The sequence below is a fragment of the Pleuronectes platessa genome, chromosome 21 (assembly GCF_947347685.1).
Source record: "Pleuronectes platessa chromosome 21, fPlePla1.1, whole genome shotgun sequence".
In the NCBI taxonomy this organism is placed as follows: domain Eukaryota; kingdom Metazoa; phylum Chordata; class Actinopteri; order Pleuronectiformes; family Pleuronectidae; genus Pleuronectes; species Pleuronectes platessa.
This window is the reverse complement of record NC_070646.1, coordinates 3,828,972-4,104,577: the sequence shown is the minus strand read 5'-3', so window position 1 is coordinate 4,104,577 and position 275,606 is coordinate 3,828,972. Positions and strand designations below refer to the sequence as shown.

Sequence of the window (275,606 nt, the reverse complement as noted above, 5' to 3'; positions counted from 1 at the left end):
CTTAGGACACATTGAACTAATTCTAAATTCTGAAATGTTAAAAGTGTGGTCCTTGGCAAAGGTATGTGCCCTGTGATGTTATATGTGATATTATACTATGATGTGTCTTGTACTGTAAAAGCCCTTTGAGTGATCGATAAAACTGAGAAAGTGCCTTATAAACACAGTCCAATTACAAAATCACATTTTATGACTCATCTAATTAGTCAGATTGTTGTGGGAACATTACAATAAGTAAACAGAAACGTGACATGAACTCAAGAGAAAGCACAGCCTGAGAAATCACCCACATGCACGTCAAGCATCTGTAAACAAACATCCTACGACTAATTAGCATTTTCCTTCGTGTGCGAATTCAAATAGTGTGAAAGTGGATCTACAAGGTGAAGTCAATTACAGGCCTGGTAAACTTCTCCTCTGGCCACAGTGTCACCCTCAGCAGATGAGTGGGCGGCAGACGCAGAGCCGAGTGCAGGAGGGAGGGAGGCTGCATGTTTGAAATCAAAAGCTTCCGAGCAAAGGATTGGAGTGACGTGGGTGAGAGGTACAGATAAAGATGTCAGGGTTTATGTAAATCTGTGTGTGTGTGTGTGTGTGTGTGTGAGAGAGAGGAGTCATTATTGTGTGCTAATGTTTCTATAGGCAGAGCTGAAGCGTCAATATGCTACAGGCTAACTGGAATCCACTGTAATTGCTTTTTTTCCCTGTCTTTTATGTAAATGTGAAAAACATGAAATGAGAGGAAAATGAAGAGTGCAGCGTGTCAGGGAGGAAAACACAGATATGAACTCGCTGCCTCCTCATTTTCTGTTTAGCTCAACTTTTTAACTGAATTCATAACCGACAGAATCACATCTCTCACACTTCAGATTCAGGAACAAAACATTGCATGAATGTGAAAGGTGGAAGGGACCAGCTGCCTGGGGACACTGGACGTGGCTTGACATATTTATAGTCTGATAGCTTATTAGGCAAAAGGAGACCTGAACTCGTCAGAATAGAGTGGCAGCGAAAAATAGAATAGACAGAATATTGGAGAAAGAAAAAAAGCCCAGAAACCAGGAGTTGAAAAAAAAGAGGAGAGGAGAGAAGAATGAAGAGAGATGAAGTCAGTCAGCGCTGAGAGCAGATCGATGGTTAGAGGATGTATGGATAAAGGACATCTGTGATTACAAGGCTTGAGATCTGGGGTAATGAGTAAGAGGACGATAGGTCAAGGACTTCAGTTACAAGCTATATGAATGTGATAAACACATTTTACTGACACCATGACAACTCAAATAAAATTCCTAATGTCTGTAGAGCAGCGTGATAATTCAAATCCACACAGGCCGTCACTTAAATGTCAGCGTCGGACATGTGAATAAAAATGAATGGATAATGAAAGAGTCCAGTCAAAGGCTTTACTACTCCCACAAGACAAGTGCATGAAACCATCACAGTGAAGGATATCTGGGAAGTAATGGATCAAAAGAAAAGTTAGATATGTATATATATATATATCAAATCAAACAGAATCCAGATAACTTCAAATATAATTGTGAAATAATAAGTCATAATAATGAGATAATGGGTTTCAATCATAGACTGGATGACAACCTATTATCACTATTCTTTACTTGGCAGAAAATGGCTTATATATAAATATATAACTCTATAAAAAAGACATTAAAAACAAAAAACAAATATTGTAAATCGTGACTGCCTGTCAAAATAAGGGGATATAAGTATGGTATTGCAACTTTTCTGTATTTTTTTTACCAATTTCCATTTCATAAACCGGAGATAAAAGGAGAAAACAGGCGGCAGTTTATTGCCTGTTGCAGGTTTGAAGTTGGAGAAGTAAAAACAACAGCAGCATAAAAGTTATTTTCTTTTCTCTTGTGGAAGCTTCACATTCACCAGCCTGCTGTTGGATTTCTATCCCTACTGGTATGGCTGAAATTCAAATGCAAGTCTGTAAATAAACCATTTTACTTAAATTGTGACAGTTGCTTGAAATACATTAAACAGATTTATGTGGACGCAAAAGTGCACCGGACAACTTCAACATGTTTAAATGTCTCCGTGGGTCAAACTTTGTGTCTCCTGATGTTTAAACAGACTCTGCTGAATTAAGTGTCAGAGGCCAGTGGTCGGGCCAGTTTCTCTGATTTCCCCCGAGAGGTCGACAGTCAATCCTGTTTAAATCCCTGCTGCAGGTGTGCTTTGGAAAAACTTCTCACAGCTTTGGTCACCTCTGGAGGGGGTCATTGAAATTAAAAACAACCCGCGGTGCTCAGACTGCCCTCAATCTGTCACTGCAACTTAGGTAGAGAGAGAGACAGAGAGAGAGAAAGAAAACAGAAAAGGGTTTAGAAGAGGAGATGGGAGATCTTCTCAGATCCTGGTGGACAGGCTGAAAGAGAGGACAGGGGAGGAACGGCAGTGAGTTGGATCAATGGATGAGCAGAGACAGGAAGGAGAGAGGGAACTAAGTGAGAGGATAAAGGCCAGGAGAAGGAGAAAGAAATAGATGAGATAGATGATAAGAAAGCCTTTTGTAAGCAGGAGTTGGCCTTTGTGATGGGAAAGAAAGACCAGAGAGGCCAGAAATAGAGAGAAAAGCGTTTTACCGGAGTGTTTTGCGGTACATGTCCTCCTCCGTGATTCCACAGTAGGTGAGCGTCTCGTTCCACACGGGGTTCAGCGTGTTGCGGACGGTCTTGGTTTTCAGTTTATTGGCCTGTACGTCACAGCAGAGAGGAAAACTATGATATAACAATGAGCCTTTTCTGAGAGCTGCAAACAGCAAGACGCCTCGACAGGAAAACAGGATCTTACCGCCTACAAGGCAATTTGGCTTTGGTGCATATTGTCCTGGCCTGTGCTCACATTTTCACTTAAAATGCCAGAGTTGTGCGTTTTTTTTTCTTAACAAAAACAATGTTCTGATGATAAATATCCGACCTTGCAGGCTCCAGGCAGAAGATGCAGCTTGACGTAAGGATCTGCCAGACCGTTGAAATCCATCGGTTTCAGACCCTGACAGGAAAAAACAGAGAAGATGAAAAATGTCTACATCCGAGTGCAAAGATCTCACAACCAGTTCACAATTTAAAACAAAAAAAATGAAAAAACTGGGACTAATAAGAGAAAGTGCTTATAAGGACAAAAGTAAGATGCTGACATTTCCCAGGTACGATCTTTGACATGATTACTGCAGCCGCAAGTATTCACCTTACATTACAACACTATGGGTCCCAGCCTATCAAAATTCACCATCTTGTCCTATATTCTAAAATAATGATCATTTGTTTTCAGTTATTTACCTTTGCTCTCATGACTGTGCAGTGTAGGGAGCTGGTGGCTCGCTCGTACAGGAGATCAAACTCCAAAGTCCCCAGGGCGGCTGGGAGGCAGGGCACACAAAAAGTTAAACATGGATATTTCCAACAAATACATTGTTAATTGCTTTTATCTTGACGTTATTGCCTGGAATAAACATATCGAATGATGGCAGAAAACAAAAAACAACAGCACTCAATATACTCAATGTATAAAACCCTTTTAAGAAAGTTTAATGGAACAGTTTCACAATGTGAAAAATAGGCTTATTTGCTTTCTAACAAAAGGATTTTTTCTACTGAGAAAGCAAAGTATATGCTCTATAATGTGCCCCTGCTCCAAGATGGCAGTAATTGAATTTGGGACATTTTGGTTTCATTTCTGGAAAGTAGGAAGGAATGAAGATGTGTCCTCCATCTTTATGGGCACAACAACGAGAAACCCTTAAGTGTTTCAAAATGTGGTGATAAATGTAAATAATTCTGTTCTGAAGCATCCAACGCTCTTTCTCCCAGACTCACACCAGAGTTGAGGTTAATTCCTTTTGTTTGTCTCGAGCAGCATCAGGGGAACCAGGTCAATTCGTTCAGGTACTCACTGCTATCGTCGCTGTCACAGCTGTCAATCTCGATGGAGGTGTCCATGCTGCTCATGGCTGATAGCGAGCCCCCTCCGCCCGCCACCCCCGGTAAAAAAGGGGACAACAGGCCGCTGCTCCCACCACCTCCTCCCCCGCCGACTGCCCCTCCACCTTGACCTGCGATGCCAGGGCTGAGCGGGGCGGGGGCCGCCAGCTGATTCGGCGAAATGGGCTCATTGAAGGAAGAAGTGGGCGAGAGGCGAGGGAAGTAAGCAGAGATTTGCCGGATGGGCCGGATGGGGCCCGGGCAGACGTCGATGGCCATGTGCTCCTGGATGGAGATGCCTAAACGTTTTCCTTTCCGCACAGTCATAGGGCTGCAAGAGAAGAGATAGGAGAGGATGGGGGGGATAGGAGGGAGAGGTAGAAAGGGACATTTCCTTTCACAAATTGAAATTTAAAAAATGCATTCAGCCGAGGAAGAGCGAAGACATTGATCCACAGATATGAGCTGCGGCTGTTTTCCAATTATTCTTCGGCAAAAACAAGTGACACGAGGTAAGCTCGGCAAGATGGCTGGAAATAAATAGGATATTTTCCTGCTTCTGGTCATCTCGGGCCTTTTGCTGCATTTTTATCTCTCCCCTAACTCTCCTGTCTTTTTCTACACATAAAAAAAACCTTCTTCTAGCTTCTCCCTTTCATATCAAATTGTTCCCACGCTGAAAATTCCTTCAACGTGAGAAGAAGTCTTTTCTAAAACCAAAGACATTACTCAGATGACAAGGACAAAATACAGAAGAGGATGTGAACACATTAACATTTCAAAAGAATACATCTGAGCGCATCGGGGAGGATAACAGATCATGGACAAGTGGGGTCTCCCCCGAATCCTAATCATCCTCGATGAAATTGCAGAGGTTGAGTCAGCGAGGAGCACGTGTTCCCTGAAGGGCTTGACGATCCCCCCCATAGACCGACGGGTAATTATGGGATGAAGTCTAGAGGGAGGATCGCTCTTCACTGTGCTCAGACGGGGGAGAAGAGTCCTGATGGTTATATAAAGTTGTGGTTGCAGGGTGTGCAGTTGACCACCAGGCTGATGTGTCTGCTCTCTTCCCGAAATAAACAACAGGGGGGTGGATCCCAAGTACCTCGCCGCTTTTGTTGTCTAAAGACAGCCGGGCCTTGAGGGGGCGTCGCGCTCGCCATGCCGAACAAATCCCCCCCGACTACCTTCTGCAATCTGCGCATTAATCGATCCAAGTGAGAGGCGAATATTATCTCCTCCTCTGTGTCGTCTGGCAGTCGAGCGTCTGTGAAGTTTAAACAAGGTTTTTAGGAGGATTTAGGAAACGGCTGAGATTAGTGGTCAAATCGAGCAGTGGCTTAAGGGGCTGAAAGCAAAACCCACAAAAGAGACGTGAGGGTTTTTAATTATTGATGATGACCTTTTATATTCATTAGAGGAGACGATGATCTCGAACCTGCATCAATATTAAAGGAACTGTTTAAAATCAGTTTCTTGATGAGAGTCAGAGGAGAAGGTCGAGTCTCTTCCCTGTAATGATACAGCCAGCGGCCGCTCAGCTTGGCTAGCTAGTCCGTCTCAATTCAACTTTAACAGAACCGCCAGAGCTCTTTATTAACAGAGTCGGGTAAATAACCTGCTGCAAAACCCCGACTTGTAGCTTTTACACATTGAGACATGTTTTCAGACGTGATCACAGCAGGAGACACAATCACAACAACAACAAAATGTCCAGAGCAATAAGGGGAGGGGGCTGACTGGGTAGAGCATCCAGGAGGCGGGACATGAGGTATAAATTGTGCTGTGGAAATCTCTTGTTTTTCTTACGACACATCGACACAGCTGTTAATTAAAAATCTGTCGAATCTCATTGTCTCTCAAAAGTTGACATCTTTATCGACGACTTCTCTGCGCATTTGTATTCTTGTCTTGTTTTTTTATTTCAAAGTAATCAACACATCACTCTGACATTTTTACTGAAAGGAAAAGTTCGGCAACATGTCCCCAAGGAACTGACTCAGACATCTGAGCTCTCACATTTATACGATTTCAGCTGATTTACTTTTGGACGTTTCCACTCCACAGCTACATAAGCTCGGCGGCTGCAGGCTGTAGTTCAATATTAGAAATACAGACATGAGAGTGTTTTCACTCAATCTTAAATCAAATTTAAAAAAAAAAAAATCATTAAGTTTGGACAAATTGAAATTAACATGCAATATTGACACAATTGAGTTAAATCGAAGTTGACCGGAAAAAAAATCCAATCGTTTTACAGCTGGTAAATTGTTTGCTTTCTACAGTGTACGTATCCTCTCCTTATATAATATTGATAACTGGGTCTGTGTGAGGAATCAAAACCAGTCAATTATTATCTGACCCTTCATCCTAAAGGTTTTCAACCCCTTTAGATCAATACGACCAGTGGTGGAGTGGGGCTCTGACATTGTTGGCTGTTGACCTTCAGCGGGCAGCGAGGGTCACTCCTCATGTTCTTTCCGGTGTCTCTGCTGTGAGCACAACAGTTGGCGACGCTCACCGCAGCTCGTCCAGCTTTTTTTCCCGTTTGGCTGGAGATGAGACAAACCTCAGCCACACGCTGCAGCGCACCCATCTGCAAACTTCCTCCACTCCTTTGAAAGCTGCTTTGACAGAATTCTGGCTCCGGAGTGCGAAGTGACTGACGTTGGAAGCCGCGGTGGTAATTTGCCTTTCACAAAAAAAACCATCAGCAGCCATTTTGGTGCATCTAAGGACCCCAACGCCACAATTAACTTGACTTCTGAGGCAGAGAAGAACTGGTCAGACTTCCACAGTGTTAAATGAAGTAGCCCAGAGATAAACTCAGACTCTCGCACATAGCAGGACATGAATGTGTGCTACTTGTTAACACCTGCAGCTCTTCAAGTAAGAGCTGAATTAATGTAGAGAGGAGATGAAACAGCTCTTATCACAACTGTCGTTCCAGTCGGATATCATCTTCAGTTAAAAGGGGAAATTTCAAAACAAGGAGAAGGTGAAAACGAGTTAATGAATCTGGCTGTCATGGTGATTATTATGATTGAATTGATTGAAAGTTCAATTAGCATGGATGAGTAGAAAGTAATGATCGTCTGTGGTCATTAATACTCCCTCAAAGCACACACACACACACACACACACAAATATAACAACACAGGCACACGTACATACAGATACACTTCCCTCAGATCATTAATTCATCCCTCCACACAGACACACACTGTGCAGGCTCGCGAGCGGGGGGCGTCTGTTGATATAACGTGCGCAGCCAGTCGCCTCCCAGTCCTGGCAGATGTGGCCGTGAGCCCCTGGCTGCACCGGGCACAAGCAGCACAAGCACCACACGTCCGACCGGGAGGCCTGGTGGCTTGCAGCCTGCGGGGGGGGGTGGCAGAAGCTCAAGGGGAGCGGATGATTGATTGTCTCATGCTGCCAGCTGGAATATCTCTCTCATCTCCTCTTTTTTTATCATCCTCTTCTGTTGCTGGGGGGGGGGGGGGTGCACCCTCAACAATAATAAGATGTCACCCTCGCACCTAGCAGCAGGTTTCTGTGCCTTATTGTCACATACACACATACATGACCATCAGCCTCTGAGCACGTGGCTGAGTTACTGTGCATGATTCCCATAAGCCACAAACCTAAAGGTCCAACTTGTCCTCGGAAGCTATGCACAGCAGCCCCCCCCCCCCCCCCCCAGGCCCTTTGTTATGCAACAATGTGCAGTACAGTATATCATGCGTGGCCCCTCTCTTATTTGTGAGGTTACATAGGTTTCCAGTGGGAGGAGAGAGAGGCTGCCAGCAGCGAGCAGTCAGGAACATCTTTGTGCCTCCTCGTCTTCCTCTTTTAGCGCCTTCACTTTACATTAGAGTCATATCACAGGCATTGGTGGCTTGCTCCCTCAACCCCCCCCCCCCCCCCCCCCCCCGCAACTCTGCATACCCATCTATACCTTTTCTCCTCCTCCCCCCCTCCCCCTCTTTACATCTCTCATTATCTCTCCGTCAGACTCTCACAGGCTACATTATTCCACCTGTAGATATGTCTCTCTCTCTCTCTCTCTCTCTCTCTCTCTCTCTCTCTCTCTCTCTCTCTCTCTCTCTCTCTCTCTCTCTCTCTCTCTCTCTCTCTCTCTCTCTCTCTCTCTCTCTCTCTCTCTCTCTCTCTCTCTCTCTCTCTCTCTCTCTCTCTCTCTCTCTCTCTCTCTCTCTCTCTCTCTCTCTCTCTCTCTCTCTCTCTCTCTCTCTCTCTCTCTCGTGTGCTACATACAATGGGCCCCCTGCAGCGGGCTCCCTTCACCTTTAAATAACAAGCTGCATGGCCGACGGGCTCACGGTATCGAGCACAGAGCCGCAAACTGGAGCCACTCATTAGGGCTTGATAGTCAGCCCATCGCAAACCACAGTGACAGTGAGCCCCTGTCAATTAGGGCCACGTTATTTTCAGGCTGTCAAGGATGAGTAAACTTCAGTGTGTGTGTGTGTGTCTGTGTGTGTGCGTGTGGATAAAGTGAAGGATCAGGTGAAAGAGTACAAACACAGGCGGCCACATGTTGCACCTGTGAGAGAATGATGCAGGATCAAATCTGTCCGTCTGCTTTTTGCTGCATTACTTTTCTTCTATTGTGCGGCGTTAACAAGAAACACACACACACCGACACACAAACACACACACATGCATGAACCTAACACACAGACAGGTGAAGCGAGGATGACAGACATTGAGGGCGTGAAGAAGAACGAAGGGAAACATATTCAAAGAAAAAGGTGGAAGCATAAAAGTGAATTCTATGCAGGGAAATGACGGAGAGAAAAAATACATAAACATAACGTGAAGACAATGAAATCAAAATGTTGACTTACCTCAGTGATAGCACGAGTGTGAAACTCCTCATAAAAAAAGAGGGGATCCCAGTGCGGAGAGGAGAGGGAGACTAACAGGTGGCGAAGAGAGGAGCAGAGAGTGAAGAGAGAGAGAGGGAGAGACGAGGAGAGACGAGGAGAGAGAGAGAGAGAGAGAGAGAGAGAGAGAGAGAGAGAGAGAGAGAGAGGGGGAGACTGGGAGTGAGCCAACTCTACATGTGGCATTAAAGATTAAATGCACGAATAGTTCAAGTTGAGATGAGAACGGGGAGCGGAGAGAGAGGGGAGAGAGGAGAGCGGCGAGCTAGAGGAGGAGGAGGAGGAGGAGAGTGGGAGTGCAGAGGAAGACAGAGGAAAGGAGAGAGAGGGAGAGGGAGAGGGACAGAGAGAGAGGGACAGAGAGAGAGATGGAGAGAGAGTGAGAGAGGAAGCGAGGAGTTATTCCTTGACAGTCTGCTGTGCATGTGACTGTTTCGCCTCACTCCCTCCTGTGTCTCCCCCCCACCATCATCACCACACACAGACACACAGACAAACACACACACACACACACACAGACACACACTGACACACACACACACACACACACACACATGTTTTTGACACTGAGGAGCACGTTGCATTGATTTAAAACAGCTTTAAAAGATAAAGAGGATGATACGTGTTTTTCTTTATGTCAACAATCTCCAATAAAAAGAACAAAATTAATGTGTATTTTATTTTCATCTTGCAAACAAACACATATTGTCTGAAACCAAATTAAAATCCAATATTTAGATTTGGTTAATTTGAAAGGGAAAAACAAACTGGTTGTTTGCATCTGGCTTCACTGACTAACGAGCTGCCACAAAATATGTAACACAGCAGCAGCAGTAGCTAATTAGACTATTTAAAGTGCGCTATTTAAATACTGTGACTACGAAGCTAAAAATGGCTTCAGTAACACAACATTTTGACTTGGAATAACAAACAGATTTTCCGTTCTTGCCATTTGCTTTTAGAGCTCTTGTCGAAAATCTACTTTCAAAAATCATAATCAAATCATTTCTCCCCGATTTTCAGGAGGAGCTTCTTTATCCCAAGTGCAGAAATGATTTATTGTCCGGAGTTCTTCTGAAGTTCTGCTGGCATTGTGAGGTCCCCAGGTTTGGTGACACCACGTCCGAACACGGACCAAACGGACTTCAACCTGTTGATTTGCAAAAAAGATGCTGGAAAGAAGATTTAACTGTTGTTCGTCCAAATATAGTCCCGGTCTATAATTCCCTTTCTAGCATCTCTAAGAATTACGTCCGTTTTATACAAACCCGCACCACACAGCAAGAAGTGCTCCCCCTACAGGTAGCGAAGAGGAGCTCATGCTAAGCTAAGCCAGAAGTATCTCTTCTGCTAGAATGTCTCTACATGTTAAAGTATTCCGAGCGTGTTAAATGCCTCACTGTTATTCCACCACTGAATTAAATCTGAAGTTATAACCTTGACATTCAGTGGTTTATCTCCCTGAGTCCCCACAATGTGACAATGTCAGATCGATTATATCTCCGTCATGTCGCTGACACACACGAACAAAGAGCATCTCCTCTTAAGAGGTAAAATATGTGGCTTCCAATTAAATCTCTCCATCTTTCTATCCATGTTGATAACAAACTCAAACACTGGGTTTAAACACTGTGTTACAGTGTGTAACTGTCTCTATCTATCTCTCTCTCTCACATGCACACAAACACACACACACAACCACACACAATCTCTTCAGTCTAACTTCAGTCTCCATATAATTAGGCTAATGATTCCTGAGTCAGTGATAGACAAGGGAAACATGCTATTTCCCCCCCACTTGCGTCTATTGAAAGGACAAAATTGGCGTTCTCCCTGTCTCTCTGTCTCTTGTTACGTGACTTGTCCCTCGTCTTTTTTTTGTTTTTTGTTTCTCTCTTTCAATTTCAAGTCCACACTCTCTGGACTGAAACTGTGTCTATCAAAGACGCAGAGGGAAACTGTCACACGGCTCAGGCTGCTTGAAAAGACTCGCTGCTGCTTTTTTTGTGTTATCTTCAAAAATTGCTTGACGTCTTTGTTCTGCCTGGTTCTTCATGTCTTTACCCTCCCTTATCTCAAGCCTCCTCTCCACTTCTCTCTCTTTCTCTCTCTCTCTGTCACACGCATATGCACATACACACTCACACCCTCATGCATGTTCTGGTTCCATTAAATTGATGCCATGGCACAGACATGCATGAATGCATTAACACGGGAATATAATGCACACATGCCTCCAGAGAAGGATGACTCTCCCACTCCTTCATGTACACACACACACACACACACACACACACACACACACACACACACACACACACACACACACACACACACACACACACACACACACACACACACACACACACACACACACACACACACACACACACACACACACACACACACACACACACAATTTAGAGTCACCCCTCTGCCAGCTCTGTCAAAAGACTCTTTCAATCCTCGTATCACCTTTTTGGTTCCTCCTCTTATCTCGACTCTGCTGCCTCCTGTTTATGACAACTGAAAATCTCCTCATTATAAATGCATAGCCGCTACATGCTCCCTCCGCACCAATTATGCCGGGGATAGGTGCCGGTGCTTCAGTGAAAAACAGCTGACCACGATGTCCACACAATGGATCGGATTAGAACCAATGACATCAGCCACCCGGTCGTCCTGGTTATACACAGAGGAACAAACCGTCTGTAACGAAAAGAAATTGACTGAAATATGTCGTATGTTGTTATTTTCACTTTAATTAATTGTACTCGTATATGTGGGTTAAGGACCCTGCATATAAATTCATATATTAAGGCAGTGACACATTCTCAATATTTCTATTTCTGTCAGTTTGTCAGGATCATTTTCAATCACAATCTCTTCAGTAAAATGTTCTTAAAAAACAATGAAACCCGTGCAGAACAAGAAGCAGCAGCAAGACAGTGATGCAATAACATCCATTATTCAGGGTTGTCACACAAAACTCTATGTGGCAGAACAGAACCAAATGAGCGATGCTGTTTACAAACACTTCCTGCACACGTTATACAGTTGGCACATAGTAAACCAGATACTGTATCTTCTGCATAATTAGGATTAAAACTTTCAAGCTAGTTTCTGTGGCTGCAAAAGCTCTAATTTTTCTACTTTAGTTATTGCAAGTTTACAAAATGTTGATTTCTTTTCTTAAAGCCGTTCCCCTTGAGAAACCACATTTAAATTCACTCGACACACACACCACGTCCTTCCACCAATTTTTTTGGTTTCACACAGATGAAACGTCCTTGGTGGAGGTGTGTGTATAATAAAGAAGACGTGTATAGACATAAACTCTTTTGCACGTGGCCGCCACGTATTAAACATGGCAGCTGCATCTCCACTGATAATGAGAAAATATTAAACAGAGTTGAGCAGAACAGAAGAAAAGATTTGAGAACTCAAGGTTTCTTTTCCTTTCAGCTGTTTAATCACAAGGTCGCCGTGTGCTGATTGGAGAGAGGCCGCGAGCTTCTCTTGTTCCCCGACACACTCGTGTTATATCTCTGTTGGCTTTTCAAAATGTTCAGACGTCACGGGCAAATCCGGCTTGTGCGTTGTGAGACTGTGAATGAACGCAGCACTTCCTCTTACGCACAGAATGCCAGTTGAGTAGCTGGACCTTCAGGACGCACTTACGGAAACACTGCTAAAAGAATGTGGCATTAAGCGACGAGGACCACCTCCACCTTCAAATGACTGAATTTAACTGGTCTCCACTTCTGATCTCATCCCCCAAAACCATTGTTAATAAAGCCGGGAAAGAACAAGGTCATTGAGATGAGCTATTCTGATGCATTGCATGATTTTCTGGCCAATAAATGTGTTCGAAGGAAACTCTAAGAAGGTGTTTATTTTTTACGAATAAAAAAAACCCAGAGGATGAAAGCAACTTTGAAATCAGAAATCAATCAGCTGTTTAGATGCCAAGAGAGAGGATGTGAGAAGAGGAAGCTTGTTATTTGTTTTTCTGTGATCTCGCTTACAAACAAACAAACCAACAAACACATGGACACGGGTAAAAACATTAGCTTCTTGGTGGACGTAAAATAAAGCAGATTAAAAAAGGGTGTGTCACTGAAGTTGACCTATGACCTTTGGGATATGAATTGTCGTCACATCATATTTTGTCCTTATTTCATATTTTTGTTAGATTTTAATTCAGTTTATGAATTATTCGTTCTTCTTTGACCACATAACCTATTCAGTCCATGTGAAATTTCTTTCCAGATTAGATCATAGAGATTCTACGACAGTTGTTCCTGATATTTCGCGATCACAAGACCATTCTGACAGACATTAGGTTTCCCAGTGACCTTTGGCCTTTGATCATCAAAGTCTAATCAGCTCCTTCCGCGATTCGTGGTCGGACATTTGCTCCGGGCGTTTCTGAGATATCACGTTTACGAGAAGGGGACAGACGGTTAGCTGGGAAAACAAGATGCCTCCGGCCACAGCTGTCACTGGCACAAAAACAGATATCATGAACCGTCAGACTGATAATAACTGGGGACCCGCTGTGTTTATTCATTTTGTGGCTCACAAAAACCGACTGCGGCTGCATTTACTCAGAAATCTTGTCGATAGAGAAGAGAGGTTGTCTCTTTGATGGGGACACTGCTTATGAATCAACGGGTAAAATACTGAAAATGAGCCGGAGTTATCTGTTTTCCTTATAACCAGTTTCTACAAGGCAACACGGAATATAATAAAATGGCCAAATTTAAATAATGACAAACTAACTGTACAACAAACCCATGATTAAAACACTACGGTCGATAAAAACAAGCAAATACTCCATAATAGAATATATCACATAATACTTAAGGGTGAATAACACAATCCAACCGAGCCTCGCTATGTTTGATCTCTTTTTACGATCCAGGCGACGCGTGATAAAACCAAGAATAAACACAACTCACACAACGAAGTGCAGACAACCTGAGGAATGGCTCTGCAGGGTTTCGCTCCTTTTCTTACACAAAGAAGATCCAGAGGAAGCACACACCAGGGTCAGAGGGATATGACTCTTCCTCTGTGTACTTTTTCATAAGTCAAGTCGGGAGTGGGAAACAATAAATGGAGGCGGCACAATGATATAGCCTCAAGCTGGCGCTCCTCTTAACTGAACATCTAAACGAGCTTCGTATAGGATGGAACTTTACTCAGCCCCCCCCCCCCTCCCTTAACCCATTATTCCAGCTCATCCCCTATGGAGCTTTACATGGAGAGACAACGAGTCTCCGTCAAAGGGACACGCGGTGAGACGTCCACTCACACAGGTGCAAAACGGGTCTGATGGAAGGAACAGAGGGAACAGAGGGAACAGGAAACACCTTCACGCTGTTTCATTCAAAGCTTCGGCTTTTCACAAGAACAACATGTTGTGTGTTGACAGCGCGACAGTTTGAGAAGACGTATGATGGCGGCGTCATTAGCGAGCGGCCTTGGACGCCATATGAGACACGAGCTGCTGGAACAGTCACGGAGGGCAGAGAAACATGTGACGCAAGCAGATGCAGAGTACAAACACTGCAGGATGTCGTGCACGTCCCCACAACATGCACGTCTGTGTGTCTGTGTGTGTGTGTGTGTGCACTTGATAAAGGGATTTGAGTGTGTGTGGTATTTGTGTATGAGGTGTGTGTGTGTGGTAGTGTCAATAGAATCTGTGCAGGGGAACAGAGCAGACAATCACGTACGGGAAAGCCTCAGTAGCAGGATAACAAAGCCTCCCACTATTTGAGGACTTATTAGATCAAATGTGATATTGCGAAAATCAATATGTGACATGTGCAATATACACGAGCCTGCGGGGCTGAGGCAGGTAACATTAGGTTTGTGGGAAAAGCAGGAACGTCAGGAAGAGGAAAATGTGTTCCTCTTCCTGACGAATTGTTCCGCTGCGCCAGCTCGTGGAACTAAATGAGGAAATTAACGAGGAGTGGCAGTTATTTAAGATTAATGTCATTACGCTGCCTGGAAACGGCTTCTCACCTCCCACAGAGGACTCGGGTAGATTCTTCAAAATGTCGTTTACCAAATTATCGCAATAACTATGTGTTTAATACAGTTTGGACGTCAGGTTTCTTGACTTTTCCCCAACATTCTCGTTATCATACTAATACAGGTGCAGTGATCGCATCATGGAGAGGCGGTGGACTAGTGGCAGAAACTTGGACTATGGGCAGAGAAGGTCTCTGGTTCGTCTCTGGTTCGACTCCACGGGGAGACAACAAAAGACGAACCTGTATTGATCTGTCCAAAAATCCAAGAGTCTCCCTACCCTGTCTAGTGCCCCTGAGCAAGGCACCTTACTCCCCCAACATCTGCTCCCCGAGCGCCGTACATGGTTGCTCACTGCTCTGTGTGTCCTGCACCAGATGGGTCAAAAGCAGAGATTACATTTCCCTACCTGCATGAGTGTGCCTTTGCATGACTGTGCATGTGTTTGGGACGAATAAATGCATCTTAATCTTAATAATCTAACTAATGTGTTTTTCCAGTTTCAGTCTATATGAAGGCAACACCTTATCCTCCAAACTTTTCTTGTGAATCACTAAAACTCTTTTATCTCCTCTGCCTTTAATAATTCAGATGAAACGATCCGGGGAGGGAAGAACGGCTCACACTCATATTAAAGCTCAGAGAAGGGGTCAGACTCATTTTAAAGGAACACAACACAAGAGGGTTAGAACCAGTGAGCCCATTATCAAAGCATGTGTTTGATTCCATCATCCGTGCAGGAGTGTTTTAAAAGTCTGGCATGATCTTAAATCTCATGCTTCCCTTCACTCACTTAATTCAACCTGACAAGCTGTTAAATCTGAGCAAACGTGTAAATGGCTGAAAAGTTAGAAACAGGAGCAGAGCATCGACTTGCTTTCTTTTTCCATCTCTCTCTCTCTAAAGTGAATATACATGCAGCCGCAGGTGATGTGCAGCCGGCCACATTCAAAACGGAATTATATTTAAACTGCATTAATATGTGGAAAGGCTTGAAAGGGCATTTGAACTGAGGACTTCAACACAGACTTCCATAAACAGATTATACCTTACAGGTTCCTTTGACTAAGTAAGAAAAAGTGGCGACGTCAAATGGAGAGGCTGCAGGAAACTGGTAAATTCAAACTTGAAATGAAATGTTCAGGGATATGCACAAGCTTTATAATGTTATAATCTCTAACCTCATACATTTTAAATCACGTTTGCAGGCGGCTGTAGAGGCTGCAGGTTAAACTCAATCATTTCAAACAATAAATCTCTGTGCAATCCACAAACCTGCAATTTATTCTTATCTCTTTACTGTAACATATCAACTCCAGAGTTCAGGTATATGTGGGGACCATGATGGGTTTGATAGATTTCAGTTTGAAGCTCTGATAAGAGGACGACATCTGATGAGAGGAGCTTCATATGGAAACATGAGACACGTGTTCACTCTAGCCTCAGACGGTGACAGACAGGTTGCTGTGTATAACACATAAAAACCAGGCCCTAATCAAATAAAACCAGTTTAATAAACATTAACCAAATGCTGCTGCGACACGAGATGTTGTGTTTTTCATAATTCTCGGCTGCTTTTATTACACGACATGCGCTCGAGGCCGTAACCAGCAAGTCTGAAGTGCAGTGTCTGAAAGTGCAGTGTTAATGAATCTGAGCAGGAGAAAGGAAATGGGAGACACGGGGGACGAAAATACAAGGAACAGAGGGATGAGAATAATAAGAAGAAAAGAGGACAGTTTGCTACCTGCTAATTCCACAGATGTCTGTCAGTCTGTGGCTCGTGTTTCTCCAGAACGGCTTCATCTTATCGGCTTCACACCCGCATGTGTGTTACTAAGTTTGTGTTGGTGAAGCACACACAACGGCTTCATTGCAGATAAACCAGGTGGGATGAACGCCAAGTTTTCTACAAGTAGGTTTAGAATCGTCACAACGTGAATCTGAGTAATAAATCCAGAAATCTGAGTCTGTATGTGGCTCAAATATCTCAAGAACCAGAAATCTGATCGGCTCCATACTACACACGTGTATCTTTAAGGGCCCGATGACGTGCAGTGTCAAATCTGCTGCTACTCGGTCAAACACCACATTAAAAAACACGTGTTCGGGGTTCTGCATAATGAGACGAGCTTCACCGAACTTTATAGGAAGAAACCAGCAGCAGCAGCTCTTTATTAACCACAGCCAAACTACTGCAAGTCACAGAGAACCAGCATCACCACAGGTATGGAAAAAAACAGCCCATTCGAAACAGGCAAGTTAAGAAATAACACTTTACTACTTATGATAATTTCTTAGAAATCAAACTGTCTCTTTTTTATCCCCCACAATGTTGGAACGACGGAATATTGGAATTTTAGAGGCTTTAAAAACCAAACTATGAAATCATCTAGAGAAAGCATCACTGAGGAGACCGAGGTTCGTCCCGTTCTACGGAGATATTGACTTTTAGGAACCAGGGACACCTCCTCCCCGCACTGCGCTGTTTAAACTCCTCTGGGGTTCAGGATTTATTGGAAAAAATATCTTGAGTGCTGCGTGTTGGTCAAGTAAACACAGGCCTGTGATGTATGAGGTGTAACTGGGGTGGATGTTTTTATCTCACATCTCCGAATAATATATACTCCTTACAAACAACTTTTTGCAAACCGTAAATCTGCAGCTTACCGTACAAATTGCACAATAAGCACTGGCTCCCTATAACACCTCACCTTCATCTATTATTAACCGGCTGTTAAGCGTTAAACAACAATTTAAGCGGCTAATATAACGGATGGGAGAAGAAGATAAAGCAAAAGGCACGACCCCGTCTGGTATTTCTTTCTGGCCCGAGCGATAACGTCTCTTCAAAATCAAATGAACCGGGTCTGACAGACGTAGAAACAAGTGGAGGGGACGTCTGGAGCAGGAAGCTTCAAGTGTGACCTATAGTCGGCGTGTCAGGCATTACGCTTCCAGCTCAGAAATTACAAAACCTCTCCGACCGACACCAAGTCCTCGAACTTTAACTCTCAGGTGTCAGTTGATTAGACCTGCAGGAAACCAAACCTTCCTGCTCAGACGTCCATACAATCATTCTCGAGGGTGTAGTTTGTGTCGAATTACACTGACAAGCTCTCTTTCATAGTTTTTACTTCGTCCGCCCCCTTTATGTGTCGATGATTATGAGATAAACAGCTGAGATCCTCTCTTTACAGCACAATACAGCTGGTGATCTGATTCGTTCTAATCACCACTGTGAGGCCGAGTTTAGAGTGTATTGCCTGGAAACTGTCGGAGGCAGATGACACTGGTGACACATTAACACACACTGGTGTCAGTCATTGTGGATTCACATATGCACACACACACACACACACACACGTACGTCACTCACTCTCTCTCAGACACCACTTCCCTCTAATGCATGCACACACACGCACATATAAAAACACACACACACACACACAAGCCGACACCCCCTTAAACAGTGTTAACTCTCCACCATGTACAGCTTCCAATTGTAATCCGCCAGCCAGTTGCTAGGCAACACGGGAACTTGTAATAGCAGTCGGGTATCGTGGCCCACCACAGTTGGGGTGAGGGGATGAGGGGGGTGAGGGGGGGGGGGGGTGAGGGTACGTGCATGGGGCTGCTGGGTGAGGAGGTTGGGAGTCGGAGCCTCTGGGGGTCGAGGGGATGATGGCGGTCGATCCGACTGGTGGGACTGACGTGGGACCCGGAGTCAGATGGAAAGAGCAGGTCTGGGGGGGGGGGGGGGGGGGGGTTTGATTTCCTCTTCTACAGTCGGTACAGTAGGAATCATATTTGGGGGATCATAAATAATCCTTATCGTCCTCATAATAGAGATAATGGATAATGCACTGTTCCTTTCAGCCTCTTATGTCTTACTCAGTTTTATTTATTTTCATAAGCTTTGTTTTGGTTTTGTCTTGTGTTGCTTTGACACGTTTTCTCAACCGCCTTTATATTTTAATGTAAATTACTTTGAATGACCTTCTTATTGAAATGTGCTGTGATAAATAAGCTTGCTTTGCATATGTAACACAATGTTTTCCACCAAACTAGTGCTGCAACACATTATCACATGATTAAGATGTGGCAGCATCGAAATCAAACGCACTGACGACAAAATAGAACAAAATTTAACAGAATTGAATAATGCAGCCGTTCATCAGCCAATCGATTTAAATGGATTAAAAAAACTAACAGCAACTGATTAATCATCCTCATGACCTTTCGGAGCAAAAGGTCAAAATACATGTAAATACTTGTGATTAATTATGATGATCAAATATATGCAGGCCCAGTTTGTGATGTGTGATGTTTTCAAATGTTAGTAAGATTGGTGGTAATCTTGCTTACAAACAAACCAATCAACGAACAAATGAACAGAACCCACAGCATCAATAACAATAAATCAGTTGTGAAAATATTTGCCAATTTTTAACTATTAGTTAATCAATGAATCATTCTGGCTCAAGTGAAAGATAAAGTAAAAAATGTACATATTAGGTCTATTTTGAGCTAATAAAACTAAATAAATATTTACAGGAATATAATTTATTAAGGTTCAATAGATATCGATATGTTTATACATTGTGAAAGCACATAAGTGTGTTTGTTGTTCTCTGCCCATAAAGAAGTATTCAAAACCACAACCTTCACTCAGAAGCAAAAATCTGATTTTAAACTTCACAGAAACCATAATGTGACATTTATCTTGATTATTAACTTTCTTATATCTATGTTTATATCTTGATATCATTTCTGACCACCTCATCCATCCAGCTCCATCTGTTACATCCTCAGGAGAAAGACTGAGACATCGAATGTCACAATATTTTCCCAACGCCTCCGCATTGATAAACGGATTAAAGAACAGACCTGTGGTAAGGACAGCGTGTCGATTGGGGGGGGGGGGAGAGGGGTGGGGGGGTGGATGTGAATGCTGCCCATGCTGCTCTCAGGCGTTGGAGGCTGCCAACACATCGCCCCCCCCCCCCCGACACCCATGTGATACTCTCCCACTCCGGCCCTCGTCCCCGGGAGGCGACCTGGGAGCAGGTTTGTCGAGCTCACTCAAGCTTACTGTACCTTCTGCCTGTCGCCCAGCAGGTCTCAGATCAGCGCCCAGAAGCGGTGCAGCTCGCTGGAGCCCAGTGGAGCCGAAGGGGGCAATTTATAAAACATTATAATCACATGAGGAGAAATGTCTCTGGCTTGATAATTAGCAATGGTGTTTGTGTGCGGGGGGGCGGGGGGGTATCTCCGATGGCGTTTGGTGTGGCTGCAGTGCAACAGCATAATGGGCTTCTTCATTGTCCTGTTTCCAGCTGTCTCCAAAGGGTTGCATTCATAATTCACGCAGGTTTTAGGCTAATAGTCTTATGTCAAAGTGTGAGTGTTAGTGTAATGTGTCGTTTGTGTTGAAATCCACTCACATTCACTCAGAACAACACACGGCAGGTTTCCACTCGCACAAAAGTTCACAGGAAAATGTGTGATTTATTGATTTCTTCAGCCTCTTGTGTATGAGAAACCCTAGAGAATTGGAATGCGTTAGATTAGGAGGCTTTATATCATGTGCATCATCTCTTTGGCTTTAATAAATCAATACAAATTATAATCAGCACAGACATGCGCAAATAATTCAGACGTTACACTGAATGAAAACTGTAATGAAACATGATAAAGTGGTCGGTCTTCTTGAATCGATTTACTTTGCAGCACAGATTCATTAGATTGTTGTGGCTAAAGCTAGTTGGCAATTAACTGACAATTATGATGAATTAAGTGATTATTTCTAAAGTAGATTAAGCCAATTAATCATGGTTGAGAAATAATAATCTAGAAATTATCCTGAGTCTTCGATCGAGTCAAGTGACCTCAAGGTTCGACCCACGCAGTTTAATCCTGAGATGTTTCTATTCTACTCTTTTGGATTTGGCCGCTCACATGCACTGTTCACATGCACTGCTCACAATCACTGCTCACATGCACTGCTCACAAGTACTGTTCACATGCACTGATCACATGCACTGATCACATGTACTGATCATATCCACTGATCACATGCACTGTTCACATGCACTGATCACATGCACTGATCACATGCACTGTTCACATGCACTGTTCACAAGCACTGATCACATGCACTGTTCACATGCACTGATCACATGCACTGTTCACGTGCACTGATCACACGCACGTTGGACCAAGAATCATCTCAAACTCATATAAAGTTAGAAATTCAAATCAGGACAACTGATTAGAAATGCAGAAGTCTTTCATCAGACGTCTGTGCAGAAGATTTTTCTTTATCAAAAGTCCAAAGAATATTTAGATTGGATTTGGGGAAATATTTCAGACTGTAGAACAGACCAACGAGTGGCATCAGTCTGACTCCGGGCAGGAAGCAGCAGCTACGTTATTGACAAAATGCAAAAAATTATATCAATATAAAAAAGTAAAATGTCGGTTGATGTTGATAATTGTGGCGATAAATAAATGTCACATTAACATTTCGTTTATGTTGGAAGATGGATTTTCGCTCCTGAGTGAATCATCAGCAACATACCGAAATAAATATATATATATATAGGAATAGAGTTATATTGTGATCATTATTGATATTGTTTTTTCCCTCTGAGCCACTTGAACTAGCCTGGACTGAGAGGTTGTTGCTCAGTGGCCTCGGTGTGACATCAGTGTGACTGATGCCGTCCATGTGTCTCCTCTGAGGAGGAACTCGTATTCAAACACGCATGCTCACAGCCTCACAGCAGGTCCCAGAGCTGCAACAATCCAACTGGAGGCACCGCCACACACCACCCAGCCACATCTGAACCTGGACCATTTGTTTTTATGTCACCACCGGGCCCCTCTGCGGCTCTGCTCACCGTCACCCTTTATGGCCCCTGACACATTATGTGACAAATCTGCTCCAGACCGCCTCTCTCCTGATACCTCAGCTCCCCCCCAAACAATCTGCACTTCCCCTTTGATGATAATCATCCGGTAGCAAAGATTGACCGCGTGCATGGGCCATGGGGAATCACTGTCTGGCATCAGGCTCCACCAGCTGTTTGTGTGCTGTGGTGAAACCATGCCACCCTGTGGAGGGACACGCTCCAGAGCCCGGGAGATGGATGAGCAGATCCACAAACCTAATCCCTGTCTACAGCTGGAACGATTTGGAAGCTGTGAGTTGATTTTAATGCAATGTAACGCCTTATTGATCCCAGAGGGGAACTCTCTTTTCACTTTTTTACCCTCCACCTTTGCGTCAGAGAACTGGGTCAGATACAGAGCAGCCGCCTCTGGCTCGGGGACATGTTCGCAGGACGGATGCTTGCTGACATGGCAGCTCGGAGCCGAGTCCTCTGGTGGTACGATAGTGTTCATACTCACTTCAGCTCCACCCATCAGCACCTCATCACTGCTGCCTGTCTGTGCTGCAGACAAACAGCTCGGTGAAATTTGAGATGAAGTTCTCAGATACATAAAACAGCCAGTGCTTGTGGGTTGAGCAGGTTTAGCTCATTTTTATTCATAAGGGCTCATTTGAAAGCAACTGACGCATCAGGGAGATTCTATAATTTACACCATCGATTTCCTACGCAGGGTTTGTTCAACCTAGGTAAACAATTCTAGGTAAATGTGGCTCCTGAGTGGTTTCAATCCTCCACACGTGAGGTTCAGCTAATGAAGTCAAATCCCTTCTACACTAATAAACTCCTGGCTCTGGGTCTGTGGAGTGGCTATAGGGATGAGGCCTGTTGGACTGGTAATACATTAAGATCCTGCAGTCATGTTAGTTGCACCAAATTTGAACGCCTTGGGTCAAGCCCCACTCCTCCAGAAAATATAATGGGAATCCGTCAAATAGTTTTTGCATAATCCTGCAAAAACAACAAGCAAACAAACCTTTGTGGAGCTAATTAATGAAATTGCTGGTATTCAGATTTCTCTTAAACCTTTGGACCGAACCAGGCTAACAGTTTCCCCCTGTTGCCAGCTTCTCCATTGCTGCACAGACATGAGAGTGTGTGGATCTGAATATAAAGTGAATTTTTCATAATAAATATGAATGGTAAATATAACATGGGGGAACACAATGAACAGGTGATTAATTCTGTATGATGCTCTGCACTCAAACTGAATCGTTGGATGATACTTTGGCCTCTGTTGAATGGAATGGATGATGAAGTGGATTCCTCTCACCTGGGTTTCCTGTCGGTGGGCGGAGAACAGAGGAGGCTCTCAGGCTCTGATCAGCCTGGATCAACGAGCCGTGGGTCACACAGAGTTCAGCATCTGATCAGAAGGACCAAGAAAAAGAGAGGAGGAAGAGGAGGAGGAGGAGAGACAGGGAGGGAAGGAAGAGAGTTTATTTCGTTAGTGTGTGAAAAACAATGGCACTCAGCCTGAAGCCTGGTGATGCCAACGCTGCCAAGCCCACTGAGAATCATCACTTCACTGTGAGCAGCTTTCAGCTCCTCTCGCCAGATGAATCTGTATTCAGGTGCAACGAGCCGCAACGAGGCTCCAACACTGGAAACCAGTGGCAGGAAAACAGCAAACCACTTCACCACCAGTGGTTCAAATACCAGGAGAACTGGAACATCCCAGCATGAGATACATTATTCAGATAAAGCCACACACGTACATTTGATTTCAGAATCCATTAAAGTGTTTCATAGTCGTTATCCATGGATCCAAATACATGAAAACACATCATCAGCCGAATGTTGCCAGGCTAAGATACTAACCTGAGGCTATATGTGAACATGCAGAACACATGTGCAACATCAGTGTGAGAGCATTGTCATTGTGATAATATTAGTATACTGGAATAGGACTGGGCAGTAAAACTATATCAATAATTATAACAATATAGTTGTCAACAATAGCAATTTGTACGATACAATACAATCGAGTCGGATAGGAGACAATATACGATATAACTAAACCTCAGATTTATCAAATGTTTTGCTTTTTAAAACCTCAAACCTTCACTCAGGAGCAAAAATCTTAAAACCTAAAGAAAATAATGTGATTCACTGCGTGTATAAGAATCATATCGATATATATTGATCCCTGTATATTGATATTTCTCAAAATATATAGCGATAACTACTTTGATTGTTTCACTGCTCAAGATTTCTGCAGCCTGAAGTTAAGTTTTTATAATTCAGCTATTTCAAAACTAAGTAGCATTTTTCCACATCAGCTGACAGATTAAAACAAACGTGGCTCAGTGATTCGATGATGTGTCTTTAAAACCTTTGTTCTTGACTCTGTGCTGTCTCCATCTTGTCTGTGAGGAATCTCTGCTGCTGCTGCTGCTGCGTCTTTTTATAGCTTAGAGTCCTGGTGCGAGGAGCAGTGGACAGTGGGCTTTAGTGTTAGCAGTGACCAGGCCTCTGGCATCGAACCCTCCACACACACGGAGCTCAGAGGCAGAAACACGCACACCTCCCCCTGCAGCCCCGGTGTCTCCTGACGCGTGTGACCGCCTCCTGAAGCCTGATTCCTGGGAACAGCGCGCTGCCATGGACCGGTGAGACCGACTCCGGTGACACTTTTCACTCTGAATCAAATCAAACCAGAGTTAAAGAGTTTGTTTAACTTCACTTGTTCATGTGTTTGATCCACGTTTGGATTCATTGTGAACTTTTATCACAGTCTAACATGTTGACTCACTGGAGATTAAGAACAGACTCTAACATTATAACTATCTACAGATCTGTGTGTTTGTACAACCTGCTGAAGTTACTTCCTCACACACAGGAGTTACTTCTTATTGTCAGGTGTAATTATTTAATATTTGATATTAAAGATGCATGCACAAAGTTTGAACAAGTTTCTGTCAACATGGAGTTTCCAGTGTGAGACTTTATCCACAATACTTCACATCATAATCTGCTTCAGTACAACTCAATACTCCATATTGCAGTAAAACCCTAAAGTTAATTGGATTCAGTTGTATAAACCGATATAAAAAAGCCGATATTTGCCGTTAACATTCATATCAGTATTGTCAATAATGTTTACTAATGTGAAAGCCTTTATTTACTAAATCAGAAAATAGACTCCCCTATTTTCTTCATTCAAGCTCTATATATTTGGTAGAGTAGTTCTGTTTGTTTTCTTTTTATGGATAACTATTTAAAAACAGATTATTTTAGGTTAAACTGTAAAATTTCAAACCTCGATCAAACACATTAAGATAGATTAAAACCAAAAACAATTTGTTTCACCAATAAAACTCAAGAAGGAAAATACATTACGACACAGCGCGGAAGTTTTCAGTTTTATTATTATCGTGAGTGAAATATCACATGCAAAACAATTTCTTGAGATGAAAAGTTGTCAAAATGGAAATGTTCATAAAGTGTCTATAATCTGAATTATGTAAAAAATAAATTAACAGTGTCTCTTCAGTGCAGTTTCATTTTCATGCACTGTAAAAATAAGCAGCGGTTTTTATCTTTTAATTCAGGGATTATTTAAAGTTTTGTCCTGTGCTTGTTCTCCTGACAGATTTGCCACAGTGGAGCACTACAAAGCCGCCATGTTGCTGAGCGGTGCAGGCGATGCTCTTGGCTACAGGAACCAGCTGTGGGAGTACAACGAGTCTGGACCAGCTATCCACCAGGTGAGAGCTCGGGAGCAGGGAGAGAAACTCCACGCTGCTCAGCATGTGGCCTCTAGAGGTGCTTTTCACCCAAAATGTCTGTGCTTCCAGGAGCTGAAGGAGCTCGGAGGCCTGAGGAGCATCAAGGCGGAGCTCCCTGATTGGCCGGTGAGCGATGACACGGTTCTTCATCTGGCGACGGCGGAAGGACTGGCCACTGGTGAGATAAAAAAAAACATATTAAATTAACCTTTGTCTCCTTTCATGGCACGTGGAGTTGATTGGATAGTTGGTGTCGTTGTGATGAGGCCTCATTAGGACACACACACAAACACACACACAGACACACACACGTCCTTCTCAAGAGCCCAAAACTAAAGGTTAATTTGCAGCCTTTGCTTGATTTGCTCCATTATGGCTCCGCACAAGTGGTGGGAGAGGGAGGCAGGAATTAAACTTGACCTTCACTGTGATACGGCAAACAACCAGCCCTGATAACAGATGTTGCATGTTTAGAAAAATGTTAACACCGACACGTTGACTCCGCGATGTCCCCCCCCCCCCGCCTCGTAGGGAAGACGGGGGAGACGCTCCTCCACGAGGTGGCTGCCCGATACGTGGAGGGGATGAAGGACATGGACGGGAGGAAACCGGGGCCTTCCAGCATCCTGGGTGAGAGACGCTCCTCATTTCTCCATCGTCACACTCATGATGCTCTTGATGGTGGAGATCTGACCTCACTTTCTCTTCTAGGAGTGTCGCTGTTGAAACCTGGGGAGGAGGAGGGCTTCAGAGTTCCCTATAACCCCGAGGGGACGGGGTGTGGAGCAGCCATGAGGTCCATGTGCATTGGCCTGAGGTACCACCCCCCCCCCCCCCTATGAGATAGAAACATAATAACTCTACTTACTGATATTAGTCTTGACCTTATGCATTCCAGTTTTAGTGTTCAGTCTTTAGCCTGAGCCCTCCATGGGTTTGGTTATTATTAAGAGTCACTGAGTCATACTTAAACTGCTTTTTGGACAATAACTAAACATGTGGGACCAATAAAGAAAATGAAACCGAAAATAGTGATCTTGAACATTATCAATTGATAATTGGGTTTTGTTTGTCCCATACCAGATGTTTGAAATGATCAAATAACGACATTGACACTTTCCATACGAGTAGCCTACACTCTACACTGTGATTTACATTAGAATCCGTGTCCACAACCCCCCCCCCACCCAAAGATAGACTCAGCCCTGAAACCAGAGACTGTAAATTAGGGAGATTAACCACACGTCCCCACTTCCTCCTGCGATTCAGAAATGAAACCAGAACATCCCAGAATGAAACGCCACCGTCTTGACCAGTTAGCGATCGGGGGATGGAGACATTCTACAAAATATGAAGCTCGATATACAGATTCTTTTTACACTTGGAATTCTTTTGCTCTTCTCATGTTACTGACACGACCTTCAAAGTTAAGGTCAGAGTCCAAAAATAACTCCTGACCCCCCCCCCCCCCATAACATTTCAGAGACATGAGTGAATACATGTCCTCCTCAGTCTTGTCAGAGGAAGCAATGAGAAGTATCCCTGTGTGAGCTCAGGACAAACAAATGAAGATCTCCATTATTGATTATTTACTCAGTTTTATAGTCAGTAAGGGGGGGGGCGGGGGGAGTGTTTATTCCATTGTCCCAGGGTGACCTCTTCAAAAATCATGCATCTGATAAATAGTCCAAAAACTAATGAAATAGAAAAAAGATGGAGCAGCTCATCTGATGTGTGGGATAAACGTATAAATCACAGCTGTGATTTGAGCCGCTCTCCAAACTACTTAATAATAAACACAAGCGTGGGATAAGTGAACGTTCTTTGCTTACTAAGCAGAAATTAAGAGTTCCAAGATTAAAACATAGAAGCAGCCAAAGCACAATGTGAAGTCAATTTAAGCATGAAATGAGGTAAGTGACACATCATTCCTCAGCTGAGTGATGACTTCATCAGGTTTATAGAGAAGAACTTCAGCTGAATATATATAAATTATTAATATTTTGTCCCTCGTTAGGTATCCGAGGCCTGACCAGCTGTTGTCGCTGGTGGCGGTTGCCGTGGAGACAGGGAGAATGACCCACCCCCACCCCACCGGATTCCTCGGAGCGGTGGCGTCGGCCCTTTTCACCGCGTACGCCGTCCAGCGCCGGCCAATCACCACGTGGGGCCTGGGCCTGATCAACGAGGCCTGTCCCATAGCGATGAGCTTTGTTCGGGGGCGGGGCTTCGCCGTGGAGGAGACGGAGAGAGACTGGAGCTTCTTCTGTGACAAGTGGCAGTGGTACGAGGTTGTCATGTTGTGTTCATCTCCGGGTTCCCAGCGTCAGCAGCTTCCATTAGCCTCTCGTTCTCAAGGTTAATACGTGGAGGCATGAAGTTCAGGCTGAAATGTCACTGGCCAGTTTCCAGTGCAGCAGCGTGACCTTGTTTTTCAGCCGGGTCGCTGAAGGCAGTGTGTTTCTGGGTCAACCCTCCGTCATGCTGTCGCACTGGGCAAAGAATCATTGCTTCTTTCTCTTGTGAGGCAAAGTGTGCGTGTGAGGAAAAACCTCTCCTCTCTGTTCCTCAGGTATCTGGATGTGAGGGGCCTCTCCACCGGCGTGGGCCCTGCGATCTGGCCCTCGCCCTACGGCCCTGCTGAGAGAGACGAGGCCTACAAGAGCTTCAGCCTGTCGGGCTGGGCGGGGCGGAGCGGCCACGATGCCCCGATGATCGCACTCGATGCCCTGCTGGGCGCGGGCTCGGACTGGGAGGAGCTGATGAGCAGAGCGGGTTTCCATGGAGGTCAGGGATTCAATCTAGAAAATGCTTCTTTGGTCCACTATTATGGGATGTCAGGGAAGTATGTCTTAGAAGTCATAGATTGTAAATAAAGATGGATGACGCATCTTCACTTCCTCCGAATGTCTGAGATGAAGCCAAATTATCCCAATGTGGTTTTGTGGTTGTATTAACTAATGGAAAATAATCAGAGACCTCAAAACGGACTTAAGCACCAGCCACATGTGACAATTATAAATTAAGTGTTGCACTGAACGACAGTGAAACGCTCCACGAATCAGCAGGAGTGCAGAGTAATGATTCAACGTAGTGTTGATATTGTGGCGGTGGTTAAAAACAAATCAACGAGACTAGATAATATTAGTTCTATTCATAGTGAAACTGCGGTGAGTTAGAAGACGTCAGCTGAGGAGGTCATTTAAATGTGACCCAGGACAGATTTATGTTTATTCTACTAAAAGCATGTGGACCCATGAGGCCCAGACCACCTCCGAATGTGGTCTGGAGTCATCCGATCGCTTTCTGTACCAGTCATAAAATCCATTGTTAATATAAAAACATTGATTAGCCGCTTTTAAGCTCATCTAAAAAGATCAATTCCTACAACTTATGGATACATTAATTTATCTTCTCATGCTGTTCCCTCTGTCCACTTCCTCCTCTTCCCCTCCAGGCGACAGTGACAGCACCGCGGTGATCGCCTGCTGCTGCTGGGGTCTTCTCCACGGCACCAAGGGAGTCCCGGAGGGGAACTACTCCAATCTGGAGTACAGGGACCGGCTGGAGCGCAGCGCCGAGCAGCTCTACGCGCTGTCACACTGAGGTCACCGCAACATGCCGTGCTGCCAGTGTGGGTCTTGTTGCACTCGAGAGGAAACTGGGCCACTCCGACGTAGAGAAACCGTTTCTCTGTGATGCATCGATCCAGTGGTTGTCACCCAGCCACAAAGTGTGGCGTCATACTTGCCTGACGGGGAGCAAAGTCCCACTGACCTAAGTCAAATCATTTCTGCCACAACAAGGTCTTTGTTGTGCTGGTGTGGAGGTTGGCGTGTATAAAGAGGGCTCCCCCTAGTGACCGTTTGAAACGAACATGCAGTTTTACCACTAAGCGGAACGAATCCGAGCTAATGAGAATGTGAAGAGAATACACAAAGTCCCCCGGGAGATAATTACCTTGTTTTGTCAGCTTGACATTATGGTAAATGCTTGGTAAGCTTCAAATTAAATGTGCTTTGGTTATCGTCTAATGAAAAATACATTTCTGCGTCTCAATATTTTTAACTGGGGCCTCGTTCAACTGTAACCGTGGTTTCATGCACATCTGTTGATACAATAAATTAAACAAGTCTTTGTAGTTGAGTTGAAAACTTTATTTTTTGGTCATTGATGTTTTAATATTTTTTTGTTCAACTTGTCCATTTTTTTTATTAATTATATTTTTCTACAGGAGAGAAGAAGGGTAAAGGGGGTCGGGTTTAACTACTGGATCAAGTTTAAAAAAAGAAAAGTTATTTGCTAAAAATCCCCTCTCGTCTTCAAATCCCTCCTTTCATGGTGTATTCATGAGATCCTGCGTCAGTCTGTGTTTTGAGTTATGGTACTTACAAAACCCCACAAGGCTAAAAACACATTGCTAGAAGTGTCTGCTGTTGGTTGTTCCTCTCCGACTGGCTCGCCAAGCAAGGTGCCCCGTGTCTAAAAAAAGGGAAGAAGTTGGAAAGAAGAGCAGGATGGCAGCGGGGTGGGTGGGGGTCCTGACGCCGCTGCTGCCGTCTGCCACCATCATCTTTAGCGTTAAAAAGGTCTTCCTCATCTTGGGCTGACGCCGATGAAGAACAATATAGCTGAAGAATAAGGTGCTGGGAGACTAGAGTCCTCTTCTCTCCTCCGTGCGATCCTGTCAGTCTGATTTTCGTATAAGTCCGGTTCAGTCTGGGCCTTGCATCCAACAAGTAGTGGGGATGTCGGGGCTCATTCCGGGGACCAGTTAGGGAGGGTGGGGTGGTGTCGAGGGCTCTGGAGCGGTTTAGTTTCCAGGTGGATGGAAGGAAGCAGGATGCGTTTGTACCTGCATTGCTGTGGAGAGGAAACGCAAACAGTGACATTATGAATCTCACACTTTAAACAAAGTCAGGGCTGGAGTTGGGGATCTGTTGTGTCTCCTACCTTGTGGATGTCCTATGTAGAAGTGCTGATGTGCTCCTTGCTGAGGTCCGTGCTGTTGGTGCTGTTGCACTGAGCCGGGGCCCTGCTGAGGCGGCTGCAACATCACTAACTGGGGCTGACCGTGGTTCCCCGAGTGGTGGGGACCTGACATGGCTCCTTGTACGTGGGCCTGGAAGAGAGGGGCGACCCGGAGATTGACAAGTTTAGGTCAAGAAGAAACTTCAATCGAAAATAGTAAACAACAAAACAATCTGCAGTGACGCCCATACCTGTGTTAACTGCCCCAGGGGGTATGAGGGTGGGATGCCCTGGTGTTGGTGGATGCTGTAGCCCTGAATGGGGTACGAGCCCTGTGGTGACGTGTGGCCCGGCGGCATGTTGGGGGGGGTGGGAGCTGACATAGGACCTGAGTGGTACAAGGCCTGTTGCTGCTGGCCTGGCTGGGCGTTCTACAGGAAGAGGGCACAAAACGTTAGAGATCACAAATAAATCAGAATTGCTACTTCTCTTGACCTCAAAGTTTGTATTTTTAAATCCCTGTAGTCGTGTTGGGGTAGCTCACCTGTCCTGGGCTAGGTGCAGAGTGTTGGGGAGGGGGCTGGTTGCCTGTCGGGGTACTAGAGGGCTGAGGCTGATGAACTGCACCCGTGTGGTGGGTGAAGGTCTGTTGAGCTGGAGGGAAAAGACCGTCAGTTCCTCAGTAATACAATTCAAGCCTCTGATGAAAAGTGAATATTCTGAACCTCACAGAAAGACAGTAACTCTCATCACTCTGTAGATGTGTTCCACTAACCATAGATGCCCTGCTGTGGTCCCTGAGGGCCGTCTCCCTGTGTAGCGAACTGAGGGCCTCCTGGGGGTCCCAAAGCTTGTGGATGGGGACCACCACCTTGACCTATCATCCTGGCTCCACCCTGCAGCATGGAGTACATTGGCTGGAAAGGGGGAGAAAACAGAGAATAACAAATAAAGCAATGTTTAATTTTTTTAGATTTTGTGCGAGGGTAAGATACTCCTTTGTTGATCTATTAGCTTTCAGAATAGGATACCCCCCTACAGATTATTATTATTTCAATGCACACACAATTTAAAACCAGTGGTTTAGACATCATACCTGTCCAGGGTAGGGGGACATGGCCTGGATGACCTGCTGCTGGCCGTACTGCTGCGGGTTGTACTGAAGGTAGGACTGAGGGTAGGGGGATGCTACCAGCGGGGCCCCGGCTGCTGAGGCTGCAGCTTGCAGCATTTGAGGCCCTGAATTACCATGGTCAGAGCGCTGAGCAACTACTGCGCCTGGTGAAGGAGAAGAAAAATTGTCAAAGCAACAAAAACGCAAATGGTCCAAATGCTGCAACTTTATCATATTGGTAAATGACCAATGACGAAAGAGGAAATTTCCTAATAAATTGTATAGAATGGGGATCTCTGGAGTCTGTCCCTAGCTTTGATAATGACAACATTTACCTTTGGTCCTGGGGTATTTTCCCTGGTTGACTGTTGACATGGTGTACTGGTACATCGGTGGTGGCTGAAAATAAATAAAAAACATTTTAGAGGTCAACACCAGACAAACATGCTCTGTTGGGAGTTGAACAAAAGAAAATGTATAAATCAATAGTTGGTTTTAGTACAAAGCTAAACGCTGTGTACCTGCACAGAGTGGATCTGCGAGACGTAGGAGAGGTAGGGGGTGGTGTAGAGGGGCCCCTGTCCACCTGGGTGCTGAAGGACCACCGGGCTTGGAGGAGTTGGCCGAGGTGGAGTGGGTGCAGTGTTGGGTTTCGTCTGCAAGATCACACAACCACAGATTAATACAATTGCGTGAAATAGCGAAACAAGGGGATCTCAGCAGATTATATTTTGATATATTACATGAGGTTGAATAATATAGGTGAAGTTAAATAATCAGGTCTTTGTCTACAAAATAAAATCAGTGATACACTTCACTGCATTTCCTGATCTTCATACAACATTACTGAAGTACTCTAAAGGTTCAGGGATAAACTGGAATTGACTTACCATAGGCATCTGAGGTTTAATAGGGTTGAACTCTTTAGCGTTGGGGTTTAGGGTTGATTTCTTTACTTGCCTAGAGGACAAAGAAAAATGTGTTTAGAAATGAAAACCACAAGGAAACAAGTAAGATAAATCAGATTGTTTAGTGACACAGTTCTAATCCTTCTTGAAACTCACTCTGGTACACCCTCCGTGGACTCAGACCTGCCGTCCTCACTTCCCGGGGTCCGGGCTGGCTGTGGGACGGCTGGCGACTGTCTGTCTGAGACGGGTGCTGAGGTGGCAGCTGTGGTGGGGCCGGGTGTAGACGTGGTGTCCTTGATCGGGTCCTCAGAGGGAGCAGGTGAAGCCTGAGGTTGTGGCTGAGCGGGACTGGCAGCTGGAGGCTGAGATTTAAGGTCTGAAGCAAGGTGAGCGTCTGATTGTTTAGCATCACCGACGGCAGGAGGGGTTGCTGCTGCTGGAGAGCTGGGAGAGCTGGAGTTGCCGCCACTCGGCTGGAGCTGGAAAAAAAGAGAGTAAAGTAATTAAGAGCTTAAACAATTAGTATTCAGGTAGAATGGAGGTGAAAGCAAAAACAGAAAATGATTTAGACATGGCAAACATGTATATACATATATAACATAACGTTATTATATCTGTAGGGCTGTAACAAATCATCAAATGTCATTGTTTTGTATTTTTGTGCCTTTTTTATATAATTTACTGGAGGTTTCCCCCTTATTGTGACTGGTCTTTACAGTACCCAGTAAACCTCGAGAAGGGCCCACCAGTTAGTGCCATGTCATGACTTGTAATTGTCACAAAGAAATGAACAAGACGTGAGTGATTTGTCAGACAGACGTCGATGTCTCAGGACATGACCACTTGATTGGTCACAGATTTTCTAATTTCACACTTCACTGAGAGGCTACTGAACTCTTACCCTGAATTCCTTGCCAAATTTCCGCAGCGCCTCAATCTGTGACCTTTGCTGCACTGAGGGGACTGGTGAGGAGAGAGGAGACAAGGTTAATGGGAATGTGAACTTCTGAAAACTCTAAAACAAATGGGACATGCAATTAGGTAATGTTTTGAGACTTTTTTTCCGGATTTTTTTGATCCTGCACACACACCTTTAGTCTTGCTTTCCTCTGTGCTGCTGGCAATCTCAGCTGCACGTTCTTTTGCAGCTGCACCCAGAATCTCATTCACTGCAATGACAAGAAAAAAAAACAAGATTAGATTCCACTATCGAAAGTTGTCACTTACTGCTACGAGGTGACTGTCTCAAAGAGGCTCACATCATTAGAGAAAACAAATGGTTTTGACTTTGATGTTAAACTTAAAAAACAGAAGAGGAGGCGAGAGATGAGACAGTACCATCTACAGGGAAGAGAGGGGCAGGGCCAGATGTCTTCTGGGGAGGCAGGGAGACAGATGATGTGTCTAAATAAGGCGGGTCCTGGGAAGAGACTGATTTAGGAGAGCGAGTAGCTGCAACGACACGAGGGGGGGAAGAAAAACAAAGCAGCGTTTTAGGCAGAATCCATCAAAAATTATAATAATATAGAGGATTTCATAACAACAGGTGAGTGCGTTTGTGTGCAACTTATACCTGTGGACTGACCGTGTGAGTTTGTAGAACGGGCGGTCCTGCTCGACTGTGGAGGTCTTTGGGCTTTAGGGGAAGTTCTAGCAGAGACTGTAAAACACAAAAAGAGAAAATGCTCCTTGAAGTGCATCGACAAATCTTACTTATGCCATAGCAGCAGGCTTGGTTGCTGTGAAAATAACGTCTGACACAAGCTCTCACACTTACCTCCATTCACAGGCCTGCCAGCATCAGAAAGCGAGTGTGGGAGTGAGTGGGAATGAGGGACTGTGTGTCCGTGTGGGGCAGGGGGGCTTCCTGGAGAGGGGGCAGCTGAAGCAGAGGCCAGCGTAGGTGCTGGTCCACCGGGAGAGGCAGGTGTGTACGGGTTGGCAGGGGCAGAGCCCGGGCCTGGGCTGGGACTTCCCTGTGGGTGGTGGGAGGCGTAGGCACCACCTCGGCCCGACAGAGGGCTGCTTCTCTCTGAGGGAGAGACGCCAGGTTGGGGCCCTGCACCAGAGGGCAGTGGAGGTCTGGGGGAAGAGGAGGATGGAGGGTTGGAGCGGTAACCTCCGCTGAGACGGTTATGGGGTGGAGGCCCGCCAGGACCTCTCTCAACTCGCTCACGCTCCCGGTTCATCTCTCTCTGACGCTGAGGTAATGGAATGTACTTGCCATCCCTGGAAGAGAAAAGAAGTTCATCACAAACAGGGACAACACACAGGTGACCAGAAAATTATATTATAATACAAGCCTTACAAAGAAACGTGATTTATCAAAGTCCTTTGTTGACCTTGGAAACAGCATTTGACAGCGATTTCCCCTCAAAGTGTATTTAGTCAATGTTCTGAATCTGATAGAAAGACTTTGATCTTCCTCAGCAGATAAGAGTTTGACGACTTCAACTGATAAAGTGATAAAACTGAAAGCTGGACCTTAAAATGAGATCACTTCTACAATGGCTGTTTCCACAGTCAATAATTAATCTGAACTTTCAAGTCAATACCATCTAAATCACCAGGAAATGAGTTGAGACCTGACAGGGCTACTAGCCTGACAAACACTCTTCAAACCCCCCCTCCCTCACCTGGTACTGGCTCCAGGGCTGTCTCGTCCCCTCTCGCGGTCTCTGTCACGGGGACTCTCGCGTCCCCTCTCCCGATCACCGCTGTCTCGCACCACAGAACTGAACTTATCTTCCTCGCTTTTGCCATCGTCGTTTTCCAGGTTGGCGCGGTGGCGATACTGGGGGGTTGATTCAATCTCATTGGCCAGACGAGCAGCACGAATCTCCCTCTGCCGAAAAGTGTCAGAGTTTCCTCTTTCTAGTGGCACACTGGAGGCAAGGGAGAAAGATTGGGCCAAATTTAGAGAGAGCACAAAAACCTTTAAACATGAAATCTAAATTTTAATAACCCAAACATTTATCTCCATTTTATCTATCAAATCCCAGGCAACAGTGACCTAACTGAACAGTAGCACGTAAAGACAGAAATAGCACAAACAAATCTTCACTTTTGATTTGTGCTTAGACCAGAGATGCAATATAAAATACTACGGATTAAACAACTCTTATGTTGATGCAACATGCGTAATATAATATAGTTGTGAAGGTTGTCACTGCTCACATTCAACTCTTAAAACCAATGCTTGCCTGCTTAAAATTCTAGATTAACACAATCTTTCAACTACTTCCTTACTGATCTCATTACCAAAAATGTACCTCCAGAAAAAATACATAATACAATATGGTACAATATTTAAAACTAACTTTCACATTATGGAAACTCACGTGTACATGGAGAGGCTGGCATCATACGTTGATGTGACTCCGTATTTTACTTCATTGAAACGAAACATCTCATTGGCGTCCCAGCCATTGGACTGAGGAGAAAAACACGAGATTACGGGATAAGTACAATTACCAGTGCTTTAGAATAATTTCTATTAGTGAAAGTGTTTATAAAAGATTGAGATCTAGCAGCATATCGAATTATAAGTCAACTCATGTTGTTCTTGTGTGTCCTGGGTGTAAAGGGCATTTCCATCATTAGAGACAATTAGACTCACTGCATCATTTTCCAGATCGTAACTCTCTCCATTGCTGTCTCCTCCCTCCCACCTCTGCAACACCTTCTCCTTGTGTTCTCCGTTGACGCGGGTGGCGCTGATGGCTGTGTCTGTGAAGGTGTCTAAAAATCAAAGACAAGATTATATTAATAAAAGTCACTGTTTTTACCACATTATGTTATTTTCATTTTAAGAGGTCAATTCAGGTCAGTCTACACTGACAAATGTTGGAGTAGAGGCTTAACTCCTTTTCGAGTTCATAAAAATGTAATCCTTACTTTCTATCCTTTACAAAGAACTTTATAAATCTGATACAAAGGCATCCGGGTCCTGTGTTTGTAACCTCTGTGCACCATTACCTCAACCCCCCTAGGTTGTATTTGTGTGTTTATACCTCTTGTGGCAAAGTTGAGGTCGACATCTTTGCAGATCATAGTCACCAGGTCGGAAGGGCTGAAAATCATAGTGTCTGTGATTTCCTCCCTCCGTGGCGGAACCGACGCTGGTCCCTCCTCCTCACCGCGTTTGTGTACAGCATCCACGGCCAACTCACACTAAGAAGGAAACATTAAGAGGTCACAGGAAATTTGATGACTGTGTGAAACTTTCCGAGCAAGAATTGAACAACTTAACAAAATGCCACATTGACAAGAGTTTATTATCATACTGACAGTAATGTTTGTAGTGCTTCCTTAAATCGGCATGTGTGCGTGTTTGCTCATTATGAGTTTCTTACCCGTGAACTTAGAGTCTTGAAAACGCCTTCAAACACACTGCCATTCTTCACTCTTATGTCACAGGTGGAACCCTGAGAGAGATGAAAGACTTTATTAGGACAATTTTAATCCAGGAAAATATCTGATACCAAACTTCAATTCAGAGTTGAAACCTTAACAAGTTTCACAATGACAGATGAGAGACAGATTTAAAGCCTGACTCATCATAAACGAAAGTAATAAATTGCATTTTTACAGTCAAATAGACATGATTTTAACCAGCTTCCTTCTGACACTTGCTGTAACCCTTCACAGGCTAAGACAGACACAGAAGATCATATAAGAAAAGCTAGCTGTACATTAGGTACACAACATATTATCTCTAACTATTATGACTAGTGTCACAAGGGATGTATCAGCTGCCATTTTCTCTGGAATAGGACTTTGACAAAAAGCTCACCACAACAGCTGTGAGGAAATGAAGCATTCTGGCATTGTTGTACACACCCTCGAAAACCTGCAGATGGAAAAGGCATAAGGTTACCATCAAACTAAAGTTTCACAAAGACACGGCACAAAAACTTTATATTTGAATTCACATGGGTTAATGCTGACAAGTCTTTATGACATCGTGTTTGTGGCTACATACAGTAAGCCAATTCATTCCTAGGATGAGGCAACTCCAAGATGAAGAGTTGAATTACAGAAACTTCCTGTGGCCTCTTTTATACAAGAGACCTACTTATGATGCTGTGCTCGCTACTGAATGAACGTTTAACCCGCTTTAGAAAACTTCCTATCGACCTTCGTCACAGGTTTATTTATGCTCATCATTAATCAAACATAACTAATTTGACTGTAGTTTCATATACTTTCCAGCTATAAACTGTAGACTCTGTTAATACCACTTGTAATTTCAAATTAAGAACAAACTTGGGATGGAAATATGTTCAAAGTAAATACATTTATGTCTGTCAAAAGCCTTGACCCCCACTGACCCAAAACTTTCGACACACACAGTTAAGTTTGCTTCATGGGCATTTCCAGGCTTTAACCACCACAAGAAAACTTTATTCTCAAGCCACATATCGTTTTACTTGCATTTCCCCATGTTCTAAACTAGCTAGCAGGTTAATTTAGTCTGGTAAGAACATGCCTAATTAAAGTGAGACCAATCAAATCTTAATTTAAGACCTTTTATTTGTAAAATTTTACTTTAAAACATTTTAAGGACGAGCAGGCAGCCTAATCCATATATTTGGAATTGTGTTCACCTACAAAACACATGCTTTAAATTTATCAATAATTAATGTTACTTCAACTTATATCTAAAAGGCGATGGACTGAACCGAGACAGTGAGACTCAGATTGGACTAAAATAAGACATTTCTCTGGGAATCGCCCTTCAGATTTGACCACTGCTCACAATGTGTTGTGTGTTCACAGCCCAACCTTTCTGGCGGAGGATACTTACTGGAGATGACTGGAATGATGGCTTTGCAGTAGGTCGATTCCTGTAAGAGAAAAGGCCACACGGTTAAAACACGATCGTCTGCTTTGAAGCTAAAGGAGTAAAACTTGTTTTGGAAGCCTGTCAAGGCAGTGTCACATTCCAAATGGGGCTAGCTGGGGGAAAACTAACAAGCTTAGAGCCTCAGTTCTCTGAATAATCTATCAACACTTCACGATGGGTCCTCTAGTATCTCTAATTATGCTTTTGCCTTTATTAGATACTGTCAGATGTCAGGGCTGGGCTTCCATCTACCTACTCTCGTCCTGTGGTGGTGGTGGGGGGGGGGGGGGGGGGGGTGCATTTAAACACGTCAGCAGCTAAGATTGAACCAGGAAACCAGGTTTGGAGAGCAAGTGATTCATCATTAAAATCAATCTGGATATGAATCGCAGCCTCCATGAAAGGTTGAAAACATGGGCTGTGAGCCACGGACACGGTTACAAAACAAAGAGACGAAGCTGGCCGGACTTCAGTAAACACACGCCAATCTCGGGGCCCGAGACCACGTGTGACCTTGTTCGGGCCCTGAGATCACTTCCGTGTTGACAGGAACATTTAAACCTTACGTTCTCTTTGGCTGCAGCGACGTGTTGTTGTTATTTGCACATTTTTTCAGTCGCTATCGCCTCTGCCCTGACAGGCCAGATAAACTTTGGGCAGCTCGGGTGCTGATTCGCTACCCGTTGCTTTCACCTCACTTGAACCCTCCTCACTTTATCACCCTGGGCTCCGTGCGGGCCTTCTGAATGGTTCACCTCCACTGTCAATCTAGCACGGACTCATCTCATTGGACTGAGGAGGAGCCCCCCCCCCCCATATTAGCGAGACACGCCCACAGCTCTTTAACCGGTAGGCCTCACGAGTCACAGGACGATCCCCGGACTGTCCTGAAGCGACTTCCCCCAAACCCCGCTTACCTCCCGGCGGGCGCCCTGCTGCCGCTGTTGGTGCCGCTGACTGGAGTAGACACACCGGCTGGGCCCGAGGTTCCGTTCGATGCTTTCCTCCCGCCGGCTTGCTGCTGTTGTTTTAGCATCACGAAGCACGAGTGTTCGCTAACTTATAAACACTGATAGCTCCCGGTGTGAGGTCGCTTCAGCAGCGGACTCAGTTTAACACGATCACCCGTCCCGAGCAGCGAAGAGCCGGCGTAACCTCAACACGACCCGGCTAGTGTGGCTAATCTTGCCGAGCGAGTCTCGGTCGCTTGTGGCCTAAAAATGCAAACGCCTCGATTGAAATAAAATTCAACCCCCGATTAAACAAATTCGCCCCCCGGTTCTATGGAGTGTAGCCGCGGAGGTTGTGTCAAAGCCCGGGACCGAAAACACGACACGAGTTTTCGTGTGATTATTTAGCGGCTGCTAGCTCGGTTAGCATTAGCTCTGATCCCCGGGCTCACTTCGGGCGCTTTCCCTCCAGGATTTACTTTCTTCCCCTCGGTCGCCTCGACACCGCCGCCGCTGACCCTTCCGGTACAAATTCGCGGGTCGTCGCCGTCACTTAGTCGCCTCGGGAAAGTCGTGTTTTCTCCAGGTTTCTCGCTGAAAAACCCGCAGCGGTCGGTCGACACCACCTCTCGGTAGTTTCACTTGACTCAATCCGCGCGCGGCTGACTGGGAACCGGCTGGAAAGGGGGGGAGGGGGGCGTTGACGTGCGCGTGCGCCTTTGACCCACTGACGAGCGCGCGTACGAGAAAAATAAATAAATAAATAAATAACGTGCTCATCGGATCGATGCTGATTTAATCTGATGCGAACCCGGAGTGAGTTTTGTTTACTGTACACGTGGCAGCCGCCTGCACAAAACACCACATGTTGTTCTTCCATTGTATTTCAATAAATCACTCAGATATTCATTCATCCAACAAGTTTCATGAATTCATACTTTTCTTGCCTTATTTTTGTATTTTATTCTATTCAATAAATGCATCAATAACCTACAAGGACAGACGGTGACCCGGCAGAGGTGAGCGAGTCTCTACTACAGTCATTACGACAGGAAGCTGCAGACAACATGGCGGCCGCCGTAAAGAGCGTTTATGTCACATAGCAGGAGATTTGTGAAAATGTCCCGAGGATCCTGATCTTATCGAAAACCTTCCTCCTCCGACTGGAGGATTAGAGTAAAGGATTCACTCGTCATCTGCCACAGAAACTGTAAGTCTAGTTTCAGGTTTTCAGTAGATACACTGGATCCATACTTACTGTTGCATATGTGTCCATGTGAAACCATTCAAAGGTAAATGGGAAATCTCATCATCTTTATTTACTTTGTAGATCAACACATACACAAAACTCAGGAGTTCACACTTTGGATTGATTTGTGTTTTCATGTTGAATAATCACCTCCATTCACACGTCCTAAGGAAGCTGTGCCTGCTGTTGTATCTGTTATATCATATCTGTGTCAGTTATTGTGGATTTCAAATTGTGGCAAGTGAATAAAACATGAGCACTACATACAACACTGCCCCTTTTTAGTGCATTTAAAAACAAACGTGCACATTTAAAAAGAACACATGATAAGATCAATAATATGAAATTATACAACACTGTTTCATGAATGCTCAGGCCTTAATTTCCCACCATGCAACAAACCGTTTCTTCTTAAATACAGATTTCATTCAGTCCGTTATGCTCTCAGTGAAAATATCAACAACCGAGTTGTACTTCTGTGGAGTGCCCCTTTTACATTTTTACCTCTTCTTATATCTGGCTTAGTTTGAAAATTACTGTTTTAATAGTTCCTCAAACGTTGTTTGTTTTCCTTTAAGTTATTTTGCACTTTAAAGTACACCATGTACTTTAGCTTCAGCATATAAAGTAGTTATATCAGATTATCACCTGTCGGGCCTTATGCACTGAAATGTGACACTTCTAAAGGAACCGTTTGAGTTTGCATAAACTTTATAGTTTTTACTAACTTAATTCGTTTATGCAGGAACTCCACTTCTCCATTGTGGTACTAAATCAGTGTCTTCTCTATCTCTTGTATTAAAATGTCTGACTGTGTAACCTTGATTTCAGCAGGTTCTCATTTCACATGTTGAAGAAGAAGCCCCCCGTCCTGCGGCATTTCCTGTCCCTGGTTTCCAGACGGGCCAATCACCTCGCCAGGCAGCAGTATGATGTCATCGTGGTGGGCGGAGGTCACGCGGGGACAGAGGCGGCAGCAGCAGCAGCCAGAGTGGGAGCGGAGACTCTCCTGGTCACGCAGAAAATTAACACCATAGGTGAGAAAACATGTCTCATGCAGCCTGTCCAGCTAATTGTGTTGAGGTTTGGGGAGAACAAGTGCAGTTGGAACTTTACTAGCAGCTGTTCATCATCTCAGTCGTCTCTGTCCCTCGTTGTCCTCTCAGGTGCTCTGTCCTGTAACCCGTCTCTGGGAGGAGTAGGGAAGGGCCAGCTTGTGAGGGAGGTAGATGCTCTGGACGGGCTGTGCGGTCAAGCAGGAGACTGGGCTGGGATCCATTTCTCCATCTTAAATCGCAGGAAGGGCCCCGCTGTGTGGGGCCCGAGGGCCCAGCTGGACCGCCAGCGCTACAGGGAATTCATTCAGGTATTACGTACAAGGCGTAAACTAGGATGTCACTCAGTAGAGCACAAACAGGATTGTGTCCTGTGAATGAATAGAAAATGTCTCTAACTGTCTTTGTGTCTCTGTTTCAGTCGGAGCTGCTGTCCACTCCCAGGCTGACGGTGTTGGAAGGTTCAGTGGAGGAGCTGCTGGTAACAGAGCCAGACACAGCGGAGCCGGGACACCACCGAGTTACTGGGATACGTTTGGGTACGGAGCAAAAGACTAATATCTCTCAATGTCCTGAACTCTGTTTGTTCCACCATTAAAACTAAAATGCCGTTTCCATGCTAATCCATCAAGTTTGTTTTGTGTAATCTTGCTTAAAAACCAACCAACCTACAAATAAAAGGAGAGGGTGAAAACACAACCTCCTTGTCTCGTGTAAAAAGTCGTACGTTAATCAGTTTGTAATCCCTTCGCACTTATTTCAACGTCTTCTCAGTAAATGGAAGCCATCCGATCTCGGCGAGCTCAGTGATTCTCACTACTGGTACTTTCTTGTCTGGCTCCCTCTTCATGGGCCAGACCACGTCCCCCGGGGGTCGGATCGGAGATGCTCCCTCGAGCGCCGGGCTGTCCCACACGCTGAGGGAGAGGCTGGGGCTGAGGACAGGCCGACTGAGGACCGGGACCCCTCCCAGGATCGTGAAGGATTCAGTCGACCTTTCCCTGGCTCAGATTCATCCTGCTGACAGTCATCCAACTCCCTTCAGCTTCCTCAACAAGCACACACGCTGCAAGGTAAAGATTAAGTCCTTTTACCGAAGAGGCATTTTATTTTATCAAAAAATTCATTGTGAAATTAATATCTTTGAAGCCTGAAGAGCAGCTGCCTTGTTACCTGACCAGTACAACTCCTGGTGTTGAGAGAGTGGTGAGGGAGAGTCTTCATCTCAACCATCACATACATGAAGATACCAAGGGTCCCAGGTACACACACACACACACACACACACACACACACACACACACACACACACACACACACACACACACACACACACACACACACACACACACACATGCACACATGCACACACACACACGTTCTGAAAGTCAAAAGGAATAACTCCTCTCTCTCCTCTCTCAGGTACTGCCCTTCCATTGAGTCACGAGTGTTGCGCTTCCCCGGCCGGAGTCACCAGGTGTGGCTGGAGCCGGAGGGGGTGACCTCTGACCTCTTGTACCCACAGGGTCTGTCCATGACCATGCCCCCCGACCTGCAGCTCCGCCTCATCAGAGAGATCCCCGCCCTGCACAGAGCGGAGATCTACACACCCGGTAAACTGACTGAACCCTGTTTGTCTCAAAGTGGTTTACAGTCAGTTCAAATACAGAACCACAGCATGTCTGCTCTCGGGCCTAAGCTCACTCGGCCCTTTACTGAATGAGAGACGTACCGTGTAATGAAATCACCTGCTGGTTTTGTGCAGTAGTTTATGGATGGGTCAGTCAAACATCTTGAGTGGACTGTGATATTGTGTCTTTGGGTTTTCCAGGTTATGGCGTCCAGTACGACTTTGTGTGTCCCACTCAGCTGAGCCCTGCACTTCAGGTGAAGAGCACCCAGGGTCTGTTTCTGGCCGGTCAGATCAACGGAACCACAGGGTACGAGGAAGCTGCTGCACAGGTAGACTTGCATTTATTATTTCTTTATATTAATCAAGTCATGAAACACAAAATCAGCCTCGTGATGAGTTCTTTCTGTGACTGGATCCCTTTGATCTGTTGCCAACATCTGTGACGTGTGCAGTGAGTTAGTCTTAAAGTCTTATGTCGTGGTCACTGAGGGCGATTTACAGCAGGCTGGAGAAACACATGACCACTCAGAGCTCAGCAGGCAGGACCAGTGTAATTATCAATCTTTTCTGACATTGTGTATGCAGTGCACTGAAAGATTAAGATTAGATTTCTATAATTAAGCTATTCAAACCTGTGTGTGTGTGTGTGTGTGTGTGTTTGTTTGTGCAGGGGCTGTGGGCGGGTGTGAACGCTGCCCGCTGTGCCTTCGACCTCCCTCCACTGGCCTTGTCTCGAACTGAGAGTTATATCGGAGTTCTTGTTGACGACCTGGTGAGCCGAGGCGTGACGGAGCCTTACCGCATGTTCACCAGCCGGGCGGAGTTCCGAACCTCGCTGAGGCCGGACAACGCCGACCTGCGCCTCACTCTGAAAGGTACGCTCAGTGTCTGGGGCTTCAGCAGCCCCCAGCGCGATAACACTTCAGAGCATAGAGCTGTAACTGAGTCAAATCTAAACATTATCTGTATGTCCTGAATCAACAGTCAATCTCAAAGTACTTAATACAACTTATGGAGTATTGACAACTCCCAAAAGATGTTATTCCGTTTTCTGTGCTTTAGTTTCTCTCCTCTCCTTTGTTTCTTGCCTTGTCCTCCTCTGTCAGGGTTCGAGGAGGTGGGCTGTGTGTCCCCTCTGCGCTACCAGGAGGCTGTGAGAGTGAGGGACAGTCTGCAGGACGCGCTCTCAGCCCTGCAGACTCTCACCCTGTCCACGCACAAGTGGAGACAGAAGCTGCCCGACGTCTGCATAAGTGAGAACAAGAACACGACGGTGAGGTGAGTGGACCAGGTTTGACTTCTCATCTCAAGCTACTGTCAGAGGTACGTCTATATTCAGCTGAAGGGGCCGACTGTCACTGAACGACTTCTCTTTCAGTGGCGTGGAACTGCTGCAGTACAACGACGCCTCCTTCGAAATGCTGGCATCCGCCTTCCCAGAATCTCTTTCATCTTACCTAGAGTTCTCACAGAGACTCAAGATAGAGGGTAAGAGCTGATTTTGGTATTTCGAGACAACAAGGAATTAACGCCTGTGACATATTCATTGTGATGGGGTGTTTGTATTAATCCTTTGCTTTCTTCTTCTCTCCTCTCTGCCGTGCAGCTGTGTACAAGCCTCACTGTGACATGCAGAGGAAGGAGATAGAGAGAATTCAGAAAGAGGAGAACATGTCTCTCCCACAGGACATTGACTATTTATCTCTGCCGGTGTCACTGTCTCAGGAGGTCAGAGAGATTCTGGACCGAGTTCGACCCAGCACTGTGAGTCTGAATATTTGTAGACTCTAAATTTGCTAAATTGAATGAACGCTTGTGCTGTTACATCTAAAGGAACTAACTCATTCTATGCTTTATCCTCCAGCTGGGTGCTGCTACACGTCTGCAAGGTATAACCCCCGCTGCAGTCGTCAATCTCCTTCGATACGTCCGCAACACGGAACAAAAGGAAAGAAGAACGCACAGAAACCAGCCACACCGAAAAGAAGAGAGAGAAGAGAGAGAAGAGGAGCTGTGTGCACGAAAAGCATCTTTACCTCAGTGAAACGACCACTCACAAGCTGTCTTGTACAAATTTATTTATTCCTGCAAATGTTACAAAAATGTTATTTTGCGATGATGCAGTATGGAACTTTTTCATGTCTCTGTATAAAAAATAAACATTCATCTATCTTCCAGCTACCTCGTGAAGAATTCTAATCCTGTTAGCAACATGACAGTGAACAGCACTAAGCTCCATGTGACCTGCTCAGTGTCACTCCGGTTAATAACAACGTGGCCGTCCAGCTCAGCGGTGCCTCTAGTGAAGAAACCAAATGGAAACTTCCAGCTGGGCTGCGGCGAGCCCCTGGGGGGGCTGGGGAAAAGTGTGGTGTCGGCAAACGTCACGTCGGTGGTTAGAACGAGAGGGGACGACACGGGACACTGAAGAAGAGACGGCAGGAGAGGATTGGGACATTTTCACACTACAGACATAAAAACATATGTTGCACAGAAAATAAGATGTCTTTTTTGAAATTGTTCACCTTGAATTTTCTACACTTGAATATGTATTTGGCCCCAAGGATGTAGTTCTGGGGAAGGTGTAAGAGACCCTGGCGAGCCCAGAGGACTTGGATAGAGAGCGAGTTCGGGAGGAGGCAGCCTGACTCACATGTTTCCTGAGAGAGGAGACAAAGGAAAAGGTTTTGAAAAGGGCAGGAGTACACCAAATAACCGCGCTTCCTGTCTGAGCTGTACCTGTGGGTCGACAGGACACTCCTGGGTGATGACTCTCGTCCAGCTCAGTTGGGACCCTGAGTTCATGGCGATCTCGTCAGGAGTAGCAAGTCCCTGCAAGATCCTGTAGATCTGGACCCGCAGCTCTGAACAGTCTCTCGCTGGAGAACTAGACAACATGTGGAGACACTGATATGACTTGAAGAAGATGAAATAAATCTCTGCTCCCTCATGCATAAAAAAACAGTTAAAACTAGAGCTGATCTAAGTGAGGATTCACCTGAATGTGCAGCCAGTGATGATGTTGTATGGGAAGAGGACGGGTGCTCGTCCGCTGGGATCAATGGAACACTCCCCACCCTGAGATCTCAGCGTGGTCAGCTAACTCACTGTCAAGGAGCCACCATGCATCATTGACTTTATCCAGCGATTTGGATAAATGAAAATATGACTAACCTAGAATGGTGGTGCACATGATTCCGCCAAGTTGCATCAAATTACAAACACTCATAGATATCACTCCTCTAAGTATGAATAATTATAATAATAATAATTAACATTTCCTGGATCCACCCCCTAAAATGAATCCACTCCAAAATGAATTGGGTTCTACGACGGCTCATACTTCACCAATGTTTAAGTTAAAATAAAATCAGTAAAGTAGTTTTTGTGTAATCCTGCTAAGACACAGACCAACTGCGATGACATCAACCTCCTTGGTAGAGGTGTTCATGATGCAAATAGTGAGGATACAGATTTCATGGTTCCATCAAAGCGACCAATGACAGGAGATCCCACTCTGAGTCCGTCTGCCGGGGTCTGTCCTCCTGGAGAGGGGCTGGATGTGACCAACTGCAGAAGACACGTGTCAATAATATCAGTGTTTGAATCCATATTCAATTTTGAGTGTCTGGTTTTAAAGGGTCACCTGGAACTGCACAGAGTGCGTCTGCAACAGCAGCTGATTTGGATCCACATCCGCTAAGACTATGTTCACAGTTGCAGACGTGAGTTCTCCTCTGCCTGTGTAACCTATGACAAACTCCACCTACAGGAAAGTCAGACACAGCAGTGATTAGATTGATGTTTAAATTAAATATGTGTGATTTAGGATAATTTGTGCGGCTACTAACCTTTTTAACCACGTTGAAACAGGAGTTGTTTAGTTGGACTGGTGCAGGCCACTCAGACAGTGGTGTAACTGGGATCTGAAACCAGAGTTAGATTTTTTTATGACAACAGGTCTTATTGGGGTTTGAGGATTTATCTACACGTCTAAAGATTTGTCTTTAAACTCTCGTCATGTTGATCTATATGTATAATCAGTGCGACTCACCAGAAAGTCTGACACTTGTGTTGTCTCAACGATTGGAATCTGTTTTAAAAGAAAGAAAATTATAAAATGCTGCTGTGAAATTCTCAACGGTAATAATCTACATAAAATGGATCTTTGAGCAGGAAGACTTACAGACCTTGATTAGACTTAAGTCAGAGAAGTAGGAGCGGGCGTTGAGATATGGGTCTGAGGTACACGACTGAGGCGTCAACATGCGGGTGCAAGACAGAGAAGTAGACCTCAAGAACTCTACAGGCAGAGGAAATCAGACTGGGATTAGATGAAGAGTTATAGTATATATAGATTTAAGGGATACTACTCAGCAATTTACTTGAACACACGTTATTTGTCGTGAACTCACTTGCAGGGTTGCGGTTGATACAAAACGATGCGGCAGCCCCTGGAGCCGGCTGACGGAGGAGACCCCTCACGGAAGAATTGAAGAAAGATGTCTGAATGACATCATCAACCTACAAAACAGACTCTTATTTGCATTTTATTTATTAAAGACACTTGCTCAATTGTTATTTCGGTACTGACTAGCACGCTCAAATATCTAAAGTTCAACACGTGTAATACAGAAATCTTGTGTTACCCTGTAGAAAGGTCGGCTGTGGCTGCTGCCCGTGGGCCCTGGTGGTGAGAAGTGGTATGACGCCCCTAATGCCGGATAAGGAGGAAGAGCCTGGAACGAATTAGCTGCTTTATCTGTTTGGACAGGTTGAAAAAATGGGAGAATAACTTTATGTTGATTATTGATGAACTCATGTGGAATAATTTGACTGTATATCATTAAATCATAAATGATTGGAACCTTTATTATATTCGTATAATATGGTTTTACCTTCAGACCGGACACAAAACAGGGAGTCCGTCTCAGTGACCAGAGATGAATCCACGTTAGCCCGGAACATCAGCCATTTCTCAATGCAAACTCCTGATCTGTGAAGTCAGAAGAGTTTTCATGCTGTTGAATGTTTAATGTGAGCTGTAACTCGAGTGTGGGGAACAGGACTTACGTGGCTTTCTGAGGACATCCAGTGAAAACCGTACTCAAGTTAGCGACGCCACAATCCACCGAGTCACAGCAGCAGCCGATATCACAGAAATACGGGGTTAAATCGCAGAGACACGCTGGAAAACAACAGGAAAGACTTGTGTTAGTGGGTTTGTGTAGAAACAGCAGGTCAACTGAGACATAACAATCCGCCTGTAGCTTCTGAAAACCTTTCTTTTGATCAAGGCTTTTACAAATGATTCACAATGGCTCATCCTATTTATTTAAATAATTCTATCTTATGCGCTATCATAAGATTGATGTGTAAATGTATCTCTATGTAAATGTGAAAAGTTTCACATCAGCGACAATCATCTGACCTCAACCCTCAAGAGTAAATAAACTAAATAAAGTTTAATATAATAAGGTCTTAAATGTATAGAAAGCACTGCAGAAGCAACTAGAGGGAGATCACTGAGGGGATGAGTTTCTGATGAATCCTAGGGCTTATAATATATAAACATATAATATGTAAATAAAGTTTATTATTACTAAAATCACAAATACATGAGATTTATTAAAATATGGTCTCAAACAGACAAATTGCTCTGTAGAAGCACCTAGAAACAGATGACTGGAGTCAAACAGGATGAACTAAACTGTGATGGAGTTTGAAACTCAACCAGCATCACAACAGGAGCTTGGCTTGGTTTGATGCTGGAGGATCAGAACACATGGAGGGTTTCGAACATGATGGAGGAAGTTACCCTGCGGAGCCTCGTTGGGCTGGGCGGTGGCTGCAGGGGGAGACTCGGTGGACCCAGCGGCGGCTTCAGTGGACCAAGCCTCGGTCATTTCAGGGGACACAGCTTCGGTCACCTGGGTGGACCCAGCCTCGGTCACCCCAGAGGTCCACACCCCGGTGGGGTCCCATGTGCCTCCAGGAGCGGGGGTCGAGGCGGTGACAGCTCCTCCATCGGTCGGGCCGGTGGACGAAGAGACCCCCGAGTCTGTGGCTGCGTTCGCGACCCACACACACACAGCGACGAGCAGGGATCGACCCCAGCGGCTCATCTCCTCACAGGGACATGGCGACCACCGCGCGTAGTAGCTTAGCTCCCTTAGCTTGACTAGCTAATGCTAACGTAGCAGCTAGCTGGCGAATTTTAACTATGTCACAGCAAGCTGTGTTAACATATTTAAACAATTCTATAAAATAACGTTAAAATTCCCGAAAACGAACAATATTTATCTGAACATGGCGTCAGCCGGGGAGCTTCTTGTTGCCAAGGAAGCTGTCACGGAGACTTCCGGTTCTAGGATAAAGATGCCGTAAAACTCATAAAAGACAGGAAACCCTTTTTATTTTTTCAACTTTACTGGATTCAGAATCACAACTTCATCTGGGAAATATAAAGGTTCAGTGTGTAAGATTTAGGGGAAAGAGAAATTAATTTGCAGGAATTGAGTATAAAACAATGCTAGTGATGTTGTTAGTATTGTGTTTCAGCCAATTGTTGTTTTATTTACCCTAGAATCCTACATCTACATCAGGAGTGGGTCCTTTATACGGAGGAGGCCATGTTTTGTACAGTAGCCCACACTGGACAAACTCAAGACCTTTTGAGTTAATATGTCAACTGAAGGCCACCACATGTTCTCTGTCATGTTTGAAAGGGGAGGGGGGTTCAGCTGCAATATGCAACTTCACCAATAGATGTAACTAAATCCCACACATTGAACCTTTAATCGAAGCAGGTTAGAAACAAAAATATTTCTATAACCCTATACCTTTTTATGTATGTAATTTACAACATTTGTCATAGTGATGAAAGAAATAAGGATGGGATATTTTTTTATTATAATGTATTCTTAAATTGCAATTTACAGTTTCATTTATACATTTCAAACAATGTACTCATGAGATTATTTATTTCATACTTATCTATTTGATATGAAACACTGGAGCGTCAATATATTTGTTTGGTGGTGTTGTGCAAAATTAAATAAATGTAATCTTACTGACTATAAACGGTTGCTCATCTGTTATGGTTACTTTTTGAACTAAATTCAAAACTCATGGAAGGAAAATCATGAATTACTTAGGTGACGAAAACCTTTCAGTTTGTAAGACAGATAATTCCTCGTGTTATCTCAGTCTCTTGAGAGCGTCATCGCTCGTGTCCTCATTTCACCTGCTGCTCTGACGTTCTGTGTGAATCTTCTTCTGTGTCTGCACCCATCACCAACACAGAGCTTCAGCAAACCTCCCTCCACATGGAGACGCTGCTGAGCCTCTAAACTACATCTGATATGATCAAGTGTGGCTTGAACGTGAGATCAGAAATGATCAATTTGCTAAATACACTCATCTGCAGAAGATTGGTTTCTTTTTACTTTCCTTATTCCCGTAGAAAAACAAGTGAACCCAGCTGAACTCTTGGAATTATAACCTTTGCTTTCTCGTAAACATCCACTTTCATTCAAATTCAAACATTATCTTCCAGGTTGCTCTAAACTTTACAGTTATCTCAGTGAGTTTTCAGCCAGTGAAATAAACTCTTCTCTTCCTGTGGATAAGGTTTCAGGGAACTGCAGAGCTGAGCTTATTCTCAGAGCTTTGGCAGGAAATCGAGCGTGAAACTCCTGGAATGTGAATTCAAAGCAGCAGCCTCTGGACGAACTGAGCAAACAGCACTATGAATACATACAGTATGAATACATATCCGTGCATGTCATATAAAGAATTTATGGGAATAGAAGTTAGGTTCATGGAGTTTAGGTCCAAAGGTTTTTCAGCAGCAGCGTCTACACATTTCCTGTCTCTCTCAAAAAGTAGTTTTTATTGGTGACACACATTCCAGCCCTTTACTCTGACATAAGCTGTTTTCTTTGGTAGAAAGACCAAGAAATTGCAAAGGGCCTGAAACACAAGTTACACGTCAATAACTGTTGTTGTCATGTTGTAACTGTTGCAACATCTACGACCACTGCCTGTTGTAACATGATGATTTGTGGCTAAGGCAGAGGAAATGTTCAGAAAGTTGTTCAGAAAGTAGTTTGAGCTCTGTTAGGACCCTCCCTTTCCCTCCCCTCCCCTTTCTCTAATTACAGAGAAAGCAGTTGGGATAGTATTGTGGACAAAAGTGGAATTCATACGTAACTGGGAATGTTACGCAAGGGCACTTTAATGTAGGTGTGCCTCTGCAGGTTTCAGGCATCACACTCAGATAAGAACCTGGAACAAGCACTCACTCGGTTACAAAGATAGACAGAGGGGCGAAGGGGAGAACGGTTAGGAAGGGACTTGGGCTCTCAGCCGGGAGGGATTGTTTTTTAAGGCGAGACTGCAGAGAGACTCCTGCTATTGGATGCAGATGTTGGAGAGGGGTTTAAAGCAAGAGGAGACAAAACCAGGACAGCTCTGAGCAGCAGACCCAAGAGGAGTGACCAGGATTCAAACACACGGATCGTGGGCTTGACAAAACAGGAAGAGGTTTCCCACGTTGGAATTTATGAACCAGTCAACACTGAATGTTTGACAAAGGCTTGGAAGCTGCAGCTGAGAGAGGATCTCCCAGAAGAACCGGCCCACTGCTGTTGCTTGGATCACTTTGCAGTTGAATTTTAGCTTCTGCTTGTTGGCTTCTTCTTGACAGTGTCAGCCATGTCCGAGCAGGAAGAGGTGTCCTACAGCGAGGCCATTCAGAAGGCCAACGACTCCATCTCTCGCTTCCCTCTCATCCCGATCAGAGGGATTCCTCTCATGAACTACATCGCCAACAACTTTGACTCTATCCAGGCTTTTCGTCCGGACCCCTCGGACATCTTCATCGCCACCTACCCCAAAGCAGGTACTGACACAGCTGCTGCCAGACGCAGCTTTGTTTGTATGCAGTAAATCTCTGAGTGAGTTATCAGTGCTGGACAAGGCATCTCGTCATGTATTACATTTAAGTAGATTTACACTTACTGTACTCTGGTTGTGTATTTACAACATATACTGGTTTATACTTCCACGGATCGATATATATACAAATGTATACTAGAGGGAAATATATTGTATTTTTTTTACCCCACTTCATTTATTAACAGCTTTTGATACATTTTATAAATGACAATATGGCCTTAAGAAACCGTTCAAATGAACATGCTGCTCACATGTCAAGCAACAGTATAAAACTATTCTTCCTTCACTGAAGCAAAGTTTGTGAAGCAAATCAGATGACAAAACAAACGTGAAAAGAACATTAATTGAATTAATTCATGACATAACATGTCTGGTGAAGATTGAAGGCTAATTGAGCTTCTTAAAATGGAGGAAAATCCAGTTTGCTGTTTTTAGGCCTGAATGAACAAACCTATAAGACGGCAGTTTGGTGTCAGATAGAATTTTCCTCAAAAACCCTCGAGGGACTGTTTCATTCAGCTCAGTGTTATTTTCTGTGATTTGTGGAATGAAGGGACCACGTGGACTCAGGAGATTGTTGACCTGCTTCTTCATAACGGAGATGCTGAGTTCTGCAAACGAGCCCCGACTCCCGTCCGCAGTCCTTTCCTGGAGATGTTCTCCCCCCCGCCCATTCCCTCAGGTGTGTGTTCATGAGGTTGTTATGATGATGTGTGTGTTTGATTTTATTTACATGTTTTAATACAGGTAGTTTTCTTGTGGTTTAGTTTGGGAGTTGATTGTTTCTATCTGTGACTTTAAACCTCAAAGATATTGTTTTTTGTCCGTCTTCAAATTCTGATCATGATGTGTGTCTCAGGTCTTGAGCTTCTGTCAAAAATGGTTCCGCCGAGAATTATCAAGACACATCTTCCTTTTCAATTGGTGCCAACTGGATTTTGGGAAAGCAAGTGCAAAGTAAGACTCGACACCTGAGAGCTTGTGCTGAGAGTGAAGCTCCTGCAGTGAACCGTGCTGCTTCTTGATGCATGACACAATGCACATAAATCGTGTGAGAGGTTAACCATACAAATCCTCAAATGGCCTGTTCTTTGTATTGCTGTTGTAAATCCCTTCAGACGATCTACGTGGCACGCAACGCCAAAGACAATGTGGTGAGCTACTTCCACTTTGACAAGATGAATCTGACCCAGCCGGAGCCGGGCCCCTGGGACGGCTATGTCCACAAGTTCATGCGTGGAGAGTGTAAGCAGATTAATTCACATTCCTCAGTGTCATTTTACATCGAAACTGAGCATGTCTGTGAACAAAGCTTCTAACCCAGTTATTAACTTACCTCTGAAGAAAAGCTTGTGGTGAATCAGAAGAAAAGTCACTTTTCAAAGAGGATTTCAACCGTTATGTTTTTATTTCTTCTTTTGGGTCATATTTCCCTCCAGAAACTTACTGCTAGTCATTCTCATCGGTGCATGACGTGTTTCAGTCGGACTTTGGGATCCACATTCTTTTTTGTTTATCCAGCTGGTGCAAGTAGTCACAGTTGGTTTATCAAACGGTTTTTGAGATTAACCTTTATTAAGGGTTTGTAATTAATTTCTTATCTAATGGTTAATAAATCATGTAACAGTCTATTGTTTAGCTTTAAGCAGATAAAGAACCAGATATTTCCCTCAGGATTTGGCGGCGACCAAAAACAGAGCATAAAAGGAAACAGATATTGGATTTACAGCAAGAGTTCTTACTTTAAACTAAATGGATGTTGCTCCATGGCTGCCAGATGTCAAAATCATCATGCCAACAATATTGTTTTATAACCTTTATTGGGCAATAACGTGTCAACCTTGCACTCAGTTTTTTTTTCACTGGCCATGAGCTCTTACAGGGTTAAAGCTTCACCCACTAACTTTCCAACCATCATGTCTGCCGTTGTAAAAGTTAAAATAGATCGGGAACATAAAGCCTCTGGTGCAGGGCTTTTAAAGCAAATGCACGGCTGAAAGGGGGTTAATATCAGTCGAGGGGAGTTGTCATGACCATCAGAAAGTTAATAACTTATCTGCAAAGATAAGTTAATGACTTATTAACACTGGAAGGTTGAACCCGCTTGCTCTAAAGAACCTGAATTTGTAATTTTTACCAAATCAGAATCTAGGATGAGTTATAGCACAGTAGACACAGTTGGGTGTTTTCATGTGAGTCTTTCTCTGACTTGTGTTGTTCTTACAGTGTCTTGGGGCTCCTGGTATGACCATGTGAAAGGATACTGGGCGGAGAGAGAGAAGAGGAACATCCTGTACCTCTTCTTTGAGGACATCAAAGAAGTAAGGAGAATATGTATATATAACAAATCACACCTTACATACTCTTAAAGCTGATTAATAAGAAAACAAGGGCCAAATATTGAAGAGCAGTTTAAAACAACTCCCAAATTATAACACTGAATGTAATATTTTCACGTTTTCACGTTTTCCCTGTTGAACTTTTGTATTAAAACCCCTCACCATCATATGTACTTCCCCAGAATCCCCAGCGTGAAATTGAGCGCATCATGAGGTACCTGGACCTGTCGGTCTCCGATGAGGTCATCAGTCAAATTGTGGAGCTCACGTCCTTCAAGAGCATGAAGGAGAATCCGATGACCAACTACTCCTGCGTGCCGGCCACTGTGTTCGACAACTCCGTCTCCTCCTTCATGAGAAAAGGTGCCCGGCGTTCCTCCGCCCTCAGTCTTGTCCAGAAACCAGATATTATGAGGATGTTTGAAAATGTGCAGGAGCAGGCGGGTTTCCAATGTCAACACAACCTGCGACCTTTGACCTTGTCCCACTTCTGTAAACACTCACGATCGAACCAGGACTAAATGAAAAGTTTTGATGTGATTTAAAGTTAAACCAACCTCCCTCTCAACATCAACTCAACAGTAGAAGCTTCACAGAGTCAGGACTCACTTATATGTTATTACACTATGACTGTACGTCTGCACCCTGAACATTGTACAGTCCAACACTGCCACACAGTGGTCCCTGTGTTATTTGCCTTTGCTTGGTGTTTTTTTTTTTTTTTAACAAACCTTCATGTTCCCTTGAGCTGAAAGATGATTCCATTCTTTAATTAAATTGTCAGCATTTAACTATTCAGCCACAATTTGATTCTGTAGTTGAGATTTCAAGCAGAAATGGTCAAACTTGGCTGGTTACGGCTTCTCAGGTGTGAAAATGTTCCTGTTTTCTTCGTCTCGTGGGGAAATAATTTGACTTTCTTTAAAGTTTTGAACTACTAGCAGCTTGAGGTCATCTGTTTGGTCCTTTTAGGTAAAGATTGGCTGAGGGAAATAATCAGTTTAAGCTCTTATGTTGGGCAACAGCTACTTGTAGCGTCTTACATCTCAGTTATTTCTATAACTAACCCAGTCACATTGCCTTCTTGTATGTTTGTTTCTTTGCAGGTGAAGTGGGCGATTGGAAAAACCATTTCACACCCGAGCAATCGAAGATGTTTGAGGAAGACTATGAAAAGCAAATGAAGGGCGTCGACATTCCATTCAGGAGCCTCATCTAATGGACTTTACAGGTTGATGCGGCTCAGCGATTGGCTGACACCGGGCAGCTCTCAGAGGAAGTACTACAAGACAATCTGACGCAAGCTTAAAACCAAATGTTAATCTGCCATTAACCTCATGATGTGTAGATAAAGAGGGAATTCCTCTATAGTGTGTGTCTGTGTGTGTGTGTGTGTGTGTGTGTGTGTGAGAAGGATCAATAAAAATGTGCTCCACAATACAAGTGCATGAGTTTTGTAATTATCACTTTATTGCATCTTATCAAGTAAACAATATATAAGACCAAAAGTGTTGTGACCGCGTGGACAGGCCCATTTAGTCATGAGACCTCCATGAGTCCACTGACTGCGTGAAGCCTAAAGAGAGCGCCGGCAGCTGGAGGCACGTGGTGGTTCTGCTCGTATGAAATCACCCTGCAACCCTACACCACGCTGTACAGAGCCCAGCCGGAAGCAGGGCGGCTGCACGGGACACGGGCGACAAAGACTAGAATAAAAGTAATGAGCTGGAAAATCAATGATAGGAAAATGGACAGAGGACACCAAAACACGACAGCGGAAAATATCCAAGTTTAACAAAAAAATCACCTTTAATACATACTTTATTGCTTAGAATAAAATCTTAAATATTTTATCTGTATGGATACTTCCCTTCATTTTTAATTAAATCTCCCTCCTTATATAGAGGCTATTTTTATGTTTTGTGTTTTTTGATGAAGTTTTTTTTGTGTTTTTTTATGTTTTCTCATCTTCTTGTGGTTGGCCCACTATGGCTCCCCTCTTTGGTTGAGATCTTCTTCTCCTCTCTCTCTCTCTCTCTCTCCTTCTCCACCTCTTTCTCTCCAACCCTTAAGATCCTCTTCTTCTACATCTCTATTGTTGTATTGTGCCTGCTGAAGAGAGAAAATGGACAAATCAGAGAGGGGAAAGGATGTGTGGGCACATGACGGTGACATGAAATGACACCTAAACTATGGTAAACTTCCCCCAAATGGAACTGATCCCTGTGTGATAACCTTTCACCCAAGAACAATATATTTCTAGACATTAAATCTAATCGGAGCAGCAAGCGAATTTGTAAAAATGCAGCATTGGGTCATTCAGCTTAAGTCTTTTCAAAATGGATGTTGTAAAGAAAATACTTGTCAAATGAAGCTTTATACAGGAATAAAGAATCTACGAAAACATGCATCTACACAATGAAAAGCTTCTTCTTAAGAACTTGTTTACTTTCCCATTGAGGCTCTGAAAAAAATCCATTAAAAAAATCTTGGTAACTGATTATTTTAGCACATAATCAATGTAATGTGGCAATTTGTTATAAGCCGATATCTTATATATTAACAACTCTGTTATATTACTCCAGAATCCAGTTACAGATTTTTTTACATTGTTAATAAATATATCCGTTAACATTGAATAAAATCTCTCATCTGCTCGTGACCACAAAATAATGTGTTGTGAGCTGTTTATCAAATGTTTATATACACTGTGCTCAATTGGAAAGTTAAAATAAATGGTCACCAAAGGGGTTGTTTAGTGGGAAAGTGACTCTAACGAAGGAAGCACCAGAACGAGCATCGGTCACACATGGACAGAAACATCCCGACAGACACACACTGTGACAGCAGCAGCTCCGAAGGGGATTGGCTCACCTGCTGAGGCCTCTCACTACACAACTACACAGTAAATAACAATGAACAGAGAGCGCGGAGGACCTCAGGGATCTCCCATATCAACTCAGCACCATGACACCTGGTCAGTTTGTGATGCAAAACGTGATCAGTGGTGTTGCTGAGTTGTGAGGGAGAACCCAGAGTCGACAATATGGAGACACCACTGAGGACAGAGCTGCATCAGAGCAGTGACACACACAACGACACACAAACACACACACAAACTACAAGTACACAGTAGAATACCTTGTTTTAGTTACAGGCTAATGGTGGTGGGTTGACTGAATTTAAATCTCTGTGAATAAAAAGAGGGTTAAGTGAGTTAATGATGAATGGGGAGAAGAGCAGGCAGATGAAAACAGGTATTATTGGGCTTCAGATGGATTGTTAGACAGATTAAGAGATGATGTAATAAAAATTGAATTACAGTGAGATGAAGAAGGATCACACTTTAATATTAATGAATAATTAATAGAAGTATGACAGTATTCATTAATTAATTAATTAATCATTAAGTGGAAGTAAAAGGTTATCTGTTATATTGGGAATTTGTTTTAAAATGTCAGAGTTAGAATAAAAAAACACAACTTACTCTCAACGTAGTTACGGGCGGCGAACTTCAGGACCTCATCAATCAAGATGACGGGGAAGGAAAGCTTCAGGACCATGAGCCACTGCTCAACACTCAGATGGGTCAACTTGAAGATCATCTAGGGGAGAGAAGAGTGGGAGTTAGGATGAGGACAAAATAAATCCATGAAACTGGGAGATTTGCACTCACAACCACAAAGTGCAGAGTGCATGGATGTCTGACTTACGGGCAGGGGGTCAACATAGATGATCATGAAGTGAAGGGACATGGAGAGGGTCATGGCGGAAAGCAGCCACCAGTTGCTCCATGGGGGCATGCGCAGCAGAGACTGATTCTCAGACAAGCTGGACAAAGGAGAGAAATGAGAATAAATATCTTTGACATGTGAAGAAACCACAGGAGTCGTGATCCAAGGCCGAACAGGAAGCCTGGTGTGTTGTCATTTCAATATTTCAACCACATTTTAAGGTCGTTACCTGTTGAGGGCGTTGCACATCTCAATGGTGACCAGCACAGACAGGGCCATGGTCATGGGAGGAGCGGCTTCAAAGATGTGGCAGTCGAGTCCGGCGAAGTCCTCGTTCTCATCGCAGCACTGCATGAAGTGGGACTGAAAAGAGCAGGAGGTGAGGTTAGGTTCTGGACCATCTGCGTGTGAGTGTTTGTGAAAGACCACACAGAAAAAGGACTCACCAGCTGGTAGTAAGAGACACCGGGACCAGTGCTATCGTACAGGAACCACCAGGCAGCTCCACCGACAGTGGCGGCACCGACGTATCCTGACGGGGAAAGGTAACGGCGTCAGTGTAGGTAAACATTCTTCCAGCGTTTGACAGGAAACGCGAACACAGCGTGATGCTTACCACCGATAGCCATGTATCTGAAGAACAGCCAGCCAGAGATCAGGGGCTCCTTGGGGGAACGTGGGGGCTTGCCCATGATGTCCAGATCCGGGGGGTTGAAGCCAAGAGCGGTGGCGGGCAGACCGTCAGTCACCAGGTTGACCCACAGCAGCTGGACGGGGATCAGGGCCTCGGGCAGACCGAGGGCGGCAGTCAGGAAGATACTGAGAGAGTGAAGAAGAAAAATACAAGTTTAGACCGAGGCAGGGAGGAAGAGGGCGTTCGGCTGTGGATCAGAGCGTGTGTTCCTCGGGCCACTCACCAGACGACCTCACCAACGTTGGAGGAGATGAGGTAGCGGATGAACTGCTTCATGTTGTTGTAGATGGCTCTGCCCTCCTCAACAGCAGCCACAATGGAAGAGAAGTTGTCGTCAGCCAGGACCATCTCAGAGGCAGACTTGGCAACAGCAGTGCCAGAGCCCATGGCGATGCCGATCTCGGCCTTCTTCAGGGCAGGGGCATCGTTCACACCATCACCAGTCTGGGGACGGAGGGATTACTGTGAGCACTACAACAGGCTGCAAAACCAGTAACAGGAAAAACACTAGCACTGCGATTCAGTGAAGTTAAGTTTGCTGCCGAACTCTCACCATAGCAGTAATATCATCGTAGCTCTGCAGGAACTCCACAATCTTGGACTTGTGGGCTGGCTCCACACGGGCGAAGCAGCAAGCCCTGCGCACGGCCTCTCCCTGTTCATGGCTGGGCAGATCGTCAAACTCACGTCCGGTGTAGGCCTTGTCGGAAACATCCTCGTCCTCCTTGAAGATGCCAATACGGCGGCAGATAGCGATGGCGGTTCCCTTGTTATCACCTGAAGTGTGGAGGGAGAGAAGTTCGGGAGAGAGTTAATGAAATGTGATTGAGGAGAGGTGGATTAAAAGCTTTTAAACACTATGCACAGTAAATGGGAATTACATTACAATATAATACTGTATATGAATTAAATTCAGTCTCTGCATTTATTAACAGTTTAAAAGTGTATAGAGCTGCACTCATTAGAAAGTGGATTTTCCCTTAAATTTTTTATTCAAAATAGCAATAATTGCCATAAAAAAAGACAAATACTGTAATTACTATGTAAAACACACATCCAGCACATGTTATACGTAATTTTAATGTTACAAGTGCATTGAGAATATTCTATACAATCAATAATACTGACCAGTGATCATAATGACACGGATTCCAGCCTGTCTGCACTGCACAATGGAGCCCATGACCTCCTTACGGGGGGGATCCAGCATACCCACGCAGCCAACAAAGGTCAGATCAGTCTGAGGAGAGAAATTTCAGCATGTAGTCACAGTGGTGTCCACACGGACTCAACAATCAGCCCATGGACATGTTGTCCTCTCACCTCGTAGTCGGCGAACTTGGTGGAGTCCTCAAGGACCATCTCCTCTGGCTTCAGTGGGGAGTCACGTGTGGCCAGGGCCAGACAACGCAGGGTGTCACGACCGCAACCCCAGTCTTTGATGACGGCCAGGATCTTCTCCTTGATGGAGTTGGTCAGGGGCACGCGGGTGGTGCCAACACGCACATATGCGCACCTGTCAATCACACCCTCTGGGGCTCCCTGTGGAGAGAACAGACGATTACTTGATTGTCACGTTGAACGCAGCACAGTCAGAGTGCAGATGTCCGATCATAGGCTGTGGGAGGGATGACAGAGCCGGAACTGACCTTCACGAACATCTTGGCGCCACCGTCACCCTTGGTGGGGATGCAGTACACGGACATGGACTTCCTGTCACGGGAGAACTCCAGGGTGAACTTCTTGTTCATGAGCTGCTTGATCACCTAATGGAGGAATCCGAGAAAAGAGGCGTTTAGGTAAATACGCAATGATTCCTTGATGGAAAAAGGACTGATCCATGACTGTCAGTGGATCACAATGAACTGGACTAAAGAGGAGAATCATAACTGGTCATTTAAGGGAAAGTAAAAGGAAACGTACGGAGCAGCAGGCGTTGGCTCTTTCAATCTTGGTAAGGTTCTTCACGTTGCTGTTGAACACGTTCATCTTCTCAACCAGGCAGCACAGGGCGGTCTCAGTAGCCTCACCGACCTTCTCAAAGATCTTCTTGCTCTGGAGAAAAAGGAGCATGATGGAGAGAGTGTGTTAAGCTGTGTGGTCATGAGATTTCAGGACGGCAAACAGTCTGCACATCTCTATGCCTGTACCTCGTTGTAGTCCAGAGAGGAGTCGTTGCACAGGGAGCAGATGGTGGACAGCTCAACCAGGCCATCGTAAGAGCTGCAGTTGGTCTTGGCACCGCCCTGGGAACTGATGGACAAAGAAAAGAACAAAATAAGACATAAACAAAGACATGAATGTTGATGTTTGAGTGATTGGCTGCAATACGTGATGATAAATGACACTGAAAATCAACTTACACCTCGCCCTCGGGGGTGTACTTAGATCCAGAGATATCGAAGGCATCCAGGTCAACATGCTCGCCTTCAACAGACTTGACAATGAACATCTGTGAAGAAGGAAACAAAGAGGTTTTTCTGTGCCGAAAGGGTTTCTGGCAAATTGTCTGTGGAGCGACTCCTTTTTGATTCATTCACCCACCTTGGTCACACACATCTGGTTGGTGGTGAGGGTTCCAGTTTTGTCGGAGCAGATGACGGAGGTGCAGCCAAGAGTCTCCACAGAGGGCAGGCTTCTGACGATGGCGTTCTTCTTAGCCATACGGCGGGTACCGAGGGCCAGGCAGGTGGTGATGACAGCGGGCAGACCTGGGAGACATTGGTCAAAACTGTGAGTGTGATGAAAAGTAAAAAAGTGTCGGAGAAACACATGCGATCCAGTAAACTTCTTTGCTTTTCCTCACCCTCAGGGATGGCAGCCACGGCCAGAGCCACAGCGATCTTGAAGTAGTAGACGGCGCCGCGGATCCATGAGCCTCCGTGGACGGGGTCGTTGAAGTGGCCAATGTTGATGGCCCAGACAGCAACGCAGATAAGGGAGATGACCTTGGACAGCTGCTCGCCGAACTCGTCCATCTTGGCCTGCAGAGGAGTCTTCTCCTGCTCGGTGGCGGCCATCTGGTCACGGATCTTGCCAATCTCAGTGGAGACTCCGGTGGCCACAGCCACACCGATGGCCTTGCCAGCGGCGATGTTGGTGCCCTGTGGCGGAGAGAGGAGGAGGAAGGTAAGAAAACGAAAAACGGGTGGAGGTAGCAGGTATCAAATCCTAATTGCTGGTGATGGGACACTTACAGAGAAAAGCATGTTCTTCTTGTCCTGGTTGACAGCTCTGATGTCTGGGACGGCCTCAGTGTGCTTGATCACACTGACGGACTCACCTGAGAGAGGAAACAAGGAAATTAAATCCAAACGGCCGATGAACAAAACCAGTAGAGGCAGATTGAGTGCTTCTGTAAGGCTTACCAGTGAGGATGGACTGGTCAACACGCAGGGTGGTGGACTTGATTGAAACAAGCCTGATGTCAGCGGGGACTTTGTCACCAACTGTGGGAATCACAGAGCAGAGAGCACCGAAATTAATTCATCATATTATTATTATTTATTTTTATATGGTCAGGAAATATCTTCTATTGACTTATCTTACTACTGATAATAATACTGTAAATGACTCCCAAAATAAAAGCCAAATACTCAGACGGCTCGCTAAATTTCAATCCTAATCCATGGATTTCATAATGGGGGCTAAACCTGAAGTGACACCCACACGGCCCAATGAGAATGGCCCGTGGCTAAGGGGGAGGGGGCAGCTGGCCAGAGATGCAACAGGTGTAAGCTGACAAATGAACAGACGTGGGCAATGGCAGGGAGAAGAGGTGCGGCAGGTGCCAGGGAGGGTATTTATATTCATGATTCTGTTTTCCTCCAGTCAGCATGTTTTCACAGCCCCGTCCTGCCCTGCTCTCGTTGCCTTAAAAAGACACAAGGATCTGGCCTCGGCCTCCACTAGACACATCTACCCTGAACTTGTGTTTGTCTCTCTTTCTCTCGGCAGACTTTTCACAGCTTCATTGTTATAAAAGACGATTCTGCCACAAGAGACTGTGACAAACATGACGTGAGTGTTTTACAGGATTGGGCAAAATAACAAGTGGACATTTCTTACCGGACACCTCCACGATATCTCCAGGGACAATCTCTCTGGCCTTGATAATCTGCACACTCTTCCTGTCAGAGCGGTAGACTTTTCCCAGCTCAGGCTCGTACTCCTTGAGAGCCTCAATGGCGTCTTCTGCGTTACGTTCCTGTGGCAAACACAGACAAAACAGGCATAAGTGGTTATTTAGGATTCGGGATTAACAAGCATAGAATTTAATTCAGAAAAAGGAAACTGGTCTGATGCAGACTGGATATCATAAAACAGATTTTCATCACGGATGCTTATCCTGGTTTGATGGAAAACTACACTCAGTTTGTCCTTGATGTGTCACTGGCAATGTCCTCTGAGAGGCTTTGTGTCTTAAACACAGCGATGACACACTGACACACAACCTACTGACGACATATGAGCGGGTGAAACGTTATATTCCAACCTAAGTTCCCTTTGAACCAGGTTTCCATGTGCCTCTTTTAATAAATAAAAATGTATGTATGGAAATCTGAGACAGATGCCATATGCTGTGTTCAGAAATAATATTTCAAACAATAAAATTTGATCCGAGATGCAGAAGATAGATCTCTTTACAGCAGGTTTCTGCTGGAGTCAGGTCAGACTTTAATGAGCAGCTGATTTCCCCCCCTCACTGATGTCTAATGATAGCAGAGCTGTTTACTCAATGGGTTGAATGACCTGCATATTGTGAATAATCCAAACGCTGCAGTCAAAACATAAACTGGGCATGATGTCTGCAAATAATTGAAAAAAATCGGACAGGGGTCACGTCAGATTTTGGATTCATGTGCATGTCAGCCAATGATTTTGTTTACTCGGGTTTGAAAGTCACTACTTTGACCTTCAACGCTGTAGAAGTGATCGTTCTCCAGTTGAGCAACTGCGCCCGTGTGGGTGGAAAACCACATGGCAGTAACTGGAACCCGTGTGCTTTGCAATGAATACATCTGATTGCTTAATGCACGGCGCCCTGTCACTGACCTGCCACACTCCGACGATGGCATTGGCGATCAGGATAAGAAGGATGACGAAGGGCTCCACGAAGGCGGTGATGGTCTCCTCACCTTCCTCGAACCAGGCCAGCACCTGAGGTCAGAGCGGGGGAGAGTAGAGTCAGTGGAGTGGAGACAGCAGGTCGTACCTCCATACATTTATATTGAATGGACCAGTTACACGGTTAAAACATTTTCATTGCACCAGAAGGACCGGCTCATAGTGAATATAATGTGTGATTGTATGTAGCGTGTGATAGATGAATAATAACTTGATATTTTATTTATGGAATGTGGAGGCTGCCACCAGGACTTTGTGAAATTAATTATAAAATGTGGGATAACATTTACAGTATAAGCTCAGTAATAAAGGCTGTTATTTTGATGCTAGCTTGAATGTCACAATCTGATTGCGTAATTGTTGTTAACTTGATCTCATGGTCCCATAACTCATGGCTCCTTCTGACCTCCACCCTCTTTCTGCAGAGGCCCTTCGTTCCTTCCTTCAGGCCTGACCTTTCCCGAAGGATTCAGTTTCTCTCCTCAGCTCTGGGCTTTCTTAAAATAAACCCTTACCCCTCAGCCCCCCTATACTTCCCTGACCCCCGTCTCTCACTCCTCAATATTCGCCTTCTAAGGCCATCCTGACAGCTGGCCGAAGGGGTGAAAGCTGTGCATAGGAATTAATACACCTCCGACAAGCCTTTGCAATCCGCCTCCCTCCTCTCAAGTTGTTGTCCTCCAAATTGCACAGAAGGGTGGAGGGAGTTGGAGGCGGTTTAAGAAGTTGTCTTGGCAAAGTGGTCACACTTGTGTGCTGGATTAGTTTGTGTCATAGTTTTCCTCCTTGTGGGTTTTTAAAGTTCAATTAATTACTCATTTCCAAATGGTACACAGGAGAGTAGCCAGAGGTTATTGTGCCATAAAGTGAAATAAATGAATTAATTTAACCTTAAGAGTAGATCTTTTCGCTGTTGATAAGTTTTAAATATACTGTGCGTAAACCATTCTGTCATGGAAGAATAGTCGCTAGAGCTGAGATAGTGGATATTTGTTGCTACTTATCGTGTCTAGTGCTGTTTCTTGAGTTTAAAATGAATGTGACAGAAGTGATCACAGTTTGAAATGTGCGGCATGGATGAGAAAGAATCCCTAACACTTGTTCACTTACAAAAGAGATGCAGGCAGCCAGCAGCAGGATCCTGACGAGCAGGTCCTCGAACTGCTCTACGATCAGCTCCCACACGCTCTTACCTGAGACAAAGAATTTTTTTATCAATATACAATAATCAGACAATTAGATGCAAGTACTGAAATGTGCATGTGAGTGTGTATTTGTATGCAAAGGGATTTACTTCAAGTCAAATTCATTAACAAGTGATCTTAAATGTAATTTCATTAGTGCGTGGGGTCAATCAAAATTCTGCCTCCATGTTTTTAACAACAACCTCTCCGTGGAGGAGGGCCAGCTCAGAGTGGGAATGATGGTCAAATCCATCTGGGTCAAACCAGGTGTGTGGAGCATTGATTTAATAAATGGGGCTGCACGGACGAACACTTACCAATTTCAGCCGGCAACTCTGGAGTCGGACACAAAGGTGAAGGAAGAGAAAACAAAAAGACAAAGGGAAAAAAGATGGTGAGTTAAAATCATTCATGTTCATCATGAGAGAAGATTTACTTCTCGGTGGAAGATCCTAAATGTGAGCACAAGGTCACTGGATTCTAAAACTCCCTGACGTCCACCTTTTCAAAATTCCCTGAGCGCTTAACACTTGATCCCTTCAAGAGCTGTAAACCATTAAAGAAGTCCATTAAACTGAATCCTCAATTGACATCAGATGGTTTTTTAATGAGAAGTCTAGGCCTGAGGAAAACCTCCCTGAAGTGGCTGCTCATTGTAAAAGTCCCTAACAAAATAAAACATGAAGTTTAAAGGCGGCTCATGAAACAGAAACACAATAACCATATCACAAAGTCTGTTTATCTAATTTGACTTTACACCAGTTATTGATTCACAATCATATTAGGGATCATTTAGCCCTAAGCCATCTAAGGACCTCCCTTTTTTGCCTGGCCTAAAATTATCCACCTCTCCTGTTCACACCCGCCCCATATATCACCCAGGAAGCTTCTTGAGCCATCACCTGTCTCTCTCGCTCTCCAGCCATCTTCTTTGGCTATCTTTAAATAGCCCTTCAAAGCCCTCAAAGTCTCTGCTTCTCAATGTCTCTGCATTTCTACCAGCTGTTGCAACTGCTCTCTAAAAAAGCATCACACGCAAAAACCTCAACCCGGCCCGAGCGAAGGTCTCAGCAGCAGTGGCTGTAGTCTGAATGCAAACATCTTCAACTGTGAAGTGATAAGTTTCTCAAAGTTACTTCTTTCAGAAGGCCTCCCCCCCCCCCCATCCCGTCCCCGACGCCCACACTCTCACCATTGTAGCCATACTTGTCCAGGTTCTTCTTGAACTGGTCGGGGGTCAGACCGCTGACCTCGTTCACGCCGAAGTGCGTCAGGCACTCGGCCGGGAGCTTCATGTGAGAGTTCTCCATCCTTGCTGGATAGACGAGGTATCTTTCGTCTAACCGTGGCTTTCCGTTTCCTCTTTTACTTCTCTGTTGTTCTCTGCAGGTCTTAACCTTGATCCACCACCCTCACCTTAAGTGCGGCACCCTCCTATACAGGAATCCTGGACTGACAGAAAGAGCGAATGACTGTATCCTTCTGCAGGGCTATATACCCCCCGAAGAGCTCGGGATTGGTGGACACCCCTTCGACACACGCCTCCAAATTCCAGCATGGGAGGACATGGTGAGGGTGGGGCTCGAGGTGGAGCAATGGGGAGGTGAGGTGGTCTTGCACAGTGATGGTGCAGAGGGGCTTGATTGGGGGTGGGGGGTGGGGGGGTGTTGTACCGTGGATGAAAATGAGATCTGTTTTTGGAACATGCATGGTCAGTGGAATAAGACGAAGGGGGAGAAGGTGAGAGAGTGAGACAGGAGATCATCCAGCGGGGGGGGGGGGGGGGGGGGGGGTGCATTGAGTGACTGCTCGACTGGTTTCTGCTGAGGAAGGTGGCCGAGCCGGAGAGAGACACACAGACGGAGGGAGATAGTGGACGAGTAGTTCCAGACAAGAATTAGCTGGCATTTCTTAAGACATGTCTGCACTCTGACACGTGAAGTTCTCCATGGCTGTGAGCAAAGCTGAAAGCACAAACCAGGAGTTTGTGAATAGTCTGAATCCTCAACAGGTGCACATTAGATCTCAGGTTATACAGAGTCAGAGACAACTCACGGTATCGGACACATGATCTAAGTGATTTAATGTTGGGTAAGATGTGGGAAATTGTAGAGAAAAGTGTGCAGCAGAGCAGCGAGTGCTGGGGGACAGGGACGCCAGGAGGACGGTCAGCGTGTCATACTACTGCAGCACCGTGGAGAAGCCCTGGCTGCAGATACAGGCGGATCAAGTTTTATTTCTCTTTTTTATGAGGAGGGGAAGGCAGCAGGGAGACATGGCTCGGCCTCAGCAGACGTGGGACAGACGATCCGGGCCACAAACGGCCATTCAGCGAGGCACAATGGCCCCTTGTGGTGGAGCCAGAGCATTGAATCGGTTATACCCGGCAAACAAGTGTCAACACGATTCGACGTAGAGAAGTAGAACCTCCAACGAGGCCCGAACAGAAACCACGTTTTAATTCACGGCTTCCAAATTCTTAATTGGATCTGGAACAAATTGCGTAAACCCGTTAATATCCGTCCTCTAAAAGTGTCTGATTGTTTTTCATCAGGATCTGTGATTGACTCTCTGAGAAATGAACTAAAATGTTTTAAAAAATGTAATGTTAAAGACCAAAGTTTAATGGTAATCCAAATCTAGTAGTTTTGCACAATCCTGCAAACAAACAAACAATAAAAACGTAAACCCGATGACGTTAAGAATAGTCTCGGTTAGCTCTATAAAGAAACTGTTTGGTAATTTATAATTTCCATAATTTTATCTTTTTTAATTCCCTGATCGATTTAGTTATTTCTGACTCATTGTAGTGAAAACAGTAGATCCAGTGTAACGTTGAACGACGAGCTGAGTTTCCTGATTTACTGTTTGTTTGAACAGCAGTAAACTGGCTGGTGCAGACTCCTTCCGAGCACAGGAATCCAAGTTGCTGTTTCTAATCAATACACTGACAGGTGTCCCTATAGCAGCAGCAGTGGACAGTGCTCAGCACCCCTGACAGCTACAGGACACATTTTTGCCGCAGTCTATTTCTTACCGGGCTATGTTGTTTGTGGGAAGTGTCGCAGTGTCAAGCTACATGAAGGCTGTGAAACGGGCTTTCGTCTGAAAATGCCCTTATTGGCTGTTGTTGCATAACCAGTTGCATTTGTCCCAAAGTGTATTTGGACTGGTTGGTGAGCGAACTCCAACTAATCAGGTCAAAGAAAGTGTGTTAAAGGGAAACAGCTGCTGAAGCCATGTGTGTCCTTACGTATACTAACAGTTATGTAATATATTCAGTGTAAACCTAAAAAAACACAGAGAAAAAGAGTCTACATGACAAACCTGCCATAAATTTAGATAACTGTCAAATCATTTGGACAAATTACAAAAAAAATTGGGATTATCCAGAAATATTCCCCAAATTAAAAAAACAGCTAGAAATCACTTTTGGTTCAGATAACGATGAACATTTAATATTGAGATTTATTATTATTTTCAACATTTTACAGCCTAATTAAACAATTAACCGCAATTGATTTATACGAGAATAAAGGTTTATTTTGGTAAATGTTTTGTATTTATATAACAATGATAATAATTGTTTTACACTACTATTTCACCCATTCACATGTTTATCTACGGGGCAGCATGCGGAATGGGAAAGACTGAGATCGAACTACTGACCTTCTGGTTAAAGAACCACACGTTCTCCCCCCTGAGCCACAGCTGGCCCAATAATGGAAACAATTAATATAAAGATGTAGGAATGATAACAACATAATGGCTGCTTCTTGAGTCTCTCAATCATCTGACTAAAAGCAGAAGATAAAAGTACAACAAAAAAAAACATTTAAAAAAAAGACGAGCTACTCCAATGTTCTCTAAACTGAGAATAGCTCATAATTTGATTTTACACCACATCACCACACACACACACACAAACACGCACACACACACACACACACACACACGCACAGTATATGAACAATCTATTATACATTTCATTTGTCTGAGCCTCAGATTTTCTCATGGTCATGTGGAGTGATTTACTCCTGATACACTTTGTAACTATAACTATGTATTTACAGAGTTTACAGTGGTGGCCTACTTGTTACACAAACATGCTTCTGCTGCTCTTTTGGAGAAAACTTCTAAAATTGGAGGTGTTTTTTGTTGCAGCTTTCAGGTTTCCGATCAGCTGCCGGCTGCCGGTCGGCCCTGAGTCCTGCTGCTGAGGGGCAGCTCCATTCCGTAGGGGCGCCATAAATTACCAATGACAAAAGCACTTAGTTTAATGCATATTTTAAGCAGAAGCAGAGTAAAGCCCAGAAATAGCATCAAGGTATCACAGAGGATGGAATATTAACATTGCTGGTGTGAATAAATTCCATCAAATGAACATCAATGCTGCGAATATATTGAATTTAAATTTGTAATCCAAATTTTTGTAATATTTTTAAAACATTTCCCCTGATTTCACTGTCATTACGAACGGTATGAGAACCATTAGTGCGATGATGACTGTCTAAACTCATCTAAACCAACAATCCACACTCCACTTGATATCTCCAGACCCGCGGCCAAACGTGCGAGTCAGCCAAGTACATTACAATTATCAATTTGTTCCCACATCTACAAGCAAAATAAACGTTTGGCACAGGCTCTATTTATTTAGTCGTTCCTTGACATGTTGATAAAACATTTATATTTGTTCTGTTCTGCCAGTGTCCCCGTCTCCGTTTCAGCCAGCCGCTCTCCGGGCCTCAGCTGTCGTCCAGCCGCTGTGACCTCTGAGATTTGGGGCCTGTGATAGGGGTCGGCCTGTCAGTGTCTCCCTCAGGGCAGAGCAGTGACATTTAACTCAATATCCCAGAAGGATAAGGTTTCTCCCTCACTCCCCTCCATCTTCCGCCTCCGTCTATCTGTGAAGTGTCAGTGGCGCGCGTGTGCGGCGACTACTACAGTGTAACCCCCCCCCCCACCCGCAAGCTGGGACACCCATCAACTGCGACCCCCTCCTCGGCTCCAACATGCCACACCTTCGTGCCAGGCTGAGGGATCACCATGTGCCGCCTTAGCCCCGCCGAGCACACCCTCCCTCCCTCCCTCCCTCCATCCCTCCCTCCTCGGCTTGTGAACTCTATACGTGTTCCCAGTTCTGTACAAGTGTTAAGTACTGGGGGGGGGGTGCAGCTGTACGCGCAGCCATCTTACGCAACTAAGTCCGTCTCTGCTGACTTGCATGGGACAAGCAAAGTGAGAGGGACAAGGCGACATTTGTCACCTTTAAGATGGGGACCCAGGGAAGACAGACATACAGCGGGGGGCCATAAGTCTGAGTGTGTGTGTGGGGGGGGGGACGTGGTCTCAGACGTATGGATCCCACTGTATAATCATTAACGGCTCATTCGGTGGGTCGCGCTCTGGACAGACAGCTGGGCCATGCCGTCCTTGTGGGGGCAGATAATCAAGTGAGGGAACCCTTATTTAAAGTCGTCGGCCATAAACACATTCCTCTGTAGTCTCAGGAAACACGACCCACAACACCAATCGGTGGCAGCGTGATTCTTATCTTTAAGTGACAAATTAGAAATGTCAACTTTAATTCACTCAAGCTCCAGGCCAGTCGTGTTTAAAATGCAGCATCGTCCATAAATCCGTTAACTTCCTGGTTCACTCATTCTTAAAGGGATAGTTCACCCAAAAAATGAAAATTAACTCATTAATCAAAACCACAGAAAAAGACATAAAAAATGCATGTTTGGGCCAAAATGTCCAGAGGACGATCACAGGGGACATTTAGGTTTCAAACCCGGTGTAAATGACGCTGCTTTGAGTTGAATCTGCGGGCTTCCGTACACTTGGATGACACCACAGGAGCAGTACGGAGGCTTTTAAAGTTTTTTCCTCAGTACTTTTTTACTTTTGAAGAATTGTTCATCATTGACTTCAATTGAATTGAATTTAGCTTCAGTGCTGTTCACCCCTGAGACTCCAGAAGTGTTCTGTGGACTCAAACACTTCACCCACCGCCTCCATCTGCACAGTGGTGAACTGACAGTGAGTTAATTTGAATTTTCCAGTGAACTTTCCCTTTCACCGTTCATGCACATGCAAAATAAAATCCCCAAATGTTCGCTGAGCAACAGCATCAAACCTAATAACATGGGACACGTGTGGTATTGACAGTGAGGACATAATTAGCACTGGGGCTATAGGGCAGCTACAGCATCAGTGTTAGCAGGGTACTTGTTACAGCATTAGCTAATAGTAATAATAGAAGTGGCAGCTGAGTCTCTGAATCCAGAATTCCTGGCGAGATATAAATAGAGCAGGTGACACCGTGCTGCCGGGTTTGGCACCACCACAGCTTTGCGGCTTTTTTATTTCAGAATGCTGGAGCTTCGGTTCCTGCTCGTATAATCTGACTTTCATGCAGAAAATAAGACGGGACGTCGGAGGACACATTTGACTCCACTGTGTCACCGGTGCCTACGTGGGACATCGGGCCTGAAGGATTCCTGGTTGTTCACACCATTCCTCACACTTAGGGCTGTACTATATAAGCCACGGGGGAGCCGGCAGGAGAGCAAGCCTGTTGATCAAAAGTGGCTTCGGTTCTCCTGATCGAGGGTCGACTGCGTGGTCGGCTCTGCGTTTCTCAGAGGCCGTCCGGCGTTCAATGACACGCAAAGAAGCTTTGATCGGGGGAAATCAATGGCTGCTGAGGAAACCGGTCATTTAGCTTCACAGGATCAGATCAGTTCAGATTTTAAGGTGTAGTGAATTTGAGAGGGAGAGTTTTGCAGAGAAGTTGTTTCAATGGTACGAACTACAGTTAGTTCTGTTTACTCCATTACACGTTTATTTGGAACAGTTTGAGTAAATTCTACTTGTTGCACTAGTTTCAATACAACAATATTTTCAAAGCACTTTTAGTCGGAATTCACTTTCAACTTTTTTATCTGTATTCATTTATTTGCTTTTAATCTGAATCTGATCATTCTAAAATGTTTTTTATTGTCTTTTTTAATCTGTAGCATTTTGATTATTTTATATTTTTAAGCTCTTAGGTTATTGCTGATGAGATCTTTAAATAACTTTTAATTGTTTCCCTTTGTTTTCCCTCAATTCATCATCCATAACTTGTAAAACAATTTAAAATGTGCAATATAAAAAGATACATTTTAATTGTATTACTTTTATTCAAATACATTCAAAGAGAATAACTTCTACTTTTAGTTACACTTATCACACTAAATGTAAATATTCATCATCTACTCCTAATTCTTAAACAACATTCACATAACCAAATGGGGATCTTTTCTGTTTGCAAACATTTCACAATGTTTCTATTCTGGAGATTATGACTATAATAAATAATGATAGAACTCATAGAAATAATAACAATAAAAACTAGAATTAGGTTAAATCAGGAAATGCGATGAATAAAAGTTGGTTTTAAGTTTTGATTCAAAGGAAGTCCCTCGAATCATAAAGCTTTTAATTGGCACAAATAAATGTATGTTCCCCAAACAGCAGGTTGGGTTATTATACTTTTTTTTGTAGAAGTCTGCACGAGAACAAAATAGTTCTGAAGCTTGATAATAGCATCATAAACTCCACAGTTTAGTGTTTCAGGCCAGAATAGCTGTATGAACTAGTATGTACAGTATTTGGTATCATCTGAAAGACGAACTCTTGGATACTACGTCTTCAATATCTGTTCTATTTTGAGAACTCTTATGTAACCGGGACTCTACTTCTGGGTTGATCACTATGACTGATGTGAAGTCATAGTCCCATCTTCTCTGGACCAAAGTTTGATCTTCTTTTTTCTTTTTTTTCTATCCCGCTCTGTGAGAAGTGAAAACAAATTCACACACACAAGAAACAAGTTCACATGTCTCCGGGACTCACTGCCCGACACGAAAGCTAGGAACATAATCCTGTCCAAGGGCCAAGGTAGGAATTTGAGACCACATAGCCACCGGCAAATTCTGATGACCAAGGGTGACCTTAAGTCTCCATTGACTGGCTATAAATGTACAGAGGATTGTAGTGAAGGAGAGTGAGGCCGCGGACCCACACTTAGATGCACAGAGGATTACAATGGTCTCTGGGATCAGGAAGTTATCAAGTAAAACTATTTCCCTTGGTTTTACTCTGGATGTCATGAACCTCTAGTGGAAATTTTCAAACTACAACACAGAGAATTTACAGAAAATCTGCCTCCTTTAAAAAAAAGTATAGAAGTACTAATCCAATACCCTTCACCCCTCACCTCCATGGTCCTGTAAAGGGGAGGAGAGGTGATGGACTGAAGAAGGGTGTTGATGACAGGAAGACGAATGAATGCAAAAAGAGCCCGAGAAATGCCTAAGAAAGAAATGGGATCCTTTTTTAGATAAAAATAGAATGAGGAATGAAAAAGAGCGATACAGGGTGTTCTGCACGGCCCCTGCATAGCGACCAGAGTCGAATATTACTTGTTAACAACTGCGTAAATGGATGTCGTGCAAAGTATCACAGTTCCAGCAGCAGCAGAACAGTGTTGTTGCATTGTGTGCAAGTGCTTATGACATGTTTGTGTTCCCTGGAGGCAAAGTAGAGCACTAAGCATGTGGCTGAGGAGGTAAAAGGGCCTCCTCAGCCACATGAGGGTCAGCAGTTTGATTCCCAATTTTCATCTGCATGCCAAAGCGTCCTTGAGCAAGACACTGAACCCCAAATTGCCCCCATAGAAAAAGTGATCGCGTAAATGCACTGTGTGAATGTGAGTGAATGGGGGAGCGGCAGTAAACTGTACTGGGAAGCGCTTTGAGTCGTCATCGATATTAGAAAATATATAAATACAGACCCTTTACCAGGGCCGGGTCTAGACAGGCATGTATGAGGGGGCAGCCACAAATCTTGAGGGGGCATTGTGCCTAACCCTAACCCTAACCCTATTTAGTTTGAGGGGGCACAACATTTATTTGAGGGGGCCAGGCCCCCTCTTGCCCCTGCCTAGACCCGGCCCTGCCCTTTACCATTTAAGTCACGGCTCAGTGACATTTCTGCTTCATACAGTGGATCTACTGACTGGTGGAGGAAAAGGAGTTCAACACTGCCTCCCTGTGGAGAACATCTGAACCACACATTCTGGACTTTGTGGTGACTGACAGCAGTAACAGTGTGGATGACACAGCAGCCACTTGACTCATCTGCCAATCAAATCTCAGTCAAGTAAGTTCTTTTAAATTTATTGATTTTAAAAGGTAATTATTTTATCTATTGAAATAATTGATATAATTGAATAAAATGGCATTTAACTACCAAATCAATGTTACACCTTTTCCCTTTCAGCTAGACTCCAAGCTCCTTTCAGCAGAGTATAAAGTTTATTTTATAAACTTAAATTTTAAAAAGCGTTTTAAGAATATTGTTGTATTGTTAATTTAATGCCTGGACAAGCATTGGGACAATTTGACATTGATCAATGTGTGTTGTCTCAATAAGTCCTTTTCACTTACATTTTTTTGGAAGCTAATATTTATATGAATACATTTGGACAAGAGAATCAGTGTAACCATGAAATAATTCATTTAAAACTCATTTTGCTATCGGAAATTTCAGTTTTTATTATGCATACTTACATAAGGTCATATTGTCATGTTATTGCAGCAGGTTTTATTTCAGACCTGTAAAGAAATAAAATCTGACCGCAGTCAACTCTGAAGAGGGAGGATTAAATAACAATCAATAATTTAACCCCATGAAGGTTTAAAAATCAAACATGTGAATTTATACTTATTACTTTTGGTCAAATACTATCCAATTTCATACGCCAGAAGTATGGGTTTGAATACTATTGATGATCAGCAGTTACTTCCCAGTACTTTGAGTAACTGTGACCAGACATAGAAACAGCTACTTGCAGGAGATCAGAAACAAATCCATATTTATATCAGATACAGGTTTACAATAAAAACAAGTCATCATTGTAGCTCAGATTCTCGCTTTATTGGTCAACTTGATGAAAGACTACAAAACGAATTCACAAAAAATCTCTTTCAAGTAATCAAATCTGTACAAACCTAAACTGTATGGGGTTTTTACAGCTCTGGCTCATATGAATCTGGAGAGTCATATGCATGTGTGGTGTGTGTGTGTGCGTGCACGAGTGAATAATCGTGCGCCTGCTCGCCTGAGAAAAGGTGAAGCGCTCTTTCCTGTTCGAGGATACAGAGACGCCGCGCTCGGGCCGAGACAAGACTCAGCATGCACGCACACACTCACATGCACATACCTGTGTTTTGAGATTTTACAGTACAGAGGACAGGGAAAAAAACCAAAATACTCCCCCCCCTCCACAAGTACACACACACGCCACCTACTGGCAGGGTTTGCTGCTAAAATTCATGTCCAGCGATTTTCCCACTGTCTCCCAAACCCTGCTTGCTTCAGTCAAAATTACTGTACAGACAGACACTGTGGTTCAACCTTTCCACGGGAAGAGTGGTAAGAGAGAGGGGAAAGTATAAATCTCTAATACTCTCACACAAAATGTACACGTGCACACATGATTTTAATGTTCACCGGCAGAGGACGCGTTGGTCGCCTGCGCACGCACTCATTCAGACAATTCATAACATTAAATGTTTTAAGAAGTACAGATAAAAAAGGAAAAAAGCCCTGGGTATAGGTTTGATTTCTGGCTGTTTGGTGAAAAGAAAGGAGAAGAGAGGTAGAGAGGGCAGGAGGGAAGGGTCGCAGGTCGAGGGCAAACTACTCGGGTCATTTCTTAGCTTTCCTTGGGGGAGTGACTGGGCGGCCAGAGCCCATTCCACCTCCACCACCGTAGAAGAGCTTCTTGTCTGCAGGTTTGAGAATCTGTGAAAACAAAGATGACATAAATAAGCAAATAAAAACAAACAACCAATGAATTACAGTCCCACAGCTCCGCCAAGCTGTTAAATTGCAGTTTACAACAATGTCCGTCTCATCATAAATGTAGTGAAGACTTTAATATGGGTAATAAGTTAGTGAGTAATGGCCAAAGACACATTTGTGAGGTCAGAGTAAACTTGACCTTTGACCACATCAAAGTCATAAGAACACAACTGACTGACAGACCTACAACCACACAACATAACACCTCTTGTCATGTTTGTCACCAGAGGAGATATGTTGTCGTTTTACAAGGCAAAGTGCAATCATTCATTTTTGCCAGTATTGATTTGCTGGCCCACGCGGATCAGAGTGAGAACTGTCTCTGGGGTCTCCTGTTTACCTGGAATGAGCACATGAGGGTCTCGTCTACGCTCATCATGGCTCCGGCGTTGTCGAACTCTCCGCAGTAGTTAGGAGCAGAGAACAGCGTCACCAGCTGCCTCTTTGCAAAAAACTCATATCCGTCCTCGACCACCTGAAAGCAGATACAACACAGGTTAGTAGATGTGGTTTTTAGCCTTGTTTCTTACTGGGATACTACTGGAATTTAGCATGGACTTATGAAGAGAGAAAATACATTTCTAATGCTCACTCTGATGACCTGCCACCAGTAAAACTGAGCTGACCCCACTGGGCTACAGCTCCACCTTACTGTCCCAAAACATCACTAAACATCTGGACCTCCATACCACAAGAGTTGACTCTCAGTTCCTCACCCAAAGCTTACCACATAAAAGAGGTATAAGAAAGAGGGGTGGTTTACTTTTTATTTTACTTGCTTGTTTCTTTTTCTAATTCTTTTTAATCCCACTTTAAAAAGACATCCCCAGAATAAAAGTTATTGTGCTGACCTGATGGGCCCGACAAATAAGGTCCATGTCGTGTTTGTGGAGGAACTTTGTGACGACGTCGGCGCCGAACGTGAAGGAGACTCCGCGGTCGTTCTCGCCCCAGCCCAGCACGTCCTTGTCCGGGTCGGCCCACAGCAGGTCGCAGAGGAGGCCCTGGTCAGGCACATCAGTGGGACGCATGACCCGTCGCACCTGCTCCATAGACTGGAGGTCTGGTGACAGGCCTGGAGGGGAAAACGAGTGTGGAGTCAGAAAGCAGGAAAACTTGAACTCAGGTGTCTGTGATTCTACACGTACGGTAAGTTTCTTTATGTTCTGAGGCCTGGAATTAGGTTTACTGCTCGTTTTTATCTTCACTGTAGAAATGAGGCGGGTCTGACATGTGACAACCAAGACAACTAGTCATCACAGAGGTGGTTTGATAAGACAGAGGCTTGAGCAAAAGGATACAAATCCAATCCCATGACACATCTCTGCCTTGGGTCAACCTCAGATATGTTTTTATGGCGTCTATATATAAAATTACAAATCACCTGAGACACAAAAAAGCTTTTATTTAAATGTTCTAATGACTTTTTGTCAATTCCAAGTGTATACAATTATTGTGATTTAAATATATATGAGCTTGGGATTTAACTGCAATGTGCAGAACAAATCCAAGCAAACATACAATATCCTTTCTGTGAGCCGTCTTATGAAACCTCGTGTTTGAAGAGGGAGGTCGTGTCTACCCTCATGATTACGAGGGCCTGTTTACATACTATGTATCGTGTCTCTCACAGACATTAGATAACTGGGACTGGTCTTTGCTAATATACTATTTTCTGATCTGTAAAAGAAATCAAATTGATGAAAAAATACATGATATGTTATTTATGTTTCTTCAACAAGTGTTTGCTCTTTACTAAGCGTTGTCTTTAAATCCCTTTAAATTGTGAAGGTGACTATTGTTGATTGACTGCCACGTTTTTGAAAGTCTCTGGTTAATCTTTAATTCCCAAGATGAACTGTGTTGAAGCCAGAATGTTTACAAAAGGTCTGTGGCAACTCGCTTCCCATGTTATCTGGCTAAGTCCACGATCCAATCTACTTTGTGAAGTTATATTAAATCTTTGCTTTTTGAAAGTGTTGCCAGGTGAAATATCAAATAAAAAAAGTTATAATCGGAAGTCTCTTGATTTGGGGAAAATAATCTAAATATACTCAAACAGCAAATAAAGGTCCCACAGTCCTGAAGGCTTTTGACTGTGGTGTTGACAGCAGCAACAGAGCAGAGGCGACTTTGTGTGTGTGTGTGTGTGTGTGTTTGTTTGTTGAGGATAGAGGGAAAATGAACTGATAAGTATACCTCCATGGCAACAGAAGATCTTCTCGTCAACAATAGCGGCAACAGGCAAACAGTTGAAGCAGTCGGTGAAGGTCTTCCACAGCTTTATGTTGTACCGCCTCTTACCTGTGAAAGGAAACACAATTACTTTGTCACGATCTAATCTCAGGAGCCATAAAACCTTAACAGCCGCTGCACATATTGCATCACACCTCAAACAACATTTTACATAACCCTGGCTGGGTGAACCACAGAGAAAGGCATGTGATTAATCACGGCCCGTTCTGCCTGATCATGCTCCTTAGCCAAGAGCCTGGTGTACTGGGGGTTATCTGTGTTTGACTAATGATCCAAATTCTCTATCAGCTTTAAAGGAACAGCTCAGTCAGATTCATGATTTATTTAGTGTTTCTTATGAGTTTTGAAGGATAATGTGGCTTCATTTGTAGACTCAGCTTAAAGTGAAGGGCACGTTTTCTTAATGTTAATAAAATGATGACAACCACATAGATAAAATAAACAAGGAAGATATTTCTGCTCTTCAGCAACGAGTAAAACTGTATATGTTTGACAAAATAACTTTGAATGTTAAAAAGTGCTTAACACTTTAAGATAATAATAAAAACATAAACTATATAAGTTAATTAAGAAGATATGCAAATAGTGCTTATCCAAATACTGTGGCTCAACATGAACCACTTAACCAAACACAAGAACTTGTTTACTGATAAATAATTGATCTTAAAAAAGGACCTCTATTACTCTGATGCCTTTAGGTTAAGCCTTGTACTTTTATCAATCTAGTTGTAACTTAACAGCAGTGATAAGATTAATGTCTGTATCTGTGTGCATGTCACAAGACTTACACTCATCATAGAAGCCATATATTCTGTTAATGGAGGCGCACTCGTGGTTTCCCCTCAGCAGAAAGAAGTTTTCTGGGTATTTGATCTTGTAGGCCAGCAACAGGCAGATGGTCTCCAGCGACTGTTTGCCTCGGTCTACGTAGTCCCCCAGGAACAGGTAGTTGCTCTCTGGTGGAAAGCCCCCATATTCAAACAGCCTCAGGAGATCATAGTACTGCCCGTGGACATCACCTGGTGAGAAAAGCAGTGTTAGAGTGGAAACCGCCATGCTGGTCAAGGGTGTGATTATCACGCTGTGTGTATGAGCACAACAGAAGGTAAGAGAGTCAGATAAAGGTACAACAAAACTTGGCACGCTGCAAATGAACAGCAACACCAATAATACACAACAATCGGCTGTTGCCAATGCATAATTTAAGATGAACACTGTTATTCCTGTGTTTTTTTATGATGAAACAACTAATTGAATGTGCAAGCTTGCATTTAGTGCGAGGATGCTGGTAATTCTGATTGCAGTGCAAACTTGGCCTGTTCCTGAAATTTGCAGGACGTTCCTTTAAACTAGCATTCCTCATTAACTGGCATCAGCAGAATGACACAGGAGGGCGAGTCCCAGGAGACTGGAAGTGCAAAACAGCACAGTGCAGACAAGCCTATATTATCTGTTTGTTTCTTCAGTCCTGCAATTACATGGCAAGGTCACCGCCGTCCTGTGAATTGAAACATTGTTTTCTCTTTTTAAAAAGGTAGATCCTGAAACTTCACTTGCAATTAAAACACTTAAAATGATAGCATGTTTACGATTTCTCATAATACTCCAGCAATCTTAATCTAAAACTCTAAAAACAGCCATCTAATAGTCTTAGTGAAAGCTGTGGGACCAAATTTGAGAATTCCCTCGACTCTCAAGAACTAAGCCTCACCACAAATCTTGAGTGGCGCCTCGAGTTCGAGCAGGATTGGCTGGCTGAGGAAGATCTCCCGGGATTTGAGGCAGAGACCACGGATTTCATTCTCTGTCAGTTGAACATTTTTGCCAGGTCTGGAGCCTTTCACTGCGAGGGAGAAAGGGACAGAGGGTGAGAAATGGTGCATCGGGAACATGGAAGTATATTGTTATTCCCCCCATTTCTATAGTTAAAGAGGACATACATTGAATTTTTACTTCCTTGAGTTCACGTGAACATATTGCTAAATAGGGCATATCGCCATGGAAGGTTAACACGAGCACGTTGCTCAATATTCGTTCACGACCGTTCCGTCTCAAAACCATAATCATAAAATCTGTGGCTGAAACTACAGGTGAATTCTCGTTAAAGTGTTGAATGTAAATAATGCAATTTACGCCACAATGGTATGAAATCAACAAAATGGATTGATCAGAACCATCTGTTTACTGTCATGGAGCAAAATTCTCCATTAGAGGAGCTGAAAGCAGCAAAAACGACTGAAATTCTCAAAATAGATGACTTTTTTCTCTCAGATCATCAGAACACATTATGAAAATCGATAAAAAAATGTTTTTCATATTGAAGACTGAATGGGGGGAATGTTTTACACTCATCTATCACAATAATCTGCAAGCGTCTGAAGTGAATATTTTAAATGCTTCACGTCTTGTGTCACAGGGTGTTGTTAACTTTGGTTTAACATCGAAGAATAAAGCAGGATTAAAAGTGTAAAACAGAGAAACACCCTGTTAAGACGAGGACTGGATCCTCTCGGGATTCTGAGGCAGCACAAAGTGAGCTTATAGTAAAATGGTGTTTTTTTTGTTCGGAGCCCGCCTTAAAAACCTCTGGATGTAAATACCAAGCAAAAAAAACACGACCCCACCAAAACCACCAATTTGTTTGTGTTGGACAAAACCAACACAAACAAATGTGAAATAACTTCGTATTCCAATTGGTGATTTTCCATTTTACACACCGACCAGAGGCACAGTGCTTCGTTATGTGGTTCAATTCTAGGATTAACACCCAACTCGAACTGTGTCCAACGTGTGGACACTTTCCCCGGAGCCGACCACAATAAATACTTAAATATTCATAACGTGCGCACAACGTTGGATCAACAGATGATGATTTACCATTAATTAAAACAATACGTTTGAGTGCGGTTTAGCAGGAAGCAGGAGAGACCCTGAGCGGAGCACCGTTGTCTAGCCTCACTGTGTTAGCTAAGATGGCTACCTCGGTGAATAGATATCGACCGATACTGTGGCTCTTACCTTCCAGCAGACGCTGTATAATGGAGTCGATGTTCAACTTGTCGGCTTCGGCCATGCTAATCCTCAAACTCGGTCGGGTTCTGGTGACTTCTGCGAGTTCGAGTCGTCGTACCGGGCCAACGAGCTACAGAGAAAGACGTTAGCTTTTTCTTTTTTTTGTTGCGTTAATCGGCTATCGTTAGCCCGCTAGCTAGCTAACCTTGGGGCAGAAATGGCAACCTCAAAAACGCGAGGCACTGGCTTGTAAAAAAAGACGTGATGGCGGGCCGCGCACTTCAGAAATCCGCGTTAAGTCGGTGGTTCCCCCGTTACATGTCCGGATTCACGTTAAATGCGCGTGTTTTCCCGTGAAGACGCCGTTTGAGCCGAAGCTAGCAGCACCATGCCATCGACAAAAAGAGGCTAAGGGAGCGTTAGCAGAAAAAGCGAGGATGAACGGAAGTGGGCTGGCGGTTCGCTCGCTCCTATTGGTCGGCTGAGCCACTGGGCGGTATTTACACCAACCGTCGCTCTCCCCGATTGGCTGAGCGCAACGCCTGTCAGCATTTGCTCATCTCAAACCGCTCCGTGAAAAGAACAACGAATCTCGGGTTTATTTCGCATTTTGCTGAATTTAAATGGATGATTTTGTTACATAACGTTAGATTCTGCGCGTTTATCCTCATTTAGTCAGAAAACGGCGCTTGAATCGCTGTGTATTTGTGTCGCAGCAGCAGCGACACCCACGGAAGTGACCAAGATGGGCGAGCTGACGCCATGACGTGTCGTCACGGCTCCTGACAACACGAGTGATTCATTGAGGAGATGTTTCGGCTCGTCCGCTGCTTCTTTGGCTCCACACAAACATGAGCCGGACCCACGTTCACCTGCGTGTTTCACTGTAACAACACGGACACACAACCCGTCCAGCCATGAAGCTGCTGGCCAGAGACATTGAGAAAGACTATGCCGGGTGAGTGAGTGAGAGAGTGGCTAACTGCTAATGCTAGCAAGCTAACCAGCATGCCTCTTTCCAGCTGACTGTACATGTGTCCACTTAGTGATGGAAACGTATGCTCACAGAGACGTGTGGAGGGAAACAGACCCTGATATAATTAATATAAACAGATAATAACACAATATATCACTGCACGAGCAATCAGACAATGTGGCTACAGCTTCAGTAACTCATGAGCTAACACACCTCAAAAAGTGTCAACAAAACAAACCTCCTGATCCATCTAAACCCCCAAATAATGTGAATTATCTTAAGGGGATAGATCACACAGAAATGAGAATCCCCTCATCATCTACTCAATACTATGCTGATGGAGGAGTGGGTGAAGTTTTGGAGTCCACAAAACACTTTCAGGAGTAAACAATCAATAGAATTAAAGTAAATGGCGAAAACACAGAATGCCTCCATGCTGGAACTCTGGTGTACCTAAACTCAGACATTCAAATTTAGGCTAAAAACTTGGTTCAGATTACGCCTAGAAGAATTGGTCGCCATTTACTTCAATCGTATTGGATTTAGCTGCAAAGTTGTTTACCCCTGAAACTCCCAAAGTGTTTTGTGGACTCAAACACTTCACCCTCTCCTCCATCGGTATAGTGATGAGCAGATAATGAGTGGAATTTCACTTTTGGGTGAACTCTCCGTTTAAAGTAAGCAGACATCCACAGGCTTATTGTCACGTCAACACAGCAGCTGTTTTGTTGACTGCGTGTGTTTCTCCAGTCAGGTGACTCTGATGCCCGAGGAGGCGGAGGACATGTGGCACACCTACAACCTGCTGCAAGTCGGAGACAGCTTGAGAGCCTCCACTATCAGGTAACCACTGACCTCACGCACGCAAGCATGACGTGAAGACACGTACACTACTTTTCCAGGGCAGTATCTTTCTGCCGGACCTGTTTCGCTAACCACTGCTTTGTTCTTCCCTGAGTTAGTCATCATTAAAAATGCTGCTCTGTCACTGTGTGCATTTGTAGGATATCAGGGCGAAGGTTTATTGCCCATTGCTTAATTACAACCACTGCAATGAACCCAATACACACCCAACACAAAGAATGAAGTAAGCTTTATATTATAATTCTATGAAAGTGAGTAAGCAGACACTCTCGGTTCAGGTGCAGCTCAATGTTATGTCAACGTTAATGCAGGTTACTCCAGTAAGGCTCCTATGACAGTGTCCAGTATAGCTTTAATAAAGCGTCAGTTATTAAGTTCAGTCTGTTTGTGAATGACTGGGATTGTCCTTCAGATTGTTTTTCTTTCCCTCCACCCTTTCCTCCTGCGTATCACTGTGTGTGTTGGTCTGGAAAACTCAAATCAACTTGTCATCAGCATCACAAATCAACTCCTTTCCCCCCCGCTCCCACAGGAAGGTCCAGACGGAGTCCACCACCGGAAGCGTGGGCAGCTCCAGAGTTCGCACCACTCTCACCTTATGTGTGGAGACGATCGACTTCGACTCCCAGGCCTGTCGGCTGAGAGTCAAGGGCACTAACTTAGAGGAGAACCAGTATGTCAAGGTCTGAAAACATTCAGCTGTAGCATTACACATATAGATAGTGTCTGATAAGTGTGTTTAACTCCATTTTTCTATTTGAGGGTTTATTATAACTGTAAAAAAGTTTACTATTAATTTATTCTTGATATTAACTTCTGTGTAAAATGAGAGGATGTGATTATAATGGGTCCCTCTCTCTTCAGATGGGGGCTTACCACACTATCGAGCTTGAAGTTAACAGGAAGTTCACTCTGGCTAAAAAGAGCTGGGACAGCGTCGTCCTGGACAGAATCGGTGAGCAGCTGCTGCCGTTGAACTTCATCTTCTTTCATTGCTGCGGTTTATTCGGTCTGATCCATCCCAGCTGATCCTGACTGACAGGGAGACACTTCAGTGGGTTTTCTCTCACAGAAAATCCACCGTCCTTATTTAGATTTTTTTTTTTACATAACCAAGTACAGTGTGTTGCCATGGAAACAGAATTTGGTGAAACAAGAGCTGACAGATGGGCCTCATGTGTTTGATGGAGTCGGGGTCTATTGAGTCATTGCTGTTGCAATTTTCCACCAGGACAATTTAAATGTGTTTATACAGTACCAACCTCCAGATGATCTATTTGTCACTGCCTTGTTTGTTCTTGACATTTAGAGCAGGCATGTGACGCCACACAGAAGGCAGATGTGGCAGCTGTGGTCATGCAGGAGGGCCTGGCCAACCTGGTGCTGGTGACCCCCGCCATGACTCTGCTCCGAGCCAAAGTGGAGGTCACCATTCCGCGCAAGAGAAAGGGAAGCTGCACTCAGCACGAGAAGGTACGTCACTGCACGGAAAGACGAGCTCCAGCTGCTCAGAGCAAAGAGGAGGAAAGAGAGGGTCGCTATAAACAGTGAGTCACAGAGGACTGAATTATGAAGAGAGGCAGCTGAAAGAGAGATGGACAGATTGATTGAAGTAGGCAGTCGGCGAGTTAAAGAAGTGTGTCCGTCCGTCAACCCTAATTGAGGGACAGCCCTTCTAGTGTTTTTTGAATAAAACAAGATCAACAGATATTTGAATCATCTCTCAGACTGTTGGTCCCTCTGTCTGCAGGCGCTGGAGAGGTTCTATGAGGCTGTGATGCAGGGGATCCTTCGCCACATCAATTTTGATGGTAAGGCTGCTGTGCACTCACGTAGACTATGTTCCTCTTTTGCATCAGACTCTTCTCCTTTTTTTTGTATTTGTTCCTCTCACATCTAACTCTGTGTCTGTCAGTTTTATGATACATTTTTTCTTGTTTTCTACCATGAGGAATTACAATTTTGAATTCTCGTCCTCCACTAGTGGTGAAGTGCGTCCTGGTTGCCAGTCCAGGGTTTGTGAAGGACCAGTTCATCGCGTATCTCTTTAAAGAGGCAGTGCGTCAGGACAACAAGCTCCTGCTGGAGAATCGCCCCAAATTCATGCTGGTGCACTCGTCATCAGGTCACAAGTATTCACTAAAAGGTAAGAGACCCCGACAATAACGCAATAAAATCTTATCAGAACATTTAAACTCAGTACAATTCTTGTGTTTTGTAGAAATCCTCTCTGATCCATCTGTGACAAGTCGACTCTCTGATACCAGGGTAAATCAGTTTGTTTTACACATCGTCCTGTAAATGCTAATTCGATTTATTTTTTATTGTGGTGTTAACTGGTGTGAAATGTAACATACAGGCAGCAGGAGAGGTGAGAGCCCTGGAGGATTTCTACAAGATGCTCCAGCATGAGCCAGACAGAGCTTTCTATGGGTGAGTGGTGACGTAGACTGTGAGCCAGTGAAGCTTCATACCTTCTCACTGATGAACCAACAACCTTCGTATCTTTGCATTTTCTCAGACTGGCCCATGTGGAGAAAGCTGCTGAGCTTCTCGGCGTCGACATCTTGCTGATTAGTGATAAGCTGTTCAGGTACATGCTCTGAGGCGTCACTGCCAGATATCTTTAGGTTATCTAGGTTAAATACACACAGCAGGGGACAGTGTGTTTTTACTGGCTGCAACTGGAACGTACTGTTTATTTTCCTCTTTTGCCAGAAGAGTAAAACGAAAAACCCACTTATTCCTGCCCCCCTATTGGCTGTAAACTGGTCAGACAAGAGATTGTTTGTGATCTAAACACAGTCACATGTTTTGTGTGTCTCTGTGTGTGTGTATATGCAGACATCAGGACGTCCCCACGAGAAGCCGCTACGTCCGCCTGGTGGACAGTGTGAGAGACAACGGCGGCACCGTCAGGTACCAGTGATCTTCAAAAAGACTCACTATGTTATCGTTCACCAGGAAGTACACAACTAAACCTATGGCAATTTTTCTGTCCTCTGTTTTTTCCTCCAGAATATTCTCCAGCCTTCATGTGTCTGGTGAACGTAAGTAATAAAAACTATTCAAATTTTGATTCAATCTATATTAATAGCTTGTTTTAAAAAAAAAATAAACTTATACAATCCCTCATCATCTGATTAACAACCCAGCAACATACTGTCAAATCACGCAGACACACAAACATCATCATCGGACACATCTGTAAAGTCATTTGTGTTTGTGACCGAAAATGACGTTTGTGATTATTTGCATGTAGAACAGGGAAGTGAGATCAGATCACAAATGCTAATACCAGTTGTGAACAGGGATTTACTGGTGTCACTGAATCGCTCTGAAACAAAAGCACTCGCCACACGTGGGGTGACTTTCTCCCTGTCGAAGCCGCTCTCGGTTCAGGAAGTAAAGGACGGACAGAAGCTATGACTCTCTGCCCTGCTCTACTGAAACATGAAGTCAGGCTTTGTGCCGCCGGTGTCTTCCCCTCTTGATTTATCCCCGTCTGCCTCCTCAGAGCTGACCCAGCTGAGTGGAGTGGCCGCCATCTTGCGGTTTCCCATCGCCGACCTGTCGGAGCCAGAGGACGACAGCAGCTCTGACGAAGACTGATCAGCACAGTGCAGCGCTCGCCTGGAGAAAACAAGTGTGTTATAAAACACTGAAGCTGCTGTGTTATGGTTTATGTTTTCCACCTCTACTGCACATGTCTCTCAGACTTAATTCATTTTCTAAAGTAGCCACAATTGCACATTATGGGATGCTGCTTTTGGTTTGAGGTGACTGTGTTTGAGAAGCTGCCGGTTTGACTAAAGTCGCAGAGCTCTCAGTTCATAAGGATGTTAATGAAAAGAAATGTTGTGTTTTGCCACGTTTCAAATGAGCAATAAATTAACCGATCTTTTCCGTGTATATACAATATTTCTTTTCTGCAATTAAACAACAGAAGCATTCAACCACTCGACTTATTTCCCTGTGTCACAAAATCATTCTCATCATGCATGGAAGAAAAAAAACAAGCTGAAACAAGATATAAAAATATAATTTATTACATATAATAATAATTTCATTGTCCATTTAAAATCTATTTTGGTTATGGGTTCAAAATACCCAGAACTACTGCATTTCAACAAACTAAAAATCAAGTATGCCCAGGATTTTTAATTGATGTGAGTTTCACAGTCACAACAGTCAGGTCCTTTTTATTCTTCTCTCGCAAAATATCAAACCATAAACTTCCCTCATGAAGAATCTCAGCAGCTATAGGACTAAAGTGCATTTTAACTCGCCTCTCGTTTCAAACTTAATCTCATTTCTATCAGCGTTTAATTCACGGTTCCTTGGCCCACCCAGAATAACCCTAACCCTCATTCGGGCACTGGAAGGTCTTAATCCAGGCTAAATCCTCCAGGGTGCCCCAGTGCAGGTAGATAATGGAGCAAACAACCATGACATGCATGATCTGGTGGCTGTTGCCCCAGTTGTCGAACAGGCCCGGGCTGAAGCGCTCGGGGATCTGGATGACGTTGACCAGTCCTCCCAGCACAGCCAGAGAGTCCATGATGACAAAGAGGCGCAGGGAGTGGGGGCTGCCCACCCCGCTGCCGTACACTCGGAACAGGAAGAGGCTAAACCGGAACAGACCCTGCCAGATGAAAGCTTGCAGGCGCAGGACGTTGGTGCGGGCCGTGGTGGCGCAGTAGATGCCATAGGCCGACAGGAGGATGTAGGTCAGCAGGGCCGCCTGCTGTATGATGGGGTAGCACAGGAGGGTGATGTAAATGATGGGAAGTGCTCCTGCACAGAAAAGGGAAGATGCACCAAAAAAAAAAAAACATGTCAGTGAGAGTAGCCCGGATATTATTGACTGTTATTACCACAGGAGCAGAACCTCGGATTGAGTCAGACGTTTGAAGTCATGAAAATGAGGACGTGAAACTCTCCTCAAACTCTCCTGCAGACCTGATTTGAGACATTTTTGTAAACAACACACAGTGTGGTTATTCAAGCATTTACCACGTCACGACAAGTGAGACATGTCATTTGCTTTAAGTGAAAAACTCGTCTGAATATAACCGACCGAACTTAAGGTCGATGTCCTCACTGAAAAATACCCTAAGACTCGAACGACTTACCGAGGGTGTTGACCAGGCAGACCCCGAACATGTCCAGGGACAGCAGGGTGTCGTACACGTGTTCCCCCCCCACGTGGTTCATGAACACATGATAGACCACTGAGCCCACGGTGGGGCAGAGACAGGCCAGGTAGTGCACCAGGCAGATCCAGATGTTGTCCACCTCCGTCCAGGGGATGCTGAAAGGCATTAGCACCAAGAAAAGGAAAAAGGGGATTCCTTGGGTGGGAGGAGAGAAGATGAGGAAATGAAAATGGTTTGAATTCGTCTTGTTACAGGAGACAGTTACACAAAGTAAATTCATTCTGAACCTCAAAGAAAAATATGAGTGGTATCTTCTTTTGGTTAGATCTCTTTCTATAATGTTGTGAAATAAGGCATGTTGTCATTTTAACCGATTTCCCCCAAATTATTCATGGTTATTGATAAAAAAATATATTTAGAGAACTAATATCTATGAGTGTGCTATTTGTTGCCTTTTGACTGATCGTCAGGGGACTGTTGACCCTTGGTCCGAGATACGTGCTACTTGTCTAGTTCAAGCCCAACATTATAGGGGCAACAGTTAAAAAGATGCATCGCCATTTGCGGATCAATATGAGGAACCGTCCCTCTGTTTGTGTTTTATCAGGATCACTGTGAACGATGTGGCTGTTGGCTCGATGCACAGAGGAAACCCAGAGTAACGCTCCAACACTAATGCCCTTCACTTCCCCTGAGTAAGAGCGTTATTCTTAATGGTCTTAGGGGATAGCCAAGGAAAGAAAATGGAGCAAGCAGGAGATGCCTTCAGAAGTGTGCACGGGTCTTAGCTCACGTGCAGTGACGCTTCATGTGTGAGTCCAGGGTTTGCTTTGCTGAGGAGACTTAGGGGCATTTACAGCTGAAAAGTGTCGGGCAAACACAAACCTCTGAGGAGCTAGTTGACAGGAGGATATTTCCAGGGCAGGTATTCCCGGGGCAGATTACGGCTAATACCCCCTATCCTCATTACACACCCTTGTCAAGTCTACTTATCTGGCTGCAAGTGAGAGTAGTGCACGTTTGTGAACTGTTTTATTTGTACATCCGCTGATTATTTAAATTGGGTGCAAAGATGAGATGAACATTGTGCCTGCTTGTTTAACTGAGATGCATTTTTAAAAACATTTTTTACATTTGGTCAAGACTGACACCACGAGAGCTGAAAGCAAAGTGTGTGCACAGTTATTTCTGCACTTACCATGTGTGTAGATGTTTCCCAGCTCATTGTGCACGTAGAAGAGACTCCCGAGGCACTCGTGAGCCGAGGACACCGGCCGGTAGCCCGTCAGGACATATCTGTTGAACTGGAGGTGCAGAGGGGTCTTTGCAAAGTCCAACAGCCGCGGCCCTTTGTAAAGCCCCATCACTACTTCCTGCAGCCGAGGCCCCCCTTCACGTTCAGTTGACGGAACAGGTTTCCTCACCATCTACATCCTAGAAGAGGCCGCGCTCTGCTCAGGACTCCGCTGTCGCACAGGCATGACCACGGCTCCCGGGGAGGTCTGCTCCTCGAGACCCATCATTGGACAGGTGTAATTCCAAGCGAGCGACTTGTTGAGCTGGCCAAGTGGCATGCCTTCAGTGGGACCAATCCGAGGGCAGATCTTACGGCTAATCTGGGGTAATCCTCAAGGAAAGCCACGTGCACGACTACAGCTGCTCCCTAACGCGGCTCATGACCCACTCTCACCTGAACTTCATCCTACACAGACATATTCTGCATTTTTCCATTTTTGTAGTCAGCAAACATTCACCTGTTGCTCACACTCTGCTGCACTCTGATGATCTGTGGCTCACAAATGATTGACTGTACGTTTAAACATATAATAAATTGTAATAATAAATGTAGGAAACACAAATGAGTGAGACAGCATTGGGATTCTTAGAAGGTTTTTAATCGATCAAATACTATACAATGAAGAACTAACAAAAACATTCAGGTGCAAAATAAATTACACTGAATTAAGGTTTATAGAAGTATTTTGAGTTGAGAACATCCAGGCAAAACTGACCAATTCAACTACATCCCTGACTGGGTGTAGCAATTAATGTCCGTGTCTTCATCAAGCAGTTCTTTACTAATGTGAGTGAACAAGTGCAGGACAAATAGGAAACGCAGAAATTTACACTAAACCCTAACAACTCAACATTGCTTCAATGTTGTTTTATCTCTTGGTTTACAAACACACAAAATATGACGATACCAGTGACAAAATACAATTATTATACAGTTAAGAAAAAAAGTTACAAATATCATACATTAGAAGAGAAGGAGATGAAGTGAGACACACAGATGTCGTTGTCTCTGTCGGCCGAGTTAACCTGCGAGGAGAAAAGAAAACAGGAGGACGATGAGTTGGACATTTGAGGAAAATACAAAGTGAACGATGTTTGACTCTGAGTCTGTTCTCACCTTGATAACCACTGTTCCCAAAGAAGCCATTCAGATTATATTTTCTATCCTTTGCTCCTGAGGACAGAGACATTTATTTACATGTTATTACAAATCAAATTTACAGCCTCTTCCAGGATTCAAATTTGGACAAGTCTGCAAATGACCAATAACTTATTTTATCTCTGAATATCTCTAATTATCTTGCTCAGGCAACCACAAGAGGACATAGGAATTGTGTTTTCCTGTTGTCTGTCTCATGCTTGCACAACATCTCAAGAAAACTTTGAGGGAATTTCTTGATTTGGTCTAAATGATCCTACTTTATTGGATTCTAGAAGTTCTGTCGGTGGTTCTTCTACCTCTCCAGGACTCACCTTGTGGGTGAAAATGCAGCTTGAGATGCTGTTGAATGTGGATCTGCCGTGGCAGGTCGTCGGACTCTTCAGGCACCTCCACCGCACCGTGTGTTTCCGTGGCGGCTGCAGAATCCAGACCGAGGTCAGCAGGGCCTGCAGACTCGGACAGGTCCTCCACGCCTTCTCCATGCAGCACATCAGGTGTGAAGGAGGCTTCTAGAGGCAGATAGGACGGGACGGAGGGGTCGGCCAGGGTGGGGTCGGGAGTCGGAGCAGGAAATGACACAGCTAGGGAAGAAAGTAAATATTTTAAATAATTAAATTTTCTCTGGTCAATGCATTATTTAGGGTTAAAATGATGAAATGATCGTCTCTAGTTTTACCTTCAGGTTGCACATGTCCGTTTATATAGCCCATATTATCTGAAAGTGACAAACAACATCTGAATATTTATCTGCATTCAACGGAGCGTCAGAGACATGTGGAGATACACAGTAAACTGACCATATCCATCCACAGACATCCCCTCGCTCTCTGCTGCAGCCACTGGAGCCTGAAGTTCTCCCTTCACTAAGATCAGAGCAAAAACACATGAGATCAGAAGAGGTTGAGGTGTTCGCTCTGTTTCTGCAGTGAAACCTCCTCTGACGCACCATAAGACTTTCCAGGTGAATCTGCCTCAGAGGGCAGGGACTCGTATGGTAAACCGGCAGTTTCTGTTTTAAGCAAAAACAAATCAAACAATTATTAATTTGCACATTTCTAGTCTGACTTGAGGGTGAAATGGTAGCAATAATGACAGAAATACCATAATCTCCGACAGATCTGCCTTCAGATACAGATTCAAGGGGCTGTGAGGGATACGCCCCCTGGTTGCCTGTGAAGAGGTTGATGTGAAACCATTAAGCAAACATGGAAACCAAAAGAAACGCTGATGTGATAAGAACAGAAAAACAAACATTAAAAGGACGTACCGTATTTCCCAGCAGATTCCTCTTCGCCTCCATAACCAAGAGCTTCTGGTGTGTAGGGAACTTCTCCTCCACCTGAGCAGGAAGCAGCCGCACAGAGACGACGAGTTAAAACCAACACATGGAGAAACGAGTGGAGAGAAGCTATCACGTCTGCTGGAGCTCACCATATTGGCTGCTCAGCTTTCCATTGTGTCCAAGTCCGAGATGTTCAGGCTGATATGCCGACGCAGGCTGACCTGGAAGAAAAATGGATATGACTGAACCTGTAGATGAATAACAGATCAATACAGTCTGTGGACGTGGCTGTTTCTATAAAATCTGGTGGCCAGAAAAACCTCATAACCACACAATGTTTATTTCTTTTTCTGAATGTGTTTTACCATATTGTCCAGCAGATTTGACTTGGGGGCTCAGTGCAGCCGGCTGAGCTTCATAAGGCATTCTTCCATAACCTGCACAGGAAGAGGAGAAACAGGAATAAAATGAACAAATGAAGAATATAAACAAATCGGTGACTCAAATTTCTGTGCGTGTAATTATTCACCATATTTTCCAGCTATATTTCCATTACTGACATGACCGAGGTGTTGGCCAGCATTGGGGAGCCCAGTGTATCCTGAGCAGAGATGGAGAGAAACCAGTATAAAATGATCACATGACTTCTCTGGAGTGTCAACAGTAATGAGGATTAAACTACGAGTCATAGCAAGAACTGACCATATTGTCCCAGGGCAGGTTCTCCTCCCGTGCCGGCACCGAGGCCGCCTGAAAGAGTTTTGGCATTAACCTCAACATTAATATATCAAGTAGCTCAGTATGGTGCCAGAATGCCAGAAATATTGGTATGGATCCAACTAGTGGACTGTAAATAAAGATGGCCGACACGACTCCACCTCAAAAGTGATGCCAAAGCATCAAGACACTCACCATATGTTCCAGCGGATTTCCCATCACCTGTAGGCCCATATTGTCCTCCAGCGTATCCTGGAGGGAATCGAAACGGTTACTGCGGCCACGTACTTATTCTTTCGAGACACCTGAGTGGATGTCTTAGCTTATGCCTTCAAAACACACAAATAAATCCAACAATAACAGAAACATACCATGCTTTCCTGCTCCATTAGTCCCTATACCGAGGGGCTGTCCACCAAATTGCAAGCCACCAATGCCTGAAGCAAGGAGCAACACAGTGAGTTGGTTGGAACATGAATAACGTGAAAGAAACTTTAAAGATTTAGAGTGTCTTGTTTTCAAAGTAAGGCAGAATTATATTAGCTATAAACCCCTGAAGTCGAGTCAAGTTCTCCGAGTTTCTCCAAGGACTCACCGTACTTGGCGTTGTATGTCTCTGCACCCATTCCATGACCAGCGAAAGGCAAGCCGCCCATTCCTGTAACAGTGGGAAGAGCGTTCAACATTCTCTCCTCAAATACAAATCCCTTTTCTCACAGGTTTTACTGCGTTGATAAAGATTTGAACGTGTGAAGCTGCACAGTACATACCACCGTACACGCCGCCCAGCTTTCCATTTGGTCCGAGGCCAGCAGCCTGAGGCTCAAACTGACTGCCTGCACGGACAACACATCTCAATCACACCTGGTAACATTTACACCACGAGCTGATTTTTTACCAGATGGTTTGATCTTACCATCAAGTCCAGCAGGAACCACTGGGGCTCCGTTGTAAGGAACCTGTGCCGCACCACCTGTAGAACCAAGTCTTATTATCACAGTTCCAGTATCTGAGTCCTGTTGATCTCATGTTCACTGTGTCTATCTCACCTGATTTGGCGTCAGTGGGTAAACCCTGGCCCAGACCTGAGGGAAAGAGAAACGTTGACTTCTACTGTAATTCATGTGACACTGCTGCAAAAAAGATTTCCTTAGTTAAATATGTGTATAAAAATATACTTGCTTGCATAGTTGGGTTGTACACCAGCAGTGTAGCCGTTTCCATATCCTGCAAAGAAGAAGAACTCATAAAACTACCTCCGTGCACATCTACCAGTTTAAAGCCTCATGTATGTTTTATAATTTATAGATATCCTTTGAAAGTGCACCTCCGTATGAATTCCCATTTCCATATCCGGCTCCAGGGTGCGCTCCTTGTCCGTAACCTGAGATCAGACACAACAATTATCAAAATGCACATGTCTACTTAGAATTATTGTCGAGGTGAATTTCTCTCAACTCACCAGGCTGCTTACGGTTCCCTGCATAAGGGAATCTGAACCCTACACATGTAAAACAAAAACACGTGTGTAAAAATACATTTTAATTCTTCACTCTATGTTTATATTGACCGTAAATATTACCAGCTCCATATCCGTTGCCGAGTCCAGGGAAGCGTCCTGCTCCATAAGCTGTGGAGAAAAAACAACTTGATTCAGATATTTAAGGTGTTTTATTTATAACATGGAAAAGTTAACAGGTAGAATTACATTAAAATCTAAAATAATACAGTTATATGAATGAATAACTAGCAGATCAGTGCAGTCCAGATGTTCAGATCCTGGTTCCTCACCTGGTTTGTTTGCTTTAGTCCCTCCTCCATTTGAATATGGCCCTGCACCGGCACCGGCACCATATCCTAAACAATGACACATCAAACACCTACAGTCATTTCTGCTTTTACACAATGATAAAACCTGCAGTAATGATCCATTGTGAGTATTTCATACACATGAATATTGAAAATGAAGAATAAAGTAGATTTACCGTTGGGTTTAGCCCCATGTGTACTGGGAACACCAGCTCCGGCTCCATAACCTGAAAACAAATGAAAGGATCATGCATGAATTACATTAACCTCTATATGTACAATATCCTGTGTTATACTGTGAACTCAGTGTACAAGTACCTTTGGTATTCGAGCCAGATGCTCCAGCACCTTCATTGTAACCTGAAATGACAAAGAGAAAACAACACGCACACTCAGTTTTCATCATCTGCTCCGACTCTGTGTTTATAATAAAGGTTGTGATCAAGTACATATTGTGTTTCTCAACTTGTGTTAACATTACTGAACAACCCCGATCCCATTATTGGGATCGGGCATTATCCCAGTATATTGTACGTGCAGTAAAAAGTGAAAGTACACATCATACACATCACCAGCCATGAAATATACTCATATGCTCACCTGGTCTAGGTATTTTCATCCATTGTCCGTTTGGTACTCCTGATGGTCCACATTCTATAATAAGAATGGGAACATGTATTAAAACACAGAGACACATGTATGTACTAGCAGGAAGATTAGGTCACCACTAATCACTTCTGATTCACTGATTGATATCTACCTGGATGTTTTAAATTTATGGCAAGGAAGTAATTTAACTTTTACCAGGTTTCGGTCCCTTTCCCTTGGAAACAGGAGATCCTCCGTTCACTGAAAGTCAGAGGGACAGAATAAAAATCTGTGTTTGGATGGAAACCGACCATCTCTTAGATTTCATTACATTTCAACATCATCAAATAAAGTAAAACAAAAAAACACTCCAGACAAACACAACAAACCGTTTTTCTCACTTGCACACTGAGAATGAATCCATAATATCAACACACACAACCTGATTCAAACATTCACAGAATACTTTCCCTTTGTCACTTTGTTACTGAGAAGATAGGAAACAACACATCAGTCTATCACATGTAACGCTGCTCAGGTCAAGTCTGAAAACAACTTTAGTGACTCAAGTTTAAATACGACAAAGTTGAGGGTGACAATTCATCACGAACACAAGTAAATACGTATGAACACAAGTTATTCATGCAACACAGAAACATACATAAATTATGATCACACAGTTAATTTGTAGAAACAACAATAACCATTATGACTAGGATTCAGTCTCAAGTCTGCTGTGAGCCTGCAGGGCATCAAATAGATCCTGTTGTAATAGTAACAGCTGTCTTCAAAGATATACACATTCAATACTTCAGATAAATACTCATGAAGTATTTTTCGATGCCATTAACAAAACTAGAACAGCACGTTGGACTGAATTCTAGCCATTAAAACAACATTAATCCTGCAGTCTGAGGAATCATGTGACATTCTGCTTAGGACGGATGCAGGTTAGGACGGATGCAGGTTTCAGTTTCCACATGCAGCCCAACACCACAACACATCTGGAGCTTCAGTTTACCAGTTGCCCCTGTTCCCCCTGCAGGGACACCTTTGACCCCGACCTCAGGCGGACTCTGAACGTCCTCCTCAGGCGGACTCTGGACGTCCTCCTCAGGCGGACTCTGGACGTCCTCCTCTTCTGGTGAAACCTCAGTCACACCCACAGTCGGAGTCTCTGCTGCAACGGTGCTGCCTGTGTTTGTAGCTGTTTCAGGAACAGCTGTGGTGCTTTCAGGGGACGCACCCCCCTCCCCAGTGCTGTCTACCCCAAAATCAACGTCTGTCTCTGCACCTTGTTGCTCAGGCACAGCACTGCCAGTCACATAACCTAGAGGTTTAAGATCAATTACACCCATTGACTCTGTACAGCAATAAAAATGATACAATGAATATGTAGGACACATTAAAAGAAATGTCTTCTTGCATTTACACTTTGTGTTGCAGTGAATCTGCAAAGCAATAATTGACACATCCTGCAAACTAGTTTAAAGGCAACTTGGAAATGTTGCATTAGAAATCAAGTGGTGCAAAGGTCACAGCACTTGCCTTGAGGGTCACCGTTGGAAATCCCTGGTTCAGGTCCGGATGTGGTTTCCTTCAGACCCTTTCCCTGTAGGACCACGGGTGCTGGTTCAGGTGTGGCTTCAGGTGCTGGTGCTGGCGCTTGGGTGGCGATGAGCTGCGGCAGCTTGTAGCCTTTTCCTTGTGGCCCAGGTGACGGTTGCTTCTGATATTTCTCCTGTGTCACCATGACCAGGATGCCACTGGTTGGCTCAGGGGCTGGGGCAGCAGGGGCAACAGGCGCTGCACCTTGAGTGATTGCTAGTTGAGGCGCAGCGCCCTCCTGTGGTGCTGCACTTGGCTGCGTTGGAGGGAGAGCTCCACCCTTGAGGCCTTTACCTGCCCCCTTTGTACCCCTCGCATCTGGCATCACGCCGTAACCTGAGAACCAAACACAGAAGAGACATCCAAACCAAGTCTGAGTAAAAACAATACTCAGAGCATCATTTAGAAGATAGGAAAATAAATAAATTCACCGCCTCTCATCACATATTCATCAACAGAACAGAATAAGTGCATTTACCAGTATTTGCCAACTGTCCCTTGGGTAAACCAGCAGGAACACCATAGCCTGACAAAAAACATTTTCACAAATCACACAAGCAGTGCAGGCATTGCATGAGTTATATATAGATATTAATATTAACAAGACTTCTCACCGGTGCCAGGGGTTTTAGCTCCTTCACCCGGGGACACAGCTCCAACTCCTTTGGTGGTTTGAGGTTTGGCGCCTCCTCTCTGGCCTCCATGTCCTGAAAACAGTGACACTGTGAACTGACTAACCCTTACAAGATGAACTTATACACACAGGAAGAATTCATGAATTTCCTAAATACAAGCTGGAGCGAACCATTGGGACGGCTTCCATATCCCCCGAGTGCAGCCCCATTTCTGACTCCATGACCTGGAGAGAAGGTTTAACACAAAATGAGCAAGGCTGGTAAAAAAATTATGAATATACAATTCACCTTGTAAAGTATATTTTCTTTTTAAAGATGTATTTATGGTGTCATGATTAAATGCAAAAGTAATGTTTAATCATATTTCTATAATAACTGAATTAAAAAGTCACGATCTGTTTTCAGTTCTTCTTACATAACATTTCAAATAAATCAATAATCGCCCAAATGTTTTTTTGCTAAACTAATCTCTGTTTTAGATTTGTTTTGAATTAAAACTATTTACTTCAGTGTATAAGTTGCATATTAAAAAGATGTACCGTTGGGTTTTGTTCCGTATCCATTGGGAACTCCAGCTCCAGCTCCAGCTCCAGCTCCATAACCTCGGGTCAAACACAATACAACATATTATTATTCACCATCACACTGAATATCAGGGATGAATACTTTCTAACATTAAATCTAAATCAGTCACCATTGGGTTTATTCCCATATCCATTGGGCACTGCTCCATTTCCGTTTCCATAACCTATAGAGCAAAGAAATCGTTAAAGAAAGATCTAAAAACTGAGGTTATATTTAAAACTGAAGTTTGTGACACGTGTAAAACACGAGTTGTACCTGGTTGAGTTCTCACTGCTCCTCCCCTGTTGGCTCCGTATCCTGTCAATCAAAACAAAATGCTTCTTCATCTGATTGAAATGTGTTCGATCATCATCAATCATTTGAAAGAGGATTAAATAGTCTCACCTTTGTTTCCGTACCCGTTAGGAAAGCCACCATAACCTAAAAATGACATTACATTACACATTAATCTACATTATGTGTAATTTCTGAAAATCATCGAGGCTATTTAATCGTGACCGTGCACAAACCTGGATTTGCCGGCCTGGTGGCTCCACCATTTTGGAATCCATAACCTGAACAGTTCCACAAACACAAGGAGGATTATTGATTTTCTAATTTAAATGTGCTAAGAATAAGAAATTGTAAATATCCTGGAAGTTGACCCACCATTTGGCCTGGCTCCATTTCCCACAGGGCCTCTGACTCCTGCATAACCTTTATATTTAAAATACAATGATTTAATAGTTGATCTGAAGGGTTATTATTCTTGCTGTGTGAGATACTCTGTATTATAAAACATTTACCATTGGATTTTGCTCCTTGTCCATTGGAAACACCAGCGGCACCATTGGAACCTGACATTTTAACATCAAATTGGAATTGAGCTGAATTAACAAACATGTAATAATCACTGATAGGATCATTTATTTTTCACCAGGCAGCAGAGAGAACCTTACCGTGCTTCGGCCCCTTCATTCCTCCATTTCCATACCGAGACCCCAGAGCCATACCAGCCTGACCATAACCGCCATTATAGGCTATAAATAAAACACACACACATATATATTAACAAATAGCACTTATGTTCTAATCACCATGGTCCCTGAAGTGATATCAACACACACTGACTGGTGCATGACTCACCTCCCATGGGCTGAGCTCCGTAACCATTACCGCCATATGCTGGAAGAACAGAAACCCATTGTTAACTGGTGGCTCAGCAGGTTTAACCTCCGCTCTGTGTCATGACCTCCACTGACCTTTCCCTTGGTTCTGGGCCAGCTGAGGAACTCCCGCACCTCTGGAGGGTCCCGTTCCCACACCCGCACCTGAAATCACACAAATACAGACGTGTGAAGTGAACGTTTGATTCCCTGGACGAGAAGGTGGCAGGTCATGATTTACCTGCTCCGTACGGGTGACGCCCGTATCCATTCATGGGTTTACTGCCGGCTCCTCCGTGTCCTTTTAGCAGAGAGAGACAACTTCAGTCAAACAGACGAACACCTTGTATTTATAAAAAGTCACCAGGCCGCCAATTCACACGTCTCACCATTTGGTCTCGCCCCATTGCCACTGGAAGGACCGGCTGCAGCTCCTTGACCTAAAGAACAATTATTATATTCAAGTGTTTTAATAAAAACTGTACAGGGGTTTCATTTATTTTAATTCTCCTTTTTGATTTTACTGAATTCTTGCCTAGTTAATCAAAAATGAATCTGATCAATCAACATTCACATGAAACCAATCTTACCTTTGCCTTTAGTTGCTTGCCCATGATGTGCAGCAGCTGCGGCAGCGTTTCCTACAAATACAAACAACACAAACATTTAATCTTGAAATCAAGCAAAAATAAATCACCATTTCCCAAATCACTGAACCCAGATCAGTGGGGGAATCTCACTCACCATTGGATTTAGCTCCGTTCCCTCCCAGAACACCTGCAGCACCATAACCTGAAAACCAGACAAGAGACTCAGTCGGTCCTCTGTAGTTTTGTGATTGATTTTAAAGTAATTCACTTTATTTTAACTATTAATGTAACATAGGTACAACAAACTGATGATGACTGAAACCGTGGACTCACCATTCGATTGTCCACCGTTTCCATTTGGTGCAGCAGCAGCAGGAACTCCGTAACCTGCAGAGAAAAGAGACGCAGTGCGTTTAGATAACTCTTTATAATTCTATAACTTAAACCCAATCAAAATATTAACTATATATGATTTTTAATAACTAATTAAAGAGATATATTGTTAATTAAACCCCCTTTGTTGTTAGAATAATCTTTATAAAGAATGATTTACTGATCCCAGATGTGTTTGAATCTGTTCACCATGACACAGGCTGATAAAACAAACAATAATGATCTTTAAATTTAAAGTCTGGCCCCAAAGTCTCTAAGCAGAAAAAGTGTGGCCCTTGAAAAATACAAACGATGACTCTTTTAGTACATCATCACATCATCACATCTAAAATACCTTTATTTCCTTGTCCACCATATCCACCGGCTTGAGCTCCATAGCCTGGAATGTAAAGATAATTTAATTTGTGTCGTTGCTCAGTGTGTGTGTGTGTGTGTGTGTGTGTGTGTGTGTGTGTCTGTGTGTGTGTGTGTGTATCCGTCCTCAGCATCGTACCGTTGCCCTTCACTTGTCTTCCATTAGCTGGACCAGCCTGGACACCATATCCTGCAAAGCATGATTATGTTTTATCAATCCATCATTAAGTGGCTTCGTAACGACGGCTGTCATCGGTGTGAAGGTGCAGAGATTTATTCAATAAAGTGTAACTACCAGAGGATTTAGCTCCATGTCCACCTGGTACGTTTGCTGGGTTTCCTCCTGCATTAGAAACACAAAGCAGAGACAGACAGCTGAACAGGGGGAAACAGATTCTGGAACATTTAAGTGAATTTAAATAGATGATAAACAACTTTTAACATCTGCCTTTTTACATTCCTGTATGAGCTAATTTACCATAGATGATGACGTTCAGTATAATACAGCTCTTTTCTTCACTGAGTTTGGTTTCAGAATAAAATACGTACCCTGTGGTTTGCCACCTTGACCATTTGTCCCTCCAGCTGCTCCGTAGCCTTAAAACAGAATCAAAACATTCAACATATGTATACGTTGATGATTTATTTAAATAAAGACGGGTTCATGTTGAACTCACCTTTCACTCCTCCTCCATTGGTTGCACCCGCTGCTGCTCCGTAGCCTTAAAACAGAATCAAAATATTCAGTATATTTATGATATTTATCACTTATGGTATATGTTGATGATTTGTTCAATATTGACAGGTTTATGGTAAAGTCACCTTTCACTCCTCCTCCATTAGTCGCACCAGCAGCGGCTCCATAGCCTTAAAACAGAATCAAAACATTCAACATATGTATACGTTGATGATTTATTTAAATAAAGACGGGTTCATGTTGAACTCACCTTTCACTCCTCCTCCATTAGTCGCACCAGCAGCGGCTCCATAGCCTTAAAACAGAATCAAAACATTCAGCATATTTATGATATTTACCACTTATGGTATATGATGATGATTTTTTTAATAATGACAGGCTCATGGTGAACTCACCTTTCACTCCTCCTCCTCCATTGGTCGCACCAGCAGCGGCTCCGTAGCCTTAATCAGATCATACATGTGGTCAGAAGAAGTTTTATTTAACACACTGATAATTTGATGTGAAAACACATTTACCATTAGACTTTGCTCCATTTGCTGTTGGAACTCCGGCTGCTCGTCCATAACCTGAGATGAACATCAGGTAAATTATATTCTCAAATGAGATCAACCTGCAGTCACAGATTAATTCAGTGTTCACGCTCTGTGGTCACTGACCTGCTCCTTTCGTAGGGTATCCACCGTATCCATGTTGTGCTCCCATGGCCTGACCCACACCTTCAAAACAAGAAGTCAAATAAGAAGAAGACAAACAGAAGCTGTAATTCTGAAGAAAAGGTAAGTTTACGGGGAAAGAAATGTACCTTTTGATGGAATCAGCATTCTTCCCAAACCTCCACCGTTTTGGGGCATATTTCCTAAAGTAAGGAGAAGCAACACATTTGAATTAAAGCTTTGGCTTGTGTCAAAATTACACAATTGGAATAATTTCATGTTTCATAAAGATAGAAGGTGTAAAGAAAGTGAAGGATTCACCGTGAGGATGCTGCCCTTGTCCATTGGATGCAGCTCCATAACCTTAAACACATCATATATAAAACTACTGTCAGGTCATTACAGTTCAAACACTTCATCTGCTAAATATTGGAATAAGAATGCTTCCATATCTTTGTCCAATTCAGTACTAACACTTCATATAGTTGTTCTATATTCACTATAATTTGTCTTACTTTCGTGAAATGTATTCTGATATTGACCTTTAAAGTTTAGCTATCTTATAATAAAGAATTTTAAGCCAATGAGGGGGAGGGTGTCCAAAAAATATTATCATGATCATGAAGGGCCTTGGGTTTTTGAAAAGTTAGTTTTCATGAGGTCCCTGGGTATAATTACACACTAACGTTCAATAAAGTCAGTTTATTAGCGAGTCACTAGTCTGTCAAACTTAATCTGTGAGACTGAAGCGGACTCAGTGGAGTGACTGTGTACAAGCAGTAAAACCATTCTCCTGCCCCCTCACAGGGGGATGTGAGATTTAGACTGCTGCTGCCACTGGGGCCGAGCGGCCTTTGATTTCAGGAGCCGAGGCCGCGGCCTGGAGGAAACTGGATGTTTGTCTGCTTCGCGTCGTCATAAGAGAAGTTGGAGGAGCGCCAGACACACGGAGGAGTTTCACAAGTCGCGTTGCTAAGATTTCAGTTTAACATCATCATTAGAAATGTGACAGGCAAACCCGACCGTCAGAGAGACATCTGTGTCGTCTCTCACTCGTCTCAGCACGAGACAGAGGCAGCAGGTATTATAACACAGTTTGAGTCTTACAAGACTGAAAGGAAAACTATTTTAAATACTTCGTTTGGTGATTTCTGCTCATCTCAATCAACAATATCTTAAAAACTGGACAAATGCTGCATAATTCAGTTCTGGTATCCGACTGGAGGGTGTCCAATCAATTTAAAGAGCAATACGGTAAAAAACATGGATTGACTGGTTCGAATGATTTGATTGCTACAATCCAAATATATATCAGTCCCCTTAGGAAACTATATTTAAATTCAGGAGATCTGGATTTTCACGTTCAAATATCAGTCCTCTAAACAAACCTGACTTTTTCATCAAGATCCATGAATTTTTCTGAGAAATCAACGAATAATGTTGAAAATTCTTCTTTATACCAAGGTCCACAAAGTTTTCTGGAAATCTGTTAGGTAGTTTTTGCGTAATTCTGCTAACAAACAAACAAACATAAACGAAAACCTTTCCTCCTTGGCGGAGGTAAATAGCACTAAAATATGTTTTAAGACTTTCTCATGATAATACAGTATAAAAAGTTGATGAAATAAACTTTTATCAACAGATTTGTCTTCAAGAGGAAACAATGGACTTAAAATGTATGTCAGGGACAGATTCATTGTATATTTTATGTCTTTTCATCCAATCTAGCAGGAGGGGAAGAGACACTGAGCAGTTTCCTCAGATTCATGATCACAGGTCCCAGAAACAATAAACTACAAAGTTCAGTTTCTTTCAGGATTCGAATATCTGTGATAATTAAGTTTAAAATCCCTTAATTGACCAATTACAGGCTTGTATTGACTTTACAATGATTTTACCACCTTCACGTTTGCAAGATAAGTGGAACTCCAACTTCAACATCTACACAAGGCACTTTCCTCAAACTGAAATCCTTGATCTCAAGCCTCAGTCAGGTCACGATTTGAATTTAGCAAAATATAGGAATATGAATCCATTATAAGACAAATCAATCTGACTGAGTGGATCTTTGTTTTTCGCAGCAGGGGCCTCAGACACTCACCAGTCGTACGTGTCGCCTGCACCAGCCACAGGATCCCCGCACTCTGAAGAAGTAGCTGTCCCAACATGGTGGAGCCAGAGGAAACAAGGATCTCAGACTCAGCAGGAGAGCAGAGGGTGATAGTGAGGGTCTGATATACATTCTGGTCCGAGGTCCCCTCCTCCTCTCACCTCCTCTTCTCCAGATCCTCCTCCCGGTTTGGGAGCGGAGACAAACACCAACTGAATAATTGGACAGTTGAAGTACATTAACACTGAAGGGAGAGGTAGAGAAGCAAAGAGAGCGAGGGCAGTGACCGATTAACTGTGGAGGGGCCATCACACAAGATGGATGAAGGAACACCCGGTTGTTTAGAAGCGTTTTGGGATCATTGCCATAGTTTCAAATAGTTTGTGTGTATTCTTACTGGGATTTAGTGACTGTGGTAATGTTGGCTAATGCTTGAATGCAACTTGTTACCCTCATGAGTGGAAAAGCTCAATATAAATACAGTTCATTGGTTAAGTTAGTGTCAGTTTAATGTGTAAGATGACAGAGATCACACGGAGACACATTGTTAAATATAAAAACAGACGTAAAAAGACGATTTGAACGGTTGAAACTTCAGACTGGTTGGATGAATATCTGCTAAATCACCACAGGGACCGAAAACAATGAAAGATTACACGCAAAAACCTAAAGAGGAAGCAGCTGAGTCCAATATTTAGTTAAGTACTACAGAGAAACTCTATTGCATGTATATTTACAGGATTGGGCAGCTCAACGCACCACCTGACTGGACGGCAGCTTCAGTTGTGAATGGACTCTGACCATCACGACGTCACTCCCCATGGTAATGTGATGGAAACTGTGACTGGTCTCCTCTGAGCCCTGACGACTCCATGGGGACGAGAGCGGCCCCTTTGAATACTTCAAGAAAAAAGCAGGTGAAGAGAGAAGAGATGTCTCACCTTTCACAGAGATTCCTCACCTAAAGTCCAAATCCTCTTCTTATGGGGTCAAGGAGAGGTTAACGTCTTACCTCTAGCCCCCCCCCCCCCCCCCCCCCCAGACCTCTCACATACTTGGCCTCTCAACAAACTCACAACCTTTGACAAACCAGGGGTCTGTAACTCCTCACCGGGCGGGTCGAAGCGTCTCTGACCCCTCAGGTTTTAATCATTCATGAAAACCTCATTGGACAGACACTAATTCTTAAATAAAGAGTTTTACACTGAACTAATGGAACAGACATTTATGAAGCACTTTAAAAGGTCTTAATGAATCTCATTCACACACTGCCGGCACATCCGTCAAGAGCCGTTTGAGGTTCAGTGCCGGACCCTTCAGTGTGTGGACGACCCACTCTACCCCTGAGCCGCGGCAGCTCATCCAACTGTCTTATAGATTACTTCTTTCTTTAGACATTCATGGTTCCCAGAGGATGAGATGGCTTCATCCATACTCTGATGGAATTTGGGCCAATCTAAAAAGTAAAAGTACACGTCAGTTCTTCTGATGTCCAAGGGCCTGTCCCAATTCAACCCTTCCACTTGGCCGTAAGTGTAAATGCCCCCCCAAGTCTAGAATACTGGACAAGACGGTACTTGTAGTTTTTTTTATGCTATCAAAACGGGGTGAACAGTTATGATTGACAGCTGCACGAGATGGAAGCGTTCGTGTCCGGGATATTTGGCATCATTTCTGGAGAGAGGGAGGAAGTGGGAACAGGTTGTCAACTGTTGCTTTTCAAGAAGACTGAATCCCTGGCCAGAAGTGTGCAGCTGTAAGGAACCAGGCCAACTGTGTTCTGACTCAGTTTTTGGTTAGCAGCCAGTGGAATCTGCCAACTGTTGAGTGTCCAGAGCTGGTTGGCACTGGGAGTACTGTAGTGAACTCCACCTGACAGAGCCACAGCTGAGAGGCCTGAGCAGTGGTTTGAAAAACGGTCACTTCAATATAAAGAGTTTGAGAGTTTAAAAGATCATAATCTTTTTTAACATTATCCACATTTTAACCGGCACATGAACCGGTTTATTTGTTGGAGCCTGAGGCCCTAGGACAAATGTTCAAGAATCCAGATATGGACACAACAGAGGCCTCGATAAACACAAACATGCAGTGCTTTAAAAATTAACCACTATATATATATAACGCAATTAACTAAATGTTTGTTTTTCTTTTGTGTAAGTTTTCTCCATGTAAAAGTAGATTGTTAATTCCAGAAACGTAACCACATCAACTTTGTGGTTCGCTGCTGCCGCCAGTTTCTCCCAGTAGGAATGTCACACACTGGTGTTTCAACACACAGGTCAATTACTTTGGTTCAATCTCAACTCAGCCACACACACAATATATATCTGGAGGAAAGACTTGATTATATTAAGAATTAAGTCCCACTAAGAAGTCCAGGACCCTGATGCCGGAACGTTTTCTGCAAACCAGATCAAACCTTTGAGCATTTTGAAATATTTTTTTTATTTATGTTGCAAGTGCTCAACAATTGTGCAATTTAAATTATTTCCTGTTTCCAAATGAAAACAATAAAATAAAAATCTCTTTACAACTGAAACATCTGAGAGGGAAAATTACAAATACATCATATTTAGTATTTCAACACATGTATACACAATGCATGCTTTTTTTGCAAAAACAAAAAAACGATATATGAACACAGGTTCAGCTGTACAATCACATTACTATACAATCCTCAACCTGGTCACCATTGTCCTATACAACACGTAGTTTATTCTCCTAATGAACTGAGATGCTACTTTTGGAAACGTAGGAGTTCCACAATGTGCTTATATTTTGTATCGCAGAAAAGAAAATGTGGGTATTCAAAGGAAGAAGGATTCACTTCTTAATGAGTGTTTTTTCTGAGATCAGTAATAACTAAATTACTTTTGAGTTTAGTTTAAGTAAAAAAGGGTTTTGCAAATATCTGAGCAAGGACATTTATCTCAGATTTATTGTCCTAAATATAATTATCTTTCAGAAATAAATACATGTAATGTGGTTTGATAGAAGATGTTAAACCGCCTCATCCAACAGTTAATGTCACCGTGTCGATCTATTGAATTGATCAACATCTTAAGGTTAAAATAATGAAATGGAAAAAAGAATTGCAGCTTGTAATTTCAGACAACTGACTGGAGACCAATGGGAGGAAAGTAAAAAAGATCAGATAAAGGAAATAAAAAGGGAAACAGTTGGAGTGCAGAAACGTGAAGGGACGAGGGAGGGAGGGGAATAAGAATTAAAGCATTTTTTTTTTAACAGTAATCACATTATGTTACAGAGCTTCCGTTATAACGAACACTGAGGAGTTTGTGCCTCTGCTCCTCTCACTGCTCATTACAACCTGGTTATCAGCCGAGCATCTCGTCAGCTTCAGTCCAGCTTATGATGGAAGAGCCAGGAATCCAGTCACAGACCTAAATTAAATCACATTTGAGTCAGGATCCAGCAAATCTGTGTAAAGCATTAAAAACATTCAACTTACTCCATGTTGCTTTTCAGCTGATGCACGGTGCGCTTGTCCAGGTAACGGCAGAAGAGTGTGAGCAGGTTCGAGGGCAGAATGAGCGGCTCCACCAGCGAACACTGGGACAGCTGCCCCGCCACCTGGAATATTGTGTCGGTCCTAAACCACAGGAACACAAACGTCACAATCCAGACACAAATGTTAAAAAAAATGACTTCCCTTCATGGAATATTAGACTCAAAGGGCGCACCAGGTCTCAAAGTCCCCGATGCTGGGCTCCAGAGGAACGCCTGAGGACAGCAGCTTCTCCCCTTGGGAGAGGAGAGCGTACAGCAACGACAGGCCGAACTGAAAGGAGAAGCAGCAGGTGAGAAAACACCAGAAACTTCTAATAAAGAGATAGACAGAAAGCACAGACCTTGTTCTGACAGGCCAGCGTGAGACACTCGTAAGTGGACAGAGCCTCCGAGGACGTCAGATCCTTCAGGACTCTAATGAGCTGACTGAACGTCAGAGCTCCGATCACATTTCGAAGGGGAGGGTAAAGAACTGGAAGAGCCTTCAAGATAGAAGATTATAGAGTCACCATCTTAAATACCCACAATCCACTTCAAGGAAAACACTCCCCTACCTCTTCTGTGTCTTTGCTCATCAGCGTTGGCAGGTTCGACGTCACGATACGCAGGATCTTCAGGGCAGGATCGTGCTTCAGGAACGGAATCAGACGGGAGAGAAGCTTTTTGCCTTTTGAGACTTGCAGGAAAGGAAGAAACTCCCCTCCTGAATCTCTACACCCAAAAGTTTGAGAATGTTTAACCCTAGTTATTTTGGAGATCTTAAACATTAATCACAAATGGGAAGGTATGTGACTCACGCAGGGTAGTGGTTCTGCAGCTGGGAGTAGATGTGCTGCACCTTGAGCTGGGTTTTCTCCACCAGCATTCTCTCCTCTGCTTCGGACAGGACGGGGGTTTTTACTCTCTCCGTCTCCTCCACCTCTAACAGAGCCACGAACAACTGCAGCAAACAGGCTGGATATTAGACAGGAATTTAAAAAGAAACCATCTCACTGCTTTAAAACACCAAACCAGCCGGTACCTTCTCTATTTTGCAGAGGACCTCTAACCGCTGCTGTCTTAAGTCTTTCTGCTCCTGGAACGTGGGAAACAACAATGTCAGTGTCACAGGCGGCAGATGAATTCACTTCCAAAGTTACCAGAATGAGTCACGGCGAACACGGTCACCTCCAGTGGACCCTGAGCCTGGACGGCATTAACTGCACTGATGGCTCGACGGGGGGAGTAACACGTGGAGACAGCCACTTGACCCAAAGAGCCTTCGATGTGCACAACTGGAAGAGCAAAGACTGAGTATTAGTAAAACGGGCAGAGCATTGAAAACTTATATAGACAAAGATCTTGCATTAATCTAGGTTTGGTTTCAAACATGAAATAAGTATGTAAATTGACGAAATTTAGGATCCATGACCCCCGATATAAACACATTAAATATTAGTAAACCAAATATTTTTACCAAGACAGCAGGATGTAACTTTTCAGCCCCAACATCTAATATCTATAAGTATTTATTCTCCATCCAGGCAGAGCAGGTGGAAACTTTAACCTTATTTAATGTAGGATTCATAAAATGGGGAAGTAATGTGTTCTAGTGGCTCGAGGCGGTGATGAGAGAAGAACCTGGTGCGTAGCATTCCGTCTTGGTGATGTACGGTGTGGTGAGCTTGGGCGGCTCCCTCTTGCTCCTGATGCCGAGCTCCTCCTCGGCCATCTTAGCTTCTATCCGTCGATAGTACTCCTACAAAAGTTAAAATATAGTTTCCAAAGAAAATTCAAACTTTGTGGTTTTAATGATACAAATGAATAAGGACAAATCTTTCCTACCTGGTAGTAATAATCCTCGAGATATGGATTCTCACTTTGCAGCTGAATCATCTGCAGCCTGGTGATCCACTCCCTCTCCTTGATCGTCATGAGATTACAGTAAGGATCCCAGCCGTCCATCTTTCTACAAACACACCTTCTGTTAAAGAGCCTGTTCCTCTTTCTCAGCACATACAATACGATTCATATCAAAATCTTCACTTAATGTCGAACCAACCTTTGGAACCCACGTTGTTTTTGACTGAGTAGTCGTTTGTGCTGTGGGTGGAGCTGAGTGACGGGACCTGGGTACCTGAGGGTCCGAGAGAGACGTCACAATTAGAAGCTTCACGTGGTCGTGCTCTGTGACATGTAGACACTGAAAGATGCCTGTTTCCTGACAAATCTTTCACACCACAAATCAGACATGTGACCACGCACCTGAAATGCTGCACCGGATTGGACGAGGGGCTGTAAAAGGGGGACGGTCTCGGGGAGTTGGCACCAAAGCGAAGTTGCATCATCTTAGGAGTCAGAGACTGAGGAGTGGACGGACACGGGCGGCTGAAGGGAAACATGAACCTCCCCGTCTGATTCGACACACAGAGGACATCACGAGTCAGGACAACCTGCGTCTGTGTAAACACATCTGATGTTTCACTGCATCAGAGAAAGACTTATTGTGGATTGAACCTGATTGTAAAGCTGCCGCGGGGTCAGAGGCTGACGTGAGAAGATGGGCGACCCTGGCAACAGCGGTGAATGCATCTGCAAGACAAAATCCAGATATTAAGAGTAAGGAGGTTGAACAGATGTGATGATTCCCACTTGTGAAATATGATTATTTACTATATTTTTGCCTTGAGTGATGGTGAAACTCAAGAAAGTGACTAAATCACAAGTTTTTGTATGGATTTACCAAATGAGGTGCAACACGTTTGAAGAAATTAGTCAAAGTGTTCATGGAATAGTGTTTTAAAAATCATGTTTTGTGAGGCCACCCTTGACCTTCCAAATCTCATCAGTTAACCCTGAGGCTAAATTAACCAAATGAATTGTCCACCTGCGACGGGCCTCTTTCACCAAACTGTCTCCTGCAGTAGGGACTTGTGGGTTCCCCTCTCCTGACAGCATATGGCAAATCCAGGAGGTCGGCGGTCAGGTGCTGACCTCCGCCTCTGTGACCATCAATCACACAAACTATAGCATGGTCCTGAGAAACACAATCAAATAAAAACAGCTATTTGTTTGCCTAAAAAAAAAAAAAACAGTCGTTCAGATGATCACATGTGCTCTATTGTGATTTTAACCTGAAGTAGCGAACCCGAGATCCGCCTGTTTTTTCTGTAAGACGGCGCCATCCACTGAGGGCAAAAATTAAACGGTGAATTTAAAAGCACAAGCGAGAATTAAATGTTTTTAAAAAGGTTGACGCTTACGTCGTCCTCACAGATTTCCTGGCACATGGTGTCCCCACAGTCCACGATGGCACTGTCAAGAGTCTGAGAAGCACAACACAGCAAGATGAGGAGAAGCTGCTTTGAGGCGAGACGTCAAACTGCAATTAATAAATTCAGTTTGTCACCTTGACATTGGGTCGTCCCTCCACTGTCCTCATCACAGCTGGATCCTCAAACATCTGTCCCCTGTTCAGGCCGCCCCTGTATCCCCTGCCTCTGCTGCACTGCCGGGTGGGGCCCCGGGGCAGGTCCTGTGTCTTCTGTCTGGGAGGGGAGGGGGAGCTGCGGTGAGACGGAGGGGAGGGGTCCGGTAGTGGTGGCGATGGCGGGGGAGGCGGCGGCAGCTCTCCAAACGAAAGGAGACTCCCGCCCGGATCCTCTGGAGACTCATTGGCATCGAGATCTACGAGACAGTCGAGTCTTTACCGATATCTTTGAAATATGAAAATGACCTAGACTCGATAAGTTGGTCCTGATCATCTTCATCTGTGACAAAGTTACAAAGTGAGAATGTTTGTTGTGTAGTTTGTCATTAATACAGGTCAAGAGGGCACGAAATGGGTCCGGCTGACAGTGAGCGCCCCCTGCTGGACAACAGGGCCAACTAAAATCAGAGCCTTGCACGTCTCAGCTGATCATTGTGAATTCAAAACAGATCCTCACAGATCAAATGTGAATGTTCAAATTTGGAATGAAAAGTGACGGCTCAAGTACAGTGTGATGAGACGCAAATGACCGCATGTCCCAAAATGTCAAAGTATCCCCTTTAAAATGTCTCTTTTTTTACAGTGTGGAGGGAATCAACCCCTGAGAACCACATGATCCACTTTACACCCTGTGTGGTATGAGACCTGAACACACCGGCTCCAAACGTCTCCTCGTTGTGGACGTTGATGTCCTCGTCCTCCTCGGCCATGGCCTGCAGCAGACCACAGTCCATGTGGGTCTCCTCCTCTGCATCGCTCCACTCGGCTCCGTTCTCAGGCCACTGGGACTCGCTCACCTCCTCGGCCTGCTGGGTGGAGGGACACGACTGGACACAACAGGAAACACACACACACATTTCACATGGGGGTGCAACACATGGTCTCTGGGGTGTAAGGCCCCCAAACTGAGACCAGCCCCTGCTCCCTTCCACAACAGGACCAGTGAGTACAAGCAGCTGGATGCACAGACTTACTGGTTTCTGTTCTGATTCACTCATTTTCTGATTCTTCTTCTTGACACTCTTGGTTAAACGGTGACTTTCCTCTGAGGGTTTCTTCTTCCTCTGCTCAGAGCGCGAGGCTCCTCATCACCTTCTAAATGAAGTCACCTGTGGAGGCGTGTCCACGTCATCACGCTGTACGTCAGCTCAGCCCCCCTGTATGATGAACTTTATTTGGATTTATCTACGTTGTATTCTGCGTTTTGATTTATTTTTGTTCAACTATTAAGTTACATTTTGCTGTTTTTAAATCAGAACGAGCTCAAAACGCAGATTTTATAAATGTGTTTTGTTACTATGGGAAAAGCAGCGAGCCAATACTGACCCCTAGTGGTGACAGCATTTTTCAACCGGATTCATACTAATGCTGCTACTACTACTACTACTACTACTACTACTACTACTTGTGTTGTTGTTTATATTACCTTTCATATATATAAAATAGAATAGAGAGATAGAGAGAGAGACAGACAGACAGACAGACAGACAGACAGATAGATAGATAGATAGATAGATAGATAGATAGATAGATAGATAGATAGATAGATAGATAGATAGATAGATAGATAGATAGATAGATAGATAGATAGATAGATAGATAGATAGATAGATAGATAGATAGATGGATGGATGGATGGATGAATTCAGCCGTATTGTTGTATTTCAATAATTTACATCAAATCTCTTTCTTCCCAATAATCTTTGTTCAGATAGTTACTCTCCACTTGCTCCGGTTTAAAAAGATGTACCTGTGCTTATCTGTAATGTTGTGATCGATTCACCAGTGAAACAGCAAAAACAAGTTGTGTTCTCCTTTTATTTTTATTCTTTGGAATTGTTTTTGGCGTATTGCATAGAGCAAAAGTGAAAGAATAATGCACATTTTAAACATATGACAGCTTTGTTTTGTTACACAACAACATAAACATGGCGATCAGCATCAATATATAAAAAAGCAACTGCAGCGACACTTACTCGACACTTTTCCTTTTTCCAATACAAAGCAAATATATTAAAGGGGGATGTCCTTGCACAACAGTACAGTGTATTTCACTGCAACACTACATTTGTTCTCATTCTGTTTTTCTACCTTTGGCAAAAGAATTCAATCTTCCATATATTCAATTTGAATCAATACAGTATGCAAAAGATTCACATACATGGAAAAGATCATTTGGCATTGTTTTGTACGTGTCTAAGCAATAAGAGAGTAAAATGTCCTCCTGTAAGTCTGAACGCAGAAATAAGCTGGGCAGGATGATTCTCTCCTTTCCAAAATATTCTTAAAACCAACTAAGAGACCAGCTCCACCCTCATTCCCACAGTAAAAAAACACACACTGAGAATTCAGAGTCACGACGCCTCTCTAACCCTGAGGATGGAAAAGTGGGCAAAGTCCTGCTGTGTCCTCAACCGAAGAGTTTGATGAAGCAGGGGTGGCAGTACGGCTTGTTCTCCTGCTCCTTGAAGCAGCCTTTGCTCAGGGGCTTCAGGCAGAAGTGACACACCAGGTGGTGGGGGTGGAACTTGGCCCCCATGGCGGTGACGCAGCGGCCCAGGATCGGCTGCTGGCAGGCCTGACACATGCTGCCACGGGACTGGTGGTAGTGGGCCTCACACAGCGGCTTGCCCTCGTGTTCGAAGAAGCTGCCGTTGACGAAGGGGGTGTAGCACTCCTGGACACGGGAGGGACAGAGAGAGAAAAGAGAAACTTAGTCACGGCAAAGAGTCCTGGCTCCAGAAACTAGAATTACAGCGTTTCTCATGACATAATTCCATCTATTTTGAAAACCCTTTTAACATGTTATTTTTACTCAGAGTGACGCCTTTACTCAGGAACCACATTCTGGGTTGTTGGTCACTGAGCTTCACTTAGGCAAATAGAGGCAAATATCAGAGATGTGCCATTAAAACCTTTTCCAGTCCCATAGCAGAGGTCCTCACTGCCGCTGCAGGACCTCCACCACATGAAGCTGCTGTCAGACGTGCACTAGACATTTTCCAGAGATTATCCTGAGTGTCAGTTGCAGATGCTAGCAGCTGATGCCTATCTGCATTTTACAAGACCCCATAGAAAGTAATGCCCCTAAATAAATGTCATTATTTTGCTCCAGCCTCCCTGACATTTTCTCAGAATAAACCTATAAGAGCTGCAACAAATACAAACACATGTTAAATGTTTAAATGCAACAGACTTTCACTATGACCGCGGGGAAACACTCACCCTGCACACGAAGCACTGCGGGTGCCAGAGAGAGTTGAGGGCTGAGATGTAGTTTTCCATGATGGGCTGAGTGCAGCCTTGACAGCGAGAAGCGAACAGGGTCAAGAAGCACTGCTGACAGTACTGCTGCCCCTCACGGTCGTGGAACCCTGCAGGAGACACAGTCACAGTCGTACACACCTGTTTAGACAAATGAACAAGCTTGTAATGTTTTTAAATTGTTCAATTTCATGCTAAATGAAAACAAAGACCCAGTGTTTCTCTCCAGTTCTTGAGATTTTTAACTCAAACGCCAATAGGACCAATTAACCAAAGACCAATTCAATGAACATCATTTGACGTTAAATCCCTGATTAAATCAATGATTAACAGATTATCTGTGTATGTTTGATAAGAGGAATCAATGTAGGTGTGAGCTGCTGGCTGCAGTTTACTGTTAACAGATGAGATGTGTGTTGAACCCAGACAGGAAACAGTGCCGCCCGTTACCTTCCTCTCCAAACGCCCGGCTGCATTTCACACAGCAGAAACACTCCGGGTGCCAGTTCTTGTCCAGAGCGGTGACCATTTTCTAAACAACGAGAGGAAAGAGGAGGAAACTGGTTTCACACGGGCGGATTCGAGCAAAGTAAAAACTGAGACAGGGACACGTGCACATCCAAGAGGCTCACGTTCAGAATGGGCTTGTTGCACTGCGCACAGTGAGGAGAGAAGAGGGTGAAGTAGTCCGACTCGCAGTACGGGCGGCCGTCCTTCTCGAAGAAGTTGCGACTGCCCAACTCCGCTTCACACTCGGTGCACACAAAGTGCTCGGGGTGCCACACCTTCCCCAGAGCCGTCACCACCTGCACCAGGAGATGGTTCAAACCAACACGGTTAAAAAAGAAAAAATAGAAGTACCTTGTGTGCCTCAGAGCGTTTTCATTCCCTCCACTTTAACCTTTGACCTTTGACTGGCAAATTCAAATCAGTTCATCCGTGAGATCAAGTGAACGTTTGTATCAAATTTGAAGAGATTCTAACAAGGCATTCTTGAGATATTGTGATCACAATAACACAACTAGGACACATTATGCCACTGGGTGTCACTGGCTGGGAGGCATACCAAAAAGACAACACCTCACCTGTCCTACTACCGGCTTCTGACAGGCGGAACAGTTTCCCTTGGAGGACGTCTGAACGCCCTGTCGGGTCAGGTCTGACTGGAGCAGCCCCAGCATGCTGTCCAGTGAGCCGCCAGAGGAGGGCTGTGGGGGGGTGGTGGCGGCGGGCTGCAGCGGGGCCGTCACCACAGGACTGACGACGGGTGCAGCCGGCTGTGGGAGGAGACAGAGAAATGATGCCCGGCTCATAAGTGTGGGGGATTTAAATTCTTCAGGAGTTTGTCATTGTGTCTTCGTTTTACCAAAGAAGGTGTGTTTTTTATATACTCTCTCCATTTGTTTGTCGGTTTGTAAGCAAGATTACACAAAAACCACTCAACAGATTTACACAACACTTACTGGAAGGACGTGTTATAGGTCAGGAGAGAACGCTCCAGGGACACGGATCAGGGGGCGGACCCAGGAAATATTTATCACTCTCTTTAACATTGCGAGTTATGACATCTTTCTTAGTGTTTTCTTGTTTTCCCCGGGGACTGATATCCATGAGTGTGTGAAATTTGTTAATTGGAGAATGTCATGGAAATTGTTTCAGTCGTGAGACTTTTTAGAGACGAGAGGCTTGTTGTGAGCCTCTCATGCGTTTCTCTGTTGGCTGTTCACAGTTTGACAGAAAGTGGGTCAATGTCAACACGGCAGCACTGAACATCACATGTCAGTGATGATAATATCCAATAATGTGTTTTCCTCTGTTTCTGCAGCCTTGAACTCTTGGGCTTGTTTACAACTGAACTGCAAACTGGAACCGAGCAGCCTCATAATCACAGAAGCACGTCCTCTGCTCACATGCTCGTCATTGACTCACAATAACCAGATTATATCCCAAATGCAAATGCAGATCTATAACTCTCACTTCTATTTTAAGCTATTTACGACGCTGGAAATCTTTTCCCAGCAAGACTAATGTCCGTCCTCAGGCCTTATCTGGTGACTGATTTATGACCCGGAGGCATGTGCTGCGGCCCGGCCACACTGTCACAGCGCCAGGTCCAGGGGAACGTGTTCATGGATCCACAGTGAAGCTGCGTGGGCGGTTTTAAACAGGAAACAAACATCCCGCTCCTGCAGGGGTTGACGAGTGGAAGCTCTCTGTGTCGAGTGGACTCTTACCGTGCTCTGGACTCTGAAGTCCGACAGAGACGCCATCAGTTTGTCCAGTTCCAGAGTGGCTGATGTGGCTGAAGGTTTCGCAGAGCTACAACACAAAGGATGATTCAAAACCCACAAAATACACACTTTCATCTGATCTAATCAAGAACAGGGTCAAAAAGAAAACCCTACACAGTAAATTCTGGTATTACTGATATAACCCACATTGTACTGTCATCTATTGTCTCTATCAGAGATCTTAAGATAAATCCCAACTGATTAGATTCTGTACCTGGAGGCGGCGGCTGTGGCTTTGTCCTTAATCTTGTCCCGCTCATCTTTCTTAGAAGAAGGGAACTGAGCCAGGATCTCGTCTGATGACAACAGAACGAGGCCATGAGAAAATAAATTCACTTCAGAGTTAAACACAGGGACGTAAAAAAAACACCTTCTACATCGCTCACCTGTGATGTTGAACTGGGTGGCGTTGAGCTCCTGTAGGAGATGGTCCAGTTCACTCAGACCTCCGCCCAACAGGGAGGAGGAGGAGAAGGCTGGAGGAGGATCGGCCGTGCGGGGAGACCGCGGTTTACACACTGTGCTGTGAGATTAAGAGGCAGTGACCAAAATTAACACAGATAATCCAGCATCTTATCACTGATGTGGCTTCATCACAGCCGCCGTGAATCACAGCCGACTCTTCAACACTTAATGGAACAGCTGAGCTCACTCATTTTACTATTGTGACAGAGTATTAATGTGAGACTGGATTTAAATAATCTGCAATTTCGAGAATAACGAAATTGAGGAAATAAAGTCATATTATTTAACCAATCTTACTGTTTATTTAGAAACTACAAAATCCCTTTGAATATCCCACAGATGTCACAACGATAGTCCTGTATTCGACCAATACTTTATTCTCATAATATTTCAACTTTATTCTTGAAATATTTCGACTTTATTCTCATAAAATTAAGACTTTATGCTTGAAATCACATTTTTTTCCTTTGAGAGGCCGCAATACTAAAACTAGATCAATATATTCTGCAATATTCAAAATGTAACTGGGATTGGTTCAACCCCTCTGTGACCCTCAAATGAAGGGATGAACAAATCTATAATTATTATATAATTCAGGGGTCTGGAATCAGGCTCAGAAACATATTCCATAATTCTCTCTGCTTACTGAGAGATGACATGTGGGTTTGATTGCATGGGGTCAGATAGGGAAAGCAATATCAAGGAGGAAGTCACCTGTACAATTTGTCTGGGTTGGAGTTCTGGGAGGACTTGATTGCACCAGAAACAGTCTGAGAGACAGAAACAGAGGAACGATCCATATGTACAGTGAATATGATTTTCTTAAATGATATGAAATCACGTTAAATGTTTTTTACATAAGGCTTGACGTGTACCAATTGTCCCTGCTGATGGTCTACCTGCTGCGGGGTGTAGGCAGGGGGTGGTGGCCGGGCCTCGGCTGGGTCCTGAGTGACGGGATCCGCATTCTGAGGGGGGTCCGAGGTGAGCAGGACGGGACACCGGGCTAGAGGAGAGCCGGTGTTCTCCAGATCAGCCAGAAGGGCGTCTGAAGGGGAGAGGGAGGGAAAAGAAAGTGAATAAAAAGAGAGAGAAATCGATATAACACACAACAGCATGGATGGGATGAAGGATTGGTTGGATTGAGAGTGCAGGGAAGTAAAATATATCAGTACATTTACTCTTGTGGTTTATGGGGTGTTAAAGGTGGACAGAGAGACATGCAAGTTAATGAAAGGACGTTTAAATCATGCAATGCAACACACTTGGAAGACGGACAGAACATGTGAAGTGAAAACATGCAGAGACGAGTAGAACACACAGAGACACGTGCACAGGCAGTTACGTACCAAACACAACAATACGAGGACTGAGAGGGTAGTTAGGTGGCTCAGGCCCTTCTGAGGAGACACAGACAGGCCGTGTGACCGGTGCATGACATGGAACACAGTGAGCCTCCCGATGAACTAATCAGTCAGAGGACAGGAACAGTCTGAGCCGGCACGGCCGCGAGATTAACCTTCAACACAGCCGACGTATTTCAGCACACAGACATTTCTGCATTCGTGTCCGAGACATGCCAGAAGGGAGAGGAAGCAGCGGAGGAAGAGTGTTTGGAAGCTGATATCTGAACCCACTCCACTAGAAGCACAGACAGTCAGTGCACACGAGGTGGACACTGAAACTGAACTGTTAGTGTGTGGAGCTGTGCGACTTCAGTCAGAGCTGAGAATCCATGTACGTTTGTAGAGAAGGTGAAAAAATGGCCTGAACGTGAGTAATTACAACCTAAACGTCGTGGAGCAGCTTTGACTGAATTTCAGGGATTTTAAACTCGGACATTTAACTTTGATGATATGATCAACCTCGCTCCTTTACAGAGTTCTACATCAACCACCCATTATCTGTACCACTTATCCTTTGATGATTGCTGGGAGCTGGAGCTAATCCCAGTTGGCACTGGATGAGAGGCCGGGCACAGGTCACCAACTATATAGTTTAACACCATTAAAGGGACAATCCAGCTATTTTGAACTCAATTTTGAACCCCAACTTAAAAAAAACACACATACAAGAAAAAAGTTTGTTCAACTTAAAGTTAACAATTGGGTTTGTGTCACTTGTTAACTTTAGGTTGAACAAGCTTTATTCTTCACTTTGGAAAAAGCTAAATTAATTTGTTAGCTACCATTTGAGGTGTTGTTGGTCTCAAAAGAAATATGTTTTCAATATCCATAAGTAAGACGACATAACCGAGTCTTCTGGTGCCTCATCAGTCAGAGAGTCAGGAGCTGCATGTTAGCGTTTGGACGACACACTCATAGTTTCTGTTGAACAAGCTGCTGTTTAACTTCTGTTTCCAAGCACAAACACAGACATTTACCCCCCGCTCCTCAGGTTCTGGGAACCCTCTGTGGATGCACGATGAGTAGAGCGTGTTGAGTTCGGTTTAAACCATCTGTGGTCGTCCCAGTCCGTGGAGGACGTGTGGAACATAAACATGACCAGTTAACCAGGCCTGACGTCACCTCAGTCCCAGATGATTCACACCTCTGGTACGACCATGTGCTGAGGATCTTGTGCACATACGACTTGCCCTCCTCCTTTCCTGCTGGGAGCCTCTTTCTCACACACACACACACACACACACACACATACTTGTACGGACTCAACTGCTCATATAAGGAGTTGGACCTCTCTCATTGGGAATTATGACCATATTTAGAGCTGCCTGCCGACTTGTTTGTCTTGGCCGACCGCCTCTCGTACAAGTGGTCGCCAGATCCAATACATAAACCTACAACATTGTCGGACAACAGCATAAACTGAGCCTCGCGAACATGGCCACTGCCTCACCGCCACTCACCCAGTCTCCCAGTGACTGGGTGTGCAATCTGATCCAGATGTGCCTGGCTCTGCATTTCGCCATTCCTCCTAGCCTTGTTTGAAAAGCATACATCCCCACGTTTCTTTCAAAAACATATATATATATTCTTGGGCGAGCAAATGGGCAGCTGAGGCAAAAGGTCCTTTTCTATTTTCACTGAACTCTGTGGCTTTTTTGAAATAGCAGCGTGGCCCCGGGGCTATTTCAGGGCCTCTTCAGCAGCTCCTCATAATGTTGTTCTGAGACGGAGAGAAAGAGTAAACTACTCCTTCAACATCTTTATCAGAAAGAACAGTCCTCTTAGATGTTTCATCCTTCAAAATGGACGACACCCTGCTCCACATTATGGGACTTTCTCTCCGTCCCCTGACTTGTACATATTAATGGATGGAGGCGACCGGCTGTGGAACCCTTCAAATCTAATTTACCAAGAATTTATTGAATTTGCAGGAAACACTCGATGGCGGGCAGGCTGGCGGGCCCCGAGCAGTGTAGCACCAGTTCTTGTGTTACCTGTGTGAATGTGTCTGCAAGTAAAATCTGAGGAGGAGGATGAGAGTATAAACATCTGGAGTGAAGGAGAATCGCTCTGAAACCAGGATCCTCAGACAAAAGAGAAGTTGTGAGACAGTTTTCAAGTGGAGGTTTACAGAGAATATTCCCTTCATACTCCAGCCTCATGCATGTCCTTGAGGGGAAAAGAGGGGGAAGCTTGTACTCTCTGACTGCCAGGATCAACACAGGGCTCATTTCCTCTGTTTGGCCGAACCAGCCCTTCCCACAGATCCCCCTCCAGATACCATGCAGACGGAGAACAGCTCGGATACTCACCCAGATCGTCCATGATGTGCTTTCAGCCGAGTGTTTTCCTCTGTGTGAGACTCAGGGAGGAGGAGGACAGCATGAGACAGAGGTGATGGACGAGAATCAGACACAGGGGGCTCGGAGCTATTGTCTGCGTCGCTCCTCCACAACTTCTTGGACACCGTTATCCGCCTAGAGGAGGAGGAGGAGGAGGAGGCGCAGGAGGAGGAGGAGGCGGAGGAAGAGGAGGAGGCGGAGGAAGAGGAGGAGGAGGTCCCGTCTCTCTTTCCTACACCGCTGTCTTCCTGTGTAATACAGGACCTCCGAGCGGGGAAGGCGTAGTTAAATAAATGTGGTCACAAACCCCGGAGACAGACGTCATCCCGGACATTCCTCGTCCTTATTTGGGAGGCAGATCCGAGGATTCCGTGGCGCTGAGGAGCTGCTGCTGCTGCGGCGACTGTTTGTAAACTTGTGTCAGAGGGAAATGTTGTGAAATGGATTTTATTGACCTTCACAGAACAACATCCCTGACAGAACAACACTCATTATTAATGAGAGAAGATTGTAAACACAACATCTGGATTCAAACATGTGGATCCAACTCTGGAAACTGTGATATCACCACATATGTTTGTTTATCTTTGTGTATGTGCATTTGTTGTGTTAGCTGTAAATAGATAGATGTATATATGTATGTACTCCTATCGCATACGTTTATAGGGGGCCATAGACATATATACACTTATACATATTATAAACATGTATGTGTGTGTAAATATAGATAGCTAGATGGATAAATGAAAAAAAGCCTTTGTGTATAATATTGAGTTTGTTTACATTGGTGTTTGTTTGTTAGTGTTGGGATTGGAATTGAACGACTCATTCACAAGAGTTATGGTCTGTAGTGCTGGACTCATATTAGAAATTCCCCAGTTTATTTGAAGTTAATCCAATCTAATCTAGAAAGTGACTGATAGACTAAATTTGGGACTTTCTGGTAATCCTGACTCATTCATCTCCCCCATATAGGAAAACTGTTAATTTGTAGTATATCTTATATATCCATTGTATATGGCTGAATTAAAAGTATATCTGCCCTTTTTTTTAAATCTGCTTTGAAAGTTACTTTTATAGGCGATTATTTGCAGTTATGTTCCAAGCACATCAAAACACCCAGGCCATTATCACTGTGTCCTCACTGGAGCCATCTCATTGAAGACATTGTGACATGTCACAGCAAGTGTACATAATAAAATGAATGATGGCTTTATTTAATTTAGCTGCTTGACTTAGAGTCTCCCAGTCGTGTGCATGCTGGCTGGCTGCCACCACTTATTGTGACACTTGAAAAGAACAGAGCCAGTGTTACTCTTCCTACTGTGACGAGTCAAAATGTCTGTTTTAATAAGACTCCCCACAGCAACGACAGTCTGCCCGACTTCTGTTGAGTGTAAACCTTTAAATTCTGTAATTTTCAATAAATGTTGACACAAACATGAGTTTAAAGTAAGAATCAGTCAGCAGCATAAAAAACAAAACAGGAAAACTTTTAATTAAGCAAACTTACAGTTACAGGCTATATTTATGTGATTAGAGGAAGGTGCCACGCTGATGTTGGTGACATGTGATGCATGTAATTTTAACACAAGAGAATGCTCCTCCTGCGTTCACTGTATGTCACAGACAGAATGTCCTCTGACCAAAACGTCCCTCTGCTGCTGAAGAGGTACCTGCCTTTGGTCTCAGTGCATGATACACACAACAAAAGAACTGACAAGTGTAAACAAACTAAAGACACAAAATGACAACACCAACAAAAAAGTAACATTTTTAACCATTATGGTGTCTTTTTCCTGGTATGAAATCAAATCCAAAATGTACAACAAAACTGGGAGAATCGGAACCAAGGAAAAACATGAAGGTTCATCTGTTCCAGTGAAAGTAAAGCCATCGTTTTTTTTTTATTTGATCATGCAGTTTGCCGATTGGGACGCCAGACTCCTTATCCATGCATGTTACTTCTAGAGCACTGTGACACACAACTACGCCTTCGCCTTTTCCAAAAAAATATTAATGAGAATAATTATAATAACTCACACACATACACACAATCATACTTTCCAAACCACCTTCTTCCCTCTACAGGTTTGGGCAAGTTGGTGCTTAGGAGCAAAGTCAAGGACAGGAACTGCAGGTGATGTGGAAATTATTAAGAGTTTAAAAAAAAAAAAAAAAAAAACATTTGTGAAGCTAATTTGAGGAGGAAGGGTGTTGGGATGATACTAGAAGGTAACATGGATAGGCTTGTTTACCTACAGTGTTCCCATCCATCAACTGAAATTATATTACACATCCTCCGCCCCCGCTACTTCTCCAATGCAGTTAATCCACACACACCCACTTCCATCCTTCCCCTCGTCGCTCAGTTCCTCTCCTTGCTATCACTGCACAGCCTGTTCGTTGGCAGTGCTGCCAGAGTCCTGCGGCTTCATCACATCGGGGAGTTCCGGGGGGCTGGAGAAGGCCTCGACATGCAGCTGCTCAAACATCTCATCTGGAGGACAGGGGCGACAAGGAAACCATATCTCCATCATGAAGGCAGAGTTGGATACATCACTCATGTCACAAATTTGCTACTGTAAATATTTACTTTTACTCAAGTTGAAAAGTAAAAAATGATGTGGCTCATGCACTCAGACTCAAGCCACAGCGTTAATTCAAGAAGGATCATTTATTTTATCAAGCCACAGTGAGTATTTTAAACTGGCAGCTGAAATGTGATTCTTATCAAGTCTGGACAGATATATTCAAGACACACTTGATATCACAGACATATGGAGCAGCTGAGAGAGCTGTGGTTTCAGGTCATGTGGTTGTAAAACTGTCTGACCAGAACAATCTCCTGCTGAGTTCTTCATACACAAAAAAAGAAAAAAAACCCAGAAACTGTACGGAACAATTTTCCTGACATTTTCAAGAGTTTGTTTCTACTCATGGCTTTAAAGAATAATTCCTCATCCATAGCACTTTTGGAAGGAGGCGTAATAGCAGGAAAGAGATAATGAAACACAGAAAGTTAACAAAACAACACTGACTCACACAAATACCATAAACTACACGTACCATTTACACGGAAGGCCAGACCCACAGTGGCTGGGGCCTGAGGTCTGGCAGTCTGGTTGGTGAATCCACTGTCGCCCAGAGTTTTGCTGTCCTCTAGCAACTGGTCATCCTGTGGAACAAGAGAGGAAAATTTCTCAAAATCACTTAATGGACCCAAAACGTATGAATATGTGAGACGAGTAGTGTGCCATTAATGTCAGTAACTTGTGAGAACTGCAGCAGTTACTAAGAAGAGGCTATCATATGACATCTAGCCTAAAGACACGGTGTAAACAACGCTGTTTCGAGTCGAATTTGAAACTTGGATGACATCACAGGAGCAGTGTGGAGGCATTTAATGGTTTTTTTTCTGTTGTTCTTTCACATTTTAAGACTTGTTCACCATCTACTTCAATTTTATTGGATTTGGCTGCAACGCTGTTCACCCCCGAGACTCTAAAAGTGTTTTGTGGATTCAAACACTTCACCCACCCCTCCATCAACATAGTGGTTAATAGATGAGTGCATTTGTATTAGTGGGTGAACGATCCCTTTAGCTCTCTGATGTTTTAATTATTTTGGTCATGGGACTTAGTTTGGTGTTGGTGATATATACTTTGTAGAGTCGCTGGTCTTCTGGTGGTCTTTTAAGAATTCCCTCGACAATACGCTTCAGCTCATAGACGGTGGTGGACTCCTTGGCGTCTGTGAAGATCGTAGTCTTGTGACGCCGGATCATTAAGAACACGTCCTGAGAGAAATGAGCACAACAGGACAACAAGTCAAAGTAAATCCAGTGCACAGACGTGAAGATGACAGATTCACAGATCAGGGGAGAAAAACAAGTTATTCTCAATTGAACACAGGATCAAGCAGGATGACAGATTGTGTGGCTCGAGGGACAATTCACATTAAATGACACTAAACCGTCTTTATCTGACAAAACATGTCAGTAGGCCATGACAGTGTTTAACCACCGTCCATCTGGAGACTGTTCACAATACATCACTAGCACACAGGTCCACTCAGCGTGTCTTTCTATAGAGGGACAAGGGACATGTACGTGTTTGACGGATTCTTTTAGCCGCTTGTAATTCATTGATTCCTAATCTGGCTAGCAACGGGGAGCAGCAGCAGGCAGACGTAGCTCTGAGCTAACGCAAACCTAGCTTAGCATAGAGACTTCATAGAGACAACCATAGGCCTGACAGTTAGCGTTAATAAACCCGGCGGCTGTGACAGTGCGTGTCCGCGGTGTGTGAGTAGCTGGGTCGGACGTCTCCCGTCACACCACCTCCCCCCCACACAAGTCAGACAAGCTAACACAAGTCACCTCGCTAACACCTCTCCCCCACAGATGGAAGGCTAGGCTAGCACAGCAAAACTTAGCGCTAGCAGCCTTAGCTAGCACAAACTGAAAATAAACACTCCCAAAACAAACGACCCTGTAGTTTGTTATCCTTTCACATGTATTCACAATGACACACCGAACGTTAACTTGTATTGTTTACGTGTTGGTAAAAGAAACCTCACAAAGCGATCGACAATAATAACGAAGTTACCATTTCAAGTGGTCAGCTAGCTAGGCACGTAGCCCTCTGTGTTCAAGCCCAGACTGCACCGCTTGCGGATGTTGCGCAACTCAGATAAGAAGTGGGTATTCACGAAGCCCCGCTACGGAGGCGCTGCGTGGCCGTGCGGAGAATTTGGCGCCAGGTTTGGTCGAGGGCTGGACGAGCACCAGCAGCTGGACTCGGACTCAGCGCGTCTCACAGGGGCGAAGACCGTCGGTGCTTATGACCGGGATCCATGTCGGTGGGATGGTGTTGCTGAAGCCCACCTCGCACACGCCGTCAGTTGCGGTACGTGACCCTGTCTGTGAGCGAGACGGCGATTTAACGTGGAGATGTTGTCGGTGACAGTTAGCTAACATCTGAGGTGACATTTTTTCTCGAGGACGAGTTGCGTGTTTGTTAGCACGAAGCTAATCCAGCAACACGGAGGTTATCACGGAAGTTGTCACGCGTGTCATGTTGATCGTGTGATTCACGTTACGTGTTATTCAGTTGTGGCTCGTGACGTGCACAGCTGAGACCTGATGTTCTGCACGTGAGCATCAAAACATCTGTGGAGACTGGTTTCAGGTCCTGAACCTGTCAAACAGGAAGTCAGAGCGAAACCTTCACTTTATTTACTTCAACTCAGATGTTATTACTACAGGACCTGGGTGGATATCTCTGATGAGTATTGCAGTATTAAGACTTGCATAGATACATACTTGTATACTTGCATACTTACTCACTTGGATGCTTACTTGCTGACTTGGTATTAAAGACAAAAATTAATACAGATTTTTACAAAGTGTCAAGTAGTAAGTCTTTGATTCTGTTTGGTGGCTGAGCGTCATGTCCAAAACATGTGTCAGGATTAAAATGTTCATACCAGTTGATATCGATAATTATCATGCTAATATCCCTTTGTTAGTTTAAAAACTACTTTTGGCTCCTGAGTGAAGGTTTCGGTTTTAAACTCGGAGAACAACAAACGGCAAAAGATTTCATAAATCCGAGGTCACTGAGTTATGTGTCATGTCCTTCATCGTGTACGTCTATTCAAAAAAGTGCGTCGGACGAGCATCGCAAAAACACAGTGGTACATTCTCAACTGTCAATCAAAACCAATATCTCTTTTTTTGTGTCTGTTGCAGCACACCATCTTCAGAGAGAGGAACTGAAAAAGAACCGACACAATGTCAGTGGCGATGGAGACCACGACGTCAAGGATTCCTCTCCCGACCCACTTCTCCCATGCAGAGCAGTCCTTCTCCCTCAAAAAGCGGCATGTCCCCTCGTTGTCTTTCTCCAACTTGTCTTTCTCGTCCCCTGCCCGGGTCTCACATTCTTTGCCTCCGCTGCCACCATCCAAGGGATGTCCCCCGTTGAGCAGGGTGTTCCCCCAGCATCCATCCCCCTGGACGCCCCTATCTTGTTCCCTTAGTAAATCTCCCAGTACAAATTCTGTGTATGTTCCCAGCAAACAGCAGTCTTACTTCAGTCAGTGCTTCACTAATCTGGGTCTACTGGGAAGAGGATCCTTTGGAGAGGTCTACAAGGTGAGCAAGACAAAAGATGTGGAAGTTGAATTCTGCATTTTAAGGTTTACAATTTCATAATACTAATGTTTATCTGGGAGACTTTATTTTGTCTCTGAACATGTAGAGATTCATGACTAGAGGAGAAACCTCAGCATTTTCTGTATTTATTTTTGTTAGGTCTTAAGTAGAGAGGATGGTCGCCAGTACGCAGTGAAGCGCTCGGCTCATCGCTTCAGGGGAAACAGTGAGAGGAACCTGAGTGTGAGAGAAGCGAGGAACCATGAGCATCTGTGTCCTCACCCCCACATCCTGAAATTTGTGGCAGCCTGGGAGGAGTATGGTCGACTGTACATCCAGACCGAGCTGTGTAGCACCAGCTTGCTGCTCCATGCTGAGAACCAGCCTCCCGGCCCAGGTCTGTCTGAAAAGGACAATAACGAGATGCATAACGTGCTGTGCTGTCTACCCCAGTTAACTTTCATATTCTAGACTACTACTGACATGTCTGTCGTTTAAATCTCTCCAATCCAGATGAGCCTGCAGCCTGGGCCTACCTGTGCGACCTCCTCTCAGCGCTGCAGCACTTGCACTCTCATGGTTTTGTTCATCTGGACCTCAAGCCCTCGAACGTCCTCATCACCGACTCTGGTCGTCTGAAGCTGGGGGACTTCGGGCTGCTGCTCCAGCTCAGACACAAGAGCTCAGAGTCTGTGGAGGGGAAAGTGAAAGACGATGCTCAGGAGGGGGACCCCAGGTATATGGCCCCTGAGCTCCTCCGTGGGAAATATGGACCTGCTGCGGATGTTTTCAGGTACAAAAGCCATAAAGGATAAAATTAAGTGTAATTCTAAACTATCCTAACTGATTTGATTTAAATTTGTGCCTGACTATTGCCTCTTTCCTTTAGCTTGGGCGTGTCTATTCTGGAGCTTGCCTGTAATATGGAAGTTCCAAATGGTGGCGAGGGCTGGCAGCAGCTCAGACAGGGCTGCCTCCCCTCAGAGTTTACCAGCAGTAGGTTTTTACTTTTCTTTTATGTCCTCGTGAATTGTCCCTGTTTTATTTAACTCAATGACTTTTTACCTCGACGATCTGTGTTTGCAGGCCTGTCGACTGAGCTGCAGACAGTGTTGAAGATGATGCTGGTCCCAGAACCTTCTAAGAGACCAACAGTCGACGAGCTTCTGGCTCTTCCCTCTGTCAGGAAGCACAGGTGGAAGAGGCGCTTCTATCTCGTTGTGACAGAGACTTTGTTGAATCTGACCAGCCTCGGCCAGGTAATGTCAAACTTTTTGAGTTTGAATAATATAATCAAATATATTCATCGTGTGGCTTTAGATAGATAGATAGATAGATACTTTATTCATCCCCGAAGGGAAATTAAGTCATCAAAGCAGCCGGTACATTTGAATACAATAAAATACAATACAATAGAATAAAAAAAAAAAATATTGAGGTAGAAAGAATAAAAAACAGAAACACAAGATAAATAGGTAGATAAGGTGCAGTGGCAGATGATGGTAATAGTACTGATGATATGATTATGATGTTATTGTTAGACAGTATATAAAAAATAGTACAGTATATATAGTATATAATATAACATAATATATATTTATATATGATAGTAATTATACCAATATAATAATAGTAATAATGGCAGCAACAGTATATATAATAATAATAGTAAATATAATAATAATAATAATAATAACATGTATACATGTATAAATATGTGTATATAGACTTATATATACAAAGAATATACAAAGAGTATGACTGCAGCCTTCAGGTGAGGGGCTAGGTGAGGTCAGGTGAGGGGCCAGACTAAGAATGGTTCAAAAATCCTCAATGAATATCGACGGAAGAGGAGATGTGACCCGGCCCGGAGGAAGCCCGGGGCCCCCGTCTGGAGCTAGGCCCAGACGGAGGGCTCGATGGCGAGCGCCTGGTGGCCGGGGTTTGCCACGGAGCCCGGTCGGGCACAGCCCGAACAAACTACGTGGCACCCCCCCTCTCTTCATCTCATGGGCCCACCACCTGTGGGAAGACCCGTTGGGGTCGGGTGCGCAGCCACATGGGTGGCAGCGAAGGTCAGGGGTCTCGACGGACCAGACCCGGGCGGCAGAAGCTGGCTCTGGGGACGTGGAACGTCACCTCGCTGTGGGGAAAGGAACCGGAGCTTGTGAGGGAGGTGGAGCGCTATCAGTTAGATCTGGTGGGGCTTACCTCCACGCACAGTCTCAGCTCTGGTACCGTACTCCTGGATAAGGGTTGGACTCTATTCTTCTCCGGAGTTGCCAAGGGCGTGAGGCGCCGGGCGGGTGTGGGGATACTCATAAATCCCCGGCTGAGCGCCGCGGTGTTGGAGTTTACCCCGGTAGACGAGAGGGTCGCCTCCCTGCGCCTAAGGGTTGTAGGGGGGAAAACTCTGACTGTTGTTTGTGCGTATGCACCAAACAGCAGCTCAGAGTACTCGGCCTTCTTGGAGACCCTGAATGGAGTCCTGCATGGGGCTCCAGTAGGGGACTCCGTAGTACGGCTGGGTGACTTCAACGCCCACGTGGGCAACGATGGAGATACCTGGAGAGGCGTGGTGGGGAGGAATGGCCTCCCTGATCTGAACCCGAGCGGTCGTTTGTTATTGGACTTCTGTGCTAGTCATGGATTATCCATAACAAACACCATGTTCGAACATAAGGGTGCTCATAAGTGTACCTGGTACCAGAGTACCCTAGGCCGAAGATCAATGATCGATTTTGTGATCGTGTCATCTGATCTGAGGCCGCATGTTTTGGACACTCGGGTAAAGAGAGGGGCGGAACTGTCAACCGACCACCATCTGGTTGTGAGTTGGATCAGGGAATGGGGGAAATTTCCGGATAGACCTGGTAAGCCCAAACGAGTAGTGCGGGTGAACTGGGAACGTCTGGAGGAGGCCCCCGTCCTAGGTATCTTCAACTCACACCTCCGGCGGAGTTTTTCTGGCATTCCTGTGGAGGTTGGGGACATTGAGCCGGAGTGGGCGGTGTTCAAAGCCTCCATTGCTGAAGCTGCGGCGGCTGGCTGTGGCCTCAGGGTCTTGGGCTCCTCGGGGGGCGGTGGCCCTCGGACACCGAGGTGGACACCGGTGGTCGGGGAGGCCGTCCGATTGAGGAGGGAGGCCTTCCGGGATATGATATCCTGGAGGACTCCTGACTCGGTTGCAGGGTACCGATAGGCCCGAAGGGCTGCAGCTGCTGCCGTGTCGGAGGCTAAGCAGCGGGTGTGGGAGAAGTTCGGAGAGGCCATGGAGAAGGACTTTCGGTCGGCACCAAAGTGTTTCTGGAAGACTATCCGGCGCCTCAGGAGGGGGAAACGGGGAACCATCAAAGCTGTGTACGGTGGGGATGGGACTCTGTTGACCTCAACTGAGGAGGTCGTCGGACGTTGGAAGGAACACTTTGAGGAACTCCTGAATCCGAATAACACGCCCTCTATGTTGGAGGCAGAGCTCGAGGTTGATGGTGTTTCGTCGTGGATTTCCCTGGTGGAGGTCACTGAGGTAGTCAAACATCTCCGCAGTGGCAGAGCCCCAGGGATTGATGAGATCCAGCCAGAAATGCTAAAGGCTCTGGGTGTTGAGGGGCTGTCATGGTTGACACGCCTATTCAACATCGCGTGGGAGTCGGGTACAGTGCCAAAGGAGTGGCAAACCGGGGTGGTGGTTCCCCTGTTCAAAAAGGGGGACCAGAGAGTGTGTGCCAATTACAGGGGTATCACACTTCTCAGCCTCCCTGGTAAAGTCTACTCCAAGGTGCTGGAAAGGAGGGTTCGGCCGATCGTCGAACCTCAGATTGAAGAGGAACAATGCGGTTTTCGCCCCGGACGTGGAACTACGGACCAGCTCTTCACTCTCGCAAGGATCCTGGAGGGGGCCTGGGAGTATGCCCATCCGGTCTACATTTGTTTTGTGGATCTGGAGAAGGCGTATGACCGGGTCCCCCGGGAGAAACTGTGGGAGGTGCTGCGGGAGTATGGGGTAAGGGGGTCTATCCTCAGGGCCGTCCAATCCCTGTACTCCCAAAGTGAGAGCTGTGTTCGCTTCCTCGGCGGCCAGTCAGTTTCGTTCTCGGTGGGAGCTGGTCTCCGCCAGGGCTGCGCCTTGTCACCGGTCCTGTTTGTGATATACATGGACGGGGTGTCGAGGCGTGGTCGTGGTGGGGTGGGGTTGCAGTTCGGTGGTCTGAGGATCTCGTCACTGCTTTTTGCGGGTGGCGTGGTCCTCATTGGGTCGTCGGCCTGTGGCCTTCAGCACTCACTGGATCGGCTGGCGGCCGAGTGTGAAGCGGCTGGGATGAGGATCAGCACCGCTAAATCTGAGGCCATGACTCTTAGCAGGAAACCGATGGATTGCTTACTCCGGGTAGGAAATGAGTCCTTAGCCCAAGTGAAGGAGTTCAAGTACCTCGGGGTCTTGTTCGCGAGTGAGGGTACTATGGAGCGTGAGATTGGCCGGAGAATCGGAGCAGCGGGGGCGGTATTGCGTTCGCTTTACCGCACCGTTGTAACGAAAAGAGAGCTGAGCCGCAAGGCAAAGCTCTCGATCTACCGGTCGATCTTCGTTCCTATCCTCACCTATGGTCATGAGGGCTGGGTTATGACCGAAAGGACGAGATCGCGGGTACAAGCGGCCGAGATGAGTTTTCTCAGAAGGGTGGCTGGCGTCTCCCTTAGGGATAGGGTGAGAAGCTCAGCCATCCGTGAGGAACTCGGATTAGAGCCGCTGCTCCTGTACTTAGAAAGGAGTCAGCTGAGGTGGTTCGGGCATCTGGTAAGGATGCCCACTGGGCGCCTTCCTTGGGAGGTGTTTCAGGCACGTCCAGTGGGGAGGAAACCTCGGGGAAGACCCAGGACTAGGTGGAGAGATTATATCTCAACACTGGCCTGGGAACGCCTCGGGATCCCCCCGTCAGAGTTGGTCAATGTGGCCCGGGAAAGGGAAGTCTGGGGCCCCCTGCTTGAGCTGCTCCCCCCGCGACCCGACCCCGGATAAGCGGACGAAAATGAGATGATGATGAGATACAAAGAGTATGATATAATATATGATATATAGTACGGGTATAAGTATTTGACGATACAATAGATAATATAATATACTATGAGTGTAAGAATATGTAGACAGTGTGCAAAAGACAGTATTATTGTATAAAATTATATATAGTATCAATATGGATGGTCTTGCATAGTCTATGATCAACAGCTCTAACAAGTTATATTCATGAATATAACACTGCCTTCTGTAAAAACAAATGAGCTCACAAATTGTAACTATTCTTACATGAAAACAAATTTTATATCTTTGCCCTTTTTAATAATATTTTCTTGTCTTTTTCTCCCCACAGTTGGTCTTTTGCTTTGGCTGCAGACTCCTGTCCTCCCTTCACTTGTCCTTTCTTCCTCGTTGGACCAAACCAGCTCCCTGCACCCCTCCTAAGGACAGCTGGGACAGAAGTTTGTCCCTGTCCCTCAGCGCCATGCATGCTGAGCCAGGCAGCCCAGGGGATGACGCAGTGTTTCTGATGGATCCCACCAACCCGGAGCTTTCCCCCACCTTCTCACAGAGGTAGAGAATCATTGTGTTTATTGTGTATTTTAGAAATGTCTTACTTGTAGAAGCACCTTACCTCACTTATATTACTTCTTTTTTATCTTCTCCTTCACACAGGGTCAGATCCAGAATGTCTGTGGAAAGCACATCCACTCCTCTCCCAGTTTCACCGACACGCAGTCATCAAAGTGCACCCCGCACTCCCATTCTCTCAAATCAGGATGACTGGTCCTGTAACTTGGCTCAGACCCCCTCCAGCATCCACTCAAATGGATCCTGCCGCACTCTGATCCCCAGTGCCATCCCCATACACACAGAGCTTCACACAGACGGCGCGAATGAGAAGTCAGTGCACAGCCGCCATTCTTCATCCGCCAAGTCGTCACAGCGGCGCGGCCCCGACTCGGTGCGAGCGGAGGAGGTTGTACCCCGACCCGGCTTTGAACCAAAGAACCTGCTCAGTCTGTTCGAGGAAACGACTCTCGAGGACAATCAGTGAGACTGCCAGCTCGCCTGCCAGGTGTCAGGTTAAGAACCACCTGATGTTTGAATGTACTACGTTCACCAATCAGCTCGTATGAACTGTTTTCTCTGCCATATTGTCACAGTCTTACAACCGCTTCTTTTAACATGTATTTGAAAAGATGGAAAAAAGATTTAGGGACAAGTGTTGAACATGTAATCAAACCTTTAAAGCACTTTTTATGTTTGGGTAAATGCAATCTGTTACTTAAGTCCTGGTTTATTGTTGAATAAGTTATCATTAGCTTGGTGTGCTCTGAGTCGTGTATCTCAAGAGCTGCAAAGGGAAATAAAACAAGGAGAACAAGCAAAATCTCAACCTGTGTGATGTTTTTCTTTTTATTGTTAGTGACTTAAAAATACAAAATCTCTTATTCAAGGTTCAAGGTTCATGTGACTTGAAGACGACAAGTAACTGTAACTGTCACTTAATCAAATTTCCTATTCACACATTGTAGAATAAGTATAAACAATATCGACTTGTAAGCAATCTATAAACACTTTTTTAATTTATGACTGAGAAGGTTAATTCGTAAGCAAATGCTTATACGTTGATATAATATGCTTTTATTATTGAATTAACAATTGTAAACAAACAAACATTCGTACACTTGTAGCTGTTATAAATGTGTCTGTTAATCATTCTTTTAAAAAACAAATTACACATTTTAAAATTTGGATTTAAATATATTTTTAAGGAGTTCATATATAATTGATGTATTTTTGTTGGCATCTTGACCAGCAGATGGCAGCAACGCACCAGCTGCTGCATTTCAACCCTTCTTAAAGACCCAGGAAGAAGATCAGAACGGTATTTCACCCTCTTTCGCTAAATGTGGGATTTTAAAATAGTTCTGACTCCTCGATCTGATTCGTGTGGAGGATTCTGCAGCTTCAGCACGAGCATCTGCGTTAATGTGAATATTGTAAATACATGAATGTTTCACATCCGGGTCACGCGAGCTGGGATTCACACTGAAGACGCTGCAGTGTTAAAACCAGGATTCAACCACAGACTGGAAATATAGAGGATTCAACCACAGACTGAACTGGGTGTGAGGTTGGTTTCTGTTTACATTTTAAGAATCATAATACATCTGTAATACTGGTGTTTTAATATCTGTAATTCTCATTAATGTTGTTATAAGATTGTGTGTAAATCCAGATTTTTGTTGTGTTTACATTTGACTGAACTGGGAAAGATGATCAGATAGAAGCTTGATGGCAAATTTAAGTCGTATTTATATATCACTTCTTATTTTGTTGTTGTAGTATTACTATTAGTACTGTGATCATAGTATATTTCCTCTATTACCATCATATCATCAGTACTATTACCATCTTCTGCCACTGCACCTTAGCTACCTATTTTATCTTGTGTTTCTGTTTTTATTCTTTCTACCGCAATATTTTATATTTTATATTTTATTCTATTGTATTGTATTTTATTGTATTCAAATGTACCGGCTGCTATGACGACTTAATTTCCCCTCGGGGATGAATAAAGTAATCTATCTATCTATCTTATAAACCTGGAGCTGACCCATATTGCTGGACTGTTTACTGTATAATATTATATCACAACATTTCACCACGCTCTATACGAGATTACATGTGATTCATTGCTTTTACCTCTTACCCTGATTCCCCCTTATTATGTTATCTTATCTTGTTCTTAATAGTGTTTCCATATTTTTCTTCCTCTCAGTTCATAGCTATGTCCAAAATTGAGCGTCTGAATGTGCGAGTGGAGAAACTGCTGTGTAGCGCGGTGCAGGAGGTTCTGGAGGTGGTGAGAGAGACGGTGTGGGAGTACCAGGAGAAAACAGCCCGGACTCAGAGGGAGAACCAGAGTCTGAGGAGGAGGCTGCAGGAGCTCCAACCCAAAATCGACCTGGACAGCGGTGGTAAGAGGGCACAGCTCAGCACTGGCGTCCAGACATGTGGAAACTGATCATTTATTTAGTCTCTTCAAGGCCTTTGTTGTGTTGCAGGGGCTGTGCTGCAAATTCCCATCGCAACCCAGCAGGCGGAGGTGGAACAGAGAGAGAACCATGAGCTGGTAGATGACCCTGAACCTGCTTATAAGGACGTTTCAGATTCATTTGCAGACATTGACTGTGAAGCATCCCTCACTACACCGTGCCTCTCCCCTGAAGCTACGACAGAATCACATTTGCACGATGATAACTTGAGCAATCCCAGAACTCTCAAAATTGAGACTGATGACAGGTTATCATCACCAACTACAAATCCTGTAGAACCCACTGCTACAATTACAATCAAGGAAAATGTCTCTGTTTTATCCCTTACATCAGATCAAATGAAAGAGGAGCCCATGTTGGATGAGGAGACCCTGCACACAAACATTAATCATGTCTATAATGATGCTGGGACAAGCTCGACACTCGGATTTGAACCCCCTCAACCCAATTCAGGACTCTACAACGTGTCGGGGTTCATCTTCAGTCAGGGCCAAGAGCCTCAATCTCCAATATACACTCACACAAACATTGTTGGTGCAGACTCTGGCTCTTCAGACTCAGGATCCGTGCAGAGAAACGTCAGAAAAAACTACTGCTGCTCGTTGTGCGGTCGCACCTTCGGCCACGCGGGCGACTACAAGAAACACAGCAGGGTGCACACAGGGGAGAAGCCGTACTGCTGCTCGGTGTGCGGCAAGAGCTTCAGTCAGTCGGGCTACCTGACGGTGCACCTGCGCTACCACACGGGAGAGAAGCCGTTTGGCTGCAGCCACTGCGGCAAAAGATTCAGCCACTCGAGTAACCTGAAGAAACACCAACAAACGCACCTGTGAGGCTGCTGTGTTTCTACAAAGCTACTGAGCCACGTTGTTCTGCTGTGAAGTCCTGATGTTTTACTTACGTTTTGAATCTACTGTAGAAAGTGAATAAACTGTAAAATGCCGGCTTCTCTATGACCAAAAGCTGGAGCTACTGGACTTTGTGTTTGTTTGTTGGTTTAATTGTACACAGAAACTTAAACTGATATCCAATGAACTCTGTGGTAGGATGGGAGAAGCCATTCAATTTGGATAAAAATACAAATTTGCTGGAAGATCCAGGGATTGTTTTCTTGAACTGTGTTTAATGACAAGTAGTTAATTTAAGTTAACAGACCATTTCCTATTCCGCTTATATTTCTTTTACAGAGTTTGTCAATCGATATGATTGTTTTACCTTTATAGTACCACTCTGGGTTTTAAATATTGTATTTACTAAAGCTTTTATAATATATTTACTATTTATTGTATCATTTGCCTTATGTAATTAAAACACAATTTAATATGAGTTTATTAGATGTAATAACTCTGTTGTTGTCAAATGAACAAAGTCGGATCAATAAACAGAAATGTTGACTTCAAATTTACAAGCGCATTAAAGCCATGATTTTTTTATTGTGAAAAGCAAGAGAATCCATTTCCGCTTCCTGGTGTTGCGTATTTGTTATGATCCCATGACGCGTTTTCATTTGTTTGATCCATTTCTGGGATTAATTCGTTAATAATGACGCGTTGTGACTGAACGTGAACGTGTTGCTGACGGAGATCGTGCGACGCGTCTGTTGAAGCTCAGCGATGTTCAGAGAGAAAAGGAAAACCCGGAGTTAGCTCCTGAAGCTAACGAGTCACACCGAGACGCTAAGTTCAGAACCAGCTCCCAGGTACTGCAGCTCTTCTGTCTTCAAACAGGGAACACACACTGGTTACACTGGTTTACACTGGTTTAACTGCACGACTTAAACCCAACTATCATTAGATATCAAGTAAACATGAACTTTACCTTCCTTGCCAAGCTAACATGGGATGTTTGTAAATGTAATTTCCAAATTGGGAAACTTTGCATTGATATTGTGTGGTTCTGTAGGTTTTGGTAGATTTTCGAGTATTTTTAATGCTTATTCAACTTGTCACCTTCATAGTGGAGGTTCATATCTTATATGATAAGGTTGGACGTATGGACGTGTATCCTATCAACCATCTTTTGTCTTTTACATCATATAACAAAACAACAATAATTATCATTGTCCAGAGCCTTGATGAATAACTGGTCCACAGTCATCAATCAATCAATTAATCAATAAAACTTTATTAGTACGGCACCTTTCATACAGGTTAGTGCAGTTCAAAGTGCTTCACCACTGACAGATGAGTCAAGAACAGACAAAACACATGTAAATGCTGATGATAAAATACCATAAACTAGATTTACAAAGCCATAATTACAATAAAAGCAATAAATAGAAAAAAAGTCTCAATAAAAGGGGGTAAAACATGTACTGATAATATTTATAGACATGTCAAATTGAAAATTTACAACTTTTAGAAAACTTACTTAATCTGAAGCCAGGCTGAACAGACTTCAACACTTCCACAATAAAAGCTGCCTCACCAAACAGTCATTTCTCACCCTGGGTCCTGTTTGATTTCAGGATGTCTAAACTTGAGCGTCTGAATGCCCGCGTGGCCAAGCTGCTGTCCGAAGCGGTGCAGGAGGTTCTGGAGGTGGTGAAGGAGACGGTGTCGGAGTACCAGGAGAAAACGGCCCGGACACAGAGGGAGAACAAGAGTCTGAAGAGGCGACTGCTGGAGCTTCAGGACAAAATAACGAGAGAGAGTGCACGTGAGTGTAGTCGTGATGACAGATAATGCATCAGTTCCATTTTGGCTCCACTGTGTCTATAAGTTATTAAACAGTCCTTGATTTGTATGATTCGTTTCTCAGCTGCTCTGCCTGACAGTGGACCGATGCCTGAAGAAAAACGAGACACAAAGACTCACGAGCAGGACTCCAGTGTCACTCAGACGCACAACTCAGGCGTCACACACACAGAGCCACAGCCGATGAGCAGCCACACACCTCCCCATGACGTGAAGCAGGAAAGCAGAGAACATGAAAGCCACAATAATACTGAATCACCGGCTGAATGCAACTTAGCACAAACATCTCTTGAGTATTGCAAAGCACAACCAGAGGAGGAGATGCACATAACCGAGGAAGGGATGTACGCAACTGAGGAGTCAATGACTGTCCAGCCATCACACAGTGCAAACAGAGAAATCCATTCTGTCTCATCTCACCATTTGCACAATCCTCCCTCCATCTGTCCACTTGAGGTAAACCTGGCTGCCGTCAATATAGAAGCAGAGCTGACAAACTGCAGCACATCAGAACCTCTACCTCTTCCAGAGCAATATCCCGGATGTGTGGACTTAAGCTGCAACTCTTCCCGTCATAACCCTGCTGAGGCCCCCCCGCCACAAGTCGGCGCCGACCCTTACAAACTCGTCCTTGCCCACTCAAAGCACAGCGTACAGAGGAGGCATGGATTTACAAAACCCAACAGGACTTTGTTCGACGTGAGGAGAATCAAGAGGGAGGACTTCACGGAAGACGACACCCACTTGTGTGTTGTTTGTGGAAAGACGTTCACCAGGGTGGGGAACTTACGAATCCACCAGCGCTGTCACACGGGGGAAAAGCCGCATGGCTGCGTACAGTGCGGGAGGCGCTTCAGTCAGGCAGGAGACCTGAAGAAACACAAGCGAGTCCACACAGGGGAGAAACCGTACTACTGCAACCAGTGTGGAAAGAGCTTCAGTCGAGGGGAGAATCTGAAGAGACACCAGAAGGTCCACATCGGAGAGAGACTGCAGATACAGCAGACGTGGAGGGAGCAGCAGTTGTGATTATGAAACTCAGTGTGAGTCATTCAAATCAGCGCACTTTGATTGTGAGCGATACTTTTTCGTGTGTGGAAAAAGTAAAGTTTTAAATATATTTAAATAATTAAAGCTACGGACTTTTTGTAAATGTTACTTTCCTGTAACTCATTGGTTGATTGTTCCAAGGAGACGATTTGTGTTTCTTGTATTCTTTTATACGATTTTATCAGAACTGCCATTTTGACATTTCCTAACATGAAAATCACAGGTGTAACTGATGACACTAAAAATACATTCATACAGTTCAGGTAATCTGTTTCCAGGATTCTGTTGTTGTGCACACTGGTTCAGCGTCATCACTTATTGAGAGTGAAGGAAATTAGTTTCACTTCCCCTGCTGTGTAAAAATGATTTTATGATGTAAGAAGACCAAAGAGGCTGAAGATTTACAGCTGGTGATACAAAGGCACGGTGTAATTTTTTTAACGTGGTATATAAATGGAAAAACAAAAGTATAATGTGAATGATTTACACTGAATATTTGAAATAATTCTCAACAGCATGATTGTCATAATAATAAGAATGAGAATTTTCCTGAATGACAGAATCTTGTTGCTTGCTGGATATATTTATTGCAGATTAATTTTGTTATTTAGGATGAAAAGAAATAAACCTTGCACAGCTCAATATATGATAAACTGGCACAAACAGCTCAGTGAGTGACTCTTTAAAACAACATCGTCTTGTGGCTGAATTCATTAAATAGGAATAACGTCCTGAGGATGTGTGTTGTCCTGTACTTCATTATTTGTTTGTGTTGAATCATGTTACACAGATAGAATGTGTGAGAAATTATCACCTGCACTTACATGACTTCACAACAGATGTCAGGGATTTTCACAGAGGAAAGAACATGCAACACTGACCGCAATGGAGTTCTCTCACACACACACACACACACACACACACACACACACACACAAACACACTCAATCCCGGACAGAGAGTGCACATCATCATCAAGTTACATTTGAGGAACCACAGGTCCTTGTATTAAGTTACATTACAAGTACAAGACATATGTATGTGTGTGTGTGTATGTGTGTAGACTTTATTCCTCTTACAATAACATTAATGTACAAAAATTAACCCTAAATATCATGTTTTAAATGTGTTGTCATTCCAAAACATGAGGCACTGAGGAGCCGTGAGCAGCATTGAAAGAGAAACACTATAGAATCTAAAAATTGAGCAGAAGCAGCAAATAAATACATAGAAATAAAAACAATAAAACATAGAATCTCAAAAACAATGCAAATTAAATAAGGGTGCAAATGAGTATTGATATTTATGAGTATATATATTCAAGTATTATTGCACAGGAAAGAGTCTATGGTAAGATTCGATTTAAACAGTTTACATGATTCAAAATGTTATAATATATAATTCTATATACTTAAAGTTTAGTGCACATTGTTGTCGTTGATGTTGTGACGTGGTGCTGACGTCACCTCACCTTTCGCTACCAGGAAGTGGTACGCACGCACACACACGCACACACCCAGAGGAAACTGAAACTCATTTCCACACTTCAGGAAGGTGAGTGAACCCCACACGTGTCTGATCCCTGAACCACAAACTGTGTCTTATCCTCCTTTTCCTCCTCTTCCTCTTCTTCTTCTTTTCACTGTTAGATCGCCACGTTGCAAACGGGAAGTGAAAATAACGAGCGACTCAAACAAACTGTACCGACGCGTCAAAACAACACGTCGTCTTCAATGGCGGTGAAAGTAAAACAACACACTTCAGCTCCGGGTGACTTCTTATTAAACGTGTTAAATGACGTTGTGGTACGAGTCTGAACACGTCAGTATAATGATAACAACACATGAGGAGATAGGAGCTGAATAAAGTTGTGTTGTTGTTTGAACACGTCAGTATAATGGTAACAACAACACATCAGGAAGTAGGAGCGGAATAAAGTTGTGTTGTTGTTTGAACACGTCAGTATAATGGTAACAACACATCAGGAAGTAGGAGCTGAATAAAGTTGTGTTGTTATTTGAACACGTCAGTATAATGGTAACAACACATCAGGAAGTAGGAGCTGAATAAAGTTGTGTTGTTGTTGTTGTTTGTGTGTTGAACAGCCTGAGTGTTGAAATGAAGGTTGGTGGGAAGATTCTGGCGCATTTTGAATCGTGCAACTCACCTGTGGACAAGGAGGGGTTCCTGTTCAAGAAGGTAAATCAAAATACCAAAATATGCACAAGTAGATCATGTTATATTCGAAAACATAAATTATTCTCCTCATGACTTTGTTTTGTCTGTTTTTATTTGAGCTGTACTGCATGTGTACCTTCTCCTACCAGTGGTGGTAAAAGGCTGGTCTGAGGCACAAGAACAGGGGCTAAGCACAAGATCCATAGAGGCTAGAGTCCACCTCAAAGATGCAAAGATGCCCGTGAGACAGGGTGTGAGATGCAGGCTGGGACAGAGGACACTGACAGGCAGAACCAGGTGGCTGGGATAGTGTGCAGGTACATCTGTGCCGGGTGGGGATTAGAGGTGCCCGAGTCTCAATGGGATATACATGTACCCCCGGAGCTGAGATCCTGTGGGACTTCAGATTCCAGTGGTGGTGGACAAAGAGCAGAAAAAGGCCTTATGATAGATGGGGCGATCCCAGCAGACAGGAAAAGGGAGCGAGAGAAGATGGAAGTTGAAATGCAATGTGATCCATGTGGTAGTGGGAGCTTTAGGGGCTGTGACCCCTCCCCAAACTGGGAGAGTGGCTCCAGCAAATTCAAAAGTCCAGAAAAGCAAAGTCATGTCCAGAAAAGCGGAGTCAGCTAAGATACTGGCAGATCCCTCAAACTCCCAGGCCTCAATGACATTTCAGCCCTAATCAGTCAGATAAACATATAGAAAACTAAATTGTTTAGAAGACTCTCAAAATGTCTCTACGCATAGACAATCATTCCATTTCTGTTTCTAAATGTTTGACTCTCTAGTTTCCTGGAAGCTTCTGCAACATTTCACCTCCCTGTTCGCTGCTTACTTCACCCGCACAGTTGTGTAAGAAATTGCGTAAATGAGTCAGTAACTGACTCAGTAACTGACTCGAATGTCACACAGGGTGAGATAAAGACTTCCTATTCGAAGCGCTGGTGCGTGCTGAAGGGGAACCTCCTCTTCTACAAGGACCGGGCGGCCGACTGCGACCTGATCGGAGTGATTGTGCTGGAGGGCTGCACCATCCAGCTGTGCGAGTCCGAGGAGCCGTTCGCCTTCTCGCTGGTGTGGGGCGAGCCGGGCCTGCGCACGTACAAGTTCGCTGCCGAGGACCAGGCCGGCCAGGAGAGCTGGATCAAAGCCCTGCTGTCGGCCAACCACAACTACCTGGCGCTGCTCGTCATGGACCTGGAGAATAAGTACAGAGGTGAGCGGCAGGAAGCTCCGGGTGTCTTTATCTCATGTGGGTGAAGGAGAGGGGTCTGTGTGGAGGGCTGCAGCTGTGGGAGGAGGCGTGTTCATCACTGTTTACCACATCAGACACCATGTACACGGTGGTACAGCGTTAAAAAAACATGTCACATTCCTGTAGATACAAGTTTGAGAGCTGTTAATTCAACTGTGTGGAGGTTTTCAATGCAGAGTTTGTGGTTCTGTTGTATTTGATTTTAAAATGTTAACTGTTTTGTCGTTTGTTTGTGTGTGTGTTTGTGTGTGTGTGGAACAATAACACAAAAGAGTTGAATCAGCTTCTCTTTGTTTACGAGTCAACTGAACATGAACCTGATGAACTTAACAAAGGATTTTTTTTACTGCAGGGTCTTTCAAAGGTTATATGAGACAGGTGTTTGTATGTAAAGTTACATATAGTACATTTAATACATTTCATCGTTTTCCTGAAAGTGGATTAACATGTGATTTTGACTCGGGTGGCAGAGAGGGTCAGTCATTGCTGTCACTTCAGCTGTTTGATCATTGTCTTCTGTTTCTTACACAGATCTTTTAGCCGAATTACCCGGCGAAGCTACAAACCCTTTCACGATGCCATATTTCAGCCCATTAGAGACCGGATCCTCAGCAGCCTATCAGAACAGAGCATCCTCGTTGCCGCCCTCGTTCGCAGCACCAGCCGTGGTGGCGGTACCCGGGCTGAGCTCCGGTCCGATGCTTCTAACTCCGACCATCTCTTCCAAAACAGCCAGTAAGAGATCGCCCAAGCTCTGGCCGAAGAGGAACGCCAACGTGGTGCCGATTAACGCCCCGGCTCCGCCCATGGGGGAGTGGTCAGCGATGTGCTTGGAGGAATTCAGTAAACTGCACGAAGATTTTGGAAGAGAAGTCAAGGAACTGATCGTTAATTGGTCAAAACGAGGACAAGGAGGTGAAGACGTTCAGGAAGAGAACTTGATCGATTTTGGATAAATTGATGGGTCTAAACTTAAATTTCAGTAGCCATAGTAACAGTGCAAAGGACCAATGTAAATAGGTTTTACAAATATGAAAAATATTTTTAAGATGTAGTTTTTTTTACGATGTGAGTCAATAAATGATCTGTGACCTGCTTCCCTATTGATTTTTGTTCCTTATGATAGTGACGTGAATCTCACACAAACACACACACACACACACACACCATACATTTCTTCTAAAACGTTTTAACAGGTGCTATATGGTTATTTTCTCCAACTACTAGAAATTAATCACAGCCAAAAATAATTTCAGTAGGACTGGACAATAAATAATATCAATAATTATCGCAGTATATTTATATACATATCTATCACTAACTTTACAATTAAAGTCAAATATATATCTATACAATAACGATGAATTGTGTAAACACAGTGAGGAGGTATAACACATATTTGATAAACCTCACATTTGTCAAATGTTTTGCTGTTTATCAATTATGTGTGTCATTCTCTGCCCATAAAGAAGAGTTAAAAACCGCCACTTTCACTCAGAAGCTAAAATAGAAAAATAAATAAACTGGCATTTATCGTGATAATTATTGATATTTGCTGATTCAATTTTTGTAAATTTTGGTATTGTTATGGCTGATATTGTCCAGCCTTTACTTTGAGTCCTTCTTGACACGAAAAGTTTTTTTTCAATACGTAAGAAGCACGGAGGTTTGATACCAGGTCCTATTTACCAATAATCAGATCTTATTGATCCCTTCATTGACCGATTTGACTGTGCAGGACTAAATTAGACTTTTTCCGACCGTGGGTAAAATAAGGCTAGCAGTTGCATGGGGGGGGCAGCGCAGGCCAAGAAGGGTGATGTCTGGTGAATTTTCTCCGTGAGTCAAAATGGCTGATAAAGAGAGCGGCGGGGGGGCGGCGGGGCTATTTCAGTCTGTCCAGCTGTCTTGTTTTTATGGTCTTTGACTGAGCTTGGTCTCTTTCTCCCTCTGTGTCTCTCGCTCTCTTTTCACCTTCAAGCCCCACACTTGACGTGGTCACTCTCCTGCACGCAGCCCTAAGTGCAAAGGGTTTAACTTCCCACTGATTCACTGCAAACGTCTGAATAAGAGGAACCTCACGTAAACATTTGTACCTTTGGGAAAAATGAGGTCGTATTTTGCGACTTGAAATGGTAGGCGTACCAACGACTGAGGGAACAGTATCACTGGTCCCAATACATACCTTAGCTGTACTGGGGTGTGATTGATGGCAGCCTATGTAGCTCATATATGGAGAGAGGTGGGTGGGCCGGTGTCCTCCTATTCTAAAGCAACTATACTGGGCGCCTGTAGCAGCAGCACCCAAGCACACCATAATCTCAGGGAATCAGAAGTCAGACATTTAAAAGTGGAAGTGAAGGATCTTTAAATTATGTCACGTGATACTAAGCTTAATTTATACATACGTTTTCTAACTTTGAGTTGTTTGGAACGTTTACATGTGCACCAAAAAATTGAAAAACATCGAATACACAACCAGTAGGCTGCTTGTAGAAAATACAAAAAAAATTATATTTCTGTGTGTAAAATATCTACAATGGATTGAACAAAGTGTTTCCACCACTTGTGTCAGTATTAAAAGGTTGTTTACGTTTCTCATTGATGAAAGGTCACTTGTTGCTGGACGACTAGTAGTAGTCGAGTGTCATTATTGGAGCGGGACCAAAGCGTATCGGCCAAATGATTTCAAGTTTCATGACTGTTTATAATCCCCGCTTCTTAGTGAGACCAAACCTCAGACCAAACCTTTCATCTGGACAGGCGATGACTCCCGGATATGTTAACTGCAATTACACGTCAGCGCCTTGTGGAGATCAGGACCCTTAATTCGTAGAAAGTGTGGCTGACTGCAGGATAACTTTCCCGGTTGCGGCAGCGGTAACCTGTCATCGTGCACTGGGGGTTTGTTCTCTCTCGCAGTGGATATCAAAAACCAAAATAGCCACGACAAAGACCCCTGAGGAGGAGGAGAAGGGTATTGGGCGGGGGGGATTTCAGTTGTCCCTCAGCATGTCCTGTCTGTCACTTTGGCCATATTAGTCCACAGATGTCACCAAAGTCAGGCCTCTGTTGGCATTGAATTCACCTCATTCCAAGACTCCAGTGGCCTATTTCGGAGCATCGGTAAGCCGATCCGTCCCGCAACCTCCTCGCTCCTCCCTCTTTCACTTACTTTCCTCCGGCTCTGTTTTCCTGCCAAACCTGATGGTGCGGCTAAAGTTAGCCCCCCGTGGGCTAGTATATAAGGCCCCTAGAGTCCATTGCTTACATGTCAGTCACATCGTCTTTGCGTAGGCTTCTCTTCTTGACCATCAACAACAACCCCAGAAACTTGAGAGATGGTGAGTGTGGAAGAACGGTCTCTAGGGATCTAGGATCTGATGAGGTGAAAAGCATCACTTGATGCATTTGCTGTCTGGATTACCAACATCCATCAAACGTCTCTTAAGCTGAGGATGTGGACCCAGTCTTACTTTAACCTGCTGGCTTGATCCGAAGTTTGGCTCAGGATTAAACTCTGAAACGAGCTGTTTGGGGATAATTGCCTTAACATCATATTCCCCATAGATTTGATTTAGTCGTTAACCCGAAACTAATAGATTTAAAACACTCAGATTTCTTTTTGCACAGAAAACAAATCACCTGCTGCCAAGAATGTTTTGATTCTTATGGCAAAATCACAACAATTTAATAATTATTTTGGGCTATTCTTTATTTGTTTGAGTAATTTGGACGTAGAAATATCTTAAATCTGCACCTGTGCATCCTTTGGTGTTTGACAACACACAGCTGTTAATCCGTTAATCTTTATATTTTTGTATGAGATTGCCAGGATGTATTTTTTGTTTTATGTTTTGTTTGTTTCAATTGTATTTTCCCTCTCATCCTTTCCCAGGCACCCAAGAAGGCCAAGAGGAGGCAGCAGCAGGGTGAGGGTGGATCCTCCAATGTGTTCTCCATGTTTGAGCAGAGCCAGATCCAGGAGTACAAGGAGGTAACGTCCTCTTCCTCAAATGATCTCTTAAAGTTTTTCTAGCATTTAAGATTTGAGGTCCTTTTGGGTCGTGTGAGAAGAGGGACATTTAGTGGCGCTGTCGTTTGACCTCAGAGATAAGGCTCGGAGGAAGCTCCAGAGAGATGTAGACCCGATCGTCCTCGTCAGCGTGACAGGACAGTAAATCAGAGCTTTTCTGGTGACGGCAGCTACCTCTCCCCGGTGGCAGCTCAGTAATCTGCCACTGAGGCTGGAAACAGTCGCTCTGTGACCCCACTGGAATGCCGCCCAACAGCTGGTGGGCAGTGACATAAATTCAAAGCAGGAGAGTCTCAATCAAGGTCCAAAGAACAAAGGCAAATTATAGAGGTTGTGGATCTTACGTTGAGTCGAAACAGGGAAGAAAAAGGGGCGCAAAATGTTGACGCTTTATTAGGGGGCTTTACGTTGGTATCCAGGTAGAAATAAAAGAACAAAATGGCTGCAGTCGGTCAGCTGATCCCTTAAAGGCAACACAAGGTGAAAGAATATTTGGCGCAGGTTGCTCTGTCATGAGACGCAGCAAGGGGTATGGAGGGGGGGTGGGGGGGGGGGGGACAGCTGTAATCAATACCTTCTCTTTAAATGTCGCAAGGGGCTTGTCTCAAATTCCTAGACCGTTTTAACACCTTAGAAAGACAAGTGGTGGACCAGCTGCCAAGTCCCAAAAGGTTTCCAAAGCCATCTTTGGTTTCACTGGCTGCTGCGCCCAGCTACTTGGGCCGAGAAGTGGATAACAGCGCCACGTTGACACGTTTGCGTTGGCCGGCTCCCGCACGGAAATAATTATCACAAGCGATAAGGACCTCGTTAGAAATGTGAGGATGTGTGTTTTTATTCCTAATGAGCTAAGCCTGTAGATTAAAGGTGTCGTCTTACTTGTTCCCTGGCAGGCTTTCACAATCATCGACCAGAACAGAGATGGCATCATCAGCAAGGACGACCTCAGGGACGTGCTGGCCACCATGGGCCAACTGAATGTGAAGAATGAGGAGCTGGAGGCCATGGTGAAGGAGGCCAGCGGCCCCATCAACTTCACCGTTTTCCTGACCATGTTCGGCGAGAAGCTGAAGGGTGCGTCGACGCAGATATTTAACGCAGATCTTCTTATTTATTTTCCTTTTCTTATTTCATCAAGTACTTGGAACTCCAAGGGGCACGTTTATCTTCGGACCTGCCCAATGAATTCGCAGTTCATATAAATTAGATTTTTTTTTATCCATTACTCACTGCAAATATTTCCTTTGTAGTTATTATTTATATTTTGATATTTCCTCACATTTATTACTCTTATCTTAACAACTAATGGTGCTTTCTGGTCTTCTAGGTGCTGATCCCGAGGACGTCATCGTGAGCGCTTTCAAGGTCCTGGACCCCGAGGCCACTGGCTCCATCAAGAAGGAATTGTGAGTTGTTTTTTCACTTTAATTCACAGCTTCTTCGTCTCTTCGTCTTGAATCTGGACACGACAGCTCATGTTTGTTTTTCCCCTGCAGCCTTGAGGAGCTCCTGACCACCCAGTGCGACAGGTTCACTGCTGAGGAGGTGAGCTGTTCTGTCTTTCTCTCCCCGTCGGGGTTCACATTCTGTTGTTTTCCTCAGTTGTCCAGGATTGTGAATCTTTAATTCCTCCTCTGCAGATGACCAACCTGTGGGCGGCTTTCCCCCCTGATGTGGCCGGCAATGTTGACTACAAGAACATCTGCTACGTCATCACACACGGAGAAGAGAAGGAGGAATAAATTGTCCCCCTTCTCTCATGACCTCTACCTCCGTTCAAGCCCCTTCACGCCTCAGCATCCACTCACTCCCTCTTCTCCAGCACCCAGGCGTCCTCGCACACGCTCGCGCCCTGGCCCACTCGTTCCGCTTGCCAGCTCACTACGAAAAGACTTGTCTCCTTTATCGAGATCCTCAGTGAGAGGAATGGAGGCTGTGGGGGTGTTTGTGTGTGAGTACCAACAGGGGGACCATGGGATTATTTTTCAATAAAAGATAATCTTGTGCCAGTGAAACTCTCTCTCCATCTCTGTCCCTGCCTCTTGTTCCTCCTGCTTTTCCTCCCGTCACTCATTCTGCTCCTCTGCGTCGAGGCGGTCAGTCAGGGAGCGTCTCTCAGGGTGCGGCGGCGGTTCTTGCTTGAAACAAGTGAGCAACCTGACCCGTGTGCCCTGTTAGTCTCAACCTGACACAGAGTGATTTACGGGTTTGTCCCTGCAAATGTATGAGGGAGGGGTGCACAGTGAAAGAGTGGGAGTACTGTGCTATAATAGTTTCCCTACCCCGGCTCTTATTAAATCTGCCTCTCTTATACACATGTATACAAGGAAGAGTTGCAGTGAGAAGAGGAAAATAAATGTAAATAGAGAAAGAGATGGTGAAAGAAGGTGAGCAGGAGTGAGGAAAGAAATAAACAAAAGTAAAACCGCTTTGTTTTGGACTCTTCTTTCTCCCTCTCACTGGTGTTTCCCCTCCTGTTGTTGTCTGCGCCTCCAATGTAACAAATAAAGAAAGACAAATAAAATACATGATCTTTTGTACGCCATTGTCTCTTGGTTTGAGTCGGGCTGTGGGTGAAAGCTGACTGACCGGTCACTTCGCTGACTGCACAACGTTGGGATAGGATCAGTTTAATGGTGATTAATAGTTGTCATTTCTGGCCAAAACTTCTGAGCTTTAAAGTCTATTTATAGTCCCGACATCAGTGCAGAGCCATGCTGCATCAGCCATAAATGTACAAGAGAGTGGGCCTTAGTAATGAAAACACCCAATCATACACAGAATACATACATACAACACATTTCCCTGTGGATCATGAACCACGATTGAAATGAGAACAGGTTGAGATTCTGATATTCTGTCAATAATGGGTTGCTGGATCAAATTCTGCAAACATGACCACTTCTGATCGGGAAATTTAAACAAAATAAAACAGTTCAAATAAGTGTAAAACAGTTGTCATTTTCAGATTTTCACGCAGGCCAAGAGTGAAAGTCTCAGAATCAGAAGAATTAATTTATTTAATGAGTAATGGATATTCAAGTTTGTCTGAGAATTAAATTTACTGACATATTATTATTATTATTTGATATTATTATTATTTATTTATCATTTTTGATAGTAAAAAGTATTATATAACGACCATTTCAAATATATTTATATCTAACCTCAAAGATCAGGCAGTCACGTGACCAGGTGACGTGACCAACCGAAACCGGAAGTAAAACCAGAGGGAACAACACGTTCACGCCTCAAAATAAAAGCACAGAATAATATCTGGGCGTGAATCTACAGGTGAGCAGAGAGAACAGGGGAGAGTTCGTGTTTTATTTTGAAGACAGAAAGCGGAAGCAGTTTGTGTTTGTGTGCGTGTGTGATCAGGGGGCAGCGGACCCACAGTCCCAGTTCAACACAACCGGCCCAGCTCGTCTCCCCTGAACCCAACATGGCTCAACGCTGACGAGCACCGGCGGCATTGGAAGACCGAGCCGCTCCTCCGCGAGTCCCGCCCGGGCAGAGAACCACCAGCCCGCCCGCCATGGCCTCGGCGTCCCCCCGCTGCACATCTGTCCGCCCCCCCGCTCTGCTGGCCGCGGTCGCCCTGCTCCTGCTGTCGGTGACCGCGGTTCGCTCCTCTCAGGGCGACAAGGAGCCGGTGTACCGGGACTGCGTGAAGCTGTGCGTCCGGACCAACTGCACCGGAGCCCGGCTGCGGGGCTTCCAGTCCGCCCAGCCGCAGTACATGGCGCTGACAGGTGAGAGGTAGCGGCTGCTGCCGCCAGGTGGGTCAGGCTAACGGAGCTGGCTAGCACCCTGGAGGCTTCTGCCCCCCCGTGATGATATACATGTTTACATCTACTACACGTGTCATCAGCTGACTGCACTGTATTCACTGTGCTCTCTGCTGGAGCTGCTTCAGAACTCACAACTCTTTAGTCCTTGCCTCGGATGTCTGCATGAAACTTGTGCTGATCTGTGACGAACTGGGTTGAAACTGTCAAATCCAGTTTGACCGGCTGGGTCAGGTGCCAGGAGAGGCCCGTGCAACCATCAGTCATTAGCAGATGTGTGGTGGTGGCACTGTGACAGATTTCAAACCACATCCAACAGCAGGACACTTCTAATAAGAGACTGAGAAGTTCAGTAGAGAGACTCTTATCTATTAAATTAGCGTTTCCATCTGAACTTGAAGTTTAAAAATTGGACTTAATTGTCAGCAAAGTAAACTGAAATTGAGCGGAACCTTTGGCTTATCAGTCAATCACAAAGTTATGTTCAGTTCTCAAGAAGGAACACTCAACGTCCTCTTGTTCAAGCTCGTGATTGTGATTTTTATATTTCAAAGCACGTATTTGTCTTGTTTTTCCCTATATTTCCTTACACTTAAGTATTGCATGTTACTTATTATTACTTACTAACTTACTTAGTATCTTATCTTAACTTATCTTAACTGTAGCTGGGACAAAACAAGCAATTTGACACCTTGACATTGTGATGCCCCCCTTTTCCCCTATTTTGTTATCTTAATCAAACAATCAATAAAAAAACAACTGGCAAATCAGTTAAAAAAGTAATCTAGGCTGGGATATACAATACAACAACAAGAAATACCTATAATTAAGGTTCAATAGTGATATAATTTGCGTGTATTTTACAATCACAGATGTCATATTTGACCTTAATAAATATGTATATCTTATATTGATCAACAATACATTACTAAAGTACACAAGCTAAATTACTTTCCAGTGTTTCCCAAACCATAGTCACAGGGGCGACATTGAAATAATTAGCCCCACCTACCAAACTAAGTACAATCAATTAAAATAATAAACAATACCTGTTTATCCCACTTAAACAGCCATTTATCTCTATCTCAGTTAAATTGACCTGACTATTAATGAGCAAACACGACGAGTAACAGAATAACCACCTTAACATAACTGGTTTCACTTACTTTGGGATCCAAATTTATTTGTTGGAGACATAAGCAGATCTCTGACCCCCTCAGCATCTCTGTTGATCCTGTGTTGCAGGTTGGACTTGCCGTGATGACTGTAGCTACCAGTGCATGTGGACCACCGTGGGTCTTTACCAGGCCGAGGGCTACAGAGTCCCCCAGTTCCACGGCAAGGTTCGTGTTCACTAAAACCTAAATCTGAAATTATTCTATATCAGATTCACATCAAAAAATATTGCTGACATATTTTTATGTATTTTTTTCTTTATAGTGGCCGTTTACGCGCTTCCTGTGTTTTGAAGAGCCAGCGTCTGCCCTGGCCTCTCTGCTCAACGGCCTGGCTTGCCTTCTCATGCTGCTGCGCTATCGGAGCATGGTGCCACGCCAGAGCCCCATGTACCGCACTATCAACGCCTTCTCTCTGGTGGGTCTGAGATGTGCTCAGTTTCGTCATTTACACCAACACTTGCTCACCATCATTTTTCCAGAAATTTTACTAGAGGGCCGGCAGCAAGGTTTTGGTAAATGTCTGAAAGCATCTTATGTGACAAAGGCCTGTGTGTTTCTTTTCTTTAGGTATCTCTCAACGCCTGGTTTTGGTCAACAGTGTTTCACACCCGGGACACGTATCTCACTGAGGTAATGGAAATCAGGTTCTCAGAGTTTCTTTAAGTTTATGTTCATTGAGTGGAAGTCGTTTAAAAAATACATTTTTATCAGCAGCCTGTCAGTCAGAGTTAAAGCATCGTCAGCAGAAAGAGAGCGACACGGGTAAATCCATCTGACTAATGTCAATTGAATCCTCTCTCAGCGTTTATAGCTCCAGTTGGTTTGTAATTACTACTTAATAAAATATTTATCTGCTGGCGGCAGCTTCTTGCTTATTTGGAGGCTTGTTGAGAGCGAGAGTTTCCAATACTTAGACAAGCAACTTGACTTAACAGGGGACCAGTTCATTAATTGTTAATTGGAAATTAAACCTCTTAACTGCTGAATTGTCTTCCCCACCGCCATCTGCTGAGATCAGTGTTGTGCTCATCGGCTAATGAGTTAAGCTAATCACTAACATCCTAATGCTGTTACCCTAACCCCCCCCCCCCCTCCCAGCTGTTGCTCTGTATTTTCTTTTACATATTTAACAACAGTCAGTTTTTCTTGATCCTTGATGTTGATTTCTGACTTCACTAAATGTCTTTCCTCTTTCAGAAAATGGATTATTTCTGTGCAACAGCGGTGATTCTTTACTCAATCTACCTGTGCTGTGTCAGGTGAGCTCTAACACACGGGGAATATGGATGACTGGTGTAAAATCAAATTTTGTTCATGATGCCTGTTTGGACGGGGCTGTTTGTTTGGCCTGTGGTAATGATGGTTCTCTGTGTTCACCTGTTTATTCAGGTAACAGTTAGTAAAACATGAATCATAGAATCAGTTGTTTTTGTGGTCCCTTATGTTAATGAGTCCCGTCCAGAAATGATTAAACAGGTGGTCAGATTAGTGAGTATTTACATTAATAGAAACCACTAATAAAGTCAAGAAGCCTGACAGATAAAAAAAAGAAGAAAGAAGTGTTCTCTGTTATCATGAGCATTTTAGTCTCACTCTCATTCCTGTAAGGTTATTTCTATTCACTCTGGTCTCACTCGTCTCTTTGACAGAACTGTGGGTCTGAGGCGACCCGGGGTCTCCAGCATGGTGGGAGTCCTGCTCATCCTGGCCTTCACCTCGCACGTGTCCTACTTGACCTTCGTCAGCTTTGACTACGGCTACAACATGGCTGCTAACGTCAGCATCGGTAAACCCCTTTTGTACTTAGTTGTTCGTAACAGTTGGTTTTTAATGGTTGTGTCATTTTTCGGAGCTTGGATGCTGAATTTCTCCACTGATTTTAAATTTCTACCGGTTGAATAATTAAATTTTTCCCGCTACTTTTCCTCGAATGCTCCCTGACTCCACCTCCCTCCCTCCCTCTCTCTCTCTATCATTCCAGGTATGGTGAACCTCCTGTGGTGGCTGTGTTGGTGTTGGCAGAACCGGCGGACGCTGCCGTACTGGTGGAAGTGCGGCCTGGTGGTGGTGCTGCTTCACGGCCTGGCCCTTCTGGAGCTGCTGGACTTCCCCCCGATGCACTGGGTTCTGGATGCTCATGCAGTGTGGCACCTCAGCACCATCCCAGTGCACTTCCTTTTCTACAGGTTCGACCGCTCATTTGCAACCTCTTTGTTTCATAGTGTCACTGAGGAGAGAAAACATATTGGGAGAGAATAAAAAGCAACAGTGACAGAGAGATAAATACCTGATGATTCATCCTTACTCTGCTCCTCCTCCAGTTTCCTGATCGACGACAGCCTCTACTTATTGAACACAGAGAAGATGGGTGTCAAAGTCGAGTAGGAGGAGCCCAATGCCTCTTCACCACGCCGACGCCCTCACTCCCCTGCGACCGGGGCCGCTGGAAACCCAAACACGGAAGTAGCTCAGCCTCCCAGATGACATGCATGACACCGCTATGACTTCCATCGAAGTAGCCTCTGTTTACATTTATCCTGTTTGGAAATTTCTTGTATTTATTTCCATGAGAATTATCACCGTGGATACTTGTTCTTCTTAACTTTGCCTTGTTCTCACATGTGTGCTACCTTTCTTTTGCCATCGCTCACAATTGTAAAACAGGATGATGGGAAAATATTTTGTATTCTCTGCCACAGCAGAACCAGTTTGTGACGCTGCGGATCAATATCCTGTTTCCTGTGACTCTTTGTTGCTTTTGAAATTGATCCTGAAACCACGTTTTACCTTTTGAGCTTACGTGTCACCAGCCTCTTGTATCTGCACAGGCGGCAGTTTGCTGTCGCTGACAATAGATGGCACCAAATCACTTGCCAGGCTGTTGTTAACCTGTTTCTGGCTGGTACAGTTTGAGTCCAGGGTCCGTCCATGCCAACTGTGGACTGGCAGGCCCAGCGATGGGTGTTGGGGAGGGGGGGTACATTGAGGGGGGTCGGCTGACTGCCAGCAGATTGATCTAGAGAGAGTGAGAAGGGGGTTTATGTTTGGAGGCCGTTCTAGCTGACTGTGTATTTGTTTCCCTCTCTTCTCACCATCACACCTTTATTTTCGTGCCTCTGTTGTTTCCATCGCTGCTTTTCTTTCTCATGTCTTTCTCATTTTAGATTCTCCTTTTAGCTGCATTTTTTTTTAATTTTCCACTCTTGTCGACCTATTTGTGCTTTATTCTGTTGACACTTTTACTTTGATTACTTGACTTTTAATGTGGGTATTTTGGGGTATTTCTGATGATGATGATGATAAAAGTGTTTATTTAATTCACCTGGATTGCCTTTGAGTGTGAGGTAGGATTTAAGAACAATGCAACAGGAAGTGTTTTTCTTTCCTAATAAATTCTGGAGGTAGGAGGTGTGTGTGTGTGCGTGCATGCAGGTGCGTGTGTGAGCGAGAAAGATTGTTCAGGCGTTTGACGTCCATTATTTTGATTTGGTTGCCGCTGCAGTACTTCCCCAGAATGACACACACAACCAGCTGCTTCACAGAAAACTGCCCCCATCATGTGAAACACTCCACGTCCCGCCATGCCTGCCTTACATACTGCCTGCCTTACATCACAACCTGCTTGTCCAAGACCATGTATCCACTGTTTGGATGAAATCAGTTTCCTTCCAGCAAAACTCTTGAGTTCCCACCGTGTCCATCTTCACCCCTCAGAGTTTCCCCTCCATATGTGCACTTTATGGGTGTGTGTGTACTGTACATGCGTTTTTTTTTTTTTGGAAATACTGCCTCTACCGTTGTATTCCTGTGTGAGAATGCGAACAATGACCACTCTGTGTGTACACGTTGCCTTGACTGGACATTGTGTTGTTTTGTCCATGATACACTGATTATGTGTGCGTGTGTTTGAGGGAGGGAGTGAGCTAGATTGTGCTCGACCCTTTTATAATAGTACTCATGTGTAAGTGTGTGTGCTGGACATTCGCTGCGTGAATGCGTGTGTGAGACGATGGGTAAATTTAGCTTTGCTGACAGCCTGTGAGGGGGGGTGGTGGGGGAAGACAGAGGACAAAAGACATGGAGAGGTCGTCACTGGTCCTGGTGGCAAAAAGTAGACCAGAAACAATAAATAGCTCATATTGGCAAAGGTGTATTTAATCAGTTATTGTGTATTGGACATTTGTGAAATGGTGTCGATGGGACAATAAACACCTGAAAAGCCCATTTGAGCAAAATCTATTTTCATCACTAATCTATTAAAAACTGCAAATACTTTGTCCACTGTAGAGAATTAACCTGAAGTTATTTGTTTCTGGAGGAATTAACATCCAACTCCACTTTGTGCTCTGTACATTTCACTGTTCTTTCTTCCTCCTGACTCATAACCAGTCTCATACCCATCTGCTGCCCCCTGCCTGCTGCCCTGCGCCCCATCACCTCTCCTCCCGAGGGCACCTCCCTCCTCCTCGCACCGACTTTTTGACCAAAAAGAGAAAAATATTTAACAAGTCGAACAAATAAAAGTGTTCTTTGTTGTGAAGGACTCAGGCTCTGCTGTGGTTTTTCCCCCGACATGATGATGTGATTCGTCTCTTCAATTTCAAGTTGAAGTGCAACACCCACCATCTCATACACACACATTTAAAAGTACTAATCTTTGAGCAGTAAGTTATTGACAGAGGGTTTTGTTGGGGTGGGGGGGTTTCCCACCATCGGAGCCCATCATGGACTGTGGGGGGGGTTTCACTATGGATGAATGTAATCAGCTGTTCTCAGGGGGCCCCCCCTCTCAGCTCAGGGCCCTAGACAGCTCCAAAGGAGAAGCCAAAGCGTCTGGATGACCACCTGGTGGCTGGCGACAGTATTGGTACATACACCCCACCTTCTCCACGTTACTGGATGGGACATGGACCAAAAGGTAAAGTCGAAATGTATGAGATTTTAGGCATCTCGTATTAAAACTGATTTAAGAAATTGAATATAAAATAATACTAGTAATGTTTTCACTTATGTTCACACGGCTGCCACAGGTTATCTGTCATGTTTTAAAGGGGAGGGTCAGGTGAGGTCTATTCAGCTGCAATATGCAACTTCACCACTAGATGTCACCACATTCTACACACTGAACCTTTAAGTAACGCTGTAAAAACAACAATTTAGTCCAGAGTAAATGAAGTGAATCCTTCCTCTCTTTTTCCACAGCCATCTGAAGGTCTTACTGACCTTGTGCCAGAATTAAACGCACAGATTCTTTGTCATTATGTCATGAATATCCCAAGGTCTGTATTTGTTATGCCTGTTAAATTGAACTGTCAGAAGATACTGCACATTTAAAAAAAACAAAACATTTATTCAGTATGTGTAGTCGTTGTCCTTGAGCTCTATGAGTTTTACACAGTATCACAAGCCTCCTCGCTTTTCTACCCGTGAAGCCCCCAAACAAATATTCATTATTAATGCGTCCAAAACATAAAAGCTAACTATTTGAAACCCTTCTCTGTGTTTATATGGGTTTTACTATTTCTTAAGAATTCAATACACTTTATTGAATTAATTAAAAAAATGAGTAAATCGCACACCCAGTATACTGAACACGCTCCGTCCCCTGAAGGCCACAGTGGAACTCAACTGGGGTTATTATTGTGGGAATCAAACATTTAAACACCAGCACAACCACTAACCCTCGCCTGGGACTCGTGTTCTGTCTGGCTCAGTCAGTAACTTTTTGTTGTTTCCTGATAGCCTTGTGCACCACGTTGGACTCTGACCCTCGGCTGCTGTGGGTGGGGAGACTGGACAGATTGGGATGAATGGACGTTATTCTTCCTCCTTTAACTCCTGATTTGTGATGGCGAAGTGAAGGGCATGAGAAAAGAAGAAGATGCACTGCAATCTTGCCTGGCATGGAAATTTCCCTTTATAAAAATCAATGAAGCAAAAAAAACAATTGGTAAAGAAAGTAGAACTGAAAATCCATAATTAAGTTTTATTATATTTGCATAAAAAGTCATAATTGATAGTAACACAGAGAGGAGGCGTCATTGAAGAGGGACACTGAGGGAAGACAGATGAATTCTGGGTGTGAGGTGAGTGTTGAATAGATGAACAGACTAGGACGGCACTCAGTACAGCACATACCTCCACCAACTGTCCTAAGTATGTCTAAATATGTAGATACAAGTCTTAGACAAGTCTTGAGCTGCTTTGTGCACGTGTGAAAGATAAAGTCCGGACCCAATCCTCCTGACTTCCCCCGCAGGTCATGTCTGAAAAGGGCTTAGACGATATATGGACTTTATACCACAAGTGCAGGAGAGGAAAGCGCACATGTTGCAGAGGTTCAGCTCAGATGCAGAATAAATGAAACTAGTTTCAGACTCAGTTCAACTCTGTAGATTCAATTAAACTAGTTGCAGAGGTTCAGATCTGCAGATTAAGTGAAACTAGTTACAGACTTAACTCAGATCTGCAGTTTAAGTGAAATTAGTTGCAGAAGTTCAGATCTGCAGATTAAATTAAACTAGTTCCAGACTAAATTCAGATCTGCAGATTAAATTAAACTAGTTTCAGACTAAACTCAGATCTGCAGATTAAATGACAGAAGTTGCAGATTAAATTCAGATCTGCAGATTAAGTGAAACTAGTTGCAGACTCAACTCAATTCTGTAGATTAAATTAGTTGAAGTCCCAACTCAGATCTGCAGGTTAAATTAAACTAGTTGCAGACTCAACTAAATTCTGCAGATTCAATTAAACTAGTTGAAATCTCAATTCAGTTCTGCAGATTAAGTGAAACTAGTTGAAGTCTCAACTCCAGATCTGCAGGTTAAATTAAACTAGTTGCAGACTCAACTCAGATCTGCAGATTAAGTGAAACTAGTTGCAGAATCAACTCAGATCTGCAGATTAAGTGAAACTAGTTGAAGTCTCTGCTCAGATCTGCAGGTTAAGGAGAGAAGTTGCAGTCTGTGCAGATGCAGGAGTCGGAGTGAGGGCGGACTCAACCTGCCACTCCCCGCTCAGGCCTTCACGGGAGCGCGCCCCTCCGCCGCTGTCACGCTTTACTACCAGCAGGCACAGGGAGGAAGTCCGTGCGTCTGGGAGACGAAGAACAGCCGCAACGCACCGAGCTGGAAACTACTTCCAAACTTAACCTGGGGACTACAGAGAAGCCGCAGCACAGCGGCTCCTCGTCGGGGACCTGCAGCGGAGGAACATGGACTAGAGGCGGCGGGTCGCGGCAGATGGAGGCGCTGAGAAGTTTGGTGTTTGTCGGGGCCGTGCTGCTCGGAGCGACGGGCGCGCTGGGCAGAGAAGGTGGGTAACTTCCATGGTTCCTCTCGCTCTTTCACAGGGAGACACACGCGGCACTTACCGGGGGATACGAAACAATAATAACATGTGAGCTGCGTACGTGTGGGGGGGGATATTTGCGGTCGAGCCGGGGGCCCGAAGGAGGCTGATATTTCTGGCCGCGGGACCGCATTCCTCCGCGGGTCCGCTGCCCTCGCTCCCCCGCTCCCGTGCTGACAGTCCCCGCTGCGGCCGGAGGAGAAAGATCCCACCTGTCACCCAGAAGCTTCTGGAGCTTCACCGTCACACGTTCACACAACTGCCCCAGGAACAGCAGAGACACGCGGGGAAGCTGCCTCTCAGCTGCAGGACAGACACACACACATGAAGCTGGATCTTCTGAGCTCGTCAACAAAAACAAACCAACAACAACCACAGAGCAGTGATTGTTCCACAAGGATCATGACGATGTCAATTATTCACTTCTGGCCCCAAAGGGGACATTGTCTCACAGAGGGTCCACTTGTCCCACTTGGAGCTGGACAGGCTGCCAGGGAAACAGGAGCTAAACTGAAAGTGCAACAAGTGCATATTTACTGGCAACAAATCATAATAATAAAAAAGAAAGAGTTTATTATACAAGTGTTGATAATACTATAATAATGATAACACACTTTATTTTGTAGAGCACCTTTCCCAAAACAAAGTTAGAAAGGTGCTTTACAAGTTAAAAAATGCTTTAGAACATGGATACAGAAATAAAACATGTTACAGATGAAAAGAGGTTAAACACAAGAAAGAACACTACAGTATAAAAGGATTAAAACAGTCAAAAGTGTCTTAAGAGAGATTTAAAAGAGGAAAACGAGATTGAACCAAACAAAATAAAGATAAGCCAAATATTTGATCAAATCATAAATTTTGTGATCTTATTTACTCTCTAGTTATAGATATTTTCAATCCATAGTTTGATGTAGAACATTGATTACGCGTAAAAGTTATTTCAAAGTGTTTGATGCTTGCAGCTTCTCAAATGTGAGGATTTGCTGCATTTTCAAACTCCTGTTTTATAAGAAACGTAAACATATAATAGTATAACATAGTAAAGCAGTATAATTGTCATCAATAGCAATATAATAAAGGTTCGATTCACATATCAATATAATGTTCATGCATTGTGGAAACACTATTCTCTGCTGATAAAGAAGAGTTTAAAACCACAGCCTTCACTCAGGAGCAACTTGCAGCTTCTCAAATGGGAGTATATGCTGCTTTTTATTACTCCATTACATTACAATAAATGTAATATTTAAAGATTTGGATTTGATAGTCAAGGAAAACTCCATCAGTGTTGGTAGTAGCCCCAGTTAATAATCGTACTGGGTGCACTGGCTTCTGTATTGATACAAATCTATTAGGGGGAATATCAATAAACCCACTCAGATGTTTTTAAAAGCCTTTTTATGGAGAAAGCTGACGGCAAAAATATTGACCTGAACAACACAGAGAGAAACCTCTTTCCATTCAGTCTTTATTGACATGCACTTGACAGTTTAGTGAGAGAGGAGACAAAGGATTTTTTAAAAGTGTAATAACTTGAAATACCACCAGGCTTTCGTTTGGCAATCGATCTCCATCAGGGAATATTTAACTCAAGATCTGTTTACTAATAAACCGACAGAGACGTAGTGTAGTGAAGGTCCCGTGGCTCTAATTAGCTGCAGCGTCCAACACAAACACACACACACACAGCCAACAGTCACAGGTGAGGTGAGTTCCCAAATACATCTGCATTGTTAGTGGGAACAGGTCGGTGCACTTTCCTCCACGGTGTTGATCTGTGAAGCATCAGTTCAGTGCGAGCGCTCTGATTGGTCATTAAACCACGAGTTAAGCAACACGCGGACAAATCTGAACAGTCCTACGTTTGGTTACAAGGAACTGTTATGTCAGTGACACACACACACACACACCTACACCCACACACACACACGCATAAACACACACACTTGTGGCCGACAAGTGTATGGCTCCAAAGGTCAGTGTTTGTGTTGCTGTTCCTTCCTTTGTGGTTGGAACATTATTTTAGCAACCTGCCCCTGTGTGTGTGTGTGTGGTGTCCGCAGAGTTCATGTCCTTTGTCACACTCCAGTTCACCCATTGAGTTGAACCCACGGTGAAGTGATTAAGCTCTACTGAATCGGCCTCAGTGCCAGGTTAACTCAGCCAGCCGTGAGTCACAGTCTCGCCTGCGTGTTACTGATCTAACTCTCTGAGCGGAGGAAGGGGCCAGTGGGCCTCCACCAGCCTCACAGGAGACATTCAACACTTTCCTGTGTCTCCTCCCGACACAGATCTGTAGAAGAAATCACAGTTTTAAATTCCTCGTTATAGGAACAAACAATACATTTAATTTAATTGTAACGTACTTTGAATGTTCGATACATTTGTCCTAATGCCAGAGTGTAAAATATCAATTTGGAATAATAATTGTGTAAAGTGTAGGTTATTCAATCGTAGGTTATTCACCACAAAAAGTTACTAATGATCCATAAGTAAATCAATAACAACATATGCGAGTGATGAAATGGTTCATTAAAGGAACATTTCTGCTTAACTTTAGTGCTAAAATGAAAAGAAAAAACATTTAATACACTTGCTACCACTGTAGAGTTCAATGTACCAGTGTTTCTGGTTTTTCAATCACATCTCCGCTTCTTTTCACGTCGTTTTGAAACGTGAATCGAATCATTCTTATGAATTCTTTGGCACTTTCTGTGCACGGACGCTTTCAAACCGCAGCAGACTAAGAACTCAGGAGAGCTGTGACGTGTGAGTTGTTGTCGTTTGTTCGTGACAGGGTGACAGAGTGAGCCGTTCACGTCTGCAGCCCCAGAACAACACAGATCCTGTTCTGCTTGTCTGTTGAGCAATACCTGTTTTCTTTTACTCGGCCGTACAGTGGAGGGGAAGAAAGAATGTGTTCGGGGAGGTTGGGAGAATTTTGAAGTTTATGCAAGACCCAGTGTGAGGATTAGCTCGGCGTTAGAATCAAGACAGACCTGTTAAATCTGAGAGCTAATAAATAGAGAGAGAGTCCTGTTGGATCTGCTTCTTCTGTTTGTGCTGATATTTGAGGGGATCTGATCCATTAGAGAGGGTTAGCAGAGGCTGGAGGATCTTATTGACGGTTGTGGTGTGTTGCTCTGCAGACTTTTACACCACGCTTCTAGTTTCACTCCTGCAGCAGCATCCCTGCCATCATGTTTGTCACCGTGCTCCCACTGGTAAACACACATGCACACACTCCCTCTGCTCGCTGGCACACTGCCACACACACACACACAGGTGTGGCGTCAAGCTGGCTTCTAGTTGTTCAGTCGCTCTCGAGTAGCACACTGGGTACAGGAGGTCACAGTCGTCTTACCGTCAACACTTTCTCTCCTCGACTGATCAAGATCAAATCAGTTACTGTTCATTCCTAGACGTTACAGTCTGTGATGATGAAAACAAGTTGTGTTTCCAACATCATAAACAGGGAGCAAAGGGCTTCAAGCAGTTGACTTGAAGACAACCAATCGGGGGAGGGAAAGTGCAACGGCCGTGCTTTCAATTCATTTATTTTCTTTATAATCCTGCTATCTTTTTAAATGCAGGGATTACTTATTAAAGCTCTGGTTTCCAAACCAGCTGATATCGAAGAAATTCCTCCGAACCACCTGCAGGGATTCATGATTCACTTCACCTGCAGCTCCCCAGTACATTGTAAATCACCCAGTTAGTCAACAGTGGCACTCCTTCCCAGAGCGAGCAGCTAGGAGTTCCCTGACTCTAACGCTGACATGTGTTGAAACAGACACAGAACAATCCACTTTCTGTTCAGTTACTTCATCAGCTGATATTGACCAGACGAGGTGACGGATGCATGCTAACTCGATGCATCATGAAAGCCAGAAGGTGTTGCAATCGACTGTTAAACTATTGTTCCAGAGAAGAGTTGGAAGTAAAGCAAGAGTAGTCTCAAAGAATGACAGAGGAACTTAAGCAGCCCCCCCACCACCTCTCTGAAACTGTAATTGAATGTTCTCTGTCTGACAACTTCTGTAACTCTCTGCCTTATTTGACACACATTTTAATTTCAGCCGGTATGTTCAGCTGTGTGTGTCTGTGTGTGTGTGTGTCGGACACACGCATCGTCTCATGACCTGCAGGCTCAGGGGCATCCATCATGTCTCTGGATGAGACACTGAACTAGAGCTTGGTTCCTCTTGGCCCCTCTCCTCGCTCACCGGTGGAAAAACGTACATGTGTGTCATCGTTGAGATATGCGAAGACACGCATTCCTATGAAATGACATTTTCGCAGAGCCCCAAAAAAAAGAGTTGGGCAACAATTCACAGACCGAGAGAAACTGACTGAATGGGTGAATAAAGGGGGAATGTTGAGATAACTTGGCTCTGGACCAGGAAATGAAACGATGTGAGGGCAGGGACAGTGACACGACGGCAGAGTAAGTGATAAAAGAGAGAGAGAGTATTTTAGGCCGTGGGGATGAAGGGGTGGGCAGCTCCTCACAAGGCCACACACACAAAGACACACACACACACACAGAGACACACACTGCCGTTGCTGAGAGACTTTTGGAGAGCAAACAATAAGGGAATTAGAGGAGAGGAAGCTGAGAACTGGCTTTACACACTTTTAGAAATGGAAAATCTACTCTGTTGTGCTTTCGGTTACGGTACATTTACCTAATCCCCAGTACTGGAGATGTGTGTGTGTTTGTGTATGTATTTGGTGGTTTGTGCGATTTTCAGGAAGCCGGCTTCTGTTTGGGTTGCGATATTCCGTCTTAGTAAAAAATGATTTCGAGGATTAGAATCCTGCCTTCCCACTTGGCTTCGCGTGTAAAACAGTTTTCCATGATGACATCGCAGAAGGAGGCCGTGATTAGTCATTTGATTTGATATTTGACACAAGCTGCAACGACGGGGTGTGTATTTTTGGCAGCGAGCGCAGCATTAATCACAGAGCCATTTGCCGCAGGAGCTCACTGTCAGATTATAATGCAGATCTTATTTTACACTTTATGACCCAATAACGCAAGGGTCTTTTAAATGACTGGAGTTCTGGACGGACACTCATTTTTAATATAGAATATATATAGCTTTAATATAGCATATTTAACAAGAACACACCTGAGGCTCAGTGTATCGTGAAAATCATCTTCCTCCACTTCCTGTTCCTCGGATGATGCAAGTTCTCGTCTTCTCCGAAAGGAGATAACACAGGAAGGAGGGCGGGGGGGTCAATTGGGAGACGTGGGGGTTGACTATTGACTGTGGGAAGGAAGCCAGAGGAAGTCATTTATAACCTCAGCAGAGGAGGGACCATCCACTGTGTGACTGCCTGCTAAAGCATGGGAGCTATGTGTCTGCGAGAGAGCCCCCCCCCCCCCGTGAATTGTAACACTGTGTGACCCTGAGAGTAATTCTGTGTGTGACCCACTGTGGGGAATCTGTGCTCTCTGCTGCCAGTGGAAAATATATCATACGTACTCAGAGACAGACCGAGGCAGTGAGTGTGGTTTGCATTTCACAAGAACACATTCAAGGCCGCTTGTAAACAGTCACAAAATATCTTGACGGTCATTTGGCCTCTTCAAGCTCCTTCACAGACCAAAAAACCCAAAGATATTTATTTTCCGTCAATTTGAAATGGAGAAAACAGCAAACTAGGAGGGCGCTCAGAGATCACATGACTCTGCTGAGCCCCATCTCACCATTACAGAATACAAAATTTTCCTCCCGCAGTTGTGCTCGGGCTGTTGTCCATAAAGTCGTTACTGTTCACTGCCCATAGTAACCGGTTCAGTCGTTTTTGCGCAATCACGCTAACAAACAAAAACATAACCTCTTCAAGTCTATCCATGCATCTGTTTTCTGCTGCTTATCTGGGATCAGGTGTAGAACAGTAGATTAGCTGTTCCTCTCCCAGCAACATTGTTAGTTGATCCAACAAACACCCCTGGACAGACCTTTTTAAAATTAGCCTGTATTGACACATGGATGTGTGTGAACTTATATGTAGTTGGGGTCATGTGTGTGTGTTGCAGTATGCCTGGGTACAGATATGAAGCTGACCCTGCCCTCGAGCCTGGAAAACCACTACAAGACCCTGAGACTGCTCTACACTGGCTGCCAGGTCGTCCACGGGAACCTGGAGATTACACATCTTCATGGGCAACACGACCTCTCCTTCCTGCAGGTATATCGTTGTTCTCGATGGTGCTTTCACTCAATCTTCCTCCTTCTGCTACATCACTGGATCCTCTATGTCTCCTCGCCTCTCTTCTTCAGGGGATCGTGGAGGTGCAGGGTTATGTCCTCGTAGCCCACGTGTCGGTGGATCTGGTGCCTCTGGACAACCTGCGGATCATCCGGGGCAGCCAGAAGTACAACTCCAGCTACACCTTGGCCGTGCTGGATAACACTCTGAACGGACAGGGGCTCAGGACACTGCGGCTTCGTAGCCTCACAGGTCAGATAATTAAGATAGTAGAGCCTAGAGTTGAAAAACCAGTGTGGACTGGGACTGTGTATATTTGGTTCGTAGAATAAATTCAGCTTCAGAACATTTCAGGGAAATTAATTATCAACAAACACACAGTAAATTAGAAGATTTGTAGGGTAAGGAAGAGGAGGAGGAGGAGTTTTCTCAAGTTTTGTCTCCCTTGCAGAGATCCTGTTGGGCGGTGTGTACATCTGGGGGAACCCTCAGCTCTGCTTCCCTGATCCTGAGAACATCATTTGGAGGGACACCATGGACGAGCAGCCCCATAACAGCAGGCAGCTCCGACTGCAGGCTCGAGCCTCAGAATGTGAGCAGACAATTGACAATTGAGGGAACATCAGAGTTGTAATGACAGTTATTCTGTAGATTGTAATCATGGATAAAGTTCAGATAACTTTGTTAAACCTCTTAATGCCCAATACCTGTTTAATGACTAAATACTGGGCATGTTGTTGAGATTAAGCCGATCATTGGGCTCAATGGTAATGACGTATTTCTGATTCTAAGTATTCCCCTTCGTCTTGTATTTTCTGGTTAAATCGTGTGATAAGTGCTTCACCCTCCTCATTTGTTTTTATTTCTCCTGGTGCAGGTCCAGATTGCTTCTCTGGATGTGGGAAAAGCTGCTGGGGAGAAACTGCACAGGACTGCCAAGCCTGTGAGTTAAAACAAAGTGCATAGCATGAACGTGACGCTGTTTGGTTTTACATTTGGAAGAATCACAGCAGTGAAAACCTTTCCCCTTTTTTATTCAAAGTGACTCGTATCAATTGTGCATCTGGCTGTCAGCGGTGCAAAGGTCCTCTGTCCAACGACTGCTGTCACAAGCAGTGTGCTGCTGGATGCACAGGACCGAAAGACTCTGACTGCCTGGTAGAACACACAAACTTCTACACACATGTACACACGAGCATGCTGTGATGTCACAGTCCTTTGACCTTTCTTGAGTAACGTGTTCCCTGGCTCCTCCTCCCTCCAGGCCTGCCGTCACTTGAACGACAGCGGTGTGTGTAAGGGGAACTGTCCTCCACCTACGATCTACGACCCCCTCACCTACCAGTCCAAACCCAACCCAGACAAGAAGTTCAACTTTGGAGCCACCTGCATCAAGACGTGTCCTTGTGAGAATTTCTCTTGCTCTTCTCGTGGCCACTGTGCAACTGATGGTTCAGTGTTTCTTGTGGGGAATCATCTATAATTTAATTTGTTCCCTTCCTTTATCTCCCTGTCTCTAGATAACTACCTGGCTATGGATGTGGCCTGTACTTTGAATTGTCCCAAAGCCAACCAGGAAGTTATCATTACCAACCCTGATGGAAACGAGACACAGATCTGTAGGACGTGCGAAGGAGACTGTCCCAAAGGTACAATTCCTCCAGGAGTCCAACAGGAGAAAACCTGCTTTCATATTATGCGGCTCTGAGGATGTTATTGATGATGTTATAGATGATGTTATAGATGATGTTATAGATGATGTTATAGATGATGTTATAGATTCTTTCTGCTGCACGTACTAATGTTCAGAGGCATCGCGCGCTGACGATGGTGCAAAGTGGACTAACCTGTTCCTGCATAACCTTGTTGTGACTCGGGCAGATCTCATGAACAAGATCTTCTACACTTGAGGGATTACTGGTTTTTCTCGAGTGGAGTTTAATAATGTGATTTAAAAGAATTATACGATTAATTGGGGGCATTTCCTCTACTGGTCCAAATAGCTTGAGGCCCGAGGCTGGACTCTTTGTTTCACTTGTTTTTGGATCATGAAACACAGCTTGTATTTCACTCTATGCTGATAATGTCCTGGTTTATATGGACGTTCACTGGTGCACATCCACTGCACATTTTGGGCACTCAGCTCAGATTATTATCTGGATTTAAGATTCATGTGTTACCCTGGTGCGTTTTGCAGTGTGTTATGGCCTCGGTACGGACAACCAAGGCGTCATGGACAACCACGGTATTATAATGGTGACATCGTCTAATGTGGAGGAGTTCAACAAGTGTAAGAAGATCTTCGGCAGTCTTGCCTTCTTCTCTCAGAGCTTTGCACGGTAAGAGATATCAAACTTTTGTACATTTTGAGCTCAGAAAGATAGAATCACCACCATAGAGCCACACCTCCCCTTTGCAGTGACATTTATGAACGAGTCTTCCTGCTCCTGGATTTCTTCTTCTTCTTATTATTATTGAGATTAAGTTTGACATTAAAGAATAAAACGATTTACCTTCAAAATATATACAGTATAAAGGACGTGCTCTGGACATTTAATACGAAGTTGCTTGACCTGTCAATACGTGATCTACTGAGGCAGAGATGCCAAATCCTTTCAAATGATATTTTCCAGTGAGGACCAACAGTTCACAATGAAAGTGTATGATTTATCTTGTGCTTCAATTTCCAGTGTCCTATTTCTCTTGAAAAGCAATTAGTCTGAAGTAACGATCATGACTGGAACAACACAATTATTTTCTAGGGATCTAACAAAGGAAGTTTGGATGGAACAAAGAACTCACAGCTTCCTTGCTCTGTTAACTTATACGTAGACATAGTTTTAGTGGTTGATCTATTACAGTTGGAGTTAGCTATTCAAATATTATAAAGGTATTGGCCTGAGTGGACGACATAGAAGGGAGTAAAAACACATCAAAGTATACGATATATTAGTATTCGAAAAATTTAAGAACAACATTCAAATCCAATGAAAGTTTTACTCAAGTTTTCTATTGTCGTTGTCCAGGGACCCGGAGACCAACACGACAGGTGTGACTCTGGAGCAGTTGAGCTCCTTCAAGCACCTGGAGGAGTTAACAGGTACCGGACAGAGTTTAACATGTTTCAATGTATTTAAACACTACATAGATGTTATACCCGGTGTACTACATCTCTTCTGTTGGAGAGTTTAGTATCTTTGTCTGATCTTGTCGTGCAGGTTACTTGTACATTGAAGCTTGGCCAGAGGAGTGGACCGACCTGAGTGTGTTTGAGAACCTGAAGGTGATCCGAGGCAGGATGCTCTACAAGTAAGACTCTTAAACTGCCCCCCTGACCTGTGTGTCATAATGCTCACCCGTCTTTCTCTTATTAACCCCCCCCCCCCAACTCCCCACCTGTCAAGTTAGAAATATATATATATATATATGTTTACATCGTCCTCATACAAGACTGGAGTGGGTTTCATTGTTATTTTAGCTTCCTGCAAGATAATACTTGTGTGAAGGAAGACGTTGACTAGAAAAACATGTTTTTATTAGTCAATGCATAGTTTCTGTTTCTCTCAGTGTTGATGTTCATCCACCGACTCTGTGTCTGAGATGTGTGTTCGGTTCCAGTTTGTTCACTTTCAATGTCATAAAGGCTAATTATTAGCCAGTGCTGTTGATTTAACCTGCAGCTCACATCAACCAGGGATAACGAGCATGCTCAAAACTAGGCTGTAGTTTAAAGTGTACGATTTCAAACTGTTAAATAGTAAGGTCTTATTTTATAAGCTGGTAGTTGGTTATAAAAGCAGTGTTGTTATGTCTCTGCTGTCATTAAAGTATGTGTCTATTTTTAATTGCTTTTTTCACTTTGCTCCTTTATCTTGTCTCCAGTTTTTCAAAATGTATTTTATTTTACAGTTGTGTCCAAGTTTCAGTCTTTTCTGCTGCTGCGCCTCTTTTTTTTATTTCATCAAGATCCATGAATTATTCTTAAAAAATCATCTTGCAGAAATGATTCATGGGAGATGATTTTTGATTTGAAATAACCCAACACTGCCTCTTTTCCTCTTTCCTTAGGGGAGTGTTTTCACTTGCCATCCAAAATCTGCACATCCAGTCTCTTGGGTTGCGTTCTCTTCACAGCGTCAGTGGAGGTCTGGTGCTGTTGAACAACAATTCCAAGCTGTGCTACACAAACTCACTGCCCTGGGGGACTCTCCTGCATCCCACCCAGGGACCCCACCGCATCGTCAGCCTCAACCAGGACGCAGCTGTCTGCGGTACGTAACACCAGAGACAACGATCACTCCCATTTATTGTTCCAATAGAACTCCAGCAAGAGCAACAGAGAAAAATACTTTTCTGGGATTTTTATTTTATGTAACCTGCATGTTTGTTATTGGGTTATGCTTGAGTTATTGATGGGAAAGGTGGCTGCTTAACTGCACTGTCCTTCTCAGGGAATTATTACTTTTTGTTTTTGTATAACTTTGCTCATGAAGAAAGGTCAAAATTTTCATAATTTTCACTGTTACAAGGAACTTACTTGTAACACATCAAGTCCATTCAAGTGTTAATGCTGTAAAGGAGCCAGTAAGAAATACCTTGTGCATCATGCTCTGCTGTCTCTGTATTTTCAGAGGCAGAGGGAAACATTTGTCACCCGCTGTGCGAAGGGGGCTGTTGGGGTCCGGGCCCCGGCCAGTGTGTGTCCTGCAAAGCTTTCCAACGTGGCACCGAGTGTGTAGAGCAGTGTGACATCTATCAGGGGTAAGAAAGTGTGTACGTGTGTTGGTTTTCTGAGGGTGTGGCTGCACTACGTCAATAAAAACCCGGCTGATAATGTTCTATAGAACAGAGTCATAATCCTCAAACCAGTTCTCCGGTAAGTAACCTAAACTTAGCAACTTGCTGATAGTAAAAAGGTGAATGAGTTCATGTGTGTGATTGACAGTAGTCACAATAAATCAATCTGAAAGCTTTTAGCTCAGATTGTGCCCTAAAGCAACTGTACATCATTGCAGAAGCGAATACATGTGATGATAATATTGGGGACAAGATGGCACAGATTTAAAGTTAGTTAATATACACAAAGGACAAACGTTTCTAGTAATGATCCACACACAAAATCATTTTTTTTTTAATAATGGTGCTTGATGAGGAAAGAAGAACCTTTCAGAACACACATTCCCTCCTGACGCTGTCGGATGCATTGAGACTATAACTCTGTTGTGTTAAATCCCCTCTGTGCTCGTTGCAGGGACATCCGTGAATACGCAGACGGATCTTTGTGCGTTGTCTGTCACGCACAGTGTCGCCCTCTGAACGGCTCCGCCTCCTGTCATGGACCGGTGAGTTATGGCTCAGTGTGATTACGGTGGATTTCATTTCTAAATATGATCTGAAAGAGGCCTCATCTAAACGGCCAGCTGCATGTCAGAAGTTAGCCCCCCCCCCCCCCCCCACACACACACACTTCAATCCTAATCCAAATGTGTTGAGTCATAAAGTAACGTAACCTCTGTGAACACTGGTTGACTCAATATATTAAAATACTTTCTACAATATCTCTCTCTGTGTGTTCAGGGTGCAGATCATTGCACCGAGTGTAAAAAATCGCAGGACGGGGAGTTCTGTGTGGACCAGTGTCCCAGCGGCGTGAAGGAGGATCAGCAGACTGTGTGGAAGTACAGCAATGCGTCCGGACACTGTCTCCCCTGCAGCCACAACTGCTCGCTGCCGTGAGTGGTCGCACATCGCAGACGCAGAGCTGTAAGAACCCGCTGCACGCACAATGAGAACAATCTCACACCTAATGTTTCTTCTGTTTCAGCTGCCCGTTGAAGGACGACAGAGGCTGCCCCCTCGATAACAGGACAGGGTGAGAGACTGTTACTATCACTGACAAAGGTCAAGGTCGCTGTAACCTAGAAAATCTATTTTTTTGCCATGTGAACACAATATCTGAAGGACCCATGGAGGGAATTCTGACAAATTTGCTACAAACGTTCACCTGAAGTCAAGGATGAATTGATTTGGATTTGCTGGTTGAAGGTCAAAGGCCAAGGTCACAAACGTACAGAACACATTTCTTGGTCTTGTGAATGCAACAGGACAGAGACATCTTGAGGATCTTTCTTCCAATTTGGTACAAACATTCACATGAACTCAAAGATGAACTGATTTTGGAGGTAAAGGTTGTGGTGATCTCATAAAACCCTTTTTTGCCTTGTTAACATGTTATCTAAAGAAAGCCTCAAGAGAATTCTTTCAAATTTGGCATAAATGTTCACTTAGACACACAGATTATTGGATTATTTGATGCTGGAACCGTATTTGATTGTGGAGGCATACAACTGCAGTGCAGTATTTCTAGTTTCCCAGTGCTCCGCTCAGTTTAATCAAGATCTGTTCACTGGTGAGCTGTGTTAAACGGTTTCTCTTTGTTTAGCCCGGGTACGACCATCGCGGCTGCAGTGGGTGGCGTGGTGCTCTTCTTCATCTTGCTGGCTCTGCTGGTTTTCTACCTGAGGAGGCAAAAGAAGCTGAAGAAGAAGGAGACCATGAGGAGGATCCTGCAAGAATATGAGGTGTGCATGGGTCACCAATATGGATGTGTTTTTGTTTTTAGACGTGTAGCAGCTTCCATGGGAATTACTTAAGTGTTCCTACTGAAGGAATCTGTTGTCTGCTTTCTCCTGTCTACAGCTGGTAGAGCCTCTGACGCCCAGTGGTGCTTCACCCAATCAGGCTCAGATGCGTATCCTAAAGGAGACGGAGTTGAAGAAGCTCAGGGTGCTGGGGGCAGGGGCCTTTGGTACCGTTTACAAGGTCTGGGATCCAGTTCTTCCACAGAATCTACAAAACTCACTGATGCACACATACAGCCTCAGTAGTTATTCTTTTTTCATGAGGTTTTGATAACTGTTTCAGGGAGTGTGGGCTCCGGACGGGGAGAACGTGAAAATACCAGTGGCTATTAAGGTATTACGAGAGAACACCTCGCCAAAAGCCAATAAAGAGATCCTTGATGTAAGTATAACCCAGGTACACATGTTAACACTTACAGTTACTCATGAAAACATTTCACAACCACCTCAACACCTGTCGTCTGCGTTCTCCCAGGAGGCTTATGTGATGGCGGGGGTGGCCAGCCCTTATGTGTGCCGTCTTCTGGGAATCTGTTTGACCTCCACCGTGCAGCTGGTCACTCAGCTGATGCCATATGGCTGCCTGCTCGACTACGTCAGGGAGAACAAGGACCACATCTGCTCCCAGTTCCTCCTCAACTGGTGTGTGCAGATCGCCAAGGTACGTGAGCACGAAACACAACATCTCTCTGTTGGTCTAGGTCATAGACTGTCTGTCATAGACTGTGTGTAAAGATGGACGACGCCATCTTGTGCCAATGATCCCACCGATACACCATCTGACCAATCATGGTCAGTTTCAGCTGTCAGTCATGACAGTTCACCTTGTGACGCCTTCAACAAAAATGATTGCAATAAGAACGACATAAATCTTCAAGAAAAGTATATTTTACGTGTATTTTGACTTTTTAGTTTGGTCCATGTCCCATCCGCTAACAAGGAGGAGGTGGGATCTATAGACTATACTGCTACCAGCCACCAGGGGGCAATGGTGACGCTTTGGCTTAACGTTTTAGTAGCTTTCATGTCGTCCATCTTTAGCTTAAAACATTACAACTAGAAGTTTACTTATATTTAGTGAAGCACAAGTGTCTGAATGTTGTTGATTTTGTCTGCCACCTTATCTTTCTTTTTTAAATTTGATGTGGTATCAGTTTGTATATTTGTGGACACATGGATTTTTGGGTGATGGATCTGTGTGTGTGTGTGTGTGTGTGTAGGGCATGAGTTACCTGGAGGAGGTCCGGCTGGTCCACAGAGATCTGGCCGCCCGCAACGTTCTGGTGAAAAACCCAAACCACGTGAAGATCACAGACTTCGGCCTGGCCCGCTTGCTGGACATAGACGAGACCGAGTATCACGCCGAGGGAGGGAAAGTAAGACCACGACTGTGTCTGTCAGAGCATCAACAGAGAGGTGCATCTCGATTTATTGTTTAAGAACTGGTGTGTCTTTGTTTTAAGGTGCCAATTAAATGGATGGCTCTGGAGTCCATTCTGCACCGGAGGTTCACTCATCAGAGCGACGTCTGGAGCTACGGTCAGTGATGTTTAATATTCCTTTTTTGAATATTTTATAAGTTTTCATGAAGTGAATCAGTAAATCATAATTTTTTTCGAGTGTTAGCTAACGTTTGCTGTGTGTCTTACTCTGGCCTTGTATCTCTCCTGCTCAGGAGTGACCGTTTGGGAGCTGATGACGTTCGGAGCCAAACCGTACGACATGATCCCGGCGAGGGAAATCCCAGATTTGTTGGAGGGAGGACAACGACTTCCCCAGCCGCCCATCTGCACCATCAACGTCTACATGATCATGGTCAAATGTCAGTGGCTGTTGATACATTCTGTTTGTGTCTCAGTGTTCTAAGTAATTCAATTATTTACTGGTCTGGTAAATATGCAAACCGCACATGAACATGATTTCTGTTTGGTCAAAGCAGAGGAGTCAATGTTCCTGAACCGTCAAGTTGAACTTTGTAGGATAAAATCTTTTGAAGTTTGTATTTAAAAAAAAAAAGAGATTTCCATGCTCTCTGAACCGACTTGCTTCATAATGGATCATTTAATACATCAGAGCCAATAGTAGTGGTAGTTTAAAGAGTACTTTAATGACATTGTGATGGTTTGTTTGAACGGCAGGTTGGATGATTGATGCAGAGAGCAGACCAAAGTTCAAAAATCTGGTGAATGATTTCAGCGTCATGGCCAGAGACCCTCCTCGTTATGTAGTCATTCAGGTACGTAGGTTTCATGCTGTGTGTTTGTTTCTCTGATGTAGAGCACATGTCCAGCGTTAGTTAAAATCTTCTGTCACATGTCCAGATTTGATGCTGTTGTTACATCCGTGTTGTTTCTTGCAGAACGATGAGCAGATGAGCATGTCCTGCCCTGTGGACAGCCAGTTCTTCCGGACGCTCATGGAGGAGGAAGGGGACAACATAAGGGAGCTGCTGGATGCTGAGGAATATCTGGTGCCTCAGCCGAACCTCTTCCCCAGGATTCCAGGAGACGGGGCTCAGTCCAACGGGCCGTCCAGACACCAGTCACACAGGGTGAGTGGTGGATGACAGGGACTGAGTTTGTGTTACCCCAGTCCCAGCACATATGGTTGTTGCTTCTTTTCCCCTGAATACACATGTGCAGGTTAAAAAATCACAAGGCCTCTCACCACTACTGTGTCTGTTTTTTATCCATCATAAATCTTCCGTCTTCTCTCACCAGCAGAGCAGAGATCAGGAATTAGACGTCGATCCGTCCATCGCCGGCGTCCCTCGGAGCATGTACTCCTCCCTGAGCACTCTCGGGCGCAGCCAGTACCCCACCCTACCATTAGGGGCCAGCAACTCCAACGGCATTTGGACTCCTCAGCACCAGACGCTGGCTCGCAGCCCCTCGGCCGGTAGCCAGTCGGACTCCGTCTTCATCGACGGGGGGCCTGACGACCCCTCGCTGCCCCCGGCCAGCCCTGGACGCTACTGCAAAGACCCCACGGACCCCGGCGGCAGCCAAGGCGAGCTGGAGACAGATGGGCCGAACGGCTTTCATCATCCTCATCAGTTTCGTCACTCGCTGCCCAGACGTAGTCATGGAATCAATCATAATCAAACTGGTCCAGGTGAGTGGCAGATTCCTCCCACAAGTAATACAGTGGAAACTGCTTATAGTGGTCACGTTTGTCCCCTGGGCCACGATGATCACTATAAGCGGCTGATCACTATAAATGATTTGTGTAGCTTCTGTATGATTGAGTCCCTGAACTGGAAATCTGTTCTGATGTTTCTCCCATTGTCTGACCAGAGTACGTCAACCAGGAGGTTCAGGATTTCAGACCGGGTATCCCAGATCGTGCCTCCACGCTGCCTCGTAAAGGCTCCAGACTAGAGCGGCGTCTCCCCAACGGCCTGAACTCCGGTCAAAGCGTGGAAAACCCAGGATACCTGGTCCCTCCAGGCTGCGGCTCCTCAACCTCGCCGGCCTTTGACAACCCATACTATCTGGACCTTGTGGCCAAAGCCAACGCTGTAGCAGGGGCAGGGGATGGGGCAGGAGGAATGCCCCGGCACGTGAACGGGTTTGTGACCTCCACAGCAGAGAATCCAGAGTATCTGGGACTAGCAGACACCTGGAGCGGACATACTTGAAGAGAGGGAACAGAAGTAATGCGATGAACTCAAGAGGAGTCAGATTAAGTTCTACTGAGGTAACAGATGAGTGAGAGAAAGGGAAGGTGGATGCGTGTGTGTGTGTGTTTGACGTTGGGAAAGAGCACATGGAGCTGAATCCTCTGAAGATCCAAGCCAGGTGAGGATATCTGGCAAACGTCACCAAATCAACCAGCTGTGGCACGACACTGTGTGGAATTAATCTGGTGTCTGTGGCATCATTTGTATTACTGCCTTCCCCTCAGCAATCTGTTGAGGGTCTAAAAGAAGTTCACTTGGCCTCTGTAAATAACCCAGTACTGGAGAAGCAGAAGAGTCACTGGTGGAGACCCATCATGGTATGAGAAGAGTCTGATCATCACTCAATCCAACAAGTGACTGGATTCACAAATGCTAATTTCCTTTGTTTATTTTTTTTAAACATTAATTGTCATTTAACTAGTCTGTGTCTTATCTACATGTGGAGCATTTTTAAAAAAAATATATTTCCCATGTTTCCCTCCCGTGTCCTGATTTGCTCCAGTCCAGCTAAACAGGGCAAAAAAAAACTATATAGAAGACTTTGACAAGTGAGCCATGGTGTGCACTCAGGATTGCGTTTAGTATTCTGCTCACTTTCTCCGGGACCTGATGGGGGTCTTCAGTACACTCAAAGCCATTTTGTTTTGGCCGGCGAGGGCCCTGCAGCCCATCTGGCCAGTAGATATGCTCCCAGAAAGAAAGGCTTCCTGTATGCAGAAGACAGAGGCATTGTGCTGCACTGATGTATGTGGTTGTTAGTGTCTGTGGCTGCAGCTTCTTTGTGGTACGGCTGATGAGATATGAGGTACTTGCAGAATTTTAAACCGCACAGATCTCAGTAAATTCTTGTTTTTGTTGTGAAATCACAGTAAACAAGTAGTTAGGGTCGCGAAAACCTTTCAGGGATTGACGGTTTTGCCAAGTATTAGGTAGAATTATTTGCATTTTAAATAATGCATTATGCAGGGACATGTACTGCATGTGCCCCCCGCCCCCCTGCCCCTAGATTGTGTTATCACAATGAGCTTTTTTAGTTTCAGAGGCCGATCACTGTGCAAGAATTCATATGAGCTGTTGTTAAATATTCCAAAAGAAATGAAGAATTTCTTTCTGCCCGTCACCGAGGCAGCGCTTTTCCACAAATCACAGACTACTCATTGAAGTTTCTTCCTCAAGGTTTGTTGTGGCTTGTGAGAGAATAAGTGCGTTCAATAAGTAAACAGTTATTTCAAGCAACAGTAGGTAGTTTTATACTGTAGAATAAAGCTTCATTATCATTTTGATGTTACACAAAATTATGACCGGTAGAATGGTGTCGTCTGTTATTGCCACAGTGCCCCCTGGAGGCCTGGAAGTGCACTAAAAAATACAGCTAGCAGCTAGCTATAAGATACAACAGGCATCGTCAGTGTGGACACAACTTTACTGCCACCGAAGAAACCAAGGAGGAGAAAACGATAAAGTGAATATTACACCACATCTCACTCTTTAGCGAGAGACCAAAAGTTGTCGGACAGATTCTGCTGTTGTCGTCGGACTTGTATTTGCGTAAAATCTCTCCGTGGTCAGTCAACATGGTTACTTGGCTTCTTCATCTTCAGTTTGTCAACAAATGCACGTGTGTTCAGCCATGTGCACCGGGAGGCTCAGGCAACAACTCGTATTTACGAATTACACATCCCAACCTGTAGGGGGAGCCATATTGTAGCCAAGCGTTGATTTTTGCATTGAGCCGCTTTAATAAACGCTTTAAACATTGGAAAGGTGTTAAACAAACGCCTTTCAGATGTTTGTTGTTGCTCCCCGACTCTTCCAGCTGCCTGCGTTCTCCCACTGGCCCTCCTCTCTGTATCAGTGTGGAAAGCGCTGCCTCGTAACAAGCCTGTGTTGTCGTTCTGCTGTTTGTGTATTTGTGCACTGGACACTGGAGCTCAATGTGATTCTGAGGAGACAAAAAATGTCTCCCTGCTCGATTTGAATAATCAATGCATGGCTCAAATTCCACTCGGCGAGAGCACACTGCCGTCCCAGTTAATAATCAACAGCATTTTTTTGAAGACTTTCTTTAATGTTAACTAGCGTTGGGCCGGGGGAGGTCGACACGAGTCAATGGAGCCATTGTGTGACCCACCCCCACCCCCATGTCCTTGTTGGAAAGTCAGTACTCTCCCAAGTCACACGTCCCAGCGACTGGTGTTGTCGCAGCTTTGAAAAGAGAGAAGTCAAGGTTTTTCATTTCTGCGGAGGTTTGAGACCCGGCAGCAGAATGTGCTTCAGTGTTCGGGGGCTTTTTTTTTTATCTCGACATAAATTTCCCGGCATCTTGTCGTTCACTAAACGAGCCGCAGCTCTTCCTCCAGCTGCCACCAGCTACTACTGAGATTCAACGTTGTTCTCTGAGGAGGAACTTCTCTTCCCTGAGATGTGTGATTTCTCAGAGGTCATCCACACAATGAACAGAGTGTGTCCGGAGTGGGAGGTCTGAGGCAGATCCACTCTCACTCTTCAAGTCTTTGGCAAAACTTGCTTTTTATTTTCATGTTCTCTTACGGGTTTTGAAGAGTTTTGTTCCAGGATAAAAATATAAAAAATGTATACCTAATCTTAGATAATTAAGAATAACCTCTTTTTTTAAATACAAACATAAGACTTTACATCCATACCTGCAACTATTGTATACTAACAATGAATTGATTGAATTATTTTTGAGTGATAAGATTCATATTACAGTTTTTCATGTCTTTTATTATTATGAATACACACTACAGTGTTTTGGAAATGAAACCCTTCATGTGTTATTGCTGTCAGTTGAAGACCTTGTGTCTTTTCAGAGAAAAAGCAGATTTTACAAAAATATTACACTGATTATAGTGTAATTTTCATAAAATAAAAAAGGTATTTTATGAAAAAGTTTTAAAAACACTAATGAATGTAAAAGTTTATCTGCATCTAGAGGAGTGTGTTAAACTTAAATCATAATTAAAAGACCCAGTAGCGCCAGTAACATTTTCAATTTCCTCTAAGACATCCACGTGTTTTTTAGGAAGGAGAATTCACCTCTGCTGGAGAAAAAAACCCGGTTTTCACAGCGGGTGGTAACATCAGCTCGCAGATGTTCTCTATCTCACCTGGAAATGATGAGACCATGACACAGCTGCCACAGTTAATGTCTCTGTGTGTGTGTGTGTTTACACTGTAGTGTCACTTTTGTATGAATTGTTAATTTTAGAGGTCGTCTGCACATCGTTAAGGAAACTCATCAGTTCGCCTTTATACAGTTGGATAGTTGCTGTTGTTCTTTCTACTTCCACAGAGGTCATGCTCTTACACTGTCGGTCTTTTTGTCAACTTCAGTCCTGGACCCAGATCAGAGGGTGGATTTAGGAATTTTAGGATTAAAAAATAAAAGGTCAAGTTAAAGGGGATTCATATTTATGAGTGGGAGAAATCTGTGGTTTCATAAGGGGACTGCTGGGCCTTGGTGGAGATGTGTGCTCTATTGAGTGCTATTCTAGATTGAATATACTGGCACTCACTAGAGCGTATAACTCTGCCAAGGTCCAATAGTCCCCTTAAATTCAATCAAGCTGCACCAGATTGCACACACTCAAAGATATCTGTGCGGGAAATATATAATAAAAGACTCACTACCTTGCAATAAAAGAAATTCCTGGATCTGCCCCTTTGTCCAGATCTGTGCCAGAATTGAATGAGTTCTTCCTTGACCCATACCGCATCCTTCCACCAGGGGGAAAGGGGTTCAGTAGTTTCTGCGTAATCCAGTAATTATAAACATCACCTCCCCGGTACAGAGCCTGAGGACCTCGGTGCTGATAAATTATGTCACCGTGATACAAGGAAGGAGGAAACATAAACTGAATGAAAAACGGACAAAGGTTGTCGTCATAAATTTGTTAACAATCTACCTGAAGTGTGTCGATGGGTCTCAATGCTCATGTTATTGTCCAGAGAGGAATAAAGAACCAGTTTAAAGAACAGGAGTGTGCTGAAGGTTTTAAATAAAATGAAATATCTCTAACTTACATTTTGAAGAATTTTTTTAATCTTTTTTTACTTTTCATGTGAATATTTTTTATTTTTTGTTATCTTTCGCAGTTCGTGTGATTGGGACAGGACATGAATAATAACTGTTTTATTGGGAGTTTAATAACGCATCCTTTCCTACTCGTTTGGTCAGTAAGTCCCATCATGTAAATGTGTATCATATGAGTTCAGTGTATATATATATATATCAATAAAAACAATCACTCTGGTAGCTAATTTGATTAAATATGTTGAACATTGTGACCAGTTGCTCTAATGTGCAGGGGGTAAATACATAAGAAAATATTTTATGAAGAAATGGTCGTTTTTTTTATATGGAATCGTTTGCAGACATTGTGTGTTTTCAAAAGCATATAAAACATTTAAACCTCCCACATGTTGTGATGCTGGATTTTATTTGTGCAGTTCTCATTTTCCGACTTTTATATAAACTGAATTAAACCCTGAGATCTATACAGAAACATTATTTTGATATTACGCTTATACTGAGCTAGAAAAATGTGAAAACTCAGACACGAGTCAATGAAAGTTGCTGTAAAAAACAATCCTGCCACCTAGTGATGAAGATGCAAACTACATATGCTACATCTCACCATAATTCTGTCCATCTTTTATCTATGCTGCTTATCCAGTGTATCACAAGGCTAATATATAGAAAAAACCATAAAGATAGATAAATAGATAGCAGATCCCTACTTAGCTTGGTTCCTACTGAGTAAAGACACATTATTATTCATTGTATGTTTTTATTTTGTAGCACAACTATTCATTCATGACTTCGATATGAACATTAGGTAAACAGCTCTCGAGTCTTGAGGATACAGATCAAAGTATGAAGGAGAACTACAATTGAACTTTTCTTCTACGTTTTAGTACTTTTTCATCACAGCAAAATACAAATATTCTTGCAAAAATACAACACACACGTTTTTAAAGGAAATGAGAAACAACATGGAAGAACAAAATAGCAGGAAACACATAAAAACATGTCCCAATGGGACCAAAAAAAACTGAGCTTCTACCTCAGCCTGAATTGAAAGGAAGGAGACGAGGTGAGTTAAGTTTTCCTGCAGCATCCGCACCTGAAACGATCCAGTTTCCCAATGTTATGCAGGTAGAGAAGAGGCATGACAGCAGATCCCAGACTGGAAGTAATGGTGGCCGGAACAAAGACGACACACAGTAAGATTTTAATGTCGCTGATGAGAGAAAGGCCAAATATGTACATGAGCACTGGTGGAAGGTAGGAGACGAGAGTCAGGACCAGGCTGTCGATCAGGGTCTGAAGAGCTCTCTGCTTCTGCGGGTGGATGTTTTTCTTGCCTTGATCGGACTTGATCAAAGTGTGAAGGATGAAATAATCACACACGCCAATCATTACAATGGCTACTATAAATGGCGCTGGGATTAACATGGTTCGGAACAAATGGGGGTGAGTCATTAATATGAGACCATAGGCAACCGTAAAAGTCCAGACGATGGCGGCCATCACGATCCGGGGCGTCATACTCTTCCTGGTACGATAGGTGATTGGATGAACCACAGCCAGGTAGCAGTCCAGACACACGCACACCATCAGCAGGGGTCTCCCACACATATTCAAGCTATAAACACCGTTCCAGATATAATCAAACCATACATGCTGCCAAAATAAGTGATTTATCATTGCAGGTGGGATGAAGGCCAAGAAGAAAGCATCCATGACGGTTAGGTTCAGGATGAAAAAAGCATGTGGTGTGAGGGGACTTCCTCTCCTGCGAGTCTGAAACATCTCCCAGAGGATCGCAACGCATGCAGGAAAACCAACAACCGAGCACAGCAATGTGCAAAAGATCCATATGTACTTGCTTGACTCATAACCTGAACATTCGAAAAAATCATAGTGGGATGAGCCAGAGGTGTTGGACGGATGCATGGAGCCAAAATGTGTCCGAAGCATCACGACTGGACAGAGCAGGAGATTTCAAGATCTGAGGAACACAGGTGTCGTGTTTTAGAGCATGACAAATACATTAGTGACAAAGAAGAATCTACAATAATAGAAAAGCTCTATATAAATACAAAACCATTTACCATTTACAACAAACAGGAACCCCGTCAGAATACTGATCCACATTAGTGAGCACTCTACCTTGCGAGGAGGTTGTTGTGCTGCAGACTTCTGTGACTTGTTGCCTCATTGGAAGTGGGACATGTCTTTGAAAGCTGCTGCACACGGTTTGTGTTGAGGCATCAGTCAAATGTGTCAGTGGCTGTTATGCAAAAGCATTTATGGAAACGAGCAGACCCACAGGTTACAGGGGGTTCACAGGGGTAATGATGGGTTTTCTTTGTGCAGTTCTCATTTTCCAACTTTTATATAAGCTGAATTAAACCCTGAGGTCTACACAGAGACAGCTGCCAACCAGGGTATAGAAAGTAACTCCATTAATGTGTGAATCGATTCTATCAAGGCAATATGATTCAAATTTGTCGTTAACTGTCTCCTGGCTGATTGTTGTAGTTTTATGAGATAGAAAAATGTGAAAAATCTGACACGAGTCAATGAAAGTTACTGTAAACAACAATCCTGCCACCTAGTGATGAAGATGCAAACTACAAATGCTACATCTCCCCATATGTGTGTCCATCTTTTATCTATGCTGCTTATCCAGTGTATCACAAGGCTAATATATAGAAACAACCATAAAGATAGATAAATAGATAGCAGTTCCCTACAGTGTGATTAGCTTGGTTCCTACTGAGTAAATACACTTTATTATTCATTGTACGTTTTTATTTTGTAGCACAACTATTCATTCATGACTTCGATATGAACATTAGGTAAACAGCTCTCGAGTCTTGAGGATAAAGATCAAAGTATGAAGGAGAACTACAATTGAACTTTTCTTCTACGTTTTAAAGTACGTTTTCATCACAGCAAAATACAAATATTCATGCAAAAATACAACACAAACATGTTAAAAGAAATGAGAAACAACATATAAGAACAAAATAACAGGAAAACTCATAAAAACATGTCCCAATGGGACAAAAAAACTGAGCTTCTACCTCAGCCTGAATTGAAAGGAAGGAGACGAGGTGAGTTAAGTTTTCCTGCAGCATCCGCACCTGAAACGATCCAGTTTCCCAATGTTATGCAGGTAGAGAAGAGGCATGACAGCAGATCCCAGACTGGAAGTAATGGTGGCCGGAATAGAAATGACACACAGTAAGATTTGAATGTCGCTGATGAGAGAAAGGCCAAATATGTACATGAGCACTGGTGGAAGGTAGGAGACGAGAGTCAGGACCAGGCTGTCGATCAGGGTCTGAAGAGCTCTCTGCTTCTGCGGGTGGATGTTTTTCTTGCCTTGTTCGGACTTGATCAAAGTGTGAAGGATGAAATAATCACACACGCCAATCATTGGAATGGCTACTATAAATGGCGCTGGGATTAACATGGTTATGTATAAATGGGTGTGAGTCATTGATACGAGACCATAGGCAACCGTCAAAGTCCAGACGATGGCGGCCATCACGACCCGGGGCGTCATACTCTTCCTGGTACGATAGGTGATTGGATGAACCACAGCCAGGTAGCAGTCCAGACACACGCACACCATCAGCAAGGGTCTCCCACACATATTCAAGCCATAAACACCGTTCCAGATATAATCAAACCATACATGCTGCCAAAATAAGTGATTTATCATTGCAGGTGGGATGAAGGCCAAGAAGAAAGCATCCATGACGGTTAGGTTCAGGATGAAAAAAGCATGTGGTGTGAGGGGACTTCCTCTCCTGCGAGTCTGAAACATCTCCCAGAGGATCGCAACGCATGCAGGAAAACCAACAACCGAGCACAGCAATGTGCAAAAGACCCATATGTACTTGCTTGACTCATAACCTGAGCATTCGAAAAAATCATAGTGGGATGAGCCAGAGGTGTTGGAGCCAAAATGTGTCCGAAGCATCACGACTGGGCAGAGCAGGAGATTTCAAGACCTGAGGGAACACAGGTGTGGTGTTTAAGAGCATGAAAAATACGTTCGTGATAAAGAAGAATCTACAACAAACAGGAACCCCGTCAGAATACTGATCCCTGCTGGTGAACACTCTACCTTGAGGAGGTTGTTGTGCTGCAGACTCCTGTGACTTGTTGCGTTGATGGAAGTGGGACACGTCTTTGAAAGCTGCTGCACACGGTTTGTGTTGAGGCATCAGTCAAATGTGTCAGTGGCTGTTTTGCAAAAGCATTTATGGAAACCAGCAAACCCACAGGTTACAGGGGGTTCACAGGGGTAATGATGGGTTTAATGGTTGTTATCCAAAACCAGTGTTTTCTGTGTTGACTCTGCACCATCAGCTGATCTCCTCTGAGGTGACGGGCAGGTCAGCGGCGTCAGTGAAGCACAAAGAAAAGCTTTTTAAATACTTAATTAAACAAAACAGTGAGTCCCAGTGCACAGCAGGTTCAGTCGGTGGAGGATGCTGTCCCCTCTGAGTCTGTTGCTTCTGTCAGTTGACTTCTGGATTGATGGTGGTGTTGCTGTTTCTAATCTGTGTCTCAAGTAGTCACATTATTTTCTGCACGTCAACTTTGTTTTATACAATATTTAGGTCGAGGCTTTAAAAATAAGCCCCGCCTCCCCGTGAACTGTACATTATTATTTGTAATTTTCCATTTTTTTGATCTGTTCTAAATAAATCTGATCAAAAACTTGATAGATATTTTAGGTTTTAAGTGAAAACCAATGAGGTTCCTCCTCCGGGCAGAATGGATAATATTTGTCTTTTGATTTATCATCCGGGACCATGAATGTCGGAACAAAATATCATTACATAAAAACAACATGGCTTAAATGAGGAGGAAATATGAGTTTTAGCGATGATCTTGGAAAAGAGTCGATGCCAAAAGAGAGGGAAAAATATGTAAAGCTAATAATAATAACGTATAGAAAACACTCCGAGCCTTTAAATAACCATCGACCTCAGCTTCTCGGAGGGGATGTAAATGTTGATTTAAATGTAAATTTGCAAACTGTTGTTGTTGCAGTTGGAAAAAGAAAAACCCAAAACCAAATCAGTTGTCATTTTTTTGTGCTCTCCAGCTGCTTTTCCGTGCAGAGGTCGAGGAGCTGCTTTAGGAGGAGAGCAGAGACATTATCTTTATTATTATAAATTATTATAAGTTTGATTTCTGCAGCCGCTGACGTTGACCACAAGGGGACGTCCTTCTTCTGACACACGTGTGAACTCGTCTCAACGTTGTGACAGTAAACACATGTTTGTCGACATCAAACCTGAAAACTACGATAGAGCCAGAACTAGAGAGAAGAAGAGGCTTTGATGTCTGCAACAGAATCTCTGGATGGTCTTTGAAGTTAATCTCATTCACCGAGATACGTTTGACCAAAGCATCTAAACAGCACAGTCACATACACAATACTGTGTGAAATTCAATTGACTGCAGTCAGTCAATTGCTCCTGTGGTACAATACTAGAAACTGTGTTTTTGTGTTTCCTCTCATCTTGTCTCAATGTCTTTCTGTCCTGCTGGATGGAAAAACAACCTGGTGTCCAACAGCTACTGAGCAGAATCAGGCCAGCAGCATGTGGTGTTTAGTAACATGATTTTCTTCCTGTCCAAACAAGATAAATCGATTCAAATCAAACCTCTTCCCCTCATCTCCGTCTATAGCGGATGACCACCAGGCTCTAATCTGGGACATCCAGCAGATGCCGGGGGCCATCGAGGACCCTATGCTGGCCTATACGGCCGAGGGAGAGATCAATAATGTACAGTGGGCGAAACCATTCTCAGCAACGTTCACAGGACAAAGCAACAGTGTTGTGTTGGTGCCAAGTTGATGCAGATGACGTGTGTAACGTTTTTCACAATAGCTGCTTCCAGGCACGTAAATATCTGACTAAACTGACTCGAGCATTTCTGTTGTCCCATGCGAGTTCCTCTGGTAGATTTCAGGAAGACATATCTGGAAAATATCCAAGCTGATCCCACTGCTTGACCTTGTTACACAACAATACCAAATCGCACTGCATCAGAAAACTGGAACAAGCACCGAGACAAAAACAAGTGTTGCAAGGTTCAATTCCCTTCAGTCTCTCAGCAGGTCGTCTAATCAACCAACAGACAGTTACACGTTGTTTGGCCTCAATATTTATACATTTTCATTCGTTTCATTGTATTCACTTGTTTTTGTGATTTATATAAATGTGTTTTATTCCACTGAAAACCAGTACATAACAGTTTAATGGTATTAAATGACCATAATCTGTCATTTCTGCAACATTAACTTTATTAACCTAACTTAATTATAAACAGAAACAAACAACCCCCCCTTTTCATCACAGTTTAAACCATTACACACACATTTTATTTTTTATATGTAGACAATAGGAACTCAGCGACTCATTAACACACTGATGAGACTTTATATCGTACAAATGTACAGTTAGAAATGATAGATTGAGAGAAAAGAGATTGTAACTGTGTGGAAACTGACACAAGATCACGAGCGCTGTCAATCAATGTCAACGCTGATGTGACAGTGGAATCAGAATCTGGCTGGAAACACAAGTGGAGCAGGGTCGATAAAAACCTTTCTCTGAAGTAATCGGAACCAATGCATCTTGGTTTATTCTCCACATTCAATGGCTCCTCTTCAAAATGGTTTTATGAGAAATTCAGCCCATGTGCCGGGGGCAGGTTTTCTTAAATGAGTATTTGGACATTGTTGGAAATTTAACAAACCAAGTTTGATGTACTAGCTCTGATTTACTTTTTCTTCTAAATCTAGAGAGAACCAGATGAGCCTATTCAAGGTGGAAACTTTTCCTTTATTCGTGCATAACAATATTGCTGATGGATTTGTGGACTCAGTGTAAATCAGGCTCTAATCTGTGATAGAGACTCGGACCTGATCAGCAACAGGAAGAAAAATACAGAGAATTGAACCACAACAGAAGTGGTTTCACAAAACGGAAACCATGAAGATCTGACTCATGCACAAACTGTAAATCAGCAGATGTCTTGTGGGAAGTGTGATAACTGTAGTACACATCGCTGACTGAGTGTAATCCTGTGTGAGTCAGAAATCCTTGCAGGCCTCCACTATCTGATGTTGAGACACTACTTCCTGTCCTGTATTGATAGCAGATTATTGGACTCTTCCTCACATCTTCAAGCAGCGGTGTTTTACTACTTTCTCTCGGTCACACTGTCTCTTCTACTGCAGGCGTTCAGATGACGGGCAGCACCGGGTCAGACAGATGCTTCTGGATCTCAGACAGTCCCGAGCTGATGTCCAGGTTCTCCGGCAGCGACGGGCAGCGGAGGCTCCCACACAGCCGGGGGTTCTCCACGAGGGAGGATTTGTCTGACGGCCGGGGCGGCTCAGGAGTTAACCCCGGACGGGTCTCCGCTTCGGGGGTGACGGTCATGAACATGGTGTCGTCCGAGGCCACGGTCACGGGGATACCGCTGGACAGAGACTCCTGGGACCTCTGGGTGAATGTGGAGAGGAGACATGAGAACGTTTCACTTTCAGGTGAAAGGGATCTATTGGCAGGAACTGAATATAAAATAATCCTAGTGATGTTTTCCAAAGTGTGTTTCATCTAAATTGTACGAATTGTTATTTTCTTTACCCTAGAATGGGCCTTTTATATTTAAATACTTTATATTTACATCAAGAGCAAGTCCTCTCTACCAAGGCGGCCATGTTTTTTTACAGTAGCCCAGACTGGACAAACTAGACTTCTTTTGAGTTTTTATGACTGAAGGCTACCACAGGTTCTCTTTCTCTTTGGAAGGGGAGGGCGGGGTGAGGGGTATTTAGCTGCAACATGCAACTCCACCACTAGATGTCCCTAAATCCTACACACTGAACCTTTAAGTAAAAGTATAAATTACAAGTGGATTGATATTTATTAGTGTGTGCAAGTTGGCGCAGATCCAAATAAAATCTTCATGGATTGAATTTAAATGTGATTTCACATGGAGACCTTTTAGTTGTGGCATTAGTCTTTACCTGTGAGTCCATCTGTATGGGAGAGTTGGGATACATGCTGTGCACCACTGGTGTCCCAGTCCCATACAGACTGGGTGAGTTGGAGGGGAGGGTACTGGATGATACAGTGCTGTAAGCTGGAGGCACGGGAGCCATCTGCCTCTGGAGAAGCTGGAGGATGACGCTGATGTCGGTTGTCATGCGAGTCTCCAGTCTGGAGAAGAACGTGGAAAGATAATCTTTACGCACAGAAGCTACAGAGAAAATACTATTTTAATGAAACTTAAACTTTATAAGGAAAATAAGGAGTATAAGGAAAATTCACCTGTTGAGCTGTGAATGTAAAACCTCCAGTCGAGACTCCAGCTCAATGGGCCGTTCTTCTGTGAACGGCGGTGGATGGTATGAGTTGCGGACAGAAGACGATCGCCATGCGCGGCCAGAAAACTGCTGTGACTGTCGGTCAGGCCAGTAGCGATACATCGCCGGCACATTCACAGATGAAGCTGAGGAAAATAAAACAAGTATAATTCATATAATTAGATTGTAAGTTTTTACAAAGTTCACATCCTGTGTCTCCTTCCAGGACAATCGAGAACGCTGTCCACCCACCTTGGTGTCCTCTGTCCCCTGCTTCCTTCCCCACTGATGTGCCAGTCGGGGGCAGCAGCTGCACCACAGAGGGGGAGTAGTCCCGCGCGGCATCTTCTGGAGGACAAAGCTCTACTTTGGCCCCGTGAGCAAGCGTCGTCTCCAGGTCCTCGCTGGACTGGGAGCACGGGGATCCACAGCTGCAGCGGTCGTCCCAGTGGGCCTGGGAGGGGGAGTGACGATGACGTAAGGACTGAAGGGGGTAAGAATCCTCATGATCGATTCCATCTGTTCACGGAAGAGAATTTCCAGAACTCAAGTTACAGTATTTATCTACACAGATCATCAGTATTACTTCTTTGCAGTACAACCTATGCAGTAATTTATCAGAGGATTGATATAAAAACACTCAACTCACTACATATCTCACCTGGTCGGATTCTGCAGTCCAGGGAGTGGAGCTTGTGTCTTGGCTTGTGGTGATATCCACAGTCGTCTCCAGAGTCATCAGTTGTTATTATTGGTGGGACTTGATCGGCCTGATGAACACAGGGGGAAAAAAGACATTCTCACGATTCTGTGATATACAAAATACTAAGGTCTTATCTGTTTCCTTAACAAAAAGCGTCCAACGTACGTCTCTCAGGTCAAAGGTCATCTCCAGGTTCCTCCAGAACTTGTCTGCAAAGCCGGGGTAGATATCCAGCACCTCCAGCAGGTCTTCCCTCTGGATGCGGTGCAGGTCACAGTAGGTGATGGTTTGCACGTCGGAGTTGGACCTCCCCGGGTCGTCATAGAGGTGGAAAGGCTCGCCAAAGATGTCATTCCTTTCTGCAAGAGCATGAACATGTTTTATTCGAGTAGCTGCTGTCTTTAAAGTTTGATTTAGGAGATTTTCAGGCGCTACTTTGTAATTAGATGTTACCTAATACGGCTACCACCAAATCATCCCTAAGGATCTTGATCGAACCACGCGAGATGAAGAACACGGAGTCCAGGATGTCTCCGTAGTGGATCAGGATATCGCCTGGAGGAGCGTGGACTGTCTTGAACCTCTTGGCCAAGGCGCGCAGACACGCTTGACTGCCTCCGCGGAAGGCCTTGCAGTTCTGCAGGAGGGATCTGTTCAGGTGCAAACAGATGTCGGCCTGCAGTGACTCTGGAAACCCCTTCAACACCTGAATATGGGACAAAGACAATCGAATAATCAGCGATTAGAAGCAAAACCTGATCCCTGAACAACCACCTGCAAACTGTCTTCGTTTTGACTTACAGCGTTCATGTCGATGCCGTTTGTGTAGGCCCAGGCGTGCTGGAAGTACTCCTCCAGCCTCTGACGCAGGCAACCAGGGATTTGGTGGAATCGGATGAACTCTTTGACTCGCAGCATCTGGGTGTGGTAGCGGGTTGTACCCGTGTACAGCCGCTGGATGATGGCAGACACGTTCCCAAATATGCTGGCATACATTAGAGCTGAGGCAGAAGAGGACACACACAATCGAACAATAAGACCCAGGATATTTCAGTTGACTAATGTTTATGAGTGTATTTAAGGCCAGTCATTTTAACAGTGTTGCTCAACTCACATCCGATCACCATGACGCAGATGGAGAAGATCTTCTCTGAGTTGGTGTTTGGAGAAACGTTGCCGAACCCGACGCTCGTCAAGCTGCTCAGTGTGAAGTACAGAGCGGTGACGTATTTGTCTTTGACCGACGGACCGGAGCTGGAGTCACTGTCGTTGTACGTCTTGCCCAGCTGCTCAGCCAGGTTGTCCAGCCAGCCGGTCTCCGTGTAGGGCCTCTCCACAAAGCCGATGGCGTACCAAATGCAGGCCAACCAGTGGGCGATGAGGACAAAGGTGCACATGAGTAGGAAGAGGACGGCAGCTCCATATTCTGAGTATCGGTCCAGCTTTCTTGCCACGCGGACCAATCGTAGCAGCCGAGCGGTTTTCAGCAGGCTTGTCAAGGTGGCCATCTTTGGTGTCCGATAACAGCAGGGAAGAAGAGGTTAGGCATGGAAATGACCATTCGATGAAGAGTAGCTTTAAAAACCGTAACCTCAGTCAAGGGGGTTACGTTTTACCCCTGACCATTTGTAAGCACGATTACGGAAGAACTGCGAGATGGACTTCCACAGAGCTTGATGGAAGGATGCGGTTTGGGTCAAAGAAGAAACCATTAACATTTGGTACTGTGATAGAAATTTTACTATTAGGGCAATGATTGATATGAGGAACTACTTTGATGTTTTGAAAGATAACAAATGTTGCCTGAGAAGTCAGGGTTGCACTCAAACCTGTTATGTGACATCCTCACTGACGAGGTCACCAAACAAAGATTTAACAGAACAGAGGATTTGTGTTTGTAAACTACTCAAGGGATCTTGAAAAACAGATGCTACATTCCAAAGGTCTGGGAAAGATTAGGTGACAGGATATTGGTCACCTATTGTTTAACATGAAAGAGGTTGATCGATAACATTTATCTCCTCTCTAGGAGGGGCTTGGAGATGTATAAAGTGTTGCTTTTCCTGTATGTCATTGCTCATTGTATGAAATCTATTCCATGGTCTTGTACATTGATGCCCATCTGCAGATGTAGAATAAACTTCCAGAAAGACATTGTAATGACTTGTGCTTGACTATTGAGAAATTCCCATGACAGTACCAATCCCGATCAGGGGGGGATCCAAGATATCAAGGAATTTGTTAAAGCTTGATTGAAATTAAGGGGATTTTGGGGCCTTGGCGAATTCAGTAGTTACTTCTGCTCCCTGATTCGAAACTGCACCAAAATGTAATGAGTTCTTCCCTTACCCAAACAGCCTACTTCAACTAAGTCTCGTCAAAATATACACAGTTGTCTTTGTGTAATCTTGGTCACAACCAAACGGACAGAGTTGAAAACAGAACCATCTTGTCGGAGCTGTTTCTGAAACCAAGACACTTGAAGACAGCTCAGTTATATCTAAGGATCACTGCCAAAATAATAATAACAGTGAGAACAATCAAAGTTCTTACCTCATCAGAGCCAGATCTGAATATGAGAAGGTCAAAGGGGATCGCTGCAAACAGATCAATAGGGAACCAGCCTTTAATATAGTGCTTGGCGATCCGGCTCGGCTGTGTCACCACCTCGTCGTTCTTGTCCACGTACGTCGTGCGAAGGTTGATGACTATATCCACAATAAACAGCACGTCCACCATGAGGTCCACCACATTCAGAGGGTTACACGTGTAGCCACAGATCCTTTGACGTAAATCCCCGTGCACGTCCAAGAGGAAGGTGGCCGAGTAAGGAGTGAAGACGGCCGTGTAGAGGACCAGCAGGAGAATGATCCAATCCCAAAACGCCTTGAAGGTGCTGTAGTGAAGCAAGATCAGCCATGTTGTATCTGGCACCTGGAGTTTGTATTCAGGAAGCACATCCGACTCCAGAGAAAGTACCTGAGCATAAAGAATTCAGCAGTATGCAATGATTCTCACGTACAAACACAGAATTTCAGTCTTTCAGGGGGAAACTTCATGTTAAACTTTTAGTTGCAATTTGAGAAAACAAGATATTCTGATGAAGTGGACACTAAACCAAATACATTCTCTAGAAGAAACAGGTTTCTGATCCCAACAGACCTTTGTAGAAGACGCAGTGTTTTGATGGAGCTGGTGGAGGCTGCACGCTCTACGACCTTGTAATTCCAACATATCCTTGACCATCGTGTCATTGGTGAATCTTGGACTTTACTAAAGTTTACATCCACTTAATATTTATAGAATTCAATTTCAAGATCGCAAAAGATAAAAACCCGAGCAAAGGTACAGGAGCAGAGTGCTGTAATCAACCCGGCCTGAGCTGACTGATGCTGGTGGCCTGGAGCTGTAATGATAAACTGGGCGTCACAGACACACGACACATGAGTTCATGTGCTGCCAAAGTCCTCATGTTCTCTCTCGCTCAATTTCAAAGTGATGCTTGCTGCCCTGATAAATCTCGCTGATAGAACACGCAGCTTCACAAACAGGTACCCGTGAAAGACCATCAGATAAACAGACACGCAGACAGGGATCGACACGTGACCCTGTGCACCAAGGTCGCGGGGTCATTGCAAAGACTTCCTTTGTGTTTGTTTCATATCAGCGTCCTGCGAGTGCAGTGATGCAGAATGCTGAGCCCCGGGGCTGCAACAGCAGCAGCAGGTCTCACATTGAACTGTGGCTACATGTAAATTTGCTTTTCACACCCAGGAGAAAAACATTCAGCCGCTAAACAACCTACTGATTTTCCACCAGCAGGTTAATAACACCAGTTTTCCATCATGCCAACTTCCTGGAAGGCTCTTAAAATAACCTGACAATCCTCTAAAGCATCATAGGCCGTTAGTGTCACGGACTCTCACTTGAAATTTGGTCAAGAATGAGTGTGTAAACTGTTGAGTGAGCCCTGTGCGAGGTTCCTGGCCCCTGTACCTGCGTGACCTTCTCTGTGACGTGCTGAGAGCAGTCCTTCACCTTGGAGGGGCTGAGCAGCTCCGCCCTGGGGGTTGGAGGCGAGCGGCACTCGGGGCCCCTGCTGCCGGCTCCCCCGCTCTTCATAAGGTCGGACTCAGACATGGAGCTCTGCTGGATTACAGGTTATCCCATTATTTATTTATACTTAGGCCACATAGATGAAAACAACCTCTTTGGTACTTTGGTTCCTCTAATTTTCAACGAAGACATTTGGTTACTACAACTCGTACACTATTGTGTTTGTGACGTACTTTTCTTGCTATGCTCAACTTTAATCCTTTCATTAACTAATTAAGAATAAACTTCTAATGAAAGCCTCTATATATTGGGCGCCTGCTAGTTCATCTCCATATACGGAGGTATAGTTGAGAAAACTTTATATAAATTAAAACTATGTCAGTCTGCTGCATGTCTTCCCAACTCTCCCCAATTCAGACTGACATGGTCAATCAATCAATCTATAAATAGAACCTCCACCCCCTCTAAATTGCCTTGTTATTTTTCAATCTGAATTTTCCCTGGATGCCAAAAAGGGAACTATACTCGGGGACGTTAAATATTCACTGCAACCTACGACCAATTCCTCTCTACTCTGATTTCCCAGAATGCCCATCTAGCTCTGCCCCTCCCGAAAACACTCTGTCCTCAAACACAGGAAAGTCTCACAAGGTTTAACTGCACAGAGAAGGCAGCAGCCGAAAGATGAGCTCTCTGTCAACTCTCAGGTTCAGAACTCCAGTCATAAACACAACTCACCTGATTTGACACCAGAATATCAGATCCTCCTCGATCTTGACCAGCACGCAGCCATCCCTCAAACTTCCATCCTCCTGAACACTTTAGTTTGGACGAGTATGTTTGAAGAAACCTTCACTCTCCTCTTTCTTGCTTCATATTTACCCAAAACAAATGCACGTCTGTTTTTTCTGCTGGACGCAGACGTCGATGCTGAACCCTCCGCTCTGGCACGGGGCAGAGGACTGGCCTGCAGCTCGCATGTTGCGGCGCGACATTCACTAACTCTGGGAAACAATCGATGCCATACTATAGCTGAGAGGAACTGACAGAAAAATCTATGACGGACATTGATAAACAGAGCAAATGGGCTGAGAGCTGGTGCACAGGACTTCCCCATTAACATCAAATTACCATTTCAACACTCTCCTGGGCTTCTGCGCTGGACATTTAAAATATAGTTCAGTCTGTGATGTACATGTCAGCTTGGTGCAAAAATCATAAAATCAGCTGAATGTATAGTATCCGCTCAATATGCTGCATGGATGCAGTTCATGTGGGATCTTATTGATTCCACTGTTGACACTACAGTAATATGAGGGGGTAATGACCTGTGATGACATTGGCTCAAAATGTCCTTCAGCTCTGACCTTCAGTCGTCTGTATACTTTTATCCCCATCAACTTAACATAAATACAGTTTTGCCTGATTTATCAACTAGGGAAAAAGTAATTCTACTCTTTAAACTTTTTAAATTGGTAATCTAACTTTTTTCTTGAAAGACAAAAAACCAAACCAGACACAAATTATGAATAAATCTATATTTATTTTCTCTTTCATTTTTTCCATATAGATGATTTCAAAATGGGCAAAAACATATAATGACGCAACAAGCTTCAGTATCAGAACCAACAGATGTAGAAGGTTATCAAAACCTCTCTTTGTGTAAATTAATATTCCACATTATTCCGTGTCCAGCCCGGTGTCCGGGGGTCGTCCTCAGCTGTCAGCCTGGATATTGTCCCACACTCTAACTACTTCTGGACAGTCAGTCAGAGCCTCTACTAGTGATGAGGCAGCCTCCAGCTGGTCCTGGTCCAGAGACGACATGTTGCTGGGAACAAACTCCATCCCAGAAGACGTGATCTGCATCCCCAGCTTCTCCAGCGAGGCTCGCACCTTACTCAGCTCTGTCGTGTCACAAATGAACTGGAGGGAGAAAAAATCAAAGCATGAGTCCAACTGTAACAGGAAGCCCCTTCATTCTGTAAAATGTAAGAAGCAACAGAAAACACAGGAAAACTCCCAATCAACATTCAGACAGTCGGATGTTCAGGACCGTGACATCATCTCTATCTGGAGCTCTTTGAATTCTAACTGAATACCACTGGTCCGAGCACATTCAGGCACACACGTTCATTTAAAATGTCAATTCAACAACCACAGCTGCTGCTATTGGCATCATTGTCTCCTCGTGCGTCTGCACTGAGGAGACGTCTCTTCTTCTCTGACCTTCAGGAGAGGCAGCTCCTCCTCATCCTCCGTCTCTTGGACGTCTTCGGCTCCGGCCTCGATGGCCAGCTCCAGAGCTCTTTCCGCCGAGATGGTGTCGCCGGCCGCCCCCACCATCCCCCTCTTGGTGAAGTTGTGGCGGACCCCGTCCGACAGCATCCCACTGTGGACAAGCAGAGAATTACACCTTCAGTAACATCACATTGACGTCACATCCATTCACTTTTGTATTTGTAAGGTAAAGCAAAAGGCAGGTGGTTGTGATTTATGTATTTTTAAATATATAGCGGCAGATTTAATGAATTTGGAATAAAACTAATCAACTGTAGTTACTAGCTATTACACTTTGGTAGGAGACACAGGCTTGACCAGTGCTCAGCAATAACTATGTATTGCATGATACTAATGCATAATTTGATTTAATGATGTATCATCACTTTCTACCTTCTATGTTCTTGCATCTTGCAGGAACAATACAGTACACAGTACACAAAGTATCTAGCAGCTTTTTGCAAAACACCCACTGCAACTAACTTCCAGTACCGGTACATATAATACAATTTCTGACCCGTTCTTGTTGAGCAGGCGTTTCACCTCCTGGTGGCTGCGGGTGTTGTTGTCGGTGAGGACCTCGATGAGCAGCAGACATCCACCTGGCCCCCGAGCCTCAAACATTTGTTGGGACATTGGTTTGGCTTTCTCCTGCAGAACCAGAAGAGAGGACATTATTTACATTACATTACATTATTATTATTATTTACTTTCTTTTGTCTTTTTAGAGGAGCGGTGTTCATCTTTCCAGAGACTGAGAGAATGGAGCACTGGAGCTATTTGTGTGACAGAAATTTACGTTAAAACTTAATGACCTCTGCCAAGGAGGTTATGTTTTCACCCCTGTTTGTTGGTTGGTTTGTTTTTGAGCAAGATACAGGACAGATTTTGATGAAGTGAGCTTTTTTTACCTTTAAATCTGTATTTATATTTGTCTTTCAATCAGGTCACTTACTTAAAATATTTGTATTGTCAATATCTCCATGAGCACATACTTCTTCAAGTGACATCTCTGTAGTAGTTCTGGTGGCTGGACTCTCATCTCACTGCAGTGAACTTATTCTTGACTAATTTTGACCTTTATTATTCTTTTAGCTGTTTTGATGTGTATATCTATCCATCTATCTATCTATCTATGAAACTTGGTGGAGTGATTTATTTCCCCATGCCAGTGTTGTCAACCTACCGCACTCTTGATGGCTGCGTCTATGGAGGCTTTGGGCATGTTCTTGGTCCGGCACTGCTCCAGTAAGTGAGCTAAGTTTAAATTCATGTCCGGGTTTGATCCACCTTCTGTTGGTGAAACCACAACAAGTGACATGTTAGCTGCGGGTCCAGGGCAGGACTGTAGATACAGTGCCTTGCATAAGTATTCACCCCCCTTGGACTTTTTCCCATTATGTACTGTTACTAACTGGAATTCAAATAGACTTAAATAAACTTTTTCCCGTTTGATCAACAAAACATGCATAGTACTTTGGAGTTGTAAAATAAATTTTATTGTGACACAAACAATAATGAGAACAAAAAAGTTGACATCTGTTGGGTGCATAAGTATTCACCCCCCTGTGTCACTACTTGGTAGAACCCCCTTTCGCTGCAATTACAGCTGCAAGTCTTTTGGGGTATGTCTCTACAAGCTTTGCACATCTAGAGATGGAAAGGTTTGTCCATTCTTCTTGGCAAAAAAGATGAAGCTCAGTCAGATTGGATGGAGACCGTCTGTGAACCGCAATCTTCAAGTCTTGCCATAGATTCTCTATTGGATTGAGGTCTGGGCTTTGACTGGGCCATTTTAAGACATTAACATTCTTTAATCCAAACCATTCCTTTGTAGCTCTGGCTGTATGTTTAGGGTCATTGTCCTGCTGGAAGATGAACCTCCGCCCCAGTCTCAAGTCTTTTGCAGACTGCATCAGATTTTCTTCAAGGATTTCCCTGTATTTGGCTCCATCCATCTTTCCCTCTATTCTGACCAGTTTCCCTGTACCTGCTGAAGAGAAGCATCCCCACAGCATGATGCTACCACCACCATGTTTCACTGTTGGGATGGTGTGCTCAGGGTGATGGGCAGTGTTGGGTTTTCGCCACACATAGCGTTTTGCATTGAGGCCAAAAAGTTCAATTTTGGTCTCATCTGACCAGAGCACCTTCTTCCACATGTTTGCTGTGTCTCCCACATGGCTTCTGGCAAACTCCAAATGGGATTTTTTATGGATCCCTTTCAACAATGGCTTTCTTCTTGCCACTCTTCCATAAAGGCCAGATTTGTGGAGTAGACGACTAATAGTTGTCCTGTGGACAGATTCTCCCACCTCAGCTGTGGATCTCTGCAACTCCTCCAGAGTAACCATGGGCCTCCTGGTTGCTTCTCTGATTCATTTTCTCCTTGTCCGACTCTTCAGTTTGGGTGGACGGCCTCCTCTTGGTAGGTTTGCGGTTGTGCCATATTCTTTCCATTTTCTTATGATGGATTTTATGGTGCTCAGAGAGATGTTCAAAGCTCTGGATATTTTTTTATAACCTAACCCTGCTTCATATTTCTCCACAACTTTATCCCTGACCTGTTTGGTGAGCTCCTTGGTCTTCATGATGCTGTTTGTTCAGTAATGATCTCCAACAAACTCTGAGTCCGTCACAGAACAGGTGTATTTATACTGAGATTAAATTGCAGACAGGTGGACCCTATTTACTAATTATGTGACTTGCAAATGTGACTTGTGAATGCAATTGGTCGCACCAGATCTTTGTTAGGGGTTTCACAGTAAAGGGGGTGAATACATATGCACTCAACACTTTTCAGATTTTTATTTGTAAATAATTGTGAAATCCATGTAATATTTCCCCCCACTTCCAAATGATGCACTATTTTGTGTTGGTCCATTACATAAACTCACGATGAAATAAATTTTAATCTGTGGTTATACCATGACAAAATGTAGAAAAGTCCAAAGGGGGTGAATACTTATGCAAGGCACTGTATGTGACCGTCCCTCCGCAGCCTCACCTTTCACTGCGATTTTAATCATCATGCCGAACTTCATGAACATCCTGCCCCTCGCCTCATCCTTGGGTCCCTTGATGTGCTTCACCTTGGACCACTTGTTGTGTCCGGCACACAGCGCGGAGCAGAGCTGCAGCGGCCGCACAGAGCAGCTGGACCACGGGGGAGACACCACACGGGGAGCCGGCGACAGGAGGGTCTCCACCGGGGCAGAGCACCTGCAGGAGGCCGCCGCTAGTGTCCGGAGGAGAGGGGTCCGGAGAGCCCGCAGCACCGCCGCCCCCACCATGCCCTTTACAAACACACAGACACACACAGACACACACAGACACAAACAAACACACACAAACACAGACACACACACGCCTGTTAATTCAGAAAGCGCTGTGTAAATGAATGGAAGCAGCGGAAGTGAACTTACAGAGTTAAGCGTGAAAAACACGCTGCAGCCTCTGTCCTTGTTGTGAACCCGGCACTTCCTGGTTCCTGTGACCTCACAGATTGGACTTTCAAAATAAAAGTTCAACTTCGTTATAATCCTGTTATGACATCATCGTCATCATCATCATCATAATCATCATCATCACCTACATGGTAACAAAGTATTTACAGCTTTCTTTCTTTCATAAAAAATATTATAGTTTAAATTAGTGTGTTATTTCGATTATTATTGTGTTTGCCTTGTTTACTTTTATTTTTCATCTCAGATTACTATTATTTTAAATATTATTAAGTAGTAATATCCTATATCTTGTCTTTAAGTATTTAAGTATTTAAGTATTAAACAAATAGTACTAATTGAAATAAAGACCAAGCTCTAGCAACAACTAAAGATTTAAGCTGGCAGATATTTCCGGACTCTTACTTTCATGTAAAATATTTAAGAGCACTTTTCTGGCTCCTTTTCAAGTTAATATTTTCTCTCGTGCTGGTTTTTATTTTCTGTTTATAGCTGAGTCCTTCACATGAACTGATTCTCATGCTTCCCTCCTCATTCAGTGTGTTAAGCAAGTGTACGAACAAATCCTGAACCATGGGAACTTTAAATCCGTCTGAGGACCCCTGGGTGTTTCTGGTTGAGATTGGGGATCAACTGCAAATAACAGCACACATGTTTAACAGCTGGTCTTTAAAAATAAACAGCAACACAATTCATCATATTGTTTCCCATTGTGGGAACTGGTGAAAAAATGTGGTCGACTTAGTGGATTGGACTTAAAGTACATTATTCATTTTATGTTGTTCAGTAATGTTACGCATAGTGATGAGTTAAAATGTTGTTGTTTATTATTCAGAATAATCATCCATCCATCCATTCATCATCCATTCATTGCAACCACCCCCACCTATTGTAATCTCAATAAATGGCTAAAGAGATCAGTACCTTCAGTAAGTTCAGGATTATATATCAAGACTGCATCTATGTGTGATGATGGTACATTTGACATATTAATTCAAAAGCCGGGGACATGCTGCAGGTATACGGACCTATACTGGAGAACACATTTGATTGTAGGATGAATAATATCTGAGACAAACCGGTTTACAGGAGATCTGACGGAGACAGATGACCACAGTAGAGGAGCACAAAGGGTTAAGAGAGGTGGAGGCTTCAGCCAATCAAGACCAACCCATCTCCAACAGACAACAGTCCAAAGAAGTGCAGGAGGAGGAGGAGGAGGCGTCTGTCACGGCGCTCCTCTTCCTCAGACCACACACTGTCAGCCCCATGGTGATTCAAACCTGATCAGTCCGCTGAGCCTCAAGGAGAGGACTGAAGAAAATGAGACATCTTTGAAACTGGAGGTCACCAGAGCCCAAAGCTGAAGAATGAGCTCTGATGAGGCACTGGGGCAGAAGAAGAGCCTTTAACTCTGGGAAACAAGTTCCTTCAACTCAGCCTGAGGAGGAGTTAATGATCTGAGTGAGCAGGGAAGGTGAACTTCAGCTCTGTTGGAGAAAAGACATCATGTTGTGTGCACAGGGAATCGGTGCCCTCGCTCTTTTCCACTGTGTAATAACAGCGGCTGCTCTGGTGAGTGAACTCGACTTATCCTCAATATTTAGGTGATTGAGTTTATGACCACTTCATTGATTGAATAGGTTAAATAAGTATTAATTATTATTATTATTCCAGTCGTAGATGTATTTGTTCTTTGTTTAAACTCATCATTTTTGTCACTCTATCTCAAAATAAGCACAAATATTTGCAACTACTCACAGTTTTAATGTTTTTTTCATTTGTGCAAACATTTCAGCCCAGATTTGTGTCATGTTTAATAATCTTTAAATATTTGTGGGATGTCATGAGGATAAATTAACACAGCAGCAAGTAAAAAACCCTTCTCTTATAAAAAAGTATGTATTTTATATTCTATATGAATACTTTTCACACCGTAGCATCATATCACACACTTTATTATGACAGTGCGTCAGAAGTGACACCCACATGCTGCTGCACTTTGGGTCACATATAGAAAATGTCATGTATCTGTGAGTTTCTTTGAGCGTCTTGCACTTGTACTTTTTCAACAAATTAGATGACTTTACTTTTTTACAGCTAATATGTCTAAAATTCAAAAAGCTCAAAGAGTCACACATACATTAAATTTTCTATATTTGGCCTCAAGTGCAGCAGTATCAGTGGGATATTTCTGTTTTTGTGGACCCCACTGTTTATACTTTATTTCCAAATGTAAAACAAAGAACAAGTAAGATGTTAAACAGCCTCAACATCCAGAGTCAATGTATTATCAGAGTGACGGAGAATGTATGAGGATTGGTTTTCATTCAGGACACGAAACAAAACACAAAAACCTGATTTAACCCCAAATACATCCACAGCATCACACCGCAGCAGTGGTGAAAACAATTCACCTGTCTGTTGGTCACAAACCTCCATCAGGTCTGGTCCCTTCGACCTTTCACCCACCTGCCTGCCACTGGCTTCAGCCGCCCTCAGCTCCGAGCCTCTTCTATTCATCCTTCCCCCGGGTCGATCATGAGTGTCGACGTCCGGCAGACTTACAACCTCCTGCTCGATCAGCCTGAAAATCACTTTACATGAAGCAGAGGCCTGAGAGCATAGATTCAATTACGACACAAAGGCGAGGGGGACGTCCATAGACTACTTGTTTTGCTAACACTCCCTGTCCGTCAGCAGAAAAACTTGCGACAAAGAACAGTAAATTACTTTTGAATTGACCTCCGGGTATTGAATTAGGCTGCATGTCAAGGTTGAAACTGGAATATGTGATCTTTAAAACCCTGAAGCCAGAAACACACACACATATATGAAGTGTAATAATCCTTCACTATACAACAAGTGGCCTGAGCGGCTCAACGCCGTGTGAGTGGACTTTGGCTGAGACTCTCTTCCCCAACAAATCCCTGTAGGAGATGATAGAAGCTGAGACAATACCGAAAACACTTTACACCCATTCACAGTTTATTTTACTGGCACGTACAAAGAATGTTAGTTATCACATGTCCATAGATTGTTCCACTTGGATTCTAGTCTGTTGAACCAGAGCTGTTTAGCTGGTGAGAGGAAGTAACTCAGATACTTTATTGTGCCAATTCCAGTATTTAAAAATACTCTAACACAAGAGATAAACAATCAGATCTTGATTATGGTAACGTTTTCAGTAAGTATTATTTCCATATCGAGTTTTGGGGCCACGGCAATTTCTTTTATAAATTATGTGAAATCTAATTTAAAAAGAACCGAAATAATCCCTACTAATTGCAGAGGAAATGTAAAATAGCTGTTGCAATTTTATTAAAACTTAATCACAACAAATCTCTGAGCATTTCTCCTCTTTCTGTCTGATCTCTCTCTCTCTCTCTCTCTCTCTCTCTCTCTCTCTCTCTCTCTCTCTCTCTCTCCCTCTCCTCTTCTTCTGGCGAATCGTTCTCATGTGTGAGTCCTCTGGTTGACTCACTGCTAGTTTTGCTGCTCTGTTGTGAAATGTAACCCGGAGCACAAAGCCCCTTGTGTGGGCTACTTCTCACCGGCGTGGCCGAGGCCCCGGGGACAGGGCCCCCATGTGGCCGACGGCAGAAGAAGGGTTTGACGGGGGATCATCACATACCGCACCCTCACACAACTATTTCACGACACCTGGAGGCAGCACATCGGATCCTCGGGAGCGTTTGTGTTTGATAGATCGGCCCCGGTTGGAAAAAAGACTTCAGAGAGTTTTTCATTCGGGAAAGGTGGGAAGCTTCAAAGATAAATAAAAGTGCTGAGTCTTGGACAAATAACCAACCACTGGGTCAAACTGCGGAAGATGCATTATAGTATCGTATATTCTATGTAGCCGAGAGGTCGATGATGTTGTAGAAGTTGTTGATGATGAAGAAAGGACTCTGAGGACCTAGTACCTTCAGTATAACAAAGTTCATTACACAGAAGTTTCACAGGTCAGGACGGGCATCTAGAAACCCGGAGACATCACACAGCCAAATGGTGAAAATCTGACGTGCAGGGGTCTTACACACAGTTATATAGGGACATTGGTTCCACGTTTGACTTCAGGTAAATGACTTCCCCTATGGAATGTTTAACTAAATAAGGGCAAGTTTTTGTGTCCGAACATGTAGAGACACTGGTCAAGAACATTCCTTCTGAACTCATCCATTACCTGGTCAGAGATAATTCCCTAAGTCAAAAGTCATCCCAAAAAGTTAGAGTGCAAACAAGATAAACATCTGGAGGGCTCTCCGAAAATGTCTAAGAGTCCAGAAGATAGGCATCATAAATGTTAACCTGTCATTATGTGTTTTGAGCAAATACCAACATGTTTTACTCTAACGAATACACGAACATAGCAAAATGGCTGCTTGAGTAAATGAGACCTTTCTAATTACTTTATTTGTGTCTGTTTATTTTGTAACTCCAGAAGTTCGTCTCTGGAGGTTTGGTTCAGCTCTTTCTCTCTTTTGCAGATCGACTCTGATGATGTCATCACGCGAGACGAGCAGATCTACGTTCTGATTGGTGCTCACGCCAGGTGTGAAAGGAGCATCCAGGCGCAGATGGCCCAGGTCAGAGGTAAATGTGCTGTATGGGATTATTACATTCATCCGAAATCCTTCTGTTATATCAGATTTAAACCTTCACTCCAGATCAAATAAAAGTTAAACATTTAAAAGCTCTCCCTATTGAGGAGGGAAGGATTTACTAGCCTAGTCCAAGAGGTCAGGGAGTGCGTGTCCCAATACAGAACCAGCTGATTTATGTACATCGGATATAACACCCATCCAATATCCTGCTGCCCAGTATCACTGAGATCACAGTAGAGCTGAATGCAGGTGCAGACAATAGCAGGACATTTTAAACTGAGTCTGTGACGTGGAGCCTGATGACAGCGTTTCAATGGTCGAGTGAGACAACAGCGTACTTTCAGATAAGCAGTACGGAAACCTAAATATAACTAGGTAATAAACTAGGATGAAGGATTGGGACAAATATAGCTTTAATCTAAATCTTTAATCTAAATCTCTATTCATTAGATATTGCTGTTTTTTGGGGTTTAAACAACAGCAATAAAGTTCTTAAACCAGAGAAAATTTAATTTAGCTGATTCCTTCATTAGAGGCCGAGAGCACAAGTGACAACCAGCTCTAGATATTTGACTTCATCTAGAACTGTTGAGTTGTAGAAGTATAAATCTATCAATATGTTTGATCTGCTTCGTTTTATTTGTGAAGAGGGCGACTGCATCCCAGAGTGGGACGGGATCATCTGCTGGCCGCGGAGCAGAGAGGGTCAGCTGGTCTCAGTGCTGTGTCCGGAGTACATCTACGACTTCAACCACAGAGGTAGGAGAGCTCCTCGGTCCCCATTATGAACTGACATGTAAGGAGGACAATCGCTGAAGTTTACTATGTCCCTGTGTCCCCAGGACGAGCCTACCGCCAGTGTGATGCTTCGGGAAACTGGGAGCAGGTGTCCAGCATCAACCGCACGTGGGCTAACTACACAGAGTGCACCACATACCTGAGCTCCAGCCACAGGAGACAAGAAGAGGTGAGTGCATGTGACCAGATGTGTATATAGACTGCATGTGATCTGGTGTTTGGCTGAATGTGTGTTTGCAGACATTAGAATGTCCCAATCTGCACAATTCTTTTCCACACCGCTCTGTTCTCTGTGGAGGAGGAGAGACTGTACTTAAAAATAATCTGCCGCCCACAGGTTGTTGTTCTGACTGGAATAAAGAGTCTGAATCCTGTCAAATGTGTTTCACATATTATACACAGCTGTCCAGACCCTTATTTCTGTGTCACATCTGTATTCATCTGCACAGATGCACTCTCTCAGTGTTTATCTGTCTTGTTTCAGAAGGTGTTTGAGAGACTCCACCTCATGTACACCGTCGGGTACTCGGTTTCTCTCGCGTCGCTGATGGTGGCCGTCTCTATCCTCTGCTACTTCAAGTAAGAATCGGAAAACTAGAAAACTTGACCCACACCTTGAAATGATTAGAATCCATCGTTAGCTGCCTCTGTTTTAAAAAATAATCTACAGCTTTGTCCACAAAACCGAGCATTTATTCATATTGAATTCAATCCAATCAGCAAAAAATTATGGTTTAATTTGGTTTGTTTCATGATAAGAAATCAAACGTTTCCTGATCTAACTTCTCTGTCTCTCTCTCTCTCTCTCTCTCTCTCTCTCTCTCACACGCCCACACACACACAACCACACACACACCACACACACTTCCAGGCGCCTGCACTGCACACGCAATTACATCCACATTCACCTCTTCACCTCCTTCATATGTCGAGCAGTCAGCATCTTTGTGAAGGACGCGGTGCTCTACTCCATATCCGATGACAGCGGGGCTGAGCCTGAGCTCACTGCACAGAAGCCAAATATGGTAAAACATATGCTTTTTTATATCCATGTCCATTTATCCATAGTTTAACTGACAGTATATATTAATTTATTAGCATATTATGGTCTGTTTGACTCTGTTTATTTTCCGTCCTATGTCTACAGGCCGGTTGTAAAGTCGCTGTCACTCTCTTCCTGTATTTCCTGGCGACCAATCACTACTGGATCCTGGTGGAGGGGTTGTACCTTCACAGCCTCATCTTCATGGCCTTCCTCTCTGACAAGAGCTACCTGTGGGCCCTCACCATCATCGGCTGGGGTGAGCAGGTCGCTCCGTCCTCACAAATGGAGCTAATGGTGAATCGTCACGCTGCAGATTTATCCTCTTCCCCCCTCTGCACTCATTCCAGGTGTTCCAGCTGTGTTTGTGTCCATTTGGGTCAGTGCACGAGCGTCGCTGGCCGACACGCAGTGAGTCACGTGATGCATTCAGGTGCCTCGTGTTTACATCTGTGTCACAAACTCCTCCGTGAACTTTTTAACCATCTGCTTTCAGATGTTGGGACATCAGTGCCGGGAACCTGAAGTGGATCTACCAAGTTCCAATTCTGGCAGCCATTGTTGTAAGGAAAACAGCTGAATGATTAAATACTGTTAAAGGGGATTTGAGATTTAGTTTGTCATCTCTGTTCCCGCAGGTGAATTTCCTCTTATTTGTCAACATAATCCGAGTTCTGGCCTCGAAACTGTGGGAAACCAACACTGGTAAACTGGATCCTCGACAGCAGTACCGGTAATTACCTTCGCCAGGGAGGTTCTGTTTTCACCCCTATCCATTTGTCTTTTGGTTGGTTGACATGTTTGTTTGTTTGTAAACAATCCTGTATATCCGATGGATGCAGACCGAGATGTGAGACACGGCTAAAAACCTTTCAAATGACTACAATGATCATTTCTTCTCTTTCTCGACAGGAAGCTGCTCAAGTCCACGTTAGTGCTCATGCCGTTGTTCGGCGTTCACTACATGGTGTTCATGGCTCTTCCCTACACTGACGTCACTGGGCTGCTGTGGCAGGTGCAGATGCATTATGAGATGTTCTTCAACTCCTCCCAGGTCAGTATATTCATCCTCTTAGGTACAGAATGCAGTTATTTATATTCCAAATACATCTTCTACACTGATGTGGAGGTTCTTCTTCTTTAACAACTTCTCCATTTCCTCCTTTCAGGGCTTCTTTGTTGCATTTATCTACTGTTTCTGCAACGGGGAGGTAATTTACTAAAGCTATTATTTAGTTTAAAAGAAAAACGCTCAGATTTACTTACTGTGGTACAATTCGACCTTCTATTTGTCTCCTTCCTCTTGTTATCAGGTGCAGGCGGAGGTAAAGAAGGCGTGGCTGAGACGCAGCCTCGCTCAGGACCTCAAACAGAAAACCCGGATGACCAGCAGCGGCGGTGGAGGCAGCTGTTACTACGGCGGCATGATGTCACACACCACCACGCACAGTGTCAGCTTGTCTGCCGCCAACTCCAGAGCGCTTCCCTTCACAGGAGGCGTGGTGGGATCAGGTGGAGCTGCCGGTGGCGGGTCAGGGGTCAGGCCGCTACGCCACACCTCGCTGCAAACACAAACCACCCAACTTGGATTTGTTCCTGGTGACACCAAGGCCGCGGATGTCTCTGCCAGGAACGTCAGAACCAGCCAAGGGAACAAGGACTCCAAAAGTAACACGGTGCCTTCGATCCAATCGTCTGGAGCTGAAGATCCAGAAAACTCTTTAACTGTGAAAGAGCTGGAGACGATCCTGTGATTGTGTTCATATGAGTCAGATGAGCACAAAGACACTTGGCTTCAACTGAATTGAAAGGTCATCTGCAAAAAACCTTTGCGAACATTTTAAGTGACTGCGTCTTTCAACATTTCACTGATTTCTCCAAAAAATTGTTCATGGTTCCTCATGACAAATATTAAAGGGAAGTGATATCTACGAGTGTGTGAGATTTGGTGCAGCTTGATTGAACGTAAGGCGACTGTCAAAATAAGGTGTGGGAATGTGATGCTGGATGAGTTAATGGACAGACCTCACAGACATGGATGTTTAGACAATGACATCTCTTTATTTGGCTGCCTCGCCTCCTCTGTGTTGGATTTTCCATGCAAGACTGGCTGACCCCAATTCAAACTGCACTTGTGTGTGTGCGCGTGTGTGCGTGTGTGTGTGTGTGTGTGTGTGTGTGTGTGTGTGTGTGTGTGTGTGTGTGTGTGTGTGTGTGTGTGTGTGTGTGTAAGACAATCCTCCTTTTTCCCCAAATATTGACCTCTAGGTTCCCACCACACATTTCTGGTGGGGGGAGCTTTCTGAATATCTCTCAAGTAGCGGTGACCCCTACAACTGTCCCTGATTGATTATTTTGAATGTCTAGACAGACCGGGAGCCTTTGCACCTTTTGTTGTTGTCCAATGTTGTCGACTCAGCTCCATGCATCAGTCTGTCACGGCCCTCGCGGCTGATGCACAAACCTTTTGCCCCTCACCAGCAAAACTCCCCCCACCGTGTAACCTCTGCCCCAAACGCCTTCACAACACCGTACAGAATTTCACACACTCCCCTCGGGCCCTGGGCTCAGAGCAGGAGGCACCTGAGCTGTTTGTGACAGACAAACGCGGAGCAGAGGAATTCACAGGATGAGCAGACAGGAAAGTAGGTTAGGTGTCCACTTTACTGTTCTGTGTTTGTATGGTATGTACAGTGTAAGATAATTTTGATAATTTAATATTTAAACAGAGTTTGAATAAAGTGAATTGAATGACTGAGCAGAATGGACTTGATTTCCATTCGGCTTCTCAACTCTATGTGTAAAAAACTAAAAGCTGTTTGTTGATTCTTATTTTCTAATATCAGATATTTTAAACAATATAACATACACTTCCCCTCACTCTCCCTGAAGGTCACTTATTCAAACTGCAAACCATGCATGATCCATTGGTGCAGCTGCAACTTATGTTGATCTACTGCAGACTGACGCTGATAATACATGATAATTAAAAGAATAGATCACCAACAGAAAGGAAAAGCCAAGAACAAGAAGTGCAAAGGGTTGAAAATGACATAGAGTAGAAAGATGTATCAGCCACAGTCCGGCTGCTGAAATATACATGATCTGAGTGCAGGTTTAGAGTAAAACACATAAAGCCGGGAAGTAAATCAATGTTGACTGACACTGACTGTGATCATGGGACTTTCTTGAGTTACTCGTGGTTCTGTGTCATACTGTATATATGCAATCTAGGACTGAGAAACAGTGTAGAGCCATGGGAATATGGTTATTGGTTGAATTTCGCAAACTATTTTCAGTTTAAATATATAATATGTAACAATTCTTCTTTAAAATGTCTAAAAGCAACACGACCTATGTTTTATATGAAAAGATTGTGGCCTTTCTTGACCTTCAGTGCCCATTGTCCCATGTAAGAATTAATAATGAGTGCACAGTTATTTTTATTTATTTTAGGGGGAATTTAACATTCACAAAGCAGACTATGGTGATGCTGAATTAGAGGTTAGTGGGATTCATGTGCTCATTTCCACGTCCAAGACAATAGTCGTCAATTTCACAGAAGACATGATTTTGAAGCACCGAGGCACTGACACATATGCATGAGTGACTCCTCCTGCACAAGGACAAAAAGACCACGACCCCCAACCCCCCCCAACGTGTGGTGGCCGACCAGCTGTCACCTCATTAGGGAGGAAAAGATCAGGGCGTCTCCACGAGCTTGTTAATGACACTTCCAAACTGATTGAGTTCGACTTCGATACACAAAGACAACAACGTGTTCAGGAGGAAGAGAAAGAAGAGAGGGAGGAGGAGGCTGACGGGAAATTACAGAAGGAGGAAATGATTTAATATGATGATGGTACTGATGATATCATCCTTATTGTGCTGAAAACACATTTACGCAGAAATGAAAGAAATTACAGATAAAAAACCTTCTTCCATGGACAGATACGTGTGAAGTATATGTGTATTTCTTTTTGTACAACATATAATTAAACAGCATATTACTGTATCTTATATTTATATATACACTCAATAGATATATACTAAAAAGGTTGATGTTGGTATTTGTGTCCTTGTGTGTCTCACATGCACAATAATTAAAGTACTTAAACATTAGTCACATATTAAAGCTGTAAAAGTTGCATGTCAGTGAAGCTGCTGAGATGGTTTGTCATGATCACATTGCATGATGGGAGAGCATCCAGTGACGTCACGATGATGTAAGAGGAAAGAGGTGGAGAGAGGCAGGAAGAGAGAGAGAGAGAGCGAGAGAGTGAGAGAGAGAGGGAGGGAGAGAGAGTGAGAGAGAGAGAGAGCACAGATGTAAGTGGCTCGTCTGTGTGTTTTAGAGGAATAATAATAAACAAGCAGAACAACACTGTGCGGGTGTGATGCATGAAGCTGTCTCCGCCTCTCTGCAGCTCTGATGCCGGCACATCGCATCCTCCTCTCCGGCTTCCAGAAGCGGTGAGTGTGGGGGGGAGCCAACAGGGAGGGGTCCTTTCATACCCTTCCTCTTCCTCCTCCTCCTCCAACTCCTCCTGCCACCCGGAGGTGTGCAGGCAGCGATGGCCATGGGAGAAGTGTCGAAGAAAGCGTCGGTGAGGAACGTGTCGGTGGAGAGAAAGAACCTCATCACCGTGTGCAGGTCAGTCCACCGTCAGGGAGGAGGATGATGCGGATGCTGCTGCTGCTGCTGAGCTTTGATTGGTCCAGATGTTTATTCTAAGTGGTCATGTGTGATGTGACAGGGATTAATAAGGGGGAAAAAACGTTGGATTTGGTGTTTAATTCTCACCACAGACAACATATATAAAGTCTATATGATATAATCTGACATCCATGCCTATGTCATCTCTATAATAAGTCATCAGAATGAGCCCTGGAAGCCACTATGTGCACCAAGGACCTTATTTGACAGCTGCTGGGTTTTCTTTACGTTAAATGTGACGTTACGCAGACAGTGTTGGAGTTTAGCGTTGTCATCCTTATGGGGGGGGGGGGGGGGGGGGGGGGGGGGGGGGGGGGATGTGTGTCCTACCAGCTGATGGCGTGGTTGCTATGAGGACAACCTTCCTGGGGCAAGGACTGGCCGGCACCCCAGGGACTCAGTGCAGGGAGGCAAGTGAGAGGCTTGTCAGGTCATTGGCTCAAACAAGGTTATTTGCTTTAACCTACATGAGTATATATACATCTGTGAACTTCTCAGTGCAAATGTAAAGATTCATTTCACTAAAGAGCAGCATGTGTTCATGTAGGGAGGCAGAGATGGAGGAGACCTTGAGAAAAGACAGCAGATGATATTCTGTGGCTGAGTCTGACCTCTGTTTCCAGATGTCCACACCCACAGTCAGTTAGTAACAGTCCTACACATTATTGTCTCGTTTGGCGAAAATCAGTGTCGTAGTTTTTGTGTAATCCTACTAACAAATAAACCAAGAAACAGACTTAAATACTTGGCTCATGTCCCATCGATTAACATGGAGGAGGCAGGATTTAAAACCTATACTGCAGCCAGCCAGCCAGCAGGGGGCGATCAAGATGATTTGCCTTCACTTTCAGGGAGCTGTCACGTCGTCCATCAGATGGTTTACGGTGAAAGAATAACCTCACGTGACTCTGCAGTGCTTTATCTTCCTTCAGCTCATTGTTTTGGTTTTATTATGGCCTCGTTTTCCACTTCAGCAGAAAGCTGTTGTCAGCAGAAATGCTGATAAACCATCATAATGTTCGTTCCATGAGTCTGTTCTAAAGACAGTTTGAAGCCCAAGTCATGTGATAGCAAGGTCCAGTCACAACGTATGTTCAGATCCACTGTGTGTGTGTGTGTGTATCTGTGTGTGCGTGTGTGTGTCACGTCTCAGTGCTGATACACTGAATACACAGGGGATTGTCTCTTGCTTTGAGGTCAGTCAGCCAATTATTGTTCTATCTGGCCACAGTCGGAGCAGCTCAATGAGACATTGTGGCCTTTGGAACAATGGGTGTTAGGATAAGCATTGTCTTATTGACACACACACACACACACACACACACACACACCACAAACTGACTGTGTACTGTGAAGTTCTCATATGTCTCACATGGAAATTGTCAAGACGCGGTTCTCTAAACATATTCCAGTGTTTATGTCTGAAAAAGGCTATAAACAGACAATCACTGACTAAAACACAACATCCTTGGCAGAGGTAATGAATTGTCAGCATATCTGACATTATTCTTACGCCGGCCTCAGTGCCGTGTCTTTCTACTTGGAGTAACTTGGTCCATATGGCTCTTTTCAAGTACACAGGATATCCAACAAACAACATTTGGCAGGTGTTCTTGCAGCAAATAGACTCGATGAATTATTCAGTCTCCAGGACAATATTGAGGAGTGGTCATTTCAGGAGAAGCACAAGCTTTAACCCGGAATAAACACAGAACCATCACAGAACAAAGGGTTATGGTATGTGATGCATATATTCCAGCATGAGGCCACTTCCTGTGAAGCTCATCTTCCTCGCAGATGGATGACGTCTGGCTTGGCTGTAGAAATGGGAGTGAGCAGGAAATGGATGGCTCACTGTGAGTGCTCACATCAGAGATACACAAAGGAATGACATTGATAAATACAATTAAGATTCACACTCAATAGATTTAATTATCTGTTATTGTTTATTCAATAAATTTGAATTTAATTTAGTCAACAAATGAGTTTATATAACGAAAAAGTGTGACTATAGTTTTAACTCTACTGAAAGAACAAAAAGCAATAATCTTTTAATCTGTTCCCTGACGAATGAATTCCCATCATGACTTTATTACAGGGAACCACACTCTTTGTTTAAAGCCTCTGTTTGCTCACTCTCTCCACCCCACACAGATTCTCAATAAAGACGCTGTTGGAGAAATACACAGCCGAGCCCATCGATGATTCATCCGAGGAATTCATCAATTTCGCCGCCATCCTCGAGCAGATCCTCAGCCACCGATTCAAAGGTGCCAATCCCGTCATGAAGAATAATAAACTGACTGCATGTTAAGGAAACTCGATATCAAATCATTATCAAAGATCTCACATAAAGAAGCGATATTGAACAGTTTCAAAAGCTGTTATTTGAAAACAACTCAGAAAGTTTGTCAGTATTAAAACTGTTAAAGCAAGAGAGGATTCTCGATTCTTGTTATTTCTTAGTGGAATCAAATAAAATGGTTAATTGAACAAATGAATTGGATCAATATTGATGTTATGTGTCTGTTTGCTTCACATTTAAAATTACTGTGCTCATGTAAAAAAAAAAATTCCTCAGGCTCTGGCAGCTGGTTCGATGGACAGAGGAGTTACTGGGACTACGTCCGCCTGGCATGTGCCAAAGTCCCCAACAGCTGCATCGGCAGCATCGAGAGCATGGAAAACATCAGCACCTCACGAGCCAAGGCAAGTCCCACATAGCGACATAACGGTAGTGACGGTACTATAAATGATGACATGAATAAAGAAAAGCAAAGAGGGGGAGGAAGGAGGAAGAGTTTCAACACATATATTAAAGCATGATGCTCAATTCTCTTCATCAGACAACGATCATAAACTGCTTTAGCTTAATTATTCTCAGTCTCTTTTCTAGACTCTACTATCGTGAGTTGTTTCCGTGCTAAAGCAATTTAGTTTTATCTAAAGACACTAAGTTGGACTCAAGGAGGAACTGATTCAATAGTAGTGGTCAAAGGTCAAAGGTCAAGGTCACTGTGACCTTTTGCCATGTGAACGCATCATTTAAAGCACACTTTGAGAGAATCCTTTCAAATTTGGAACAGATATTTACTTGTGAATTAAGCTTAGATTGGTTAGTCAAAGGTCATGTTGTCCTCATGAAACATAAGTAAATGGCCTCTTAAATATGATATCTGGATTCTGCCTTCAGACAGTTTCCTCACAATTTGACCAATTGTCCCCTTGACTCAATATATTACAAATAAATTATTATATCTAGATATTTCGGTTTGTTTGTGAAGATGTTTGTCTCACACGTTGGTGACGTCCGCAGGGCCGAGCCTGGGTGAGAGTCGCCCTGATGGAGAAGAGACTGTCTGAATACATCGTTACTGCTCTGAGGGACAGCAGAACAACCAGGTAGGAGACACCCAACAGCTACACAGCTACATCACCTCATCGCTACTGGAACCATGTTCCCACCTGCTCCTTCCTCTTTCTTTTAGGAGGTTATACGCAGAAGGAGCCATCATGTTGAGGGAGGAAGCCACAGTTCTCACGGGGATGCTCATCGGTCTCGGAGCCATAGACTTCAGGTGACCTTTAAGTTGACCTTTAAACATTTACATTTGATTGTGTTGTTTGTCTTTAATTATTTTGATTCCCTTCTGTTTGATTTCTCTTCCACAGTTTCTGTCTGAAGGGCGAGGCCTTGGACGGGAAATCTGCGGCAGTGATCGATTACACACCGTACTTGAAATTCACACAAAGGTATTTTCATTGACACTGTAGATAAATAATCATCTAGTAGTGTAGATATTTAAAATAACAACACATTTTCAACTGCCCACAATTGAAATAATTGTGCTCGTCTGTTGCAGCTACGACTACCAGAGTGATGATGACGATCAGCGCAGTGTGGACAGCAGCATGAGCGATGACAGCGTCCCCGATCACCCCTACGTCCCCCTGGTCACTGACGAGGAGAGCTGGAGCACAAAGTGTCGCAAGATGGAGCAGAGGTTCAAGATTGTCAACGCTCAGAAGGTAGGAGGCCAGCTGTTAACGTTTGAACCATAGAATCGATGTTTAAAGATGGACGACAGGGCTCCACTTTGTACTGGAATCTCGGAGACAGATGTCGTTATATACAGCTATGGTTAATATACTCAAGAAAATATCCCTTAAAGGAACATTTCGATCATTCTAAAGTGATTAATAAGTGTAAAAGCATCAGCTGAGGGCAGATATTTATTTTCACTCAGCGTGGATGTGTGTTATCAGGGTTACCTGGAGGAGCTTGTGCGCCTGCGTGAGTCCCAGCTGAAGAACACGGAGGCGGAGAACAAGAGCCTGAAGAACCGGCTGGAGGAGATACACAGCCAGAGCCATCTGGAGAAGAAGGAGCTGGAGGCCATCGTCCTGGAGCTTCAGGAGCAACTGTGAGTGCAACGGACACTAAAGGTCACAATGAGATTTTGGAAGCTGATTAGTTACAGTAAAAGGTTTGAGGCATGGCTGATCCAGAAGTCTGGATATGATCAATTCTTGTTAATGTCTTGCTTCATGATCCCCAGGACAAGCTTGATTCCATGTGATTCCAATCATCTGGCCAAAAACCTCTCGATACCCCTGATCAACGAGTGGCCGGCACTGCAGCCGTACAACAACCAAACGGACGTCAAGCTGTTCCGCAGGTTTGATTCCTGGTTTAACTTATCGCTCATGCAACACATTGAGATCAGTTGTTTAAGGTTATGGAGGATTTCTGCTCCTTCATGACAACAACTGAAAATAGAATCAGAAATACTAAATACACACAATACACACTAAGACAAAGATTGTTGCATTAGGTATCGTTAATTTCTGCTTCTCCTGCAGGAGGAGCTTCCCCAGCACGGAGCTGCTGTCAGTGGAGCTCAGTCTGGATTCAGACTCTCATAGGACGGGGAAACAGAACGGAGACTGGTGCACAGGTAACATTATAAAAAGTGGTATAGTGACTGTGCCACACTGTGTTTAGGTGAGTTAACATGTGAGTAATTGACTTCATGTCCGTCCCACCCCTTCCAGAAAAGGACTACACCCCCTCCATGATGGGCCTGTGTGGGTCCTTGGCCTCGATCCCGAGCTGCAAGTCTCTAAACAGCCTCAAGTCCAGTGAGTGCCTGGTTGACATCAGCACAGAAAACAGTCCTGCGCTCTCTCCCAGCTAGGGGGCGCCAAAGAAACACTGCCAACCACTCAACAAACAGACAATTAAAAAAACAAAAAGAGGACTTTTGGTAGGCGGACAAACACGTTGTCTTTACGCGGCCCTCGACTTCGTCCAGTTACCTTTTAACGCTCCGAGCACGGCACACTCTCTAGCTACACCTTTCAAGCGTTTGAGGAAGAGTGGCCTCCCCGTCTGGGACTGTCCCAACAAAGACGCAGGGATCAGCTGCTGTGCCGCCCGACGGCCTTCCTCACTTTCACTGTCTCTCATTGTCTTGACATGATTAAGCCTCCTGGAATGCAAACAACTGGTTCATGTTTGACCTCTCTTGCATCACCACACTTGATTTTGTGCAATGGCAGTGCTGCATCTGTACCGGTCCCGCTCGTCCAATACTCACTGTAGGGGTTGTTCTGTATGTCCCTGTCTGTTTGTCAGTGTCTTATCAGTCGGTCAGTGTGTCTGCTGCAAAATACAGGCAGGTCTGTTGAGCTCTTTTAGGAAACAGAAAGAATGTTTTTGCCATATTACAAGAGATAAAAAAAAGAAGGTTGTTGATATTAGGATGAATGCCAGTATAGACCTTATTCAATCATACAGTAGGTTAGATTCAGGTTTTGGGGATGTGACACAAATGATCTGTGAGGTTACCAAGGTTTGCAGGGGCACTACGATGTGAACATAAAAAAATAAAGATGTAATATCTATTGCATACAAATGCAAAAATGCATTGTGACTATGCAGCGTGAATGTTTTCTTTTTCTTTTTCAACAAACCTGGCTCGATAGGATAGTTTGAGAGAAATGGTGAATGTGTAACGTGCGTGTGTGTCATCAGGTTTTTGTCCTAATTTGTGTCTCTTTGTGATCGTTTTTTTTTTGTACTGTAATTCATTTTATGTCATGGAGTACTTACCAATATGATTTAGCATCATGTAAATTGCTATATCATGCAGGGTTTGTTGAGAGTTGGGTTATGTTGTGTTATTTAAATCTGCAATAAAACTGCCTTTTTTTTAAACATGAAATACTGGCAGGAATTGGATGTGTATTCTTGTTAGCATTAATGCTACTGATGCGTCACCGATGCTACTAACACCAAAAGTGATCGAAAACACAAACACCCCGAGAACTGAGTCGCTCTTTCACCTCTACATATATTATTTGTGCATGATATACAATGTAGAGCACAGGTCAACAAATAATTTATAGACTTATAGGGAGCTGGTTAAGTAATTACTTATAGAGAAGGGTAAGTTTGTACTTCTCATTCCTTTTCAAATATGTAGATTAAATCATTAAGTGTTTTTTTTCATCATCACTGTTTGTAAATAATGCTTTTTCTGTTTATTTATTATATAATTTCTCTTTTTTTTCTTGAGATAAGTTAAAAAAATGAATGAATTAACTGTAGGTCCAAGAGCCCATGACCTTTGCCCCTGTGCCTCGGTCACTTTTTGTCCTCATGCCTCCTCTTTGTTGCTACACTTTGAGAAGCACGACGTCGTGTCTCTTCAAATGGGTTTAAAATGACCCACGTGGGGTCAAAGGTCAGGATCATTCATTCATTAAAACAGACAAATGCACAGAGCTGAACAAACAGCGGCTGAAGCGCCTTTGGAAAAGCTTTATGCAGGAGACACATTCCACATCGACACACTGTCCAATTAACTGCCCGGCTGTAAATGAATGGACACTGAGGGGTTGAAAAAGGCTTGGTTTGGTTACTGGGTTTTATCTTTGGCTGCTGTGTGACGGTGACATCAGTTGCTGGGTGCAGTCGCAGGAGATAGATGAGCAGGCCACTGGACACATGGTTCAGCACTTCACCCTTTCGTGATAAAGCACTTTCACTCCTATTCAGCTGCGCCAGACACACGAGCATGTCATCTGAGTGTGGGCTGCATGGGGTAACTCTGGGCCAGTTCAGCTTGTGAGTGGACACTGGGAGCCCACAGATCTGTTAGTAAAAGGACGTGTCATGTTATCTTTGGCCCCATCTCCTGTCCCACCATTGGCACTCCCTTTTACACAGAATCTGGACATTTATCTCCTAAAATGCACACTGTCTCGCACACCACCCATAACCACTTCACAGTCCACCCAGACGCTGCCTACACACCCAGCTGCGGTCATTTAATAGGCCTCAGAATATCATGATGAAGTTATTAAGAGGACCATACCAGTGGTTTTGTGTGTTTCAATTATATAAATTAGGACATGTCATTTCCTTATCTGTTATTCACTTGATAACAGAAAATGAAAAATTCAATAAAACATATCCCCAAGTTAAACTAGCCCTAACTTTAGTGAAGCGCACACATTAAAACCTAAGAATAACAATAATACAATTGGACATTTATACATAGACACTTTAACTGTGTACATTGTACACAATAGTAATAAATTTGCATTTTTTTTTAATACATGTGTTTCTATACTGTGGTATTGTTAGTTTATTTGAATATGTTTTTGTTCCACCACATATGATATGTAGTTTTGATACATGTGCAGGTTTAATTGCCATGCAGATTTACACAAACAAGGAATTTGCTGTGTAGTATTTGTGCAAGTTTAAATATAAAACATATAACCTTAGTGAATTACATGGAATGGTAAATTACAGTAGTTTCCTCACCTTTCAACAGTTTTAAAGGAATTTTTGAAACTTTTAATTGTGTTGTTCAACAGTAAGTTTTAGGAATCTGAAGTTTAAACTTTAAGTTTTAGTGACCTGTGGGCGGTGACAGCAAAGTTCCTTTAACCAGAGGCCTGACGGATTGACGGCGGACTGTCCAATAGGATCACAGCTGGGGTCTCCGCCAACCAATGGGAAGTGAGATCGGCCGCCGGGGGGACCCGCCTCCTCCCTGATTAAACCCTCAGCAGCGTGGAAGTGGAGGAGAAGAGTTTGTGTTAACGAGAACACGGAGAGTCACCGTGGGCCCAGAAACACACGCGAACCAGCGGGGGCCTCACACTAAAAACCCTGCGACCGTGCAATGAAAACACACGCGGGGCTCTGCGTGGAAGACGTCGGGGTTGACGCACAAGTGAGTTTTTGAGAGCGGAGCCGCTTCCTCGTTCCCGAGAACCGAGTGGAAACATCCGAACATCCTCACAAAGAAAGTTCGCCTGCTAGGCTGCTAACCGAGCTCCGGTAGGGGGGGGCGGGGGAGAACCGTGAGCACCCCGGGGGGAGACCGCACCACCAGCGGCCTGGGAACGTGTCATCTGTCGAGTCTTCCTGGTGCTTTTAACTCGGCAGGAAACTGGTTAAATGAGTAAAAGCCTGAGTTTTAAAAGGGTTTTTGTTTTGAGTCGTCATCATCATCATCATCATCAGGAGAAGAGGAGGAGGAGGAAGAGTTGCAGCTGGTAACTCGACCACCAGAGTTTTCCACAGAGCGCCCCCCAGCTCTTCACCCTCAGGGCCGGACCACGACCCCCACACCGCTGCAGAGACTCCCAGCTCCGACCCGGTCCGACCTGAGACATGTCCGCCCGAAGCGGGGCTCCACAGACCCCGGGGGCAGCGCTGCGCCCGCAGCCCCTCAAGGCCACCGTCCCCTACCAGCTGACCGGTAAAACCCGGTCCCACCACCGGGATGGGAAGACCGGTAAGAGCCCGACACCTGTCACACAAGTCCGGTCCCCTGGATTCATGCTTAATGGTTTTTAAATAAGAATGATGATAAACGTTAAATAAGTTGCACCTTTAACCAAAACTCAGTGACAGTTGGTTTAAAAGTTAAGAGGTGAAGGCAAACAATCATAAACAGCCATAAAGCAAATAATAAACGTGCTGCCACTATAATAAAAAGGTATTTCAGAATAAATGCAGCTGCTACATCCTCATCAGTTTGCTTGGTAAATACTTGTAATGTTATTGATGACCAGAAAAAGTTAAATTAAAATAGTAGAGTTAACATGATTTACAATCCAAATTTACAATATCATTCATATAAATAGCGTTAAAAGATAAGAATAAAGCCTCACTGGGCCACATGGCGTCTGGTTTTTGAGGTTCCTCTGTCATTTTGTAAGTTTCTTAACCACAAGTTTTTCAACTGAACATCACTAATCGAACAATCATTGTTTGGTGATTATCATTTATCAATTTACGGATCAACTAATCATTATTAAGTGTGTTGTATTGTTTTCTGTAAATATGTTTATATATTAAAGTATTCTTCTGTTGTACTGTCATTGGATTTCGAATAAGGAAATGAACACAACACTTTATACAACAATGCTATAGAAATAAGGTAATACAGATAATACAAACTAGCAGTTATTACTCTTTTATAAAGATCACACATTGTCAATATATCAGAGAATCATTTGGTTGATTTAAATGTCAGACAAAACTGCAAAATGGCCGTTAAAAGTCTCCAGAGGTGACGACTGCAGCTTCTCAGCAATAAAAGGAAAAGTACCCAAACCCAAAATATGAGGATTTCCTAACTATTAATCTATTTTCAAAATTATATTTAAAACAATGTTGTTCATGGATGTAAAGTAGGTTAGAACTTTTGTAATGCAACTACATTAAACCCTTGTGTTTAGTTCATGACTTTTATTATATTATTCATGTGTTTTCTGATATCTTTAAAATGACTGAAAGCAACACTAGGCTCAAAATTCAATAAGTCTTTTTCTGAGATATAAAAACAAAGAATTAACAGCTGATGTGAATCTGTTGTCACATCTATAATGTAAAGTTGTTTCTGACACTGACAGCTGGAAACACCACACTGCACCAGCTGAGCTCTGGCATGAGGCGGACCATGTCCCTGGACGCCATCATCGGGCCCTACCTGCAGGGACACTGGCCCAAAGAACCAGAGGGACAGAGCAGCCCCTCGTGCAAAGACAAATCCACTCAGGTCAGCCCCAGTTGAAAAAGTGTGAATTTAATAATGATGATGGCAAGTTTGAATGAAAGCATGCATACGTTTGTTTGTTTTGACCTTTGCAAGTGAGTAATGTCAGGATATGGTGGAAGATTAGTTTGCATGTTTTGCAGAGAACAGGGTTGCAATGAGAAACTGTGAGGGAGGGAGTGTCCGGTGCTTTTGCACAGCTATTGCAGACTTAAGAACCGCAGCCGTGAGAACAGTCCCTGAAGTCAGCTGACGCGGCCGTTTTGGCTGCACCCATCCTCTCTGCTCTACGCAGGCACTCGCCACTGCGCTTCGGTTGCCCACATCCTCCTCCCCCTCTTTGTTTTTTCAGTTTCTCCGACTGTTTCTTACTCTTGTACAAGTGTGAACAGAGACTCTGTGGGTGTGGATGATGTGATGTGGCTGCATATCAGCTTGTGAGCATGAAAACCTGATCTGTACTTGGTGTGAAACGTCTGTGCAATATGTTTTGAAGTCTTGTTTTAATGTGACAACAGTGTCACAGTGTCAGATTTGAATATTACAGCCTCACACCAAGCTTTAATATACATGCTCATGTGTCAGTGACATTCCACGTTACTTTGAGGGTTTTTGTTTTCATAGCAGCTGACCATGCTGTGGTTTTCTTCCACCTCCAGACACCAGACTCGTGGTCAGATGGCTCTCAGAGCCGGAGAGGCAGCAGCAGCAGCAGCCACAAGCGATCAGCATCATGGAGCAGTGATGAACATCTGCGGGAGGTCAGCATCAGCCGTCTCTGGTCAACATGCGTTTTTTTAACACTCAGGACCATGCTGTATTTTTGAATCAAAGAGGACAAGCTGCTGAACGAAGCCCTGACTCGGTTACTGTGGCAGCATTGAGCAAGAGGAGATCAAATGACCTCATCTCAAAGAAACTTCCCTTTTTCCACTAGAGCTCAACTCTTTGTGACATCTTTTTTTATCCCAACACCACGATCAGATTATCAAAACAAGCCACTGAAGGGATCTTGCAGATTGTGTGTGTGTGTGTGTGTGTGAGATGTTTGAAGGACTTATTGACTGACTGTAACGCTCTGTTCCTTGCAGATTGCTAAACTAAAACAACAGCTGCAGCAGCGCAACAGACCTGCGCTCTCAGGGGGACATGACAAAAACTCACAGCGAGGGTATCCTCAGAGGAGCTGCAGCCTAGGAACCACCCAGGTAACTCACCAGCATCAGCACACACAAACACACCGCCCCACTTACTTCATGTATGTGTTTTTCTTTTAAGTTTAGTTAAAACACCTCTTCAACCAGGGTGAACTGTCTCCAAATGATCACTGCTGACTTTCATCAAAGTGAATAAGGAAATGGTGCAGCTCATTGCAGGAAGTGAATGAAAAAAAAAAATTGAAGCAACAGGAAGACGACATCACACTGCTTCTGTTCAGAGTGAAATTTCTTCTTTTCAGCACATCTGCTCATGCCTGGTCTCAGGTGGTTTGACACTTAGCAAACTGATATACAAAGGCCACAAACCAGAGTAAAGCATTTCTAAGGACGTTGCACGCCTGCCAGCTGTAATTATCATTGTGGAATTCTATGAATTCAGCCGTTATCTCCAGCACACGTGGATTTGATACTGGGCTCGTGAAGTCTGAGCTTTGGACACTGTACAGGAAGGCTTCAGGATGTGATTTGGTAATAACAGTCACAACCTTTTTTTATTGCACTTTTCCAATGATGTAACACACGTAGTTTTGAAATAAGAGGAAACAAGAAAAGCTGACAAGACAGCTGTGCAAAAAGGCGTCTGATGTGTTGAAAGTTGCTCCTCAACCTGGATTCACCATAAACTCTATTCAACTCATGTGTCCTCAGACTCAGTCAATTCCCATCCCCCTCGCTCCCTTGTCTACGCTGGTCCCTCGACTGCGCTGCAGTGTGGAGGGCCTCAACCAGGAGCTGGAGGGCATGTTCATCTGCCAGCCGCTGCATCCTCAGCACAGGGTAACTACCACTCACCATTCACACATGGAAAACCCCAGGAACTGTTTTACTCTCAAAGAAAGGAACAATATGTAAAAACACTTAAAAATATAATAGATTATGTTAGTAACGCTGGTTGTTTCCTGTTTTCAGCTCCTCGAGGTGCCTGATGGTCACCGGGCTCCGGTCCCTCGACTGAGCTGCAGCAGTGGTTCCCAGAGTGACCCCACCACCACAACCCTATCTTCATCCTCCCCCTCCCCCTGCTCCTCTCCCAGCTACATCTCCTCCTCCCCACCCAACTCTGGAGAGGCCCCTGTGGACCGGCAACAAGGTTAGTCTTTTAGCACAGGGGGGCATTTTAAGGTCAGTACTGATGTGGCAGTACGATGTGTGGGTCAGGGGAGGAGCTGAATAAAGCATAAGCAGGTTTGAACTTTCAAGTGGTATTAACTATGTCTTAAGTTTTATAATTCAGCTGTGACACCCTGCTACAATGAAAACAGGAAATTGAGACATACAAACCAGAGAACTCGTAGTTTGAATAATGCGTGTCTGATAATTTTTTTTATTTGAAATAAACTTTGCCCCTAATGGAAGATATATTAAATACTTAAATAAAGAAACTCTCTTGAACTCTTGAAATATTACTTATATTTCGATGACATTAACATTAGAAAATAAGATGTCTCTAATCAGATGCCTCGGATCTTGTTGTAAACATTTACTTCCCTCTTGTTTTCAGGCTCCACAGACAGCGCAGAGATGTGCCTCCTGTCTCCGTTCTCCTCCCAGAACGAGGCAGACCTCTCCCTGCCGCTGCTGATCTCCTCGTCTCCAGGACCCAACAAAAGCTTCTGCTTCCAGCGAGAACCTCCAGAAGGCTGTGAAAAGGTCACAGTCTGGGAGGAGACCAGGTACGTTTCTTATTTATTCTAGTTTGAACATTTGTTACAGTAGTTGAGACAGGACTCTACTGTATCGTCTCTCTGTCAGTGCGATGCTGACCTCTAGTGGTGACTATAGTTTGTTCTTTGTCCTATTCACCTTTTGATTTTATACCAAGTGAAGACTCCACTCTGTCAGTACATAATTGATTCTCATTCAAAGTAGAATAAATTAGAATTTGATGTGAGTGTTTACACTAATAGTCTCATTCAATACGGTGTGAATATGTATTTTTAAGTCGTCCTTTTGGACAAGTTTTGATGACTCATCATGTGATAATATCCTCATTGTTGTGATTTTTAGTTTTCCTTGTCATTTTGATCTCCTTGTGAGTTTGTAGCTTGTTTCGATCTTGAGTAGAATAAAGTTTGGCACACACAGATTTCCAGCACTTACACTTTGATGGATATAAGTTTGGTGTCATGTCGACTCTCCTCTCTTTCTGTAGCACTCAAAGCCAATCAAAGCCCACCCTCTTCTCCTCCTGCCCGGACCCCAACAAGGTCAACTTCACCCCCCACGGGGGCTCAGCCTTCTGGCCCGTCAGCCTCCTGAGGCCCCTGCTCCCCTCCATGGACCTGTTGTTCCGCAGCCTCGCCATCTCCCCAGCAGGCAGCTGCTCAAACCAGGGTACGATTTCCTGTCAGGCGGCGTCCTCTGAGAACCCTTCTGCTGCTTCAGATCCTCCGGCTGCTGCCGCTGCCACCGTGGGAGAAAGCTCCGGTCAGGGCCTCGCTTTCTGATCAGTGCTGCAGATTGATATCTGAAGAGTTTGTATAATGCAAATCTTTGAGTCTCCTGGGACAGATTTATCCCAGTTGCTTTATTTTAGGAAGGTCCCATTGCTTTTCTACACAGGTATAAAAAAAAAAAACTTATGTTAAAAAAATATATATAGAAAGAAATTGAATATGATAATTGTGCATGATCCAAAGCTTTGCTTTATACGTTACTTGTGTCAACTTTCGAGGCATCGTGACATCTCTAAATTAAAAGCTTTGTAGTTGAGACGTTTCATTATCCAAAGATTTAGTTTTGGCCAAACCAGAGTGTGAGCAACGGCTCATTTATTCTCCTCTTACACGATCTGAGATGTGATTCGTTGACTGATTTGCTGCACAAATTTAGCCGTTTCCCCAAAGAAGCCATGATGTAGACTTTTTATTTGATGCTGGTTATAAAACCCATGACTGTGGTGTACCTCTCGGTCCAAAATGTCGGGAGTCTGGGTCCAGTAAGAAAAACACATTGGGAATACGTTTGTTTTTAAGCATTTAAAGATATTTTTCTGCGATTCTCCTTCGATTTGTTTTCACCTAACTCGACCCTTCAGCTGTTGCTGGTGTACAAAGCATGACAAATCAGTTTGGTACTTCTTTTCTTTTTTTTTCTGATTTAAAAATGAACTTTTTGTTAGCTGTATACTGAAGGGAATATTCCATTTGTCTGACTTGGGTACCATCAGTACCTAAAGGCTTCAGCTTCATGCATTCCTGCTTTCAAAGTTGCTCCTATGTTATTTTTGTTGTTGTATCTCGTTTACTTCCAAAAAAGTAAATTGTACACATGTTAAAGGATGAAAACCTGCTATTCCTCGATGTTCTAGATGTGTGCTTGACTGTATGTTTATAGTTTGGAGGTTTCACAGCCTAGTTGACTACCTAACCAGTTTTAGTGGTGTAGATTTGTCATCAAGTGTTTTTCTTTGACCATGTTCTTTTTTTAATCTGCCATGCTGACAAGCTGATGTTCAGATAGAGGTTTATTGCTGGTAGACATGTTTGCACAAATTGAACTGCTACGTTTGAGTCGCAATTCTTAGTTTTATATCCACTTTTTGTACTTCATTGTAAATTGTAGTAATGTGTATTTTCTACACCTTTTTTTCCAATTACCTGCAACATAAGCTATAAGACAGTTACTTTTAGTTTCATTCTGTCAGTATAAGTGAGGCAGGTGTTACATGAGATGTTGTATCAGGTGGATTTTTATGCACTTCCAGGAGAGGCTTTTTTATTTGGAGGAAACGCTTGTGAATCCTGGGTTTATTGTGTCGGAGAGGAGTTGTGTTTATGGGTGTGTGTGTGTGTGTGTGTGCGTGCACGTTGATGGGAAGTTAACTAGTCTGACTGTTAGACTAACTTCTGCTAGTTTTAGTGTCCTGGTGAATTGCAGATGCATTTAAACATTGTCTTTTTCCAAATTAGCCTCAAGGTCAATGTTTATGTCGTCTGCGATGAAGCCGGGGACGTGCTGTTATCTCAGGTTCTGTGTTCTGTCCACATAAATATATGATTGATAATTTGCTGACTCCGTGTGAATTTCTACTCTTCGGTTATGACTGTTGATGACATGGTTTTGAGGTTCCAGCACCTATAATGATCTAATCTGCAAGTTGTGCGGTAACATTTACCGCTCACAGTGTCACAGGAACAGAGCTGGGTGTTGTTGTTACATCACAACGTGTGAGAAACACAGTTTGTCTTTAAGAACTCAACCTTTTCACATCTCAGTTTAATAAAACAAAAGTCTGATCTGTTGTGTCTCAGTAGGAAAAACAACAGATATAATTCAAGGGTTGAATTAGATTGTGATTGTAAAGTTAAAGTACTGAACAATCTGTTTCCACTTTACTTAACAGGAGCATTTGCTGCTCGTGCTGCTTATGAATGGACAAAATAATACAACCTGGGGCTATGAGAAATTGGGATTTTTCACGGTTGACTGGCACAGAATGATTAATTAAGAATAAGCCACAATCTGCAGACCAATAACAATAATGGAAGTTTCCTCCTCCAGCATTGTTTCATTAATTCAAATAGACCTGAATTGTCTGCGTTTTGAATCGTCTAAAATTCCCAATGAACAATTTCTGGAGTGAAAATTAATGTGGATGTCAAGGAGGAGAATTTATCATCCATCACCTGCTGACACATGCATATATGTCCATGTCACGTGACGCAGCCCTGTACAGATGTGCAGCAGTCGTGTCGTCTCGCTGTGTGATTGGCTGAGGCTGCAAGGAGGTGGTGTCCACTTCACTGAACGTCCCGGCCTGAAGGAAACCGTGGAGCGGTCCTCATTCGCTCCCTCAGCCGCACAGCCTCAGCTCTTCTACGGACTCGGCCGGAGAGAGGTCCCGCTGCCATGTCGGTGTTCAGCCTCCTCGCCAAACAGCTCCGGAGCCACCCGGCTGTAAGTGTGTTTTTATTCTAACGCGTGAACGACCCGGTGACATTGAAGGGAGCCGGGGAGGACGCGCGCTGTGTGGGTGCGTGCCTGGAGCGCGCTCCCGTTTTTTTCCCATTCACTCCTTAATCATAAGTGCTAATAATTAAAATGCACCGCAATGGCATTTACACCAAATGCAGCCAATGCGTAAAGGCACTTTACACATTTGGTGATTAGGGTGAGAGAAAAACGCGACTATTACAACTTGTGTATTCATGTGATGATTCCTCTACAGCCACAGATTTGTGATTAAATTAACGATTAAATAATATTCCAGTCATATAATTTGAATGCATCTTTCATTCTAAACCCACTCTCTCATCCATGTATTTGTGGTGTGATCCCTCCTTGCGCATGTAGATTGGGCTGTACCACCATCTCAGCGTCTTTTGAAAAAGCTTTAAAAAACGAATCACCTGCAGTGACGAGGCAGAAAACATCCTCACGATATTCACTTGTTATAATAATGATAAAAATGATAATACTGATGATCTGAAGGGAAAGGTCAGCTGAAACCAGACGCCTCCATGCGAGCACTGCGTTTCAGCCATGTATGAAGGTTGCTGCAGCACGTACTGTACTGTATGGACTGTACCATATAGACTCCATGCTGGAATGACTCTCTACTGTTTATCAGAGGGCGACAGAGTCAAGCTGTTATTAATAGATCACTGAATAAAGACTGAGTGTGTCTGTCTCCTGTTACAAACTGTGAACTGTGCTTCAGGTGAGACATTGTGTCTCTAAACATTTATTATAATCATAATCTGTTTTATATGTGATTATAATCACATTTGGATCAGTTCATTTGGTAGAGATGAGTAAATCCTGTGTATTTTATGTTATGAATATTATAACATTAATATGTAATATAATAAACTAAATGCAGTTACAAGTTGCTTTACAAATTAAAACTGAAGAATCCAGGGCAACTGTAGAAAACAATAGAAAACAATGACAGCATCAGACAACAGAAGAGCACAAAGATAAGCTGCAACATATTGGCCTTATAATACTACTACTGCTACTATTACTACTTCTACTAATAATACTAATAATATCGACATTTTGATGCTTGAATGGAATAAAATTTCAATATGAAATGGTTTATGTAAAACAAATAAGAGAACCACTTTCAGGGACGAGAGGACACCCACACAAAGTCTTTATTTTCAACAAATTTGTGAACAAACGTTTGCTCTCTTGACACATAGATTTTGTTCTGTTCCCACCAGCTGATCCCCCTCTTCATCTTCATCGGTGGTGGCGTGACCATGAGCGCCACGTACCTGGCTCGTCTGGCTCTGAAAAACCCAGATGTCTCGTACGTACTCGATATATCACAGACAGCAAAGAGACATTCCTGTTGTGGATCTATTGTTTTGTATCAAGCACATATTGTAAATGATTATTAAACCTAAGTGTATTTGTAAGTATCACATGTTGCATGAGGAACATTAATAACCTCAAGGAGTCAAATTCCAAAAGTGTCCTCGGTTCTTGTCCACAGATGGGATCGTAAGAACAACCCTGAGCCCTGGAACAAACTGGGGCCCAACCACCAGTACAAAGTAACAACTTTCTGATTATAATAATAATCATGATAATAATAATGATATGGATTATTTAGATTTTACACTTTTGTGTGTGACAGCTTGGTTTGATTCAAAGAATGAACCTCCATCTGTTAAGGACATCCCATATCTTATCTCACCTCAAAGTCCATATACCTTTATACTGATTGTGTATGTTTGTTTCTCTGTGTGTGTGTGTGTGTGTGTGTGTGTGTGTGTGTGTGTGTGTGTGTGTGTGTGTGTGTTTCCAGCTTTTCGCAGTTAACATGGACTACTCCAAGCTGGAGAAGGACAGGCCTGATTTCTAGGTCGCACGTCCGCCTCTGACGTCGTCTTCAGTGGGAAGAGCCGTTGCACTTTTATTTGTTTTTCCAAATATGAAATAAACCCGTGACGCTGGATGAAGGTTGCCGCACTCATTCAGCTCATTCTGGAGGACGGGATCAATCACTTTATCGGTGACTGTCTGAATTTATAAAGCAGGCAACCACCTGTTTTACTAATGTATGAATTTATTTTTGTTGTAAATCATTAAATCTATATAAACCCCACCTGTCATTCGTGTGTATCTCTTGTGGCCTGGGACTAAAACACCTGAGAAATCCCAGCTTCAGGGTTTCAGGAGCTGAAGTTCATGTTAGGACTTTTTTTTTTGAATGAAAAGAGTTAGTTAGAGTCTGACAATAAATCTTCTTTTATGTTATAAATCACAAGAAAACATATTATTTATAATTTTACCTCAATGAAGGAACATGTTTCAGCTTTTGAGGGAGATGGTTTAAACGTATTCTTCTTCACACATAAACATAAAACAAGGAATCTTTAAATTGTAATGTTTTATATAATAAAAAAGAAGAAAAAGACAATAACATTAAACTAAATAATTTCCCCCACGAAGTAAACTCCATGTCTTCCCTCGATCCTCCACTAGATGGCGGTAACGAGCTGAATGTGCTGTGAACGAGAACCTGAAGTTATCGCGAGGTTTCACTTGAAAATAACGCGGGAGGCAGCGCGACAGGAGCAGGTCGAGTTGAACGTAAACAAACTCAAACATCGTTTAACGCGTTGGAATCTACGATAAATGACACGTGCTCGGGCTCAGCTGCGACCCTCGGACACTGTGCACTTGGATTTAATCGCCTGGTTTCTATAAAGTCGGGATTTAAACGCGGTTAACGCAGCTTGTTGTACCGTGTGTTAGCTTAACAGCAGCTAACAGAAGCTAGCAGCAGCTCCATGGATCTGACAGAGAATTTGTCTGCTCGGGTCCTGCTGAAGAACATCCTCAGCTCCGAGACCCCCAGGACCCCCATCACCCGCAGGTCCTCATCCCTCCATTCATTCACTCATCTATACCTTTATTTGTGTTCTATGTTATGGTCGAGAGTCGAATGATTCAAATCTGGACCAGTTCGAGTTGTTGCTGTATCTGCTTAGATTAAACTGACCTGACAAACATTATAGGAAGTAAATAACAAGTTTGTATTAAGTTTGTCTTCTGTGACTGTGTTTGTAATAGAGTTTAAAAACAGAACCATCATTCAGGAGCAAGAATCAGTTTTTAAACCCAAAAATAAATAATAATGTGACAATTATAAACATTACCGATATTGACTGAGCAGATGGGAGAAAAAAAGGAAACTTACTGTCTGGAAGTGAGGAGCAAATTCCGTATAAAAATAACAACTTCATGCCAATGAAGCCAAAAATGTTTTCAAGATAAAACGTTTGTCTCAGCGACTTTGTATTGAACACATTTTAAACTGTCTTCTCTTAGTGCCGCCAAAGAATTGAGCGCCAGTGAGACCCGGCGCAGCAGTAGACTGAGCAGGAGAGATGCTGGAGCCCAGACCCCACAGGACATCCTGAGGCGCAGCTTGAAACATAACATGCGTGAGGTGAGGTGGAAGAGCAATTACTATGCAGGTGATTGTCATGTTGTTGTCGAGTCTAATGAAACCAATATATCCTGCTTCTTTTCAGAGTATAACCAGGAAGTCCTTGCCCACCACTACAATGAGGACTGCCTCTGCCGGGCCCCGGAAGATGCAGACTCCCGCCCCAACCTCAATGCTGTTTGATGAGGAAGACACACCGAGGCACATGCTCAGGAACATCCTGCTGACGGGTGCGTGGGCCTGACTTTCTTTCTGCACGCGTCATAATGCAGATGTTTGTTTTTCTTTAAAAAAAATGTCCTTTATTGTGTGATTCAGAGCCGGTGAGGTCCCCGGTGGTTCATGAAAAAGCTGCGTCAGAAGAGCCACAGCTGCCTTCAGCCGACTCCAGCATGAGCAGCAAGCGTCCCAGGTGAGCAGTGGTTGGAACAGGATGTCTCTACATTATCGGTTGTTTGTATGCCACTGGTTGAATTATGGCCTGTATGTATATATATATATATATAGTATAGCTTGATGTTTTCTTGTCTTTCAGTATTGAGCTCTCAGGGCTGGATCTGCCTGATTTAACGTTTGGCAACGCGGCAAGCGTCGCAAAGGGGCTCAGCAGAAAGAGGCCCCACCGAAGCCTTAACGTTACAGCTTTTGAAAAACGACTTAAAGGCACAAGTGGTAAGGTTAAAGCAACTTCTGATGTGATCCAACGACTGATTGTATAAGATGCTTTGAATGTTTGTTTTTGTAAATTCATACATTTACTGAGATGTTTGTATTTTGAATCATTTGAGCTGCATCAGAAAACTGTTTTATTGATTAGCTGACAGATCCTTATGTTTACAGATGTTGGAGAAGAAAGTGAAGCCTCGATATGTGATCATTCATCACTTTCCTTAACAAGGTAACATTTCACATATAGAAAGTTGACTTCTGGTAATTAGGTATTCCTGTTAACAGTGAGTATCTAATTGACTGTATTGTCTCTTTGCTCTGTTTGAAGCTCCACTTCTTTGGGTTTGAAAACCCCCTTTGTGGACATGCGGTCTGAGAGAAGGGGTCTGCAGAGGAGAGTGGCCAGCCGTAGACAAATCACAGAAGAAGAATTCGGTGCTGGTGTAAATAAATGGCATATGGGAGGCGATCATGGTGATTAAATAGCTTTTCTTAACCTAGCAAATGTTCTATTTTTCCCCCCATTTCATATTGTATGTATAACAAGTTGAAGAGAGCACTGATTATTCATTTATTAGTTAGTGATAAAATGTATGTGTCAACAGTTATTGATTTTCTTTTATCGCCTAGACCAACCACAGGATCCGGATATGACCACCTACTCTGAGGGCTTCAACCTGGGCCTAAGTGTTGTCAGTGAACCTGATATCTCAACAGATATCGTCCACTGTAACACCGCCCTCTACACAGAACCTAATTCCATCACATCCAGCTCGTCCATCGTTGCAACACAGGACAAAGGAGAGACGAGAGACATGGAGCCAACCGAGGGAGGGAGTGCAGCTGAACTTCAGAGTGAAGAAGGTGTTTCTGAGGATCAGTCAGAGAAAGATGTGGGTACAGTTGAAGAGGTGGAGATGAAGAATTCATCTGATGGCCAATACTCTGAGGAAGAGGAGAACAGAGTTGAAGCTCAAACAGAGGAGGAAGGTGCAGCTGATTCTCAAACCGAAGGGAATGCTGCAAGCAGGTCTCATTCTGAGGAAGAGGAGGTTGCACCTGAGTCTCAAACTGAGGAAGAAGATGTAGTGGATTCTCAGCCTGAAGGGGATGTTGCAGCCATGTCTGAGGAAGAGGAAGAGGAGGTTGCACCTGAGTCTCAAACTGAGGAAGAAGATGTAGTGGATTCTCAGCCTGAAAGGGATGTTGCAGCCATGTCTGAGGTAGAGGAAGAGGAGGTTGCACCTGAGTCTCAAACTGAGGAAGAAGATGTAGTGGATTCTCAGCCTGAAGGGGATGTTGCAGCCATGTCTGAGGAAGAGGAAGAGGAGGTTGCACCTGAGTCTCAAACTGAGGAAGAAGATGTAGTGGATTCTCAGCCTGAAGAGGATGTTGCAGCTATGTCTGAGGAAGAGGAGGTTATACCTGACTCTCAAACAGAGGAAGAGGAAGGGGCCATTGATTCTCAGTCTGAGGAGGCTGTTGAAGCTGGGTCTCAGTCGGAGGCAGCGGGTGATGAAGAGGAATATCAAAGTGACCAAGAAGAACCTGCAGCCAATTCTCAATTTGAGGAAGTCAAGTCTGTGGTTGAAGATGAGCAAGAGGAGGGGGAGGAAGGTGAGCAGGCCTCAGACCTGCTGGAGCACATCAGTCGAAGGGCTCAGCGCTCGCAGGGCGGCCTCATTATGCCGGTTGCAGGAGCTGTGGAAGATTTGCCAGATGCAACAGAAGAAGGTAAAGTCAAAAATATAATCTCTTACTGTAGATATTAGGGATCTTCTAATATCATTTGGGTTTTTTCCCCCACTCAACAGTTCAAAGCTTGATGGGAATAGATTACTTCACTTATCACTTAATTTAAAGTTTATATAATACAGTTTTTATTTATCCCGGACAGACTAAGTTTATATAATAATTGATGCTGTCTAATAATAATAATAATAATATACACAAACTCTTTATCAATATCCATCATAACACTGCTTTGTTTAGAACGTCATGTCTAGTTTATATTAAATATGTTTCAATGCAATCGATCAATGCAAGTTATAGATGTTTTCTTAAATAAGTGTTATTGCCTACATGTAGGATGGAGTGAGGGCAAAGCGCACGCTGCTATAGAGCCGAGCGAGAGCAGCCACCCTCTTTCTGAGATGCCTGATGTGGCTGAGTCCTCAACCCAAGGAGAAAATGACGATTCTCAGTCAGAGACAGAGTCTGAGGCTGGTAAAGAAAACCCTCCTCTTCCTCTGGAGTTGACGAATGATATCATAGATGACGACCGCCTGAGTGATGCTGCATTTGAAGAAGAGGTCGCTGCTTTGGACCCTGCTGAACAGGAAGAAGAGTGGGAGGATGATGATGGGGAAGAGAACGAGGGTCAGTGTCTCTGTCATTGTGTCTACACTTGAAGCTGATTTTGAGTCATTGGTTAAATTTGGTGCCAGGTTGATGTTGAGTTAGACTCAAGGAAATGAATGCGAGTCTATAGAGTCTCTCTTTGACACTAACTTGTGTGTGTGTTTTATTTTAAACAAATGATTAACATGTTGTAATACCATTTTCTAACCCCTCAGACTACAGGTGTGAGGCCCCAGCCTTTGTGAAAGAGAAAAGGACATTTTTCCCACTGGACCGTCAGGCCTCAACTTCTGTTCTGAAGAATATTCAAACCAGGTAAGTTGCCTTTCCATTGTAATAACACATGTTAAAATAAGCTTGTGTGTTTCGTCGGAGGTTCACAATAAAGTCAGTTTAAATGTGCTGAATGTATATTCCTCATGTTTTATGTAACTGACCTGTTCTTCTGTCTACAGCTCCACCAGTGGTACAAGTGAAGCTTTACCAGCAGCTAAACCAAAGCAAGTGCCGCGGAGGAAGAGAGCCCCGGCCAAGAAAAACACCACCCTCCCTAAGACCTACCTGATGAGCGCGTTCAGACACTTTGCAAAGGCAAAGGTCTCTGCAGATGTGTACCCTGTCCTGGATGAAGTGTAAGTAACTGTGACTACCGGACCAGTGCTGGAACAAATTGAGCACCAAGTAAATTTGTTATTTTAAGTCATTTGGAATCTCATGTTTTGCAATTTCGGGAATATGTCACTGGTGAGATAACCGATGTGCGTCATCTTTTTGACAGAATGGATAAATTCTTTGAGCGGCTGGCGGACGACCTGGAGACGTATGCAGCTCATGCAAAAAGAAAAACCATAGAGGTCGAGGATGTTGTGCTGCTGCTGAAAAGGTCAGTGTGTTGTGGGATTAAATCAGCGTGCACCAGCTCTTTCTGAAGTGAAACACATTCATATATTATTTTCTTCGCATATGACTTCCAGCTCAAACTTTCCCTTTAGGCTTAGATGCAATTAATGAACAAATAACACACGCAGCAGACGCAGGGCAACAATGGCCATAACTACACAGTCCTAAGACGTTAAGTAAATATCCCAGTGAAGAAGAGCAATAGTTATCGAGACGGTTGTGATGCTGCTAGACCTAACGTATGGAGTTAATTTTTCTAAATGAACAGGACAAAAGAGAAAAAACAACTCTGCAACACAAGTATTCTAGTGACCACTAGATGGCAACCTTGAGCTGCATGTGGCGTGTGAAGATGGGACATGAGTGTGAAGAAGGAGACTTTTACTCTGAAATCTCCCTCTGATACACAACACTAATCTATGGGACTGCTGTGTGTTTTGTGTCACTCTGCAGGCAGGGTCATGTGAATGACAAGGTGCCGGTGGAAGTGCTCATTGAGAAATATCTTCGCATGGAGCAGCGCAAGCTCTTGATCCCCATCGCGACGAGTGGAAATGTTGTCATCCCTAAAAAACAGATTTGAATATTTCATGTACAGCCTTATGCTTTTTATTTGGTTTCATCTCCGGCCTCTTCACATTGTTTTTACATGCATTTGTTAGCAATGCTGTTATTTTGAATGTTACGTTTTGTATAGATTTGTACATATTTGTTAATATATTCAACACTAACAACTAAATTGTTTGTGATGTTTATGAATTTTTCTGTCTTGGCTTTTTCTGTAATGACATAATGTGAGTGTTGATTATTTGGTGGTATCGGTGATGAACACATGTATTTGTCAATTTTCTTAATTTATCTCTTTATGCACATGATTTCTTGTCTGACAGCATAAAAGAAAGAGTCTTTGAAAATGGATAAATATTGAAATAAAGTTCCCTGTCTCTTTTCTTTGTGCTTCATTTTTAGCCATTAAGAACTAACACCTCTTTGATATTTGAAGTTTACTATCACCAGCAGAGCATTAGTATGTGAACATGAGAGGACAGAGATGTATTAAAGACACATTAAAGCTGAGCTGATGAATCCAGAGATTAATGCCGTACACATCTTAATTAAATTTAACCTTCAACAGTCAATATCCCTTAATCTTGGTGTTAATCTTGGCGTACATACAAGAGCTCATCTACTCTGCTGATTAAATTATGATAAATTAGTCTTCAGTGATGGTGGAAATTAAACCGAGGCAGTGGAACCACTGGGTGGAATGACCGGTAGAGATTTTTTGACTAATGTGCAAAAAAATCAATAAAGACCAAACCAATATAGATAGCAGGAAATATTTATAAATACACTGGTTTAATTTGGGAACATAGCAGCTTGTGTGTCAAATCTTGCCCCTGCGACTTGAATATTCAACCTCACAAGAAAAGCATGAAAACACTAAAATAATTGTAAAATCACACTATGTAAAAGATTTGATTAAACCCAATATAACAGATATAATGTGCATCCCAAATGCTAAAAGCTTACAAGTAAGAAGATATTTTCTAATACAATAATATAAACACTTTCATTCAGTCAGTGTTGAAGCGTCGTTTTTACTAGACTATTTAATAACCTGTTGTGGCTCTGTAAGATAATTTCTGACCCTTGTTTCAGAATATAAATCATTAAACTTCATAACATTATTATTTCTCATTCACCTCTTTTTATTTCCCACTATTCCCTGGGAATGAAACCCCTCCCGTGCAGCAGGGGGCGCTGGTTGTGAAATGACCCTGTCCATGTCTGCCCCTCATGAAGACAGCTAGCCTGCTAGCTAACAACAACACAAGATCCCGGTCGACTACCGTTATAATTAAACCCAACACAAAGGTGAGTGTGGCGCTGAATACACAAGCAGGTAGCGAAATGGCGACACAACACGTGAAACACGCGGCACGTGTGTTACCGCCTTGCTCACTGACGCGCGGTGTCTGTGGTTCTTTCCACGACCTTTTTTTTTGTTTGGCTCAGATTAGCTGCTACAGGAACTCGGCTAACTGGACAGCTAGCTCGGGGGAGTTAGCCACCGAGCTAACGTGGGCTCGTGTGGTTTATTTGACTAAAGAACCAGGTTCTGGTGTCCACGTGTGTCTCTGCTCTGAAAGCACAGGCTCTGTTTACCTGCGGCTGAAGCAAGGAGCCAAGTTAAAAGTGTATAAACACTACTTTATCTGTGTTGCTAGCAGGTTGACTACCTGCTACTGTCACCGCCTTCATCCCCTGTCTGACTCTGTGTCCCCAGAAACAACAACCTCCTTCAAGTGAACACGTATATTAACAGAAGGGTTCACACGTCCAGACTTTAGGTTAAAAGCTTGATGCACATTGTGTGTTTCCTCAGTGGATTTCAGGAATGAGAGGACACACGTCCTGGGCCTTCATTACATGTTTTATTAAAGTTAAACTTTATGGCTAATTCGATGCTGCAGTTTGGTTTGATATATGACATGATTTATGTTATTTATACTTGTTTTTATTTCAGATGAATCAATGCAGGAGGTGACAGTATAATATAATATATTCCAGCATAATATCTTTAGAAAAATATCTATTGTGAAGATTGTAATATTCATCTGTGCAACCAAGAACTTAAAAAAGTAGCTTCAGCACAGTTTGTGTGTTTTGGTGGAAACTATTAGACAATCAGTGTTTTTTGTAAAGTCTGTGACTAAGTTGTCTGTTGTCGGAGTCAGGATGGTGTGAATGAATTAATGAATGAATGAATGGATAATATATATAATTTGATATGATGTATAAGTGCAAGGTCGTGAGTTAATCTAAACATGAGGCATAGAGATGTAGACAGTGAGGTTAGTGGTGAATTTTATGGCTGGAAAAGCAAACTGGTTCTTAAAATGTTCACAAATCCAGTTTTGAACCAGCACTATGACTTGGTTGGTTTGATGGATGAGGGGTGTTTGTCTAAGGGAACATTTACGTGCTTTCATCCAAGACTTCTTACTTACTTAGATTTAAAATGGCCTTTAATTCAATTTTTTCCTGAGTTCATCTGTTTTCATACTCTGAGTAAACATTACTCAATTCAGCGGGGGTCAGTTTCAGGCCACTGTCATGTTATAGCATTGTATGTATTTTAACACACATTTTTTCCCCATCCCTAATTAGTTAAATATGGCTAGTTCTATATATCAGTATCACAGTATTATAAATCAAACTCAAGTAAATGAATGTCAACTAATGATTTACAGGCCTTCAAAACAGTGATCTGTGCCAATGACTACCAGTACAAATGTGTTGTTCTGTTTTTCAGCCCTCACAATGGCATGAACAGTATCAAGGGGAACTCTGGTGATCACGTGCAAAACGTTCCTTTGTTTGTATCTTAAAATACTTTCGTTGATTGACGGAAACTTACCATCTTGGCAAATGTGGATTTTAGGTCATTGTTGTTTCAGAGGTTCGTGTCCTTGGGAGATGGATTGAATCCAATTGTATTCCAGCTGAGCAGCATACTCATTTCAGTCGAAAAGACTAATCCACCTTTTGATTGGAACATCGCTCAAGTGAAGTAAATCATTGAAGAAAGTTAGTTTGCCAAAAGCCTGTCAGTGTTGCACATCAGAAACTTGATGTGAACTAGTGCAGTGCACGACTGCACGTTCTAAACACGCCTGTTGTTTGCTTGACGTGTGCTCATGACTGTTCCCGTTTCCCCCTCCTGAAACTGTACCATTGAGTCGAGGCGAGTAAAAACCCCAACTGAAGAAACAAATGTTGCTGTGATCAACAACGTCACTTAAGTTTCAACACAAATTACACACTGCACTTAATAAACACAATTAACAAGTGTGAAGCCGATAAGATGAACTGTTCTCGAGATATGACAACGACCGACAGACAGAGGTTTCTGGAATTAGTAGAGAGATAGTTCAACAAGGAGTTCAGGCAAACCAGATTACTCTCTAAAATTGTAAACTCTGAACTTTCCAGGGGAAATAACATTCTAATTTTGTGAGAGTGTAGTTCCTCTGCTGTGGTGTGAAGCTAAATCCCCTTTTGAAGTTTTAATATCACTTTGAGTCTGGCAGGTCAACATGTCAAGTGTTAGTGTTGTAATGGTATGACGCAGGTGACTGGAGACATTAGATATGCATTGAGTTCCCTCCTCCCTTTAACCTCCCATGCCTTGTGAAGTGAGGGGGGGGGGGGGGGTTGCTAATGCTTTTCTTGGCCCGTCAAATCCCCTTCAGTGTAATTGTGAGTCTGCACAAAGTCGAGGTTGCGAGCGAGGCAAGCTGATCGCTGCAGCAAAATCAATAGTTCATACCTTTCTGAGATTGAGTTTTTAGGAAAGGAAGAGCACCATGACCAGGGGCAGAATATGAAATCACTCCCACAGAGGCCCAGCACGCGCTGTGCAATCGATCCCCGGGCCCTGTACCAATTATAGTTTTAAGGTTTGTATGTGGCTTACTGCAGTCCTCCAAGACCAAAGCTTTGGAAATAGACATTGTGTTCACCGACACTTCGACAAGGGATTGCAATTTTTTTTCATCCCCCTTGGAAATTGCCGTCTGAAATGGCTCCACACCTCCTGTCTTTAATTTGGAGCAGAGATTGATTTGATCTGTGGAGTGAAATGTCAGGAGAGAAAAGGCATTGTGGTCGTACCTGCCACCTTATGTATTATGTTCTCACCGATAAACGTTCGGGAATTTCAGAGATATGGAGGAATGTGTTAATGTTTTGGTTTTCTCGCTGTGTCATCTTGCTTTCTGGAAAACGTAGCTCACATTAGTTGAATTAGTGCTGATTTCCAAGGCATGTCAATGAAGTCTGCACCTACAATGTGACGTCTCAGTGGATTAGATGAGATTTGCATCATGTGGTTGTAGTTGTGCTTTTAGTAACTGGGTTAGTGCAGCCACAACCGTGAGATCTAGTCCGTCTGGTTTCCCAGGGTCAATGTAGAAAAGTAAAAACATCAGATTGAAGGATTCAGAGAATAGAGTTCTTGTTTGTTGAATATCTTCGCCATCTACTGTGAAGAGATTTTACTTGTAGCCATTGTAGTTTGCACAAACCTTGCCAGGTATAACTTTTTTTTATTATTATTGGACCCACAGATAATCAATGTACTGTGTATTGGTGATAAGTGTATAGATCGTCTGGTTAACGTTCAGCTGACAACTGTAAAAATGTATTCGCCTTTATCCTTTGACCTCTTCTAGTGGTAGCTTGTGTTTTCGGAGACTGATGTGTTCTTGATTCTTACAAAGTGACGTCGTTGCAGCCGTCACGTTTGAGGAAGCTGCTCATTCACTGTGAATGTGCCTACGTGAAAAAATGAACACGATTTGCTTTTGAGGTGCAGTTTGTTTGAGTGATCACAGTGATAGGGGGAAATATTCAGTTGACAGTTCCTCAATTCTGCTCTGACACAAAGTGAAGAGAGCGATCACTTAACTGTGACGCTGACATCAACACGCTGTGATCGCGTGTGTGTGGGTAGCGTGGGAACGCTGGACTTTGCCTCTGCTAATAAAACAAAACTACAGATTGTTTCTGAATGTTCATACACTGAATGATTATTTGTAAAGAAAAACTGAGGTGTATTTACTGAATACTGCTACAACTTTAAGTTATTGTGATATTTTATTGTTAAAAGAGACTGTTACTGGGCTATTTCACTGTAAATTAACTTGCTCTCTTTAATCCGGTGTGCGTCTTCTTCAGCCCAATACTCAGGGTTTTCATTCCTTTCTCTCCATCTAACCTCTTTTTGTGGCAATTTATCTCCTCGCGTTGGTCCTGCAGACGTTTGGTCAATCTTTCATTCGCCACCTGTTTTTCCATTTGGCTTCTCTATCACTTGACTTTTCATTTTCTTCTCCTGTGTCACCTTCCTCTATCTTCATCGTCTCACTCCATCTTACCGGTGGCCAGTGTTGAGGAATGGGACAGATTGGTTGGTTCTTCATTCATTGAATTTTGTAAAGCCAGTCTTTGAACCGGGCAGAACCAGTCATCTGTCGTTGGTCGTTTTATGTTGTTTAGACTCGGTGGCCTTTTTTATACAGGCATGAACGTTGCATTATTACCCCCCCTCAGTGTCCTGTGTGGTAGAAACATGCTGTGGGAGCAAAAAGCTGGCAGCAGTTTGTCACACAAGCAAATATTCACAGGATGAATGTGAAAGCCTTGTAAAAAGCCTTTTTAGCTCAAGAATGGAACTGACCCTTTGAGAGATGGACACAAAACTCAGCATCAAATAGTCTTAGCTGACCAGTTTTTAGGGAACCTTGGATTTAACGAGTGCCTGCGGCCCCCCCCCACCAAAGTCCTGTGAGACGACTTGTTTATTTACAGTTCATTTTTGAGACTTAATTGCAATTGTAGAGGTTATTGATCTTAAAAGAGACGTGAGCCATTGATCTCCTGCTGTCCCCCGATGGGTCAGGGCCCATTCTCCTCTCCTCATCACCACAGACCCACGCAGCAGACCGTGGGGCCACATGAATTAAAAGACACTGGATTAGTGGAAGTTGCTGAGTTTGTGTGTCGCATCACAATAAGTTGTGCTTTGTCTAAGGCATGGTTTTCTGGGATTGCTGTCCTCTGTTCAAGGTTCAAAGGTTCAATGATGAAAAGGTGCAAAGGCTTCGATGTCATGTGCAGAAAGAAACAAGTTAAGGAGTTTGTGTTTGAAGAATGAGTTTCAAGTTTAACCAGGCTTTCTGGAGATGGGATTAATTCCTCGTCTCATCAGTTAATCACACCCGCATTGTCTGTTTCCTAGGGGGCAAACTGCTTCCATCTGGCCTGTGCGGATGCAGATGGACGTCAGGACAGCACGTTGACGAGTGGAAGTGACGGATTCATCCCCCTCACCCTCTTGCCCCCACACCTTCTGTCACGCTGGCAATGTCAAGAGTCCCGAGTCCCCCTCCCCCTGCGGAAATGTCCAGCGGGCCAGTGGCCGAGAGCTGGTGCTACACACAGGTAAAAGTGACCCCACAGAGCACGCTCTTGTCACCACTTGTGTTTTGCTGACTTCATACGTGTGTTTTGTGTGTTTACCCACCAGATCAAAGTGGTGAAGTTCTCTTACATGTGGACCATAAACAACTTCAGCTTCTGTCGTGAGGAGATGGGTGAAGTCATCAAGAGCTCCACCTTCTCTTCAGGGGCCAATGACAAGCTGAAATGGTGAGTGGGAAAGATGCTGCCGGGTTTCATCTTATTCAAATGTCCAGTATTTTAGAATAAGAAACATCTACAAAGTCCAACGTGTTGTCTGTCTTTTTGTCCTTTTTCTTTTATATCTACCGCCAATTTTAAAGTATCAAGTTTCAAAGCAGAACCTTGTGACTTCTCAGATCTTTTTGTCCATATGATTAATGCATTACTAACTCTATCCCCTTTACTAGAGATCTTAATTTCTGAAACTTTCACCACGATCAGGTGTTTGCGAGTGAATCCCAAGGGCCTGGATGAGGAGAGTAAAGACTACCTGTCCCTCTACCTGCTGCTGGTCAGCTGTCCGAAGGCCGAGGTGCGCGCCAAGTTCAAGTTCTCCATCCTCAACGCCAAGGGAGAGGAGACCAAAGCCATGGGTGAGTCAGCTGCATACAACAAACTCTCTAGCTGTGATCGAGGCCATTAAAGAGTCATATGGACTTGTACTTTTTAAAGATTACTTGGACTTATGTCTTTGACTTCTGTGTCCCGGCTGTCTGCAGAAAGCCAGAGAGCATATCGCTTCGTCCAGGGGAAGGACTGGGGCTTTAAAAAGTTCATCCGGAGAGACTTCCTCCTAGATGAGGCCAACGGTCTTCTACCTGACGACAAGCTCACGCTGTTCTGTGAGGTAGCTCCCTCCTCTGGTTCAACCTTTTATTTTTAAAGCACACAAAGCGTTCTGTCTTGCATCTCATTGAATCTCTCTCTCTGCCCCAGGTGAGTGTAGTGCAAGACTCAGTCAACATATCTGGTCAGAACACCATGAACATGGTGAAGGTGCCTGACTGCCGGCTAGCAGACGAGCTGGGGGGGCTGTGGGAGAACTCGCGTTTCACAGACTGTTCCCTTTGTGTGGCCGGTCAGGAGTTTCAGGCCCACAAAGCCATCCTGGCAGGTACAAGCCTCAGTCACTTCTATTGTCTTTGCTCTCACTCTGCCCTCTGACCGACGTTTATTCCCACAATTACTCACACATTAATGTTTTATCCTGTTGTCCTAATCTTTCTCCACAACCCTGCTTTCAGCCCGCTCCCCTGTATTCAGCGCCATGTTTGAGCACGAGATGGAGGAGAGCAAAAAGGTGAGCCCAATGTCCTGGAGCTTCTTTACTCTTAGAAATAAATTTGTTTTGTTCCAGCTCAGACTTCCACTGCTGTGTTGAAGGGTTAAAGTGAGTAAAGGATTGTGTGCTGTCAACTGGCCGCAGCACAAAGCTGTTTGGTGAAACTGAATGATAGCGCCCACCTGGAATGAAATTGTCCTGCTGTACACGAGGGCCAGGATTCATCCTTCACTGACAAAGCCGCAGAAGCAGAGAATTGCTTTTTTTCCTATTTGTGCACGTGACTGCAAGAAATGAAATTGCAGGAGAAGCCGCTCTGATGTTTTTGAAATCAAGGTCGTCTGAAGGAATCAAACATTTCAAAATGTGGAGTTTTTTATTTCCCTGAGAAGCAATGGATAGAATACGGGGCAAACATGTATTTCAAATTATGTTTTGAATATCCAGCAAATAGAACCAAATTGTTCTGGTATTATATCCAATCAATTATTCATTGAATTATCATGAAAAAAAAATATGAATTAATAATAATAATGCTATAATAATTCAGATAATTGGCTTAAGTGATACAAGATGGATATATATGTCTTTCTTTGCTGTGAGATTACTTTTTCCTGTTCGTACCTTCTCCATCACAGCAGTTGCAGCTTGTGTCACGGTGAATTGTTCTGGTCTAACTCTGCTTCGTTCTTTGTCGTCAGAACCGCGTGGAGATCAACGACGTGGAGCCCGAGGTGTTTAAAGAGATGATGTGCTTCATCTACACAGACAAGGCTCCCAACCTGGACAAGATGGCTGACGACTTGCTGGCAGCAGCTGACAAGGTGATTCATTTCTACATTCATGTATTTGTCCAAGAAGCCTTCATTTGATGGTAACTGGACTCGGTTGTAGATCGTTGAAGAGGTCTCATGTCTCATCATTCATTTATGTCAAATAGACAATCTGCTTCCTCCTACACCGGCAAGAGCCTGGCCAGTGGATGTGGATGGTCGTGTGATGTACTGTGATATGATTTTCAATTCTGTCAGTTTGGATCCTGTCGCAGTAAACCATCAGGATTACAAGAAACAGTTGGATGATTTCACGCTGATCGCACTCCTCGGACTGTGAAACCAAATGGGAGAATTACTTCTAGGCTCAGTTTCCCTCAGAGGTCGAGCATTGAAATGTTTATTCTTTAGTCCTGCATCTTAAAAACTAAATATATATTTGAGGATTCGCTGTCATTTTGAACTGAAAGATCATTTCTGTGAATAATTGAATCGCAATGAAGAAGGGAGGTGTGTTAACCTTCTCTCCTCTCTTTGCTAGTATGCTCTGGAGAGACTGAAGGTCATGTGCGAGGACGCTCTGTGCACCAGTCTGTCTGTGGAAAACGCTGCTGAGATCCTCATCCTGGCCGACCTGCACAGCGCCGACCAGCTCAAAACACAGGCCGTCGACTTCATCAACTAGTGAGTTCACCAAAGGAAGGAGCTTTTCACCACTTCTAATTGAGTTTCAAGCAGCGTTTCACAAACTCATCCAGCGTCCGCTGCACATTTTGTCTCTGTCGATTTGTTATATTTCTCTCCTCTTTATCTCCGCATCATTACCGACTGTGGCAGCACCCGGTCTCTTCTTTTCCACTTATGTCTTGGTGTCACAGTTAATCAAATTTCACATGTCCCTTCCTCAAGTAGTCTGTCGGATATTATTAAACCCTGTAGAGGCTTTCTGAGGGATCAGGGCAACCTGACTCCTCACTCGGTCGGCCGTCCCCTCCTCTGTTGACTCAGACGAACGTGTGATCAAACGTAACTTAGGACATGTGTCGGCAGAATGTTCATCTCACACAAATCTCCCCAGATTGCTTTTTTCCCCTCGCCACATGGTTCAGGATTTAAATTCACAGAACTGAAACAACCAGTAGATTAGTGGATTGACAGAGAAAATAATTAAATATCAAATAGTTTTATGAATAGTAATTTGCCAATGAAAAATTTAAATCTACATCTTTAACTTCTAGACTTCTGACACCTGCAGTTCTGCAATTTCTTTGAGATGCTGCTGATCCAAGGAGAAAAGAGTCTGAATAATTAAATAATTAACGTAAAAGTGAAACAAGAGATATTACAATTAAAACATGATGTTGATCTGATTAGTGAGGTTTGTCAATCTACCACAGACTCTCACATTCGACTGTCGGGCTCTGGAAACTCGCTAAATGATTTCCTTCAGACTTAAGTCTTCTCTCACATCAGCTGTGACAGCGATGAATCCTGGCTCCTTGACTCATGACTTCAGTTCAGTCTGGTTGTGCAATAAAGACGACGGCAAACGCTTTCATCATTTCCTGTGCAGCAGGAAAGCACATTACACGAGTCTCCAGTGTAGCTCCCAGCTAAACAACTGTGAGAGACTTAACCGGACTAGTATCTTAAAAAATATGATCTTGCATTTGTTTAATCAAGAAAATAATCGATGATGAACATAATCCTTAAGATGCTGCGCTGTATTTATTTACACAAATAGATTTCCCCTGACTGTTGTCTCTCTGTCTCTCTTCCTCGTCCTCCAGCCACGCCGCCGAGGTGATGGAGACCGCCGGTTGGAAGTCCATGGTCGCGTCTCATCCTCACCTGGTGGCCGAGGCTTACCGCTCCCTGGCGTCCGCTCAGTGCCCTTTCCTCGGACCCCCCCGCAAGCGCCTCAAACAATCCTAACAGCCTCGAAGCAAGGCGTCAACATACTCATACGCACCTACACACATACACCCCCCCTCTCGAACACAAAGGGACAAACCTTCCCCTCGCTGTTACCTACTACACTACCTACAGCCTCCCCCAAATCTCCCCCTTCTGCCCCATCCAAACCTGCTGTATTTAGTCTCTTCTAAAGATGGAGGGAAGAAGAGGAGGAGGAGGAGGAGGAGGAGGAGGAGGAGGAGGAGGAGGAGGAGGAGGAAGACAGGGACAGGTGGGCTTGTGAAGTGGATGTTTGTCGTTTACAAAAGAACCACAACAACCTTCCCTTTTCTCCTCGGCTCTGGCATAGTGAGATCTGACGTTGTGCTCTTTTCCGCTTGTGAAAATGAAATCCTTCGATGTCCAACCAGTTCCTACTTTGGAATCCGATCAGAAGGACGAACTGGACACGAGAACCCAGCGAAGAGACGAGTGTCTAGACATTTCAAAGGCTCAAAGGAAAAGTGCAGATAAATTAAGTCTAAACTGTCGACTTTAATCATCAGGCTTCTTTTCACGCAGTTCTTAGAGTTTGGAGTTGAGCAGGTGGAGAACCCCTGATCTTAAGGACATATGGGTCCATGAGGGACTGAAGAAGAAGACGTGGGCCTGTTGGTTACAAACTAGAAGCCCCCCCCGCACCCCCGAGAAAGACAACCAAGGGCTAGTCACAAAGAAGCAGAAAATGGGACAAATCAAAATCATTTTCCTAAATGATGTTGGGAAAACATTGCACTAAAGTCACAGGTTACACCTTGTCAACCCTTACCAGCAGTAATGTAGAAATACTGTCGGCAAGCACACATAGAAGCGAGCTTCATGGACTCAAGACGCAGCTGGACCACCAAGAACAAGTTCCCTTTAAGAAGATTTATCAGCAAGTGACAAAAACAACACAGACACTCCCATACAGAACTCTCCAAGCCTCATCTGCGTCCGTTTTCATTTAAAAAAACAACAGAATTAAAAGCCAGTGATGAGAGGATACAGGAAAAACAGCAACGCACAACTGGATGTCATTCTTGGGGGAACAGTATTTTGTGTGTGGATCTGTCTTTGTAGCCCTTGAGAGAAAATGCAATCCAAGGTGTCGTCAGACAAACAAGTGGTGGAGAAATTAAATGTCCAGAAATAGTCAAAAAACAACATTAGGATTCAGTCGGGCATGTTAATGTTCTTTAATGACAAATTCCTTATTTGTTCTTTTTCCCCTCAGAACTGTCATTTCTATTTTTTTCATAGGAATTTGTACAGACACTAGTGTTTTTGAAGCTATGTAAAACAAAAAGCATTTTGGAACATGAAATTGAGAGAGCGAGAGAAGTGGACGAGTGTTTTCTTTGCAGGCATGAAGACTGAGGGGGGAAGTGAAATTGAATTGAACACGTTTTAATGTTCAGAAAAGACAGAATGTGAAACAATGGAGAACCACATGAAATACATTTGAAGTTATCATTTGAAACCTGATGGGAAATGGTAAATCGAAAGAAGGAACCATCGTTGTTTCTTTCCTGTAGATATCGCTGGTCATGAGAAGTGACACTTAGTTGTTGCCATTTTTTGTTCCCAAAAAAAATAAACCACAACTATTTTGTATTGAATGCAATGCAAACATTTGTCTGGGTATTTTTGTGTAAACTAATGTGATGAATTTTTTTACCTTTAGTTGTCATTAAAAAAAACCTGCGGAAGTTTCACTTGGAATTTATCATGAAACCAAAATATCCAGAACACAAACGCTGTCATCCTGTGCATTTGGGGCTAGTCGCCATGGAGCCGCCCATACATGCACTCGGTCAATCATGATGACTCGCCCTGTTTGTACAGCATCAAATAGTTAATTAAAATCACCAGTTACACGTCAACAAACATCAGTGTGAGAAGAATTACCCCTAAAATGACAGAAACCATTTTTGAGAATATGTTTTTTTAAATTTAGGTCCACTAACATGCAGGAGGTTGGGTCTATGACCAATATGACAGACAGCCACAAGGGGACAGTCAAGAGGAATTGGCCTCACTTTTGGGGAGCACTCATGTCGTCCTCTTTATAGTCACAACAGAAAGTTGTCATTAAGTTAAAACCAAGCAGCTACCATCTAAAATCTACAGTTGTGTTTTATTCTAAACACTTAACTTGTGTATGTGTGTCAACCTTCAGGTTTACGATGGTCCAGAGTTAACTGAAGCTCAGACCTTTGGATGATTTGTAGTTTAGTTGTCGCCATTGAAGCAAAAGCCACAACTGACATCAGCAAATCTGTAAATCCCCCAAATTATTCCAGGACCCCTTCTGATCTCTGGTCCCCCTGAAACATTCACCTCATCCGAGCCTTGAGCGCAGAATCTTACCTATGACACAGCTTCCCAAAGGGGAAGGTGACATTTTCTAATTTCTTGTTCTGTTCAATCACAAGTCAAAAACCCAAAGATATATAATCTTGAAAACGATAAAGGACAGTTTTTCATGAGCAGCCGGACACAAGTAAAGATGTTTTTTTCTAAAATTATCAAATTTTATAAGTTTTTAATCAATGAATCAACTTATGTTCACCTATAGAGTGAGAAGAATTCTAAATTACAGCCCTAGTTATGTGCATGTCTTTAAAGAAAGCAGGCTAATAGAACTCTTTTAGTCTACAATGAGAAATATATTGTGCTCAAGCATGTTAATCACAGTATTTAGTAAAATGCAAGACTTGAACATATTATATCGAGAGAAATGCTACATTTGATGATCCCTTCAAAAACATCCACCACAGTGTCAGTACAGCTAGAAACTGGATCTACTGAGGCATCAACCTCCTGTGGGCAGGAGGGCACCTGGATTGTGGTCACTGTAGTCGGGACAGACTTTCTGGACCAGCCTGTAGTCCGTGCTGTAGAAAGACACGTAGATGCAGACGACCTGAAAGGGTTTGGAGCACATCCAGGTGACGTGGCTCTGGGTCTGCTCCTGGTCGCACGTCTTCGATGGGTCATAGTTACACAGCATCACCTTCTTGTTGCGTTCGGTCTTCTCGTAGTCCACCCTGCAGCTGAACGTCTTGGAGTCTTTGGGGTTGACCACACTTTGGCGCTCCAAGTCGAACTCCACCTCTTTCATGGGAGGCACGAGGCTGATGGAGACGTTGCCCACACCTGTGGAGTTGTGGCGGAAGTACACTCCGAGGGAGCCGTTCCCGTGATCCACGATCTTCCCCATTATCAGCAAGTTCAGTTTGACCGTCTTGATGTTTGAGTAGAAGTCCCCCCAACTAAACTTCCTGGAGAATTTAGAAGTTCCCTGAACCTTCGTTATCGGCTGAGACTTGATTTTTAAGGACGAGTTGGAGTGGGACTTGGAGTTCCCTCCAAGTATTTCCCAAAGTCCCTGTTTTGAAAGAGGGATGAAGGGGCCGATGGGAAGTTTGGTGTTTTGAATCAGTCTCTGAGTTTGAGGTTCCTGGTCCTTCTGTGAAGAATCCTCCTGGTCTCCGGGGAGCTCAGCTGATGCTCCGAGGTCCGAGGTGAAGACGCCATGATGGCGTTGCCCAAGGACCAACTACAGACGTAAGGGAGGAATTAGACATCAGGTACAACTGGAAGTAAATTTAAAACAACAAAACAAAAAAGAAAGGCTAAACCTGGCGTTCCAATTCACAAAAAAATCTGTAACTAAGAAGGAAGGAAAACCTACATCAGAAACATCAGGATGGAAAATAGTTAGAGACGTACGGTCATAAATAATGTTCTTAAAAATCCAAAATCAACAGGTCTGTAATAATCTTTGTGATTTCCCTGTACACAGGATGAATTTATAAAAATGCATCACAATTTAAATAGTTTATAATGAATTTTTGCATGTAAAACTGGAAAATAACAATTTAGAGCCCTATAATGAAAATCTGCAAAAGCTAGATGGAAACAATTGCATAAAGAAGTTAATGTAAGTGTCAGTGCTCTGTATCTAGGGAATACACTTTACTTTCCTTACATCTAATTTGTGTTTAGTGTCTCCGGCTTTTCTTTACTCACCAAACAAAAGATTCCTCTCTGAAGGATCCACGTGAAGCAGCGGCCGGCGAGCAGCTTCATGTTGCATCAAATCTTACAAGAAGATCCATCCACTCTCACGTGAAGCTGGTTAAAGAATAAGAGTTGAGTTGTGGAAATTCCACGTTGAACAGATACATCCACATGAAACACCAGCAGGAGCCTGTATGTGTGTGTGTGTGTGTGTGTGTGTATGTTTGTCTGTGTGTGAGAGAGAGAGAGAGCTGCAGCCTCAGCATCACACACTGAGAGGTTTTCTCAGATCTGGAGATTTTCAACACTTTTAATTTATCTCTGCTTCACCCCTTTCTCACTCTCTCTCACTCACTCACTCACACACACACACAGACACACACACACACACAATTCTTTAAGAATATGCAATGTTAACACTATCACACTGTAGCCCCCCCCCCCCCCCCCCCCCACACACACACACTGACAATCATCTTGCATTAATTTCTGGTTGATTGAAAAATATTCATTTTTCCCTATCATGCTGCGTACAAGGCAAATGTAACACTGCCATCTTGTGGCCAGATACAATAAGTGCTGCCACAGTTGATGAGACTTTACCAACATAGACTCCAGTTCATGAGGCTCAGGAAAGGAAAGTGTCTTCTGTTAGAGACTAAATACAGGATCCAGAATAATCCTGTAACGTCTTCACAGAGGAAGGTGTGGAGCTAATCATGATGGATGCACGACAGAGACCTTCAGCAAAGGAATGACGGGTGGCACTCGATTACACAACGGGCCCGGCCCTGAATACAATCAAGAGTTTAAATAGCTCGCTATAAAAGGATTGGCTGAAACTTTGATATATAAGTGTTCAATCTGTGACGCCAACGGTCATGTTTTGGCACTGACATAAAGCCAACGCAACATTCACAGTGAGGCGGTGTTGCTTCATGAATCCAGCTGTATTGTGTTGTTAATTGTTTAATTATTTAATTATTTAATGACTCATTTATACATTTTATTATTGTCACTTTGGAAAGTGTGCTCCAGTTTCAGTTTGTGTAACCTATAATAGGCCCAATAGTTTAACGTGTCAGGTGCATTAAAAGAAAAGGCAGATTCTTGATCGATAAAGTGGTAACGTGATGCTTACAGATCTGGTAGTTTTCCAGTCTGAGCTCTATGAGAATAATGTATCTCACCGCGAGAAAAGCACGACAGACGTTAGAGTCCAATGATGACTTACAAAATCATCAGCAATGATGAAGATGCAGCTTTTGTTCTACAGTTCTGCCTCTTCCACTCTAATGGATCAATGTCTTAGTACTGTTTTGACTATTTTCTGTGCACTTAGCTGATGAAATCTCAAAGTTCATGAACTTGGTAATTCCACCTCGTGTTGACCAGTATTGGTGCAACTGGGTGCTGAGTGATGCCAGACAGCAGACGTTTCCCCTCGGCTTTCTGGTTTGTTCCCTGTTTATCAAATTGTATGAAAAACTTCCTTTTTAACTTCTTGTTGTTGCACTCTGAGCCCTGTTGCTGACTGGGTAACCCTCTCTAGGGCTAATAATTAAACCTCTAAGACAACTCCGGTCTAAGAAACTCATTATTTTAAAGCTCATGATAAATTTCCGCGACAAACTTGGCGTCACGAACAGGATCCCTTGAAAGATCGTCTGGACGCTAGAAGTCTTCGGTGGTTGGCCACCTGGGAGAGAAAGATCTTCTAAATCTCTGATATTTAAGAGACGAGAGGACCGAAGTGACTGGGGTTCCAAAGACCTCTCTTTGGTCATCTTATATCTGGTGGGATGTTGAAATTCAGATTTTTCATGATTGCTTAGAGGCTTTCTCAAATAGAAAATCAACAGATGGGAAATAACAAGGTTATTGTTTTATGGGGTGTATTAGTCATTGTCTCTGGATTATCATTTTTAATGACGTTTATCTGACCCATCCTCAAACAATCCAAGTGAAGTGGGGACTGGAAACTGTGAGGGGGGAGCAGGCGGAGAGTGAAACACAAACACAAACACGCTCATGCAAGGAAGAACAGCTTACTGTACTAGCAGCACACACACATACATATAAATTTGATGATTGCGTTAGGCCTCAATTTGTTAACCTCCTAACCTCCTTTCCCCATGTCACAAACCACACATGAGCAGCTGTTTGTATATCAGTGACATCTTCCTATAAATACCTCACCTGATCTGCTCTCCATGTCACATGCTCGCGCCCCCCCCCCCCCCCTTTCTCTGATTTGATGCACACTGATTCATTGCATTGCACCTTCCATCTGACAGACGCACCAGATCCCGTTTGAATCTGTTTTAGAATTTTTCCGAGGATTCTCTGAACGTGTCCAATGTTTGTTTTTTTGGGACAACGGGGAAGGACACGACTGTGCTGCTGAACTTCCAGTCCAGTGTTCACCATGACCTGACCTCTATGAAGAACCTCTTTCCAACTCTGACCCTCTGTGTAGATCATTCCGCCTCACGTGACCCTGTCTCTGGTACTAACTGTGTTGGTTTTACTGTTTGTTCAGATAACCACGTTCTCCTCTCAAGTTCTCTTCCCCATCACCTCTCAGCCCAGACAGCACAGAACTATGCCAATTGGCTCCTGGTAAAACACTCACAGTCCACACTGACTCCAGTTATGCATTCGGTGAGACACATGATTTTGACGCCCTTTGGCAAAATAGAAACTTCCTCACATTTTCTGGTAAAAAGAAAGCTGTCTGCCATTTTGCTCCCAAAGACTGTTGCTGTCTGCAAATGTCTTCACATACACGTGCCACGGATGTGGTGTTTCGGGGCAAAGCCAAAGCGGATGCAGCTTCTAGAGCTTGCGGCCCAGTTACCACTTTCTCTTTCACACACACACGCAGGTGGCTGTACTCACATCTGTCCTCCTCTCTCTCCGCAGTACAGTCCACTGTTACTCCTCCTGAGATCTCCTTATGGAAGACCTCTGGTGCTCTGTTCCGAACAAACCTTGTCTGCCAAAGCATTTCTTCCCTCAGTATGCTGAGTTAGCATAACCCAGCAACGGTTACCTTTTGTGTCCTCATCGCTATGCATCTTATGTTCTAGAACCTCTCCATGATAGATGTTAACATTCTCCTTTTAAACTTCTCGTTGTTGCACTCTGAGCCACGTTGCTGACTGTGTGACCCCCTGCAGAGCTAATAATTAAACCTCTAAGACAACTCCGGTCTGAGAAACTCGTAATAAAATCAAATCTCATGATAAATTTCCGCGACACCACTGTTTGCACTTAATTGCTTCCCGTGCTTAGTAACTTCCACCAGCTGAGAACACGTGCTCTGGATCTTTTGTGAGACTTTTAAAAGAGAGCGTAAAAAATGCATGAACCCTGATTAAAGTGGGATTTATACCTTTTATTTCTTTGACCTCTTTTATTCTGCTCTATTTAATATCTTTTGTAATAATAATACAATTGATTGTTTTTAATGATCCTGCTCGGCACATTGACTGAATGACGTTTCTTTGCTCGTGGCTCAGGTCAAATTGCAGAGTTTTGTTTGTCTCTAGGATTCGGTTTCTAAGCCCTGGTTTACGAAAAGGAAGGAGATTAAAACACGATCAAATGTCGCTCATTGTTCGTGACTGACCTATTTGAATGTGTTTCCTTAATCTGCAGTGCGTTGACCACCTTAGAGATAAACTTGTGTTTTTGTGGACATGCATGGAAACAGCCAATAAAGTCAAGTTCACTTTCCCCATAGCCAATCAGAAGCTTCAGCCCGCTTCCTCACGTACAGGTGAGTTAGATGCTGAAGGTGAAAGGTCAAAACACCATTTTTACCTTAGCACCCAATGGCAGCAAAGTTATCGTAGTGACAAATTTTACGTTAATGTTGTGTTCACCTGTTTATTATTGATTAAAAAAAACAGCACTGAGGTCAGACGCCATTTACTAGCTCATGTGCTGATTCATTGCACAATTGAGTTGAGCTTCTAGCTTGTAGCTAACTTGGGATGCTAATTATTCTCCATGTGAAACTCCATTGACTTGTGATTACAAGTGTTAGCGATAAATGTCCGCTAGCTTAAATGCTAATGGATGCTATGTAAAATCACTGCGGTCACAGTGGCTCTTGGTGGTCTTACGGCAAAGGTCATTATTTGGTTTTCACACAAGAGTTTAACCAGTATAATAAAATGGAATAATAGATGTGTTTTTTTATCAAATTAAGGGCAAAGTTGTTCTTTGTCATTATATCACTCATAACGTGCCTCATATTTAATAATATTTTTTTTAAAGCCTTGAGAGGTGACACAGATATTTCACCTCTCTCTTGTTCATGGTACCTCCCACTGTCTGTACGTCAAGTTTCAGAAGACATGAACAAGCCTGAGGAGATATATCTTTATGTAAACGTTAGTTCTTAAAGTAATCTTTACCGTAAGACTTGTGTAACAGGGGGTTTGAACCAATGATGGGAAACCCTGGGTACACGGCTGCTTCTCGCAACCTACTAGTCGGACAGGTTTCTGGTATGAAGACAGAATTTGTTAAAGAAATTTTCTATATCATCACTTCCCATCAGGTGAATGGAGTTTGTCCTGTTGGTGACATTTCCCAGACAGACATTGAAGCTGTGGTGAAGGATAATCTTCACTGTTTATGCTGGCTGTGGGGCCGCTCTAACAGTGAGCTTCAAGTCAACTTTAACCTTTATCAGGTGTTTTTTGAGTTTCATAAAGTCTTCTTACGATGGGCTGAGACTCCAGAGGAGATCTCTGTATACACAAGTATCCACACCTCCATCAAGTGTGGCAGGGTTGAACCACACCTACCACCACACATACAGATCCGAAGGCAGATAATATACAAACTCTTGTGGAGTGTGAGCGAGAAGTGTGACTCTTGCAGTCATTTCAAACAGACTCCGGTCATACAGTGTGTTTTTCTGTATCATATTTCTAATGGGGAATGTGAACACAGGTATAAATTGTAACTTGACCTTACCTGCGTAGTATCTGTTTAGTGTTCAATCTAAGCAATCAAAGTTTACAACCATGTCATGTGCCAGAGTAGACATCTCATCTTACATCAGGTGTCAACACCTTCATCCAGTTCACATATTACATAAAGACCCAAAACTCTCACTTTAACTGAGCTGCACAAAAGAAAAAACACCTGTTCACAGCTGGTAAAGTTACTTGCCTAAATGCAATCCTCTAATACACCTGCATGAAGCTCCTTTGCATAAATCTTCAATCGGTAATTATTATTAACCCGCCTTCAAAAGGTGCCACTTTCGTTTTCCTTCGTGCAACTATGGATCTGAGAATCTGCGTTTTAAAACAGCATCTTATGAAATGTTAAACATGCCACCTGCATTAAGCAGCAGGGTTTCGTTTATAAGAAATCAGAAAGGCATAGCGTGCTTTCTTTGGAACCAACCCACATAACATTGGTTACATGTAATAGAACCGGTTCATATTATCAGCATCAAGTCGTGTCAAAGTGAAAGATTTGCTTCTGTTGCGTGTGGGTTTGAGCCCTTATGAAAACATGTTGTTGACATAGACAAAAGTCTTGAAGCAATAGAGAGATTCCACCGTCAACATCGTTCCAACAACTCCCCGAAAGTCTGAATGAACCAGGCACATCTTGTCGGCGTCTCACTTAGACTGGAGAGGCGGTGGACTAGTGGCAGAAACTTGGACTATGGGCAGAAAAGGTCTCTGGTTCGACTCCACGGAGAAACAACAAAAAGACGAACCTGGATTGATCTGTCCAAAAATACAAGAGGATTCTCCCTACCCTGTCTAGTGCCCCCGAGCAAGGCACCTTACTCCCCCAACATCTGCTCCCCGGGCGCCGTACATGGTCGCTCACTGCTCTGTGTATCCTGCACCAGATGGTCAAAAGCAGAGGTTAAATTTCCCTTTACAATTACCTGCATGAGTGTGCCTGTGCATGTCTGTGCATGTGTTTTGGACAAATAAATGCATCTTAATCTTAGCACTTGTACTGTTAAGGGCCCAAGAAAGTGACCGGCGCTCTGTAGCAGCAGCAGCTGGGACTCATTGATATCAGTGACATTGATCACTACAACACAACATCATGTTCGTGACAATGGCAACAACAATAACCACCCGTTCAGCGGAATGAATCGAGCTCCACCTAACACAGGTGCTCAGCTCTTTGTTTAGCCGCGGTGACCTCGGGTTTCACTCGCTCATTCACTTCAGGTCAATTTTAAAGTTTCAGAAATAAAGCTACAGCCGTCATTAGCACAGGACAAGTTGACAGTCTACAGCAACCAGGCAGCTATAATTAAACCTGAAGTAAAATTATTCCCGTCCTTTGTGCAACGTGTAAATATTGAAGAAACGAGTAGTCGCCATTGGGAACGTCAACTCATGGTTGACACAAGAAACAATTAAAAGCTTAGCGTGCGTTTCTGTTGATGTGTTATTATCCAGCTCCTGTTTCAGTTTATATATTTTGACTTCCTTGTAGGTTTACTGTAAGTCCACTCCACACTAACCACTAATTAAAAACCTAAGACATCTACCCACACTGGTTTAACCTGCTAACAGTCAGTCAAGTAATTAGATCATCTTTACGCGTTTCTTCCCGGATCTGATGAAGATGAAGAGAGGGTTGTGTGCCTTCACCATTCGTACATCACTTTCTCTGTTGTTCCACACATTGTCTCATTCTGTATCAACTGATTGTCAAGATTAGCTTTTAAGCAAATTTTAAAGAATGCTAAAACTAGAATCCCTGGGCGATAGCTGTACGCCTCCATCGACCAGTGCACTCTCACAGTGTTACGTATGATGTGATGGCCGAGGAAACGTTATTGTGTTCTTGTCCATTAAGTTCAAGTGTGTCTTGATGTTGTGTTGGATGATCAAAAATTAAATAAAGTTTTGAAAATGTAAAGAGTAGAAAGTACATGTATTTCCATTATGAAAATAATCTTCTTCAGTACAGTAATGGAGTACTTATACTGTGTTGCATCCCACCTCTGTTCCTGCCAAATTGTATTTACTATAATGGGGTCACAATGACTTTTGCCCACTGAAATCTAAGTTAATCTTTGAGTCTCAGGGAACATTTGAGTAAAATTTGAAATAATTCTGTCAAGACATTCTTGAGATGTGTTCAAAAGAATGGGACGGATGAACGGACTATGAGAAAACAAAATGTCCGTCACTGGGGTTTATGTTAATCTTTTAAAATGTGAAAAGTAACAGTTGTTATATAGAAAGCTCAGGAAAAGTGTATAAAGTGTAAATTAATTTGATATTCAGGTGGCACAACTAGGACAGAAGAGAATCACAAAACCTTAACTGGGATGTGTGATATTAAGATGTAACTTTTAGAGACGGGTCATGGGAGTAACTTATGCTATTACAAAGTTATTTACCTTGAAGAAGCGGCCAAAATAAGTCACACCTCTACTTAACCTGCTTTACATGATCAGAATGGTATGCAAGTGGGTTTCTATTTTCCCGTAAGCCAAAGTTTCCAGCATGTCGGCCCCTCCTCCATTTCTCCAAATTCTTTGTGTTGTTGACGTGCAGTGGTAACTTCCTGAAATAGTTAACACTGACTGAGGTTGCATTCCTCCCCCATCCGTTTTGAGCTGCTGTCGGACTGAACTCCACAGTTGCTCCGTATTTTCTCCAGAGCAGCTGCATGTGTGAGACGCTCCGCTCTTTTACGGACTTTATCCACCTGACCTCCGGGTATAAAGTTCGTAGAAATCCAGGAGAAGTCGATGTGAGAACACAGCAGGGGTTCGCCTGCTGGATTCATGAGTGGGGGTGTTGAATCTGACACACAACGACGCAAAATTAAAACATATGCCTCCCAGTGAAAAAGCGGAGACACACGTAGAAGACACAGACAAACTGGGTGTTCCTGCTACATCACACTCATAGAACATGAGGTCAGCAGTCAGACCTTTTACTTTCCAAAATCAATTCAGTTCATCATTGGGTAAACGTATGAACCAGATTTGAAGAAATTCCTTAACGACAGACAAGCCAAAAACATAATGAAACATAATAAAATGAAAGATTTCATTTTATTATGTTTCATTATGTTTTTAAGCCTAAAAAAACGATCGACTAGGAAAACAGACCAGCCGTCTCACAACGACAGTAAGACCTCATGAATCGTGTCTTTTTCGCCGTCTTGTTTTATTCAGTTGTATTGTTTTGTTTCTTTTATTATTGTTTCTTTCAGTTCTGTGACAATAATTAAATTGTAAGTTTGAATAGTCTCACTTTAATCAAAGGTATTTGAACAGGAAGTCGTTGACTTTAATTACATCTTCAGATCTTAGGGCGTAGGTTTGGTTTAATCTGATATTTTGTTGTCAGATGGCCAAAATGACAAGGCTCACTTGTGACCTGTCATTTATTTGCCTGCATAAGCGCACATACACAACTGCAATGAGAATGTTGATATAACTTAACAAAAACTGGCCCCTTTTTTTGTTTTTATTTTTTCAAACTCATCATCATGTCCAAACAAATAACCTGACATCTGTTGGACGGGTAATTAATTTCCTTTTAAAAAGAATGTTCGCTTCTTTGTGACTTCTTTGTGTGTTCTATGTCCTGAGAACTCTGCTCTTGATCCACCCATGGACAAGGAGAGGCAGACATTCCACAGTAAATATTTCAGTCGTACACTTTGGCTCTTTTTTTTTTTACATGAGATGGACCTGATGACCTTAATTTCCTTACGTGCAACCACTGAAACTTAAAACAGAAACTTAAAATTGTTTTCTTTACAGTAAGACGATTTTTACAAGTCCATGACAACCTATGCTATAAAATACTTGAGGTTCGACACATCATTATCAACACCACTCCTACTGCCGAGCTGCAGCTGCACTCTAATGCAAAATGCAGAGTGAAGTATTGACCCCAACTTTCCAAAAGAAGCAACTGTTTGTGGAAAGCATATATGCGGCAACTCCAAAATGCTGCTTAGACTGGTAACACAAGATGAAAAAGGTTAATTTATTAAGGGCAATTTTGCAAAACTGCGTCACTGGAAGAGACGTCTCCCGACCGTCCACACCCAAATCTGTGCCCCACGAATAGTCAATTTTAAACAATCAAATCTTAAAGTGGAAAAAAGATCTTCATTGTTAAAAGGATTTTCATGTTGCCTGGAAATTTAATGAAATCACATAAATACAACCTGTAAAAACTCCCCACGTTCTGCACATTATCCACAATATTAAAGAATTAGATTCAGGAAAGCAATTTTAGTTTTTCAAAATAAATTCAATTAATCTGCATCACAAAAGATTAAACAAAACCAAAACTATGTATATTATTTTTATTTTAATCTTAACACACCAAACCTTTACGAGATAATATTGTGAAGATAACAAAAGGGCATATTCTCAGATGTTAACACTGTGTGACAAAGAGCTGCTGAACTCAAGTTCATGTTTTGCTTTTTTGGTATTTTGTAAGGATTTTGCACAGTTTGCAGTAAAAGTATAATTATAATTAAAAAATGAATTTTATGATAATTATATAAATCATAATTATAAACGTAACATTCCCCTCTTGGTTTCTGCAGTTTATCTTCATCAAACTCTGATATGAGGAAACAACGAGAAATTACCTGCAAACAGGTCAAACCACAGCTTCCTGGAGCTGATCCAACTTTCACTGTATAAAGGCTGGACACTTTCAGCTGTCTGACATTGATGAGAGGTGACAGAACAGAACAGCAGCTGCAAACCGTGCACAGGTAATTCATTCACTTGGAAAGATTTAAACATTATTTCAGAAGCGCGATGTTGCATGATAGTATGTTGCTTAAAACTGTATTTCCATATGTAGACTTTTAATTGTCATGAACAATGTTGTTTTATCATCCTTTAACATTGCCAGTTTATTGTTTAATACCATTATTACCTTAGTTACATAGGGGATCATTCCTGCTTTAGCCAGTGAGCAGAATATAACAGAGACACTGTTTTTGCGCTTCATGAATAGAAATATACAGGATTTTGCATTCCTGTGGAGGTCTGTGCTTCCTGTGCGATTCCTAGTTTAGTTTTTGATATTTTCCCTCCTTGAATTTTGATGCATCATATTTGATCAGCAGGTTTTTGAACTTTCAAAAATGGCACGTCAAATCCTGTGGCCTCTGCTACTTTTGGGGATGATGAGTAAGTATTTTCTTTAAATAAAATTCCCCTTTATTTCTCTTGATGCATTTACATAAATTCAATGATTAATCTTTGTTGATCGATGTTAAAAGTCTCTGTATTTTTCTAATTATATCAATACGTTTTCTTTCATAGCTTTGGGGACTACTTGGAGTCCAAGTAAGTTGAAGTTTTTATAAGGTCTTTGTATTTGTTTAAGTTTTAAACTTTTGGACCTTATTTATCTGAGGTCAAGGTCAACGAGATACTCATTTGTTGTTGTATTTACTTAAATTCATTGACTCATCTATGTGGATTGATGTTAAAAGTCTCCGTATTTTTCTAATCATATAAAATCATTTGCTTTAATAGCTACAACGCCAACACCGACTACAAGTAAGTTGATGTTTTAATAAGCTCTTTGTATTTGTTTGCATTTGTAAACTTTAGGATCTAATTTATCCGAGGTCAAGGTCAACGAGATACACATTTTTGTCGCATTTACTTAAATTCATTGACTCATCTATGTTGACTGATGTTAAAAGTCTCAGTATTTTTCTAATTAAATCAAATCATTTGCTTTAATAGCTACAACACCAACACCGATTACAAGTAAGTTGATGTTTTAATAAGGTCTTTGTATTTGTTTACCTTAGTAAATTTTTAGACCTGATTCATCCAAAGTCAACGAAATACACTTTTGGTGTTGCATTTACTTAAATTCCTTGACTTATCTATGTGGATTGATGTTAAAAGTATCAGTATTTTTCTAATCATATAAAATCATTTGCTTTAATAGCTACAACGCCAACAACGACTACAAGTAAGTTGATGTTTTAATAAGCTCTTTGTATTTGTTTGCATTTGTAAACTTTAAGATCCGATTTATCCGAGGTCAAGTTCAACGAGATACACATTTGTTGTCGCATTTACTTAAATTCATTGACTCATCTATGTTGATTGATGTTAAAGGTCTCAGTATTTTTCTAATTATATCTATACGTTTTCTTTCATAGCTTTGGGGACTACTCAGCCTCCAAGTAAGTTGAAGTTTCAATAAGCTCTTTGTATTTTTTTACCTTTGTAAACTTTTGGACCTTATTTATCCTTGGTCAAGGTCAACGAGATATACATTTTTTGTTGCATTTACTTAAATTCATTGACTTATCTATATGGATTGATGTTAAAAGTCTCCGTATTTTTCTAATCATATAAAATCATTTGCTTTAATAGCTACAACGCCAACACCGACTACAAGTAAGTTGATGTTTTAATAAGCTCTTTGTATTTGTTTGCATTTGTAAACTTTAGGATCTAATTTATCCGAGGTCAAGGTCAACGAGATACACATTTTTGTCGCATTTACTTAAATTCATTGACTCATCTATGTTGACTGATGTTAAAAGTCTCAGTATTTTTCTAATTAAATCAAATCATTTGCTTTAATAGCTACAACACCAACACCGATTACAAGTAAGTTGATGTTTTAATAAGGTCTTTGTATTTGTTTACCTTAGTAAATTTTTAGACCTGATTCATCCAAAGTCAACGAAATACACTTTTGGTGTTGCATTTACTTAAATTCCTTGACTTATCTATGTGGATTGATGTTAAAAGTATCAGTATTTTTCTAATCATATAAAATCATTTGCTTTAATAGCTACAACGCCAACAACGACTACAAGTAAGTTGATGTTTTAATAAGCTCTTTGTATTTGTTTGCATTTGTAAACTTTAAGATCCGATTTATCCGAGGTCAAGTTCAACGAGATACACATTTGTTGTCGCATTTACTTAAATTCATTGACTCATCTATGTTGATTGATGTTAAAGGTCTCAGTATTTTTCTAATTATATCTATACGTTTTCTTTCATAGCTTTGGGGACTACTCAGCCTCCAAGTAAGTTGAAGTTTCAATAAGCTCTTTGTATTTTTTTACCTTTGTAAACTTTTGGACCTTATTTATCCTTGGTCAAGGTCAACGAGATATACATTTTTTGTTGTATTTACTTACATTCATTGACTAATCTATGTTGATTGATGCTAAAAGTATCAGTATTTTTCTAATTATATCAAATTATTTGCTTTAATAGCTACAACACCAACACCGACTACAAGTAAGTTGAAGTTTTAATAATCTCTTTGTATTTTTTTACCTTTGTAAACTTTTCGACCTTATTTATCCTAGGTCAAGGTCACGAGATATACATTTGTTGTTGTATTTACTTACATTCATTGACTCATCTATGTTGATTGACGTTAAAAGTCTCAGTATTTTTCTAATTAAATCAAATCATTTGCTTTAATAGCTACAACGCCAACACCGACTACAAGTAAGTTGATGTTTTAATAAGGTCTTTGTATTTGTTTACCTTAGTAAACTTTTGGACCTGATTCATCCAAAGTCAACGAAATACACTTTTGTTGTTGCATTTACTTAAATTCATTGACTTATCTATATGGATTGATGTTAAAAGTCTCCGTATTTTTCTAATCATATAAAATCATTTGCTTTAATAGCTACAACGCCAACACCGACTACAAGTAAGTTGATGTTTTAATAAGCTCTTTGTATTTGTTTGCATTTGTAAACTTTAGGATCTAATTTATCCGAGGTCAAGGTCAACGAGATACACATTTTTGTCGCATTTACTTAAATTCATTGACTCATCTATGTTGACTGATGTTAAAAGTCTCAGTATTTTTCTAATTAAATCAAATCATTTGCTTTAATAGCTACAACACCATCACCGATTACAAGTAAGTTGATGTTTTAATAAGGTCTTTGTATTTGTTTACCTTAGTAAATTTTTAGACCTGATTCATCCAAAGTCAACGAAATACACTTTTGGTGTTGCATTTACTTAAATTCCTTGACTTATCTATGTGGATTGATGTTAAAAGTATCAGTATTTTTCTAATCATATAAAATCATTTGCTTTAATAGCTACAACGCCAACAACGACTACAAGTAAGTTGATGTTTTAATAAGCTCTTTGTATTTGTTTGCATTTGTAAACTTTAAGATCCGATTTATCCGAGGTCAAGTTCAACGAGATACACATTTGTTGTCGCATTTACTTAAATTCATTGACTCATCTATGTTGATTGATGTTAAAGGTCTCAGTATTTTTCTAATTATATCTATACGTTTTCTTTCATAGCTTTGGGGACTACTCAGCCTCCAAGTAAGTTGAAGTTTCAATAAGCTCTTTGTATTTTTTTACCTTTGTAAACTTTTGGACCTTATTTATCCTTGGTCAAGGTCAACGAGATATACATTTTTTGTTGTATTTACTTACATTCATTGACTAATCTATGTTGATTGATGCTAAAAGTATCAGTATTTTTCTAATTATATCAAATTATTTGCTTTAATAGCTACAACACCAACACCGACTACAAGTAAGTTGAAGTTTTAATAATCTCTTTGTATTTTTTTACCTTTGTAAACTTTTCGACCTTATTTATCCTAGGTCAAGGTCACGAGATATACATTTGTTGTTGTATTTACTTACATTCATTGACTCATCTATGTTGATTGACGTTAAAAGTCTCAGTATTTTTCTAATTAAATCAAATCATTTGCTTTAATAGCTACAACGCCAACACCGACTACAAGTAAGTTGATGTTTTAATAAGGTCTTTGTATTTGTTTACCTTAGTAAACTTTTGGACCTGATTCATCCAAAGTCAATGAAATACACTTTTGTTGTTGCATTTACTTAAATTCATTGACTAATCTATGTTGATTGATGTTAAAAGTATCAGTATTTTTCTAATTATATCAAATTATTTGCTTTAATAGCTACAACACCAACACCGACTACAAGTAAGTTGATGTTTTAATAAGGTCTTTGTATTTGTTTACCTTAGTAAACTTTTGGACCTGATTCATCCAAAGTCAACGAAATACACCTTTGTTGTTGCATTTACTTAAATTCATTGACTTATCTATGTGGATTGATGTTAAAAGTATCAGTATTTTTCTAATTATATCAAATAATTTGCTTTAATAGCTACAACGCCAACACCGCCTCCAAGTAAGTTGATGTTTTAATAAGCTCTTTGTACTTGTTTGCCTTTGTAAACTTTTCCGAGGTCAAGGTCACGAGATATACATTTGTTGTTGCATTTACTTAAACTCATTGACTCATCTATGTGGATTGATGTTAAAAGTCTCAGTATTTTTCTAATCATATAAAATCATTTGCTTTAATAGCTACAACGCCAACACCGACTACAAGTAAGTTGATGTTTTAATAAGGTCTTTGTATTTGTTTGCCTCTGAAAACTGTTGGACCTGATCATCTTGTTGATTGATGTGGAAAAATCTCATGGTTTTATCTAATTTTATCTTATCATTTGCTTTAATAGTTACAGCGGGACCACAGGCTCGACGTAAGTTGAAGTTTGAATAAACTCTTAGTAAACTCTTACTTTTTCTTTTATCATTCTCCAATGAGGGTAGTCACACATTCAGTTTAGTCAGCTCAAAGCATGTTTTGCCAGGGTTTTACCTTTTACCACCAGATTACATCCATTACCAGTGTCGCCTTTGTTAGCAAGAGTGAGTAGCTTTAAAATATGTGTCAGATTTAGGTGAAAGGGATCTAGTGGCAGAAATTGAAAATAAAATAATCCTAGTGTTTTTTTCATTAGTGTGTGTTTTTAATCTAAATTCTACGAATCTTTTTTTTCTTTACCCTAACATGGGCCCTTTGTATTTAAATACTTTATATTTACATCGGGGGTGGGTGCTTTTTTTTTACAGTAGCCAGAATTTTACTAACTAATTATCTTATCTAAGCATTATGAACTCTTATGACAAATGAACTGTACCACAGGTTCTCTATCATTTTTGGAAGGGGAGGGTGAGGTGAGGGGTGTTCAGCTGCAACATGAAACATCACCACTAGATATCAGTAAATCCTACATAATGAACCTTTAAGTCATGTCTCAATTAATTTGCCCTTTTCTTAAGTTTTTCTTATTATTATTAATAAAAGCAGAACGTGTGGACATGCAAAGATTTCTGAAATAAAGAAGATCTGTTCTGGTCGTTCAGTACACTTCTTTAAGAGATCAAAAAAATACAGGGTTTCTGCAAGTAGGATTGAACAAGGATATTAATGGTTAGATTTGATGATCTAGAATTGTTATATGATAATAACCCCAATATGTTTGTTCTATTTTTTAATGGCACTTCTTTCATTATTTTTACAGAACTCCTTTACCCAATAAATGGAATAACAAGCTCTCGATCAGATGATGGAAGTTCACCTCGAATTCCCCTGCAACGAGCTTTTGTTTACTTTGGACAGTCACATAATCAGATCTATGTATGTTAACAATTTTCTTGTTGTATTTGATTTTCTTCTTGTATCCTATGCGGACAAATCCCATTTACATCAACTGGTTAGACAATCCCTTCCAATTCAAGATCTTAGTTGTAAAGATAAAAAGATAAAATGGTTTGGTGCTGCGAATTGTCTGTAGTGAAACATAAACATAAAACATTTGCATCATTTATGTTAATAAATATGTTGATATTTGTACGGTTGTCTCTGATCAATCCCCACTAAATCTTTATAATTAATAACTGTTTTATGTGTTTCCAGGTGAACCACAATGGACACCTGACCTTTAATGCTGCATGGTATGTTTACATACCTCAACGGATTCCACTACATGGATCCAGAGATTTCATCGCTCCATTCTGGACAGATTTGGATAACAGAGCTAATGGTCAGATCTACTACAACCAATATACCAGCGGCAGTGTCCTCCAACAAGCCACACAGGACATTAATACCTACTTCCCATCACTGCGCTTTAATGCCAACTGGGTCTTTGTTGCTACATGGTATGAGGTGGCCTACTTTCCAACAACTGGCACAGTAAGTCAGCTGATTTTTATTGGGGAAATACTTTATTTTGTTCTGAATGTGTGTTCAATAAATTACTATTTGTAAAAACAACTCATTTTCTACAGCGAACAACAGTGCAAGCGGTCTTGATCTCTGGTGGCAGTTACTCATTTGTGTTGATGAACTATGGTCAAATAGCAGCAACAAGCCGGAGTGTACAGGTTAGTGCCTCCAGATAAAAACTGCAAAAATGTTTTTAAGTTTCCATGCGGTTCTTGCAGTAATGGCAGTGAAGAAATAGAAAGAATTCAAACATTTAATTGTCTCTTTGCAACATGTGTTTCCAGGCTGGTTATGACACGGCAGATTCTCCTCACCATCTCTCCATCCCAGGATCATTCAGTGGAAATGCAACAGGCAATAGCTCAGCTTTCAGTCTGGGCAGCAACGTCAACGTACCCGGTCGCTGGGCTTTCCGGACAGACCATGGACGAAGAGGCTGCACTTTTAATGGTAAGACCAGAACCAGATGGGGATACTTAGTTAATGTGATGTGGATATTTGATCAACAAATAAGCCATTGATCAAGGTTTTATATGCTGCACAATGCTGATTACACGGGGAATGTGGTGATTTGTAAAGATGAATTTATGAGGACGCTTAAGTATTTAAGTATGTCAAAGTAAGTACTTAAGTATGTCTTTAAGTACTTAAGTATGTCAAATTGATTTAGACCATGAACACGCGCAAACCATTCATCCTACTCTTTGCTCTGAAATTAAAGGTAAAAATGCCCTCAAAAGTTAAATGGTTTAATAGTAGCAGAAGCCTAAGCCTTTCAAACAACCTTTATTTCTATTTCTCTCAAAGGGGATCTTGTGCAAATTGGAGACTCATTCTGGAGTGACGGAACCTGCACAGAGAAGTGCACCTGCACCAGCGCAGGCCTGCGGTGTGTCAGGCAACCCTGCTCCTTTTCCCAAATCTGCCGTCGTGCTTCATTTAAGTTCTCCTGCCAGACGGTGCAGAGAAGCACCTGCACCGTGAGCGGTGATCCACATTATTATACCTTCGATGGCAAAGTGTTTCACTTTCAGGGTACCTGCACTTATGTTCTCTCAGAACAATGTGGTCGTGGGCTGCCGTACTATCGAGTAGAGGGCAAGAACGAGAACCGTGGCAGTACACGAGTCTCTTGGACAAGACTTGTGAAAGTATTCGTCAACAATGACATTATCGAGCTCGTCAAAGGACATCGTGGTGAGGCTAAGGTAAGCATCAACCTCACGACATTTGCACCGCCTCTTTGTATAGTATTTTTATGTATTCTGTATTGTTAACAATGTTTCTTTGCTTACAGGTCAATGGAAGTTATGCTGCTATTCCATTCTCCCTGAACAATGGTTCTGTCCAGGTTTACCAGTCCGGTTTTTCTCTGGTCATCAGTACTAACTTTGGCTTGCTGGTTTCTTACGACGCATATCATTATGTCAGGATCAGCGTACCCCACACTTACCAAAATGCAACCTGTGGCTTATGTGGGAGCCTCAATAACAACCCCAGGGATGACTTTAAAACTCGCCAAGGGGCCATTGTGAGCTCTGATGTGGTATTCGCCGAGAGTTGGAAAGCACAAGGAGATGATGAGCCCGGGTGTGGGATCCGATGCAGAGGTCTGGCCTGTGCTGACTGTACTGCACAGCAGACAGCGTTATACAGCAATGCAGACCATTGTGGTATCCTCCAGACACGCTCTGGACCTTTTGCCGCCTGCCATCAACGACTTCCCCCACAGACCTTTGTGGACAATTGTGTGTATGATCTCTGTGTAGGAGGAGGGTACCAGCCCATTCTGTGTCAAGCACTACATGTTTACGCAAGTCAGTGTCAGCAGAGTGGTATCCAGCTGCCAAGCTGGAGGAGAGAAGGATTCTGTGGTATGTCTGTCACTCATTCAACATTATGTTAAAACCTCATTTCAACAGTTTCATGAGGTCAATGTCTATTTTATCTTTTTGTCTAGAAATCCCCTGCCCAGCCAACAGCCACTTTGAGTCCCAGGGCACAGGGTGTCCAGCTACCTGTGTCAATCCCAATTCCACCAACAACTGCCCTCTCCCTGCCCAGGAGAGCTGCATCTGCAATTCAGGCTACATCCTCAGTGCTGGGGTCTGTGTCCCTAATGCTCAGTGTGGCTGCAGCTTTGAGGGTCGTTACTACAGCTCTGGACAAACTGTGATACTTGACAATAACTGTGGAAGACGTTGCAGCTGCAGTGTTGGCCGCATGACCTGTCGTTCACATAGTTGTAGTCCCCTTGAGTCCTGCAGGGTGGAGGAGGGAGAAAGAGGGTGTAGACCTAACAGCTATGCAACATGCTTGACAAGGGGACCAGGGTCATATCAAACATTTGATGGACTGATGTACCAGTATCCTGGGGCATGTCGACTGACTCTGGCAAAAGTGATGGGATTGTCTGCTCACCCCCACTTTATGGTGACAGCAGAAAAAGTACCCAGAGGCCAACGCGGATTTGCAAGGTTGCTAAAGTTTGAGGCAGAGGGAACACAAGTCTCCATTGAGATGGCAAACAGCAGCACAGTTCAGGTAAGATAATTAAGTATATTACAAAAACTGAAGACAACAAAAACAAGATATTCCAAGCAAATACATACGTTTTGAATTTTTTAAATGAGAGTCTTATTTCCAAGCATGTCTGACTCTGTCTGTTTAAATGGCTCTCTAGGTGGACGGTCAGCAGATCAGACTTCCTTTCAGCTCAGCATCCAACCGAATCCAAATCTACCACAGCAGCATTCACAGTATCATCATTCGCACATCCTTTGGTGTGACCGTGCAGACAGTCTGGCCTCACTTTGTGCGCATCACTGCACCTGGTGTCTACAATGGTTCCCTGGGTGGACTCTGTGGTAACTACAATGGTCACTCACATGACGACTTCCGCACACCCAATGGCATTCTGGTCAACAGCTCTCAGGTCTTTGGAGACAGCTGGCGAGACGGCTCCCTCGCTGCACACTGTGTAGAAAGTGTAAGTCCTAATTCTCCAACAAACTACAACTCCAGTGAGTACTGTGGAATCATTGGCTCAAGAGAGGGACCATTTACCCAGTGTTGGGCCATGGTGGACCCAAGACCACATGTGGAAGTGTGCATGGAGATCCTGGGAGGCTCTAGTGATCCAGCATCCACACTTTGTGAGGTCCTACGGGATTACGCACTGATTTGTCAGCAGAAGGGTGTCGCCTTGCCACACTGGAGGAATGCAACTAGCTGCGGTAAGCACTTGTCCTCCTGTTGTGTTAACTTTAAATATGGTATAAAACAAAGTATGAACCCTTTGAACCTGTTTGTTATCCTCTAGATCAAACCTGCCCGCGAAACAGCCGCTATGAACTTTGTGAAACCGCTTGTCCTTCCACTTGCCCCAGCCTCTCTTTCCCATTTACCTGTGACACTGTGTGCCAGGAGGGTTGCCAGTGTGATGATGGTTTTGTTCTCAATGGCAACCAGTGTGTGCCACCAACATCCTGCGGATGTCATCACAATGGACGCTATCGGCAAGGTGGAGAACAGTTCTGGGACAGTGAAGAATGTCAGAGCTTGTGTTCCTGTAATGGCACAACTGGGTTAGTGCACTGTCGTCCCAGCTCCTGTGGTCCCCAGGAGTCCTGTCGTGTGCTGGGGGGCGACTTTGGCTGCCATCCCAACCCTCATGGCACCTGCTCTGCCTCTGGAGACCCCCATTACCTCACATTTGATCGCAAGGCCTTTGACTTCCAGGGAACCTGCCGATATGTTCTTGCAACCCTCTGTAATGACACTGATGGAGTTCAATTTTCGGTGGAGGCTAAGAATGAGCCGTGGCATGGGAGCACAGTTTCAATCACAGCTGAGGTTTTTGTGAATGTATTGGGTTACCAACTGCATGTGTCCAGGCACAACAGAGGTGTGGTAGAGGTGAGTTGAACAATGTTTGAAAGATCACTATCAGTTTTTGAGGCCCCAGAGTTTGGGCTCTGTCATAATGCAAACACATTGGCATTTGCAAAGTTTTGTAACTGGTAACAGATAATTGCAGAAGAGAATTGTAAGATAATTTTGAGGTAATTCACAAATGTTCCCTTCAAATACAGTAGTTTGATCACCATAGGATACTGGCAACTGAATCTAGGTCACAAATATCCAACAAATTTTAAGTTTTATATATATATACATATATATATAACTTATTTTTGCAATATTTTCATCCAATGTTTTAGGTTAACGGAATAATTAGCAATCTGCCAATTCTGTTGAGTGGAAATGTGTCGGTCTTTGCAAGTGGCTCACGCACATTTATCAATGCTGATTTCGGCCTCAGCGTCTCATACGATGGATGGAGCACAGTGTACATCTCGGTGCCATCACATTACAGGTATTTGCCATTCAGAGTTTAAATCACTAACAACCTTCACAGTATTGTTTTAGCTGTAAATAGTTAAAGTATTTGTCTTTGTATGGCACTAACCTACTGTACATTAAAGGGGCAACACAAGTAATGTTTGATTGATGTATTGTTCCGGGTAAATGGCACTGAATTTTCCCAATTACTTATCATCTTAATAGAGGCAAAACATGTGGACTTTGTGGAAACTTCAATGGAAATCAAAGGGATGACTTCCGCACCCCATCTGGAGCAATAGTCCCCACTCCAGGTCAGTTTGGAACATCTTGGAAGGTGGCAGGAAACTACACCTGCAGTGATGGCTGTGGTTCCTCCTGCCCTCGGTGTCTCGATGAGCGCCCTGCTCGAGCTCAGTGTGAAGTGATTCAAGCAGCCGACGGCCCCTTCAGCTTCTGCCACGAGGATGTGGACCCGGCGCCATATTTCAACGACTGTGTGTTTGACGTTTGTGTGTCGGGAAATGCGGGTGGAGATCTTGTGTGCAGGGCCATTCAAGCTTATGTCAGTGCCTGTCAGTCTGCTAATGTTCGAATCTACCCTTGGAGACAGAACACCACCTGCAGTGAGTCAAGCCGTTAATGCATCACTAGCAAACTGACTGAATGACTGTATTTATATATTTTTTTCTATCATAAACATCTAATAGCCACCTTTTCTTTCCTGAATTATTAAGGACTGAGCTGTCCAGTAAACAGCCATTATGAGCTGTGTGGTACCGACTGTGGCCACACCTGTGCCAGCAGTGTTGATGCCACCTGTGAGCGGGTTTGCTCTGAGGGATGTTTCTGTGATGAGGGGTTCGTCAGGAGTGGGACGAGGTGTGTCCCTGTGGAAAACTGTGGCTGCCAATATGACGGCTTCTACTATGATGTAAGTCACACAAATGAACAATAAAACAAGATTTCTATCAATATGCTCGAAAAATTGAACTGTAGAATATTGAATAGTTCCTATCAGATGAATTCCGCAAATATGTCAGTCTTTGTACATATGGCCATTGACCATTGGTAAAGAGCTATTAAGCAGCTCTCTTAGATGTCCGAATCCTGATGTCCAATTCCTGCATCTGTCACTCATCACTATGCTTATCAAAAAACTGTATCTTCATTAAATAAAAGTGAAGTTGCTTGGTCTATCATCAGACTATTTAAGCCAGGAATACATATTTGATACATATATACATAATTAACATAAATTCTTCATTCTATGAATCAAGACAAGTAACTAATGTGTGCTATATAACATTTTCCATTCCGTTTTTGTGTTATTATTGTAGAAAATGCTCAATTTTGGAAGATTTCATGTGTCTCTTTTCCTCCCATGTTGCAGGCGGGTGAGTCCTTCTGGACAGACGGCTGCTCCCGGCAATGTAAATGTCATGCTCCAAACGACCTGCGCTGCTCTGCTGCAACTTGCACGCCTGAACAACAGTGCACCATCAGAAATGGAAAGCTGGGCTGTTTCAGTGCAATGGCTACTTGCACCGTGTGGGGGGATCCACATTACAACACCTTTGATGGGGCACTAGCTCATTTCCAGGGCACTTGCTCTTACACCATCACTGAGAGTGTTGGCAACAGTACCAGGGGAACCCAATTTCTAGTGGCTGCGACCAATAATCACAGAGGCAACAACCGCGTGTCATATGTGTCAGCAGTGGATATATTCCTCTCAAACCAAACAGAGAGAGTGAATCTGAGGATCGGACCAAATAAGAGAGTAACGGTAAGCCTGTGATTACTCTAAGAATGAACATGTCACTGTATCGGTCTGGTGTGAACAAGTTCCTCTTCACTTTTTGTCTCTCTCATCCCTCCAGGTAAATGGAAGTGTGGTTTCTCTTCCAACCACCGGAGGAGCTTTAGCTCACATTGAGAGGCAGGGAAGCTACATAGTGGTCGTTGCCAATGACCTGGTGGTCCAGTTTGACGGCACCAGTACCTTACTGGTCAGAATCGGCCAAAATCATCAAAACAGAGTCACTGGGATGTGTGGAAATTTCAACAATGATCCTGCAGATGACAAATTCTTGCCCAATGGCACACTGGCACAAAATGACAATGAGTTTGGACATAGCTGGAAGGCACCTACAAGCCAATCAGGGTGAGCTGCTTTGGAATAAACTTATGTAGGATATTCCACAACCGAATTATCGTTGTCAGTTAAAAGACTTCCTATACATAGAGTAGATAGTATCTTCCCCAGCTTCACCACTACACATTTATTCTCATAAAAGTGGATTGTTGAAATCTTACAGAGAAGTATGTTGTAGAAAAGTGAGCAAAGTCAGTCTCTTCAGGAGTTAATATGTATGATGCATTTTCTAGATGTGGATCAACTGATGAAAGGAACGATGATGGATTGAACAACTGCATGTATAGAGAAGAATACACTGAGCTGTGCAGCATCATCACCAACACCAGCGGGCCATTCAGCGACTGCCACTTACACTCTGACCCTCGGCCATTCTTCACTTCCTGTGTCTATGATCTCTGCCACTACACTCCAGCCAATGGCATGCTGTGCTCTGCCATCTCAGCCTATGAGAGAACCTGCACCGTTTTGGGGTTGAACATCTCTGAGTGGCGCCCGGCTTTGCATTGTGGTAAAGTTGAACTTGACTTATTGATAGCAAAGATGATAAATGAGACAATAACTCAATAGGTTAATAGAGCGAGTCGTTTGCTCAACTTTGACTTATTCCGTTTCGTTAATTTCCCCCCTGTCCTTTCCTCACTACTTCCACAGCCACCTCCGACCCGTGTGAAGAGCTGAACTGCACAGAGAATGAGTGGTGTGGTCAGAAGGACGGGGTTCACGGCTGCTTCTGTGATGAACGCCACCATCGGCCCAATAACGAGAGCTACGGTGAGGCCTCTAAAAACACTGTCGACAAAGATACAAATTTTATAGAAGCTCACGTGGCCTAAAACGAGACGAAATTCTAAAAAACTAAAGAGAATTTTATTTCGAACTCTCTCTCTCATAGACTCGTCCATTTCTTGCGTCAGTAGTTCGGGCACCATGTCCGTGTCCCGCTGTCAGCTCTTTGAAGCTGGCTTCCACTCCGACGCCCTCCATCTCAGAGAGGACTCCTGTAAAGGTGCTCTTCAGAATGGACGACTGGTGTTCGACTTCGACAACAACGAGCGTCACTGCGGCACGGTCCTCAAGGTGCAGTCACTCGTGATCAGTTCATACAAAATATAATTTCTGATCAATTATTTCCAAACAAACTAATACTGTTTTGTCATTTCAATTTGAAGAGCAATGGAACCCATTTCATCTATGAGAATAACATCCAGGGCAATGTGGACCCTCACGATGGACTAATCAGCCGCCAGAGGAACATCCATCTGCTCTTCTGCTGTGTCTACCCTCTGACTCAGGCCGTGTCTATGGATGTGGGGATTAATCCTGTAGAGAGGTAACCATCCCATTTCTTCTATATGTTGTATTTGATTGACTTCATCACCTAGGTCCATCTAGGTCTGTCATGGTGTATAAGATGCTACTAGAGTGTCAATTGTAACCTATTTAAAAAATAATTATATTAAACAGTGAACGGAGCCTTGTGTAATTGCTCACAATTACACTCATCCCAGCATTTACATTTTTGAATAGGTAAATTTTGTACGAATTTCCAATTTAGACTCTTGAGCTTAGAAGTCAACAAATACCTGTCAATGGATTCCTTCTAAAGTCATTATGTGTTTTGTTCATAGCATTGTGAGGAAGAAGCTTCCAGCTGGCCAAGGGGAGTATCACATGAGGATGATCCCCTACCAGGATGCTGGCTTCCGCCACCCCTTCAACAGCAACGGGAATGTTGAAATGGAAGTAGACCAGAGATTGTATGTGGAGGTGCGCACGGACGGAGTCGATCAGCAGCAGATCTCCACTGTTTTGGACTCTTGTTGGGCCACGCCCGTCAACCTGGAGACCTACCCTGTTCGCTGGGATCTCATCAATTCAGAGTAAAGGAACTATTGCAACTCTTTCGTCTTAACAGAGTGATTTCTCACTCTTGATTGCCAGTGTTTCTCTTCACTTGGTCTACCATTTATTTCTTTCAAATGTTATCTTCCCTGTCTTTCAGGTGCCCTAATGAAAAGGATGGGACAGTAGAACTGATTGAGAATGGCAAATCCACCGCGGCTCGTTTCTCCTTCAGGATGTTCACATTTTCCAACTTTTCTTCCATTTACCTGCACTGCCGGGTTCACCTGTGTCTGCTGAGAAACAACAACTGCACAGCTGTGAGTTGTATTAAAATATATGGTGGCTGGCTAAAGGATAGGTCATAACCCCCAACTCAGCAATGTTAGGAGTCAGCTTTTCCTGTCAACTTTGGTTTTGATTAGCTAATTGATGATATTTGATGCTATTTGATGTTGCGCAAGACGGCAGCATCTCGTATCCAGAAGGTTTTAGATCCATTTCCGTACAGTGGGAGGAAATGCAGACACATCTTAACATGTAGTTTATGGAAAATATTAATTGTCAAACGGTGAATTAGCATAATCCTCTCATGTTCTTTCTTGCAGCACTGCTACCCGGGCCACCACAGGCGAGTTGAGAGGGACGTAAACTTCCATGACACTTCATTCATGTCAGTTGGACCCCTAAGCCTGATTGGAGAATCACGTGGTAAAGCTCTCTCTTTTTCACAACTTTTGCATTCTTGCAGATGACACAGAGCTGGAGTGTGATTTCATTCATGCTTTGAAATTTTGATTCTTCTCTTGCAGGCATATTAAGGGAAACAAGCTCTGCCCCAGGCCTGTTGACTCCGCTGGTGACCCTGCTGCTCACTTTGATTACCGCCAAAATTCTGGTCTAGGGAGATCAGTGATGATCGGTATTTTGATTTATATCAGTAGGTGGAACTTACACACAGCATGATGAATCTGAAAACACTTGTTTGTTGACAGATTATATTCGTTGATTGAATCCCATGCTCTTTTGAAAAATTGCACTTTCTTGATTCTTGTTGTTCTGGGTTTGTACCCTCATGTTTGAATGCATTTATTCTAAGTCACTTTGGATCAAAGCATCAGCTAAATGAAATGTAATGTAATCAAATGATCATGTATCGTAAAGTTTCCAAGTGTAATTAAAGAATTTTCATGTGTGGAGAACAGATCTAATATGTTGCCTATGATTTTTTTCTGGATTGTGAACACAATCCTAGTCCAGCAGGACCACTGAAGTACCTGATTGTTCATAGTGAAGGGTTCTCAAAGAAGTGCTTTACATTACAATACAAGGATTTCTATACGGGAAATCGATAAAATAAAAGAAAGAGATGCAATGTCAAGACGTTGATTAAAATTATTTGATCCACCCTTTAGTCCGGCTGGATCTTTGTTGAATCCGTTCAGTCGTTTTTGCATAATCCTGCTCACAGACAGATAAACAGAAATGCAGACATACTGGGACCTCATTCAATTTTTCAAAAAGGCTGATCCCAACTCTGCGTTTAGCAACATTTGGCTTTTTCTGACCGTGAACCATCTCTTTCTCAATTTATTCTTATTCGACCACATTTCATTTTTGTGATTAACAGAGGATTGGTTCTCAAACGACAATCTCTTCTTTCTTTGAGGCTGTCAGGAAATACACGGCGTCCTCCAGGAAAGGCTTTGGATGATAACCTCTTATAAAAGCTATTATATCTTTTATCTGATCCTGCTCCTCCTGCATGATAAAATCATTATTTGTTACTGGGAATACAGGTTCAATGAATCAGAGGAGGAAATTGGTTGTCTGCCAGACTTTACTACTCCTATAAAACACAAAAAACAAAAGACGACTTGACAGTTTATAGTGAAAACGAAATGACTATTACAAAGACTACAATAAAAAGCTATAAATCATTGAAGGCAATAAAACAACAGACTGAAACAGAGTTGCATAACTATAATAAACGAGTTTTACACGAGATGCAGAGTGTATCAATGACCAAGTATCACAGTGTATAATTCAATCCAAGTAAAGCCCAGCTCACGCCTCAGAGTTTTTAGCTCGACTTTCCAGTCGCTAACAAAAGCTCCAGATCAGAGCTAAATCTGCGTTCGATCACTGGACGCCAATCGCAAAGTGTGAACTCGTCAGAGATGCAACTCAAGGGGGGATAACGACATGATGCAGACTCTCACTAAATATCTGGATGATTCAGTGACAACACCAGGCGATCAGAGTGCAGGATGGGGCGACTGCACATGGCTGTAATGTGGGAAAACACACAAAGGATCATTCAGACTCACTGTGTCACTTCTCATTGTTTTTCATGAGTCCAGACATACCTGTCGGGAGTTTTCCCTGGTGAAAGAACATGTGGTGTGTAAACCCTTCTCATTACCTGAGGATCTGGGCCAACCATTGGAACCCACGGTAGTTACCAAGGTTCCAGGCCAGATTGCTCCTCCGATTCCTCGGGAGGGCTGAATATCCTGTAGTCTTGATATTATTACTCAAATGCATAAGAGGATTTAATGAAGCTAAGTACTTTTTATTGTTATGAAGGGTCTTTAAAATATTTCCTCAGGCACATCTAGAATTTCTTTTAATCAAACTAGCAGTTAACTGATATATATATGACTTTCTATAACGAGTCATGGGGATATTAAGTTAATCGTTTTTCATGTTGTAGCTAATTCATGTCTTAACAAAGCTAAAAACCCTCATCTGGGGCAAACACTGATGCTTTCAGAACTTCCTATGGAATCTTTTCTCCCTTCCAGGCAAACACATCCTCTCTGTGGTTCTTCTTTGATATTTAACACAACTTGCAGGGACCAGAAACTTGAAGGAGCATCTTCAAACCAAAGAACAAAGACGGAATAAACATGGCTGCTTATGAATTATTTTATTGTGGTATGGTGGAGCAGTGCACGGTCTTTGATTCGGGCTGAACTTTCAACTGCATCATCAACATGCAGCGAGAGTTCAACTGTGTGTCAGGTTCTGTACGTCATGTTTCCCGTCTCATCTCTAAATTTGAT

At 43.5% G+C, this 275,606-nt stretch overlaps 30 protein-coding genes and 2 long non-coding RNA genes across 94 annotated transcripts in view; 18 read left to right on the top strand and 14 right to left on the bottom strand.

The window, feature by feature from the left end:
• The window catches only part of LOC128426998 (double C2-like domain-containing protein alpha), a 20,547-nt gene extending 11,691 nt beyond the window's left edge, over positions 1–8,856 (bottom strand). The window contains exons 1-5 of the mRNA XM_053414076.1: positions 8,825–8,856; positions 3,926–4,284; positions 3,312–3,391; positions 2,950–3,024; positions 2,616–2,725 (exon numbers count right to left, since the gene is read on the bottom strand). Coding sequence (XP_053270051.1) covers positions 2,616–2,725; positions 2,950–3,024; positions 3,312–3,391; positions 3,926–4,284; positions 8,825–8,856 — 656 coding nt within the window. The remainder of the gene's footprint in view (positions 1–2,615; positions 2,726–2,949; positions 3,025–3,311; positions 3,392–3,925; positions 4,285–8,824) is intronic.
• A 16,607-nt stretch (positions 8,857–25,463) lies between these two features.
• adprh (ADP-ribosylarginine hydrolase) lies at positions 25,464–29,718 on the top strand. The gene is made up of 7 exons (XM_053413959.1): positions 25,464–25,577; positions 25,668–25,776; positions 26,130–26,228; positions 26,310–26,415; positions 27,616–27,882; positions 28,171–28,385; positions 29,056–29,718. The coding sequence occupies exons 1-7, from the start codon at positions 25,494–25,496 to the stop codon at positions 29,202–29,204; spliced, it is 1,029 nt and encodes a 342-aa protein (XP_053269934.1). The 5' UTR covers positions 25,464–25,493; the 3' UTR covers positions 29,205–29,718.
• A 22-nt stretch (positions 29,719–29,740) lies between these two features.
• LOC128426893 (ataxin-2-like protein) lies at positions 29,741–40,079 on the bottom strand. 3 transcript variants are annotated; one of them, XM_053413953.1, is made up of 23 exons: positions 39,360–40,079; positions 38,404–38,443; positions 37,390–37,446; positions 36,950–37,021; positions 36,608–36,767; positions 36,214–36,335; positions 35,936–36,027; positions 35,231–35,479; positions 34,372–34,823; positions 34,168–34,254; positions 33,933–34,046; positions 33,686–33,763; positions 33,496–33,557; positions 32,748–33,073; positions 32,574–32,643; positions 32,205–32,339; positions 32,019–32,082; positions 31,666–31,847; positions 31,345–31,486; positions 31,114–31,223; positions 30,821–31,000; positions 30,552–30,720; positions 29,741–30,461 (listed from the first exon to the last, which is right to left on the bottom strand). In XM_053413953.1, exons 1-23 carry the CDS (start codon positions 39,476–39,478, stop codon positions 30,412–30,414), a joined length of 3,132 nt encoding a protein of 1,043 aa, XP_053269928.1. In that variant the 5' UTR covers positions 39,479–40,079; the 3' UTR covers positions 29,741–30,411. The 3 variants fall into 3 exon arrangements, with proteins under 3 accessions (XP_053269928.1, XP_053269929.1, XP_053269930.1); XM_053413954.1 differs by having other exon boundaries at positions 34,180–34,254; XM_053413955.1 differs by lacking the exon at positions 39,360–40,079 and adding an exon at positions 39,009–39,122.
• A 231-nt stretch (positions 40,080–40,310) lies between these two features.
• On the top strand, positions 40,311–45,506 carry mto1 (mitochondrial tRNA translation optimization 1). Of its 2 annotated transcripts, none has more exons than XM_053413957.1 (13): positions 40,311–40,602; positions 41,473–41,678; positions 41,808–42,007; positions 42,118–42,235; positions 42,471–42,769; positions 42,846–42,958; positions 43,119–43,309; positions 43,528–43,658; positions 44,000–44,204; positions 44,436–44,607; positions 44,708–44,817; positions 44,936–45,093; positions 45,194–45,506. In XM_053413957.1, exons 2-13 carry the CDS (start codon positions 41,489–41,491, stop codon positions 45,371–45,373), a joined length of 2,067 nt encoding a protein of 688 aa, XP_053269932.1. In that variant the 5' UTR covers positions 40,311–40,602; positions 41,473–41,488; the 3' UTR covers positions 45,374–45,506. The 2 variants fall into 2 exon arrangements, with proteins under 2 accessions (XP_053269932.1, XP_053269931.1); XM_053413956.1 differs by having other exon boundaries at positions 40,312–40,602; positions 41,476–41,678.
• On the bottom strand, positions 45,399–50,108 carry LOC128426896 (tectonic-3). Its single transcript, XM_053413958.1, has 14 exons — positions 49,148–50,108; positions 48,403–48,517; positions 48,228–48,325; positions 47,979–48,091; positions 47,745–47,853; positions 47,520–47,632; positions 47,384–47,422; positions 47,181–47,255; positions 46,976–47,095; positions 46,801–46,899; positions 46,328–46,428; positions 46,069–46,216; positions 45,855–45,989; positions 45,399–45,753 (listed from the first exon to the last, which is right to left on the bottom strand). The coding sequence occupies exons 1-14, from the start codon at positions 49,452–49,454 to the stop codon at positions 45,508–45,510; spliced, it is 1,818 nt and encodes a 605-aa protein (XP_053269933.1). The 5' UTR covers positions 49,455–50,108; the 3' UTR covers positions 45,399–45,507.
• Positions 50,109–51,483: 1,375 nt separating this feature from the next.
• On the top strand, positions 51,484–56,072 carry sult1st6 (sulfotransferase family 1, cytosolic sulfotransferase 6). Its single transcript, XM_053414017.1, has 7 exons — positions 51,484–52,234; positions 52,844–52,972; positions 53,150–53,247; positions 53,409–53,535; positions 54,517–54,611; positions 54,812–54,992; positions 55,736–56,072. The coding sequence occupies exons 1-7, from the start codon at positions 52,048–52,050 to the stop codon at positions 55,846–55,848; spliced, it is 930 nt and encodes a 309-aa protein (XP_053269992.1). The 5' UTR covers positions 51,484–52,047; the 3' UTR covers positions 55,849–56,072.
• Positions 51,727–53,750, bottom strand: LOC128426957 (uncharacterized). Its single transcript, XR_008333294.1, has 2 exons — positions 53,627–53,750; positions 51,727–52,262 (listed from the first exon to the last, which is right to left on the bottom strand). It is a non-coding gene; the product is annotated as an uncharacterized LOC128426957 (long non-coding RNA).
• A 5-nt stretch (positions 56,073–56,077) lies between the features above and the next one.
• Positions 56,078–68,678, bottom strand: atp2a1l (ATPase sarcoplasmic/endoplasmic reticulum Ca2+ transporting 1, like). The gene is made up of 24 exons (XM_053414016.1): positions 68,406–68,678; positions 66,561–66,820; positions 65,686–65,703; positions 65,295–65,377; positions 64,113–64,217; positions 63,126–63,264; positions 62,426–62,506; positions 62,255–62,340; positions 61,864–62,161; positions 61,602–61,768; positions 61,421–61,509; positions 61,208–61,310; positions 60,981–61,112; positions 60,707–60,823; positions 60,381–60,599; positions 60,186–60,297; positions 59,611–59,834; positions 59,281–59,501; positions 58,980–59,182; positions 58,810–58,895; positions 58,593–58,726; positions 58,343–58,460; positions 58,117–58,234; positions 56,078–56,741 (listed from the first exon to the last, which is right to left on the bottom strand). Exons 2-24 carry the CDS (start codon positions 66,676–66,678, stop codon positions 56,722–56,724), a joined length of 2,991 nt encoding a protein of 996 aa, XP_053269991.1. The 5' UTR covers positions 66,679–66,820; positions 68,406–68,678; the 3' UTR covers positions 56,078–56,721.
• A 6,658-nt stretch (positions 68,679–75,336) lies between these two features.
• Positions 75,337–82,004, bottom strand: ppp1cab (protein phosphatase 1, catalytic subunit, alpha isozyme b). 2 transcript variants are annotated; one of them, XM_053413401.1, is made up of 8 exons: positions 81,762–82,004; positions 81,563–81,686; positions 80,256–80,387; positions 79,333–79,563; positions 78,488–78,592; positions 77,140–77,363; positions 76,629–76,763; positions 75,337–76,228 (listed from the first exon to the last, which is right to left on the bottom strand). In XM_053413401.1, the coding sequence occupies exons 2-8, from the start codon at positions 81,615–81,617 to the stop codon at positions 76,133–76,135; spliced, it is 978 nt and encodes a 325-aa protein (XP_053269376.1). In that variant the 5' UTR covers positions 81,618–81,686; positions 81,762–82,004; the 3' UTR covers positions 75,337–76,132. The 2 variants fall into 2 exon arrangements, with proteins under 2 accessions (XP_053269376.1, XP_053269375.1); XM_053413400.1 differs by having other exon boundaries at positions 81,563–82,003.
• A 67-nt stretch (positions 82,005–82,071) lies between these two features.
• pelo (pelota mRNA surveillance and ribosome rescue factor) lies at positions 82,072–87,352 on the top strand. Its single transcript, XM_053413399.1, has 13 exons — positions 82,072–82,514; positions 83,283–83,375; positions 83,929–84,079; positions 84,261–84,351; positions 84,706–84,869; positions 85,147–85,207; positions 85,381–85,542; positions 85,618–85,664; positions 85,756–85,829; positions 85,918–85,989; positions 86,241–86,315; positions 86,415–86,446; positions 86,914–87,352. Exons 1-13 carry the CDS (start codon positions 82,474–82,476, stop codon positions 87,006–87,008), a joined length of 1,158 nt encoding a protein of 385 aa, XP_053269374.1. The 5' UTR covers positions 82,072–82,473; the 3' UTR covers positions 87,009–87,352.
• Positions 87,353–87,756: 404 nt separating this feature from the next.
• Positions 87,757–89,919, bottom strand: LOC128427250 (progestin and adipoQ receptor family member 4-like). The gene is made up of 3 exons (XM_053414342.1): positions 89,754–89,919; positions 88,532–88,750; positions 87,757–88,193 (listed from the first exon to the last, which is right to left on the bottom strand). The coding sequence occupies exons 1-3, from the start codon at positions 89,917–89,919 to the stop codon at positions 87,757–87,759; spliced, it is 822 nt and encodes a 273-aa protein (XP_053270317.1).
• An 8,419-nt stretch (positions 89,920–98,338) lies between these two features.
• On the bottom strand, positions 98,339–102,270 carry cmn (calymmin). The gene is made up of 20 exons (XM_053414341.1): positions 102,222–102,270; positions 102,076–102,135; positions 101,935–101,985; positions 101,812–101,859; positions 101,667–101,711; positions 101,542–101,586; positions 101,397–101,441; positions 101,269–101,316; positions 100,859–100,909; positions 100,306–100,359; positions 100,127–100,174; positions 99,973–100,023; positions 99,624–99,683; positions 99,479–99,547; positions 99,363–99,401; positions 99,176–99,256; positions 99,023–99,073; positions 98,747–98,791; positions 98,622–98,657; positions 98,339–98,400 (listed from the first exon to the last, which is right to left on the bottom strand). The coding sequence occupies exons 1-20, from the start codon at positions 102,268–102,270 to the stop codon at positions 98,339–98,341; spliced, it is 1,038 nt and encodes a 345-aa protein (XP_053270316.1).
• A 5,285-nt stretch (positions 102,271–107,555) lies between these two features.
• On the bottom strand, positions 107,556–112,183 carry patl2 (PAT1 homolog 2). The gene is made up of 19 exons (XM_053414237.1): positions 112,160–112,183; positions 111,841–111,994; positions 111,105–111,382; positions 110,959–111,021; positions 110,830–110,883; positions 110,583–110,732; positions 110,213–110,287; positions 109,961–110,109; positions 109,758–109,832; positions 109,541–109,664; positions 109,337–109,454; positions 108,884–108,990; positions 108,738–108,791; positions 108,514–108,656; positions 108,271–108,427; positions 108,058–108,198; positions 107,890–107,987; positions 107,658–107,798; positions 107,556–107,589 (listed from the first exon to the last, which is right to left on the bottom strand). Exons 1-19 carry the CDS (start codon positions 112,181–112,183, stop codon positions 107,556–107,558), a joined length of 2,139 nt encoding a protein of 712 aa, XP_053270212.1.
• An 806-nt stretch (positions 112,184–112,989) lies between these two features.
• Positions 112,990–121,164, bottom strand: LOC128426482 (transforming growth factor beta-1-induced transcript 1 protein). Of its 5 annotated transcripts, none has more exons than XM_053413369.1 (12): positions 120,924–121,164; positions 118,555–118,671; positions 118,081–118,253; positions 117,920–117,975; positions 117,127–117,263; positions 116,955–117,036; positions 116,684–116,768; positions 115,535–115,726; positions 115,082–115,255; positions 114,900–114,981; positions 114,411–114,559; positions 112,990–113,862 (listed from the first exon to the last, which is right to left on the bottom strand). In XM_053413369.1, exons 1-12 carry the CDS (start codon positions 120,934–120,936, stop codon positions 113,596–113,598), a joined length of 1,527 nt encoding a protein of 508 aa, XP_053269344.1. In that variant the 5' UTR covers positions 120,937–121,164; the 3' UTR covers positions 112,990–113,595. The 5 variants fall into 5 exon arrangements, with proteins under 5 accessions (XP_053269344.1, XP_053269345.1, XP_053269346.1 ...); XM_053413370.1 differs by having other exon boundaries at positions 118,105–118,253; positions 120,924–121,163; XM_053413371.1 differs by having other exon boundaries at positions 118,555–118,605; positions 120,924–121,163.
• A 1,261-nt stretch (positions 121,165–122,425) lies between these two features.
• Positions 122,426–125,721, bottom strand: LOC128426483 (elongin-B). The gene is made up of 4 exons (XM_053413374.1): positions 125,564–125,721; positions 124,618–124,752; positions 124,023–124,131; positions 122,426–123,453 (listed from the first exon to the last, which is right to left on the bottom strand). The coding sequence occupies exons 1-4, from the start codon at positions 125,564–125,566 to the stop codon at positions 123,341–123,343; spliced, it is 360 nt and encodes a 119-aa protein (XP_053269349.1). The 5' UTR covers positions 125,567–125,721; the 3' UTR covers positions 122,426–123,340.
• On the top strand, positions 125,691–133,526 carry pkmyt1 (protein kinase, membrane associated tyrosine/threonine 1). Of its 2 annotated transcripts, none has more exons than XM_053413367.1 (8): positions 125,691–125,863; positions 126,709–127,113; positions 127,273–127,510; positions 127,627–127,906; positions 128,003–128,109; positions 128,200–128,372; positions 132,480–132,700; positions 132,803–133,526. In XM_053413367.1, the coding sequence occupies exons 2-8, from the start codon at positions 126,751–126,753 to the stop codon at positions 133,182–133,184; spliced, it is 1,764 nt and encodes a 587-aa protein (XP_053269342.1). In that variant the 5' UTR covers positions 125,691–125,863; positions 126,709–126,750; the 3' UTR covers positions 133,185–133,526. The 2 variants fall into 2 exon arrangements, with proteins under 2 accessions (XP_053269342.1, XP_053269343.1); XM_053413368.1 differs by lacking the exon at positions 125,691–125,863 and adding an exon at positions 125,903–126,228.
• Positions 133,527–134,003: 477 nt separating this feature from the next.
• Positions 134,004–136,600, top strand: LOC128426822 (zinc finger protein 287). The gene is made up of 3 exons (XM_053413870.1): positions 134,004–134,267; positions 134,916–135,114; positions 135,202–136,600. Exons 2-3 carry the CDS (start codon positions 134,925–134,927, stop codon positions 136,023–136,025), a joined length of 1,014 nt encoding a protein of 337 aa, XP_053269845.1. The 5' UTR covers positions 134,004–134,267; positions 134,916–134,924; the 3' UTR covers positions 136,026–136,600.
• A 50-nt stretch (positions 136,601–136,650) lies between these two features.
• LOC128426579 (zinc finger protein OZF) lies at positions 136,651–139,676 on the top strand. The gene is made up of 3 exons (XM_053413517.1): positions 136,651–136,891; positions 137,660–137,850; positions 137,953–139,676. The coding sequence occupies exons 2-3, from the start codon at positions 137,661–137,663 to the stop codon at positions 138,915–138,917; spliced, it is 1,155 nt and encodes a 384-aa protein (XP_053269492.1). The 5' UTR covers positions 136,651–136,891; position 137,660; the 3' UTR covers positions 138,918–139,676.
• A 760-nt stretch (positions 139,677–140,436) lies between these two features.
• Positions 140,437–143,470, top strand: LOC128426655 (sesquipedalian-1). Its single transcript, XM_053413667.1, has 4 exons — positions 140,437–140,492; positions 141,044–141,137; positions 142,032–142,335; positions 142,906–143,470. The coding sequence occupies exons 2-4, from the start codon at positions 141,057–141,059 to the stop codon at positions 143,328–143,330; spliced, it is 810 nt and encodes a 269-aa protein (XP_053269642.1). The 5' UTR covers positions 140,437–140,492; positions 141,044–141,056; the 3' UTR covers positions 143,331–143,470.
• A 1,923-nt stretch (positions 143,471–145,393) lies between these two features.
• On the top strand, positions 145,394–148,950 carry mylpfb (myosin light chain, phosphorylatable, fast skeletal muscle b). Its single transcript, XM_053413792.1, has 6 exons — positions 145,394–145,718; positions 146,273–146,371; positions 147,304–147,484; positions 147,738–147,816; positions 147,907–147,955; positions 148,051–148,950. Exons 1-6 carry the CDS (start codon positions 145,716–145,718, stop codon positions 148,150–148,152), a joined length of 513 nt encoding a protein of 170 aa, XP_053269767.1. The 5' UTR covers positions 145,394–145,715; the 3' UTR covers positions 148,153–148,950.
• Positions 148,951–149,948: 998 nt separating this feature from the next.
• pgap3 (post-GPI attachment to proteins phospholipase 3) lies at positions 149,949–155,922 on the top strand. Its single transcript, XM_053414462.1, has 8 exons — positions 149,949–150,165; positions 151,447–151,544; positions 151,642–151,794; positions 151,947–152,009; positions 152,577–152,638; positions 153,029–153,165; positions 153,361–153,565; positions 153,701–155,922. The coding sequence occupies exons 1-8, from the start codon at positions 149,949–149,951 to the stop codon at positions 153,762–153,764; spliced, it is 999 nt and encodes a 332-aa protein (XP_053270437.1). The 3' UTR covers positions 153,765–155,922.
• Positions 155,923–158,430: 2,508 nt separating this feature from the next.
• Positions 158,431–179,720, top strand: erbb2 (erb-b2 receptor tyrosine kinase 2). 2 transcript variants are annotated; one of them, XM_053414461.1, is made up of 27 exons: positions 158,431–158,696; positions 164,788–164,939; positions 165,032–165,212; positions 165,412–165,552; positions 165,838–165,903; positions 166,003–166,118; positions 166,225–166,366; positions 166,481–166,609; positions 167,158–167,299; positions 167,987–168,060; positions 168,179–168,269; positions 169,029–169,231; positions 169,592–169,721; positions 170,212–170,302; positions 170,538–170,692; positions 170,785–170,832; positions 171,403–171,541; positions 171,660–171,782; positions 171,885–171,983; positions 172,077–172,262; positions 172,822–172,977; positions 173,065–173,140; positions 173,277–173,423; positions 173,740–173,837; positions 173,961–174,152; positions 174,325–174,715; positions 174,898–179,720. In XM_053414461.1, the coding sequence occupies exons 1-27, from the start codon at positions 158,624–158,626 to the stop codon at positions 175,239–175,241; spliced, it is 3,885 nt and encodes a 1,294-aa protein (XP_053270436.1). In that variant the 5' UTR covers positions 158,431–158,623; the 3' UTR covers positions 175,242–179,720. The 2 variants fall into 2 exon arrangements, with proteins under 2 accessions (XP_053270436.1, XP_053270435.1); XM_053414460.1 differs by having other exon boundaries at positions 174,322–174,715.
• Positions 179,721–194,005: 14,285 nt separating this feature from the next.
• On the bottom strand, positions 194,006–198,225 carry LOC128426770 (translational activator of cytochrome c oxidase 1). Its single transcript, XM_053413804.1, has 6 exons — positions 198,188–198,225; positions 197,770–198,058; positions 195,949–196,055; positions 195,280–195,413; positions 194,712–194,874; positions 194,006–194,408 (listed from the first exon to the last, which is right to left on the bottom strand). Exons 2-6 carry the CDS (start codon positions 198,053–198,055, stop codon positions 194,199–194,201), a joined length of 900 nt encoding a protein of 299 aa, XP_053269779.1. The 5' UTR covers positions 198,056–198,058; positions 198,188–198,225; the 3' UTR covers positions 194,006–194,198.
• Positions 198,226–199,729: 1,504 nt separating this feature from the next.
• Positions 199,730–206,427, top strand: pth3r (parathyroid hormone 3 receptor). The gene is made up of 13 exons (XM_053414011.1): positions 199,730–199,801; positions 202,717–202,822; positions 203,482–203,592; positions 203,676–203,800; positions 204,116–204,210; positions 204,503–204,656; positions 204,779–204,932; positions 205,024–205,084; positions 205,170–205,236; positions 205,312–205,406; positions 205,586–205,727; positions 205,843–205,884; positions 205,987–206,427. The coding sequence occupies exons 1-13, from the start codon at positions 199,736–199,738 to the stop codon at positions 206,425–206,427; spliced, it is 1,659 nt and encodes a 552-aa protein (XP_053269986.1). The 5' UTR covers positions 199,730–199,735.
• A 2,680-nt stretch (positions 206,428–209,107) lies between these two features.
• rundc3ab (RUN domain containing 3Ab) lies at positions 209,108–214,626 on the top strand. The gene is made up of 11 exons (XM_053413931.1): positions 209,108–209,327; positions 211,545–211,660; positions 211,972–212,099; positions 212,707–212,792; positions 212,879–212,968; positions 213,063–213,143; positions 213,254–213,419; positions 213,657–213,814; positions 213,950–214,069; positions 214,254–214,348; positions 214,446–214,626. Exons 1-11 carry the CDS (start codon positions 209,248–209,250, stop codon positions 214,586–214,588), a joined length of 1,263 nt encoding a protein of 420 aa, XP_053269906.1. The 5' UTR covers positions 209,108–209,247; the 3' UTR covers positions 214,589–214,626.
• A 2,840-nt stretch (positions 214,627–217,466) lies between these two features.
• Positions 217,467–224,703, top strand: LOC128426394 (glucocorticoid-induced transcript 1 protein). Its single transcript, XM_053413241.1, has 8 exons — positions 217,467–218,209; positions 219,333–219,478; positions 220,135–220,236; positions 220,567–220,683; positions 221,344–221,472; positions 221,605–221,785; positions 222,197–222,368; positions 222,848–224,703. The coding sequence occupies exons 1-8, from the start codon at positions 218,086–218,088 to the stop codon at positions 223,140–223,142; spliced, it is 1,266 nt and encodes a 421-aa protein (XP_053269216.1). The 5' UTR covers positions 217,467–218,085; the 3' UTR covers positions 223,143–224,703.
• A 716-nt stretch (positions 224,704–225,419) lies between these two features.
• On the top strand, positions 225,420–227,755 carry ndufa4b (NDUFA4 mitochondrial complex associated b). The gene is made up of 4 exons (XM_053413240.1): positions 225,420–225,594; positions 226,866–226,954; positions 227,141–227,201; positions 227,456–227,755. Exons 1-4 carry the CDS (start codon positions 225,547–225,549, stop codon positions 227,510–227,512), a joined length of 255 nt encoding a protein of 84 aa, XP_053269215.1. The 5' UTR covers positions 225,420–225,546; the 3' UTR covers positions 227,513–227,755.
• A 453-nt stretch (positions 227,756–228,208) lies between these two features.
• cenpt (centromere protein T) lies at positions 228,209–233,984 on the top strand. Its single transcript, XM_053413237.1, has 13 exons — positions 228,209–228,529; positions 228,985–229,105; positions 229,191–229,335; positions 229,424–229,517; positions 229,641–229,777; positions 229,946–230,003; positions 230,103–230,248; positions 230,405–231,508; positions 231,863–232,153; positions 232,351–232,450; positions 232,591–232,767; positions 232,914–233,018; positions 233,489–233,984. Exons 1-13 carry the CDS (start codon positions 228,444–228,446, stop codon positions 233,616–233,618), a joined length of 2,694 nt encoding a protein of 897 aa, XP_053269212.1. The 5' UTR covers positions 228,209–228,443; the 3' UTR covers positions 233,619–233,984.
• Positions 229,895–237,024, bottom strand: LOC128426393 (uncharacterized). 4 transcript variants are annotated; one of them, XR_008333263.1, is made up of 5 exons: positions 236,460–237,020; positions 231,857–232,105; positions 231,200–231,475; positions 230,834–231,085; positions 229,895–230,719 (listed from the first exon to the last, which is right to left on the bottom strand). It is a non-coding gene; the product is annotated as an uncharacterized LOC128426393 (long non-coding RNA). The 4 variants fall into 4 exon arrangements; XR_008333262.1 differs by having other exon boundaries at positions 230,834–231,475; positions 231,857–232,102; positions 236,460–237,024; XR_008333260.1 differs by having other exon boundaries at positions 230,834–231,475; positions 236,460–237,023.
• LOC128426389 (speckle-type POZ protein) lies at positions 234,808–245,690 on the top strand. The gene is made up of 10 exons (XM_053413238.1): positions 234,808–234,913; positions 239,844–240,046; positions 240,132–240,253; positions 240,509–240,660; positions 240,787–240,914; positions 241,004–241,181; positions 241,312–241,367; positions 242,051–242,173; positions 242,664–242,806; positions 243,913–245,690. The coding sequence occupies exons 2-10, from the start codon at positions 239,969–239,971 to the stop codon at positions 244,055–244,057; spliced, it is 1,125 nt and encodes a 374-aa protein (XP_053269213.1). The 5' UTR covers positions 234,808–234,913; positions 239,844–239,968; the 3' UTR covers positions 244,058–245,690.
• On the bottom strand, positions 244,424–248,424 carry LOC128426390 (neurexophilin-1). The gene is made up of 2 exons (XM_053413239.1): positions 248,096–248,424; positions 244,424–247,622 (listed from the first exon to the last, which is right to left on the bottom strand). Exons 1-2 carry the CDS (start codon positions 248,153–248,155, stop codon positions 246,876–246,878), a joined length of 807 nt encoding a protein of 268 aa, XP_053269214.1. The 5' UTR covers positions 248,156–248,424; the 3' UTR covers positions 244,424–246,875.
• Positions 248,425–257,802: 9,378 nt separating this feature from the next.
• Positions 257,803–273,744, top strand: LOC128426612 (alpha-tectorin). Of its 50 annotated transcripts, none has more exons than XM_053413561.1 (45): positions 257,803–257,857; positions 258,218–258,281; positions 258,417–258,440; positions 258,633–258,656; positions 258,849–258,872; positions 259,060–259,083; positions 259,277–259,300; positions 259,494–259,517; positions 259,710–259,733; positions 259,921–259,944; positions 260,138–260,161; positions 260,355–260,378; positions 260,571–260,594; positions 260,782–260,805; positions 260,998–261,021; positions 261,209–261,232; positions 261,426–261,449; positions 261,643–261,666; positions 261,859–261,882; positions 262,070–262,093; positions 262,281–262,304; positions 262,484–262,507; positions 262,639–262,662; positions 263,488–263,603; positions 263,883–264,161; positions 264,257–264,352; positions 264,479–264,644; positions 265,002–265,402; positions 265,492–266,068; positions 266,155–266,738; positions 266,878–267,430; positions 267,517–268,112; positions 268,415–268,569; positions 268,761–269,161; positions 269,273–269,469; positions 269,929–270,324; positions 270,419–270,702; positions 270,927–271,204; positions 271,348–271,467; positions 271,589–271,773; positions 271,866–272,026; positions 272,325–272,576; positions 272,699–272,858; positions 273,147–273,249; positions 273,351–273,744. In XM_053413561.1, the coding sequence occupies exons 2-45, from the start codon at positions 258,236–258,238 to the stop codon at positions 273,440–273,442; spliced, it is 6,702 nt and encodes a 2,233-aa protein (XP_053269536.1). In that variant the 5' UTR covers positions 257,803–257,857; positions 258,218–258,235; the 3' UTR covers positions 273,443–273,744. The 50 variants fall into 50 exon arrangements, with proteins under 50 accessions (XP_053269536.1, XP_053269543.1, XP_053269538.1 ...); XM_053413562.1 differs by having other exon boundaries at positions 257,817–257,857; positions 258,215–258,281; XM_053413568.1 differs by lacking the exon at positions 258,849–258,872.
• The last annotated feature ends 1,862 nt before the right edge of the window (positions 273,745–275,606 follow it).

Bases quoted from the DNA above. Each gene is read 5' to 3' on its own strand.
- adprh (XM_053413959.1), top strand. From the start codon at position 25,494: ATGTTGCTGAGCGGTGCAGGCGATGCTCTTGGCTACAGGAACCAGCTG. The intron at 26,229-26,309 runs GTGAGAGACGCT...TTTCTCTTCTAG, and splicing joins GGGGCCTTCCAGCATCCTGG to GAGTGTCGCTGTTGAAACCT. The intron at 28,386-29,055 runs GTCAGGGATTCA...CTTCCCCTCCAG, and splicing joins CAGAGCGGGTTTCCATGGAG to GCGACAGTGACAGCACCGCG.
- LOC128426893 (XM_053413953.1), bottom strand. From the start codon at position 39,478: ATGCTAAAACAACAGCAGCAAGCCGGCGGGAGGAAAGCATCGAACGGA. The intron at 37,447-38,403 runs GTAAGTATCCTC...TTCCATCTGCAG, and splicing joins CATCATTCCAGTCATCTCCA to GTTTTCGAGGGTGTGTACAA. The intron at 36,768-36,949 runs GTAAGAAACTCA...TTTCCTTCTTAG, and splicing joins TCAAGACTCTAAGTTCACGG to TGTGAGTTGGCCGTGGATGC.
- mto1 (XM_053413957.1), top strand. From the start codon at position 41,489: ATGTTGAAGAAGAAGCCCCCCGTCCTGCGGCATTTCCTGTCCCTGGTT. The intron at 42,236-42,470 runs GTACGGAGCAAA...ACGTCTTCTCAG, and splicing joins AGTTACTGGGATACGTTTGG to TAAATGGAAGCCATCCGATC. The intron at 44,818-44,935 runs GTAAGAGCTGAT...TCTGCCGTGCAG, and splicing joins ACAGAGACTCAAGATAGAGG to CTGTGTACAAGCCTCACTGT.
- LOC128426896 (XM_053413958.1), bottom strand. From the start codon at position 49,454: ATGAGCCGCTGGGGTCGATCCCTGCTCGTCGCTGTGTGTGTGTGGGTC. The intron at 47,256-47,383 runs GTGAGTCGCACT...CTCTGGTTTCAG, and splicing joins CACAAGTGTCAGACTTTCTG to ATCCCAGTTACACCACTGTC. The intron at 46,217-46,327 runs GTGAATCCTCAC...CATGTTGTCTAG, and splicing joins ATCACTGGCTGCACATTCAG to TTCTCCAGCGAGAGACTGTT.
- sult1st6 (XM_053414017.1), top strand. From the start codon at position 52,048: ATGTCCGAGCAGGAAGAGGTGTCCTACAGCGAGGCCATTCAGAAGGCC. The intron at 52,235-52,843 runs GTACTGACACAG...TGTGGAATGAAG, and splicing joins CGCCACCTACCCCAAAGCAG to GGACCACGTGGACTCAGGAG. The intron at 52,973-53,149 runs GTGTGTGTTCAT...TGTGTGTCTCAG, and splicing joins CCCCCCGCCCATTCCCTCAG to GTCTTGAGCTTCTGTCAAAA.
- atp2a1l (XM_053414016.1), bottom strand. From the start codon at position 66,678: ATGGAGAACTCTCACATGAAGCTCCCGGCCGAGTGCCTGACGCACTTC. The intron at 59,502-59,610 runs GTGAGAGTTCGG...CTCCGTCCCCAG, and splicing joins ACGATGATATTACTGCTATG to ACTGGTGATGGTGTGAACGA. The intron at 59,183-59,280 runs GTGAGTGGCCCG...TCACTCTCTCAG, and splicing joins AACGTTGGTGAGGTCGTCTG to TATCTTCCTGACTGCCGCCC.
- ppp1cab (XM_053413401.1), bottom strand. From the start codon at position 81,617: ATGGCCGAAGCCGACAAGTTGAACATCGACTCCATTATACAGCGTCTG. The intron at 78,593-79,332 runs GTAAGTCTTGTG...TTCCTTTCACAG, and splicing joins ATATGGCTTCTATGATGAGT to GTAAGAGGCGGTACAACATA. The intron at 76,229-76,628 runs GTAAACAGGAGA...TTGTTTTCACAG, and splicing joins CCCTCATGTGCTCATTCCAG to ATTCTCAAACCTGCAGACAA.
- pelo (XM_053413399.1), top strand. From the start codon at position 82,474: ATGAAGCTGCTGGCCAGAGACATTGAGAAAGACTATGCCGG. The intron at 82,515-83,282 runs GTGAGTGAGTGA...GTGTTTCTCCAG, and splicing joins ATTGAGAAAGACTATGCCGG to TCAGGTGACTCTGATGCCCG. The intron at 86,316-86,414 runs GTACCAGTGATC...TTTTTCCTCCAG, and splicing joins GACAACGGCGGCACCGTCAG to AATATTCTCCAGCCTTCATG.
- LOC128427250 (XM_053414342.1), bottom strand. From the start codon at position 89,919: ATGGGGCTTTACAAAGGGCCGCGGCTGTTGGACTTTGCAAAGACCCCT. The intron at 88,751-89,753 runs GTAAGTGCAGAA...CTCCCACCCAAG, and splicing joins GGGAAACATCTACACACATG to GAATCCCCTTTTTCCTTTTC. The intron at 88,194-88,531 runs GTAAGTCGTTCG...TTTTCTGTGCAG, and splicing joins CTGCCTGGTCAACACCCTCG to GAGCACTTCCCATCATTTAC.
- cmn (XM_053414341.1), bottom strand. From the start codon at position 102,270: ATGCCCCAAAACGGTGGAGGTTTGGGAAGAATGCTGATTCCATCAAAA. The intron at 102,136-102,221 runs GTACATTTCTTT...CTTGTTTTGAAG, and splicing joins AATGCTGATTCCATCAAAAG to GTGTGGGTCAGGCCATGGGA. The intron at 101,587-101,666 runs GTGAGTTCAACA...TTCTGTTTTAAG, and splicing joins TAATGGAGGAGGAGTGAAAG to GCTATGGAGCCGCTGCTGGT.
- patl2 (XM_053414237.1), bottom strand. From the start codon at position 112,183: ATGAGTGAATCAGAACAGAAACCA. The intron at 111,383-111,840 runs GTGTGTTCAGGT...ACTGTCTCGTAG, and splicing joins CGAGGAGACGTTTGGAGCCG to ATCTCGATGCCAATGAGTCT. The intron at 110,110-110,212 runs GTTCAATCCACA...GTGTCGAATCAG, and splicing joins CGCGGCAGCTTTACAATCAG to ACGGGGAGGTTCATGTTTCC.
- LOC128426482 (XM_053413369.1), bottom strand. The intron at 117,037-117,126 runs GTGAGCGATGTA...TGTTGTCATCAG, and splicing joins CACCCAGTTCAACATCACAG to ACGAGATCCTGGCTCAGTTC. The intron at 114,982-115,081 runs GTGAGCCTCTTG...CTCGTTGTTTAG, and splicing joins GCAACAAGCCCATTCTGAAC to AAAATGGTCACCGCTCTGGA.
- LOC128426483 (XM_053413374.1), bottom strand. The intron at 124,132-124,617 runs GTATATATCACC...CTTGTTCCACAG, and splicing joins AAGACCAGCGACTCTACAAA to GATGACCAGTTGCTAGAGGA. The intron at 123,454-124,022 runs GTACGTGTAGTT...CCTGTCCTCCAG, and splicing joins TCTGGCCTTCCGTGTAAATG to ATGAGATGTTTGAGCAGCTG.
- pkmyt1 (XM_053413367.1), top strand. From the start codon at position 126,751: ATGTCAGTGGCGATGGAGACCACGACGTCAAGGATTCCTCTCCCGACC. The intron at 127,114-127,272 runs GTGAGCAAGACA...TATTTTTGTTAG, and splicing joins CCTTTGGAGAGGTCTACAAG to GTCTTAAGTAGAGAGGATGG. The intron at 127,511-127,626 runs GTCTGTCTGAAA...TCTCCAATCCAG, and splicing joins GAACCAGCCTCCCGGCCCAG to ATGAGCCTGCAGCCTGGGCC.
- LOC128426822 (XM_053413870.1), top strand. From the start codon at position 134,925: ATGTCCAAAATTGAGCGTCTGAATGTGCGAGTGGAGAAACTGCTGTGT. The intron at 135,115-135,201 runs GTAAGAGGGCAC...GTTGTGTTGCAG, and splicing joins AATCGACCTGGACAGCGGTG to GGGCTGTGCTGCAAATTCCC.
- LOC128426579 (XM_053413517.1), top strand. From the start codon at position 137,661: ATGTCTAAACTTGAGCGTCTGAATGCCCGCGTGGCCAAGCTGCTGTCC. The intron at 137,851-137,952 runs GTGAGTGTAGTC...TTCGTTTCTCAG, and splicing joins AATAACGAGAGAGAGTGCAC to CTGCTCTGCCTGACAGTGGA.
- LOC128426655 (XM_053413667.1), top strand. From the start codon at position 141,057: ATGAAGGTTGGTGGGAAGATTCTGGCGCATTTTGAATCGTGCAACTCA. The intron at 141,138-142,031 runs GTAAATCAAAAT...AATGTCACACAG, and splicing joins AGGGGTTCCTGTTCAAGAAG to GGTGAGATAAAGACTTCCTA. The intron at 142,336-142,905 runs GTGAGCGGCAGG...TTTCTTACACAG, and splicing joins CCTGGAGAATAAGTACAGAG to ATCTTTTAGCCGAATTACCC.
- mylpfb (XM_053413792.1), top strand. The intron at 147,485-147,737 runs GTGCGTCGACGC...CTGGTCTTCTAG, and splicing joins GTTCGGCGAGAAGCTGAAGG to GTGCTGATCCCGAGGACGTC. The intron at 147,817-147,906 runs GTGAGTTGTTTT...TTTCCCCTGCAG, and splicing joins GGCTCCATCAAGAAGGAATT to CCTTGAGGAGCTCCTGACCA.
- pgap3 (XM_053414462.1), top strand. From the start codon at position 149,949: ATGGCCTCGGCGTCCCCCCGCTGCACATCTGTCCGCCCCCCCGCTCTG. The intron at 152,010-152,576 runs GTAATGGAAATC...TTCCTCTTTCAG, and splicing joins GGGACACGTATCTCACTGAG to AAAATGGATTATTTCTGTGC. The intron at 152,639-153,028 runs GTGAGCTCTAAC...TCTCTTTGACAG, and splicing joins ATCTACCTGTGCTGTGTCAG to AACTGTGGGTCTGAGGCGAC.
- erbb2 (XM_053414460.1), top strand. From the start codon at position 158,624: ATGGAGGCGCTGAGAAGTTTGGTGTTTGTCGGGGCCGTGCTGCTCGGA. The intron at 166,610-167,157 runs GTACAATTCCTC...TGCGTTTTGCAG, and splicing joins CGAAGGAGACTGTCCCAAAG to TGTGTTATGGCCTCGGTACG. The intron at 168,270-169,028 runs GTAAGACTCTTA...CTCTTTCCTTAG, and splicing joins CGAGGCAGGATGCTCTACAA to GGGAGTGTTTTCACTTGCCA.
- LOC128426770 (XM_053413804.1), bottom strand. From the start codon at position 198,055: ATGGTGGGGGCGGCGGTGCTGCGGGCTCTCCGGACCCCTCTCCTCCGG. The intron at 196,056-197,769 runs GTGAGGCTGCGG...TTTCACCAACAG, and splicing joins GATTAAAATCGCAGTGAAAG to AAGGTGGATCAAACCCGGAC. The intron at 194,875-195,279 runs GTCAGAAATTGT...GCTTGTCCACAG, and splicing joins CGCCTGCTCAACAAGAACGG to TGGGATGCTGTCGGACGGGG.
- pth3r (XM_053414011.1), top strand. From the start codon at position 199,736: ATGTTGTGTGCACAGGGAATCGGTGCCCTCGCTCTTTTCCACTGTGTA. The intron at 204,211-204,502 runs GTAAGAATCGGA...ACACACTTCCAG, and splicing joins TCTATCCTCTGCTACTTCAA to GCGCCTGCACTGCACACGCA. The intron at 205,407-205,585 runs GTAATTACCTTC...CTTTCTCGACAG, and splicing joins GATCCTCGACAGCAGTACCG to GAAGCTGCTCAAGTCCACGT.
- rundc3ab (XM_053413931.1), top strand. From the start codon at position 209,248: ATGGCCATGGGAGAAGTGTCGAAGAAAGCGTCGGTGAGGAACGTGTCG. The intron at 212,100-212,706 runs GCAAGTCCCACA...TGACGTCCGCAG, and splicing joins TCAGCACCTCACGAGCCAAG to GGCCGAGCCTGGGTGAGAGT. The intron at 213,420-213,656 runs GTAGGAGGCCAG...GTGTGTTATCAG, and splicing joins AGATTGTCAACGCTCAGAAG to GGTTACCTGGAGGAGCTTGT.
- LOC128426394 (XM_053413241.1), top strand. From the start codon at position 218,086: ATGTCCGCCCGAAGCGGGGCTCCACAGACCCCGGGGGCAGCGCTGCGC. The intron at 219,479-220,134 runs GTCAGCCCCAGT...TTCCACCTCCAG, and splicing joins GCAAAGACAAATCCACTCAG to ACACCAGACTCGTGGTCAGA. The intron at 221,786-222,196 runs GTTAGTCTTTTA...TCTTGTTTTCAG, and splicing joins CCCTGTGGACCGGCAACAAG to GCTCCACAGACAGCGCAGAG.
- ndufa4b (XM_053413240.1), top strand. From the start codon at position 225,547: ATGTCGGTGTTCAGCCTCCTCGCCAAACAGCTCCGGAGCCACCCGGCT. The intron at 225,595-226,865 runs GTAAGTGTGTTT...TGTTCCCACCAG, and splicing joins AGCTCCGGAGCCACCCGGCT to CTGATCCCCCTCTTCATCTT. The intron at 227,202-227,455 runs GTAACAACTTTC...GTGTGTTTCCAG, and splicing joins GGCCCAACCACCAGTACAAA to CTTTTCGCAGTTAACATGGA.
- cenpt (XM_053413237.1), top strand. From the start codon at position 228,444: ATGGATCTGACAGAGAATTTGTCTGCTCGGGTCCTGCTGAAGAACATC. The intron at 229,518-229,640 runs GTGAGCAGTGGT...CTTGTCTTTCAG, and splicing joins ATGAGCAGCAAGCGTCCCAG to TATTGAGCTCTCAGGGCTGG. The intron at 232,768-232,913 runs GTAAGTAACTGT...TCTTTTTGACAG, and splicing joins TACCCTGTCCTGGATGAAGT to AATGGATAAATTCTTTGAGC.
- LOC128426389 (XM_053413238.1), top strand. From the start codon at position 239,969: ATGTCAAGAGTCCCGAGTCCCCCTCCCCCTGCGGAAATGTCCAGCGGG. The intron at 240,047-240,131 runs GTAAAAGTGACC...TTTACCCACCAG, and splicing joins AGAGCTGGTGCTACACACAG to ATCAAAGTGGTGAAGTTCTC. The intron at 241,182-241,311 runs GTACAAGCCTCA...CCCTGCTTTCAG, and splicing joins CCACAAAGCCATCCTGGCAG to CCCGCTCCCCTGTATTCAGC.
- LOC128426390 (XM_053413239.1), bottom strand. From the start codon at position 248,155: ATGAAGCTGCTCGCCGGCCGCTGCTTCACGTGGATCCTTCAGAGAGGA. The intron at 247,623-248,095 runs GTGAGTAAAGAA...TTACGTCTGTAG, and splicing joins AGAGAGGAATCTTTTGTTTG to TTGGTCCTTGGGCAACGCCA.
- LOC128426612 (XM_053413561.1), top strand. From the start codon at position 258,236: ATGGCACGTCAAATCCTGTGGCCTCTGCTACTTTTGGGGATGATGA. The intron at 261,450-261,642 runs GTAAGTTGAAGT...TTGCTTTAATAG, and splicing joins GGGGACTACTCAGCCTCCAA to CTACAACACCAACACCGACT. The intron at 263,604-263,882 runs GTATGTTAACAA...ATGTGTTTCCAG, and splicing joins AGTCACATAATCAGATCTAT to GTGAACCACAATGGACACCT.